The 240,437-nt window shown below is 41.9% G+C and overlaps 15 protein-coding genes and 1 long non-coding RNA gene across 28 annotated transcripts; 6 read left to right on the plus strand and 10 right to left on the minus strand.

The window, feature by feature from the left end:
- Positions 1–245: 245 nt before the first annotated feature.
- On the minus strand, positions 246–4,092 carry bub1bb (BUB1 mitotic checkpoint serine/threonine kinase Bb). The gene is given in 11 exon segments (XM_034297544.1): positions 246–787; positions 1,026–1,122; positions 1,210–1,407; positions 1,551–1,723; positions 1,836–1,857; positions 1,860–2,030; positions 2,120–2,198; positions 2,201–2,267; positions 2,802–2,861; positions 3,024–3,166; positions 4,006–4,092. Coding segments are annotated over 10 exon segments (1,290 nt in total). The 5' UTR covers positions 4,006–4,092; the 3' UTR covers positions 246–507.
- Positions 4,093–4,444: 352 nt separating this feature from the next.
- On the plus strand, positions 4,445–11,302 carry zfyve19 (zinc finger, FYVE domain containing 19). The gene is made up of 11 exons (XM_010878942.5): positions 4,445–4,699; positions 4,812–4,933; positions 5,033–5,086; positions 5,170–5,330; positions 6,131–6,273; positions 6,390–6,495; positions 6,748–6,969; positions 9,403–9,479; positions 9,712–9,813; positions 9,922–10,085; positions 10,632–11,302. The coding sequence occupies exons 1-11, from the start codon at positions 4,646–4,648 to the stop codon at positions 10,711–10,713; spliced, it is 1,287 nt and encodes a 428-aa protein (XP_010877244.2). The 5' UTR covers positions 4,445–4,645; the 3' UTR covers positions 10,714–11,302.
- A 1,390-nt stretch (positions 11,303–12,692) lies between these two features.
- On the minus strand, positions 12,693–26,240 carry zgc:162989 (protein phosphatase 1 regulatory subunit 14B). Its single transcript, NM_001310928.1, is given in 4 exon segments — positions 12,693–13,134; positions 13,333–13,365; positions 13,774–13,854; positions 25,915–26,240. Coding segments are annotated over 4 exon segments (372 nt in total). The 5' UTR covers positions 26,104–26,240; the 3' UTR covers positions 12,693–13,065.
- Positions 26,241–29,943: 3,703 nt separating this feature from the next.
- LOC105015645 lies at positions 29,944–31,181 on the plus strand. Its single transcript, XR_828392.3, has 3 exons — positions 29,944–30,287; positions 30,467–30,576; positions 30,663–31,181. It is a non-coding gene; the product is annotated as an uncharacterized LOC105015645 (long non-coding RNA).
- A 5,202-nt stretch (positions 31,182–36,383) lies between these two features.
- Positions 36,384–47,935, plus strand: spint1a (serine peptidase inhibitor, Kunitz type 1 a). The gene is made up of 11 exons (XM_010878945.5): positions 36,384–36,550; positions 36,797–37,229; positions 37,992–38,149; positions 39,121–39,262; positions 42,852–43,022; positions 43,106–43,165; positions 44,456–44,584; positions 44,797–44,847; positions 44,971–45,141; positions 45,241–45,300; positions 45,665–47,935. Exons 1-11 carry the CDS (start codon positions 36,434–36,436, stop codon positions 45,850–45,852), a joined length of 1,680 nt encoding a protein of 559 aa, XP_010877247.1. The 5' UTR covers positions 36,384–36,433; the 3' UTR covers positions 45,853–47,935.
- Positions 47,936–51,466: 3,531 nt separating this feature from the next.
- Positions 51,467–88,272, plus strand: LOC105015647 (pleckstrin homology domain-containing family G member 3). 5 transcript variants are annotated; one of them, XM_020054431.3, is made up of 18 exons: positions 51,467–51,923; positions 58,414–58,508; positions 73,020–73,534; positions 77,428–77,528; positions 78,622–78,691; positions 78,776–78,822; positions 79,192–79,342; positions 79,588–79,719; positions 80,266–80,448; positions 80,550–80,642; positions 80,753–80,839; positions 80,943–80,976; positions 81,193–81,300; positions 81,432–81,464; positions 82,303–82,313; positions 82,673–83,035; positions 84,910–86,455; positions 86,569–88,272. In XM_020054431.3, exons 2-18 carry the CDS (start codon positions 58,460–58,462, stop codon positions 87,348–87,350), a joined length of 4,305 nt encoding a protein of 1,434 aa, XP_019909990.2. In that variant the 5' UTR covers positions 51,467–51,923; positions 58,414–58,459; the 3' UTR covers positions 87,351–88,272. The 5 variants fall into 5 exon arrangements, with proteins under 5 accessions (XP_019909990.2, XP_010877248.2, XP_019909991.2 ...); XM_010878946.5 differs by having other exon boundaries at positions 82,673–82,948; XM_020054432.3 differs by having other exon boundaries at positions 82,784–83,035.
- Positions 88,273–89,252: 980 nt separating this feature from the next.
- On the plus strand, positions 89,253–97,891 carry xgb (x globin). Its single transcript, XM_010878951.3, has 5 exons — positions 89,253–89,606; positions 93,535–93,642; positions 95,042–95,162; positions 96,579–96,659; positions 97,211–97,891. Exons 1-5 carry the CDS (start codon positions 89,446–89,448, stop codon positions 97,328–97,330), a joined length of 591 nt encoding a protein of 196 aa, XP_010877253.1. The 5' UTR covers positions 89,253–89,445; the 3' UTR covers positions 97,331–97,891.
- Positions 97,517–103,476, minus strand: srp14 (signal recognition particle 14). Its single transcript, XM_010878950.4, has 5 exons — positions 103,345–103,476; positions 102,767–102,839; positions 100,948–101,060; positions 100,605–100,637; positions 97,517–98,941 (listed from the first exon to the last, which is right to left on the minus strand). The coding sequence occupies exons 1-5, from the start codon at positions 103,366–103,368 to the stop codon at positions 98,852–98,854; spliced, it is 333 nt and encodes a 110-aa protein (XP_010877252.1). The 5' UTR covers positions 103,369–103,476; the 3' UTR covers positions 97,517–98,851.
- A 92-nt stretch (positions 103,477–103,568) lies between these two features.
- Positions 103,569–108,206, minus strand: LOC105015650 (5'-3' exonuclease PLD4). 3 transcript variants are annotated; one of them, XM_010878954.2, is made up of 11 exons: positions 108,183–108,206; positions 107,933–108,008; positions 107,676–107,848; positions 106,908–107,091; positions 105,526–105,646; positions 105,299–105,426; positions 105,017–105,217; positions 104,760–104,899; positions 104,499–104,664; positions 104,314–104,410; positions 103,569–104,163 (listed from the first exon to the last, which is right to left on the minus strand). In XM_010878954.2, the coding sequence occupies exons 2-11, from the start codon at positions 108,005–108,007 to the stop codon at positions 103,958–103,960; spliced, it is 1,491 nt and encodes a 496-aa protein (XP_010877256.2). In that variant the 5' UTR covers position 108,008; positions 108,183–108,206; the 3' UTR covers positions 103,569–103,957. The 3 variants fall into 3 exon arrangements, with proteins under 3 accessions (XP_010877256.2, XP_010877255.2, XP_012992942.2); XM_010878953.3 differs by lacking the exon at positions 108,183–108,206 and adding an exon at positions 108,087–108,159; XM_013137488.4 differs by lacking the exon at positions 108,183–108,206 and having other exon boundaries at positions 107,933–108,154.
- Positions 108,207–108,221: 15 nt separating this feature from the next.
- Positions 108,222–134,547, minus strand: cep170b (centrosomal protein 170B). 6 transcript variants are annotated; one of them, XM_020054166.3, is made up of 19 exons: positions 134,457–134,537; positions 132,846–132,983; positions 128,697–128,786; positions 127,698–127,776; positions 126,780–126,838; positions 125,408–125,555; positions 120,047–120,160; positions 118,853–119,329; positions 117,862–118,769; positions 117,524–117,670; positions 116,608–116,722; positions 114,832–116,508; positions 113,831–113,951; positions 113,508–113,637; positions 112,990–113,124; positions 112,779–112,867; positions 111,473–111,566; positions 111,329–111,380; positions 108,222–110,645 (listed from the first exon to the last, which is right to left on the minus strand). In XM_020054166.3, the coding sequence occupies exons 1-19, from the start codon at positions 134,460–134,462 to the stop codon at positions 110,425–110,427; spliced, it is 4,800 nt and encodes a 1,599-aa protein (XP_019909725.2). In that variant the 5' UTR covers positions 134,463–134,537; the 3' UTR covers positions 108,222–110,424. The 6 variants fall into 6 exon arrangements, with proteins under 6 accessions (XP_019909725.2, XP_019909724.2, XP_034153147.1 ...); XM_020054165.3 differs by having other exon boundaries at positions 108,223–110,645; positions 113,831–114,059; positions 134,335–134,547; XM_034297256.1 differs by having other exon boundaries at positions 108,223–110,645; positions 113,508–113,595; positions 113,831–114,059.
- A 5,420-nt stretch (positions 134,548–139,967) lies between these two features.
- Positions 139,968–179,722, minus strand: akt1 (v-akt murine thymoma viral oncogene homolog 1). Its single transcript, XM_010878955.5, has 14 exons — positions 179,535–179,722; positions 175,492–175,653; positions 153,975–154,103; positions 151,787–151,898; positions 151,417–151,543; positions 149,657–149,788; positions 149,448–149,513; positions 148,836–148,904; positions 148,516–148,641; positions 147,652–147,780; positions 144,497–144,711; positions 144,314–144,401; positions 143,790–143,892; positions 139,968–142,483 (listed from the first exon to the last, which is right to left on the minus strand). The coding sequence occupies exons 2-14, from the start codon at positions 175,535–175,537 to the stop codon at positions 142,404–142,406; spliced, it is 1,422 nt and encodes a 473-aa protein (XP_010877257.1). The 5' UTR covers positions 175,538–175,653; positions 179,535–179,722; the 3' UTR covers positions 139,968–142,403.
- A 3,575-nt stretch (positions 179,723–183,297) lies between these two features.
- On the plus strand, positions 183,298–190,398 carry zbtb42 (zinc finger and BTB domain containing 42). 2 transcript variants are annotated; one of them, XM_010878956.4, is made up of 2 exons: positions 183,298–183,482; positions 184,835–190,398. In XM_010878956.4, exon 2 carries the CDS (start codon positions 184,849–184,851, stop codon positions 186,430–186,432), a length of 1,584 nt encoding a protein of 527 aa, XP_010877258.1. In that variant the 5' UTR covers positions 183,298–183,482; positions 184,835–184,848; the 3' UTR covers positions 186,433–190,398. The 2 variants fall into 2 exon arrangements, with proteins under 2 accessions (XP_010877258.1, XP_019909331.1); XM_020053772.3 differs by lacking the exon at positions 183,298–183,482 and adding an exon at positions 184,154–184,439.
- A 4,734-nt stretch (positions 190,399–195,132) lies between these two features.
- Positions 195,133–200,185, minus strand: siva1 (SIVA1, apoptosis-inducing factor). The gene is made up of 4 exons (XM_010878957.4): positions 199,987–200,185; positions 198,874–199,065; positions 197,120–197,273; positions 195,133–195,379 (listed from the first exon to the last, which is right to left on the minus strand). Exons 1-4 carry the CDS (start codon positions 200,105–200,107, stop codon positions 195,331–195,333), a joined length of 516 nt encoding a protein of 171 aa, XP_010877259.1. The 5' UTR covers positions 200,108–200,185; the 3' UTR covers positions 195,133–195,330.
- Positions 200,186–202,911: 2,726 nt separating this feature from the next.
- Positions 202,912–213,153, minus strand: adss1 (adenylosuccinate synthase 1). Its single transcript, XM_010878958.5, has 13 exons — positions 212,850–213,153; positions 210,419–210,521; positions 210,263–210,325; positions 210,104–210,154; positions 209,933–209,999; positions 208,098–208,205; positions 207,869–207,950; positions 207,667–207,793; positions 207,416–207,570; positions 204,549–204,673; positions 204,343–204,440; positions 204,107–204,256; positions 202,912–203,398 (listed from the first exon to the last, which is right to left on the minus strand). Exons 1-13 carry the CDS (start codon positions 213,045–213,047, stop codon positions 203,346–203,348), a joined length of 1,380 nt encoding a protein of 459 aa, XP_010877260.1. The 5' UTR covers positions 213,048–213,153; the 3' UTR covers positions 202,912–203,345.
- Positions 213,154–213,245: 92 nt separating this feature from the next.
- LOC105015654 (inverted formin 2) lies at positions 213,246–223,433 on the minus strand. Its single transcript, XM_034297509.1, has 19 exons — positions 223,285–223,433; positions 222,951–223,092; positions 222,700–222,832; positions 221,970–222,524; positions 221,658–221,800; positions 221,481–221,542; positions 221,155–221,257; positions 220,962–221,047; positions 220,682–220,782; positions 220,310–220,380; positions 220,101–220,208; positions 219,942–220,012; positions 219,736–219,856; positions 219,436–219,600; positions 219,211–219,313; positions 216,102–216,248; positions 215,009–215,845; positions 214,665–214,718; positions 213,246–213,850 (listed from the first exon to the last, which is right to left on the minus strand). Exons 2-18 carry the CDS (start codon positions 223,038–223,040, stop codon positions 214,666–214,668), a joined length of 2,949 nt encoding a protein of 982 aa, XP_034153400.1. The 5' UTR covers positions 223,041–223,092; positions 223,285–223,433; the 3' UTR covers positions 213,246–213,850; position 214,665.
- On the minus strand, positions 223,281–233,324 carry inf2 (inverted formin 2). The gene is made up of 5 exons (XM_034297510.1): positions 233,137–233,324; positions 226,893–227,306; positions 225,518–225,633; positions 223,930–224,089; positions 223,281–223,318 (listed from the first exon to the last, which is right to left on the minus strand). Exons 1-5 carry the CDS (start codon positions 233,141–233,143, stop codon positions 223,281–223,283), a joined length of 735 nt encoding a protein of 244 aa, XP_034153401.1. The 5' UTR covers positions 233,144–233,324.
- Positions 233,325–240,437: the final 7,113 nt, after the last annotated feature.

Raw genomic sequence — 240,437 nt, forward strand, 5'->3', positions numbered from 1 at the left:
AGGCCACTTGTCTCATGTACATTTGCAAACCATCTCCCGAGCACTTCTGCTTTCAATGTCCAAGCTGGTCAAAAATAAAAGCTGGTTGACAGCTACTACCAAAGCCAATAGAAGTTTACCGGTTAGTAGTTATAGCCCATGTATTTGCAATTAGTTGGTGCATTCACAATTACTGTGACCAAACCAACATGAACATGACAGCAAGTTTGAATACAATATGCCTGGGATAAAAAAGAACAGGCTTTTTGCAGCATTTATGTACAGTGTAATGTAATGCCATCTTGTCAGCATGGACTAACATCCCTTGGCAATGTTTGACACTTTGCAGAACCCATGCCCAAAACAATTCACTCTGTTCTCAAGGCAAATGGATTCCTAAAACTGGCTACGGAGTGGATTCATAGCACAAAGATTAGAACACATACATGATGAGCGACAACAAAGACATAACAGATCAATATTCCTCTGAACACGGAACGGTCACATCATTGTCCCGGCAGAAATGTGTCAGTTTGGAAGACCAGAGCACGGTAGCTCTTCCTTAACACTGCCCTCCGACTTCACAGCCATCTTCTGGCGATAGCGCTCTGCTCGCAGTTCCTCAAAGCAGAACTCAGTGGCGCCACTGAAAAGAAGCTCCTTGCAGTACATGCTCTGCCCCTGAGCTATCCCTTCTCCATGCTTCATATGTTCCTGCTGCTGTAGTCTCTTCAGAGGAGTCTCATTCCTGCAGGGCTTCCGTGCAGACAACACTGAATTCACTGCCGGGTTGATCTTACAAGGTGTCCTGGGAGGAAGATACAAGAACAAATATCTAAAACAGCAGGAGCAGATCAACAATGCCATTAGCAAATTGCTTGGGGTAACTGCTTGGTTTCATTCACCCAATTAATTATATTGCTACTGCAACATCCCTTTGAACAGGAAAAAAGTACTTCCTGAGGGAACAGCCGCAGGAGGTCATACCAGTTATGGGGAAAGTGAAACAAAGGAAGCAGATTGAGATGATCCCAGAGGATACTCACATGGCTGGAGGCTGATCCACCTCCTCCACAAAGGGCTGGAAGTTTGGCTTGCTATGTGGAACACAACTGTGTGACCAAACCTGGACCTCACAGGCATCTGGAGCACACAAATTGTCAAATAAACAAGTGTATAAATTGTGATATTGCAGTGATGCAACTCAAGCCCCACTGTTGTCTGTCATACCTTTACATTGGTTCCATTTCTCAGGCCTCTGTTCATTCTCCTTGGATTTCGATGGGGGTGGGGCCTTCCATGATTCCAGCTTTGGTTCAGAGGGCTCAGCGCTGGCAGTCTTCTGCTCATCAAAGATTAAAATGCGACTGTTTTGACCCGTGCTGCCAGGGGCTTGTGGGCCATGTAACTGCAGGCTGCGTGAATTACCTGCCAGCAAAGAGTCAAATCATGACAAGAGCAACAACCACAAAATAACGATATTTACTGAAATAAAATAAAACTACAATGACATAAACTGTCTCAATCTGGAATAGTAAGTTCTATCATTCTGAAAAGAGATGTGTGCTTACTGCTCAGTGCGGCCCCAACTCGACAGATGGGTGCAACGGCCTTTTTTTTCCCTCTGTGTTTTAAATCAACCAAAGAAGCCCTCTCAGGCTGTCCTGCCATATCGTTGTCCTCATCCTCCTCTTCCTCCACCATGTCGGACATGACTTGCCGGGCCACCCGGGCCTGCAAAGCCCTGAAGCAGATAAGGCAATACAGAATTACAATGTGACAACAACCATAATGTCATATCAAACCGCAAAACAGCATTAATAACATAAAAAAACTGCAATAAAGGACATCAGTACTTGTGAAACTGCAGGAGTTTTCCCGGGGTTCAGCCTCACGCTTGAAGCTCTCCTGGTACACATTGTCTGCTGCTCGAAAGTTGCCCTGATTCTCATACTCCTCTGACCAGGCAATGTAGAATGAGGACTGTTGTACTCCTATTCCCTGGGCTCGCATGTATCTGTAGATATCCAAAGGCTCTGGGCCGCTTTGTGCCTAATACAGGAAGATAAAAGTAAGTACAAAGGCATGAATACAATGAGTTTGATTGTTATAGGATAAAAGGTTAAAACAAGTTACTTACCAAATTTGATCCAGAGATCAACATAACGTCTGTCATTGTGGTATCTCTTGTCCTCTGTAAAGCGTACCACAAGCTCTCTCCCAAAAGCACAGTGAGGTTACTCTCCTTTCCCCCCTGAGGATATGTCTGCTCTGTCCATTTAACATACCTGTTAAAAAGGGAACCACTGGCTAAAATAATGACAGTATACATTTTACTAGAGATATATTGCACCTTTTTCATAGCGTTTAAACAGCAACATTTTTTTTTATTTAAAACATATCAAGCAGACCCATGTGCATATGTTCTGTTTTGCGATGTCTTCTGTAAAACTAGCTAAAGGTTTAGCTAGATGCTAGTGTGCATTCTTAGCGATCAATGCGATGATTTCTTCACACATTTTCAATGATTCAGTTGAACTAACAGCAAAGCCCTGGATCTCAAGGGGGCAAGCGTTTCCCAAAATGCATGGATTTAAACCGTCTGCGATGAAGCTGACCAGAGGTCATCAGCAAAACTTGAGTAGTTTAATGTTTTATTTAATAACAGCAAGTCTGCACTTTGACAAAACATTGCTTTTCCATTTATTAATTGCTTAATTGCTAATGTTTAAATTGTTAAAGGTTCCCATGCCAATTTCACACAATTCTTTCAGGTATGATTCAAAATTATAACTGTGCCAAAGCAATAGTGTTCAACTTACCGATCCCAAACATCAAGTGGATCATCCCCCTCATACACTCTTAGTTCAGACTCAAAAGCCCTGAAGAGAAACAAGTAAAAAACTCTGGTTAAACACAAACAACATTAGACCTAGCCCAGGACCAGGCTTGTGGAACTGCTCTCAAACAGGTTATGTATCTAACTTCAGGTAGCAAGCTAGTAAGCCAAATTCCCCTTCCAATTGTTTTAAAGGTATCCTCACTGTTTGTGTTGGTTGGTGGCAGAGCTCGAACCCTCTTGCTGTTGACTGAGTGCCTCTTGTAAAGCTGATATGGCCCGGCCTTTCTTCAGGGGCTGGATGTTTTCTTTGCTAAGTTCCCACTCTGCCTCTCCTCCTTCTGCCATCTTGTTGGTTCAATAAGGTTACAATTAAGGCATTAAGGAACAACCAAACAATGAAAAGCCAGCCACTCTATGACATCTTGTAAATGTTCTGTTTTACAAAGCTAGCTAATGTTGTTTCAGTCATTCTTCTTGGGTGCTTTTTCTGACAATGTATTGTCCCCTGCCTGAATTACATTTCATGTCTGTCCATGATTTCATTTTCCACCCTAGAAATCCTTACAAATTCTACTTCATAAAACAACAATTATCCACAATAACAAGACATTCATGAACTGAAGTAGTGTTGCATTTGGTTGAGAAAATGGTGCGGAACAAATAATCCAAATGAAATCCAACACTACTGTTGTTTGCTCCTTGGGGTTTAAGGCTGGGTGTCTCTGTAAAGCACTTTGTGACAACTGCTGTTGTAAAAAGGGCTTTATAAATACATTTGATTGATAATCGGTTTTCCATGATGTTAGTCTGCTTGTCTTATACATGTCCACTCTGCTTGGTTATAACCTAGATGGTTAATTTAGGTAAATTTATTTTCTACATAAAAAACTATAATGAAGAATATATACGTTCTCTCGAAAAAGTCTGGAGGTACAAAAGGCACCGCATAAAATGAATGACAGTTACACAACAATAGACAAGTAGCTAGCTAGTACAGTACTGTAGCTACCTAATAGCTAGCATTAGCCAAGATAACCATGGCATGAAATGATATCGATAATGCTGGCTGTACAATAGTGGCGAGCTAATGTAGTAGCTAGTTAGCAACTAGCACTGTAGCGTTAACTACGACTCGGGGTTTCAAAATGGTAAGCTCAGAAAAAATAAAATCAAAAGTATCTTACCCTGTTTATAAGATCTTAGACAATTGTAAATAAAAGAGCAGTCCTTTCCCTGCTGGCTGCTCTGTATATTTTGAAAAGAAACCGCTGTAAGATTTGGACAAGTGATTGGATAGTAACACCCAATGACGTAGACAATCGCTGGTCTCAAACTAAAAAACAGTTTAATTATGAAAACTACATTTAATTCAAAGTTTTTACTGGGGGAGTCCAAACCACTCAAATATAATTAAATTTGTAAATATATTTAAAATATACACTTTTAATCTCTGTACACGCCCAGCAAAGATTATTTTGTATGAATATTGTAAAAAGTGCTTTTCAATCTTGTCAACCGTTGATGACGTTTGTTGTTGAACAGCGCATGTTCAGACCATCAAACCCAGTGTGAAGTATGCTTCCAAAAGCCTTCCCGGAAGTCTCGCGATGTGGCATCTCTTAGTTTTTTTAATCTGTGGTCTCACAACTTCCTGTAGACTTCCTGGTCAACCAATGTCTATGTGTAAATCGATTGAAATGGCTAATATAAGCATATTTCTAAGATTTCGGATAGTTTTTCTTATTTTGTCAGATGGCAAACTGTGAAAGCAGGAGGGCATCTCTATTGACCGTCCAAGCCGATTGCTGTACTTTGTAAAAAATTATGGATAATCGTTGTTATTGTTGTGCATCGAAGTTCACTCTCTTCAGGAAAGAGGTTTGTTTGTGACCCTCGTTACTTTTCATTATTTGTAGCTGGATATTTAACTACATACCATGGTCAAATCATCTGATTAACGCTTTCATGGTTTGGGTGTCATCATTTACAGTTGGGCTGTAAAAACTGCGGCCATTCCTTTTGTTCCAGTTGTCTGACTTTCAATGTAGTGGTGCCTCAATGTGGTAACACCCAGCAGAAGGTCTGCAAGCAATGTCATGGGAATCTCACAAGGTAGAGTGATGATGTAGCTTTGCAGTAACCATAAGCCTTTGCAATATCATGATATTTGATGTATGGGTTTTGCTTGCTCACTAAATACTGTTTTGGCAGTGGAGAAAACCAAAACAATGCAGCTAGATGGTCTCCTCCAGAAAACTACAAAAAGTGAGTACAGATGAGTTAATATGTTGACCGTTTGACCCGTTATTATCCGCTATTATTAAACCTTTGATGTTGTATTTGCTCAGGCGTATTGCTGCTCTTGAGGCCAAACAAGGACAACCAACACCCCCTGGACCAGGAGGCAGCAGAAATACCAAACAAGGTCTCATTCCAACCCGAGGTCTGAGTAAAGAGGACTTGGCCATTGCAGAGAGGCTGCAAAAACTAAAAGAGGACACCAAACCAAGTAAGCACAGTCTGAGCCATAAAGCTTGATTTGCCTCCAGTGTTTTTTTTATCACCTACGTGTTAGATGTTATAGGTTATGGAGTCTTAGTTGAGGACCAGATGAGGCTATTGTACAGTATGTCATAAAATATGTAATTAATCCTTCTGAAGACCATTCTATATGGATTCTATACGGATTTCTTTTTTGACAATACATGTACTATTTACTAAAGTATGTGTGTTTTATGATATGGAAATATGAAGTGCTCAGTTGTTTGTATTTCATAGAATACTCTTTATTTATAGCACTTCTTACCCTTGGTCAACAAAACAACAAAACAGTTCAAAACGACAAACTGGCAAAATCTGTACGTTGTTGTAAAGAGTACAGTACAGAGCCTGGGATCATACAGCTTGTTAAGCATGTTCCACTTATTCACTGTAGGCTCTTATCATAAATTATAATCCTTTAGCTGATGCTTTGAGTCTAGAGTGACTTATGATTTGTGCTAGTAGAGACAAGTGCACAGTCATAGTTTTTTTGTGGTAGGCAGTGGTAAAACTGTGATGTTATATTTCAGAGACTCTCTGAAGAGGTTGGGTTTCAAATGTTTTCGGAAGATGGGCAGGTTCTCTCTGCTATCCTAGCATTTATTAAAATTGATTTACAGTTGAAGTGGACATTTTTAAAGGTGTAATAGGTGATTTAGAGGCCTGGAAAAGAGAAAATGTTTTATTGGGAGCTAACATTGCATAGTTTGCATAGTCCACATATTTATTAATTCCAGAAATGATATTTGTGACATGCCTTTTGCTTAGAGTCCATCCCATCTGAAAAAGAGATTGAATCCCGCTTGGCTGCACTCAAGGCTCCCATCCAGGATGTGCCCTCTGCAAGGGAAATGGAGGAGCGCCTGGCAGCCTTGCAGGGAAGAAAACCTCCGTGCCACGCCTCGGTACCTGTGAGTCCCAACATTAGACTCACATATCGGGCTAAAACAAGCTGTGTTGCTGTTGTGCTGTTTGACCTCATGCAAATGCATTATTACAGTAATGTGGTTTTGTTCTCAATGTGCAGGTGCACCAGCCCCCTGATGTTCGGACCCAAACCGAACAAGCCAACGATCTGATCACTCAACTGTCGGAGGAAGTTGCTATAGACACCCAACAACCAACTCCAGAGGGTATTTGGATTAGTCCCTTCTTTTAACTTTACCAACTTTAAATAAAACGTTTTGTGTTATATGGGGTATTACTGATTTGGTGAGTAGAGAAGGTTCTGTTTCAATCAAGTCAGTGGGTTACTACTCTATCTGTAAGTCACTATGGATAAGAGCATCTTCCATATAACAAAAATGCAAATGCAATGCTTGTATGTTCTGTTGTACTTGCTGAATTTGTTTCCAAATGTCTCTCACATGTTGTCTCCATTCCAGGTGTGGATGGCCCATTGAACGACTTGAACAAGCAGGAGGGGGACAGGCTGGAAGATAACCTGGAGAATGGCCTGCATGACGTAGCCAGGCAGTTGGAGCACCAAAAAAGCTGTCTGCTGGCCGAAGCCATGGATGAGCTGAGGAAGGACCGCTGCTCCCAAGAACAGATCCTACAGATGGCCAAGAGGCTGGCTCAGCTCAAGGGACAGGATCCTGACAAGGGTAAAGTCACTGAATATAGAATTTATCCTACATAAATATAGGATTAAAAACAAAAACTGGTGGCATTTGTAAATGCAATTTATTTCATTCAAAAAGGTGTGTGCCGCAGTCATTCGTACCTCTAGCAAGTGAATTTGCAGAAGTTGGTTACATCTTTTATACATTAAATAAAGAATAAATAAATAAATAAAACGGAAACTACCACCTCCATGCCAACAAATTATTTAGAGGGGTTGCCAGAAAAAAAGCACACATTTAAGTGCCAGGACTATGCTAAATGTCACTAGAATGTTGATTGGAACCAGGTTCCATTGTCAGATTAGACAGTAATGGAGCTTTTTTGGCAACAAACATCAGAGGTGGGGTGAGCTGATGAGGAGAGACCACAAGTGAGGACCAAGGACTCTGAAGAGTCTCTGTATGGAAGAATTGTCTCATCCTAATGTTTGATGAGTTTTCTCCCACCTCATCAAACATTACAATCAAATATTATAGAAGATGATTAAGTGCTGTTATGTTGGCAAAGGGAGGGTGCACAAATTTCTTTATGAATGGGTGCCAATAATTGTGGCATGCATGTTTTTGAATAAAATAATTACAGTGGGGAGAACAAGTATTTGATACACTGCCGATTATGCAGGTTTTCCCACTTACAAAGCATGTAGAAGTCTGTAATTTTGATCATAGGTACTCTTCAACTGTGAGTGACGGAATCTAAAACAAAAATCCAGAAAATCACATTGTATGATTTTTAAATAATGAATTTGCATTTTATTGCATGACGTAAGTATTTGATACATCAAAAGAGCAGAACTTAATATTTGGTACAGAAACCTTTGTTTGCAATTACAGAAGTCATACGTTTCCTGTAGTTCTTGACCAGGTTTGCACACACTGCAGCAGGGATTTTGGCCCACTCCTCCATACAGACCTTCTCCAGATCCTTCAGGTTTAATTATTTAGAAATCATACAATGTGATTTTCTGGATTTTTTAATTACAGACCTCTACATCCTTTGTAAGTGGGAAAACCTACAAAATCGGCAGTGTATCAAATACTTGTTCTCCCCACTGTATTTAGTGATGACAATTTTTACTCAATGGTTAGAGTTATATAATTTCTTGGGTGTAAAATTAAGCTTTTTATGTTCAGATTCTACTATGTGATCTCTGGCATGCAAACCTGTCACTCTTTTTTGGGGGGAATATTTACAGATCTTATCAGAAATGTGAAGGTTTCAATGTATATTTCTCATGCATGTCTGATCGGCCACTTAGCATATTTTCCATGTGACAGCTCTGATCAGTCAGTCAGCCAACCAGCCATGCATCCCCCAGCCGAGACTTGATGTGACTGTGAAGGCATCAGCTAAATGACAAAAATGGAAATGTCAGAGCCAGCTGCTGAACGAGATTACATACATTTTCAATTCACCTGACAGAACCAGGAAGCACCCACCCATAGTATAGGCTCCCGAGCACAGCTTCGCTGTAGTTATCAGTTAGGCCCTGGTCCCCATACCACAGGTGTTGTCTCAGACGGATTTCTACCTGGATTTGTTTATTTGTTTGTGTGTGTGTGTCCCAATGAGTATAGTAAAACCAGAAACAATGTGAAAAATTTCTGACCTTTTGGTGGTCCCTGTGAGGCAAAAGTAAATTCCCGGCTCTGGGTTTAGGTTTAGGGTCAAACTTACAATTTATTTTATAATTAGAATTGGGGTTTCTTTAAGGTCCAGGCGTTGTTGGTTAAGTTAAGGGTTAAGGTTAGGCATTACATCTAGGTAAAGTTTAGGCATACATTTTACTTTATTGAGGTTAATGTTAGGTTTAGGTTAAGGGTAAGGGTTAGGTTTAGGGTTAGGTTCACGGTTAAGATTAGGGCAAGGGAGCATGCAATTTCTATTTTCTGGTCCCCATGAGGGTAGCTGTACAAACTTGTGTGTGTGTCTCAACATTTAGGCTGGGAGAGTATATGTGTACATTTATGTGAAAATGGTTTGTGTTTTCCATTTACTGCCAATGACATGCAGATCATTATGCCTTAATTGCTGCCAATTCACTGGTAAGGCTTTGGTTATGACCAAAACACAATTTGTTTGCGCCAGTCTATTCTGTCAGTTAAATTAGTGTTGTAATTAGTAGAGGAGTATCATGTTCAGGGTTTTGTGTAGCACGTACACAGAATAGATCAAATGGGAACAGATGTCCTATGGGGCGGGAAGCACAGAACACTAATGGCATTAGGGATTGTTGGCATGATACCATATTGTTAGCAAAATGTTTGTAGCATGAAAATAATACTCTGAAAGTAAGAAACATTTTCTGTCACATTATGTGTGTTACAGCAGAACAAAATAAATGTTTTGACCAACACCAGTTTGTGTCCTTGTAATGACGTGATGAAAACTTGTTCTTTCATTTTGCTCTTCAGTCACTATGGAAGACTTCCAACACCCTGACAGTGAGGATGAGACTGATGAAGAGGCCATTACAAGGATAATGAAAAAGGTTTGTAACTAAAAGCAGAACCTACTTTTTACGATGTACTTCTATATAGGTTTCCCCTGGGCGGGAAAGCGTATCAACCTAATTTATAAACTGATACCTTTTATATCCACAGGGGAGGGCTGTTTTGTCAATTTACTTACAAACGTCATAACTGAAAGAGGCAATTGACGCTCCTGTGCATGTATGACCTGGTGAGGTGAATAGGAATGACCAATACTTGTTTAATTCCCAGTTCACCGAAGAAGCAGCATTGGATGAGGCCAGTGGCTACAACATACCTCCGGAGCACAGGGGCCCTAGGAACATAGAAAAGACGGCCTCTCACAAGAAACCCGTAACCAACCTCCTTGAATGCACACACGTTTCAAAGAATCACACACATGTAAGTGCTAATGAAGAACAAAGAGAAATAGGGTCTACATTGGTTGTGTCCGTGTTATAGACACCAGCTCCTTCAACGTGGCAGAGGGCCCCGGCGGCTGTCCTCACCAGTCAGGCTCCAGACAGTGATGAGGATGAGCTTCCCTGGTGTTGCATCTGTAATGGGGACGCCTCCATCCGCTGTCACACTTGTGATGGGGATCTGTTCTGCAAGCGCTGCTTCAGGTACTGCCTGACACCACCACTACGACCAGATAACCCCCCAGTTAGAATGCCTGGGATTCATCCGGGTGTGTGTCGTGTGTGTCGTGTGTGTGTGTGTCCCACAACCATAACCTAGATCAGTGGTTCCTAACCAGGGGGTACTAGGACCCCTGGGGGTACTTGGCCTCTCCACAGGGGTTACTTGAAAACACCCATGACACCTTAGGGTTACTAGTGAAATTAACATGAGGGGAGACTTCAGGGTTACTCCAAGCAGAACAAAATTCTGTCGGTGGTACATTAACTGAAAAGTGTTGCGAACCACTGATAGGGTATTAAAATCTCACCCTACGCTGGCTGCTGGTTTTCTGTTCTACCTCATCTTTAATTGCACCCATCTGGTGTAACAAGTCCCTGATTAGGGGGTTGCAATGACTAAATGGAATGGAACTGGGTTTGATGGCCAGATTTGAATATCCCTGACCTAGATATATCTTTCTCCAGGGCAGCTTATGTAGATAAAGTATTTAATATGGTATATTACCCATCGGCTCTCTGTTTTCCCAGGGAGGGCCATGATGAGTATGACAGGAAAGAGCACCAAACAGCGAATTACAAGGCACCCAAGAAAACCACAAAGAAGAAGTGATACTGCACGCTGACCTGGAACCACTTATACCCCTGACAGACGTGTACTGTACCTTTAAGAGTAGAACATTTTTGTGGTATTCTGCAGGAAGGCTAAGCAAAGGCTGGTCCAGACACTACTACCTATCTTACAAATGTATCTAATGTTATACTGTAGATTGATTCAAAGTGATTTTTAAGGTGGTAGAATTGTGTGATTGTAGAAATATAATTAAATGCTTATTCAAGAACTACAGAATACCTATTGTAAATTAACATTGTAGGCTATATCTGTAAACCAGTCATTAATATGTGGAGTATTACTCATAATGTCATATACCCCATTTTAGAGCAAAGATGTGGTATGTTACCTATAAAAGCCCCTTATTTAACATACAGTATTTGCTGCTTGCAGTTAAATACCATTCATACTGACATAAAACATTTTTTGCAGAAAAACTAGATTTGTTTATAATCAATTATGGCTTTGCGCTTTTTCAGAATTGAATATCCAACAGCATTTTAGCAAGAGAAACTTGTGGAAGTAATAAATGATTGAAAAAAAGGAAAATAAAGAAGTCCATGTAGCAGAAGCAATGGCCAACAATTTATAGGAGTCTACCTGTACATTCTTCTAGTAACAGACACAATAAATAGAACATCCCACATGAATACTCATGCAAATATACAAGACATGCCTGGATAAAGCACTAGCCGTAAAATAATCAAAGATTTTCACAAACTCAAAGGTGCAACACAATTATACTAAGGTGTTATATTGTATTCTCAACCTCACCATCCTATAAAAAAGTAGCACCAGGTTAGTGGCATTTTTGGTCTGTTTCCATGTTCTTTTCCCCTAACCCTTTCATATATATATGGGAAGGCTGGTATGACGGTGCAGGATAACTGCTTATTTATTTTCATGATGCTGAAACAGACACTCAGTGACAACCTCACATGTACATTGCACAAATAAATTGCACATTTGGTATGATGCATGGTCCCAGATAGTACTGTCAGAGGCAGTTTTTTTGTCAGTCTCCGTTGTAATCTATCTTCGGCTGGGACTCTTGACATTATTTTCGTTTTTTCTGTAGCTGCTTGTAATGTAGATGGAAGGAATGTAAACAGTGTCTGCAAAGATATCAGATGAAAAGTGATATCCCCTCTGTGTGCCCTACTTCTCCCATGGCTAAAATAACCATCATAAATTGTCGCTCCTTTGGCATCCTCCTCCAGGTTTCACCACTCATACACCAGGACAGCCACAGAAAAGCTAGGTGGGAGGATGAAAAATCAGGAGAATTACTGTAATGGAACCCTTTACTAAATTAACTTGTATGACTGAGAGAGAGGGCCAGAGTGCAGTTTCATTTGGGTGCATTACTGTCTGGCTGACTCTGGAGGGCCATAACGAAGCTCAACTCCAGGGATTATGTCCATTAGGGCCAGATGGAGGACTTCTCTGTGTTTGCCTATCATGGTTATCTCATACAATGACCACAGGCAGTAATGGATGCAGATTGGGTTTTCTTTTTCAAACAGTTTTTACTTCCAATCACAGAGATGAATTTCAGGCATGTCGTGAAATTGAGAATCTGTTTCACATCATGAGCACAACAAGGGACAGAGATGCCCTTTAATAAATATATGTGTAATTTGTATCAAAGCATCTCTGTTATATATGCAGAATATTTAGAATACTCTGCATATATAATTTTGGAATGCTTGATGATGCAGATTCATCCACTGGTGCCGAATTGAATTGTATATTGATGGTTGAAGTCAGGCATTAGGAAGAATGTCGACTGCGCCACAATAGCAGAGAGGTAAAACTGCCTTAGGGCTGTGGGGGCTGCCATTTCCGCTGTCCTATTTCTGCTGGCTTGTCTCATCTTGCAGTCTCTCCAGTGTTGAGCTTACAGGTTTTAGGTTTTACACCCTCTGCCCTTCTAAAAATGATCAAGTCGTCCATAAACAGCTAGACATCCAGAGCTGTGTCTCAAAAAAGCAGCTTTTATTGACGCACAACACCGTAATCAGAACAAAAATATATGTACATAAATAGGCAAACACAAATATACAGTCTTACACAAAAACAGAACATTCTGTGTGAGTAATAGACAAAACATATTATTACTGGTACATGTACTCGGTGGAATCAACATTTTAAAACTGTCCATAAATAACATAATAAAAAACACCAATCAAAACCCATAGTTCTTTTTACAGACCAATATTGACCCATGTGTGCAGAAAGAGGGTTCCATCAGCATGTTACTGCACACACCACATCCAGAATGCCAGGCAATGACGCGGTGGGTCGGGGAGATCAGGAAGTTTCACGTTGTCTTCGTTCTTTGTCCTTAAATTATTTCTTCAGGGACCCTGACATTTTGCGTAGACCCTTCATTCTATAAAGCAGCCCATTGATGAAGTCCTGCAGGAAAAGAAGAGAAAATGAGTTTATGCTACCTGTTGTAGCAACTGACAGACAGTTCAACTCACTCTTTCTCACACTGAGTTTGAGCAGGGGACTGCTGAATCACAATTACTTTGTAGATAGAAAATGGGCACTTGGAAAAAAATTTTCTTTTTCGATATATGACCATGGGAATTATGCAAGCTTGTGTCTCACCTCTTTTGGCTTGCCACATTCTTGCAGTAATTCCTGAAAGTAGATATAAACAAACATAGCTTCAGGAAGTGCAGTGAACATTGCTCTTTCACGTAAAACATTGTGCAATGCCAAAAACTGAGGTCAAGAGCTTGTAAAGCAATTACCTTACATTGTTAAATGCATATTCACTGGTTTGTGTCTGAAGTAAACAAGGGCAAAGCTGAAGTGTACATTTCTTCCTAATACTGGGACCCACCAAGTGGCTTTTGTATAGAAAAAGCTCAGCATTTGTTAAATGTTTCTGTTTTCCCTGTTTGCGTTTGTCTGTAATGATCTTGTTTTATACTATGTTGAAAGGAATGTTGGAAGAAATAAATGACTGGAGTACTGTAATCTTATTCTAGATACCTACATGTTTCTGGTTGTCTCTGTTGTGGAGTAAATTGTGGGCTCACTCACCTGCAGTCTGGACCGCTGTTCCCCGTCTGACAACTCCAGCAACTCTTCTATGTCAATCTCTAACTCTGGGATCTCGTCCTCCTGAAAAGACAGAGATAGGAAGAGACTGAAAGAAGTGGTCAGTGACAACAGACAAAAAGCACATCCTATCGAGCCAGTCAGCCTTTTCTCCCATTACTTGCTCAACCAGGATATAGGGTTGAAGGAGAGTGTTCCTCTGGCTAACAACAACAATTTAGCTTGCTGCATGAGGAGTCATTATTACAAAGTGTGGCTAGGTAACACTCCCTGCCCAGTCCTTCTAACAGAAATGGTGAGCTATTTGCACCGCTCTTTGTGGAACTGCCAGTGCTCTGTTGATATGCTGTAACTAGAATATGAACCCAGATCGTTACAACCATTATTGAGCTTGCAGGTGCCCTCAGACCATTGTAGAGCTCAGGAGCCCCTACTTCGACCTTGAGTCCCAGTGTAGTCTTTTAATTGTATTTTCATTATTGTATATTTAATGAACAACTGTCGATGACTCCCGCTTTTTACATTTTCTCTTGTTCTAAAGGTCAGAACCAAAATGTTTGCTGAGGTTCAGCCATTATCCTCTGGAATAGCATGCCAGAGAATCTCAGTTACAGAAAACATTTTAAAGGATATTAAAATACTGCTTTTAGAAATACCATACATTTTCTAGGCTTGTATAATATTTATTTGTATTAATTATTCTTGTATTTTTAATGTATTAGGCAGGGATTTAAACTGAAAGCAAGTTATGGACGCTATTTATCATTAATAGCTTTGAAATAACGTTATAAAGGTTTCTATGTGTGGATTCCTCGAGTTACAATAAATTCTTACGGAATTTAAGAATCTCTGTGATCTAATGTAATTTATCATAACCTGATACAAACCTGGAAATCTCCTTATCCTATTAACTCAGAAAACCATGTAACCAGAGTTCACAGTAATCCAGTTACAGTGGGGAGAACATGTATTTCATACACTGCCGATTTTGCAGGTTTTCCTACTTACAAAGCATGTAGAGGTCTGTAATTTATATCATAGGTACACTTCAACTGTGAGAGACGGAATCTAAAACAAAAATCCAGAAAATCACATTGTATGATTTTTAAGTAATTAATTTGCATTTTATTGCATGACGTATGTATTTGATACATCAGAAAAGCAGAACTTAATATTTGGTACAGAAACCTTTGTTTGCAAATACAGAGATCACAGGTTTCCTGTAGTTCTTGACCAGGTTTTCACACACTGCAGCAGGGATTTGGCCCACTCCTCCATACAGACCTTCTCCAGATCCTTCAAGTTTCGGGGCTGTCGCTGGGCAATACGGACTTTCAGCTCCCTCCAAAGATTTTCTGATGTATCAAATACTTATGTCATGCAATAAAATGCAAATTAATTACTTCAAAATCATACAATGTGATTTTCTGGATTTTTGTTTTAGATTCCGTCACTCACAGTTGAAGAGTACCTATGATAGAAATTATAGACTTGTACATGTTCTCCCCACTGTATCTCCTGGCAATGTAAGTTACAAGACCAGTATGTGAATGAGTGTCTGCCAATTTCGAGAAACATTGCAAATATCACACACACATTTCAAAGATTCTGCAAATATAACACAAACACTGAGGTAATTGTAATCAATCTGGCTGATATTTCCCATTTAAAGACCGTTTACAGAGAGGAAACAATGACAGCATCCTTCAGGACACAGAAGGCTAAGCACGGAAATAACCAGAGTCAGCAGGTGTAGTTTCAGATTTGACAAGTAAAGGGCCTTTAAAAAAAGAATTTTCCAGTTAGGGGGGTTTAATGGCAGGTCTGTGGAAGATGGCAGGTTTCTGGATGAGGAGATATCTAATCGATGAGGCCAGTGCCAAGTGGCGGAAGAGATCTACAGCCCGTCCAGAGTCCCCTGTGTATCCCTGTAATTCATAAACGCTGCCAGGTCTGACTGTGATTCTGCAGACTGGCAATATTCCACAGGAGCAGGCCATGCAGGGCTGTGCTGGGCCAGCAAACCACGGATACGCAGTGATCCTCCCTCGGCCTGACTCTGCCTTGAGACCGCAGGGCGATGGACAGCACCCCAGAATATTAATGAGAGGGAAACTTTAGAAGGGGGAAACATTTATGAATTTCCAGTAGCTCTTCGGTGTTGTATACTGTGTGTGGTTGAATGCTTTTTGTTTGTCTAATTATGTAATCAAAGCAGAGCAAAATGGCAGCCGGGGCAATGTGTGGATGGCCTTTCCTCTGACAAATCAAAGGTATGTTTTGGTGTTCCTCAAGGCTCGGTTCTGGGCCCATTATTGTTCTCACTATATATGCTGTCTCTGGGTGATGTAATCCGGAATCACAATATACATTTTCGCTGTTATGCTGATGACACACAGTTATATACACTCACCAAAAGGATTATTAGGAACACCATACTAATACTGTGTTTGACCCCCTTTCGCCTTCAGAACTGCCTTAATTCTACGTGGCATTGATTCAACAAGGCGCTGAAAGCATTCTTTAGAAATGTTGGCCCATATTGATAGGATAGTATCTTGCAGTTGATGGAGATTTGTGGGATGCACATCCAGGGCACGAAGCTCCCGTTCCACCACATCCCAAAGATGCTCTATTGGGTTGAGATCTGGTGACTGTGGGGGCCATTTCAGTACAGTGAACTCATTGTCATGTTCAAGAAACTAATTTGAAATGATTCAAGCTTTGTGACATGGTGCATTCTCCTGCTGGAAGTAGCCATCAGAGGATGGGTACATGGTGGTCATTAAGGGATGGACATGGTCAGAAACAATGCTCAGGTAGCCCGTGGCATTTAAACGATGCCCAATTGGCACTAAGGGGCCTAAAGTGTGCCAAGAAAACATCCCCCACACCATTACACCACCACCACCACCCTGCACAGTGTTAACAAGGGATGATGGATCCATGTTCTCATTCTGTTATGCCAAATTCTGACTCTACCATCTGAATGTCTCAACAGAAATTAAGACTCATCAGACCAGGCAACATTCTTCCAGTCTTCAATTGTCCAATTTTGGTGAGCTCATGCAAATTGTAGCCTCTTTTTCATATTTGTAGTGGAAATCAGTGGTACCCGGTGGGGTCTTCTGCTGTTGTAGCCCAACTGCCTCAAGGTTGTGCGTGTTGTGGCTTCACAAATGCTTTGCTGCATACCTCGGTTGTAACGAGTGGTTATTTCAGTCAAAGTTGCTCTTCTATCAGCTTGAATCAGTCAGCCCATTCTCCTCTGACCTCTAGCATCAACAAGGCATTTTCGCCCATAGGACTGCCACAAACTGGATGTTTTTCCCTTTTCACACCATTCTTTGTAAACCCTAGAAATGGTTGTGCGTGAAAATCCCAGTAACTGAGCAGATTGTGTAATACTCAGACCGGCCCGTCTATCACCAACAACCATGCCACGCTCAAAATTGCTTAAATCACCTTTCTTTCCCATTCTGACATTCAGTTTGGAGTTCAGGAGATTGTCTTGACCAGGACCACACCCCTAAAAGCATTGAAGCAACTGCCATGTGATTGGTTGATTAGATAATTGCATTAATGAGAAATTGAACAGGTGTTCCTAATAATCCTTTAGGTGAGTGTATTTCAATGAAGCATGGAGAAGCCCCAAAATTAGCTACTTTGGAAGCATGCGTTTAGGATATTAGGAAGTGGATGACAGAGAACTTCTTGGTTTTAAACTTAAGAAAAACAGAAATGTTTATTTTAGGACTCAAGAAACAAAGAGCTTTGTTGGCAGAACCTCAACAACTGCATGGTCGTATCCCAAAAAACTGTAAGAAACCTCAGTGTTACCCTTGACTCTGACCTATCCTTTGACATAGAAAATATGTCTCAAGATTTGCTTATTTTCATCTTTGAAACTTTCAATCAAAAACTGATGTAGAAAAACTAATCCATAGCTTTGTGACTTCTAGATAAGATTACTGCAATGCTCTTCTTTCCGGTAACCCTGACAAATCAATAAATAAACTTCAATTAGTGCTACACACAGCTGCTAGAATCCTAACTAGAAAAAAATTTAACACATTATTCCAGTACTAGCCTCTTTACAATGGCTGCCTGTTAGGTTTAGGGCTGATTTTTAAGGTTTTATTGTTTAACCTATCAATCAATACATGGACTTGCTCCTACTTACCTCGCTGAAAGTATCCAGCCATACCTACACGTAAGCTTAAATGCAGGCCTTTTAATTGTACCTAGAATTTCTAAACAAACAACCAGAGGCAGGGCCTTCTCTCATAGAGCTCCACTACTGTGGAATGATTTGCCAATTAAGGTTAGAAATGAAAACTCAGTGCAAACTTTCAAGTGTCTACTAAAGACTAATCTCTACAGCACGGACGCCCTCTCTCCAATGCCATTCATGGGTGGAGTCACTGGCTTGTTGTTGTCTCTCTGTTGCGCAACTGGGCTGTAATCTGCTGGCAATACTCGGCCCTCATTCAGGGTGGTTGCGGTTGGTGTGTGTCCCTTTGGTTGATGCTTGGCAATGTGGGTGGATTGATTTCCTGCCTGTTGGGCCCTGTCTGGGGCCTCCCCCATATAGGGCCACAGTGTCACCGGACCCCCCTGTCTCAGCCCCAAGGTCTTACGTTGCTATATTATTGTGCTAAGGGAGTAGGGTCAGTACCCCTTCTCCACTATAAATCCTTGTAAATATAAGGAATGCATTTTCTAAATGTTCCCTGTCTCCTGCTGTTTTGAAATTTAGGAGGACATGAGGTCCTGGCCCGCACCTGAAGAGTACCTGGCTTGAAAGACCCCTTGCTGTCCCTGTCCAAAGACCTCCTGTTTGTGTTGCAGATCAAGACTATACCTGACGATTTCAGCTGCCACTGTGCTGACACCTCCCCCTCTCCCGTGTTGTCCCTTTCCTTGTCCATCTGGTCATGCTTCTGACCTGGACTAAGTTTAAATAGACTCTGGACTCAGCCCACATGCATTTATCAGCCCACAGGTCACCCCTCTGAGCCTGGGTCCTCTCTAGGTTTCTTCCTAAATTTCGGCCTTCTTAGGGAGTTTTTCCTAGCCACTGAAATTCAACACTACTGTTGTTTGCTCTTTGGGGTTTAAGGCTGGGTGTTTTGTAAAAGCACTTTGTGACAACTGCTGATGTAAAAAGGGCTTTATAAATACATTTGATTGATTGAATAGCTAGGGCTGTAAATGTCTTGGCAGCATTTTAAAGTTAGGAAAACATTTGACATTAATTAAAATGAATGTTGGCAGTTACTGTTGAATACATGAATAACAAAGCAGTTTTTGGAGTATGATTTTAGCCCCCACCATATGGATTACAACTTCTATTTTAATGAGTAATTTTATGCTGAGGGATTTTATCAGGATACGATGACCTATGTATGATGATCTTTGTGTTCATGCCAACACAGCCTATGGGTTCATTAGGGGTATTTCAATTTAAAGAGGTTGCTACATACATTATATTCATCCATTTAATATTGACATCATATAAATGCATCATGAGCATAATTTAACTGTACCCAAGCAGCTGTCAAGAAACACTACAGCCTGTAAAGGTGCTTTAAACTATGATTTATACATATTAGATGGTATCTCACCTGTTACAGGCTTTGGTAACTTAAAAGTGCATCTTGGACATCTTAAGGTTAACAAAACATATGACTATACTGTGAAATGACAATTAAATTTTCTCAATACTACAGCATTTCGGTTTTGAAATGCTACAAATTGCTTAAGTTAAGTGCTGTAAGCCTAAAAGGTATCTGATTAATCATCTAGAAATGACAGCACCCACTGTACCCCCATTTTAGGGTGCCAAATTTGACAACTGGCTTCACAGCTGTTTCCTATTACGAAGATGTGTTTGCAGCATTAGTGAAATAAAGCACTGGTGTGCACAAATGGCACAAACGGCAAATTAGCTGGTAGACCAAGAAAAGCCTCTGCAGTGGAAGACCACAGATTGCTCATAATAATAACAACTACTGTCTAACAGATCAAGAACACTCTCTAGGAGGTAGGCATGAATGTCAGCCACTACCCTCCAAAGAACACAGTAGCCAAACTACAGTGGCTGTACTGCAACAGGATGACCTCAAAAGTGTATAATAGAGCCCATTTCAAATTTATGGAAAGAGGTTTTGGACAGAAAAAACAAAGATTTAAATATTGAAGAGTGATGGTAAGAGGAAACTGGAAAAAAGAAGGAACTGACATACTGAAATTGGGTGGGGGTGTTTTGAGCATGTATGACTGCAACTGGGACTGGCTCACTGGCTCACTTACCGAAACAAGACAGAAACTTTTTGTCTCCTTAGATCCAACAAACCCATTTGCCTGCCCTTTATCATGCTTTAGGACAATTACCCCAAAACACAATGCCCTAGGTACCAAGCAGGTTTCAGTGCCAAAGAAAGTTCTTGATTGACCTAGTCAATCAGCCAACCTGAATCCAATTGTCAATGCTTTTCACATGCTACAGACAAGACTGATGGCAAAAACAAAACAAACAGGAACGGAAGATGGTTGCATTACTGACCTGAAAGAACATCACCATGGAAAGTATCCAATGTCTGCTGATGCCTATGGGTTGCAGACTATGTAAAAGTTATGCAACTAAGTACTTAACATGACTACGTTATTATACATAATGTTAAGAAGTCCCTAAAATATGATGGGGGGACAATGTAGACAACGTGCTTTAATTATCCCAAAAAAATTTACCATCCGATATTAATAAACATAACTTCAAATGAAGCTGAAAACCTGCACTTAACTGCATAGTCTTTGAATAATTTCAAATCTGTTGTTATAATACAGAGACAAAAATATCAAAAAATGTGTTACTATCCAAATACTTTAAGAGTTCAGTATTTATTCCTTAACTTATTTTGGCCTGAACTAAAACAGGAGGCTGTTACGTAGGCTGGTGGACAGGGAAACCAATCAAACACTGCTTGTTGCATCTTTGCAGCCAATACCTGAATTTAATAAACGTTGCAGCAGTTTTTCGTGAACTGCATTGGTCCTTTGCTTAAATATTGGTAATCAACCATGTTTGATTTAATGTGCCATTATTCCTTTCTCTGAGGTCATTCCAATTAGAAACCCATTGTTATTAAGGCCCTTGTGAATTTGTCTTCAATATTTGGAAAACCCCAGGTTTGAATTACATGTCAAATGTTGTCAAGCAAACACTACAGACGTTTGGTTTCACCCAGTGCCCCTGTACTGCATATCACCCAGAGTCCCATGGTGCTCATAAAATATTTATTCAGATATTGAAGTCAAGTATGAAGGGTTACCTCTACTACTGTTTGTAGCACATAAGTCATTCAAGAGTCTCTGTGTTTCAGTCCGAATGAGCTGGTGTTTGGACATAACATCAGAGGTCCTTTCAACTTCAAAAACATAAACAAATCTGTTGAAGTGCTGTAAGCTTTGCCAGAGAGAAAAGAGAAAGAAATTTTGGCACAATCAAAAGGCCCAAAGTCATGGGACATCATTTACCAAACATGCATGAGCACAAATCTGAGAGTAAACCATGAGTGGGATCATTTCCATACAAACTGAGACATATCAATATAAAAGTTTTCTTGTGAGTTCATAAAGCCATGATCATGTGTACATATTGTCAATTGGTGCTAGGTAACTGCTTGTTAATTTCAATGTGGTATGTGACACATAAGAGATGCTGTTTATTATGGTGGGAAGGTGGTTTTGTCGATACGATTTTTAAGGGCCGGACACCATAAAGATTTTAAAAATATATATATATGTATACCTGTATATAGTAGCTCAAACAGAAGGGAAAAAAAGAAAAAAAGAAATCACTATTAACCTAAATGAATACAGTTGTGGATATGAAATGGGTTCTATAACCTGGTTATGAATTGATTTGTTATGTAGATCCTACACTATTTAATCTAGAAACCTTGCTTTAAACTTAACATGTGTAGACAGACCTGGATAAAGTTATTTTTACTTTTTGATTTATATTTGTTCAATTATTATTATTATTAATTAAACTTTTTTCTAAATAATCAGCAACTTTTCCCAACATTTTCAAAAAGAAAATCAGTTTTAGTCATTTACAGTCATTGTAAACACATCAACTTATACAAAAAACGAGAGTTGTTTAAAAAAGAGGCTGATTTTGAACTCAGGCGAGACTGATTTAATCGTTAATATCCTTTACTAATATCCCTTCTGTTTTCTTGGAAGAGGTTTGTGTTGCCACCAATAAAAACATACCAAAGCGGATTCACATGCCATACAATAATGTTTCTGAGGTCATCTGAAGAGGCCAATGTTTGTGACAAGTTAAATAAGGAAGCAACTAGCATTTAATACTGTATACATTGAAATACAAGCCTTATCATGCATTTGTTAATGAATAATGACCCCAAATAATGACTCTAAAGTACAGGTGCTGGTCATAAAATTAGAATATCATCAAAAAGTTGATTTATTTCAGGAATTCCATTCAAAGAGTGAAACTAGTATAATGTTCATTCCACCCAGACTGATATATTTCAAGTGTTTATTTCTTTTAATTTTGATGATTATAACTGACAACTAATGAAAACCCCAAATTCAGTATCTCAGAAAATTTGAATATTGTGAAAAGGTTCAATATTGAAGACACCTGGTGCCACACTGTAATTAGCTAATTAACTCAAAACACCTGCAAAGGCCTTTAAACAGTCTCTCAATCTAGTTCTGTAGGCAACACAACCATGGGGAAGACTGCTGACTTGACAGCTGTCCAAAAGACGACCATTGACACCGTGCACAAGGAGGGCAAGACATAAAAGGTCATTGCTAAAGAGGCTGGCTGTTCACAGAGCTCTGTGTCCAAGCACATTAATAGAGAGGCGAAGGGAAGGAAAAGATGTGGTAGAAAAAGGTGTACAAGCAATAGGGATAACCGCACCCTGGAGAGGATTGTGAAACAAAACCCATTCAAAAATGTGGGGGAGATTCACAAAGAGTGGACTGCAGCTGGAGTCAGTGCTTAAAGAACCACCACGCACAGACGTATGCAAGACATGGGTTTCAGCTGTCACATTCCTTGTGTCAAGCCACTCTTGAACAAGACTCAGCGTCAGAAGCGTCTCGCCTGGGCTAAAGACAAAAAGGACTGGACTGCTGCTGAGTTATGTTCTCTGATGAAAGTACATTTTGCATTTCCTTTGGAAATCAAGGTCCCAGAGTCTGGAGGAAGAGAAGATAAGCACAGAATCCACGTTGCTTGAAGTCCAGTGTAAAGTTTCCACAGTCAGTGATAGTTTGGGGTGCCATGTCATCTGCTGGTGTTGGCCCACTGTGTTTTCTGAGGTCCAAGGTCAATGCAGCCATCTACCAGGAAGTTTTAGAGCATTTCATGCTTCCTGCTGCTGACCAACTTTATGCAGATGCAGATTTAATTTACCTGCACACAGTGCCAAAGCTACCAGTACCTGGTTTAAGGACCATGGTATCCCTGTTCTTAATTGGCCAGCAAACTCACCTGACCTTAACCCTATAGAAAATCTATGGGGTATTGTGAAGAGGAAGATGCGATACGCCAGACCCAACAATGCAGAAGAGCTGAAAGCCACTATCAGAGCAACCTGGGCTCTCATAACACCTGAGCAGTGCCACAGACTGATCGACTCCATGCCACGCCGCATTGCTGCAGTAATTCAGGCAAAAGGAGCCCCAACTAAGTATTGAGTGCTGTACATGCTCATACTTTTCATCTTCATACTTTTCAGTTGGCCAACATTTCTAAAAATATTTTTTTTGTATCGGTCTTAAGTAATATTCAAATTTTTGGAGATACTGAATTTGGGATTTTCATTAGTTGTCAGTTATAATCATCACAATTAAAATAAATAAACATTTGAAATATATCAGTCTGTGTGTAATGAATGAATATAATATACAAGTTTCACTTTTTGAATGGAATTAATGAAATAAATCAACTTTTTGATGATATTCTAATTTTATGACCAGCACCTGTACATCTGCAAAGAGTAAACAATAAAGGTATCTTTTAACAATAAATTTTTTGAGCCATACTAAAGGTTTGTGGTCACCAGAGACAGTGGTTTAGAATGCTGGACCACCCCAGGCAAAAGATCTAGGTCCGTTCTGAAGTGTTTTTCACATACCTTTTTCCTTAATATTTTATTTTTTCTTTGTCACATAAGAATGGTGACTATTTTCCTAAAAGGTGTGAAGTCAGCAACATGTTCCAGTGCTATAGCCCACACCAGAACCAACCAGTATGCTGCCTGCATAAATTAAGGACATCTCTAAATTATTCAGCTATTCACATGGGGCGGGCTGTAAATGCTTCCACACGGAAGAGTCAGAGTACCCAACCATAGTGTAACCGGCCTTCTCATGAATGCAAAATGAGCCATTAGTCAAGGCACCTGGGCCAGCCATGTCTCCCCTGGCCACACCAGCGGGTGGTGTCTAACAAACAACTAATCCACCTCAGACAAGACCGTTCGTCTAGCCACCTCTGAAATCTGACATTAAGACATAAGCTCCTAAATCCTCATGGTTAGGATTTATTGAGGTCGACCATGTGGGTCCTGACTGCAGACAATGTAGGATAGAAATGAAGGTCAACTCAGGCTGTGAAAAACAGCGTGTGCTCCCTAATTTGAAAACAGACAAATGGGATCAGTGTTTCATAAATGATGTTGAGGAATTACTCCAACTTGCAAGATAATGCAATATTATCCCAAGTAGGGTAATATCAATCAAATTTATTTTCAATCAATCAATCACATTTATTTATAAAGCCCTTTTTACAACAGCAGTTGTCACAAAGTGCTTTACAGAGACACCCGGCCTTAATGTGGACAATGTCAGTCAATCATCTAACGGTCAGTTGGTAGAGCAGGGCCATTGCAGCACCAGGGCTCTGGGTTTGATTTCCACAGGGAGCCAGGATGAAAAGGCATGAAAACAGATTCAGACATAATTTTTAAAGAACCTTAGCAAATATTACAAAAGAAAAAAAGCAGTAAAATCACAGTTACTTAGCTCACATTAGCGTTCCACTGGCCTGTTCTGGGCTGAACATGGACTATGAGCTGAGAGGAGACACTGGGTGTCTGTCATGAGACTGGCTGCAATAAAACTGCCTCCTTCCCATCTCAATCTGTGGAATGGAATCTGATCAAACCTTGTGCTGGCTGCCCAGCCCCAGATGCTGACCTCCCTTAAAATGCCCCAGGGCCCAATCTAGATTATGGGACTTTTTCCAGATAAAGTCCAGTCCCTACATGTAACTTTTCTGCAGAACTCAGAATGTATGAGGACACCACACATGCTTGAAGCTCTCTTGTGCCCTGAAGCAGTGGTGAGTGATATGTGGAGACAGTATTTTGTTTGGAGAGCCTCAGGTCATCTGTGGCCACTCACTGCCCCAGTGAATGAGAATCCCCATCCTTAAAACAGTTGTGTTATAATCTGATCACTAGCATCACACGAATGGTTCTGAATAAACCCCTCTGACCCAGCAGGGCCGTTTCTACTCACTTAGTAGCCAGGATTCTGTTGCCATGGCATCCCCTGAGACTCCCCAGGAAATAGATGCTGCCTCAGATATAACTGAATCTCCCCACACCGAACAGAAGTGCAGTTATGACATGGGGAGGGGGGGGGGTCGGTCCGTATAATTGTATCAGCCAACTATATTTATGTTGGAAAGATTTTTTGTGTTTTGGAATGTTCATTCAATGATACCAAGGTACAGAAAATGATACAGGATACAATCAGGTTATACAATGTATAATCATAATCTATAATCATGTAAAATCATAAAAAACGCCTGATTCGCTAATTTATAACACCATACCATAGTCAACTACTACACAGATAATGCAGTCATAAACAATCAAAGTTCTGTATTCTGTGCGAGCAAAGCGTTGGGGAACCGAACACGCACAACCACACCTCTGTTTGGAAATTGCTCTCCTCTTTCCTCCATGCCACACGTTGGAAAACCCGACCCTCCTCAGGCACTATACCGCTCCACGACCTGCAGGGTACCCACGCAGCCCCTCGAGACTAACGTCCACCACCTACCTCACAGTCGAAGAGCAGGTGCAGCTGATCGTCGATCCACTCCTCAATATCCAGCCTCCTCTGCAGGTCCTTGCGGTTGTATTTGACAGTCAGCTTGCCCAGTTTGCGATGAGGAGGCTCCTCTGTTTTATCTGCGGACTGGAACATCACCCTGGACTGGGTGCCTGGCTCCGACGCCGTGCCTGCCATGGCCTCGGCAAAACAGCGGAGGAAACACACACAGCTTCTTCTCTGTCTCCCTGGCTTTCTATCTGTCTCTGGTTCTATCCCTCCCACCCTCTTTACTGCTGTCTTTCTTGTGTTCTTGCCGTTTCTCCTTCCTCTGCTGCTCCAGCTCCCCTACATACCCACCTTGCTCTGTCTGCTCCTCTCTCTCTCTCTCTCTCTCTCTCTCGCTGTCTCGCTCTCTCGCTGTGTCGCTATCTCTTTCCCTCCCACCCTTCCTCCCTTGCAAGCTTGCTGCCTGTGGAGGACGGTAATGAAATGCGGTTGTGTGCGCGTGTCTAGGTGTGTGTGTATTATCCTGCTTTCTCAGGTGGGAGAGCATAGGTCAATTACAGGGACAACGACTGAGAAAAGGATTGGGTGAAACCAAAGCAAGGCGGAAGTGGTTAGCAAAAATCATTTTTGCCATTCTGAAATCAATTATTGACCCAAATGTATTTTTGTTACCAATTGCCCAGTGCATTCTAATCAGAACGGTATTGTTTCACTTCAGTTTATCAACCCTATATCAAGCATGGGTGTAAACTACATTCATCTACACTTATCACACTACCTGACTCTCCCTTACATGTGATCCAGACTTTATCTAGTGATCATTAGATCACCTCCCCATATTTATAACTGCCATTATCAGGTGTATGTTAGATAAGCCTTGAAGCCAACTTGGCTTCCTCAATTACACCTACATAAATGATGGATTAAAAGGATAGTGGGCAGGTAAATTCTACTAACCCTGTGATAAGGCTCTGAACAAAACCATTTCACTTGAGGTCAACTATCACCAGCAACTAAATTAGTAAATGTCAAATCTACTGCGCTTTCTGTGCCAAACTAGAACAACTGAGACTATAGGGATAACAAGGGGTACACCGTAGAGTTTCCATAGATCATATTACAATATTAACAACGGGACGCTGCTTTTTGTTTCGCCAGTGTGTATCAATCAGCCATAGCACTGCGTGTTTGCCTGCTGATTCACTGTCTGTTACAAACACTGAATTATTGAGTGCATCTGGCAGCTCACCTTTCCAGGCAAACAAATTCATTCATCATATCCACTGCTACCTGGTTGTGCACCAAGAGGCTGGCTGAAAGGGGACTTGGTCCTTGCACCAATGGATCAGGGTACCGTGGCTGTCTCTTTCTTCTAGGATAAGAGAAAGGAGGCTTACCTGGCATCTTTTTTTAAACTTATTTTACCTGGCAAGTTGAGTAAGAGCACATTATCAGCAACTACCTTGGAGTAATCAGGGTTAGCTGCCTTGCTCAGGGACAGAGCAACAGATTTTTCACCTGGTCGGCTCTGGATTCAATCTGGCATCTATTAGTTAGATGCTCTAGGCAACCTGCATAGATTGATTAATTTTCCTCATACAGTAACTAGAAAATAAGACAGGATTACATTGAAAATGTGAGGTTTAGGATGTTAAATCTAATGGGTGTGTGGGTTCATAATTACACTTTGCCAATGACCAACATTAAGAATGTGTGTGTGGTTACTGATTTGTACAAAGGACCATATTACAGTTTCATGCAACAGAATTCATCATACAGCCTCAGCTTCACGTAAAGCGTACATCAAAATTCTGACAGTTTTTCTCTTGAGTTCAGAATTCAGACAAGGAACTGATCATTCCAAGTGAGCTGGATAATTTTCTGTCTGACACTACCATCTTGTGGACAAAAAAACTGAATAGCATTAGACTGAAAATGTCTAATGTTCTCATAGAAAGATATCTTTGGCACTATGCATATTTACAATAAAAAGAATGGGTGAAAGAATAGGAACATGGTAATTTCGGGTTAGTATATATAATCACACCTGGTTCAGTATATGTAATCACACCTGGGTCAGTATATGTAATCACACCTGGGTCAGTATATGTAATCACACCTGGGTCAGTATATGTAATCACACCTCGGTCAGTATATGTAATCCCACCTTGGTCAGTATATGTAATCTCACCTGGGTCAGTATATGTAATCACACCTGGGTCAGTATATGTAATCCCCCCTGGGTCAGTATATATAATCACACCTGGGTCAGTATATGTAATCCCACCTGGGTCAGTATATGTAATCCCCCCTGGGTCAGTATATGTAATCACACCTGGGTCAGTATATGTTATCACACCTGGGTCAGTATATGCTATCACACCTGGATCAGTATATGTAATCCCACCTGGGTCAGTATATGTAATCACACCTGGGTCAGTATATGTAATCCCACCTGGGTCAGTATATGTAATCACACCTGGGTCAGTATATGTAATCACACCTGGGTCAGTATATGTTATCCCCCCTTGGTCTGTATATGTAATCACAACTGGGTCAGTATATGTAATCACACCTGGGTGTCTGTAGCAATAAAACTAATACCGGTGTTATAGTTCCCTACATAAGTATTGGGACAATTAAGTCAACACTTCTATTTTGGCTGTACATTCACCATACCAAATTTACACAACCTCTAAAGAATCTTGTCTATCTCCCAGTAACCGATGACTTGCACAATGCACTGGAGTTCCAGAGACTGGTGTTCTTCTCTCCTGGGCCTGTGTCCTGAAACCACACCCTCTGTCTGCATTGCCAGAACCCACCATGAACACATCCCTGTCTTCATATTCAGGGCCTGACAGAACTAGGTCAATGGTCAAAATACAATACTTTAAACATGCATCCCTCTTCTGTTCCTTTATTGAAATGATTAGTGCTTTAACCAGATATCCTCTGTCTAAGCAGAGTTCAGAAAGGTTTGGTAACGTATTTTAAAGTGACAGAAGAGGCCTATTTCAATCTCTGTAAAAACAACAAGGTTCTATTCTACCCCACTCTGATTCCCAGATGTACCACCCCCCCGCCTTCCCAGCAAGGACAAATGGAGACCTAAAACACAGACAACCTCAATACTTCAAGGCCTATAATGTTGATGAAGTGGAGACATAATCCACTGGCCCCTAAAACAGGGGAGAATGAAACGCAAAGAATGTATACATGTTAAAGGTAAGGTAATCTGGTATCTGTTTAGTGTGAAAGCTCTAACAGGGCTATTTTTATATCTGGCCCTAGAAGCCAGTTCCACTCCATTTTTTCATTGCAAGCCTCTAATCAGGGATCTATTCAGACTTAAGACACCAAATGGGTCCAATTAATGATGAGGTAGAACAGAAAACCAGCAGGCTCCGGCCCTCGTAGGGTAAGATTTGAATACCCCTGCTCCTGTATGTGTTCAGTGACAGGCTGGCACAGGAGAGCTGCAGGTCTAGACAAGCCAGCAGAATAGAACCCTGGAAACATGGGAGAGGGCCTCTGTTACGCACGCCTCCCGGAGGAGGGAGCGCAACACCCCGCTACACGTAAAGCGCCCTAGGACTTGACAGAATGGGTATGGGGTCGTGGGTGCAAGAATGGACGACAGAGACAGGACTACCGTTCACAGGACTATTTATTTAACGTAACGGTAATTCAGGGAAAAGGGGCTGGACGGAACCAAAGCAAAGAACATAAAGGTAAACCCAAACCCTCTAAACCTACCTTACCTGTCAAACAGAGATCTAACCTAACTAGCACCACTTGCGCCGGTGTTCTAACCAAACTACAGGGGGTGGTCCGCCCAGGTCTGACCTAGTGGTTTTAGACAGAGTAAAGCTACGGGAGGAGTATGCCCCAGGGCCTCTTGCCTAAAGCACAATAGCTTTCCCCTTCCCCCCGGAAACAAATGAAAAAGATTAACACAAACAATTGCCACAACACACAATGTGGTTAAAGATGAACACAGACACTTGCCACAATACACTTAATCACAAATGTTCTTTCTACCTCTAGACAGCAACACAGACCGATAGCAACAGCAGGTGTGACTCTCCTGTGAGATACCAGAACTGTGGCTTATATGCAGGCTAAACCAGCTGCAAGCACTGACGAGCGGGCGTAGGGGCTCTCCAATCAGCCCCAAACCGACCAATCAGCTGCAACCAGCGATCAGGAAGCCAATTAGCCTGCAACCACCACATAGAACACCAAGGGACAAAAACACACACGAACACAGAACAAAAGAAGGCACCAGGGACGTAACAGCCTCACACACACAGTGCTGGAGATCACCCTATGAATGGCAGACAAGGGGATTTGAGAAACGTGTCAAGCCAGTATGTCAGTGATACTATACATGCTAATCTAACACTAGTACACTAGCCAAATATGCACTATATTTACATCACATTTTAATCTTATCATGGTTACTGGCTTATCATGACAATGTCTAGCAATGTACTGACATCTATTCAAAAGCCCCTTTCATTTATTTCAGTCTACCTTCCCTTCCTAGCTCCAGATGACCCATGTTATGCTGTCGGAGGCCCATCCCGTACCTCCTTTCTTCCCTGCCAGAACAAACCTTAAACACCTCCTGGAACATGTTCCCCATGAATGAACCAGGTCAGTAGTCAGAACTCCGGCTCAGTCATGTCATTACACCCTCTCTCTGTCTGCCTCCTTCTCACTGTTTGTGCATTTATTTGCAGATTGGGGACAGGTGGAGCTGATTGGGTCGTTGACAGGTTGCACCTGGGTGTGGGACCAACTAGAAGAGAAACGTTCCTGGTGGCCGGTCCTGGATGGTTCTCTCCCCACAAGGACTATGTTGTTTTGTGATTTGGTTGTTGTGTTTTAATTAGGTTTGCCCCTCCACATTTTACACTTGTCTAGGATTCTCCACTCATATGTCTACTTTCATACTTCACAGGTCTGTTTTTATACTTTTTGCTACTGTTTTAATGCCAACATGTGGACTCACCATCTGAGAGCCAGGTTGTGACAATATAACCTTCAATATGCATTCTATCCATTTTTCTTTTAACGAAGTGATCACTGATTAGGATTGTATTTAGAGTTTGTGTCAATAATATTCATTAGATCAACATATGTAGATGTACTGGTATCTAAGTATCAGTTTGACAAGTTATTATTGGTTAGATCAGAGGTATCAAACCAATTTCATGGAGGGCTGGTTTTCGCCCTCTCCTTGTACTTGATTGGTTCGTATCTACCCTCACCTGGTTGTTTAGGTCTGAACTGGGAACCAATTTATAGGAAAAACCTGCAGACACTCGTCCCTCCGTGGAACCGTTTTGACACCCCTGGGTTAGATGCAAACTGCATTTAGTTGTACTGTGCTTGTTCAATGACACACTTGAATCTAATCTATTCAAGCAGCATATTTCATTTTCTATAAGGGCAACAGTTATATTTTACCTCACTCAGATGCAGGTAATCCCTGAGAAGTACAAATGAAGTCCCAAAGCATTGACCGTCTCACTGCTGGTTTAACTATTTCTGCTTGTTTATAGGACAAAGTCAACCATTGCATTAAACCCACAGTGTTAAGTCACTCCATGATTTCCATATCAACCATTCCCCAGGTTTCACATGCCCATGTGATACTGCTGAAACTAACAGTAATTTATTATTTTCAAGTAAAAATGTAAGAAACTGGTAACTGACTGACCATTCATAATTATTCAGACCACCTATTAAAGACTGGAGATAGATTTATTAGGTGTGATTCAGAAATGTAATGACATTATACACATTTGTATGTGATTATTTTATATCTTACTCCCAGTGCTCATCATACCTCAATAAGAATCATGTACATCAGTTATAATTCATGAGGCGACCATAGTCTACACACCCACAACAACATTTCTGTCGTGTTACATACAAGGATTATGTTGGACAATTATTATGTTATTTTGGACAATTGTTTTCATGTCTTTAACTTTTCTTTTAATAAAGTGAATAAGAATGAACAAACATTGTGTTTGAAAAAAGTTTTGCAACACAAAGTACATGCTCACTTACAGGGATGTAAACATATTTGCACACAATTTTATAGAGATGCAATTTATGTCTGTATAGGGCAGTTCTGGATACTTATATCATTCAGTCATAAATAGGTTACCAACTCTTCACATTTTGTATTCTTTTTCAATGTAGAGTAGATATTTGCTAGTGAATCCTTATTTCACGTGGATAGTTTCTGATATCCCCATGAAGAGTTTGAGCAAGGGTCTGATTTGACTACAAATAGAAAAGTTCAACTATTCAACCCTTTTCTTTAGGGAACCTGGTCTGAGAGATATGTCAGCTGATTGTTAAGCCCTTCATTATGGATTTGGGAGTGCCTGTTCATGAGCTTTCTCCGCAGGGTGGCTGGGCGATCCCTTAGAGATAGGGTGAGAAGCTTGGTCTCCCGGGAGGAGCTCAGAGTAGAGCCGCTGCTCCTCCACATCGAGAGGGGTCAGCTGAGGTGGCTTGGGCATCTGTTTCGGATGCCTCCGGAACGCCTTCCTGGGAAGGTGTTCCGGTCCCGTCCCACCGGGAGGAGACCCCGGGGAAGACCTAGGACACGCTGAAAGGGTTCGATACATCTGAAAAATGAGAACATTTGAAAAAAAATTCTCTACTTTAACTTCTGAATTCACTGTAAAGAATACATAAAGCTAATTTAAAAATATTTTATGGATGTTTTGCTTATGGAAAGAATAAATGCATTACTTTTGTTTCATAAATAAGTGAACATACAGACAGGAGACAAATTAAAGCAAAACATGAATGGGTGGAGGAACATAATGAATGCAGATGCTTCCACACAGGTGTACTAACACAATTTACAACCTACCAAGCCCTGAGGCATGTATAAAACGCTGTGCAGGCCCAGTTCACCTCAATTTTGGATCAAGTTGGCATGAGACAAGGATCTAAGTCACTTTGAAAGAGGGTTCATTAATTGGATGGTACAGATAGCTGGGGCTTCAGTCACAAAGACTGCTCAACTGGTTAATGTTTCAATAGGAACAGTGACCAAAGTTAGATCTGCATTTAGATCCATGGGACAGACATCACTAAATAGGGTTGGGAACGTGTGTCGAAAGCACACATTCAATGACTGTGATGTTCATGCATTGTTGTAATATGCAAGGAAAAACAACAGTATCTCTTTCCCAGGTGACTGACAATGTCAATGCAGGACTTGGTCAGACTTTCAGGAAGAACAGCTTGTTGAGAACAACACAGAGAAGGATATTATAGTAGGGTTGCAGTGCAGGACCTCCTCATTACAGAGGTTTTTCCTGTAATTTGTCACCCATCTAAAACAAAATGTATCTCATTAAGGTGTTGGGCCACCATGAGACACCAGAACAGCTTCAATGCACCTTGGCATAGATTCTGCAAGTCTCTGGAACTTTACTGGGCAGATGGAATACCATTCATTCAAAAGATATGGTCATTCAACAGCACAGTGCATGATGGGATGTGAATTGTATCATTTAGTACACCTGTATGGTAGGGTTACAGTACATGAACCCTCGATTTCTTTAGGTTTTCCCTTTAATTTGTTAATTTGTCGTCAGTATGTACTAAGTAGGCTGTGTTTCTACATTCAATGCCTTATATGTGGCCTTAATGAATATTAACAATGTGTTGATTACTACAGAACTAGTTGCTCAACTTAAACATACATGGGGCATTACGACAAAACCTTTTCAGCCCAACTCATGGTCTTACAGTTGATTTTATCTTCCATCTAAAACTTGGAATGGTTATTGTCTGAAAAGGCCCAAAAAGTAAAGGCCTTTCAGGATTTCATGAATTTACTGTGTATGTAAGCTTGTTTATATGATTCAAGGCATGTTGATACAGAATATTAGTTGTTTGCCCTGTAACTGCATACATACAATGCAAGTAACTATCCATTAAATAAAAATGAATGACTAGTAGCTTAGAAATACATGGCCTTGTGTATTTCAGAGACAAAAACATCAACCCACGTTGGATAGCCTTATTTAGATGGCCAGATAATAATATGCTGGTAACGCATCCAATTCAACCTACACAATGTCCAGTGAGGATTATCTGAATGACTGCGTTATGTCCACACTTTGTAGACTTCGATGAAATAAACTGTGGATACACTGAATGTGTAAGCTGTCAAACTGTGAGCATTGAAGCAAGATGTTGAATGTATGTGGCATAAGCTGAAACTGAAAGTTGCAAGTAGAAAACAGGCAATCTTATTTAGTCTGTTTCTGAGAAGAGCAGACTAAGCATCTGTGTCAGACCAACAGGAAACAGAGGGGGACAGATTAACAACACACACACACATAGTCTGGGCAGGGGTGAATTAAGAATAGACAAGACTGAAACCACAAAGGGCAAGGTGGCTGATATTCAGACATTGTGGGGTGGCACTCTGTTTAAAGAAGCTTCTGTAATAAACGGATGATACGGAATTGGTAATTGACCTGACTCCTGGTGTGTTATTCTCCTTTCCATCAAACCAATTCGGGGAAGTGTTAGATTTCAACCAAACACAATGTACACTAGGTAGCCAGTTTCCCAGCCTCTTACACCTGAGTCTAGCGCACGCCACACTCCAAGGGGAATTACGAGATTAGACTCAACCGTAGATAAAACACTACCAAGCTTGATGTAAATAAAATGAACGCAACCTGTTCCACAGCCCCTCCCCTCCCCGCCTACGTTTACTATGCTCGTTTTCCGAGTAAAGAACCGGGAACAACACATGCGGAAGTTTGTCAGTGTCTCCCTAACCGAAAACGGATAACGAGTAGGTTAAGTCAAAAAAATTATGAATCTTTTTCCTGTTTAGGGTAGAAAACGATTGGCCACTCCATACACGGAACGTACACAGCGAGTAGTGTTCATTACTCTACCTTGTGGACAAAATGAAAAACATGAACTCATGCAGTGGAATGATTTTCCGTCTTCTTTTCTTAAGGATATAGTTTGAAATAACCATTCACTGATCCGAATTATCCTTACAACTAATATTGTGTAGATAGAACTAATTAATTACAAAGCAGCCATATAACAGACGATTTAAGATAATATTGTAATTTGTATGTATGTTTTTGTTAATAAGGATATAGTTTGAACGAACCACAGCCTACGATCGGATCGCAAAAAATGTAACAATAGATTTAATGTGAACTTAATGTGAATCTGTATAATAATATTTAAACATTCATTTTATTATTTCAATATGGATATTTGACTCTTTTGTCACACTTCAAAATGGAAGTAGTTGGATGCGACGCACATAGTCGTATCTTTGGAAGGTAGATTAGAGTAGGACTTCCTGTATGTAACAGGTAGCTCATCATAGAGAAGGATAGAGAAAACATTTCTACAGAGTTCAATTTTTTTCATTGAGCCACAGACAGTGCTGTTGAACTCTTTATATTACTATATTATTCACGATTGGCTGAGGCATAGGTTTGTATTGCATGTAGAGAGGTCAGGGTCAATGGGTCGTGAGAGTTTCTAAATACCTGCCAAATTAGAGGGTTGAAACAAAAAAATTAGTTAAACTGGCTTGGAGTTCAAATAGTATTATTTCAGTTTTCTTCCATGAAGACATTTAACTGAGGGGTTTTCTATTGAACACCAGTGATAGGACAATCAGCAAATGGATTGTCTCCAAATAAAGCATTACAACACTGACACTGTTTTATACACATGTTCTCAAACGGCAGCAGGTATTTGTTCATTTTAATTGCATGTTTACTTTACTGTTTAATAATGGATTATGACTTTTAGTGTCTCAAGTTCATAAATGTTGATCCATGATCCACTTAAACCCAAGTCCGTGGGCTATTTTGAGTTTCCATCTATGACACTTACATGTTGTGTCGGACAAGTTAAAAGAAACTGTGGCAAAATTACTATATAATGCAATGCATTCCCTCTCCAGCTTTTTCTCTAGAGTCTGTTATCACTTCACGATTTTAGGCTGAGGTTTTCATGAACCTCTCAATACCATTCTGATGCACGGCAGACTTTATAAACTATAAACCAGATGGTTTCAGATTTATTTAAATTTGGTTTACCTACTTTTACATATATGTGTTTTCTTAACATTATGAGAGTAGCATAAAGGCCATAATAATACATAATGTATCCCATAAATAGTGCTTATAATAGTCCCAATGTTTCTAAACTAAATTGCTTGATGGACCATGTTTTTACAATGTTTTAGGTTTTATAAAAATAAATACATAAATAAAAGTGAACCCCAGAGCATGAAGGAGATAACCTGAAAGTCCCCAGCACTAAAAAGTTTGAGAAAGGCTGATGTCCTAGAGTTTGGCCAGAGCAAGTGATTTGGGTAGTCAGACAAGTCTCCTAATCCTTTTAAAATCATTCTTATCGTGTGAGCTCCGGAGATGTAAAGGTTAAAATTGCAAATGCGCTCACAGATGGAATTACGATGACCGTACAGACAAGCGTTGTCTATGTAAATCTATGGACAGAGACACACCTGGGAAATGGGAAGAATTTGATCGTTGGTGAAGAGACTATTCGACGACAGAAACAGAATTTACAGGTGACATATTTTTGTTAATTCCTATTTGATTTGAACCAGTAGGTTCCTGTGTATTTATTATGTATGTTTAACAGAAAGGTGGAGAGAAAATCCCTGAATGTTTGTCTACAATTGACTGTTGTGTGTTTGTTTTGTATCTTATTTGGATCATGTGACGACTAACTCATAACTTATAAAATGTATATTTAATAAAGTAAATTAATGCTGTATTACACATTTCTACCTCTCTGTTTTCATCCGCTGAAGGAGCCGGAAATAAATACTTTTCCCAGAATGACTTCATTCCTAATTGGGATTTTAGGCGCTTCGGTGTGTTTTATGTTTATACTGGGCCGGGCGGAGGCCCAAGCATCAGGGGGACAATGTTTGGACAAATTCAAAAACGGAAAAGAAGATTTCATTCTCGACACCGATGACTCGGTGAAAGACGGCGCAACTTTCCTGTCTTCACCTAAGGTTGAGCGCGTCAACGACTGTATAAGTAACTGCTGCAAAGAACCGAAGTGTAATGTCGCTTTCATGGAAAATGGGCAGAGCGAGGGCATGATCAAGTCATGTTTTCTCTTTGACTGTTTATACAAGCAACAGTACGTCTGCCGATTTGTTGGGAAGAAAGGATTCCTAAACTACATCCTAGACTCAGTGTACGAAAATGGTCTGGCACCAAAATTCATCCCAGGTAGGTCCATGACCGGATTCTCAGATAACGCTCACACATTATAACAACAATACACACGAGACATTTAAAGATCCAACTAACTTGAACACACGATACTATTAAGGGTAACCATGTAATTAATATTATTAGCAGTGAGACAAGACTTGACAAGTGTCTTGTGATATAAGTCTTAAACGTGCTGTTTATCTCAAATCGCAAACCACCTACTGTAAAAGAGCCTAATGTACAGAGCTTGTCCACACATGCCTTGGCTATGGCCCCTTAGTCACAACCAGGTTTCAGTTTTCACATCGTTGCTGCTATGACAGCCTATTACCGAGAAGATTGGTATTTTGTTTTGAGTCATGGATCTCAGCTAGTCTTCAATTAATATTAAATGTCAGCAGTATAAAGCAAGTAATTGTGCGTGAGCACCACCAAACAAATTGATTGAATTACCATTGTTGTCGTCATGTGTTGACGCTCAACCCATCAAACTAATGTTGAGTTTAGTCAAACTTGAACAAGCCATATAAACTGTGCTTACCCTTTGCTTTACCATTCCTTTAATAACAAGATTTTTTTTTAAGCTAAATGTGCTTTCATATGAATATCAGTGGCGTATTCATTCCCAGAAAGTTGTCTTACAGTTTCTGTTGTAGCAAGTCAGGTAGGTGCCTCCCTGTTTCTTTCTGTTTAATGAAACATTCCACATCAAAAACATTTGATTAGCATAATAAATACAAACATGTACTGAACATGAAGTTTTTAATCAAATTCCAGAGGAAGTGGACCATCCTCCAGAGGCCAATGGCGGTCCGGACAGAGTTGTGCAACCACATGAGAGTTTGACCCTGAACGGTATTGAAAGCAAAGATGACCATGGGATTGTCACATACCAGTGGAATCTAATGTCTGGAAATCCCTCTGCTGTACTAGAGGTGGGTTATTTTCTGGCTTATTTGGGGATTTGTCATCAATTAGGGATTGGTGATGTTTTAAAAAGCTATTTTTGCTATTATTTGGAATCCATCCCCAACACCTTTCTGTGATTGCTGCTAAATTTCCATGTTGTAGGTGCAGACAAAGACGTTGTATGTTGCATAATATCTGCTAGTGAAAGATGTGTCATTTTGGCTCTTGGATTGATTGTTCGCAAAACAATAAAAAAAAATCTTGTGTAGTCTGTGGGGTGCTAAAATGCAACTGTGATGCTCGGGTAAACCCACAGAGTGTTAGTGGGTTTACTGAAGTCTGCACCTGGACATAGCAAGGCAAGACGAGAAGTCTAGGTGTGATCAGAAGTGTGTAGTTTCAGCTCAGAAGTTGCAGACTTCAACATGACAAGAGTATGCAGACCACTTGTCTGAGCTCTTCCATGATAATAATGTTGTTATAGTTGTGTAATGTATGCCAAGCTTAAGAGTATATAAGATGGATTGGTCACACTCAGACAACTTGGAGCTGGTTTTTCAAGACATTTTGGGAGGGATCAGGAAAAGAGAGATTTTGTAATCCTCCTGTTTTCCCATGTATTACCTAGATTTTGTTCTTTGAATAGTTATCTAAATTGCCATCTACTGTAACAGTATTTTGTTAAACCAATAAGACAACCAGGTTTAAATTTAGCATCAGAATGAGACAGATTCCTTACAGGGTCAGATAAAAAAATTTCAGAAAGTAATTACATTGGATCATTCTGATGCCAAAATTTACTTTGAAAAACACAATTATTTTCCCCTCAGGGCAGGGCTGAGGATTACTGAATCTTTATCCCTACCCAAATAAATCTTATTTTAGGGTTTTGAAAATCAGACAACTTACAAATGATTAGCCAGAGATACAGTTCATTTGCCATTTTCTGCCACAATACTAATTGGTGAATGTTTTTTACCTTCTTTTTTTTTTTTAGAAAACTGCTTTTAAAGACCAAGTGACTGTGTCCAACCTGTTGCCTGGTGTGTACAAGTTCCAGCTGACCGTCACGGACACCAGCGGGCAGTCCGACCAAACCCAGATCACTGTCCTGGTCCTCACTCCTGAACAGTCTGAGAGTAAGAATACCCAATTCTGTGTGCAATATGTTATCTGAATTGTGTTATGGGTGATATTATTTATATTATATTTGAGCTATTGGAGACAATTGTGTTTACTATATAGTTTTAAAACTGACTTACCAACGCAATTAGCACAGTAAAGTAACTTTTTTTTCATATCAGTGGTAGACATCTCATCTACCACTGCGTTCCGACAATCACCATTCAAATCATCTGGTTTATGATAAACTTGCATTCATACAAAGTAAGGTCGCCTTTGTATGAAATCAAACTAAAGTGAAGAAATCTCTAACAGAGAGACTTGTGGTTCAGATGTTCTGCTTTTTTAGGGTTATGTTTGGGATGGTTTGCATGTTAGTCAGCATGAAGACAAAACCACTTAAGTCCATGTATAAGTTAATATAGAAGTTTCAGTTACGGGTAAATCCATTTGAATTTAGTCACTTTTTGGCAAGAGCCCTTTTGATTAGAAGGAAAATGTCCATTTCTTTTTTTCCCATGGAAGTGATTATAAATGTGACATTTGGGACCCAAAGGCAAACACAATTGGGTGATAAAGGAGCTTAAATTAACCCATTTTGTATACCCTCCATAACAAGTGACTTTAATGACTCCATCATAGGAAAGAAAAAACTGTTGAGTTTCATTTAATGTGAAAGCTTAAGTATTTATTTTTTTATATTTTTTTTACTATTTTCTAATTGATAAAAAAAATGTAACGTAAATTAGGTAAATATGAGTACACACACAGAGTTGTTCATATTCACATTTTCACATAGACCCTACTTTACATCATCTGATGTTTTTTGTTGTGCCGGCAATCTGCTGAGACACATCTGCTTAGAGACAACAATGATATGTCATGTTTTTGGATATTTACCTTTAAAGAACATTAGAGACTATAATATTAAAACCGTTATGGTTGGACTGTTCACTGTTCACAAATCCTAAACATAACTCAAAATTTGGGTTGGGTATCTAGTTATTGACAACGTTTTCTTGTATCAATTGTGATTACTAATTTCTCTGAACATTGAAGACAAAAATACTGAGTTTTTATTGAAGTAGGGGGTTTGTAGATAGCTCATTTTCCCCCAATTTTAATCACTAATAGGAGGTTTGAGGGAGATGGGCAGATTGCCTAGCAGGTTCAAATTCCAGTGCAGACAAGGTACAAAATATGTTGTTGTACCCTTCAACAAGGCATTTAATGTTGATTGCTCTTGTAAGTCAGTCTGGATAAGAGTGTCTGCTAATTGACTAGAATGTAATTTTATGTTACTAAATACAGATGCATTGACAGAACAGTCTGAGATTGTGGGTGTCAATCCACTTCCTTATGGGTTTTCTCTGCCCTACTCAGTTACATAAGAGTGTGTGTGTGTGTATGGAATGGAGAGACACAGGAAGTGAGTAAAGCTCTGCTTGTAATTTTCCTCTCCCTCTCCACTCGCCTACCCACCCCACCCCCTTGAAACCTGTCTGTCGTCTTTGTGCTTAGATTACACACGCAAAGTCAGTTAGATTCATGATACTTTTAACGCAGACTGATACACAAACACTTGTGTGTATGTTGGTCTTTTACAGGCTTGAGTAAAGACTGTGAACCATTTAATGACTCAGTTACCTATTAACAAGTCTCTAAATGGTGTGAGGAATGTTTCTCTATGGAAATTATGTCCAATGCATACCAGGTTCCTTCCTATGAAAGAAGGCCTTTTGTTTCGCTTTGATATTTAAATTTAAAGCCAGGGAAATTCATCAAATTGGCCCTTTTTATATTGACCGCATTGGGAACTATATATATATATATATATATATATATATATATATATATATATATAAGAAAAATACTTTCTAAAGTTCTCTGTGCACACTTGTGATCTGATTTAATATGATTAGTTATTAATTTACTTCTTTTCCTTATTTTAAGGTTACTACTGTTATGTGAACAGAACTCTTGTTTGTCTCTAAATATTTTTTTTAATCAAACATTCTGATAATCAGACCAAAGTTATAAGTCTGGTGTGCTGGTATTAAGTGGTTAAAATGTGAGTGGGTTGTGTGACCTTGGTTAGTCCAGCGATCAAAGCCACAGTAATGTCGGCTCGAATCCTGACCATTACTCTCTGTTTCTAAACAGTCGTTTCAAATTTGTGAAAAAAGATGTGAAAAAGACCAGTGTCTTAGTTTCTCTGTATAAATAAAGGCAACATTTTAAAAACGAAATCATAAATGGCTGGGAAAAAATATACACTACCATTCACAAGTTTGGGGTCACTTAGAAATGTCCTTTCTTTTGAAAGAAAAGCAACATCAAACTGATCAGAAATACAGCATGGATATTGTTAATGTTGGAAATTACACTTGTAGTTGGAAACTGCTGATTTTCAGTGGAATCTCTACATAGATCTCTCACTCCTCTGTGTTCCAGTGGCACGTTGTGTTTGCTTCAAGTTTATAATTTTAAAAGGCTAATTGATCATTACAAACCCCTTCTCCAATTATGTTAGCACATCTGAAAACATCTCAAAATGGTCAGAATCAAAAAACGTTCTTCTGATACTCATCAGTCTAGTCTTCTTCTGAGAAATTAAGGCTTTTCCATGCTAGAAAAAGGCAGGAAACTGGAGATCTTGTACAACGCTGTGTACTACTCCCTTCACGGAACAGTGCAAACTGTCTCTAACCAGAATAGAAAGAGGAGTGGGAGGCCCCAGTGTACAACTGAGCAAGAGGACAAATTATTTGAGAATCAGAGTCACAGGTATTCAAATGGCATCTTCCATTAATTAGTACCCACAAAACACAAGTATCAACATCAACAGTGATGACTCTGGGATGCTGGCCTTCCAAGCAGAGTTGCAAATAAAAAGCCATATTTCACAGACTGGCCAATAAAAAGAAAAGATTAAGCTGGGTAAAAGAACACTGAACAGAGAGCAGATGACCACACTATGTTCCGCTACTATCAGCTGAAAAAAAATAAGTGTCTGCAGCAGGGCATGCTGTCACAGCACTAGACAATTGATGACTGGAAAAGCATGGCGTAGTCAGACGATTCTCGGGTTCCAATTACTTCAGCGCTTTACACAGTCCCCAGACCACAGTCCAACAGAGCATATTTGGGGTAAGATGGAACGTGCTGATTGCGGCATGAATGTAGCCCTGTCCAATCAGCAGCAACTGTGTAATGTCATCTTGTCAGCGTGCACGAATGGTCCATCTGGAATGTTTCTGACACCTGTTTAGAATACAGACCCCTGAGCTGAGGCTGCTCAATCGTGTCCCTGGAGATCTACCATCCTGTAAACTTCCCCTCCGTCCCCCTTTGTGACTAACCTGATTTAACTTTTCATCCAGCTCAGTTACAATCCGGTGTACTGAATTAGGGTTGGGTAGAGAACCTACAGGATGGAGTTCTCCACGATAAACATAGACTCCCTGCCCCAAGGATTCAGGCACTTCTGGATGCAGAACAGTGTGAATCCTTAGATCAGCCTGAATGCCTTAGCTGTGTGCATTATTGTTTTATTACATAACAAGGTCTTATCACTTGTTATGTCCCTCTGATTCCATTCCCCAGATCACTGTCTAGTCCCCAAAAAGATCGGTCCCTGCCGTGGGTCCTTCCCCCGCTGGCACTACAACGCTGCCTCAGAGAAGTGTGAGGAGTTTACGTTCGGGGGCTGCAGAGAGAACCTCAACAACTATCTTTCCCTCCAGGAGTGTACAAATGCCTGTGATGGAGTGTCAGGTACTGTACATGTTTTGATGCTCTGCATGAACAGTTTTGCAGAAGATCGATTGATTGATCGATTGAGCTTTCTTTTCTTTCAGTTATGTCCCACCCGCATGGTAATGGCAGTAGGAAACTTGGGCCACCTCAGAAATCTACAGGTAAGACTAATGGTTGTTGCATGCTTGCCAGTCTGAAAGTGGTATGGAGGGTGTACACTTACAGGACCAGTCAATAGTTTGGACCCGTCTACTCATTCAAGGGTATTTCTTAGTTTTACTATTTTCCACATTGCAGAATAATAGTGAAGACATAAAAACTATGAAATAACACATGGAATCATGGGGCAACCAAAAAAGTGTTGAACAGATCAAAATGTTATATTGTAGATTGTTCAAGGTAGCCACCCTTTGCCTTGATGACAACTTTGCACACTTTGCAATTTCTCAGCCAGCTTCATGAGGTAGTCTCCTGCAATGCATTTCAATGAACTGGCTAAAATTGAAGGTGTGGCATATGGTTTTGCCTTAATGCATTTGATCAGTTGTGACATGGTAGGGTTAGTATACAGTATTTACTGTAGTAGTCTATATAAATAGCCTCAAATAAGCAAAGTGAAATGACCTTAAATAGTTATTTCAACTTATATTCTTATTTGGGTGAAATTCCACTTACATAAGTTGTTCTTGAAGGCCCATGTAGTCATTTTCTCTTTCTCAGTTTCTCAGTTTCTTTCCTAGGGCTGCACAATGAATCAAGATATAATCGCAATTGCGATATTGATGTGCAATACCCAAATTGCCAAATTACGTGATTTTCAGCTCAAAAAAAGGTGAATGATATCCCTTCACATGAGGCGTGCATCGTATGTCCATTATTGGGTTTCTTCCGGTTATTTTACTTAAATGGATTACTTAAATAACTGGACTAATTTTGTTTAAATACTTGATGGTTTTTCAATGTTTGAGTTAACACTGCACCTGCTGTCAAAGACTTCTGCTTCAAGTTAGGGAGGTTCACCAAGATATTGTCCCACACACACAACAGCATGGTTATTAAAAGTTTCGGCTTCAATGTTGGTGCCTTGAAAAATACTTTAATATGGGAGAAAATATACCTCAAGGGTTGAGAAATGTTGCCTAACAGCTATGGCAACGGCACAAGCATAGCAAATGCTGCAAACGCCAGTGCATTAAATGAGCAGTTAAGCGAATAGTTTGATACAAGCTGCACTGTCAAATTGGTAATAAGTGTAAAATAGAAAACACTGAACTTTTACTTGATTCTTATTCAGTTTAGTAGCACATTATGTAGGCTATGCTCTCTGTTCATACGTGAGTTTATCTACGGTGTTGGAAAATTGTCATTCAATATTTTATCCAAATCGTGCAGCCCTATTCTCTACGGAGTAAAGGCCATTGATTCATTGTTGCTCCACCCGTTGTATTTAGAGGTGTGTGGGGCTCCCTGTGAGGCGGACAAGTTCACCTGCACCAACAAGTGTTGCATTGACAAAGCCCTGGAGTGTGACTCCGAGAACCAGTGCAGCGACGGTTCTGACGAGAAGGACTGTAAGGACTGTGAGTACAGTGTGTGGATTTTGCCAAGCTACTCGGATTTCAGTCCAACATAAAATACTGCCCTATCCGGACCTTACCTCTGACCTATCCAGACCTTACCACTGACCTTCACAGAAGTAGCAGCCATGAAGAGAGCAATCTCCACTGCTGGGCTGCTTAATGTTTGCTGATGTGTGAACTCTCTAAGCTCTTGCTTTCTTCTCATCATGCAGTGAAGGACAATTTCGGAATACTACTCAACCTTCCCGTGAATGAGCAGAAAGGTAATTTTTTGCCTAACTGTTTTAAGATGTGATTACAGCAATGGGATATATCTTGGATATATGCCTTAGCTCCACTCTCGGTCTCCTTACTGATCACTCTCACCCATTGTATTTTCACTCCAGTTCGCTGCACAGATCATCCTAAAACGGGGAGCTGTCGGGAAAGTTATACCAAGTGGTACTACAACCCCCTCCACAAAAAGTGCTTCCGTTTTAACTATGGTGGCTGTGATGGGAATAAGAACAGATTTGACACTGAGGACGATTGCATGCTTACTTGTAAACTGGTAACAGGTGGGTTTACACGCTGTAACCCTTACAACACTTTAAACTTGTTCCTATGTCAGAGCCATAAGATAAGCTATGTGTACCAACTCACTTATCTGTGTTTAGGAGATGATGTCTTTTCAAGAAAAGAAACCTTTGAATACCAGGGCTCCGAAAACCAGACAGGTAATTAGCTCTTCCTTATTCTGCATTTCTGATGTATTTGGAGCTGGAGAATTAATGGTGCTCCTTTTCCAGTCACTCAGAGATGTCTGCAGAGATGTCCTGGTGATATTACTTTTCAAACCAGTTCTTCCGCCTCGTTATTTTAATGGTTCTTTGAGTCCGATCTGGTCACATAGGTGTTGTGATAATGAAGCTGTGTCTGTTTCCCAGCCCATTCTACTCACATCATTCAGACACCCTGAATGTTGCGTGGCACATGATCGATCATGTCCGTTGTCCGTCTTCCGCTGCACATGCCGGCTCCTTTTATGGAACTTTTGACTTACTGGTTTGTGTGTTTGTCTTCGTTGTCGTCCTCTGTCAGGCATCATGGTGATAGCTGCACTCTTAGGCCTGGCCATTGTCATACTACTGGTAGTTTTGTGTTACTGCTTCATGAAGCGCCGGAAGGAACTGCCGTCGCGCCAGCGGGCACCAGTCAATGGCTCCCAGCTCTACACCAAGGTGGACTCGGATCGACTGGTCTACAACACCACCACCAAGCCCATTTAACTCCTAAACCCCTGCAGGCTGCCTAAGTGCCAGCCGTCATTGTTACATGAACTCCTCGCGTTAAATGAGTCTGTACATATTTTCATTTAGTGTGTTAACCTTGGGTGGAAGGGTTGTGCAGGAGGGTGGTCGGTTTTATTTTCCACAAATACAGGCTCGTTTGCTTCATCTGGTTGATGTTATAATGTTGTAATTATGTATATTATGTCATTGTTTTATTACAGATTAACCCTACTCAGGAAGGCATGAGTGGCAGCAATTCTTTATAATACAGTTCTGTTACTTCTAGACTTTTTTTTTTTTTTTTTTTTTTATGTAACTGGATCAACTTGGTGAGCAAATCTGCACTCAGGGTATAATGGTCCAATGTTTAAAATAAATTATTTTAAACGGATAGAATAATGAAAGCTAAAAACCTGCCGTTATTGCTTACTAAGTTGATTTGTTTTACTGTTCCCATCCGTTTTACGGTGAGAATTGGAGGGGGATCAACGCCAGTGTGAAAATGAAATGCTTACATGCTAAATTCAAAATGCTAACATGCTCAATTCAGAATGTGTGTATTAAATTGAAATGCTAGATTATAAAATCTTTATTATAATAGTGCACATGACCCAATACAAAATGTCATTTATATAAATTCTCTGCGTAGGCTCTTTAATTTCAGTGTTCTTTGTCTTTTTAATTTCAATGTCTATGTTTCCTGTCTTTTGGAGGCATGGACCTAAAGTGCCACACAACAATATTGTGTAGCAAAAGTGAATAATATATTAGGCATAAGCCTTTATGGTGGTCTGTAATTAATACTTATATATAGTAGTCTGAATAAGGTTTTTGCTGATCAAATCCTCTTCTCAAGAGTGTAAGTAGGGTAACATCCCAGGTTAAAGCTGGAGGATACAGTAGCAGTTTTTGATGGCCTTAATTGAAAAGATCCATGCATATACAAATTGAAGCCACATTCCTCCAGTCTTCGCGACATTAGTGATATGGTAGTGGCCCTGGCTGTGCTCCTATTGGCAAAATAACTAACCAGGGAAAATTCAGTCTTAAAAATGAAGAATAATTATGTCCTAACTGATATCAATGATAAATTACAGAGCAGTTATCATGACTACATTTTAATTAAAAAAAGAATTTTGCTACACTATAAATGTGAAATTAATGTGAAATTAAAAGGAGAATAAATAGGGAAATACAAGGTGCTAAACATTTTATTTACACTTTGACTTAATTTGTGTCATGATTCAAGCCTAAAGCATTTATGTTTTGCATTTCAATGTAGCATAATGTACGAGCATTTAATTCTCAAACTGGGATGGATCCCCCTATAAATGTTGGAAAGATATTGTGTACCACTGATATGTTATCTTTGATGGTAGAGCTTCGAGCACGTTACTTCACTTGTTTAGTTTATTTTCTGATGATTAAAACTGGTATTTTAGAAGGAAACCGAAGACGGGAAATAGTATTTTTGTTCCTTGTCATGCATTATGTGAAATTATAAACCGGATGCTTTGAAACCTGAATTCTGATTGGTTAATACCCTTGGTATATGAGATATTGTATACTGGTTGCTTTGAATACTGAATGCTCATGGTAAAGGAGACTGTATGCCACGTGTATGACATCACACCAATTTTTATTGATGTAACTGTATTGGAAACCAGTTTATAATCACAATAAGGCACGTCAGGGCTTTGTGGTATACTGCCAATATACATTGGCTTGGCGCTGTGTCCAGCCACTTGGCGGTGCGTTATGCATAAACACAGCGCTTAGCTGTTGTATATTGGACAAATACCACGCCCCCTAGTGCTTAAGTGTACCATGTGTATGACAGCCCATCATGTGTTACTCTAATGGCATTGGAAACCAGCTTATAATCACAATAAGGCATCTCGGGGTTTGTGATATTTTGCCAATATACTACGGCTATACCATAACCATATCCCATACCCACTTGTGCCTTATTGCATAAATATACTTTTAAAGTGTCATTTATTTTTTTATGAGCACCTTTGTGTATAGTACTCTTTACTGTTAGGTCTCAAATCCTAAATAAAAGTATGCTTTCCATAAAGTGTTTTTTTCCCCAATGATGAGCATTCTATTCTGAACGTGCAGTTTTATAAGCATATTATGATTGGTTTAACATAATCTAACTAATATAATTTCGGCCTTGACCTGTGTCATATCAATGGTTTTGCCATCTAATGAGGTTAACGTAGACCATATTAAATAATGGATTCATTATAGTTCATACCCATTTAAACAAAGCTCTAGGCAATTAGCAATTATATTGAAGGTTTTACACATTTGTCACTGAATACTTTAATCTTAACTAATCATATTAGATTGTTTTCCATATTTTACATCAGGAGAACCCAGGAACATAGAATTTCAGATGTCTGTGATAATTTCAGGTACCCAAACAGCCACTAGAGGTCGTGATTAAATAAATGGGAAACATTTCAGTAATTTTGACGATGTTCTAATCCAGATTGACTGACGTGTTGAGCGCCTGCTGGTTGAAACTCTGAATTGGATTTGTTACAACTTGGATTGGAGGAAAAACCTACCGAAGGAGAGCTCTCCGTGAACAGGGTTATACTGTCCAGCATTAAAGCACATTATTAAACTGCTCAACAAAATTAAGGGGAACACTTAAATCACACATTGGGTCTCGATTAAGGAAATCTATTAAAACAGTCAATGGAAACCAAATTCACCAACCAATTAAGTGCTGGATTCTTACACCAAACTTACACCAAAAATCTAAGTAAACAGTTGAAATCACCAGCTGCTCCAACTTGCATAAATTTCATCACAGCAATTCATAATGTGACTTAATAGTGTGTTAGACCCCCACGTGCCTGTATGCACTCTCGACAACGTCTGGGCATGCTTCTGATGAGATGGCGGATGGTGTCCTGGGGGATCTCCATACAGACCTGGATCAGGGCATCAGTGAGCTCCTGGACAGTCTGTGGCCCTGCTTGGCGGCGGCGGATGCACCAATAAATAACGTCCCAGAGGTTCTCAATTGGATTCAGGTCTGGGGAACGTGAGGGCCAATCAATGGCATCAATCCCTTTGTCGTCCAGGAACTGCCTACACACTCTGACCAAATGAGGCCAGGCATTGTTCAGCACCAGGAAGAACCCAGGGCCCACTGCCCACCAGCATAAGGTCTGACGATGGGTCTGACGATTTCATCAGGGAACCTAACAGCAGTCAGGGTACTGTTGGCTAGCACATGGAGGTCTGTGCGAGCCTCCAAGGATATTCCTCCCCAGACCATGGTTACCCACCACCTTGCCGCTCATGCTGGATGATGTTGCAAACAGCATAACCTTCACCATGGTGTCTCCAGACTCTTGCCGTCTGTCACATGTGCTCAGTGTGAACCTGCTCTCATCTGTGAAGAGAACGGGCACCAATGGCAGACCTGGTTTTCTCTGGCAAATGCCAATTGAGCTGCACGGTGCTGGGGTGTGAGCACTGGTCCCACTAGTGTACGTCGGGCTCTCATGCCACCCTCATGGAGTGTGTTTCTGACAGTTTGGTTAGAAACATGCACACTGGTAGCCCACTAGAGGTCGTTTTGTAGGGCTCTGGCAGTGCTCCTCCTGTTCCTCCTCATACAAAGGAGCAGATACCGGTCCTGCTGCTGGGTTGATGCTCTTCTATGGCCCTGTCCAGCTCTCTTCTTGTAATCTCCTGGTATCTCCTCCATGCTCTTGAGACTGTACTAGGAGACACAACAATCCTTCTTGTGTCCGCACGTATGGATGTGCCATCCTGGAGGAGCAGGACTGCCTGTGCAACCTGAATCAGTCAGGAAGGATAAGGAGAGAGCAATTGTCTTGCTGCTCCCTCTCCAGTGCACCTTTCGTCACTTTCATTTGTACCAAAACAGGTGACATTGATTCACAATCTCTTATAATTCCTAACTGGACAGATTGACCTCCCTGAAGTTTAATTGACTTGGTGTTTTACTGTGATGATTACGTGTTCCCTTCATTTTTTTGAGCAGTGTATTTCCATGTGTTACCCAGCCATAACCAGCAGGTGGAACCATTGTCAGACCCTGCTCAGTGATAATAAGGATTAGAAATGGAATAAAATAACTCTTTGAAACTTCTATATAAAACACTCCTTAAATTCTATTACTTCCGCCAGGATAATCCATGCAACCCAGCTCCTGCTGATTCAATGTGTGTACATTTTAGGGCAGGACATACTCACCGATCTTAATGAATATTAGACCAGCAGGAGGCTGGTGACATTTCTAGATAGAAAATCAACTGCGACTGACAGAACAATGAGACATAATAAGCTACAGATGTAGCCTACCTATTAGCCACAAGTGAAAAGGTCTGTATATATGGATTCACTTGTTACCTGTCAGCAATTCTTAGCATAGGAACATTTGACAGTACAGGGCCCAGAGACCCTCATCAGTAATTTTGATAGGGTGTGGATAAGCTTGTCACGTGTTAGCTGACTAGGACCTTAGTAGTAATGCACAAAACTGACTATTGAATGTAGAGTGCCTTGGTACAGGCCTTACTCAATTATAACCAAAAGGAAAAAGACTGGAACAACACTCCAGCTGGTTGTTTTAAGTGCGAAACGTCTATCAACCCTAAACTTGGAAGTGGTATGTCTGACATGAAGTACTTCAGGAGTCAGAACAATCCTCCAATGTTGTTTCTGCTCACTTGATAAGCTTGCTAATATCTGTTTGTACTGTAGTTAGCTTGCCTAACTAATTAACTAACTAACTAACAATATAGTCTGTCAGACTAGTTATGTTATCCACTTGACAAGATTGTGTAACACGGATTTTATCTTTGACTGAAATGGTCAGTGGTGAAATCTCACACCTCTTAAAAACAGTTTTCCGCTTGTAAATGAGACTTGATAGGTAATTCAAGTGGAATTTCCCTCTGGAAACCAGGAGCTTACAGGTATGTTGGCTCTGAAACCATGTGAATGCTGCCTTACCCAGGCTGTTCTCATGGTGTGTTCATAACCAAGTAGGAAGGGCTAAATTATCACGTGACTGTGAAAAATCTACTTGAACTGATCTCCAGCTGAAGCTACAAACACTTAACACCTCTTTATTCCTTTGCAGATGTGTTTCGGAATCTACCCATGTAAATGTCCCTTGTCTGATGACATTCTATTGGTCAAGGCAGGAGAAGAATATTCGCCATAAGCACAGTTCTCGTCTTCACTCTCCCTGCCCCTTTTCATTTATTACCCTTTAACTATTTCAGAAGGACGTCAAAAAGGACCGCAGAGGAAGTAAAAAGAAAATAATTTGAGAAACGCATAGAGAGCTGTAATAATAATAATTTTGCAAAATTGTCTATTAAAATGTGGAATTTCACAAGCATAGTAGGCTAAGCATCTGGACCATGAATAACATTTCATTTTTCAATGTTTAAAGCAAGTGAATGTACCCAACGGGTATGTACAGATCCACAATTGGTAATTTCCTGTTTGATTATGAATGTAGCAGATTTATTTTCGCATGCTAATACGGCATTAACCAATAAACGTCCAGAACCAAAACTACCCCGCCTGGAGTTTACATGGCCAGTTTGGGCACTGGGCAAAATGAGAACCGAGTTTAAGGCATTTAAACTTGAATTCTGAGTCATTTTCTAAGTTGACCATACACAATGACCAAAAGATAAATGTATTTTTTTTAAAGAGAAAAATACATACATACGAAATGGTATGATTTTTTTCCATGTCAATTTAATGCCAAATTGGACAATTTGAGGGAGCACATTCTACCATTGTCGATTAGAGTGCTCTGAAAGGAGGCGGTCTTTGACCATTGCTCACTGCGGTCTATTTTGCCGTGTTCTGTTCAGTGGCTTTAGGAGTGGGTACAGTACAACTGGAGATCGTGCGGTGGATTTCTCTGTTTGACAATGTGAGCATATATACAAAACTATTGGAAAACTACAAACGGAATTCATAACTTACCGATAAACTACTGCTACACTTCAGAAGGTCATAGGGATACAATCTGCATACTCAAACATTTGGTAAGTATTTTAAACTCCCAATACCGGGTAAACATTCCTTAATAAGAAATAGTTTAAATGAAAATAATGCCAAAAGTGACTCTTGAAGTGCATTAGGCGACACGCTGCTTTTCTACCCGGCGCATGTTTTTTGTTTATTCGATTTATTCAATCAAAGCCGCAATTTAAGTTTGTGGACCCAGGATGAGTAACTGTTCCTGCAACTGCTGATTGGCATTCTAATAAAAAATTATTAAATTCTAGCATCTTCAGACTTTCATCACTGCTGTGAATTTCCATAAAACTGTACAAAGATTTTGCCACAACAGATGATGCCAATCTGTTTTTATAGTATTACAGGTAAAATGTATAAAATTCAAGCTATGTTTGGTTCTTCAGGCCATCAAAAGTGCACCTTACTATGGAAAAATAACATCAAAACAGGTATCAATTTAAGGAGCGACCATAACGTATCCGTGATTATCGCATTTGACGGACAGTTCAGCTGACCAGTGCAGTATAACTGCGGTGTGTATACCGCGTCCAAAATAATAGTGTTCTCAATTGAGAATATTCTGGCTCTCCCTGCCCTTCATTCTAATCCAATCCCCACGTTATACTGTACTGTCTTTCAATACAAATGTGTTAAAGCGATAATTTACTTTTGAGTTCAGCCAGTAGACACTCTCATGTAGAGCGACTACATGAGAGCTACAAGTATAGTGCAGACATTTTTATGAAAATGCCATTTATTGGTTGATATTGTTGCATGACTGAAACATTCCTACTATTTCCATATTATTTGTTGTATTGGCCTATCCTCTCCCAAAGCTACTCAGCTTTGGCTTGACCCGTTGAATCCGATTGCTTCCGCTAATGGATATTAGAAGGAAACAAAGGCAGGTTCTGAGAGCGGGCTGTTTTATGGTCAAATACATTTTCCCATCAGCAGTTGGACTAGAATAGAACAAAATGAATCAAGGTTAATGAAAAGTCCATCTTTTTCTCCACTGACCTCGCTTGAACTCTAACACAAGTCTATGTTTTAGATAAATGATCACTCCATGTAGCAGACAGCAGCTCTGGTGGTCCAAGTTGGAAGCAATTGGCCTGTTTCTATATGATATGATCTATTATTGAACATTAAGTGCAGCACTGGTTGGTGTGCTGTCTTACTGTTATTCTGGGTGGAGATGCACATTTGTTTCTTGTCCGTTGCACAGACAGGCACACCCTTTTCTGCCCTTTCCTGTTTTATGTACACACTAGCCTGTTGTATTTACACACTACAGTGCACTGGGGTGCTTAGGCTGCGTTTAGACAGACAGGTACATATTATATTTTGTTCCCTGAAGTTGTTTTATGGAACAAATATATATGATCTTTTCACATGAGATCTTTTTATATTTTAATCTGATTGGTCAATATTTTGCCAATTCACAAAAAAAGAATAAGATCATAATTTGGATGCCTGTCGAAAAACACTCTCCCTGCTGCCTGATGGTCACACTGATAAGAGCTGAGCTGCAGAGAGAAAAAGATTGACTTTCACACCTCTCAGCTCACTTCTCTTATCTTGCCTACAAAATGACTCAAACATTTACATCTACAGAGAGATAACATAAACCACTAACAGCCTTTCACAAGTCTGTTCCTGGGGACTAAATTACAATGTTATTTGGAGATCAAAGATAAGTCTTGTGTTATATGAAAGTGTATAAAGATGCACTTAGCCCTAATCAAGCTGCTGGGCCTTCCACCTGATAGTTTTCTTCATGTTGGATTTTTTTTTTCATTAAGAAAATCTTATTCATTATCTGTCTGAACTTGAGCAGACTGCATTGTTTCTAAGTACACTTACGGGAAAAGGAGGACCAATACTTGCAATGTCAAAATGGAAAACTTTGAGGGCTCCCGCCTTTCGTGATGCCAATATTACAACCACCACTATAAGTCCAACCTAGGATTACAAACAGTGTTAGACGTCAAAGATGTTGTAACATTGGCATCACAAAAGGCGAGAGCCCTCACCTCCATGTAAAATATGAACAAGACGTAAACATGTGCGTGCAATGGAAGTGGAGAGTGTGTTCTGTGAGGAATTTAAGACTAGACCTCAGGGATGTCATAGAAAGTGGTTTTGCCTTAATTATGTTGACAGTGCAATAGAATTGCCCTTAAATCAGACTCTTCGTTAGACTTGCCCTTTATGTTTGACCAGCGGACCTCGCCTTTCCGCTAACAACATGGTAGAACTCGGTAGAGCGCTTCCCAATTTCTGCACTGGACCAGATGCCACCATGGTAAACCACAAGTTGCATCGATAAATCTGGTCAGAAATATGGTTCTTCCTCGTCGGTAGCCAATTAAAAATCACTTTTTTATAACTGTGTGGTGGCAGGACATTCATGGTGGAGTGAAAGTGGCTATGATTTTCTTTACCATAGATGGAAGTAGTTATTAAGTGATAAGACCAAGATGGCTGAACTGCATGTGCTGTGTGCTTTGTGGGCACAGCTCTGTTTATTTTTGAAGACCTCTGTAGGGTGTTCAGGAAACAGATTGCTCATTTGCCCATCTTAGCAGTGTGCTCTGAATCGTAATTACAAAGCTGCCTGAAATAAAGAGTCTGTAATATTGCATGTATATGGGGAATGGTGAGGTCACACAGATGCTATTCCAGAAGAAGCTGGTTTGATTGAAATCAAGTGAATGTGTCTGGTTTATTGTGCTCTCCGGTGAATGAAAGGCTGTTGATCTCTTGTGGGCTGTGTCAGGGACACAGAGCAGGAGTAATGTGGGAAAGAGGGCAATTCTGTTAGTGTTTTTTTATCCCCATATATGGGTGTAGACGGGGGTAAGAGAGGTCAAGCCAGATAAACACAGCACTACCACTGAAATAATAAAAACTCCATGTCTCTGTCAGTCTACAGACTTCTGAACCTCAGTCGGTCAGTCCACTAGGTTGCATTTTTATTTTCACTTTCAGAATATAAAGATACTGACAGTTTCCTGTCTGTCTGAATCGGGGCGTCTCTGCGGGGTTGTGTAGTATTTCTCAGAATCCCCATGGTCTTGTTGGGCAGACAATTTGTGAATGAGGGGATGTGATGTGGTCTCTCGCTGAATGTGAAAGAAGGGTAGAGCCGGCCACATTCTGCTGCACTATTTTTCTGGGCAGGTAATGCTCAGGAATTGTACAATACGTTATTATGGCGATACATAGGCAATACATGCTATACATTTGCCAAATCTTACTGTGATCTTCATTGTGATTGAATACTCCACACATTTGATTTATACATTTCTGCTGTAGAAAGCCATCAGGACTGGTTATAATCAGTCATAGAGCTAAAAAAATGCAATCACTATTTAAGAAGATGCAACACATAGTGTTAAGGAAAGAAAATGTAGATTTGTTACCTGTACCGCCTGCTAGCAACATTTTAAAATGTTTAAAACGATACAATGTATTGTTTGTTCTATACTATTATTTATAAGTACCCCTTCAGTGCTAATGTTCTTAATCTGCCTTGTCTTAAATACTTGTTTCATGTCTCATTATTAATTTGCCAAGATTATTTTTAAATATTAGGGAATCGTTTTTCTCTGCAAATTTGGACAACTATGAGAATGTAACCTTAATTTAATTTATATATTACATATGTAGAACGACAGTTGCTCATGACACAGCAGTAGCAAATAATTTTTATAATGATTCCCCTTCAGATTAGCTGTTATTCACGTATTTCATTGTCACATTGATAGAAACCTCTCTCAATCAGTAGGGGATATGAAATGATAATGTATGGTTGAAAAGCAATGATTGTTATCTTTGGCCCTCAATAGGATATTCTCAGGTTGGTTAAAAAATGTCACTTCCTTCCCGATCTGTCTGTGCCTTCTGTCTGTAACCCTCCCTAGTGAGACATAGGGTGGCCTGGGATGGTCTGCCCTCTGTTAGTTCAAGGTTTCACTTCCCTCCCAACACTGCGAGCTGTCAGGTGCATATGATATTCCCCAGATAGTAATAATTCCCAAGGAACCTTTCATTCAAGAATGCCAGGTCTTCTGTCTCGGATACAGGGAGGATGGGGTCAGACTTGTTAGGGTTATCTGTTTGGGATGGGGCCTTGGGCACATACAATTAATTACCTCATTTACCAATTGGGATTGTCCTCTTCAACTCATCCCAGCAATTATCTCAAGGCGACATGTGCTTGGCACAACTGTTTGCAGTCTGTTCCGGTTGAAATTCAAGCTAAGGCCGTCTGGACCAGAAGAAACCCATCAAATCCCTAGAACGAGATAACATCTTACGTATTTAAATGAATTGCATGGACCAAGTGGTCCATTGAAGCCTGTAAACTTAAACTATTAGTTTCTCTGTGGTGGCATCTGGGTTTACTTAGAGAACAAGCTTCAGATGGAAGGGTAAGCTAGACTAACGTACTTCTGTGGGAACAAATGCTCTCCATTTGTGTGTAATGAAGGCTAGCTCAAGCACAGGTGGCCAACCCCACACAACTGTCTGCCTAGCTGGTGTTTTCCTATGAATTTCAAGGAAGCAGTGCTACCCACCATAGGAAAACCATGATTTACAGTTCTCATAGCTCAGCAAATCTTCAGTGATATATAGTGAGGTGGAGACATTTAAAATGCAGTAAAACGGTTGGTTTGGTTTTGCTGACTTATTCCTTCGTGAATAGATTGTTTTTCCATCCAGGTGTTTTCTCTGAATGGGATATTTAAAGGTGGGGATATAGCATTTAAGGAGATCTCGCTTTGAGACTTTATTTCTTGTCTACCCACCTGTGGACCATTGAGGGTTCAGAGAGATTAGTGTAGTCATGGTTGTCTAGCCGGGTTAGCTCTGAGCTCATAGTTTGAGCGGTCTGAAGTGGATCGGTAGCTCAGAGTTGCCTTAGACTTGAACATTGTTGGTTAGTTCCTTCACTTCAAAATCAAGTGGCCTTCATAAAAGGGTGCTTGAATAGGCTTGGAAGCTTTCTGATCCTTTTGGTTAATTACAGTTATTTATTCACTGCAATGCAATAAAGACATCTAAATATAACACCTGTTCCCTAATTGATAGCTTGCTGTAACACATACCAATGAAAATATATTTGTTGCATGGTTCCCAAGCTCCTTGGTGTTAATACACACACTCAAGTTCAACTCCTCAAAGGGCTGCACAGCTGTATGCATACTGCTCACAGTGATCTTAATGTGTTGAGCGGGGTCCTTGTTTTCTCCCAGCGTTCCTGTGCAACTTAATTGACAAACCTCCCGTGGCAGTGGGCTTTGCCTGGCCTCAGCGAGCCGGCCTGTCAGCTCAAAGCAATGACCACAGATTGCCCTCGGAACAATGCCCAATACTAATCCCTGAAGAATTCCTGCCTCTCTGATCTAGCTGCGGTGAAGTATGAGATTGTTTGAAAGATGGAGAATCACTAGGAATCCTAGGAGATGAGTTCTCAGCCCCAGTTTTCGGTATTAATTAAACTTAACTAGGGAGGTGACTCATCAGTAAGAAGTACTCTGGCATGATGAGGTCCAGCCTAAATGCAATGTTTGAATTTCTATAAAACCATCTGCCTAAACATTTGCTTTTAATACAATTCAACCATTGCCCCTACTGATTGAATATGGCAGCTATAACACGAGAGGGCATCTAACTATTAGAAATGGCCTTTTTGTGTGGGTGGTTTTTCTTTAAGGCAGCGGTATTCAAATCTGGCCCTTGAAGCCAGTTCCACTCCATTTTTTAACTGCAGCCCCTTAATCAATGAGACCAGGTGTGTGCAATTAATGATGAGGTAGAAAAGAAGGCCAAGTCTCTGATTAGGGTGGAATTGACTTTGAAGGCTGATTTGAATAGCACTGCGTTAAGGCTTTAGTTTGACAGGTTTTCTTCATTTCAGTATTACCATCTCAGGTTGTTCAGATGGCAGCTGAAGGTGGATGTCTCATCTACGCTCAGACCCCGCAGCTATGTCTCATGTCAGTGCCGCAGATTCATTGTCTGGTATGAGCTCATGTAATTCCACAACTAGTTACCCAGACATCTGGAGCCCCATATGAGTGAATAGATGGCACGAGCTAACACAGACTAACCATGCAGTCATCAGTGGAATGGAAAGAATTTCTCTTTAGAAATGCTGATAAGAATCCAGCTAGTTTTCCCTACACCCTTGCAAGATTAAAGCAGTGAGGAATGTCTGAGTTAGTCTTGTGTGGTCTAGAATGTATAAACACACAATTTGATAGTGTTTCACACCTTACTAATAAAAGCTGCATGTGTTTACTATGCCAGCTGAGTAATCAGGAAAAGGTCATGAGGCTAGTCTTCTTGAAATGAGATTCAGGTAGCGTAGAGTGTATAGAATCTAAATTGAGTTGATGGACAGCAACGACATGGAATCAACTACAATGAGTTCGCTTAACTTGAATCTTGTGCTACAATGAGTTCGCTTAACTTGAATGGCCATGATCTATGTTGTTCTGGCAGGTCCTGAGTTCTTTGTTTTCTCTGCGGGTCCTGAGGCCTGAGTGCCATGCCAGAGGAGTCCCACAGTGCTGTCCACAAGGGCCTAATGGGGGAAGGTAAGAATAACTTCTTGACCTTTTATACATAGTCATACAGGATATGCTGTGTCATCTGATTTCTCACATGATCAACAATAACCGCTTGGCAGTCTACATGTAAAAGTGAGTGAATTTTACAGCGTTCTAGAGGGCTAATGTAACAGCAAAAGGTTATTCTAACGATTCAAGTTATTTACCTTAAGCGAGAGTTTCGCATTGACAGTGGAAAAGGGCTGGAAACTGCAGAATAAAGGAAATCTGCAGGGTTTGAATAGCAGAGCTCAGACATCCATGAATTCTCCATCTGTAGTCGGTCAGGGCTGGCCTGGCAGAGAGGGCTTTGTGATGCTGGGACTGGACTGCCCCTTCTGAATATGTTTACACCCATTAACGGTCAAATACAAACACGGATCGGAATCTGAATCTAAAACAATCCCTATGCTTTGACTGGCCAGTGTAGCTGACCTGCATGTTATTTAATTGCTGATGGTCTTCAGCAAGTATTCTGTGCACAGTGTTCCTTTGTGCCTGTGTGGACATTGTCCCCCCTCGCGTCCCCTCTCTCTTCTTCACTGAACACATTTGGCGCTGAGCCTCCACTCGGGCTGAAAAATGCCAGTGTGTCAATGGCTCCCTTTTTCCTCTCCTCCCTTCACCACCACCATGGCCAAAAAGGAGGCCGGTGGCTGGGGGGGGGGCGGACGGACGTGTGACGTGCTCATGAAGAGTTGTGTGTCTCGTTTCCCTCAGACTGTAAAATTTGGACTGTATGCAGACTCCTTTCGCAATTGAAGCCTCCCAAACAAAGCTCAATCCTTCATTTAAACCCACCCTGTGGTTAAAAAAAAAATTCTGCGGCTCATTTGAACTAGCATATGGAATTGAGCGGAGTTAAAGATGCAAGATTTCGATTTGTTTCCTACTGTGGATGGATAACTATTAACAGGCAGCTGGGAATGCTGTGTCTCTGAGGTAATGATTGGTTGGAGTAAAGGACCAAGAGGAATGTGTGTTGACAGGAAGTCCTCGTACTGTGTAAAGGTAAACAATAAAAGTCTGGCTTAGTCGAGACTATCCAGCTCAAATGAACCTCAGGGGTAAATAGATCCCAAAGGTTTATGAAGTGACCACTCAGCTGACAGAAAAGCCAGGGGGGATTTGTTTTAATGCTTACAACTTTATAATGACATCAGAATTTGCTAGCTAACATTAGACCACTCCAATGTGTGTCTGTATATGTCATGAAGTGAAATGGCACTTCTCCAACGGCTTCATGTTGTTTCATTTATCAGCTGCATTTCTTTAATAAAGAAAAACACTGAAAAATTAAGTAATGGAAACCGATTTGAATGAATCTTTGCCAGAACAATGTACAATGAACAACGTAAATCCATACTAGCATTTTAGAATTGTTGTAGATTTCTCTTCATGAATTATGTATGCTAAATCATGTAGCCTTTTACCTGTCATTACCTATCATTTAGCATACACTCATATCCAGAGGGTCTTACAGTTAGTGCATTCATCATCATAAGTTAGCCAGGTGGGACAATCCCACAACCAATAAGAACAGTTCCCTTAAACATTTGTAATGAATTAAGCTTAATTATGTTAATGGTAAAATTATTTTTGCAACACTCTAAAAAGTTATGTTTTCAGAATTGTTTGGAAAATGGGCAGGGACTCCTTGGGGTTCCAGGACAGAAGAACTGAACAGGAGTTGCCCTCTGGTAGGGGTGGTACGGACCAGATGCCAGAGGTGGCAGAACAAAGAGCTTGGGTAGGGATCCAGGGTTTGAGCATAACCTCCAGGTATGAAGGGACAGTATCCCTTGCTGCTCTGTAGCCAATCACCATTGTCTTATAATAGAAGCCAGTGGTGTGTCAAAGAGCCAGATGGCATGGGAGGTTATTTGTTTATTTTATGTGCATTATTCTCACTATTAATCCATCCATACAGACTCTGACTTCCAAGCAAACTTGAAAGCAAATTCCTGAGTTAATATCTCCATGGTGTATGAAAGTGAATGCACTGCTGTTTGAAGCTGTTGATATCACAACATGGTGAACCCCACCACAAACAGACATCAGGAGGAAGGGGCCAAAGATAAGAACTACCCCTGACCTGGTTACTGAAAAGGGCTGGAATCGGAATGTAGCCTTGCTTGCTGGATGTGAAAGGTTCTGTAAATGGGTTGCGGACTAATGTGATGAATCCACTCAGTCCCAGCAGCAGCTATTCCATCCAGCCTGGTTGGCCCTGGGGCATTGGGCTCCAGACTGTGGTGACTGGGCTAAGCAGGCAAGACTGCTCCTCTCTGGTCCTTTCTGATCAGCGCTTTTTAATGGAACCATTCACCCTTCACTCCTCTATCAATTAGGCTTTTTGGCTGCACCAGATCCAGCCCTTTGCAGACTACAGACCATGCAGAGGCTGCTTAGTAAGGGTTTAAAATGCTTTTTAGGGCCACTGACTGCAATTCTGCCTGTGGGCCAAAACCAACCCCCTTTATTTGTAAAGTACTATAGGCACTAAATGCAATCAATAAATGATTTGCATTTCACTGGACAAGTGTCAGCAAAATTAAATGTATAAAACGTTATTATTATATATTTTTAGACGGACACGGTCATGTTGCAAAGTCCACTCAAGAACATTCAGTCGTCTTGTTGAACAACTATAGTTTAGATTTGGTGTTGTGTTTTAGGGATGTTGTCTTGCTGTTATGAGGATTTGTCTGATGTAATGCAGACTGAACAAGTTTTTTTCTTTCTAGGATTGTGCCTCTGTTATGCTCTGTTCTGTGTCTTTCATGTCCTACAGACTTCCCTAGTCCTTGCTAATGACAAGCATACCCATGAAATGATGCAAACATAGTTGTGCTTGAAAATTTGGAGTGGTACCCAAAAATAGTGCTTTGCAGCATTTACCTTCAAGCCTCATTGCAAACATGATGCATGTTTTGGAATATTTGTTTACTGTAAAGGCTTCCTTTTGACACTAATTTAGGTTATCATTGTAGTGTGACTACTATGTGGTTGATCGATTCTCAGTTTTCTCACATCAATGCCATTAAACTTTGTTGACATGATGAAATCACTGAGCAGTGTCCTTCCTCTCCAGTAACTTAATTAGCAGGATTGTTACAGTATTTGGGTAGTAAGTGTTTTTTTATACAACCCTGTTTCCCAAAAAGTGTGGATGCTGCATAAAATGCTAATATTAACAGAATGCAATAATGTGCAAATCAGTTATCTGTATATTTAATTGAAAATAGAACAAAGACAACAGATCAAGTTTTGACTGTGTTATTGTTTTTGGAAAAATACATGCCCATTTTGAATTTGATGCCAGGAACACATTTAAAACATGGGACAGGGGCATGTTTACCACTGTGTTAGCAACTCTTAACAATACTCTGCATAATTTATGTAGAATGTTTAGCATTACTTTCTGAAATAAGCAAGGCCTTCCCTGAAAAACGTTGTCTGGATGGTGGCACATTTTACTCCAAAACCTGTATATATTGTTCAGCATTAATGGTGCCTTCACAAATGTGCAAGTCACCTATGCCATGTACACTAATGCACCCCCATACCATGATGGATGCTGGCTTTTGAACTGTGCGCTGATAACAGGCTGGATGGTCCCTCTACTTTTTTGTCCAGGGGACGCAGCATCTGTGATTCCCAAAAAGATTTTGATTTGTCAGACCACTGGACAGTTTTCCACTTCGCCTCAGTCCATCTTAAATGAGCTCAGGCCCAGAGAAGGCGGCAGCATTTCTGAATCATGTTTGTATCTGGTTTCTTTTTTGAATGGTAGAGTTTGAACTTGCATTTGTGGATGCAACAATGTACGAGATCCCCAAACTCTTTGCAATTTTATTTTGAGAAACGTTCTTGTTGTACTTTCTGCCTACGCAGTCTTTCACAGTGTGGTGAACCCCTCCCCATCCTCACTTCTGAGAGACCCATCCTCTTTTAGTACCCAATCATGTCACTTACCTGTTGCCAGTTGAAATTCCACACATTTTCCAGTCTTTTGTTGCCCCTGTTTTCCAACTTTTTGGAAATGTTGCTGGCATCAAAGTGGGCATTTATTTTCAACATTTGATATGTTGTCTTTGTACAATTTTCAATTAAATATAGGGTTTAAATTATTTGCACATCATTGCATTCTGTTTTTATTTCCATTTTACATAGCATCACAACGTGTGTGTGTGTGTGTGTGTGTGTATTTCTACTGTCATTGTCATGCCATATAGATGCATGGGAAGTTGGCTAAAGCACTTATGGTGACAACCTACTTTTCATTTGTTTTTGTGCAGACCGTTGAAGGTTTCTGCTTTGAGCTGATTTATACAGCACCACATTCACTGTCTTGTGTATTGTTCTGTAGCCTTCCTCCCACTCCCACAATCAGACCGGTTGATTCATTTCAATGTGAAGGATTTTACTGCCTCTTACAATGACATTCCACCCTGAACTCTTCCAGTGGATTACACACATTAGTCCTAGGCTCAGAGTCTCATTCCCAGGTCTGGGGACCATTGGCTTGTTATTGTTTCTGTCTTGAAGAGGCCCTTCAGAATCCCCTACCATTTAGGATTCCACTCTGACAAAATGCTCGATGGATTTTTGAGTTGAGGTACCTTTAGTTGAGGAACTCCACGGAACTGTTCAGAACATCACTCCTTGAACCCCTCGCCTCCCAGCTGTTCCCCAGAGTATTGTCCTCCCCCAGTTGGACTCTGCAGGGAAGTGCTAATGTGGCCAGAGGCCCGTCTGTGGACACAGCCTGGTGGTAAATGTGCTCACACCTCGGACCTCCATTAGACCCAGATGGTGTGTGTTGTCCAGAGGAAATAAGACTCTGAATAGATCCCAGCTGAAGAGGGGGCGGATCCTTCATAAGGGGATCATCTAATGCCTATGCACTGAGCACAGTTGCCTCTGATGGATCCTTTACCTGTAAATCAAGGAATGAAAATGTAAAAACCTTAACAAATAGGTAGTTGAGCAACTTTTATGGTGGAACTCTCAGTCAATAGTTTCTCTCTCGTTATGTTCTGTTTCAACAAATGCAAAAGGTGTATTATAGCATGAGTTTGGAAATGTTTTTCTTGTCCTTCCAACTTTCACTAAGACCTTCAGAGTTGGGGGGACCTTCAGAATGGGGTCACAGTCAGGGGATCAGACATTTTTATGGTGTCTCTGGACCAGTAAGGTTAACTGTCTTGCTCGAAGTCAACGTAGTCTTTATATTAAAATCACAAGGCTTATTTCTTTTTCTTCCTGTGCCATTGTCATCAAATCAAATTGTATCTACAATACAATATACTTGATGTCACTTCTCATGCAAATTGATTTTATGTCTGCTTACAAATACACAAATGACAAAATAGTCTGTAACATATTGAATACAGTCTGAAAAACCGGTGAAAACTTTCCGGTGAGTGGCTGAAAATAAAACCAAGCCATTCAACTTTTTCCACTTTTCCAACCAGGGAGTCATGTTAGTCAATGCATATGAGTGAAAATCCAAACTATGGTGGAATGCTTAGGGATACAATAGACTGCTGTGCCACCTGCAAAGCCTTGACAATGATTGACCAGGTCTCTACCCCAAATTAAATTGAGGGGAAATGGTGTGATTCTATTACAGTTCGGCTTTACCCATGTCTTTGTAAGAAACCTTCCCGTGGCTACTGAGGTTTAAAGACTGCGTCTCGTTCAGTGTATTTGAGTGGAAAGAGCGGTGATGTGCGAAGTCTGGTTCTGTAAGTCCTTCCAGCTCCATAAACAGAAACCAGGAAATAAAATAAGCAGTGGGAAGCAACTCTACAATCAATAGGAACAGTAGAAGTGTACAGTGGGCTTTTTCAATATTTACCAACAAGCAGAACACAAAAAAACTGGTAGCTACTGTATATCTCTGACCGTGAAATATGGTTTGGAATGCAGGTTCAGGTTGTGTGCTTAACCTCAGTCACTGCTGCCTTTTAAGGATTATTTACTGACCTCCAAGCTAATCATTAACTTCCCCTTTAATGTCCTTTTAAGGTTAAAAGAATGTGAAAATAAAAACTGGCTGACGTGCGACGGTTGACATTCTCGCCCGTTTACACTACTAACAAATGCAGCAAGTCTGGCAACAAGTCTCTTTCATCTAAATACAATTCTTGTAGTGAAAAAAAAAGCTCTAATTCTCTGCACCATCCTCCGTGCATGCGCCTCCTGGCCTCCTGAGGAGCAGCCTTTCAGGAAAAAGCCAGGTGGGGAGGAGTCTTTCCTAAGGGGACAAGTCTTTCCCTGTTCCTTTATGTTCTATCTGCTCTCTGTAGAGGATGTGAGATGCCACACTAGGGGGTGCTTGGGCTGTGTTAAAGTGGGAAGGATCCAGGGGATGTTAGAGCTCTCAATGACATAGAGCAAAATGTAATTCCTGGCTTTATACTCTAGCAAAACATTTTGTCAAGCCCACGGATCTGAAAGGGTTTGTTAAGCGATTAATTTAAGAGCTTTGGATCCATAGGAGTTTTTTTGCTGCAAATTAATGACGACTTAGAAAAAGCACTAATCATCCAATTACAGGGTTGGATTCTCTGGCTTATGTGCCTTTGTGTGTTCAGAAGGTCCCACTTGGGGCTAGAAGGGATTCTCTGTTAGATATTCAGTTTGCAAATGCACAGTCAAGAAACGCATGCAAAGAACATGAATCCCCTGGGAGCAGTTATTCAAGAGGGTAAATGGCATGCTCATTAAAATGTGTAAAATAAGTTTACTCAACTTTCCTTAACTGTTTTAGTGTTTCAACAGGTATTAACATTTTTTTTTTACATTCAAAGGATCTATTAAAATAATGCTTGTGAATAACATCAGAACAAGAGTGGAATTTTCTTTTTTTTCAAATTGGAGGTATGTTATGGCAGTTTTGTTAACACAAAACTGTGTGAAAAATATCCAAGATGAATTGTGTCCAGCCAAGTCAGCTGTAGTTAATCATATGATTAAATTAATTATAAAAATATATATATCACAATGCACTGTTGGACATGATTCATCGCTTTCAATTCTCATGGATCCTCATTTGAAAGATGAGTCAGTGTGAAACAGTGCTTACTGAATAGGTGTGGCGTGATTGGTGCCTGCTACAGTGAAAGATCTTGATACACAGTTCACATCCTGGCAAACACCATAGCACTTTTTAATGCTAATACCTGAACTGCATCTGGATGTTCTGTAGGAAAGTGTTCTTGAGAATTGAATGAAGTCATGGTGTTCAAATTAAACTACATTTGTGACATGCTTTGTTTTCATAGGGCAGACTAACAGGCCCTTTACTATCAATATAGTTTTAAAATGTGAGGGAAGTAAATTAAGTGTACAGTTAGTTGGGGATTAGTGTTAGGCTTGGTGGGGACTAAATACACAATAATTTGATTAACAATAACTTTGCTAAATACAGGGAATAGCAGTACAAGTAGTAAAAGGATATGCATGGCTGAGGTCATTCAGATTTTTGTACATATGGATAGGAGAAGAAGAGTGTGTTTGTGCACATGCTCTTAAAGGCTTCAAAAGGTATTTGTACTTAACCATAACAAAGAATAATCCTAGCTTGCCAAGAAGCAACATTGCTAATTTAATCCCTGCTCATTAAGAACTCAAAAGATTAAAGTGCAAGTAATTGTTTCCCTACCTGTTAGAAATGTGTGTGTCTGTGTGGCATCAGTGTACATGTGTGAGTACTGTCTACTGTTTGTGCGTTTTGTCAGGAAAATACTAGATAGACATTTCTTTATCATTTGGTGTGTTTCACAATATTCTGGATTTGAGGTGGAATCTGTACATGGTCCTGTTCTGTGTTGCCCTCTTATCTGCTTTCAGCCACGTTAGAAAAACAAGGGAGGAAATATTCCTGATCCTCTGTTTCTTTAAATGTCCATGCAACTAGGAGGTAGAGGCTTTCACATGCTAGAGGTTAATGGTCTTCTATCTTTGCTCCTGATTGTTAGAAACAAGAATCATTAAGGAATAAAGACCACAAAAGAGAGAGTATGTCATTTCATATGAAAATCAATCTAAGAACACCTAGGATCAATGATGCAGTCCAGACAGAGCACTATGTAGACCATCTTTCTATCATTAAATTAGTTCTCCCAACTCTTTTGCAATTTGGTAGATTAGAGATGAGAAGGGAGTTTCAACACATACCAAAGGGAGGGATGTCTCAGACCTAGGTAGGAGAACATCTGGAATTTCTCACCTTGGTCAGTGAGTAACTTGGTGGTGAGGTCTGAGGTGAGGTCATGACTGCAATCTTTTGTTAAATGTATGTCCAGAGATCTTAAATGTTTCCTTTCATTGTGATATTTATTCCAAGATTGTGTTTATGTTGCCTAAGTTACTATTAGAAACATGGATTTAAATAGTTATATTATCATTTCAGTGTTAATCAAAGCATATGTAATTGGTTCCTTCTATAGTAGACAGGACATGTTGTTTAACCTTTGTTAGACAGAGTAACTTTTAAACTCTGTGTCGCTCCATAGCAACGGCTTTGACCAAGCCATAAATATAGCCTTTGTGTCCAGTGTAGAATTTACATATGAACATGGAAGCCAAAGCAGGTTAGTTTGCATACTTCACTGGAACATATCAGTCAACAACTCTTTGGAGTAATCCTGTTATATTACTGGGGGCCGGAAATAAGCTTTGTGGGAAATTTGATCTATTATCTTTGTATCTCCTGTTGATCAATGATCACACAGGCAAAACGTGAGTAAAGGTCCAGCTGAGAGAAGGCACTGTGTCTCACTTTAATACAAGCTGAAAACCTAGACAGAGATCACATTAATTGCATGCTCACTGTGAAAATGAACAACAGGGGTATGAATTATCACGGAATATACAGTATGTCACTCCAAGCACAAAACCTGTCTACCTCAACAGTACCTTATTTGGTAGACTGTAGTTCCCATTAATCATGTCATCTTTGGCAGGCGGAGTCGAGCTCTGATGAATGAAAGCTTAAATGGAAACATCTGTCGATTACATCTGTTCTTGACTGCCTGATTACTCTGCCGCCCTTCTTCAGAACCTCTCATATTCCTCCGCCTCAGGCTGTGGAAATACTACAGCTCCGAGCCAGGGACCACTGTGCAGCTCACCATAAATTACCTGAGCTGTTTTTCCAAGTAGACCTGGCTTGGCTCAAGGGAAGGCCTATGGACCTTGAGTTCTCATTCATTTAACTGCCTGATACTTTGCGTGAATCAAACGTCCCACTCACATGCATGAGACTGTTGAACACAGTTATTTCAGTTGAACTGTAAGTCCCCGGTAACATGCAGACTGTTTGGTAACAGAGGAAGAAGCAGAGGGAATACTTCAGGCATTCACATTCAGTTGCCTGTAAAGTTTAACAGGCAGCAGCAGCCAGGAATTTAGAGATTTAGCATTGGCATTTCAGAATGTATACAGCAGGAATCCCAGCTATTTTTCCTCCGCAACAAGGTGATTTATAAAACAGCGATAGTACTTTGTTCAAACATTAACAGGTGATCTGATGTAATTCCTGGAACATTGACACTGCAATCTGATCTATATCAAGACATTTCCATGCAGTGTAGCCCTAGGTTAGAATGTCCTCCAAATACTATACTCTCTTTGTGACCTTGATAAATCTGTCATAGTGGTTGTATTGAAACATCAGCCTGAAAGAGAATTTGATGCAGGACTAAAACAACCAAGCCATATGTGGATGGGCTAAACCAGAATTACATGGGAGTCTTAATAGATTTGTTTGTGACCAGTATTCATTCATAATTCACATTTGTACTGTTTCTTGGACTGAATAATGTTATGGATATAGAGTAAGTATGCCTTTAATCTCTGTATATGCTATATTTATTGTACTTAGTCTTTAAAAGCTACAATGTGCAGTCAATTGGGGGGGGGAAAGAACAGTGGGATAGTATTGAGATAAAGTAATGCAAACTTTCTTGCAAATCCTGTTCTAAATATTTGCAATTATTTACAGAAAGCTTTGAATAGTCTGGAGCCATGGTCTGTGGATATGTCAAACAGAGTGTTCTGTGTAAATGTCTTCCATTTGTCCTTGCACCCAATAATACCTGAGCACAGTCCATAGTCTGAATGGTGTTTTTGAACCGTCTATGACAGAGATTAGTTGTCATGTATTTTATATATTTTTTTTTTTTTACCGCCCTAGTCAAAAATGTAAATAAAGCATAAATGTTCCCAAGTATTCTGGCAAATAGGTTGTGATCATGCATCAAAGTGACATAAATGCTATTTTGAAATATACGTAGATAGATATAGATATATAGATTGACTTTTGTCAGGTCCTGTTGGTTTTCTTGTAATGGATGAACATACTGTACATTTCCTAAATACCTCTGGCTCTGTCATTTGACAATTCCCTCTCATGAGTGAGGAATTAAGTAGTGAGTTCTGACAGTCACAGAAAGAAGGTAGCCAGCTGTCTGAACCTGTCTTGGATACCTCTACTGAGTATCCTGCAGTTCTGTATTTGGTCAAAGCCAAATGTATAACATTAAACTGGTCTCAGGGCGTCTTCTCACACACTCTGAGTAAAAACAAGTCCCAGAGCAGTTATTCACCTGCAGCTAATTGGCTCTGCCAAACACTGTAAGTGCTGTGTTCAAGGAGTCCTGAACTGACTTTATCTCAGGGGAATTGTTAGTATAATGTCCTCGAACTGGAACAAAATCAAAACATCTGTAAAGCTGTGCTTGTAATATATTTGGGTCATGTTTCTCTGTGTGAGAAAAGAAAAGTGGTTGAGTGTGTCAGTGTGAGATGTGTGAGGCAGGAATGTCATTATGTGAGCCAGGGTAGGGTTGGACCAGCGGTATCTCCCAGTGGCTGTGCCAGGGAAGATATTACGTTCCTCTGAGAGCTATAGTAAATGTTTGCAGATGCCAGAGAGACCGCTAGAGGGATTTGTAGGAGTACCATTATGCCAAGTACACTCACCTAAAGGATTATTAGGAACACCATACTTTGACCCCCTTTCGCCTTCAGAACTGCCTTAATTCTATGTGGCATTGATTCAACAAGATGCTGAAAGCATTCTTCAGAAATGTTGGCCCATATTGATAGGATAGCATCTTGCAGTTGATGGAGATTTGTGGGATGCACATCCATGTCACATGTCTCAACAGAAATCAAGACTCATCAGACCAGGCAACATTCTTCCAGTCTTCAACTGTCCAATTTTGGTGAGCTTGTGCAAATTGTAGCCTCTTTTTCCTATTTGTAGTGGAGATGAGTGGTACACGGTGGAGTCTTCTGCTGTTGTAGCCCATCCGCCTCAAGGTTGTGCGTGTTGTGGCTTCACAAATGCTTTGCTGCATACCTTGGTTGGAACGAGTGGTTATTTCAGTCAAAGTTGCTCTTCAATCAGCTTGAATCAGTCGGCCCATTCTCCTCTGACCTCTAGCATCAACAAGGCATTTTCGCCCACAGGACTGCCGCATACTGGATGTTTTTTCCTTTTCACACCATTCTTTGTAAACCCTAGAAATGGTTGTGTGTGAAAATCCCAGTAACTGAGCAGATTGTGAAATACTCAGACCGGCCCGTCTGGCACCAACAACCATGCCATGCTCAAAATTGCTTAAATCACCTTTCTTTCCCATTCTGACATTCAGTTTGGAGTTCAGGAGATTGTCTTGACCAGGACCACACCCCTAAATGCATTGAAGCAACTGCCATGTGATTGGTTGATTAGATAATTGCATTAATGAGAAATTGAACAGGTCTTCCTAATAATCCTTTTGGTGAATGTATATCTCAGAGTATGTGTAAATGTGCTTAGCGAATAAAGGGAATTCTGATGGTGAGACGCCAGGACCGACCAGCCATTCTGAGCATCAATCTGATTTGTGTAGGTCAGGATTAAAATTGCATGAATGTAAAAGTCATTAGATGTTTTCTTTTTTGCTGTTCCTGTGTGTGCGTGCGTGTGTTTTTTGTGTGTAAGGTACCAGAGATGGAGGTTTTGTCCACTCTAACACTGCAGTTGACTTCCATGTAACCAAAAGTCTGATGGAAACACTGCCCTGTATCTCAATAGGCTAGCTGAAGTAACTCAGACCTTATCTCCAGCCCCACATGTTTACCAGCCCATTTCATTTGGAATTTGCATTCCTTACCGTTTCCTGCTATAACAAAGCCGCTCTGTATGTGGTAGATTAAACCATGTGGAGTACCTCAAACCAATATAAGGGGTATCACAGCCTAATATATTTGTCCCGGGTTGTGGGCTCTGGTGCCCACTGCAGCTTGCAGTGTTTTGGTTGGTCCTGTGCATGATAGTTTTTGATTTGATTGTGTCTGTGTGTGGAGATGGAGGTGTGCAAATGTTTTTTCAAACGGAAATGAAATTACGCTAATATGATCTATCTGTAAACCATCAATATCTGTTCGTTCATGGCTGAATACCCCCCCCCCCCCCCGATAAAGCACCGTTAAAAAGTAAACAGGGTTATCAAGTGAAACAACATTTTGGAAAATCAGGTCAAGAAATTATTTATTTCTAAATATTAATATTTCTGATATTAATATAGTTATTTTTATTATCATAATCATTAAGTAATCTACCTAAGAATATGCAGTGAGTCTTGATAACTTTTGTAGAATTGCAGGAAATAACCTTCAAAACAAAATGTTATGGTGCCACAAATGAATACAAATCAAGCTAGTGTATTTAATGTAGGCTATAATTGACTTAAATGTGCAGATGCACTGGTTTATCCAGTGTGACCTCGTTTAACCCAGAACCCTGGTGTTGCAAGTATCATGCTCTACCGTTGAGCTACACAGCAGGTTTGGGCTTTGGGAGGGTGGTTAGGGTCTCCTCTCTGACCTTCTTTGGATTTTCATCCATGATGCCACGTCAATAATTTGTCTTGATGTTGATGTTCATTTAATGTCGATCCTCACTTTCGTAAGTCTGTAAAAAACCCTCTCATTAGATGTCCATGAAGATGTCTTTTTGAAGTAGATGGTAAATCATGACCTTCATCATATACCTTTCACTGGTAGAACTGAGCAGCTTTGAGACATCATTAGTGTTGGCAAGGAAACAAGGAGATCAGGGTCCGTGTTTGGACTGTCTTTACTCCCCCAGTACGTCCTCCCCCTGGCTGGACATTTGACATCAGCCCAGTGGTGCTGGGGAGGAAGAGCGGGAGGACTTGGTGGTTGGCTCATAGATCATGCAGTCATTTTCAAAGTGCAGAGTAAATGGGAAAGGAGGAGCTACTGTGTGAGCAGATACTACTGTATATGAAACTGGTGGTGTGGTGAGGTCAACAGCCACTGTAGTATTACTCCCTATCTGTGGCAACATTTCCTGGATTTTCTAACGTTGTTACTATAAAAAGTGATCACAGTCAGGTCGCTGTGAGTGATTTGACATGTCCCTGACTGAAACTGTGGTGGATTTCAGGAGGAGGAAGTGTCGTGTCAATAGAAACCTTTGAGTGTGTTTTTGCCACTGATTCACCAGTTAAATGAGATCATCTACTGTGGTTGATTGAAAAATGTCAAAGTATAAACAGTTTTTAATTTTCAACCACAATGGTCATTTCTGACAGGTGAAATGGCCAACCTGCCATGCTGCCCAATGACAGGTCCATGATATTTGTTGTAAGATGTCTTTTTATGATACATAATATTTTTTATTACACAGAATTTGGCAAATGAACCAATCAAATTAGTTTTATAAACCCCTTTTTTTACATCAGCAGTGGACACAAAGTGCTTCTACAGATACCCAACCTGAAACGCCAAAGAGCAAGCAACAACAAGAGACTGATACACAACTGTCAACAATGAACATTCCATGAATTAAAGCTATACCACCACCATCTCTCAAACACCTTTGGGCCATCAGGAGTTTGTCCAGTTGCAAGAATATGTATTTTTAAATTATGCAAAATGTGTTTGACCTTTTACTTTACAAATACTTTCTGAAATGAACCACAGTGACTTCATATATTTGGAGAAGGTTTGTGGGCGACATTCCCCATCTGGACAGGAAGGATGTGAAACTGAATATGAATTCCATCTCTCTTGATTTGAGAAGCTGCTCAATAAACGAGACGCATAAACAAAAGTGGTTCCCACTCCCCTCATTTATCCAATCCATTTCCCCCTCTGTTTTTCAAAGACTTTGCCAGTACCAGTCAGTGAGGTTGCAGGAAATGGAAAGGTTTTCCAGAGAATGTGGATTGTTGTAATTGGGCCATGTCAGTAATGATTTGAGAAGGCCCTTAACAATACAGCACTCCTCATTCCTTAGGCTGGGAAGCTGGATGTAGGGTTCATACTCTGATATTTAATCACTCAGCTGAATACAGTATTTGATTCAATGTATTGAAAATGTTTTGCACTGTAACAACGCCAGTCCCTGTTCATTCCCATGCGCCCTGAATGCTAACTTCAAACCTTTGCTCTGGTCTCCATCAGAATCTCCTCAGCTGTACTCTGCCCTCACCATCAGCGATGGGCGCGATGGGCGAACCGATGGTTACAGCCGGCTCTGTGCTTGCCCATCGGAGGAAGAGGCCTCTGGCCGTCCGGTGAGCCTCGTCTCCACTCTGTCATCCAGCTCATCCAGGGACAGCCACAGCCTCTACGGCAGTACCGCGACCCTCCCCTCCTCCGCGCTGCCTCCGACCAGCGGAGAGGACATTGACCTGGAGCTCAGCCCCACGGAGGGAGCCAGCCCGCAGACGCCGGCCCAGGTTCAAGGCCTGAGCCCGGGGGAGACCCGAGGCCAGTGGCTGGACCAGGGTCAGAACAACAACAGTATAACCACCACCACCTTCAACACCAGGACTAGTGACCCCGAGACCCTGACCTCGCCCTTTGCCGCAGAAGCCATGACGCCCAACCCTAAGCTGAGCTATGTGGACCGCGTGGTCATGGAGATCATTGAGACGGAGCGCATGTACGTCAGGGACCTTCGCAGCATTGTGGAGGTCAGTGGAGCGGAGGGTTGCATTTATTCGGTTGAAAGCACTGAGGCTTGACATGTTTGCACTGCAAACTTTCAATATTTCATTTTCCGCCACAATATATGATATAGCGTCGTTGAATGGAACCATTTAGAATGGTTATCTTGGAATGGTTTTTCGTTATGACTTCATGTCTGTTACTCCCTATAAGGAGCTGATTTACTGGACCTGGCAAGTAATGGGAAACAAAAATGGGCTTCACAGGTTTACACAGTAAATACGGGTCTCGAATTTCACAGTGACTGCATGCCCCTGTAGCCACAAATGTGTCTGGAATGTAAGAAATCTTCCACGGATGATTGTTTTAGCAGGGTCCTGTTTGGTTTCCTGTTATTTGAACGACGTAGTGAGGCAAATGTCGTTGTGTATTTTCTAACTGGCTATAGCAGTTATTTGTATGTTTCGCTCTGTTAATAATCAGGTATAAATTGCTTAACCGTTTTGTTGCATACATTCCGTAGGGCTGATCCCATTTAGTCCACTGGTATGCCGTTGGTTTTATATATATATATTGGATGAGACACACCCGTCTCATCTGCAAATTAATTTGCACTAATCCATTGCATGTTGGAAAAGGGCATTGTTGGATTCTTAAGGCAGAATTGCATCCAAAGTACAGCTCCGGGAAAAATTAAGAGACCACTGCACCTTTTTCTTTCTGTTCCAAAAAAGTTGGAAAGGAAGGTTTTGAGGAACAGAAGGGTTCAAATTAAGAGACCACTGCAAATTGAACACTTCTGTTCCTCACTCCAAACTTCCCTTTTCAACTTTTTTGGAAAGGAAAGAAAAAGGTGCAGTGGTCTCTTCGTTCTTTCCGGAACTGTATACTGACCATGATATACAATTTCAAGTCTTGCTGCGATAACCCAAAATGTCTACAGTAGTGCCAGGAAGGCATGTGTGGGTTTTCCCAACAAGCTATAGAAAATTGACATTAGCATTGGATGTGTATCCAGGAGTGAATGTGTAACGCGGGGTTAAACTGGTTTTGAAGCAAATGTCTTTGTGTGATATGTTAGAGAAACTAAAACAAAACTACTGAACTGTGTGCCCTCTGTTATTACTGTGTGCCCTTTTTTATTAAAACTAATGGTCCCAGATGATGATGATGAAAACATAATAACACGAGTGGCCACCACCACTCTTAACAATTATGTTATTCTTTCAGTTATGTGCCTTGTTGAGTTTGCAACAACTGTAATGGGTTGCATTTTAGGCCAAAAGTTGCAATTCATCAGACCACAAAACGTTTTTTCACAGGATCTCCTGTGTGCTATTTTGGCTCACTTCAAACAAGATTCAAGATTCACATTTTTTATTTTTTGTTGTGGCTATGTTCTTGCCCTTACTACCATATAGGGCTGATCTGTCTAGTTCTTGAGATATTGTTGGATTGCAGCTGGCCTGATATGATGTTAAGCTTCTGTCAAAGCACACAGCTCTGAAACTGGTATGTCACTTTCTTCTCACATCTGGTGTGTTCTAAAGTAGTTAGAATCATGGCCAGGACTCAAAGAACCTCTTTCAGAGCCAAATCCTGACCTCATATGATCTTGGTCAGAGATATGAACAGCTGCTGCTGACTTCTCCTGTTTGTGGAACATGGGAAATGGAACTGGACTGACTCCTCCACTCAGCAGTCAAGTCAGCTGTTCTGTTATCATTGCTGCCTTTTTTGTAGTCTGAAGACAACTATTAACTGTGTCGATTGATCAGCCTCATCTATTGCCCCTTTTCAGGTCTGGGTCATTCTCCTTTGAAGGAGTACTGACAGGAGAATGGCAGTGAGTGGTTATAATGGCTTAAAAACATGAAGCAGACGGATCTGAGGCTCTCCTCACCTTGTCTCTATGTGGTTGATTAGGCTGTTGGAGCCTGGCATAGGAGGTGTTGAACGGGATTCCTTCCCAGTCTGTGTTCTTGCTGTAGTTGCCGCCTGTGGAATGACATGGTCTGCCGGCTCCTGACAGACACTCCCATACTTCCTCAGGACTTCCAAATATTCCGCTGGCCCTTCCTGGCTGCATGCTGCTCTGCGCCCCAAAGTAGCATACAGACATGATGGCCTCCTGAGGTAACAAAAACAAACTCAAGAAACAATGCAGATTAGCAACTGTTTTTCCGCTAACTGCGTGCTGGGAAAATATGGTCCAGTTTCCCCAAAACAATTTATCAATCTCAAATCTAAATAAGGGATTTAAATGATCACTTTGGTTTTGTCCTGCTACAATCACTTATGCTGTTGGGCGCCGCTATGTGCTCTCCACCAGAAGCTATCTAGGAACAGCCACTCCACGCCAGACGCTGTGTATCACATCTGGGGACAGCTGAATCATCCTGGTCTCAGAACAGCTGAGCTGTGACTCCTTTCCCCCTCACCAGCTGTCCTGAAACACCCAAGGGTCAAAAGCTGTGTTTACAGTAATGTTAGGTTTACAGCCTTCTTCCCACTATTCTCACTGGGCCATGTTTTTCATTACATGTGCCACTTAGGACTGCCCAGATATATTGCCACCCTCCATGTGCTGGTTTCCCTCCCCCTAGGGGGCATTACCATGTATGGGTTACCAACCCATAACCACAAGCCTAACCCTAAACTTCTGCTGACAGTCTGATAGCAGCCTTGATGTACGCTAGCAGGCTGTTTGTGTGGTCCTCAGAGGGCCTCTGTGGGGCTTTAGCGTGGCCAGTGTGAGTGGTGCTGAGGACTGGGACTGAGACCCCCTGCTGAATGCTGGTCAGCATGGCTCTGACATATGCAGGTAAAACCACAAAAAAGTTTTGTAGGTGTAAAAAAGATTAGCAAGCTTGTGAAAAAGATTTGCAAACTTGTTATTAGTTCTGCAGTGGTAAATAAGTTCCAGAATCTACTCAGATTGGTTAAAATGTGAAAACGTGACACCCTCAGCATGCACTCAGTTCATTGGTCAGAAAAAGCTTTGCGTTTGTAAGCTAGTTCTCATGCGTATCTCTGCTTGCAAACGCTGTAAAACATACTGCTGCAGATTGTGATTTACAAGCACAAATTGTTTTGTTACAGGTCTAGTGACATTTTAGTGACAAAACTTGTGTTTTTGTATTTTATATTGTCAAGTGTAATTAATGATTGCGCAATTCCAAATGTCAAGTTAGTTACAAGTATGCAAAAAAATAATTTACAACTACACCGCTGAATGACTCTACCCATGATGACTCTACCCTTCACTGACACAGCTGTCTGCACACGTGTGCATGTTTGTATCTACCCCCTGGCAAACTCTAAGTTCCAGTCTAGTGCCTATGAGTGTCTGCTTGACACATGGTTTAATTGAACTCTAGTCTTTCATTATAAGTGTGTCATTAGGTGAAAGCAGAAACATCAGTCATCCCTGGGATATGCAGCAACAATGTTTCTGTTTTAGTTTGAACTTTTCTCTACTCCAGACAAGCCCTTCTGCTCATTGAGAGAGGACACTGGTCTGATGGACTAAATTAGTATTTCACTACATTATAATCACTTGAAATGCCTGATTATGAGTCATACAGTTTCACTGTAATGGACAGCAGATAAAAAGATCCTCCTATGTGGTGTGTGTGTAGGTTGGCCATACAACGTAAAATAAATCAAGTATTACAATATTCAAGTAGAGGAGCTGGAACAAAGTTCAGCTTTCTCTATGCACAAGCTCCCTCTACTGAAAGAATTCTGAAATTACAATTTGGACAGTTAACGTAAATACAATCACAAAATTGCTTCAGATCATAAAATAAGGGAGCAACACTTTCTTTCTTTCTTTCAATTGATTGGGTTCCTTGTATGAACTTATTGTGTAAGCTGAATACATTCATGCCTATTTTTGCTCTTGTTGTTTCTTTAGGATTACCTGGCACACATCATAGACATGCACAACCTTCCCATTGAACCAAAACAGGTGTCTTCCCTATTTGGAAATATAGAGGACATTTATGAGTTTAACAGGTGAGTCTTGGAAATCTCTCTTCTGTTCTCCCAAAATGAAAAAGCAAGTAGACCGGAACTGGTTTTTTTTTTAGACTGTCTTCACCAAAACATCATGGTTAACACGTTACAATTATTACACCAAAACCTTTGTCTGTGTTGTAGAGATTGACCTCAACAAATTTGGACGGAAAAGGGAAAAGGACTAACACCAAACACATAGATTGGCTTAGAACAACCCAGCAGATTGGGATCAGTAAATAATCAGACAAATGAACAGGACAGTACCAGTATCATGTCAGCTTGTCCTTACCTACTGTAGCTCCATGCCAAAAGAGAACACTTCCCCTGTTCTCAAGTTGCCAGTTATTCACAAAATTGTGAAAAGAAGGTACTTGTTCTTTCTAAAGAGATTTCTACCAGTATGAGATCTGTAAGTGTGGGCTACTAAAATAGTGTTTGTTAAAGCATCGCTGAACTGGGGGGGGTTTAGACACATCTGTCTGGCTCACCTGCAGCAACCCTTTTTATGTTTTAACTCCGGGCAGTTTTTGATAGTAATTGAGAAAGTAAATGAAGTGTCTGTTAGAATGTGTTATTAGGATGCTGTCTGAACAAGACGTTGCGGCTGCAGCCTGGGAATGCGTGCTACTGCCAACATTACAGTATGCATAATTCCCGGCTAAACGCTGCTACTGAGTCGTGCTAATTAGCAGGAAGTACCCAGGGGGAGCAAATTACTGATGCGCAGGAGGAAAGTATACTTTTTAAAACACTTCTTTGAAAACATGTTCAACACGGATGCACACTCCCCAGGTGATCGAGGACACATTTAATTCAAGCAGAAACAGTGTGAACCTCTGAGGAAACCTGAAATTACATTCTCTGTTGTCTGTATTGCATAGACCTCAAGCAGCAGACACAGTTAGTGTGTTTGTCTTAAGAAAGCCAGGTGGGACAACCACAAAACCCAGTAATAATACATTTCTTGAATGAAGTATCTGTTAGCAAAGGAATGCATGTTGAGAACGGTTGGCCTAGACCTTCCAGTGTAGCAAGTATATATTTTTATTTTGTGTGTGTGTGTGTGTGTGTGTGTGTCTGTCTTCATTAGTGAGCTGTTGAAGTCTCTGGACATGTGTGAAAATGACCCAGTAGCTGTTGCCAGATGTTTCGTAGACAAGGTAAGAAGTGCCTCATCAGGAATTTAGACAGGCTATATTGTTATTGATCTGATTTTGGGTTCTGACTTCCCTTAAATTTTACAGAGTGACGATTTTGAGATCTACACACAGTACTGCACAAACTACCCCAAGTAAGTCCAAGGAATAAAGAATCGTTGGTCGATACTATGGACTTCCTTAACCTTTTGATGCACTCCTCCATTTTTATAACAAAACTTTAAATTAAAACAATACCTCAAATAAATAATTGCACTATTCAAGCCACATACTGTTTTTAGACCATGTGAAAACTTCATGGAGTTGGCTAGTCAAGGAGTTGGTCTGATGCGTCGTCTTTCCTCTACTTCCCCTTGGGAGGAACAGACGGCATCCGCTCCTGACACCAGTCAGTCATGTCACCAGTACGCCCGGACCACCTATTGATGTGCTAGATATGTGCCTATTAAATCAGGTGATAAATGAGCTAAATAGGTGAATGTAGAAAACTCTGTTCTCTCCAGCTCTGTAGGTGCCCTGACTGACTGCATGAGGAGTAAGACCCTGGCCAAGTTCTTCAGGGATCGCCAAGCCTCCTTAAAGCGCTCTTTGCCCCTGGGCTCCTACCTGCTAAAACCTGTCCAGAGAATCCTCAAATACCACCTGCTGTTGCAGGTACAATGTCCCTCGCTACATACTACCTTAACCACAGCTTTATGGTTGTGTTAAACAATGTTCTTAGAAAACCATAAAGAAAAGCTCTGTGTTTATTCTAGAGTCTCTTATCAGGGAGACATTTAAATTATTTTTGCATTCGGCCTTTTGCTTTGCAAGAAGTTTACATGCAACAGTATCACCCCCCAGTCCGGGGATGTGACTCTCAATGCTCTGGCTGTTTGCACTTCTTCCTAATCTTACAGGAGATTGCCAAACACTTTGACCCCGAGGAGGAGGGCTATGAGATGGTGCAGGAGGCCATCGACACCATGACCGGCGTGGCTTGGTACATCAACGACATGAAGAGAAAGCACGAACATGCTGTCAGGCTACAGGTCAGCAGGGTTTGACCTTTCCACCTCCAGCGGTTGTCACACACCTGTAATGTTGTGCAGTGTAGCCGTGATGATATGTGATTTACATCTCTAGGTGATTGTCGTTCTCTCTCTTCCTATACTGCATAATTGTGCTATTCCTAACCTTTCCCGTGTGTCCTGGCCATAGCGCCATGTTGGTTGTGATTGGTTGTTCCAATGCGGGAGGCAATAGGAAAAAAAGTAGAAATGTTTTTGCTGTCACAACTGTACATTTCTCTGGAAAGGAGCAACTACTAAATAACTTGCTGGAGCAAATGCTAGATTAAAATTGGAATTGAACAAAGCTTCACAATAGCCGATTTACACACAGTACTCTTTGCTTCTCTGGCTAATCAGTGTTTTTGTGATAACCAAAAACAACAGACACCGTTTTCTTCCTGGACTTTGCACCCCTCTGGCTTACTTTCATGTACAGACGTGTCAGTGTAGCGTCCACAGACGATGTTTAGGAGACCCAGATCCAATCACTTCTCATACTGGACTGTTTTTATGTTTTGTCTGTAGGAGATCCAGTCTCTCCTGATCAACTGGAAAGGTCATGACCTCACTACGTACGGCGAACTTGTCCTAGAGGGAACCTTCCAGGTCCAACGTGCCAAGAACACCAGGACGCTGTTCCTGTTTGACAAGATGCTCCTCATTACCAAGAAGAGAGGAGACCACTTCATCTACAAGACACACATCTCTGTACGGAACAGGAATTAGAGGAATCAGCTTGTCTCTGGCTTGCTCTCTTCTCTAGGTTGGTTTACCGTTGGCGTGACGTTGCTCCATGTGCGTTGTTTCAGTGCTCAACCCTGATGCTGCTCGACAGTGCCAAGGACCCCCTGCACTTCAGTGTGATCCACTTCAAGCATCCCAAGCAGCCTCATATTGTGCAGGTGAGTCCAGCTATACCTCCAGGCCTAACTATATCACACGCCCGTCCTCTCCTGCAGTATGACTGTCAGTGGGTCAGCTCTGTTCATGTGACCGGTGGCTGTTGTTTCAGGCCAAGACTGTTGAGGAGAAGCGCCTCTGGGCTCATCATATAAAGAGGCTGATTCTGGAGAACCACCACACCATCGTCCCACAGAATGTAAACCTAAAAGCAGAGATTTATTTCTTGTCAATTCAGGTCCTTCACCATCGTGTCTCCTACTCGCATCAAAACTTTACTACTGTATTTTAATGTCTTCCAGGCAAAAGAAGGCTTTCTGGAAATGGATTCTCTCTGTGAGTACTCCGACGACAAAAGAACCGGCATAGGCACTAAACATATCACTTGATGCCACTCCTGCCTAATCAAATAAAAAGGCCATCAGCGAGTACCAGAGGACAATTTCATTATGAAAACGCGACGTTTGTTAACTGTTGATGGAAAGAGAATGACCTGGGAGTTTACTGGCCTGAGAGTGATGGAGATGTTGTTGCATGTTGCGTTCTCTGCAGATCCAGGGTCAGGGAGGTACCGCTACAGCCCAGAGAGGTTGAAGAAGACTCTAGCATGCCAGGCTGAAAACCTCCCCGCAGTGGGGAGGCAAGGACGCAGGAGGTCAGGTGAGTTCTTCAGGCCCTTCTGTCAGGCTCGGTTGGTTGATACTTATCCACAATACAAGTGTTTTTCCATTTGATGACATGCTTTGCAGAACTGACATGTCTACAACAGTGCTATATCTTTTGCCTTTTAGAACCAGCTAAACAGATTGTGAGGACGACCAACGGTAAGGCAGCGGCGATGTCCCTATTTTACATACTGCTGGTGTCTTAATAATTATCTCAAACATCCTGTTAAGAAGTGCTTGTTTATTATCTTCATGAGATTTAACAACAGCTTTCTCATAACCCTGGAGCCTACAAGCGTATTTACACTATATTCATTTAAATAACATTTACTTAATATGTATGTATAAATCTGGCGACAATTCTTGTTCATCTAGCTAAAACTAACTTTAAAAAAACGGTCTACGATTCAGGTTCACTATTGCCCGTCTGTCTCCCAGAATTCACTGCATACTGCCATTTCGTCCTAGATCTGGATGGCCAGATCAAAAGGGCTTGTGCCCCACTCCACTCTCTCACCATCCTCTGCCTCGGCTCACCCATAATGATGTTAATTATGGGCCATATTACTGAAAGGCTTTGTCATATTCAAGCTCTTTTAAATAGTCAAATTTGGTCCTGGTTTTAGATCTGTGGCTCACTCTGCTTTCAAGTTAATTGGCCAGTAATTAAAGCACTAAACTAAGTACCTCAGTCTTGTCTCTCTTACGTCTTTATACTCTTTCAAATCAATTTAGCTACTAACTTAATCAAGTTGTAATTGGTAACTTGTTCATCTTCTGAGAGGAGTGGCCTTGTGAACTGCATCAAGGCAGCCAGAGTCACTGAACTGAAGCATTTCTCATTCACAGTTTATCTAATTAACTTGTCAATGCTTAGATATTATGTCAACATGTGTCATTGGTGGCAGTACTGCATGTTATATAAATCCAGTTTGACAGCATTGCTGATATTCTCTTATTATTCTCGTATTTTCTCTTATGCACTCTGGACATGCAGCCATTCTGAAGGTAAGCTTCCTAGTGATGTTTTTCCCCCTCATATCTTGTGTGTTCCAGTGTTGTTATTACAGATTCTCTAACTAAGCAAGGTTTTATCTGAACTTCCATTAAGATAAATGAACTAAGAGAAACTACTGCTCTGAGCTATATTGGGCTGAACGTAATTCTGTTAAAGACTGGGGTTTCTGTGGTGACGTGTCCACAGTGTGAGCTGGACAGCATGGCTTGGGAATGAGTATACTGTAGTGTCTTTATACCATACACCATAGTCAGTCAGTGCTATTTCAAACCTCACAACTGCGTTCAAAACACACCACCTCTATGCAGGCCTCCCTATAACACCCCAACTCTGTGACTTCACGCTACAGCACGCAGACAGTGAAGGTGCTCTGCTGGGGCATCGGCTTTCCCTGCAGGACCCCGCTAGTGTCAGTACACTGGGCTCCTGCCCAGCTGAGCCTGACAGGCCTTCTGTGCAGGAGGACCAGGAGGAGCTAGGCCGCAGGAGGTGCTCTCTGGACCAGTTGAGTCCCAGGGACAGAGATGACCCTAAGCCAGATTCGCCACCATGCCAGGTGGGCCCTGACCAGGAGGAAGAGATAGGGGCGATGAACACGGATGATACTCTAATGGTGGACGACCAGGTAGCCGACTTTGCCAGTTCCATGCTGGCAGCCATCTCCTGTTGGCACTATAGGGCCAGGGCTTTGCTTTCCGCTCAGTTCACAACGGTGAGGCTTTGTGCCACCAGTGGGTTTCCTATTTCCTGTGCCATTTCACTGGATTGCCATTCAACCATCTCCCTTTCTTTACCTTGACTTTAATGTAATCCACTAACACCCAGCTACCATTGGCCATTCAAATGGAATGTTTTCACCCACACAACACTAACTGCATGGACTGAACCTTCCGGGGATAAAAGAGCTAAAAACAATCTGTTGCATGATTATCACTTGATTGTTATTGTTTTCTGTTTTTTGATAATGATATTATGCACTTTATAAAAAAATATATATATCTCAAATCATTAGGTCTTGGAATGACAGTAAAACCTGTACTACCTTGTTTTTCTCTATTCTGAGTTACAGTACCAGATATCAACATTGGCCTGAAATATTTAAATAACTAATTAGAGTTTAGCAATTACCCATGGACCTATTTTGGTCACATTTGCATTAAATCAATGGATCCACAGAGCTCATGAATGACTTCAAAGGTGAATTTGGTTGTCACATCGGGGAGTCAGGTAATAGAGGAGGCTTTAGTCCTTGGTAATCATATTAGTATTTCCCTTTTGATTTCTCCAAACTATAAAAGGAGCTTTGTATGGCAAATTACAGTAATTACAATGTTTTGAACTGATGGGTTTAACTTTAGATTGAAGGTGGATGATCTAGGTGAGCTATCAAGCTATATACCAAGATATTGGTAGATGTTGACATACATTAATTCTGGGCAGGCAAGTTGAGGAAGGCTCAGATTAGAAACATTTATACTGAATAAAAATATCAATGAAACATGGAAACATTTCCAAGACTTTACTGAACTACTTCCTGGTACAGTGAAAACCGTGAAGTGGATATGGAGGTCTAGAAGCTGGATGTGGTTGTCCTTGGTTACATGTTGTCTGTGGTTGACGCACAAGGTGCACCTGTGTTATGATCATGCTGTTTAATGAGGATAGTGGTGTTGGTATGAAGAGGGAGTTACTGACATGTCCATAGTGTACACACAGAATAGGATCAGCCTAAGAATTGATCCTTGAGGAACACCTGCATTCATTTTGAATGTATGTAGGTGACTGCTATCGCCAAAGATGTGGACGCCATTCATATTTGACGCGTGGTATGTTGTCAAAGGACTGTCTAGTCTGGTTTGAAACATAATGACAGATATTACTGGTATTTAACACTGTCCATATAACTTCGTTTTGGAGGACTCTGTGTACAATTTTGAAATGTGTTTGTACATTTAGCACATTCAGTGATTAGATCCTGGGTGCTCTGTGGGATGGCTGATTCCCAGCCAAGCATGACGTTTTCCTCCATCCCTTATCTCCTCCTGCAGCTCCATACAGTCTGCCACCACCAGACGCCAGCTGGATTTAAATCCGTCGTTACTACACTGGGGTCAAATGTGTGATTTAAGTCTGTTTCGACAACACTGGGGTCAAATATGTGAACTGGACTGAAATTACTATATTTACTGCTTCAGTTCAGCAAGGGCATATGGAATTGATATGGAATATTCATTTTATCACATTCTCTAAAATGGATCCGTTACACTGACCTAACTCTTTTGATGCCATGTGCTACTAGATGTCAGATCAGAGACTGTGGCTGCTTTGTAGCAGATTAACCAGATTATTTTACTCTAACTCTGTTATACACTCACATCCCTTGACAGCATTAGATAACATGTTCTATTAGAAATGGCTCAGAGGCCACGACTGCTGTAGTAGTTTAACCTGATTATTTGACATTGCTCATTGATCAGATGTCCGATAACGACTGGGGATTTAAACATCTGCTCACTGTTGGGTTCTATCCATTCATTTTGATTCCGTCATTAGGCTAATTCTCAGTCTTCTTGCCTCCCTGTCCAGGCTTATGTGGAGGTAGGGTCTTCTCAAAGCAACGTTCCTCAGATAATGGTGATAGAACCGCATGAGGGTTATCCACCCAGAGACAAAGGGCCTCATGCCTCGCCCCCCCTGGCTCCCAGACAGCATATGACACTGGAGCCTGAGGAGAGGTGTGAAGAGGGAGTCATGGAAGAGGAGCGCTACAGGGAAGAGGAGCGCTACAGGGAAGAGGAGCGCTACAGAGAGGAAGAGGAGGAAAGTGACTGCTCTGCCCTCCATCAGGATGCAATGGACTCGTCAGTGACTAATGGAGATTGTTCAGAGTTGGGTGAGGTAGAGGAGGATGGGGCAGTGGGGAAGGAGACGGACAGCATCCTGCCTGCTTCTGTGCTGGACCAGGCCGGTGAAATATCAGAACATTTTGTCAGTGGTCTTTCCCAGAGAGGTAGCCTGGTAGTCTCAGAGGACCAGCATTCACCGAGCAGCCCCTCATCTCAACTGTGCTGCATGAGAAACGGGAACACAAGTCAAAGCACTGAGCTCCAGGTGAAGGCCCAGACTCTAGTTAACTCAATCCCAAAGCCCCCACTGCTCTTGGAAGCCAAACCCTTGACGCCGGCCCCTGTACCAGACCACCCGATTGAGTCTAAGAGCAAATCCACTCTCTCCAACCTGGACCAGATACTCATCCACAAGATCAGGAAGTATTATGAGCATGCAGAGCGCCAGGATGCCGGCTTCAGCATCAAGCGCAGGGAAAGCCTGTCCTACATCCCTGCAGGCCTAGTCAGACAGTTAAGTAGTCAGCTCAACAGCATTCCCCAGGAGCAGGTGGTTCCAGGACACCGGAAGGTCTCTCCAAACAACCGGCCCACCTCCTGGTCAGTGTTCGACCTCCCTGGCCTGGAAAAGGAAAATAGCACTAATGATACCCCTGTGCTGGAGCCACAGAAAGCTACTGATGTCGAGCCCAGCTCCCAATGTGTCAAAGATGCTCCTGAGTTATTTAGACCCGCCTTGGACATGATCCAAGTTTGGCGAGACATGGAGATGGATGAGGCCACTGGGAGCCTTGAAGAACCCAAGGGTATCCAGAAGACGGAGAGCATTGACAATCCCAGTTTACATCATTCCATATCTACACATCGACCCCGAAAGGGGGGATGCAGCAGTGAGAGCCCTGAAACTGAGAACATCAAGCCTCTGAAGATCCTGGAGGAGTCAGACATGGGCACTGCCTCAGAAGAGTCCCCAGCCCCGATTCCCATGACAACCTCTCCAGACCCAATCTCAGAGCAGGACTATTCTGAGGATAAGACTCTTAAGTCTGAAGAGAGGGTCAGTAGGACCTTTCTACCCAGGATCACCAGCCTGCGTTCCCAGGGAGAGGAGGACCTGATCCTGCAGGACATGGAGAGGATGAAGAACAAGGTGTTTCAGCTGGCCCGCCAGTACAGCCAGCGCATCAAGAACAGCAAGCCTGTGGTGAGGCAGAGAAACAGTGAGGCTGAGAACCACCTCACCCAGAACGACCTGCCTGCTATCAATGAGGAAAAGGTCCAAAGGGGTAAGCTGCTGGGGATCTGTTTTGCTCATCAGATATGTGATATTCTTTAATTTGTTAGATTGATATTATAAAACCGCTGTCCCTTTTCTCTGCCCTGTCTTCTATGTATGCAGGTCGGCCTAACCTGACTCTGACACTTAACAACTGTGAGCCGGTGGTCATGCATCGGTTGAGTTCCCCAAGCCCTGCCACAAGTCTCAGTTCTGGGGCCAGCTCACGGGTCACATCCCCTTGTCCCAATGGTTCCAGCAGCCCAGTGCAGACAGAGAGTTTCCACTGGCCCGATGTCCAGGAGCTACGCTCCAAATACACTAACCCCAGGCTGGACGATGTATCCTCCCACCCTTCACCTGTCAGCCGTAGCAACTCTGTCCCAGAAAGAATGGAGAGTTGTACTGTGGGGTTCAGCACCTCATGGATCTCCACTGCCTACTCATCCAGCTACAGCAACTCCACAGACACTATCAGTGGACAAACAACCACCAAGTCATCCAAAGCTTACCTGTGCCCGGCCTCTGTGGCAGAGGCTCAGCAACAACCTGCACTGTGCAGGTGGGACTCTTTAGATCAAATGCTGGGTACACTGCCTCTACATGACCTGCAGAACCTCCCGGAACCCATGAGGAGCTGTTATGTGGCCAGTCAAGCCAGCCTGCCCAATGAGCACAATGTTATTGTTGTGGAGAGGGTTCCAAGTGTCAGGCCAGCGGAGACCGGGGAGAAAGAGAGAGTGGAGGAGCAAGGAGCTGAAGGAAAGGGAAAACTCCATACCGCAAATAGCTTTGACTACCAATACTGTGCTAAGATGTCTTCACTGACTTCTGGCAAAAAGACTGAGAGTAGTCTGGTGAAAAACCTGCGAGAAAAATTCCAGAACTTAGGTTCAAACACATGAATGCTTGAAAGCCGTAACAGACGGCCTTAGTCATTGCATTTGGTAAATCATGTAATAAGCCTTCTTTTACCTGTAAATACAATTGATGAGAAATGACTACAAATACTGTCTGTTAGCCAGTGACTACTGCTACTTTTATTAGTTTTTTTCTTAGTTCTTGTTTATTTCTGTCAGTTTCTTCTCACATCAGACACTAATGTGGTAACGTCACGTGATATTATGTACAAGGGATATTGAACAATCAAAACTATAACCACAGGAGAGATGTAGGTGACAGTGCCAAATGTTTATACTTGTACATTTTTGTTCTACCACCTTTATAAAATGTGTAAAGTATATGTAAAGAGGAGGAGTTTGTAAATCTTGAAACTGGTTTTGAGTATATTTGAGAAAATCAACATTAGCATATTAGAGTTGATCTGTGATGTTTACCCATATTGTTTATCCTGTATGACTAGTTACTCCCACAATGCAAATGTGAGGGTCATAGCAAGACAGTTGTGAAAATAAGTTTTGGGAGGTACTGTACAATAATTTAATAAGAGTTGTAAACCTGGGAGGCTGGGCCACCATCGAAGTGATTATTGCAGATTTACAGCCAGGATGGCTCCATTTGGAATTTGACCAAAGAGTTTTCTTTCTCTCTGATGTGTAATAATAGGAGAAATATGGTTTAATGCTGTTAATTTCAGCCCATTTTGTCACATTTAGCTAGAATTTCATACTATCATTGTTTTCATACATCACTGGAACAGTTTTTGTGATTATTTGTTTTTTCTTATTTATAAAATAATCCTCTTCTTTGTTCAAATATTGTTCAACGGTGAGACCTTACACTTTGCCATTCCAGAAACACAGAGTAACTTTATACTTAATACAGTATGGCATATATTCTCAATAAAGCAGAGGTATTGAAATTAAAGCAGCCTACATAATTATTTCTGGTTCCTTTAATGTCAGTAGGGGAAAAAATCTAATATGAATAAAGGATTTCGATGAGGACAGCAGTTGCTGAGTTTAGGTTATTATTGAATGGTTGAATCTTTACTAGTGCATTATCCTAACGTCTCCCGATTCCAAGACCCTTTTTAGGACAACTGAATGACAATGTATAACCATATTAGGATGACGATTCAAGCAGAGACGCTAATGTTTACAGATCTATTATCTGATAGTGACTAACTGTAAAAGTGTAACAAACTAGGTAGCCTGCGCTGAAGTTTTTCAGCAGGAGAACGTGACCGCAAAACCGCATAAGCTGCTGTCATCAGAATTATAAAAGTATATTTACCAACCCGAGGAGTTTATTAGATGAGGACTCAATGGATTGTTGTTCAGCAGGGCAGGCTCCTGGATGAAATTACTCAGGGGACATTTTTTATAAATGGGGAAACAAAACTTTATTAGGAAACAAAACTGAGTGGGTCACAGATTTTATCTGTAAGGTATAATCCGGCGTTGAAATCCCCCACGACCCCAGGACTATCGGAGTTGGGCATGTATTTCAACAACAGTGATGTTTTTATTTTACCAGTCAAAATCGATCAAGATCACATCTTTTAAGTTGGGGTGCTCAGAATGCGTCCTGTTTAGAATGGGGGACAAACACAGATAAAATACGCGGAAACAATATGAATACTAACAAACAATAACATCCACAACAGACATAGCCTAGCAGCAACACAACACCATTACAACACGGTATAGGCTAAACGTAATGAACTGTCTTGTTTCCCTACATTGTTTGACATGTAGGCTATCCATACTGATAACATTAACAGCTTATAATCATAAAATACATATCATTAACGTGCGCTTTTAGCGATTATTGTGGGAGAAAATGTTGCCCCTCCCCTCCCGGTTACGGAGAATAAACTAGTATTAAGAAGCGCTCGCACGCTCTCGACATAACTGAATACCATTCATGCCTGAATGTTGGACACTGTAGCCTGCCATACGCGCTAAAGGCGTTAAGTGAACCATATGCACGGTGGTCAAACGCTTATCCATTTTTGTGAATCAGTACACTTTGAGTGTATTGTGGTTTTACTGAAGTAGGCTACCTGTCTCTGAAGGAAATTTAACCACAGAAAGAATGGGCTGTGCAATATCCGGTACGACGCCTAGAACCGCAGAAGAGACGAAAGCCGAGGATGCCGTTGCGCATCTCAACGAGGAGCAGATCCAGATGATCAAGGAGTCGTGGAAAGTTATCCAAGAGGACATTGCCAAAGTTGGGATTATTATGTTTGTCAGGTGAGATGTTCTGATACATTTGCTTTGTAAGACTGACATTTTTGAATTTTGAATTCGCTTAAAACAGATAAGTGAAAACTTGGCCACTGAAAATAATTGTCTTCTTGTTAAGTCCAAGATGTTTAAATTTGGCCCGTTGTTTGTTTTTGTGCTGCTAAAAGGTGAATTCCTTTGCCATTGCCTGGTATGCAGCAGACCTAAGTTAGTTTTCCTCAATGATTCTGCCTATGCTTATTTTAACATCCTGTTTGTTTTTATTGGAAAACTCTTTAGTCTGAAGCATACCCATGATCCAGCCACCACCATACTTGAAATCAAGAAGGTAGTTACTCTGATATTTGTGATTTTGGAGGTTGCAGTACCTCCATCCAGCTGCCTTAATGGAAGGAGGATAGTATTGTTGATTAGTCTGGGTGGTTCAGTACAATCACAGAATAATATTTAACTTTGCTTGCCTTAAAGAGTTTATACATGTCACATGTTTTACTGTAACCCTTTATTAGAACACCAAAAACAGTTTTTTATACACTGCTCAAAAAAATTAAGGGAACACTTATTCATCACAGTATAACACAAAGTCAAATCTCAGTGATATCAATCTGTCCAGTTAAGAAGCATAAGTGATTGTGAATCTATGTTACCTGTTTTGGTGCAAATGAAAATGACAACAGGTGAACTGGAGGGGCAACAGCAAGAAAACACCCAAAAAGTGAATGGTTATCCTTCCTGACTGATTTTTCTCTAGTTATGCATTTTGCTAGCGTCCTTGTCACTACTGGTAGCATGAGGCGGTACCTGCAGCCCATTCAGGTTGCACAGGTAGTCCAGATCCTCCAGGATGGTACATTCATAAATGCTGTCGCAAGAAGGTTTACTGTGTCTCCCAGTACAGTCTCAAGAGCATGGAGGAGATACCAGGAGATGGGCCGTAACACAAGGAGAGTTGGACAGGGCCATAGAAGGGCATCAACCCAGCAGCAGGACCGGTATCTGCTCCTTTGTGTGAGGAGGAACTGGGAGGAGCATTGCCAGAGCCCTATAAAATGACCTCCAGTGGGCTGCTGGTGTGCATGTTTCTGACCAAACTGTCAGAAACAGACTCCATGAGGATGGCATGAGGGCCAAACGTCTTCTAGTGGGACCTGTGCTCGCAGTCTGGCACCATGCAGCTCGATTGGCATTCGCCAGAAAACACCAGAATTGGAAGGTCCTTCACTGGAGCCCCGTTCTCTTCACAGATGAGAGCATGTTCACACTGAGCACATGTGACAGAGTCCGTAACCCTAACCCTACATCTACGGTACATAATATCATTAAAAAATTCAGAGAATCTGGAGAAATCACTGTATGTAAGGGACAAAGCGGAAAACCAATATTGGATGGTTATGATCTTTAGGCCCTTAGGCGGCACTGCCTTAAAACAGATTCTGTAATGAAAATCACTGCATGGGCTCAGAAACACTTCCGAAAACCATTGTCTGTGAACACAGTACGTTGCTGTATCCACAAATGCAAACAATAACTCTACCATGCAAAAAACCATATATAAACCAGATCCAGAAAGGCCACAGCCTTCTCTGGACCTGAGCTCATTTAAGATGGGCTGAGGCAAAGTGGAAAACTTTCCAGTGGTCTGACAAATCAAAATGTGAAATTATTTTGGGGAATCATGGACAACGCATCCTCCGAGCCAAAGAAGAGAGGGACCATCTGGCTTGTTATCAGTACACTGTTCAAAAGCCATGATGGTATGGGGGTGCATTAGTGCACATGGCATGGGTGACTTGCACATCTGTGAAAGCACCATTAATGCTGAACAATAAATATTGGTTTTGGAGCAACATATGCTACCATCCAGACAATGTCTTTTTCAGGGAAGGCCTTGCTTTTTTCAGCAAGACAAGACCAAACCACATTCTGCACATATTACAACAGCATGGCTCCATAGTAATAGTCAGGGTGCAACACTGGCCTGCCTGCAGTCCAGACCTGACACCCATTGAAAACATTTGGCGCATTATGAAATGAAAAATATGACAACTGTTGTGAACTGAAATAATATATCAAGTGAGAATGGGAAAACATTTCACTTTCAAAACTACAGCAGTTGGTCTCCTCATTTCCCAAATGCTTAGAGAGTATTGTTAAAAGAAGTGATGCAACAGAGTAATAAACATGCCTGTCCCAACTTTTTTTGAAACGTGTTTTTGAAACATTTCTCAGTTTCAACATTTGATATGTTGTCTTTGTACTATTTTCAAATAAATATAGGGATAAATGATTTGCACATAATTGCATTCTGTTTTTAATTAGCATTTTACACAGCGTCCCACCTGTTTTGGAAACCTGGTTGTACACTGGAAATGGTTGGAAAATACAGCACTGGACCAGAGTCCACATAAGTCACTTAGGCAACAAGCTGATATGGGCAGAGCGGTACCAGAATCAAGCACTCGGTTCTTCAAGCAACTGCCAGATGCTGTACCCCCTGTGTTGTGGCTTGGAGATTTTTGTGAAGGTTTTACACCACCCATCATCGAACATCATTACTGAATATTGTATAATATACAGCACCGGAATGTATTTTCTGTACACTAACAATTGGAAGGGAATTGAAGTGCTGTGGTGCCGAACTTCAATCAGAGCCAAACCTCTGAAATACCTACTACATGCAAAAAGCAGGAATTTGAATTTCACTTCCACTTATAGCCTCTCAAGTACAGAGAGTACATTCTAGAGCCAAGTGTCAACCTCGTTAAATGTCGTTTCCTGCAGCTGTGTAGGAGCAGCAATGACAAGGATCATTTCCTCTCACATCCATGGCTATGGTGGGAACTACATTGGGCATACATAAGCAAGAAAAACATGTAATGTAAAGCGAGAACAACATTCATGGTGAATAATGTGGTGTCCTCTAGAAATCCAAAGAGTAGAAAGTTATTCCCATATTGTGTTGAAATCACAGCTTATAAAGACACTTCAAATTTTGTTTAAAAAGAGTAAACAAGACTGTCAGTTTATTTTATCATGGAAAAATAAAATCCACAGAGGAATTATTGCAATGCAGATTCGACTGAATTACGTAGAGTTACTGGTGGCGGATAGATGGGGAATAAACACAGACGTATATACGTTCACCGACACATACATGTGCACATATTGTGTCAGCTTATTGTGGGCTTAAATAATTTCTGTTCAATTTGAATGACATTACTGTGTCTGAGAAGGCAAGGGAATGCGTTCTAGCTCTATTAGGTGAAGGAGAACCCCTGTTGGGTTCTGGTGATGTTATTGCTTCCTAGAGTAGACCTAGAGACCAGCAGGGAAGGACTAATAATGAGATAGCAGCAGGACTTAAAACATAAACAATATCAAACAAACAGAACAACGCCCATAATAGCCTATTTTCAATACTTATTTACAGCCTTCCTACTCTGAGAACTTAAAGGACTGAGGGGCATGGACTAAGATACAAACAGAAAGGGGGTTATATGCTTTGCTGCTTTTATCAATTAAAAGGCATATCTTGACTCGAACTCAAAGGGAAGCCCACACAGTGTTTTGTAGACATTTAGTCTTATTTTCTATTCTTTTTGTGATAGTAGTTTGGTCCCCAAAATTTATATTTTTTGAAACTTTTCACAGATTTTCACGATTCAGTAATATTCAAAACAAAATATCAAAAACATGGTCTGAAGGATCACATCCAAGCACAGACATTGTGAAAATAATGGCAGTAAAAATGAGTGACTATCCCCTTTAACTTAACATTTAAATACATATATAATATCAGTAGTACATGGGCGAGAAGGGGAAGAGCTAATGGGTTTAATAGCAAAGGCCCAGCACACACCGTGGATCCCCTTTAAGACAGGTTTAACGAAACTGACTCTTAAAGGCTCTGATGTTTCTGTTGTCTTGGTAACAGGTTGTTTGAGACCCATCCAGAGTGCAAGGATGTTTTCTTCCTGTTCCGAGACGTGGAGGACCTTGAGAGACTACGGACTAGCCGGGAGCTTAGGGCACACGGTCTACGGTCAGTAACCACGCTACAAAACTGCACGACTCCAATGTTCAGTAGAGATGGAGTTTGTCATTACGTTTACAAATGTCAAAATATCACAATTGACCATCACTAATACATACTATAGCAATAGAAACATTTTGTTTCGTATATTATAGCACTGTCAACCACTTTTTCTTTCCCTATGAGATGGGAAAACAACAGAAGCATTGAAACAAAACAAACACAGCCTGTTCTAGCCAGGGATTAATTCAAAATCGCCATGACAATGTTTACACAGGGTCTTTAGTTACAATTCAATCAGCATTGCATTTTTCCCCAATGGATCTCACATACTGGCCTATAAAGCAAGGCAACCCGCCTCTAAAAAACGACTTGCAAGGCAAAACCGCCTCTAAAAAACGACTTGCAAGGCAACCCGCCTCTAAAAAACGACTTGCAAGGCAACCCGCCTCTAAAAAACGGCTTGCAAGGCAACCCGTCTCTAAAAAACTACTTGCAAGGCAACCCGCCTCTAAAAAACGACTTGTAAGGCAACCCGCCTCTAAAAAACGACTTGCAAGGCAACCCTCCTCTAAAAAACGACTTGTAAGGCAACCCGCCTCTAAAAAACGACTTGCAAGGCAACCCTCCTCTAAAAAACGACTTGCAAGGCAACCCGCCTCATAGGTATAGTGGGTGAGGTGGAATATACTAAATAATGACACTGCATCAACATTGCTGACAGGTTTGAATGAATCCCTTAATCTCAAGGGAGCGTTTGTCACACGCTGAGAATGAAGGGCTGCTAAAATCCAATTCCATTCTAGCTATTATCACCTCTGATGCCAGCGAGAAACACATTCTTAATGTGCACTTCACTATGGTTTGTATCCTCAATTTTGTTGTATCATTGAGCGAAGTATCTTTGTTTTTCCTCCCACAAAAGGCCAAAGAAGCCAATTAAGCCTGAGGGCTGTACTTAATCAAAGGTGAGAAGGCTACAGTGGCATGACAGCAGACAGATGTGGATGTTAGCACTACATCCCCACACAGACACTTCTCTCATCCTCCCAGGAAAAGGCCAAGTGGCCCTCCAACCACTCAAATGGACATTAGTACAAATGTCCTTGCTGGAGCATCACGCCCATTTAACCCTTCTGCCTTAAACTTGCCCTAGTGTTAAAAAAAAAGAAAAAAAAGAAATTCATTTGAAAAGCGCATTTTGGTTTTCTTACATCTAATTTGCAAAAAAAAAAATGTAACAATTCAAAATACAGAATATGGAGTAAAATGGACATTTCATTTCCATTTGTACCACTGGAGCCTTCTGGATAAACAAAACGGCATCATACAGATACAGCGTGTGATGGAAATGGACCAAGCTGTACCATCAGACGGTCTCCCATAACCATTTCTGTTTGTTTAACAGAGTGATGTCCTTCATTGAGAAGAGTGTAGCCAGACTTGACCAGCTGGAGCAACTGGAAGGTTTAGCTGTGGAGCTGGGGAAAAGCCACTACCGCTACAGCGCCCCGCCTAAATACTACAGCGTAAGACACAGTCACTGAAAATGCATGTTAAGTAAAGCTCCACATTTATTTTATATGTACACATGTATATACAGGCGCTGGTCATAAAATTTGAATATCATCAAAAAGTTGATTTATTTCAGTAATTCCATTCAAAAAGTGAAACTTGTATATTATATTCATTCATTACACACAGACTGATATATTTCAAATGTTGATTTCTTTTAATTTTGATGATTATAACTGACAACTAATGAAAATCCCAAATTCAGTAGCTCTGAAAATTTGAATATTACTTAAGACCAATACACATTTTTATTTTTTTTTCAAATGTTGGCCAACTGAAAAGTATGAAGATGAAAAGTATGAGCATGTACAGCACTCAATACTTAGTTGGGGCTCCTTTTGCCTGAATTACTGCAGCAATGCGGCGTGGCATGGAGTCGATCAGTCTGTGGCACTGGGCACACGGTACTGGTAGCTTTGGCACTGTGTGCAGGTAAATGACATGGCACCCCAAACTATCACTGACTGTGGAAACTTTACACTGGACTTCAAGCAACGTGGATTCTGTGCTTATCTTCTCTTCCTCCAGACTCTGGGACCTTGATTTCCAAAGGAAATGCAAAATGTACTTTCATCAGAGAACATAACTCAGCAGCAGTCCAGTCCTTCTTGTCTTTAGCCCAGACGAGACGCTTCTGACGCTGTGTCTTGTTCAAGAGTGGCTTGACACAAGGAATGCGACAGCTGAAACCCATGTCTTGCATACGTCTGTGTGTGGTGGTTCTTGAAGCACTGACTCCAGCTGCAGTCCACTCTTTGTGAATCTCCCCCACATTTTTGAATGGGTTTTGTATCACAATCCTCTCCAGGGTGCGGTTATCCCTATTGCTTGTACACTTTTTTCTACCACATATTTTCCTTCCCTTCACCTCTCTATTAATGTGCTTGGACACAGAGCTCTGTGAACTGCCATCCTCTTTAGCTATGACCTTTTGTGTCTTGCCCTCCTTGTGCAAGGTGTCAATGGTTGTCTTTTGGACAGCTGTCAAGTCAGCAGTCCTCCCCATGATTGTGTAGCCTACAGAACTAGACTGAGAGACCATTTAAAGGCCTTTGCAGGTGTTTTGGGTTAATTAGCTGATTAGAGAGTGGCACCAGGTGTCTTCAATATTGAACCTTTTCACAATATTCTAATTTTCTGAGATACTGAATTTGGGGTTTTCATTAGTTGTCAGTTATAATCATCAAAATTAAAAGAAATAAACACTTGAAATATATCAGTCTGCATGGAATGAATATATAAATTATGCAAGTTTTACTTTTTGAATGGAATTCCTGAAATAAATCAACATTTTTATGATATTCAGATTTTATGAACAGCACCTATATTATATTTATGATTCCCTACTTGGATGTGATTTCTTTTTCTAGTATGTAGGAGCAGAGTTCATCTGTGCTGTCCAACCCATTCTCAAAGAGAAATGGAACAGAGATCTGGAGGAGGCGTGGAAGGTACATAATTCAATCTTTCTATTGTCCCATGTTGTGGGTGTCCATCATACATTTCTTCTAGTAGTGTAATATTGGTGACCAATTATTGTCCAGTATCCATTGTCTTCCCGCAGTGTTAGTTTTCCACATCCAATTACTCTTGTCAATATGGAAGTGTCACTAGTGAAAATGAGCAGGGACACACACTGAAGGGGTTAAATGTAACCTAATTCCAAATAATGTCGACTCTATATTCATGTGTGGCCATATCCTAAAAACCAAAAAACATTTGACAGAGGCGTTTGCCTGAGTTTGAACTAGTAGCACTAACTGGACTGGTAATACACTGAACAAAAATAAAAGGTCCCAGAAAACATCTATGCACAAAAAACCCAACTCCTATGGAATCCACAGTTTAGGGCCTATTTAACTGTATTTCCTTACTAGAACAAAATACAATCTTTAAATAGTTTGTATGTTGCATTTATAGATGTGTTGAGTGTATATTGACAAAGACAGCGCTCTAAATTCCAGATGTCCTCATTAGTACCTGTGTTATGCTTCTAAACCAGACCCTGTTCCTCTACCTGACTACATTTATGAACCATGGCTACCAGGAGGAGGAGAACTGCCAGAATCACACGGCAGTTTCGCCCAAGGACCGGCCAGACAAGAGAAACACCGCCTTATAACTACAAGTTGTGGCATATGCTGTTGAGCTGTGTATATAGTTTATTTATTACTTAACAGTATTCATCTTCTACATTGGTCATGTTACTAAGTAGTTTACCAGCCTATGGTAAAGTTAAACTGCTCCTTTTTCATTTATTCTTAAATCCATCTTGATGGGTTCTCAACAAACTGCTGCCAGATTGTAATCAACATCAAAAAAAGCATTTTATTTATCCACTTAAAGTAATATCAGTTGTGTTCCTTATCAATGACATTCATATACATGGCAATATAACCAAGAGGACAACAAATGATGTAAACAGCAGCTGTGTGTCTGTCACATGTACTGGAAAGTAATTCTATTCCTAATGGATAATTATCATGGTTACATCTATAGCCAGGTTACACAGTAAGCAAAACAGGCATTTGATTAAAAACTAAAATTACCATGCACCAGGTACCTTCCATAATCAAAAAATGCCATTGAGATTCTAGAAGAATATACTAAATTAAGTTTCAAAATACTTCACCCCTTGATCTTCCAACACGACACATCCATCCCACAAATGTAGATGCTGCAGTTTTTCCCTGCGCTTTTTCAGGCAAATGACAGTAAAACATTGGACAGTATACAACCTAAATGCCACAGAGGCCTTATGTGTCAGCTAACCATGGGAACGTCTCAACAGCAGGGGTAGAAAAGCCTGTTCCTGGAGTACCACAGCTACTGGAGCATCATGTTCCAACCAGGCACCACAAATGACATGACAGAAAAGCCTGGTCCTCCAGGTTGATTGAATACTTGCAGCACCCCAGGACTAGGGTGGTCTCCCCTTCCCCAACTACTGTGAATGTACCACTTCCAATCATTAAGTGGACATCATTGAAGAAAAACACATTGGACCAATAAGGAACATATCCACTTAATAATAGCCTTAAGAAATAGAAAAAAAACTAAGATTTTCCTAATGGCAACAAAAAGCATTTGTTCCCAAACCGAACAAATGAATATGGCAACTTCACTAAGTTCATATACAGTTTTTATATATATCCAGAAAATGGTTATGACAAAGTCCAACTGAAAAGCAAATCAGAACTTTTGGTGAAATGTTATAAGATGGATGAACAAAAGCCAAATCCAGGAACAATTCTAAACAAAAATCAGTATAGGGCCTAGTAGTAAAATGCAAAAAAGATTTGAAAGGCATTTCATGAATGTGCTTCATCCTGTCAGTGACACCAGCTCTCCTTGTAACTTGGATCCAGACCAGAGATGTTGATATGGGGGTTGCGGTGGGTGAATCAAATCACTTGCATCTTCTCTGAATGTTAAACACCCTCAGCTTCCCTTCCTTCCTATAGAGGAGACACTGCTCTGAAAACCGTGGCATGATGTCAAAGCAGTCCCCAGGTAGAGGATGGGTTACCTCAGCCAGCAGCTCAGAGCAGGATGAAAGGAGTAGAGGAGCGGGTAGCTGGAGTGTCTTGGAGGTGGTACAAGACAGTCCCTGTTCCCCCAGTATTCTCGAAAAGTCTATTGCTCATTGGGTAGCTTTGGTCTTCTTTCCTTTGCTTTTCTTGTCTTTCTTCTTGAGCCCATCCATGTGTGCTCTCAGGAGGTTAGAGTATGCCTGGCAAGAAGAGAGCACAGACGTATTAATAAGGAGTGTAAATGATTTACATAGTCGTTTGTAGCATTACAGACAGGTGACCAATTAAAGGGGAAACATCAACAGTGGTTAAGTAAGGTGTGGGACCATGAGCCACCATAACAGCTTCAGTGTGCCTTAAGGTAGTTTCTACAAGTCACTGGAACACAATTTTTCCAAAAGATGTTCCCTCATTTGGCGTTTTGATGATAGTGGAGGGAGAGCGCTGTCTAACACGTTGGCCCAAAAAAATTAAGATTTAGTGATCGCGAAGGCATTTATTCGCATCATTTTTTTGACTCAAACCATTCAGTGACCCCTTGCGCCCTGTAGATGGGGCATTGCCATCCCGAAAGAGACCCAATAAGGAACCCTCAGTCAGTCACTTATGCCATATTTCCTCTGGTGCTTCATCCCGGGACAGGGCTACACCATTGATTTATGATAATGTTGGCTTTAGACTTTCCTGTTTCTACTATATATTCGGTACCAAAGACTTAAGGAGGGGCTCAGGTGGGTTGGGCGAGTAAACTATCAACGCGATTTGGTTTTCTGTTTACGAAAAATAAATGGCAACATTTATCTGGTAGTATAATAAAATAAACAGTAACGCCATGCTCAGTTTGTTTATAATACGGCATTTGAACTTGGGCAATAAAACATTTCTTCCTCAAGCTCCTGCGAGCTTCTCCACCTACACTCGTGACAACTAAGCCATTGTAGTCATTATTTAGTTGAAGTATTTTGTCAAAATTATCTAGCATTAATAGAAGAATTTGTGAGAATTCTGATTTTGCATTATAGGTTCTGCAGTCTTAGGGCTCAGTTTTTTTGACCACCTTCGGTCATTCCAACTCTTTCCGTTTTGAGTCTTTGCTTCCCCGTACTGTTGATGTATTTATTTAATTTTATCAGGGATCTGTGTGTCAGATCGGATGAAAACCATTATGAAAAGCATAAGACTAAGCAAATCACTACACAGCGCTTTTCGAATAGCACACCATGCAGCGTTTTCATAGCACGTTGCGCGTCAACCCGCAAACAACGCTCTAAGTCCTAAAGTCCAGGGCTTGGCACCAAGTGAGAGCCTGGATACTCAGCCACAGCCTAGTGGTCGACTGGGGCTGGCATGTGTCAATGGAAGATGAAACATTTCCGGACTTCAGGGTAAAACACCAGTGGAAAAAAGGCCTTAGATCCTTTCCTCGTGCCAGCCTGATTCCAAACATCAAGGTCACCAGGGCCTGCTCAGCATTTTTATACAGAGAAAGATAGGGTGTTTATTGTTTAATTGTATTGTGCAGAACACCTGTATGGACGTAAGTGCATTTATGTTCCTCCACTCATTCAGGTTTTTCATCAGTTTTATCATTTTCCAAAATGTATATTCATAGAGAAGACATCAAAACTATGAAGTAACACATGGAATCACGCAGCAAGCAAGTGTTCTTTTCTTTCAGATCTAAATACATACGACATTCTAGATTCTTTAATATCGCCACCCCTCACAGCGTTGCATACTACTCTCTCAAGTAGCTTTAATAGCTACATTTGTATTATAGACTGCCAATTATAGACTGTCAATAGACTGTTGCCACCCTAGAATTAAGAGCATCGTTTATTTGTTAAAATATCTAGTACCTACCATCTGGAACTTGATTACTTCTTTTGTGCTAACCTGGAGATACAAGAAAAACTACATTTAGCACTGCAGAGTATCATATCAACAACAATGTCACAATTATGTCCATTACTCATTAAATAAAAAAGACCGGACACATTGATAAAGACGTTAAGGTCAAAAAATGAATTTGCCACACCCTAAACAAAGCAGAACAAATAGATACAAAATTCAATGATTAAAATGAGTCACAATCACAGCTTAGTTCAGAGTGGATTTCAACCTTGATTGGAAAGACAAATAATCTATATGCACCCAAAAACCCTTTGGTCAATTAGTTAACTGCCACATGATGCTGTAGACTTACCACTGTGCTAATTTTCTTCTTGCCGTCTGACGCTCTGAGTAGACACTTGTTGTCGGCTGGTTCATAATTCTCTGGGTAGCCTTTCCTGGGAACTGGTTTGGTTCTCCCATCATCTGTAAGGTTAGTGACAACAAGTAATCAGAAATATTCACCTCAAACCTGAATGACCTCAAAACCGGAAATACTAGGCGTTGTATTTACATATCCTAGAAGAATTGAGTAAAGTTGAGAAATCGTAAATACAGTTGCGATCATAATGTTGCATACCCTGACAGAAATTTTGGCATTGATATAAAAATATGACTGATCATGCAAAAAAAAAAACGGTATTATTTAAGGATAGTGATCATATTAAGCCATTTATTATCACAGTTTTTTCCTTTTTAAATCATAATGATAATGAAAATCACCAAAATGGCCATGATCAAACGTTTACATAACCTTGAATGTTTGGCCTTATTACAGACACACAAGGTATGGCTTTTTAAATTGCACTTAGTGTCAGTGTATAAATAGTCAATGAGTTTGTAAGCTTTCACATGGATGCACTGAGCAGGCTAGATACTGAGCCATGGGGAGAAGAACTAACTGTCAAAAGACCTGCATAACAAGGTAATGGAACTTTATAAAGATGAAAAAGGATATAAAAAGATATCCAAAGCCTTGCAAATACCAGTCAGTACTGTTCAATCACTTATTAAGAAGTGAAAAATTCAATTCTCTCTTGATACCAAGCTAAAGGGGGAAATATACAGTATTAAGAACTAAGGGTATGCAGACCTCTGAAGAGGGGTCAGTTGTGCACTATAGGCATACTTATCCCTTATCAAAAATGGTAACACTGTATTTAACTATTAAAGCATGGCCTATCAATGAATAGAGTATACCCAACAGACTGAACACAGGGTGAAGGAGCTAGCACACCCATATGTACGTTTTGGTTTTATCTAGGTGACACAGTGCCTTCTACACCTGTTCCACTCTGGTTTTAATCAAATTAAAAAACCTTTCTCAGGCTTTTATTACCTGTTTCAGGTTAGGCTGTAACAAGGCAACTAATGTTCTCTGATTACTGCAAGATCTACACTCATGCATTTCTTTCCAAAAGGTAAATGCTCACATCTTTTTTAGGCTCACAACAACAAATGTGGTCACTTGATAAAGGGTCCTAACAAGTGCCAGTAAAACATTTCCCAGACCATAACTCCACTACCCCCAGCCTGTACTGTTGCCACCATGGGTTCAACTACACATGCTGGTTACTCCAAATCCTGACTGCTATCAGCATGACAAAAAAGGATTCGTTGGATCAGGCAGTTTTTCACACCTTAATTGTCCATTGTTGGTGTTCATATGCCTACTGAAGCGGCATCTTGCTTCTAGATGATAGAAGTGGAACTCTGTGTGGCCACAATAACATATCCGTGACAATGGCAACCCAAGTCGCCTTTTCAATCCAAAACTGTATGTGCCCACAGGACTGCCACTGAATGGATGTTCTGTTTGAAGCACCCTCCCTGTAACCACTACAATTACTGTCGATTACTGTATCACACAATTGAAAAGACCTTTAAAAAAAAAACGATGAAATTTCTCAGGAAATCCCAAACACTGATTAAAACAGGTCCTCTTGTTGTGAACTACCTGTAAATACTGGGCAGAGAAATGTTAGTAGACACCTGTTTCCACTCTTCGTCAACAAAGACAAAATACAGTGGGAGGATCTCTGGAGGCATCTTCAATTAGTTAATGCAAAACAGTTGCTTGGAGTAACCACATGAGCAATACCATGTATAATCGACATAAAATATGAACTTACATTTCTTTAACGTTATAGCCACACTGCCTGATGTCCGGCATTTCTGAAACAGCCGTGTCAGCTCCGTCAAAAACTGGGAGGAAAATAATCCGATTGAGATTATACAATTAGAAATTAGCTAGCTCGATAAATAGTACAGTACGATTGGAAGTATTTATTACAACTGTGAGGACGTAACTAGCTTTACTGACAGCAGTAAATCGGATGAGTTAACATTACAGTAGTAGCTACCCACACTAGCTAGCTTATAAACAGCCAGCTACAGTTGCCACTACAAGTAATTTCGTTATAATAGATCTACCTTGTTTATGGATACTTACAACAAAGAACGTTTCCGCATATTCCTGGATTTACTTTTGTCTGACTGACCACAAAACAGCAATTGAAACCAGCTAGGTAAAAAACGGAAGATGGCTAATGTTACTAGCTCACGTTAGCTAGCTACTGCTGCAGCAGGCACCAGTGATTTCTACAAGGGCAATTTGCACAACGCCTACGAAATTATACCAGTCTCGTCATATGGTTTGTACCTTAACTATATCTATATATTTTTTTTTAATGTAATTTTGGTAACTTACCGAGTCATTTTCAAGTAATACCATGATGTCTACTGCATATACGTTGCTTCAGCTAGGCGTGCTGACTCTCAGAGAAGTACCACTGAGAAGCACACGTACTGCATTGTTAAACCCGCCCAGTGATCTTTGAACTAGTGAAACACACGTTCGAAAATTGACATTACTGCCATCTACTGTAGGGAAAACAGAATAAAACAAAACGAGAGACTTCCTCTCCTTTTTTCAAATTGTGTATTTATTATTTTGTTCCAAAAATAGTGAGCTATCAAAAGTATAACTCGTAACAGGTTAGGAATATGACAACCCAAATGTAAATCTTCAGTAGGAAAAACAAGTATAAACAAATGAGACAATTATGAAAGTTCAGTTGTTTTGTTAAAAAAAAGGAATACAAGCCACACAACAGGCATTTGCCTAAAACAATTAACAACACAGAATACTCTGTTGACACTGCTATAGCTGAATGAATGCCCATCCAAAACAGCAGTTTTGAAGATGCAGTTATTGTGCAACAATAGATTAACTGCAGTCAACTGTGATATTTTGTCTGTAGTTAATGTAGTAAAACTCTACAATTAAAACAGAAAAAAGTGATACTACATAAACAGAACACCTAGCCTTTTGAGAGTGCACAGTCAGGGTGATCACCAAGGTCAGCAAGACTTAGAGAAAACTGAGAGTTCCAGTCCCTGTCAAACACCGCCCTGAGCTGTCCCTGCAGGGCCTGGGTCCTCCAGGTCCAGTGTGGGCCATGCTGGGAAATCACCAACCCCACTCCAGCTGTCACATTGAAGTAATCAGCTGACCAGTTAGATGTCCCTGGGGAGCAGAACAATTGGGAGGTCAAGTTATTCATTACCTCTAGTGACTTCACAAAAAAACTGTTCACATTAATATGCAGTATTATCACAAAAGATGTTCTGCAAAATCAACTGTCATGTCATGCTGCTCCAGCTCTCCATTCCTTACCAATATATGCTATTTTGTCAGTCACCATGTATTTATTATGGTTTACTCTGGAGTGGGGAATTTCTGACTGGTTCCCTACTGGAACAATTGCCAGTTTCTGGAAAATAGGGTAAGCTGGCATTACAGTACAGAAAAGACAATAACCACATTAGTTTAAAATAATAAACATGTATGTGTCTCCCTACCACTTGAATGCTGGCGTGCTTCGCAGGGAAAATCAGGGAGTCCAAAGACAGAAGGAAAGGCAGCATGGATGGATTAGAATCACGTCCACAGCTGACAAGCAGACGCACCTTAACGTTCCGCTCAAAAACAGCCCTCCTCAATGCATCATCTATGTCTGGCCAGTACCTAGAGGAGAAGTTAGAGGTAGATTCCGTGAATGTTACAATATTATAAGAACACAGTTTTGTTAAGTACAAAACTGGGTAGAAAAGTGTGTTCACCTTTGAGGGTGCATGAAGTGTGTGGTGGGGAAATACTCCATGACTGCCACATCTATGTAATGCTGAGCCCCTGAGATCCCTGAAAGTATAGCTTCCAGGTCCTGAGTCCGAGATGCTGGGCAGAAAGAGGGAGGAGAAGCCTGGGGGAGAAAGTAGTCAGCGATGGAACGAGTAGAATTGTAATGAAATTTGATTCAGACTAATGGTTTTCTGGTTCTAAATACAGAGAATGGAGGAGTGACACAGAAGCGACTAACTGAGATGTAGATTTTGCTTGTAACGTTTTCAGTCTCCAGCAGCAGGGGGTGCTCTTTGTTGATGGCTGTGTCATACTTGGAGGGCCAAGGGTCTGGTATGGAGCTGTTGCGATGACCCATCACCCAGTAGGACTCAAAGATCTTATGGAGGTCATTAGCCAGACTAGAGCAGTTGTAGATGACCACTCCCAGTTCTTTAACCTTAGATGAAAGTGCATTGTTAACTGTCATGTAGGAAACAAGTCACTGAGAATTGTCTAAAGCTCATGACTAGACCTTTACCTGTGTAAGAGACCTCCAGTCCATGTTGGCACTTCCCAGGAATATGTGTTTCCTATCAACAATCCAGAACTTGGTGTGAAGGACACCCCCAGTCAAACGCCCAAATGGTACCTTTCTTACTTGGACTCCTGTATTACAATTAACCAGTGTCAGCAAATTACAGGATTAAAAAAATAGGAGAAAATACAGTATATATAAATTATGTCATTGAGTAGTTGTTTTCAGACCTTTCTGACTTAGAATCTGTAGATCTGTGGAGTTTGTAAACACAGAGGGAATACTGGTCACGACCCTCACTGACACGTTTCTAGAAGGCAAAGCTCCAATTTGCTCCAGTATTTCCTTTCCCTGTCAATGACAGAACGAGTATGTAACATCCATGCCAATTTACAGGCATGAAAACCTGACAACTGAAGGAATTTGCAGACTTCTCAGCCAACTACGTGGGTTCCACCCACAAATGGAAAGCTTGTTATACATCTGACATTTTCATGAGGTCTCAACCCTGGAGAAAACTGATTGGAGACCAATCCTATGGCAATCATGTTGGGCCAAAATCTAGAAAAGGCTCTTGTCAATTGCACAGCAAATGGGTTGGTCAGAGCCACAGGGACAGACGCAAAGCAACCCACAATGGTTCAGATTCTGATTGCAGACATGTCATGTGCTTTTGATTGTGTTGACTTTGCTAAACGCCTCCAGCATAAGAGCAGCCTGGGTCTGTCTAAGGTCTCTCAACTGGCTTCACGAGTATACAACAGGAAGAACACAGAGGGTGATGTCAAATGGAAAGTACTGCTCATGGACACAAATAACATAAGAGCTCCCACAGGGTAGGGTTGTCTTGTTTTAACACTTCCTGCTCCACATGTCCACTCGGAGAGACATCTTTGACGACACCTTGGACAGTAACTATGCCAACAACATTGGGCTGCCCCATGCTTTAAGTGTAGCATACATTGAACATATCACCCGAGTACAAGTAACTTGAGCGGTAGGGGTAGACAACATTACAAATGAGCAAACTCAAAACAAAAAAGACATTTTCAACCAGAAAGGTGTTATTTTAATGTGTTATGCTTCATTATGGAAAGATATCTATAGGAGTAGTTATCTGCTTCTCCAAAAACAAGCTCCAGAAACCCTGGGTGAACATGCTGTTCTAGTTGGACAACCAACTCAGTGGTGACCAACACAAAAGTGGAAAAGGCTTCAAAGCATCTCAATTTCAATTTCAACTGTGATGGCAACATCCTCTTCACAAATGACCATCTGTCTGAAGGATGCAATCGTGTGGCCGCCAGGCTGCTAATAGAAGCCACAAGCTGCACTGGACAGGGTACAGAGTATGGAAACCATGACGACAATAACAATGAAATCCCACCGACCCTTCCACCACCACATAGAGATGGAGCGAACAGCAGTCAGATGACATGCACACACAGCCTGACCATGAACTACCACAGAGAGACTATACTGGCAATCCTCAACAACTAGGTGTCTAGCATCAACTGACTTAACCAAATGTGGCTACGGTTGTGTCACTTAACGTAAACAGTGTTTTAAATTGGGTTATGGTTAATCAGTTACATTTTTATTTTTAACTCACAGGAATGTCAGTGGAAGAGTTGACGTTGATATCTTCTCCTGTAAGAGTCCAGTAAAAGGAGGCCACATCAACCTGGCTGTTTGCCATGGACAGGAGATCTTTCCAAGCCTTCTCAACTGGGGTCCCAAATGTTGCATTGTCATCATATTTCATGTACAGAGGAATGCTTTCCACAAGCACAATTCTGAGGAATTTTACAAAAGGACCTTACAAGACTATAATGTGTAAATGAAAAACATACATATGCACTTTGGTGAACTGTTAAAGGGACAGTTTGGAATTTTAGCCACAGTCTATATCTACCTCCCCAGTCAGAAGAACAGTGTATATTTTTTTCTTCCATCTTGTCAGCACAGGGATTCAAACCCAACAACCTTTTTTGTACCAGCCCAACACAAGTCGTGAGACTATCCACATACCATAGGTCTCTCCATAACATTTTAGTAAAATGTTAAGTTTTAGTAGCATTAGCGCAATGTATTTTTTTGCAAATAATTAACATTTAGTGGGGCACTGAAATCTACTCTAACCTGACATAACATAATACATGTAAATTTGTATGCTAAGTATTCCACTGAGACCTAATTGTCTAGCTAGTTAGCTGCTGCTTGTGAAACTACCAAAACATTTTTCCAGGCTCAGACACACACTACGGTAATCTGACTCTGGGAAAGCAGTTTTCTTGCCAACATTACAAACTATCCCTTTAACTAGAAATATAGTTAGATATTTTAAGTTAAGAAACACAATAGTACAAGGTACTACAACCTGCTTTGCTCTTGAGAAAAGTTATTTTCATCAATTATGTGTTGAAGGATCTGGTTCTGCTTTTGGAATGCTTCATCTTTAGTGAACTTCTCCAGGATAGAAACGGAGAAAAGTGCACCCAAAACAGTTAAACAACCCACTGCCAAAACTATAGTTCCAATCCTATTTGATCCCTGAGAAAAGATACATACATTTATTAAGAGTTAGCCAAAACAGAATGAAAAACAGTTCACAACAGTTTGGCAAGAAATTCTTACCCTTCGATTTGGAACATAACTATCATGTAAAGCCTTGTAAGAAGAGGACATCTCTGGAACTAATGTTTCCGACATCCTGTTGAAATTCAGACCAAGAACATTAGTCATTCTGGTCAAATTTAAAAAGAACATGTAACATACAAAAGAAACGTACTAAAAGCAAGTAAAGCAGGTGTTGCGACTGAGCGACTTTACTTTTCCGCTACTATGCAAGAAACTGATATGAAACTGTGCCATTTACAATACATACTAGTACATGGTTCCTGTTTTTCCATTTCCCTTTGACAAAAGGACTTATGAAAACAACTGAAACATTTTGTAAACTACCACTTTATCCTTACTATATTGTCAAACAGAAGCCGTTGGAAAATTAAAACAAAATTATTTATTACACATCAGTTTATTACAAAACAACTATACATTTTCTATATTAGGCACAAAATTATTATAATTTATTCAGGAAACCAACAAAAGGTATTTCACGTCTTTAAGGGTACAAATAATAATGGTGACTAGGGGATCTGGACTGGGTATACAGAACAGGACTCATTTAAGTAATTGACTACAAGAGATAAAACAAAGCCGAATAGCAGCAGCACTTTAGAACAGAGACCAAAATCTCATTGAATTGAGATCATAAGTGTAAACAAGTTCTGTAGCCTACTTTGTGTATGACACCATATATCCCAAAAAGCTCTGTGGTAAAGGGGGAAATTCCTGTTTAAATGGTATGTACAGCAGGCTACAGTACACCAAATGGATAGAAAAAGCATTTGTGATGAACAGCAAGCCATTCATTAAATTGCATTCTCAGCTTCCTTGGTATCTGGATAGGAAGCATGTACTTATAATAATTCAACAGAATGGAAGCTACTCACCTTTTTAAAAGGGGGCTTAAAGTATGGCATTTCAGCATATAAGGTTTAAGGGACCCAATGGTACAACATTAGTGCAAAATACAAGTTAATCTAGATCATAAACGCTTCGATTTGTACATGAAATATTTTGATTACATACACACACACAATTACTGCCGATTCAATTGTCACAAAAAAAAAATGAACAGCAGGCGTATATTGATGTTGACACAACATAATAGGCTGGGTTTACACAGTACCCAATTCCAATATTTTAGACAAGGATATCATCTTTTTTCCCATCAGATCTTTCACAGCTGATCAGATTGGTGAAAAGAACAAATGGTTGTAAAGCATTTGGAATTGGTCCGCCAGTGTAAACAGCCATACAGCCCTCCTTACATGGCATTATGGACAGGAGCTCATAGAGTATGGCGTGCTTACTGAAATATGAGGCCGTGACCAGCAACAATATTGGAGGAAATCTCTGGACAGCATTGGAGTTGGTAGTGTTCATAACATTTACAAAGGTTCTTTGGTCAAATTCAGGCCACGGATGATTGAACACAAAAGGGAAATCAGGAATGGATCAAAAGAAGGGAAAAGAACGCTGATATGAGATCTCTAACATACCTGCAAACAACTGACCCATTATGACAATCCAACATAGGAGCCAGCTGGTAGAAGGCCTGTCCTTTAGTTTAACATCTCTTAGCAGGGCACCACAGCTCCTCCGGACAGAAGCCAGGTGACTAACCCTAAATGTTCTACCCAAGTACCAAAAGCCCTCCTGCCCCCGCCCGCCCAACCCACATACATACATTCTTAGACAAATTGTTAGTGCTTTGAAAAAAAGAAACATTTAGTGTCTGACTGTGCATGAGAAAGAAGACCTGAATTCTACTTTTTATCTAGAGAATAAATAGGTTTGCACTGGCAATGAGATACCTTGAAAAGCAGCGACTCCCAGAGACATTCCTACATTGAATCCTAAAAATGCCTCTCTTAAGAAACCAGAAAGACAACCATTTCTCTTAGCTCAAAAGCATGCAAGAGACAACTTTTAAACTCAAGTTTATATAACAAGTCTGGTCCATAGAGTGGGAAAGTTGTGAAGAAGGAATCACTGAAGTTTTAGACAAACCCCGTCCCTGGCTAATCAATGAATCTAGGAGAACACCAAAATGAATTTGGCCACACATACACACAACTCATTGCTTTAATTTTCACCTTACTATATTACTTCAGTAACCAATACGTCCATAATATCTTGTGTTAACTATACTGTGCTCTAAGTTGATTACAGCAACAATTATTCAAATCACAGAAACTGATCAACAAAAAACCAGTAATCAAGTATGCTTTCTAGTGTGAACTTAAGATTAACTGAGGTATGGCACTATATGTGGCCTTGTCTTAAATCGCGTGGCCTTGTCTTAAATCGCATGGGTGTGTGTGTGTTACAATCTGCCATGGCAGCTCAAAATGCATTTCAGTTGTCTAATAATGCACACATTACTGTAGTGTTCTTGTGCAGTGGAGCCACAGTTCCTGCAGTGCCATTTCCCCTTCTCAAATCCACTCAACACCTGGGGTTGCTGCTCAGCAGTAGAGTAGGCACTGTCTTCTAGGACATCAGACCACATAGCTTTCTGTTTCTGAGGACATAGCCAGCCTCTTGATGCTCTCACTGGGCCTGGAGCTGGCAGGGGGGCCACCACCCCGTTGGGAACTTGAGGAACTCCAGTTTCTTGACGGGGCCCTGGATGGCTTCACCCCGGCTGAGGAGGGGGCCCTAGGAGTGCAGGCTTCGGGTGTTTCAAGGTACACACTTGGTTCAATTATAGTGTTGATGACTGGGGAGAAAAAGAAACCAGGAATATGACATTAACACATCTGAAACACTACTGGGCCATTATAATCCCAGCAAGCTAGAGGACGACAGGGCTTTCTTCATAGATTCTGACCGTACAAGGGAGTTTTTCCTAGCCACTGTGAAACCCTTTTTTTGTTGGGTGCTTGCTCTGCGGAGTCTCTAGGCTGGGAATCTGTAGAAGCACTTTGTGACAATTGCTGATGTGAAAAGGAGCTTCATGTGACCCCCTTCCCCACTGACTTTGTGATGTCCAGGTGAAGATAATGGCATTGCCTTATACCAGCAGAAAAGGTACACTGATATGTTCATCTTATCACACTGCTTGCTCAAAAATGTAAAAAGAAAGAATTAAAAAGTCATCCACCAGCATATATGCACTGGGAGAGATACCCATTCCCACCAACAAACAGATTGAGCTTGCAGACACCCGACCTACCAAAAGACAAATCAGCCCTGTACAACACCCCAACCATCCACCCTGGACGGCGCTGAGCCAAAACTGTGACAGCCTCTGCTGAACCCCAAAGCACTGACAGCAAACAGTGAACAGGATTCAAACTCCTGGCCGCAATCACATAGTTCCACAACTCGGATAACACTATGCTTTTAAGTGATTCTTGTTTACATGACGGTTTTACACACTGATTGTGGTTGCGCACATACCCTCAAGTTGTTTCTGAACTCGTCTGAGCTCTTTCAGAATAGACGAGATTTCCTGAAATAGAAAATGGGCAAGTTACAAGGCAGAAGGAAAAAACGAATTGACTCAAATTACTATGAATGTGATTGAACTTGGGATATACCAACCTTGTTTGAGCTTTTCAGGATGGGCATGTCGTTGTCAGCACTGAGCTTTGCTTCAATCTCCTCCCAAATGTCTGCTTTGTTATGGAATAGCACCCTGAAAAACATAACATAAATTATAGAGCAGTTTTAACCACACTTCCACATAGATTTAATCCACCTCATAGGCTTTGTTCATGTAGGTCAGGACTTGCAGGTCTCTCTGGAACTACCACCCAGTCCAGTTTTGTCAGAGCTCAGACTTGCCTACTTTTTTATTAGCCAATATTACCAGACCATTACATCTGGAAATTTACCAGTTGCACAGAACACAGAGTTAAAACATTTATTTTCATCACTTCAAAAAGTGCTGCAGGCAACTCATGCTTTATCTTAAGCTAAAAGGCAATCAGTGTCGCTCATAAGTTAGAAAAATGACCCTTGTCTGCACATCACTCAGGAATTGTTGCAATATTAAAGAGTCATATGTTGCGAGGTTCCATTATTCAAACACATGACATGGCATTCCAAGGTGGTGTTCTTTTAGGGAGCACCAATGCCCCACTAGGTGGGAGCTTCGACTGTGCTACTAGCTTATTAGTGGTTGGGAAACCTCAAGGGTGATGCCAATTGGTCAGCTGGGGTTTCCAGTTAATACCACACTCTACAGCCACTACCTCAGATTGCTAAGGCACCTGCAAAAGCTAACAGGTGCCCTCATCAGTGGACCCACATGACATCCCTGTTGGAAGAGCAGTGTGGAAAACAAGGCTTGGTGCGGATGTCTATGAGGAAAGCTTGTAGAGATCTAGAATCTTTTCATGCTTAGTTTACAGTGATATTCTTTATTTTAAAGCTGTAAGCTGAACCCTATCTCAGCTCATGTCATTCCAGGTGCAGCATGTATAACAAATGTAAATCTACAGTATATAGTACGTTTCTGTCCAGAAATCTCCAGTAAATGTGAAAAGGGCATAGCTTTGGCCCAGGCCAGAGCTTTTCTGCTGAAGCCATATTCCAGCGACACCCTCATAGGTCTGCCTATATAGAAACAGAAGTCTGACACGAAGGCAACCACAGATGGAAAATGGACAACGATGTACCACATATCATATGGAGTATTACAATACACAGCCCACATATTCTTAGCCCTTTAGCCATGCTGGGAATCTGTGCTCATTGCTCACCGAGGCACACAGCGCTAACAAGATTACTACATATCAGAGAGGATTAATACAACATCTGACCTGAGGCTGGCATGAGATATGTGGAGAACAGAAACGCATAGTAAACTTTTGCACATGCTTCTCTTCCATGTATAAATCCTTACTTTATTTTCTCTGCTAGTTGCTCTGTGTTTTCTCTAATAGCCAGAGAGATCTGGGATAGGGGAGTCAACATCAGACCATCCACAGAATCCTGGATAGACACACAGAGAGACATGAGATGAATGCATTCATTCAGCTCTCCAGCTCACAAAGACAAGACTGAACACAGTACAGGACACAGAACCGACTGCTCTGAACAACCGAAGGTCTAACCTCTTCCTGGTTCCAACCTCCGTGCATAGATTTGTGTTCCTGGTTATTCATCATCTGGTCAGGGGGCCTGCCTGTAGCTGACCCATTATGGACTCTCTGGAAGTTCACACCAGCCTCAGGGACTGAATGGACCAACTGAAACACCAGCAGAACAAGTCATTAGCCTAACCAGTAGTGATTATCATGCACCAGTCATAAAGGTAAGCAGATACAGAAACCAAAAAGAAACCAGAATCAAGATAAAACCATGGATTTACAATCCTGCTAATGACAGTGAAAGGTTTTGCAATGGCCACACATGTGAGCTCTATGTAAGAAAAATGCTGTTGTGTGAGTGAACTTATAAATATGCCACAAAGGCTGGACAGTCTGAGTAGATGACTGTGCGCCCTGCTGGCACGAAGAAAATTAAAACTCATGGTCCATATTTTGTGTTCGTCTTCTGATATTCTGGGATTTTGTTGCTACCTAAAATAATTCAGTTGGAGAAATGTGAGGAGGCAGTGTGGTTGACGCACCTCCTCCTGGGTTGTCTTGGTAGAGGAGTTGGCCTCCACTCCATTGGAGCTCTGAGGATCAGCATCACCAGCCACATCATGGATCTCCCTGGCAAGGATGGCCAGATCTTTAGCCAGGTCTTGACTTAGTCTAGAAAGGGGAGAACAAACCACCATCGAGACACCTCAGCCACTCCTCCAAGAGGGTGCAGGCCGGATAACTGAAACTCTCTCACTACTGTTGAGAACCCAAGAATCACTTCAATCACTGTACAAACAGTTGAAGCACTTGGCAGTAGGATGACAAAATGGCCGACAAAAGTCCCCTTGCTTTCTAAACTTACCTCGCTATCTCTGCACTGTGGGAGGACCAGCTCTGGTAGGCATCTCCTTCGTGGCTCTCCTGGTCTGAATCTCGGGGGCGGGGTTTGGGGCGGAGGGGGATGAGGGGCTGGGAGCGGGAGGCTGAGGGTGTGTGTGAGCGTTTGTGTTTAGGGGCGGTCTGGTTACCAGAGTCATACTCCTCCTCCGAAGTGGAGGTGTAGTCAGAACCTTTCTGTCGTCGCCTGGAGCCTTAGAGCCATGAATTGGTTTGAAGGGTGTTCGGGGGTTAGAACAGTGAAGAGAAGGAAGGCGGGTAAAAACAGAGAGAGACCGTGAAAGGAATGGACCACAGATCCCATTTACCCAGAGACACAAGTAGAAAGGTTTTTTGTAGGGCTCATCCAGATGTTTCAAAGCAAAACCTTCTGTATGTCCTACAAAAAATAACACCCTGGAACAAGCACAAAAAACCAATAATAACAGTAATGGCCACTGTGAATGTGTCTGAAGACTTATACAGAAGTGGAAGGAAGCACAGCCATATATAGTTAGACCACAGATAACTGCTCAAAGGAAATCATCTGACATATTTAATCACAATATCATTACTGTCTAGAATAATGTTGTGAGAATATTATTGGTCAATCATTGTGAGAAGACTGTGCAAATGGCATCCCCTTTCACCACAGGTATTCCAGAGGAAATTATTGAAGATATTATAATGGCAATAGAGCATGAATGTTGTTAGTGAGGCCCTTAATGAAATCCTTAAAACCATGATTGATAAAACCAATCTCCAAAAGAACAGAGACTTGCACTTTCGCAACGTTAGTCTACCCAATTAATAATTCCAAATTCATTCAAACCAATGCATCCAGAATGGTCTCCTCTGAGACTAAAGTGACACTTCCAAAGCAACAAATACTTTCATATTTCATAAGACAGTTTTACAGGAAGACAGTGTTACTGTACATGTTGTAAGGTCACAGGGAGACAGACTGATGTGTGTGTAATTACTCACTGGCTGTGCTGCTGGTGTATTTCAGACTGCTGGAGTGGCCCCGGGGGATGGGCTTCGTGGGATCCCTGCCCAGCGCAGGCTTGGAGATCGGCACGGCCGTGGAGGCCTTACGACCAGAGCCGCCGCTGGACTCTGTGCTACGGTTGGAGAAGCCGGTCCGGGGGGCGGGGGACTCTGTATCACTGGGAGTGGTGAAGGAGCTGGTCCTCTTCCGGGGCATAGCTAGCATGTCCAGCCTGGAAAGCTGCTTTTTACTGTCTTGGCTGGCCCTAGCGGTCCCATTGGCTTCCTGGGAGTTCTGGGAGGTCCTGTCCGGCTCCGTGGCCTCAGTGTCGGATGCATCTCCTAGGCGGGCCCGGCGGAGCATGGAGGCCCTGGTGGGGCGTGGGGCAGACATACTGTTGGAGCGGCTCAGGGCCTGGGCCACTCTGGAAGACTTTGAGGGATCTTCTTTCTGCACTGTATTTTTGTCCGCGGCGGGTCGGGAGAGCTCCTGGTCCGAGGAGGCAGTGTCGGGCCACCTGGGCGAGCTGGAACTCTGGAGGTCGTCACCCAGGTCCACGGGGCCAGGTTTACCAACAGAGCGTCTTATCCCCAGCCTCCTGCCTAGCTCACGGTTACTGCCTGACCCCTGGAACTGCGGCTTCTCTGACGTGGAAGAGCGGGTTGAAGGCTGGCGACTGGGCTCCTGGACAGAGGATCTCTCCCTCTGAAGGCCACTGGTAACAGAGGGCTTCTTGAACCCAGTCGCTGGAGTAATCCGATTGCTGCGTTGGCTGGCGGTGCTGGCGGAGTCCATGTCGGACTCGCCCGACAGGGAGTCGTGGATGGGTGGAGCAGCGCCGTCAGGCGGCTGGGCCTGGAGTTTGGCCTCCAGGGCAGACAGAGCATCCGCGGTCTCCTGGAGGTAAGAGTGGGTGTCGTGACTGTCGACAGCCTGGAAGGCCTCAGCAGGTTCTGTGTAACTCATAAGAGGCTGGCTTGAGATGTGGGGGAGTTTGGTGACCTGGGCAGCATCACTGGGACGGTCCTTAGTGAAGCTCTCCTGCCGGACCAGAGACACTGAGAGCTCCTTGGGCTGAGGGATAACTTTGACCTGGCATTCCAGGTTGGGAACAGATGAGTTGGGCTTGACTGCCTTCTGTGAGTCGGGTCCAACCCATTGTTTGGTGAGGGTGGCTGTGGAGAACTGTGGCGTCTTGGAAGACGGTGGTTGTTTTCTCTCAGCCTTGGGTGTATTGGGAACGGATGTCCGCCCCGGTTTGGAAACGGTCTCCTCAGAGCCGATGTAAAATGATGTCGATTTGGCTGCAAAACTTGGCCTCTCGTCTTCTCTGCTCCGAGTGGAACTGCCGTCGGTTCTCTCCGGTGTGGGCGTCTTCCTATGCTCCACAACGGAGCAATCATCCGACTCACTCAGACTGTCCGGATCCAGATCATTCTGGACAGCCAGCTTGAGGTGGTCCTTGTCTGGGTGCGGGGCTCTGGAACTCCTCTCTCTGAGATCATAGGTCGAATATCTGTCCTGATGGACAGGATTGGTGGGAGCAGAAGCATCGTTCTTCTCCATTGACGGCGCCTGGGGCAGAATCCGCCGTGTTCTGGAACCCCGGCACTCCACGTCCACAGGGTTGATGTTCCGACTGAGTTTCTCCTGGTGGGCCACCCTCCCACCGACTGAACGGGAACAGAACACATCTTTAACAAGGGCGATGGATCCTGACTACAGAACACAGTCATTTGCATCTCTGTGTAAATTCCTATCTGCCTCCGTACCTTCGGACAGCTCCATCTGTGAGGGGATATTATAGAAGTGTGAAGCGAGGGACGAGTCCGTGTAACTGTCTGCCAGGCTGGCCCAACGAGAAACCCACTTCGATCCCCCAGGCACCTGCAGGAAGGATCACACCAGTTGATGACCACCAGACGTAACAGATGTAACACGGAATCAAATGAAAAAAAATATAGATTTGATGATTGAAAAATCTATTAGGCGAACACATTTGCAAATACGGATGCCGTCGGGCTGGGAAAATCAGTTCAATGTGATAACGATTATTTATTAACAATTAAACATTTGAGGCAGAAAAACACACTGACATTTTTCTTCTTAGACCTCAAAGTTGTCTACTGATCTGGTTTTAATCGTTGTAAAGTTAGAAAATCAAAGTCTGTTGTTTTTTTTATTAAAAAGGGGTAATATTAAATGAAATAAAGAAACTGGTGAAATCAAAAACGTGATCAAAACTGAATCAGTCTAAATCCAATAGATATTTTTAGGTTGTTACATTTTTCAAACCAACCAATTCCTAACATCAGAATCTATTGAAACACAGTATATGTTAACTTCAGGTCCACATCACCCAACTCTTCATGTTAGTATACAAAAAAAAACATCCCAACCACCACACACCCTTTTGCAATACTCAGACTGCACCCCCCCATCCCAAAAAATTTGCGGGTCAAACCAAAACTCAATAGAAGGTAAAGAGCTACAACACCAAATCACCCAGAAACCATCCAGAGAAAGAGACAACAAAGATCTCACAGGGAGGTGCGAGGAAACCAAGGCAAATCAAGAGACCAAAACATGTCTGTGCATCCCAAAGCTTAACAGCCCAGCAGATGACATTCATTGGTTGCGTTAGCTGTGTTGTTAGCGACAAGGGGACCACACAAAGCTGGGGATTACCTGTACCAGACTCAGCCCCTGGCCTGGGGCTGGTCTTAGATCCACAGAGCTACTCTGTCTATGCTCCTCCCTGTCCTGAGCCTTAATAGGTTTATATGCTGCAGCAGTAGTCTGGCTGGGCTCCTCTGGGCCCTCAACACCAAACACCTGTCAGGAACAAAGCATTGTCTGAGAGGAAACGCTATCTCGGCAGGGGCTGGAGACAGCCACGTCCGCGCCCTGTCCTGTGTGACACTAGCGGGGGATTTGTTAGACAGGTATGACTGTCGGATACTTGACAAGGCTATTTTCTTTTGGTGAAAAAGCACAAGATGTGACATGGTGTGATATATACTTGCCTGGTTGATCTTGCTACGCGCCTCCTCCACCTCCTTATCCTGGACCTCTGTCTCAATTGTGTAAGTGCCGGCTTCACTCAGGGTATCGTCCTCCTCATTCCCCAGGCCTTTCGGGGTTCCGACCTCCGTGGGGGGCGGGGGCTCATGTGGGGGCAGGGCAACCGGCATCACAGGGGCTTTCAGGGCCACAGTTTGGTGGACAGGGGATGAGGTCTGAGCCAAGTACGGGACAGGGGGAGGAGGGGGGCTTGGTGGAGTCTGCTGGGAAACAGCCGCCACCACTGTTGGAGGCGGGCTAGCCGTCGGAGACCCAGAGGAAGACCTCTCCCAGGTCGTGTTCATGCTCGGTTTAGACTCCTGTCCGGACACTCTCAGGAACTCAGTCTTGAAATCCTGGGCCAGTTTGGACCTGCGGCCAACACTCCGAAACGGTCTGGGAGTTACGGAGGCAGAGCGCGAAGAGAAGCCGGTACTGATCCGATCCTCGGTCTTCTCCCTCCTCAGGGAGCCGGCCCTCAGGGGGCCGGAACCAGAATCCTTCAGTGGAACGGTGTATTGCTGAGTGGGGGTGCCAGGGCCTGATATCTTCTCCAGCTTGTGCTTGAGGTCCGGGCTGTCAGGCGGAACCGTGTTGAAGGACTGCGAACGGATCCTGCGTGGACTGTCATCAAAGAACTCAATGACGAAAGCCTGCTTGAGGTCTGCTTTGCCCTGGCTCTGGACAGGGGAGCGAGACTCTGGAGGGGAGCTGGACAGAGGCTCTGAGGACTCAGGCGGGGTGAAGGGTATAGAGGGGGACAGCTCGGGTGGTAGCGACGTGTGCGGCCCCATCGGTGGCTCTGACTGTAAAACCTGCCTCCCGTTCACAACAGGGTCCCCTGGGTTGCTGTCATTCTCATGGCGGTGGCCTGGTGACAGAAACACGTAAGTACTCAGGTTCAGACAGTAACACAGGACGGCACACATTTAGACAGTAAAGAGAGTTCCTCACATGCGGAAGTCCTGTTGTGGTCGGGCAGGTCACCGTACATGTCTTCTGTCCGAGATCTCCTCCGGTTCATGTCACTCTGGACCAGCCAATCAGCCACCTTGTTCTCTGCCGACATCACCTCGGTGGGCGTCGTCATGGCCGCCTCCTTGCCGGGGAGCTTGCGTGGCTGGCGGAAGGAGAACTTGGTGACGTGGTCCTTGATTTTCATCTTGCCCGGCATGCATTCATCAAACTCGATGGTGAAGGAGGCGTGGCTCTGCACCACAGGGGGAGTGGGGGTCAGGGTGGTGGTGGGCAAGGCCGGGACCTCACGGGGGTCAGAGTCCTTAGTGGGATCCTCGTTGAGTGTCTGTGGCTGGGACTCCTTGGTGGGGATCTCGAAGTAGCTGGGCTCCTTGCGGTACGAGAAGATGGACCTGGACTTACTGTCCGACAGCGGCCCAGTCACCTCCTGTCGAAAGACGTCTTTACCGGCCTCTATGGGGGCAGACACGTTGGAGAAACCGCAGGTCAACATCCATGCCAGAAATATATTACAGGCCAACACCGTAGCACAGACACATTGGACCTTAGAGACATCAGTAATGGAATATCCCAGGGATTAATACAGACTAACATACTACACCAAGGAAAACCCAGAGCAGAACTCGGCCTCTGCCAATGCCAAGTATTATATCTCAAGCGGAAACCACAAACAAGACCGCAACAATGGCTAGACAAACCAAACAAATGCATCAGCCAATCAGGGAGAGCCAGGTCATCTGGACGTGGGAAAAAAATGGACACCTGGAGTCCCAAAAAAAGTCTGTCTGAGAGGTAATCTGTCCCAGCCAGGCTGGGCAGCATGAGGCCAAAAGTGACCGTGACTCTGCTCTCAACCCGTCCACCCAGGCTTACAGTGTAATCCATCACGGGGCAGATGGATTATATCAGGGTTCTTCTGCGCCGTGTCCCCAGTGGCCACGACAGAGCCCAGGGAGAAACACCAACAAATCTCTCAATGCATCACATTGAACACGGAAGTGGTGCCATATGGTTTGCCACTCTAATGAAACACAAGGGCGTAACCCTTTAACTCAGAAGGGCGAATAACAGCAGTCGTGAAATGTCAAGCCTCTTTCAGAGGCACACTCACATCCTGATAAACAAATCACTTGACAGTACAGCAACAGCAGAGTAGTGTTTATTCCAGACCTGCATGGTCGTCATCTGGCCGCTGCGCTGCTCTGAGCTCAGCATCGTCATCCCCCCACCACGACGGCTGTCCATACAGAGGAGTAGGCCTGGACACTGGAGCCTCAGCCATCACTAACAAACAGAGAGGGACACACAGAGACAAATATAGTAGTTACTCTCACTGTTAGTCACGTGGCATAATCATCAGAGACGTTTCAGAATTATTGTCTGAAATCATGCCGAAATACGACCGGATTTTGATTGTAGGAGATATGAACATTCATGTAAGCTGTCCTATGAATCTTCTGGCCAGGCTTATTGACGCTTTTAACCTTACACAGTATGTAAGTAGTCCGACACATATCCATGGCCACACATTAGACCTTGTTTTGTCATGCAGTTTGTCTATTTTAAATAACGAAATACACAAAGCGATCTTTTTGGGCCATACACCCGTAATATTTGAAGTTTCCCTTCCCAGCAATATTGTTAAGCAATGTATCTGCAGGATGATTAAACCTGCTACTGCTGCCCATTTCTCCAAAAAATGATGTTGTTATGGAGACTATAGGGTCCACTGCTTGACTAGGTACAGATGAGTTGATTTCCTCTTTTTCATTCACCTGCAGCAAAATTCACGACAAAATTGCACTACTAAAACCCAGGCGTTCCAAACCCAATCCTGAACCCCGGATAAGTGACTTAACTCGAGCTGTTAGACAAAGGTTTAGGAAAGCGGAGCGTCAATGGAAAAAAGAATTACAAGTATTTTACGATATCCTAAGGGATAGCTGGCGTAAGTATCAGATGTGTTAAAGCTGAAAAGGCTAAATACCTCTCTGATGTTATTGAAAAACATTGCAATAAACCTTATGTTCTTTTTAGCACAATCCACTCTGTTCTTCATACCCCCCAATCCACAAAGCAGGAAAAGTCTTCGGTGGCCTGTGAAATATGTCTCCACTTTTTGGTGGAAAAGATTACCACCATTAGAGCTAGCATTTCATTTCCAGCCTCTGACCTTTCCATTTCCACAGTGTGTGCAGCAGTCTTCATTAAGTTCGAGCCTGTATCCCTCTCAGTCCTTAAAGACATTGTTGCACATTTAAAACCTTCAATTTGTCCTACTGATATTGTCCCACCTCGTCTTTTTAAAGAAGTGTGGCACAACATTGGACCAAACATCCAAGCAATCATTAATAGCAGTCTTACTTCTGGTTTTGTGCCGCACTGTTTTAAACAAGCAGTGGTGCAGCCTCTTATTAAAAAGCCAAATCTGGACACCTTAGTTCTTGCAAATTATCATCCGATCTCTAAGCTTCCTTTTAAGTCTAAGATTTTAGAGAAGGTAGTTCTTGTACAGTAAATCTTTTTTAGATCTGCATGGTATCCTTGAGGTGATCCAGTCTGGCTTTAAAGCATTTCATAGCACAGAGTCCTCACTTATAAACGTCTTTAATGATCTTTTAATCACAACAGACTCTGGAGATTCTGCAATCCTTATGCTTTTAGATCTCACAGCAGCATTCGACACAGTCGACCACAGTGTGCTTCTCTCTCGTCTTGAGCACAGCATGGGGATTAAAGGTACTGCAATAGAATGGTTTATATCAAGAGAGTCTTTAAAGTTAGTTTTGGTGTCTCTATTTCACCCTCAGCACCACTGATATGTGGAGTTCCTCAGGGTTCTATTATGGGGCCGATTCTCTTCTTCCTTTATTTGCTCCCCCTTGGATCCATCTTAAAGAAACACATCAGTTTCCATTTTTATGCAGATGATTCACATATCTACTTGCCAATTAAAAGTAAGGGTGATAATTCCCCAAAAAGACTGTTGGACTGTTTTTATGACATTAAAGCCCGGATGGATTTAAACGTTTTACATTTTAATGAAAGTAAAAGGGAGGTCATGATACTTAGACCCAGTAGTTCTCTTTGCACCTCCCATTTGGACCTGGGTCCCCTGACACCTTATGTCAAGTCTATGGTAACTAACCTTGGTGTTAAGATGGACAGTGATTTTCAACTAGAGAAACAGATACATTCTGTTGTAAAAGCTAGTTTCTTTCAACTCAGGCTGCTTAACAAGCTGAAGCCATTCTTATCTTTCACAGAGGGTTATACATGCTTTTAACACAACTCGCCTGGATTACTGTAATGTTTTATATATAGGTGTTAGCCAGGCCTCCCTGGTTAGATTACATATGGCCCATAATGCTGCCGCTCGACTCCTTACCGGAACTCGAATTACTGAAGCCGTACGCTCCTCTGAGGTCATTAAGGTCTGCTGACCAGCTACTCCTTGTTGTCCCTAGAACGCGGCTCAAAAATAAGGGAGATCGAGCACTCAATCATGGCCCCAAGGCTGTGGAATAAATTCCCTCTGCAGGTCAGATTGGCCCCCAGCCTCCACATTTTAAATCACAACTTAAAACCCACTTTAATTCATTGGCCTTTAAACCCGCTTGAGAGTTGTTCCATTTTCCAGTTTGTTACTTGTTTTAAATGTTTTGTTACTCGTGTGTTTATAATCTGTCCTAAATCATGTTTATGTCCAGCACTTTGGTCAACTTGGTTGTTTTAAATGTGCTTTACAAATAAAGTTGGATTGGATAATGATTGCAGCTTTAGGCCTACAAACATAGTGGTAAATACAGTGGAAAGTATCTGGGCTAATATACACTGTCAGCCAGTATCTAGTCAACCCAGCAGTTGGAGCATCTCAGCAATAACCCAATGAGGGCCCTCGAGCTTGAACCACTGAGCAACCAAAGTGTAAAATCTGTAATTCGTTGTACATATTTCTATGTAATCATTCCATAATATGGTGTGGGGAGGGGGGGTCTTTTTCTTTACAACAGACATGTCCTGTTAGACTAAACAGCCATCTAAATCATAGGGCCTTGACTCACTGGAGGTCCCTATTCATTTGGTTGAATCATATGAGTACATGGACAGGGCAAAATGTGGAAAACCGCATGAAATGTGTGGAAAACCAAATGGAAATGTATGAGCGGATCATCTCAGACAGAATTCCCCGGATCTAAGAACTTTTAAAGTGATAGAATTAGTTCCCTTCCTATTATTGTCAGGACAGTTCCTGCTCATCTGCCGGAAAATGTCTGAAACCCTAACTTTATAAGACTCAGCTATTTCCAGGCCTCTCAGAATAAACTAGCAGAAAGGGCCTTGTGTTAAAAACAAGGACACGTGATACAAAATACATAATCCTCATGGCAAGGGAATTAAATTGAACATTGCTAATCCTAACACACTGCTAATCCTAATCTTCAATAAGGGGAGATGATAAAACAAAAATGTGTAGCTTTTCAAACAACACCGGCCTGCCGAGTTTGGTGACTCACCTCTCCAGAGCAGTCAACGTTAAGATAAACTGCTGTGCCTTCAATCTAAAGTACGCAGTCAGACAGAGTACTTTCTGCTACCCTCCTTGGCAATGCAGACATTATTACAGTCGATTATAATGCATTTTAATCCATTCATTTTCCTCTCACTCTCTTGCCATGGGTACATTTAACAGCCCATTGGCTGGCCCAGGATGTGACATGGCGTAAATCTGATTAGCCACATGCCTTGAGCCTGTGTGGAAAGTAAACAGCCAGACTACAGGTCAATAACACGGGCCTGAATGAACTAAAACAACACACCTCCGGGGAGCTGTCGCCCAGTACATAGAAGAGATCCACAGTGAAAGGCGGAGGAACAGAACGTCACTAATTCCTTTCCGCTGAACTAATGTTTCATTTCTAGCTACACAGCATGGGTAACATCCTAAAAGGGCTTGTGTACACCCTCTAGCGCCGCACTGCTACTCAGCCATTGGATGGTTTTTATGTCAGTATGCATCAGAAATAACAGTTCTCACCAAACCATGAAAACCATGAAGACAAACATGATGACAAAGTTCCATGTTAAGGTCTCAAGTGGGAGTAATAAGTAGCCCTGACTGCACCCTTTCAGGATGAACTGGGCCAGACTGGGTCACACCCATTCCTACCATACACCGACGGAGACAGCAGGCCCACAGGAGAGGCTGTACTCCAGGCCACGCCCTGGAAGGCTGCTGGGTAAACAGACATGTCCTACTTGGTCATCAGTGCCTGGACAGTCAACAGGGTGTGGCCTGTGGAGACTCTGACATTGTACAGACTGTCTCTGACTGTGGGCAGTCAGGAACAACATGAACCCATCAAACAGGCAGAGTGGGACAGGAGGCTGGATGTCAACCTCTAATCAGAGTTGGTCTGGCTGCTGGTCTAGCATGAGATTTGTAAGTGACTTTGTGAGCAATAAGGTAGGGGGGGGGGTGTGGAATATGGCCCAACACACAAAGAGAGCGCCACACACACACACACACACACACAAGTTTGTACAGCTACCCCCAGAAAATAGAAATTGCATGCTCCCTTGCCCTAAACTTAACTCTAAACCTAACCCTTACCCTAACCTTAACCTAACCCTAAACCTAACCCTAACCTCAATAAAGTAACAATTATGCCTAAACTTTACCTAGGTGTAATGCCTAACCTTAACCCTAAACTTAACCAACAACGCCTGGACCTTAAAGAAACCCCAATTCTAACTATAAAATTTATTGTAAGTTTGACCCTAAACCGGAAATTAACTTTTGCCTCACGGGGACCAATTTTTTCTGGTTTTACTATACTCATTGGAACATTTGGTCCCCATTCGTTCAGTAAGACCTAACCCACACACACACACACACACACACACACACACACACACACACACACACACACACACACACACACACACACACACACACACACACACACACACACACACACACACACACACACACACACACACACACACACACACACATTTAATCCTTGAAAGCATGTGCTGTCCTAGCGGGTACGTTCAGCACTCCACCCCACGTCTGGAGTCTCTGTCCAGAGGCATGGCAAAGAGAGATAAGGCTCAACACGCTCAGCGGTGAAGCCCAATGTCACTTCATTTAGCCTGCCAACTGGAGAGCACTATAAACGCTGTTCACCTGACCCAGCTGGATTTAAACTTTGACCGTGTCATGTGGAAGCCTGATCTCACACTAGGTGCGCGCTCAAAAAGGAGAGCTGTGTGCATCTTGACAGATCCTCTAAAAGGCTTATTAGGACAGTCCGGTTTGAACAGACGTCAGCAGCTGCCTTACCTAGTGTACATCCTGGCACCGTCCGTGTACAGTACGTAACAAACCATTGAGTTCAATGGCGTTTGCATCGACCTTGCAGAGATAATGAATAAGTCTGGCCTATAATATGGAATAGCCTGTATGCTATGGGATGTAGAAGGCCAACAAGGCTGGAACCGGGCTGAGTCTACCAGAGGTTTTACCTGTAGACAGGAGTGCTTTATTCTCGGGTTTCTCCTGCTTGGTGCGGAATGAGTCTTTGGTCCTCTCAGCATGCAGCCTCTCCTTCTCCCTTTTCCTGGCCTCCAGGGCCTTCATGCTCATCTGAAGCTGGCTGGTGTACTTCTCATGCTAAAACAAGAGAGCAGAATATCATTATACACACAACCGCAAGGCTGTAAGTGCATGCCCTGAACCATGAGTCACCAGGTGGAGTTGTTTGCCACAACGCTAGATATCATGTTTGCCAAAAACAAACCACTACCTTTGAACAGAAGGACCACACACCAAACATAAACCAGTGGAAGGAGGCTTTATGGTTTGGCGGCTATGCTGTCACAGGGCCTGCCTGGTTTTCCACTGAGTCAACCATGATTGCAACTAACAACACATGAGAATGTAAGGCTAACAAAAACAGGTCCACATTTTAAGACAAAGCCTACATTAAGGTGATGGCTATTAATGCCAGGGATGTACTCTTAAGGAAACTGGATTTCTGTGAATCCAATAAATGATTGCAAAGTGTCACATTAGGTTACATTTATCTGTCAATAGCATTAAAATGAAGATCAAATATCCATATGCCTGCACCCAAAAAAAAATAAGACAAAACACTACGGCTCAGGGCTTGTACTTCTTAAAGGGATCGTTCTTCCTAGATTCATATTTGGGTGAAATAACACTTACCTTGAATTGTTCTTGATGGCCCCTGGAGTCATTTTTCACAACAAGTCATTATTCACCGCTGTCCCAGCATGGAAGTAGCATTATTAGCATTGTCCAAATTCATGATTTGAAAATGTGTGTCCTAGGCAAAAAGCTGGATTGCAAGCGGAAACCTACTCCAAAACACTTTAAATTAAGACCAGTGGTGTTGTTCACTTCAAAGCACCGGTCATTGTCGTATTTCTTTTAATGATTTAATTGCCGCTATACAAATCTCATTCTCAACTGAACTGATACTTCCTAAGTTTACCGTTCGGTCAGTTTTGTTCACAATGGTATCAATCCAAGTTCTTTGACATCATTTTGACATAACTAAGGAAGAACCACTTAGCATTTGTTGGAAGGGTTTTTTAAGGTTGTTTACGCTTTTTCCACTTGCAACGCAGCTTTTGTTGCTCAGGACGCACAGATTAATAATGCTAATAATGCTAATTCCAGGCTGGGGCAGAGGAGAATAATGGCTTGTTGTGAAAAATTACTCCAGGGGCCTTGAAGAACAACTCAAAGTAAGCGTTATTTCACCCAAATATGAATCTAGGACAAACTATCACTTTAAAACCACTGGATCTAATCCCCATTTTAGGGTCACACATTCACAGATGACATGTACATGTGGAAGTTCTGACTTACTTTGAGAGCCTCCTCTGGTACCTTGTGTTGACTCCTCTCCAGGATATACACATGAGAATGTGGAAGCAGAGTTAAGAAATACTCTGACAGGGGCCATTAGATTACACTGAACCTTGCCATCTTGGAAAATTATTAGCCAAAGCCTTACTTAAAGCTCTAAATTTCACAGAAATCTGAAAAATGGGACAATGTACAGTTTTCCTTTAAGCAGCTTTTCTTCCTGTTATCTAAACTCAATTTCACTATTCATGTTTTCCAGCTCAGAGGTTCACAGGTCCAAGAGCTTTTTGGTCCAAAGGTAAACAATCTAAAACCACAAACTCAAATGACAGGGAATTAACATGCTGGGAAAACACCAGTGATTTTTTATTTTTTTTTAATTGCTTGAAATCTGGTAGTGTGTGTAAGAAAACTGGTTTGGTGGCAAGGTGGCAACACAGACCAAGGCTGGGAGTACCACAAAGGGCGCTGTGACAGGCCCAGGGCAGTGTCTTCCACTTTGAATGAACAAAAGTTGAGCAAGGGTTCCCTTGTCCCATTTAGTAACTCCTTGTAGTGGGTCGACAACATTGGATTGGTACTGGCCAGAGGAGCGTCCTCCACCAAGCATTATGGTCCCAGCTAACATTGGGATTGAATGAGCAAAACAACAAAACAACACAGCTGGGAAGAAATTGTTTTGGAGGACACGTCTACATCTTCAACTCTCCCAAGCCTGCTGGATGTGCTAAAGATCGAAACCATGATATCGGGATAAAAGGGGTAAAATAAATGTAAGAGGGGTAATAAGTACAAGAGTATACTCAGAGATTGAAAAGTTTGCATTATTTGGATTCAGTCCAAAAAAATCTCCAATCAACAAAGACGGTGAGATGAAAACAAGAATAGATTCACATAATTATCAAATAAAAAGGATATCGTATCCAAAGCGGATGACGTCGGAGAGCTTCAGTGTGATGTACGTCTGGTCTGGGATTCTCAGATCATTCACAAAGGTCTGGTGAAAAAAGAAATGTTTGTGAAAAGGTTGTTTCAGAGATTTTACATTCAAATCCTCCAAAAAAAATACAAAAGAAATGTACACAATAATTACTTGTTTTCACAACAATCATGAATAGTTCAAATCCACTGTACTAAGACCAGATACTGATTAGTCGGTTGTCATCCTGGCATTCCCACGCACACACAGCCTCTGGGTTTGGCCAAAGCTAAGGTGCTTTGCAGATGGTCGTTTTCCCCAGTAAAAGTTAAGCCAACCTACAAGTACGTTAAGGCATTAATGAGATTATGAAGTAAAGGTAAGATGACCAAGGTTGAATAGGCTGGCCTGCATTCCACTATGTACAATCTAACCAGCGATTAAACTCAACATACAGATTTCAGGTTTTGCTTAGAGAAAGTAACTTGCTTAACCATGCTTGTTGGGTAACTTAGAAATGTAGCAATATACACATTTCAGCAGTAAGTAGACAAAATAACTACAATTATAATATTTAGAACAAAAACAGCCAAAACATTTCAGTCAAAACATTTCAGCCAAAACATCTCAGCCAAAACATCCACATGACTCTAATATTCTATTGTGCTGGGTTTACATGCAGGTGGTCTAACTGAAGCCATGATAAACACCACAGTAAAACAATGCAAACGCTTTTCCTCTCCACAGCCCTGACAGGCTGTACTTTGCAGGAATAACAGAGAATGGGGTGGGGGGGGTGGGCAGAGGGAGATCAGAAGAAAAGGCAGAAGGCCCAGGCCAACAGAAACTAAAGTGATCTTTGCTGCTCTCTCAACCATCTCAGTCTATGAGAGGGCTCTTTTGTGTGAGGTCCTTAGGGACTGGTAGTGGGCCCCAGGACCCTCCAGAGAGGACTGTAGTTGGACGGATCCTTTATTCAACTGTATGCAGGGACTCACCCCATTCAGGCTGCCCAGGTCCTTCACCATGTGCTCGTCTGTGGAAGGGTCGTAGTTGACAACAGCATGCTGCTTGTCCACACTGCGTGACTGGAAACAGAAAGACAAACACTGTAAAACGAATGCGCCAAGCCCTCCGTTTACAGTCCGTTAGCCATCTCATCTAGCTAACGACTTTACCAGGCAATAACACCCTACAAGTCAGTTAAAACAATCTTGGTCGCCCACGAGCCTGTCGCCGGTTCACTGCTTTTCCTTCCTTGGACCACTTTTGATAAGTGCTGAGTAGCCACGGATTTAAAAAAGTAACCAAGTAAAGCGGCTGGAAATTCAACCATAGTCAACAGCCTGTAACAAAAAGATCCTAGTAGCCGGTACATTAATGTCACACATCCAAAATGGGAATTAAGAAGGCCATAATACACCACGGTGTCTGTTTTGCTGTTAATATATTAAGAGCAATCAAAACCGATCATATGTCGTCAATATTTTTTGCATTCATGAGTTCCACGTGTAGGAAAATAATATTAAATTTTCTATTGGACAGACAAACACACGGACACACACGGACACACACGGACACACACGGACACACACGGACACACACGGACACACACGGACACACACACACACACACACACACACACACACACACACAGTTCTGTTATAATCATCACTTTTTTATCAGTTCTATTCTTATATTGTTGAGCAGGAACCTAGCAGTAAGAATGTTCTGCGGTTGGCTTTGTGTATAAATAAACCAATAGAACTTGTTAATAATTGTTTAAACTGCTGAATGTTCCTTAAAGCTGTGAATCACAATATCAGCCATGAAGGCTATGAGAACTCACAGTAGATAGAAGGTACGAACAGTTGAACACACAGGCCTTTTGAGTTTGCTTACATTCCTGCTAATCTCTTATGGACAATTAATGAAAAAGAAATATGATACCATAGATCTAACAGGAAATAATGGTTTGCATGACAAATCAGCATTAGTTTCACCATCTTAGACAAATCCTGAAATCTTTCAATTTTGGACTGAAGAGTGAGGAAATGTCAAAAACAGAGAGTGGTGATCTTTGTCCTGTTTTTATTTCATTTCTTACCACATGGGCCCAGAACTTAATAAAGCATCTAACCAATTATGCAAGACTTTAGTTCTGGGCTAACCAAGATCACATTCCTTCAAGTAATCATTTCACTTATGGCCAGTGGTTGAAGACAACCATGTATTTACACTGAACAGGCAGAGACCACTTCACACATCTCAACACAACCAATCATCTTTGTCCTCAACAAGCCACCAGTGGGCAGAGCAAGAGGAAGAGAAAGACAGCTCTGCTGTAGTTTTGCTCATTAATGGCCGGGCTAAACAAAAACCGTAATTAAGGCAGGCTGAACGACTCATTATCCACTCCTCGCCACTATGAAACACAGGACAACTGCCCACACCAACTCGTTTGTTGAGTTATTACTGTTACCATCATTCATTCATATGGCGGATTGTGGAGCAGCAGGTGGCCTAGTAGTTGACCATAAACCAAAAGGTTGCTGGATCGGATCCCTGAAATGGAAAGGTGAAACAATCTGTCCTTCAGGTCCCAAGTAAGTCCATTAACCAGAACCAATTTGGTTGTCTTAAAAGAACTACGTGCAATTATTGCATTGTAATATCAGAAAATATCCATAATACATCTTCAGTAAAAGTGGAATGATAGTTTCACAACATTAACACACAAGAAAGTATGAGGCTGTATACCCACCCTCTATTCACCTTCATAAAGCCAAGCCATCATCTCCCTTCAAACAAGCAACAGAGCCGAGCTGACCTTTAGGGTACGCAGCAGCTTGGTACGATAAGCACTGAACTTGTTAATACTACACATTCACAGAGCTATGAAAGCAAGGCCTGACCAGCCAAGGTATCAAAACAATCATTTCAACTGTTGAAGCTCTACAGTGTTTTGTAAAATAATCTGATCATTTGGGTTTTGATGGGGTACAACTGAAGGCTTTTATAAGATAGAACAAATGTGTATATGAACAAAGGATCCCAGTTCCTGAGTGGGATCTCTGCTACTTTTGAGGTTTTAAGGACATATTAAACAGGGAAGTTGGCATAATATACAATGTAACTAATCACAGTCCTAGTTTTACTTACATAATTTCCAATCATCAACAGAGAGCAACAATTACACACTCAGCACCCTCTTTCTGGGATTCTGGTTCAGGAAGTACAACAGCACATTTGTTTTTCTGGTACACATTTAAAAAGATCTGTGGTAAACAGTGGAACTTTTCAAAGTAACTAATTACAGTTACTAGTTGCAGGTCCCATAAAGTAACTAGTTGCGTCACTTAGTTACTTGCTGTAGAAAATAAGGCATTAGGTTACTTAGTTACTTAAGATCAGTCCTTTGATTCTATATTCACGTGTTGGTCACTGATGCCCAAAAGGCAGAGATAATAGGATGTCGTGTAAGCGTCAATCAACAGCATATAACATTGGCCTACCAATCATTATACAGCAAGAGTGACCAAACCTATTATCTCAAGTAATCATATACCATAATGCCAAATATCATTTGCGTTTAGTTCTTTAATCAAGAATCTCTTAAATCAATGAATTATTTTGTAGGGCAAGAGCCTCCACATTTTCAGGCCAGGCTTATTATACAGCCTATATGTGCACACTTTGATACAAAATAGATACATTTTGGTCAACAGTAAGGAACAAAAAAATAACAGCTGTAGTTTGGTACACTAAAATATAACTTCTCAAAAAGAAAACAGCATTTATTCAAAAGATCAGCAATCATTTAAAGTTACTATATAGAGAAACATAGAATGTAGATTTTCCAAAAGTAATTTTTAATGTTCTCAAAGGTTCACCACAGCGAGTTTCATACAGGTCTATTCCACATTTAAAAGCACAACAACGAGCCAAATTATCAATATATGAATGGGCAGAAATACTGGCCACTTGACTTCACAAGGGGTCAGAGCCAAAAAGGTTTTAGAGATTCCACTCCAGAACTTTATATGCTTGTGCAGAAAATTACATACCACATACTAAAAACGTGTGTATAATTTCAGCCATGGCACAGGTTATTGCAAATTGAGGCATTGGCTACTAATATTACGCTAGATGGCATTCAGCCCACTTACATCTTCAATAATCGACAAAACGCTCTGCTCAATCACAACATTACCCTACATTCCCTAGGGAATGTCCATCTATCTTATCTGAGACAAATACGACCTCTGGCACATCACAGCCTTGCGCAGTACAGTTGCTCTATTTAAAAAAGGACTTCATGGCCTACTTGTCTGGCTTGTAGAATATACTGTAGAATGCAGATACTGTGGAGAGTCAAAGCGAGTGCCCTAAACATTTCCCATTTCTCTTCTCTCTAAAACATAACATTCCAGTTTAAAACCATCACTATACTGTGGTCCATGCAGGAATTGTAATTTGACATTGTACAAAAACAAGACTGTGCAATGCCAAAAGGGAAGGGTTTTAATAGTAGCACTTTAGCCCAGAATGCTTGCACACTAAGAGACAGGGAGAGGGTTTATAAATAAGCATACTTTCCAAAGGGAGAGGCTGAGGTTCTGCTAAACCATTGATGCATGAGCTCTTAAATTACGCAATCTGATGTAGTGGGCAGTTTCAGCAAACCACAGAAAGAGGAAAGTTTTTAAACTATTTAAGGCGATGATCATTTTTCCCCTCACAATGGATAAAATAAAAAAAGGAAGGTAAAAGGAAATGAGATATCCAGAGAGCAACTTTAAAAGGATTCCAAAGAGTTAATAGCTTACATGGAGAACTAGACTGCAGGGAGGAATGTACCATTTGCATTTTTGCTTTAACCTTTTCAAAGGGTTTCCAGAGGCAATTCTACCAGGACTGTTGAAACACCTGTAACACAAACCCTCCCACAGAGCCTATCGTTCTAAAACCACATATCTTTTACATAAATCTAACCCGTTGGCCTTACGTCAGGACCCGTAATACAGGCTACATGATAGGCTACATCCTTTCGCAAGCGGGCGGATGGCTAGACAGTAGGCTAGGAGTCACATGGGATTCACAGTGTTTGGTCAGTAAACAGAGGGTGCCGTAGATGTCATACCCACCTGCAGCATAAGCTCACACTCCTCCCGGCCCACAAAGATCATCTCTGGTGGCAAACGGTGTCGCGTGCCCGAGCTGCTGACCAGAAACCATGATGTCACACTCATCTTGGAGCCCCTACTCAGAGCCTTCTTGGCATCCTGAGAGTGAAGATAAGAAATGATATTTGGTTTTGCATTGAGCACTGGATTGTCATCACCACAATCACAGCATTTGTAGAATACAATGCCAAGCCAATGAATGGAATTTAAAGGTGTCGGCACAACTCAGCTAATCAAACGAATCAACTTTTAAAATTAGATTAGATAAACAATTGGACAAGAAACAACTTTGATGATTTGCCTTGACAATCAAGTTAGATATTTTTAGGCATGTCTAGTTCTGTTAAAGTAATAGTCATGTACACACCACACCCAAAATAAAAGGAAAACACATGTATTCCTTCAACAGTCTCATGGAAAGGAATAAATCATCAACAGAGAGCTAAATACAATAAATACATCTTTTTATTTTCCACAATGCTGAGCAAGACACATTGCACCAATTACTGTAGACATAATGTGTCTACAAACAACAGGAAGAGGACTTATCCAGTAGGGTTGTTTCTTTAGCCACCAAAACAAACTCCTCAGGATTTATCACCTCAGATTATTGCATTTTATGGGAATGTCTGTTCAAACATACACAATAGCTACATTTTATTCACCTTCATTTTTTGTAAAATGTTTCCATTATTTAACTGAATGTAATATAATCAATAGTACCATGCCTTGTCAGTGACTGTTAGGTACTCTAATTTGTTGGATTTTTATGTTGTCCCCAGGAAGAGTAGCTACTGCATGTGCAATTGCAGATGGAGATCCTAATAGTGAAACAAAACAATGAACTGACATTCAGTCAAGGACATTCGTTTGAAAGATGGTGCACCTGGAGACATTAAGGCACACAATACAGTTTATGATAAAACTAGAGAATTAACTCTTAACATCGTGGCTTGTGTCGTTAGCAGCAGATTATCTTATAGTTGTTTCTCATTTGTCTTCCCATAATGTTCTCTGGAACATTGTCGTATGCAAATCATATCTAACTCACTTGTCAAACCAGCTAAACCAGGTGGAAAACTACTATACAAAAACCTTAATGTCAATAGAAAATGCTACCGAAGCTTAAACTATAAAAAGTTAGTAGCAACGTCTTGTTGCAACATTGGCCAGCACTGACAGTTCGCAGTCGATGTTTTGATCCACTTGCTAGACAAGTTGATTTTAAAAGACTGACATTATAGTACGCTTTTGCAACCTAGTAAACGTCAGACGAGTTAGCTGGCTGACCTTATCTATATTTCAAAATTATATCCAAATGTTTAACGTTGGTGTATGGCTCGCTAGTTAGGCTACCTGTTTTAGATGTAGATCAAACAAATAATATACAGGAAATGGGATAGGTTTTACCGAAGGACAAAAACAGTTTGGCGACTCATATTAAGCATACCTTTAATCCGGACTCCGCTTTTTTCAAAATAGTAGCCAGCGTTAACCAAATAGATACAGATATAGAACTTCTATGTTTTCTCAATAAGCACTAATGGTAGTCCAGGTAAGCAAAAAACACACCCTCATTTCAACATTCACTTCTCAAGCTGACGAACACTGTCCCATATTCCACTTCCACCACCGCGCGCAAGGATCGACTTCCTCCAGATGAGTGAGGCTATTCTGTTTAACTAGCCCGGGGTAGACCGAGCTAACGCCACTCAAAGTATCGGGCAAAACGGGGGAGGGAGGAGCGACATTCTCAAACTAGACTTTGATGTGCACCGTTCAGTTAAGTTGTCGACAACGCAGATTTCTGCATAGTAGACAAAAGTAATTAGTCTATAATTAGTTAAAAATATTCATTCAGTTGAGCACCTGATCGAAAGCAAGTTAGCTACTGGGAAGAAATCGAGACAGTTTTTATTTTCAATGAAGAGTTGCCCTGGCGCTAGCATTGCTCCGGATGCATTGTACGCAATTTGAGTTGGATGAGTGTTAAGTCATGAGTGTAAGGTCATGTGTATTGCGTGTATTGTAACATTATGGGAATAAAACATATGTTTGATTATAATAGATCTCATGTTGCCAAATATAGGCCTTTGGAGTTAATTTAGCGATTTCTCGGAATTTAGTCGAGGTTTTAAAAGAAACGTAGCCCAATTTACTATTATCCGAAATGTAGCCCAATTCACGCCTATCCAACCACCCGGGACAGATAATTAAACTCCCATTGTGTGTCTTTTCAAAATCGAATGTTTAGGCACTTCCATAAAAGGACAACAAGGACAAAATCTAATAACAGAGTACCTACACATTTCTTAATATAAATGTAAAAAAACTGAGGGATATTATTGAACTGCTCTGATTTCTAACTTATTTATAAATTATTTTACAAGTAATTAAATCATCTAATCTCAAAGTAATAAAATGCTTATGTAAATAAGTAAAACTTTTACAGTAACAGTATTTGTGAATTTGTGCTTCATAAACTGTTGGTAAACTTTACAGAAACTCACCCACATGGAGACAGTATTCCTTTGAAATTGCCAGATGCAGTCGATTTCACTATAATACAGTGTTGCATACATGAGACAGGTGTGGGATTCTTTTGACTGTCAGGCCAGTGAAACCAAGGATAACCTCCTTCCCGGACACTTGAGCCGCATTCATGTCCTATGGGTGATATTGGACGCTCTAGTTCTCTATGTGACGTATAACTTGAATTAATTTCCAATTCAAGAGTTTTATGTAGATTAATTTGCTATTACCGATTTGCTGAGTTGTTAAATTTCACCATGGACCTTTCACCCTTTCAGCAATAATGCCCCGTCTGAACTCAATCGAGTAAGGTTGTGGAATACTTTCTTCAGAAACGATTCCAGTTTGAAGTTCCTGGGTGAACTAGCAGTATCATAAGAATCAGAAAGACATCAGATTGCCCTTTGGAAGACCCTGGGATTAAACCAACTTCCACAATTCTCCAACTGTGATCCTTGGATAACTGTTTACCTTCCAAACTGTCCTCCTCACTATGCAGGACAAAATAGCCTTTGGTCATCGTCCAGGCAGTTTGTTGATTTTAACTTCTTAATTATTGCCCTAATAGTACAGATGGATATTTTCGAGTGTGTACAGTAGCTATTTTTGATAATCACAGTGTAATTTATGAAGGTCAACTTCTGGAAGTACCATAGCCTGTATTCTCTTCAGGAGAAATAGAGAGCCAGTTCAGCCTATGGCAGCCCCTCAATAGCAAGGCTATGTTTTTTCCTCCCCTCCCCAATTATTTGATGTCCAATTTGCGATTATGGGCTTGCTTCATCCTAGCTTCATCCTAGCCTAACTCCCAGCAGGTTTGGTAGAATCAAAGGTCAAGCCAAACATTTCTGCTTCTTATCACATTGCTCGCTCAACCGGGAAGTATTCTCCTGATCCTGAAAACAGAGAGCGCATCCACGACTGAGCTTGCATGTGCCCGACTTGTCACAAGGTCACAAGGACTTGCTGGAGCGCAGTGAGGCAAGGCATCCCGCTCTGACATCCATCTCACAAACCCCTGACGTTGCTGGGCCAATTTGTCCCACCTTCTGACTGTCCCGGGCCCTGTCCTAATGCCGCAACAAAGATTTCATCCCTGGTTACAACGATGATGCTGTCATCTTTATTCCCCCCTGCATGCATTATATATATATATGTTTTTGTTGTATACAAGGGAAGCAGGCTAGATGTGGAGTTTTCCCATTATGGGAATCCTTGGTTGATGAGCGTCTCTCAGAAAATCGCAGCTTTTTGAAGTTACTGGTGGTGCTTATGTTCATGCCGAGGTAGGTATCATTTCTTCGCTTTAGGGCAACGGTGTCTTGGTGTGAATTTACACCTCTCCTTTTCGTCAATGCCCGCCTTCACCGTTTTACCTTTCCAACAGGAGCCTAGATTGGTCAGTGGACGGTGGGGGTTGTTAAACTGCTGCTATACCTGCATTTCAGTTGCACATTCTACCTTGCACCTTCAATTTGCCTACACTGCACATTTAGAATTGCCATTTGTACTTGCATTTGCCCTCATTGCACATTTATTCATCCCACCTATAACATACATTGTTCTTAATTTTTTCACTTGTACATTTTCTGCAATCTTCTATTTGCACTTCTGGTTAGATGCTAACTGCATTTCATTGTACTGTACTTGGTCAATGACAAAGTTGAATCTAATCAGAATTAGCTGTGAAACTTTTTATTACCTCCACTAGATGGCGCTCTACCACCGATTAAAGCATTTCAAACATTCCAGTTGCAGTAGCCTAGGGTGGTCTAGCGGTTTAGCAGCTGCCTCCAGTACACACATACAGCTGAAATATATTTGATTCCGGCCTACTAGTACAATCTCTCCGCTTTCTTTTTATCATGCTCTACTTTATCAATCAAAGCTTAGAAACACCCAGAATTATATCATAGTAAAGCTGTAAATGCTACCAAACACCAGCAAGAATGTGGTTTAAAAATAGAGTTAACAGCTCACTTCTGTAGGTTTTCCATAGCCTAATGTGGAGGCAGGTGCATCTATCGGTAGGCCTGACAACATAGTGTAACAGTTGTATGAGTTGGTTTGAACACATCTGGGGCAACACAAAATATTCAACCTTACCCATGTTTCCCTGTCCTCCCTTAAAACAGTTTTCACTCAGATAGCACCTCTGTCTCATGGCAGTCCCCTTTTGTTTTCCTCACGTTGAGAGCCATGACAAAGAAACCCGTCATCCCTGTCAATCCTAACATACCCTCCTACAGTGGGGAGAACAAGTATTTGATACACTGCTGATTTGGCAGGTTTTCCCACTTACAAAGCATGTAGAGGTCTGTAATTTCTATCATAGGTACACGTCAACTGTGAGTGACGGAATCTAAAACAAAAATCCAGAAAATCACTTTATAATTAGCATTTTATTGCATGACGTATGTATTTGATACATCAGAAAAGCAGAACTTAATATTTAGTACAGAAACCTTTGTTTGCAATTATAGAGATCATACGTTTCCTGTAGTTCTTGACCAGGTTTGTACACACTGCAGCAGGGATTTTGGCCCACTCCTCCATACAGACCTTCTCCAGATCCTTCAGGTTTCGGGGCTGTCGCTGGGCAATACAGACTTTCAGCTCCCTCCAAAGATTTTCTATTGGGTTCAGGTCTGGAGACTGGCTAGGCCACTCCAGGACCTTAAGATTCTTCTTACGGAGCCACTCCTTAGTTGCCCTGGCTGTGTGTTTCGGGTCGTTGTCATGCTGGAAGACCCAGCCACAACCCATCTTCAATGCTCTTACTGAGGGAAGGAGGTTGTTGGCCACCATCTCACGATACATGGCCCCATCCATCCTCCCCTCAATACGGTGCAGTCGTCCTGTCCCCTTTGCAGAAAAGCATCCCCAAAGAATGATGTTTCCACCACCATGCTTCACAGTTGGGATGGTAATCTTGGGGTTGTACTCATCCTTCTTCTTCCTCCAAACATGACGAGTGGAGTTTAGACCAAAAAGCTCTATTTTTGTCTCATCAGACCCCATGACCTTCTCCCATTCCTCCTCTGGATCATCCAGATGGTCAGTGGCAAACTTCAGACGGGCCTGGACATGCGCTGACTTCAGCAGGGGGGACCTTACGTGTGCTGCAGGATTTTAATCCATGATGGCTTAGTGTGTTACTAATGGTTTTCTTTGAGACTGTGGTCCCAGCTCTCTTCAGGTCATTGACCAGGTCCTTCAGTATAGTTCTGGGCTGATCCTTCACCTTCCTCATGATCGCTGATGCCCCACGAGGTGAGATCTTGCATGAAGCCCCAGACCGAGGGAGATTGACCGTCATCTTGAACTTCTTCCATTTTCTAATAATTGCGCCAACAGTTGTTGCCTTCTCACCAAGCTGCTAGCCTATTGTCCTGTAGCCCATTACAGCCTTGTGCAGGTCTACAATTTTATCCCTGATGTCCTTACACAGCTCTCTGGTCTTGCCCATTGTGGAGAGGTTGGAGTCTGTTTGATTGAGTGTGTGGACAGGTGTCTTTTATACAGGTAGAGTTCAAACAGGTGCAGTTAATATAGGTAATGAGTGGAGAACAGGAGGGCTTTATAAAGAAAAACTAACAGGTCTGTGAGAGCGGGAATTCTTACTGGTTGGTAGGTGATCAAATATTTATTTCATGCAATAAAATGCAAATGTATTATTTAAAAATCCTACAATGTGATTTTCTGGATTTTTGTTTTAGACTCCGTCTCTCACAGTTGAAGTGTACCTATGATAACAATTACAGACCTCTACATGTTTTGTAAGTAGGAAAACCTGCAAAATCGGCAGTGTATCAAATAATTGTTCTCCCCACTGTATATTCTGGCTGATGAGGGCCTTTCAGGCTGCTACATTTGTAGTTGGGTATTGGCAGCCATGGGTGTGAGGTGAGGAAAAGCACATCGAAAGTCCTTTCCTCAGAGCCCTCTTCCATTACGCAAATTACTTCTGATGACATCAAAGTCGTTCTTCCTGTAGCATACCCCACACGGAGGGAGACACCAGTGATAAAAAATAAAGCATATAGGGTTTTCAAATCATAAGAGGTTAAGAGAGGAAACCAATGTACAGGGAGATAAGCGAAAGAAGCTGGAGTATGTAACTGACAATGTGTCGCCCAAGCATTGTTGGTAGTGCAGCTGGAGCCAGGTGAGGTGCGGTTGTCAGGTGAGCCCCATGCTGGGCACAATGGTAGTCCTGTAGTGAGGAGCAGCGCCGCTGGCCACAGACCGACTGAGAGCCTTGGCTGTCAACATCTGCTCCAGAGACCGGACCATCTGGGTCTGGCCCAGGTTAGCTTCTCCTCCAGCTCTGAACAGCTGCAGCTAGAGCCAGACAGACAAATCCAAACTGTCCTGTTGAAGTACAGAAACCGGGCCAAGGCCAACTCTAACCTATCAGTATATTTTTTTTTTTCCTCAATCCAATCCAAAGAGTAATCAAATCAAGCTTGTCCTACACCTCTGGGTTAGTCGCTTCAGGTAAGTTCTGATAGGATGGCTGAATAATAAACTGAAAAAAGCTTGCACAGATTTAGTTAAGACCATTTTATTTAAACAATTCTAAAGAAAACAAAACAGTATAAACACTGTGTACAAAGTTTATATTATTTGTTTACTAAAGCTGGTGTCCTCAATTTCAATAACATGGAAGGGCATGTACAAAAAAAGTTAAAGGTATAAAATACACTTCCCTATATTCAGAGGACAACAGTAAAGGATGGCGGTGCATAGGAATAAGCAACAATCAGATCTCACAATTGAAAAGTTGTTTGAGAAACAGAAAGGTGAAAATAAAAATAAAAAACCTTCACATTCGTTAACATAAGATGAACTTTTGTATAGTGATTATCAGTCATATGAAAACATCGCAGTTTTCTGGAAACACTTATCTGAAAACTGTGCTTACTTAAGATTTTCCACAAAAAGCATTTCCTTGATTCTCAGTTCATCTACAGAAATCTGTATAGGGATTCTAAATTACACAAACAAGCTTTTCATAGTTCATAACTTTCAGAATTGATGGTTAGCGAGATGCTGATTCAGTCTTATCCGGCAGCAGTGTAAAAAGTACAAATAAGTGTATATACATGTGTTGGTGTAGGGAAGTGCATAGCATTGGCACAGTCAAACCTACTTCTATTGCTGGTTAGCTATAAATAACAACTCAGAACCATGTACAGGGGAATGGAACCCACCTTTACCTATAGAGAAGATCAACTTACATCCCCCTGAACCACAACCCAGTTTGTTTATGTGACCTCATTGAGGTTGCAGTGACTGCACTGGGCGGAAAACACCCAATACTGTAGAAGAGAAGGGAAAAAAACAGAGAGAAGATACACAAGATTCCCCAATAGAGCAGAAACGATCAGTACCTGACTGACCAGTTCACAGGGAACAAGTGTTTGTGTTTGGAACAGTCCGGTCTGTAATTATTTAGACAGTGATACATTAGACAGTGATACGTTGTGTTGTTTTGGCTCTGTACTCCAGCACATTGAATTTGAAATGAAACAATGACAACAAGGTTAAAGTGCAGACTGTCTGCTGTAATTTGATTGTATGTACATCCATTAATCGTGAACAGTGTTTCCAATATTAGGGGAACAAAAATACAATGACTTGCACTGAAATTTCTTTGGTCCTCGTTTTGCCAGACAATAGCAACTGAATCCAAAAGCAAAGCCTAGAATCAAGACTACACATTCACAGATATCTTTTACATTCACTGATGATGCAAACGAACACACCTCCCTTATACGAGACAGCCTGGCAGCCAGTTGCCTAAATACAATTGGTACCTTCAAATGGGGAGGACTATGTACAAAATATCAATTTCTATTCTAATTGGTTCATTCGATATGGATGCAAATATCAAAGCTGTGTGTATGAACTTCAACCATATTTTCATTGTGTATTTTAAATCCAAAGCGTTGAATTAGAATGACAATACAACAAAACCTGTGTCACTGTCCAAATACTTATGGACAGCGCTGTAAAAATCAGGAAGTCATCATGATTCAAGAATATAGTTCAGGGGGTTTAGTGTAGGTCTTGTCTTTTCAATTGGAAATTAATAAATTATTGACCATGTAGACAGTTTTGGGATTCACTGACCACAAGTTTGAAAACATTTACTGGTACATTATGCCTGTTCCCAGAACCAACATTCTTTCTCTCTGCCACTGTATTGCAAAATCTTTGAATTAGATTGAGTCCATAGACCATGTAATTACCACGTTTTTCTCTTCTGTTTTAAGGCATAAACATTTTGATACTCTCATTCATGAAAATATTTGTATGAGAATCAATCATGTTCTGCAACAATTAGGTACGCAGACGTATTCATTGCACTGATTAGGTACATTCATTGCAGCCCAAAGAGTTTCAAAGTGTTGGTGAAATATTGACAGTGTAGTGTGAAAGACTTGATAAAATATCAAAGACTAATCTACCACTACATAAAGTAATTGTTATTGCTGTTGGTCCATAATATTTGTATTATACCCCCCCCCCAACATTTAGGGCAAATGTTTACCTTGGGAATTGTATGTGACAAATGTGTGACAGACACATGGAAACAGAAGTCAAGGATGTAGCCATCAAATTCTAAAGATAAATAGCACATAGCTGCATGGCCTCCTTTTTCCTATACTGTGGTTTTACTTGAACGAAAAACATCACGCTTGTCTGATTGTACACATCAAGACAAGAAGGAAAAGCACAGTAGTGTTATTTCTCTCAGCATTAGAAAAGTTTTAGAAAGCCACAGAAACAACCAGTTGTTTTTCATTGTTGTAGTTTGGAATATTTTCCCACATGATTACTGGACCTGCAGATGTCTGTTTAAGAGCACTGTCTGAAACACTGATGACAAAGGTTGGAGTGAAAGCCACAGTATAGTTGGATGTGCAGTCTGGTGGGGTGAGGGGAAATGGTGGGACCAGGGCAACGAAAGGGGGATGTTTAGGCTGTCCCACTCGCAGAGTAGGAGAACTGTGGGAAATGGGGTCTCCGTTCACTATCAAACGACTCCATGTGGTCATCTGGGTGGGGAGAAAGGAGAAAACTCTGTTAGTGTATAACATCATTCTAATAATTATGGATGCACTGACATACAGCCCAGCACGCTTTTTACGGTAGCACATTATTTACGACCGATTGTGCTTCCGTCTGAATCAACATTCAATCTGCTTGAGTCATTTTAATTATACTAGTTTTTTTTGTTTTTTTTTACTGGAGATGTGTCTGTGACATGCACAGACTGATATAGTAATGTAGTCCAGTGCTGTTATTCATTTTAATACCAGAAAAAGATGTTCAGGGTCCCTTATTGTATTTGCTATTATTTATTCTCTGTTGTTTTACCTTATTTACTATGTTTATATTCAGGCATTATATAATGCACAATTACAGAATTAGAATCTATATTTATCATATAATTTACCCTGTCCATGACCGTGTATACTGGCACAGAAATGAAAAAAACATATGCGTACCTACCAATAAACCCGAGAGTTCCAAAGTTTTGGTCAGATATTGACAGTGTAGTGTGAAAGTCTTTAAACTAAAATATGAAATAAGCTCAGGGCAGCGTAGGCATACAGTGTTCTACCGCCACCATGTGAGGGACACAGAACATCATTATAAACATGGTCCAGGAGAGGACACATGGAGAATCCCCATTCTAATTTTCATATTTGCATTAGGGAGATTTAAAAGGTCAAACTCTGAATGTTTTTTTTTTACTAGACTACAACAACACAGATTTACCATATACATCATGGGCCTTTTGCACATGGAAATCAAGTGCACCTTTAAAATGATCTCTATCAATGAATTGATGGGCAAAGCTACAGGGAGTACCCAAAACGTCCTTACTGCACCTAGCAATCTGTGAGAAAGACGGAAATAGGATTGCACTGAAAGCTGAGACATGGGGCTTTCTCCACATTATCTAAAAAGTACTTTCCCCCGAAAATGAACATTGACCTTTGCTGCCATCATGTGATCATTTAGAGTTCACCAAAAGTTCACCTTTTTCAGAGAATCTTTGAAGAGGGGATGAGGAATTTGTGAGATTCTGAAACCGAGTAGGTGGTTATCATATTCTCCACACAGTGTTGACATTTAGAACCACTTATCTTTACTCAGTCTTACTGACTGTGACCATCACTTTAAAATACAGTGGGACGCAGGTCCAATGATCCAGTCAAGGACAGAACTGTGACTGTCTACATAGGCTTGTTATCCTGTCCTCTGTGAGTGGTGTGTGTGTGGGTGTGTGTGTGGGTGTGTGTGTGTGGGTGTGTGTGTGGGTGTGTTGTAAAGTCACAGGGAGTGAGTTGATACCTTGTCCCGGCGGCGTAATAGTGATGGTCTGTGCTGTGAACTCCTCATCAAAATACCGCGTGTCTGTTTCTGAGGTAACCTGGGGCTTGAAGGGCGGGATCAGCTATGAGAGATGAGTGTAAACCATAAACACATTGGTACATCTGTTCTGTCAGTCATATAATAAAACAAAATGGTCAAACACGTTTCGCACCGCACGCTACATTTGGTCTTCTCCTTTTAAAATGCATTACATTGCCTCAATGTCAAAATTGACTATTAGCTTTCATTTCGGTGATTGTTAAAAAGTTGGACAGAGTAAAGAGACAGTATAAATATAGGCCAGTTTACATTTTTACATGGTTTAGATTTTGTTTCGGTCCTTTCAATGTCAATTCAGATCTTATTTCTTTTATTAGTCCAATCATCCGTTGGCTGCATTTGATCAAGCCCTATGTTTGGCAGTCCCGGCGTAGACCGGGATCCTAGTGAAATCCGTGGGCTTTGGTTGTCTTCTGTAGTAACAGAGTGAAACACTGATCTACCTTCTTCTCATAGACATCTTGCCATTCAATCCCAGCAAAGAATTTGTGTTGCATGATCTCCTTAGCATCATCCTGTCCACCACCTAACCTGGAAGGCAGATAAGGCAACACAAGGTGAATACAGACAAAATCAAGCCCTCCTCTTGTGTACGTAACATGCGGAGGACAAGAGGATACACACACCGCTGCTTGGGGTCTTTCTTGAGCAGGCCAGACAGGAGAGAGCGTCCGTCAGGGCCCAGGGTGCGTGGGAAACGGATGTCCTCCATGAGGATGAGCTCAAACAGCTTCTCGTGGTCCTGGTTGTAGAAGGGCAGCCGGCCACACATCATCTCGTACATGACCACGCCCAGACCCCACCAGTCCACCGCCCGGCCGTAGTCGTTGTCCTCCAGGACCTGGACACAGGGTGACCACAATCTCAGTCTTCCCGAACACCCTCAGAGGAGGGGTGAACAAGCCCTGGTGGAGATCCGCGATATGAGACCAACGGGAAGGCAAGCAGGAGCCTCTTCAGCACTAAAGCAGCGTCGCTGGAGGCATAAACACTTTATATTGTTGGTTTAGATCTCAGAAACCCAGCTATGGGCTAAGTGGTTAGAGATTAGATGAGTAGTGAGGGCCATGGCTCTTAAAGCTGTAAAGAACCCTGTGGCCAGTGCACCCCATCCCCCCACCCCCCTTCCTCTGGTCTGGGCTTTCTGAGCAGCCACAGCCAACACTGACTCGCAGCTCACATTAGAAGCAGGGGTAGAGTTTCCCCTGGAGCCCTGCATATTTAATCACCAGAGGTCTGCAGAGCGCGGAGCACACACCACCATGAGAGAGGCAGCGGCTGAGGGCTCTAACTGGGCCTGGAGGAGGATAACGCCTGGCCAGTCCGTGGCAGCAGAGGTCCCCGTACTGAACACTACCACGGCGCAGCCCTTGGACCCAGAGGTGTGGGTTCAGACAACCGGGGAAGAAGACGTGTTCACGTTAGGTGCTATCTAGCAGTCTGTTGAATGTCAGCACAGTCTTTCAGTCACAGTAGCAGGTCTTTAGGACCTGTAGTTGGGGCAACGGGCACCCGAAAAATGTTGTAGGTGAAATCAAGCAACAGAAAGAACAGTGTGTTCTTTAAAACACCAAGGGTTATATTAGGTGACACAGACTGGTCCAGGAATAGATTCCTAGGTAAGGGGCAGCCTAACAGAATTAAATATGGACCTGAAGGTACACAGACCCAGGGAGAGGAGGCAGGCTGCACAGATGGACAGACACGGCTGCAAATGGAACAAAACCCAAGTGTGTTTGTGAGCATGTGGGCGGGCGGGGTGCGAGTGCGTCCGCGGGCATGCTGCTTGGCGCTGTGGTGAGTGGCAAGGAGGACTCGGAGGGCAGGGGTAACGTGAAGCCAGCGCGGTGCTAGGATTACTGGACCGTCTCTATTTCCAGCGCTGCTGTCGTGTGATTCACACCGCGCGACAGCTGGGCCTGCAGCTGCCCCATATATGTAGAAGAGCGCCACAGCTGTGAAGCTTCCAGGACCACAGGAGCCAAGCTCATCCCTCACACACGTAACCAGGGCTGCCTGGACCAGCTCCGTTACACCGGCCCAAAGGACAGCCCACTGCAGACTAGAGAGAGGAGGGGGAGGAGAAATATACCCTTGCTGTACTTTTCCTTCACTTGATACTGGCCTCTATCTTACTCTGCCGGCCTCTATCTTACTCTGCCGGCCTCTATCTTACTCTGCCGGCCTCTATCTTACTCTGCCGGCCTCTCTCCCTTTTTAACAGACACACAGCCAGTGTCCCAGACACGTATTGCAGTCACAAATGGGATTCCCTTCACTCTCCTTTGCCTTGTTCATAAATTGTTTAAAATCAACTTCATTACAGGACTCTTTCACAGCGGATTAGGAGAAAAGCTTCAGTGGGTGTGCTCTAGAGGCAGGGTTACACACAGCCCTCGGCTGGGCAGTGGGTCTCTCCTGGCCTGGAATATTCCCAGACGTTACAGCATTCCTGTGCAGCACACACAACAAGGTCATTGTTTACTGCAGAACAACCTGTAACACTGCCTGGCCATGGCTCCATAGAGACGCTCTGTGGTGACCCGGTCTCCACGGAAACGCCCCCAATGTCTCCGCCGCCAAGAGCTGAGCTGGGGTGTGATATGGTGCCACTGGTTATGCTGCTGTGGTCAGAGCTAACGGAAGAGTTTAAATGACCTGTTTAGGGAACATGACTCAATGGTCATGGGCGTAAGCCAGCTGTATGTACTTGATCAGGTTGATCCATGATGTCTAACTGTATGTATTAGATCAGGTTGATCCAAGATGTCTAACTGTATGTATTAGACCAGGTAGATCCATGATGTCTAACTATATCCACTAGATCAGGTTGTCCCAAGGTAAAGGAATATGAAGATGTGAGATAGGAGGGGCCATGGGAGGCTGTTGCTGGGGAGAACCGACATGAGGACAACAGGCCCAGAGCATGGCCCTGACATTGTCCAGGTCAGAACAGACATCCTGGGCAGCAGTGGGCTGGAAGCAGAGCCAGGAGCAGCTGTACCCAGGCTGCCTTTTCTCCAGGGGCGGAAGCTCACGTTTTCTGAGGGACAGCCAAACCCCCCAGCAAATTCCAAATGAAGGCTAAAAACAACGAGCCGGCAACTGTGTCAACATGGCCACCCTTCTCCCGGAAAGCATTCTTAAGGCAAGAGACAAGTGGGTTGGCAGAGACACACACACACACAATTCCCTATCACGTTACACACCCCACTCCAATGCATACCTGCACGCAAATGGGGAGCAGACACCCCTGTAGTCATTCCATCAAGACCAACAAATATGGGCACAGCCTTCCGTGTCCTAGACACATTACAGTCTCATCAGCCACATGTCCCACGCTGGAGATCAGACAGACATTTAGGAACAGCTGTCTCACAGCCTCTCTTCTACATAGCCTGCGTGGATTGGCAATACTCCTGACCAGAAATATTATGTTGTTGTGTAGATGAACATACCCCCTGCAACACAGCTCTTCTCTTCAATCAACTGTGTTTATATTTATTCATTTACCAACTGTGTGTTACTTTATTCGGTTCTAATGAGTTCAAGTCAACTGTTATAGTGTGCTCAGGAAACATAGCTTAAGAGTGTGAGCAGACAGACTGCACGTCGACTTGAAAACATATCATATACATAACATATCACTGCACGTCGACTTGAAAACATTTTGAAGACGCAGAAGCCCAGACGGGCTCAGAAGCAGGCACCCTACACTTATGGTTGGAAAGCCAGACTCCATGAACCCGCGTTTTGTGATTGAACTGTGAGAATACACCACCTCCGGAGCCAGGTACTCAGGCGTCCCACAGAAGGTCTTCATCGTCGCCCCGTCCGTGATGCCCTCTTTACACAGGCCGAAGTCGGTGATCTTTATGTGTCCGTCTTTGTCCAGCATGAGATTTTCCAGCTGAGGGGAGGGGACAGAACGAGACAGGAAACGTCAGCATCGGGAGTGGCGGTGAATGGACCTGACTGAGGCCCTTGTGAAGTGGCTCTAGGTCGGAGAAGAATGAGCTAGCAATGCATGGCCTTTTAATATCAGCGCGTCCTCCCAGTAAAGTCACCTGGCAGCTGTAGCTCACACGTGGCCAGCAGTACCAGGCAGGCAGGCCAGAGTCAGCACATCCTACAATCCTGCTACCCTGGCATTTTCAGGAGAACCTTAGCAGGCTGGGAGCCTGCCTCATAAACCCGTTGGGAGAGGAGTGGGCGGGGGGGGGGCTATGCTGACCTGGCTGCTATAGTTTCATCAGCTGGAAGAAACAGGGCTACAGATGCCACACTCCCTCCCTTCTGAAAAAAGGCATATCAGGCCTCCGCTACCTCGGCTCTTATTCTACCACAACAGCCAACGTAGTTTCAGTATTGGACCCTCCCTCCAGTAACAACTTCATTACAGCTGGACAGAAAACGTTGGAAGGCGGGTGGGGGGGGGGGGGGGGGGGGGGGGGGTGGGGGCTGTCAATACTACACACATTGTCAATATTGTATCCCTGCTGCCAGAAGCGGTGGTTTATATCCGGGTCTCCTGCTTCAGCGTGGCCTGGCCCCAGGGGAGGCTGATCCATGACCCCCATACTGCAGAACACTGCCGCGGACTTGCCATTTATATCCCTGTCAGGAGACCGTTCACCAGTCTTACCTTCAGGTCTCTGTAGACAACGTTCCTCTCGGCATGGAGGTAGTCCAGTGCTGACACTATCTCTGCCCCGTAGAACCGTGCCCGCTCCTCAGAGAACACCCGGTCTCGGGACAGGTGGAAGAACAGCTAGAGGATGGCGGGAGAGAGGAAACAGAGTAAGTCTAGACAGAGGAAACAGAGTAAGTCTAGACAGAGGAAACAGTTAATTTAAAGGGAATGAGGTTAATTTAGACATTGGGATGGATGGATGGGGGAATTACTAACTACTAACTAAACTGGAACTTCTGAATCAGGTGTTGTAGACTGTCTGAAAAGCTCACCTCTCCGCCGTTTGCATACTCCATGACAAAACACAACCGGTCATGGGTCTGGAAGGAGTATTTTAGGCCCTGGGGATGTAAAGCAATAATTGAAAAAAAAAAACTGCAATACATATCAAAAAAATTGCTTGCTATGGCAAGTCCTAGGTAAGAGTCTTTGGTGATATCTGACTTTAAAATGTAACTGTTGTGTGACAGCTTCTGGCCCCTTTCACCGCTGTGGGGTGAACACAAGCGGAATTTCTCAAGTACCCCAACAGGCAAAACATTATTGTCCCTAACAAGCACACCTGAGTTTTCAACTAATTACAGTGTCGTCGATGAGTTGAAACAGGTGAGTTTGTCCGGGGCAACAACAAAAACGCTTTGTCGGGCGTCCTCGAGGACTGCTGTTGTTAAACACTGTCACTCCAGACACTTAATGTGAAGGAGCTGGGCGTTGTATAGAGGCCAAGTCTGTTGCTGTTTTGTTAAAGGTTGCTCAAACTCTCCCCACAGATTGTGCTTCTCCCCCACTGAATGGAAGCTCCCAGTGAAGTGGCTCCTCTGATTCTTTGTGGCCAGGGGAGAGTTTGGGTTTAGATGTATGGAGTGGATGGTAGAGTCTGTCACCGTCAAGAATGGATGCTTCGAATTCTGGAGCACTCGGTTTTCTGTGAGTGTGTGCGCCACTTCATCCTGAAAGAGATCAAAAAGAGTGTTTGTGCAACTCACAATGGCTGCCATTAAGGTATCAATGATCAGCCCTCACTGACCCCACGCTCGACTCCTCTCTCTCGCCTTTCTCATGCTTCTCCTAATGGTCAGTGGCCTCTACTTACTTTTGCTACGATCACTTCCTTCTTCAGGATTTTCATGGCGTAGTAGCGTCCAGTGGCCTTCTCCTTTACCAAGATTACTTTGCCGAAAGTGCCTTTTCCGAGGAGTTTGAGGTATTCAAAGTCATGCATAGTCTACGAGCAAGGGAAGAAAAACAGCCATTGATTTAGAGACAGTGGCTATAACTAATTCCTGCTCTAACTAGTCCAGACATATAATCCTAGTGACGACAACAACGTAGAAGCGTTTAAGGTGCCACTCTGTGGTAGTACATATGGCATCGTTTAAACCTCTGGTGAGAATGTTCAAAATGGTTGTGTGGGGGACATCCAGTCTGTTCCATTTGTAGCTTTATGTCGTGACTTAAAGGGGCAGTTAATCTAATTGTGCAATCCTCTTGAAAACATGTTATTTTAGTACTTTGATAGAGACAATGATCACCAAAGGAGTGTCATCATAACCGTGCATTGACATTTTGATAAAAGTTGCTCCCAAATGTCCCGCCTTTTCAATTAGTGATTTTCTCTGTGGGATCAAAACATGAATTCTTCTCATGCACAGTGCCACAAATTCAGTTGGCATCTATCTTACTGTATAGAGCCTATAGGAATGCATCTTTATGTAGCTTCTCAAAAAACCCAGGAGTCAGGCAGAAATAGATTGTTTGTAGGCATAGAGAGGAGCTGGGTGTGCAGTGACCATTTGTGTCCCAATAGATTTACACATTTACACCAGGTAGCCACAGAATTAGCCAGACTGATCCCAGTTATTTGAGCTGCTCAGTCTCCCCATTCAACTACCTTAGCAACAGGATCCACAGGTCAGCAGACCATCTCAAATCTAGTAAAGTATATTTCTTTGTCTTTTAGCATAGTTGACTAACTAGTAATATGCGTGGTAGTCATTAGGCGGTAGCTAGTGTGAGAGAACGGCATTTGTGGACGTAGGGGGACCCCAGCCTGATGTGTTAGTAGGGCAGAGAACAATTGTTTTCTCCAGTTGTCAATTAACTGCTGTCTTGTCGGTGCCATATTTAAGCCCCCTCAGGCCAGAAACCCAACAGCTTTGTGCAGACTTTTTGGGATCTGTTACAAGGGACAGCAGACAAGACACTTGAGGAAGTACATCAGCTGTTCTTGAAGTAATGAGCATCGCTTAGCTTAAAATAGCTCAGTCTGCTTTATTTCCCACATTCAATGACAGGATCAGAGCTGTATTCGTTTTATCATCCAGTTCTGATTTACATTGTTGTATTTTTATGGAATATTCCTTGGTTTGAAAAAGGAAAATGCCACATTCAGTAAATGTTTTACTTCACACTTCTTTCAGCCATCCTGTTATATTTTCTTTTTTGTTAGTTACATAAATTCCAACTAGCAAACTTATTTTCATCCAGCAAATGTAGTGTATGATTGTACAGGCAGTTACATTGGTATCTAACGCAAGCAAAAGTTACCTGCTTGCTTATGTAGCTGGTAATAGCACTGGTAACTTGAACAAAAACCAAAATAAGAGAGAGTCAGCATTTCCCTATAGCTATTAACCGTTATTCGGTTCTCATCTTGACAGGTTATAAAGATAACACTTAACTAACACATTATGTCAACATTAAATGTCAAGTTTACAGGCACTTCAAGAGCACACGCGGTAAAGAAAGATAGTGGACACGCTATCTGCTGTGAAGCCTTCCAGAGCTGATGTTTGGGAATTGTCAGGGTGCAGGATGAAATGGAAAAGGGATGGGTGGAGGGTGGGGACGCACCACTTTGAGTCTTGGTTTGGTCAGGTACATCTCCATGTCCATTGGGTCTGGGGAGGAGTCCATCATCTCCTCCTCCTGTTTCTGTAAGCCATCTGCAACAGCCTGAATCGCTTTTGTCCATTCTTCCCTAAGAAAGAGAGAGAGGGAGAGAGAGTAAGCGGTGGGGAGATTACAACACCTCATTTGATATGATGTCATTCAGCAATCATGTAAATGTCCTCTTATCAACAGGAAGTGAATTTGGAATGTAGGGTCAGCCAACAGCCACTGTGCTGCGTACTATGTGTGGGCATATGCCCGTGGTTTGTGTTTGTTTGTGTGTGTGTGTGTCCGCCGGTGTTTTTAAGTGAGGCGGGGCGGCTGAGCTTGCCTCTCCTCGGGGGTCTCCACGTGGAAGGTGCGCTCGATCACAGTGGTCCACTGCAGGCAGCGGATGATAAATGTGTTGGGCTTCGGTCTCTCTGTCTTCATCAGCTGGCACTCTGGCCACATCCAGGGAGAGAAAGGCCAGGAGGACAGGGGGAGATGGAGACCCAGAGTTACAGCCATTTATCTTTATCCTCGCCCTAACAGACACCGCTACCATGTGGTCATACACAGGGAACTGAACAGGTGCACTATGGGGGGAGGACAAAGGAAGCCCTGATTACAACTGTCTCTTCATACTGAGTATTCCAGCGTCAGGATCCGGTCAGGACATTGGATTGTGCGCAGTCATCAGGGCAGACTGATTTCAGTCAGTTCCCCGAAAATGTATCAATGTTCTAACATGGACTTGAGAAAAGAGAACACACACTGTTCCTGCTTGTTTCACTGTTGGTCATTTACTGATGATGACGTATCAGCCTCCAGCCCTTCGTCAGAGCTGTATAAGCTCTAATGTGGGCTACAGATTACGTTCACATATAAAAAAAAAATGAAATCAAAGTTTTAATTATCTTCAAACAAAGTTACAATTCTTAGAGAGCAGCTGGTTTCCCAGCGCAGCCCTTCACATAGTCAACATACTATTCATGCCAAAAGGAAATATGGAGGAGTTTGTCAGGAAGTCTGTTAGATGGAGGATATGGAGTTGGGCCACCACTGAGCTCCAGCAGGGCCTGTCAATGTGACGGTGTAACCCAGCACCACAACCACATCAGCAGTGCAGTTTGTGAGTCTAATTCAGGTCTTTTCCCTGATCAACTCTGTGCCCCTTTGTCTGTGAACTGCTAATGGAGACAGAACTACAGAGCAGACACACTGATAAATAATTGAAATCAGACGGTTAATAACCACTATTACTCAAGTGTCAAGAGGAATTTTTTTAATTTAACAAACAGTATGTTGTCTAATTACTCTGTTCAATCATCTCCAGAGCTTGTTCCAGCAACGTTCTGCCATGTAACGTTGCTGCGCTCGGTGGAGCTGTAGCAGAGCAATCCCATAGACCCGAACGAAATTCACAGCCAGGGACAGAGGATGGCAGGATAGAGAGAAACACAGCCAGGGACAATATTGGGACAGGTTCCTATACTGTACAACAGCCTACTCTGTTTCTAAACAATATTTAAGGCATTGGAGCTATTGTCAGAAATATATTATATACCATATAATTTGCAGTATGATCTTAAAGACTAACTGCAGGGAAGACCAACTCTTGTATTCATGCTAGTTGAAAACGAGACGTCCCCTGTGAGCGTGACACCATAATACAAGGTTGTGTCACCGTAATACAAGGTTGGGAATTACAATTATGTCAACAAGTCATGACGTAGCTTGTCCATATATGGGTTGGCAATACCTCAATGTAGACCAGGCTCCACCTTAAATCAAGCAGTGTGAACAGAGCAGCCACAATAACAATTAGCCACAATAGTGGACTTTGCTAGATAATGCTTAACAGAGTTGTGATATTGTCCAATAACGTATATTTAAATACGTTATAATAAGTAGTTATTATTTAATCAATAAAAATGTGGCATGAGAGGGCTTCCCAGGCTTTTGGGGCTCCCGTCATGGATGTTTTTTGATAAGCACTGAGTGTTTTGCGAGCAGACATTAGCAGTACTGGGATAGTGCTATGAAACACATGCAGCAGGGGCTGATTAGCACTTCATTTTCATGAACTAAAAGACCAACACAGGTTTTCTGTCCGTTGGTGTTTTACTGTAATTATAGCATAAATTCCACTAGATTTGAGTTAGATAATTACCAGAGTAAGCAGTTAGTAATGCTATTTGTGACCATGGTTCTGGGCAGAACAGGTGGTCATTTTGTTGATCCACGGTGTGCACCTGTGAATAGTTATACGTGCAGTGCACACTTCGCTCGGGAATGTTTTTTTGAACTTACACCAGTTACCATACAAAGTTGAGTCCCCGAACTCAAAATCTCTATCAGTATCAAAACTCGATTCACTGCCCACGGAAATTTGTTATGACTGTGGTGGAAGAAGCTGGTTCCGGGGCAAGATGTCCTTGCCACACCAAAACACACCCAGATTATACCACACCAGCCAAATCAAGCTCCTTAATGGGTTTTAATCAATGTTGACCCTCAAAAGAGTAGATACTCACGTGCTACCGAGAAGTTATTTAGAGGTGTTTCAAGTGCATCAACATCTTGTGGTCGCTCCTTGTAGCCAATGAATGTACCGTCACTCTTGAGTAGAAAGTACCTCGGCCTCCATGTCTTGATGTATTCTCCTACAGAGAGAGGGAGATAAGGATGAGTGGAAATGGTGACTGTAATTCAATGTCTCATAACGTTACATTCAGGAAATGGTGACTGTAATTCAAATGTCTCATAACGTTACATTCAGGAAATGGTGACTGTAATTCAAATGTCTCATAACGTTACATTCAGGAAATGGTGACTGTAATTCAAATGTCTCATAACGTTACATTCAGGAAATGGCGATCAGGCAAATGTCAGCTGTGTGATCGGATGATTTCTAGTTTGTGGAACCGTCCTCATTCACACCGGTGACTCTGTGACCTACTTCCTGTGATCTCGTTGCCGTTTCAATAACGCTCCCTAAAACAACATCTTGTCATCCACTTTTCGCTACGGCAGGTCAAAGCCAGGACAAGTAGCTGTTTTAGTCAGAGTCAAGACCCATGCCTCTGCCCCTTCTGTCCCATACATCATTTTCAGAGGAGTCTGTGTGTAGGCATCCCCTTCCAGATGAAGCTCTCCGATGCAACAAAACACAATTTATTCCATGGGCGGTTCAGGAAACGTTGTGCCAGATGTTCCAGAAATCAAAAAAAAAAAAACAGCTTACGCACCATAAAAAGACAGTGGCACACATCGTAGAGAGGGGCTTGAATATTTATACAGGAAAAGTTTAATTTATTTTTAATTACGGGCTCGGCGTATTAGCCCCATGCAGTGCCTGAGCAAGCTGTCCTTAATTGCCCCATTTCCTCTGACACAGAAGTCTGGCGGAAGCAGAGATCCGTCAATGCAGTCGACTGTTTCTTGTCTCTCTTGCATGGCACACTCAGGCCACAGGCTCCAGCCTGAGCAAACTGCTCCCAAAGCCAACTTGTACAAAGTTACTTAGATAATCACAAATTGGAAACAACACTGAGTGCAACCTGGAACACACATTCACAGTGTAAAACACCTGATTTATGTCGTAAAGGGTTCCATATCATATCGCTGGAGAAAACATCTGCCTCGGAACACCGCATACTTTAGATTTCAATCTGCACCAGATGTCCAATATGTTATTACGGCTGTTGTCATTTTTCATCATAGCAAAGGGAGATTTTTCATCTCCATTCTGCTGGGTAAGTGTTTTTACACCAAACACAGCTCGTTTAGAAATGAGGGTAGACTTAGTCAGCCTTCTGACTGCAATGGTTACGGTTTGCCTACGAGCCAAGCAAGCGCCATCCTCATTGAAAACCACAGTGTGATATAGAGTAAGTTCCCATGCCTGTTCAATATGCTGCAATTACAGTGATGAGTCATTTGTCTAGTTTACACTACATTGCTCATGAATCAACATTTACGGCCCTAATATACACGCGTGCGTGCGTGCATGCACGCACCCACACCAAATCCACATCATTCATTCTTCTACAGATCAAAAGGTGGCTTCACCCGACTGAAAGAATTTCCTGATACAGCGACACATTGTTGGTCATCAGTGAAATGAAGCAAAGACACTGCTACTGTACAGTACTGGGCAAAAGTCTGAGGCCAAATAAGAAAATTGCTTAAATCTTATTTATCTGAACTGTAGTTATTTGTTTGTTTATAGAAACCACTATAAAAAAATATTACACAACAAACAGAACAATTAATAAGCAATTAATCAAATCATGCGACTGCAAAATGTCACCTCAGGTGTCAAATAACGTCCGAATGAAAACCAGACGTTTTCCTATTTGCGCATTTGGGTTTCTCTATGATACATTCAAATTAAATTAAAAACACTGCAGATCAATGACAGGTACTGTGCAAAAATCTGAGGCGACCTGAGGACATTTTTTAAACAAACAAAAAAACATTGATGGAATAAAAAAAGTCTGTATTTCTTGTGTCCGCCAATAGAATGCCATACTGAAGCAAATGACTTGTTCAAGTCGTCCTACGATAAATTCTTCCCAAGTTTCTTGCATGACTTCCTATAACTTGACTTTTGGCTTCTTTCAGATCTTCTCCCTAACTGATCCCACACAGCTTCAATTATGTTGACGTCAGGGTTTTGATGTGGCCAATCTAATACTGTGAATGTTCCATCTACAGTATGCATTTCCGCTCTATGTAGGTCTTCGTTTTTGGGGTCATTATTGTGCTGAAAGATACATTTTTTGCCAGTCAGCCAAAGATGACAATTTCTTGTAAGACATAATGCTGGAAGCGTGTACTTTTGTGCCAGATGACTCCATTAAAAGCATTTTCTTCCATCCTTCAAGGAAGTAACCTTTTGCGTACTGTTCATCAGATGTAGACAGCTAATTGGGTTTTCCACTATGTTTTCTGTCTTCAACTTGCCCAGTTTTTTCCATTTTCTTCATGATATTTTTTAATTCCATCAAGCAAATAAACACTGCCCAGATAATTAGCTTTAAAATATTTTCTCAGATGGTTTAATACATTTCCACAGTACTGTATAAGGAGCAATTTCATTGGAAAGCCAACACCTACAATCACATATTCAACAGCCATTTCAAGACCAATCCCATATCTTATGTACTTTATGTACAGAATAATACGCTGTTGGTCTCAGCCCAGCTTCATCCACTATTTACAATAAATCAAGGCCCCAGATGGTGTGTCAGTCAGCGTTCAGGTCTTGGCTGACCCACATCCCCCAGCCCACCCTGTGGCCAGCCCAGAGCCCCTGGCAGGCCCGCTTGGGGACAGTATGTGCACAATGCAGAGGCAGCATAATAAGCCCTTACCTCCAGCCACACGTCATCCCAGCACAGTGACATCCGAGGGAGGGTCAGCCTACACACAGGCAGGGCCACATCCCAGCAGTGACATCCGAGGGAGGGTCAGCCTACACACAGGCAGGGCCACATCCCAGCAGTGACATCCGAGGGAGGGTCAACCTACACACAGGCAGGGCCACATCCCAGCAGTGACATCCGAGGGAGGGTCAGCCTACACACAGGCAGGGCCCCATCCCAGCAGTGACATCCGAGGGAGGGTCAGCCTACACACAGGCAGGGCCCCATCCCAGCAGTGACATCCGAGGGAGGGTCAGCCTACACACAGGCAGGGCCACGCTCACCTCTTCAGGGAAGAATACAAAAAGAATTACGAAGACGGCCAGGTGCGCGTTCGGTGCTCCCCACAGTATCCCTCTCAGGCCGAGTGATCCCAGGATCAGGAACCTGGTCCCAGACTCCCAACACTGACAAGCAGAGACAGATGTTTGTGGGCGTGACGGGACGCACAACACCACGCGTGTGCGTTTCAGTGAACCTGACCACAGCAAAAGGTCTTGGCCTCTCGAAACACAGAGGGCCTGGTTTCAGCCTAACAGCCACTCTGACGACACAATGCCCGCCCAGGCTGGCACAAGCAGGCGTCCGCCGTGCGTTGCGGTGATGTCGGCACGTGCGGCACGCACTGCCAAGACATTCCTCCATGCAGAGGTAGTCTCTGTCACATGGCCCAGTCCGAGGTGTGTAGCGAACACACCGCTGTCAGTGTCACAACGCGCCAACCAAGCCAGCCTGCGCTGTATTACCGCCGGAGACTTTCGCCTCAGAGACGAACTTCTTGGAAACGCAGGAGTTCAGTGGCGTCAGCAAGCTCATCACGGGGGGGGGGGGGGGGGGGGGGGGGGGGGCATAACAGCTATAGGGTGCATCTGTGCCCCTCTACACCCTCCTAACTCCTCAGCCCATCCCGGAAACACAGCAGGGTACCGACCACTGCAAGGACAGACCTTGGTGGAAGTAGCATTATAATATGGATTGTGTGCTTGTATTCTTCTGACCCAAATTCTTTTTTTTATTAAAATGTATCTGAGTGGTGACTACAACAGCTGTGAATGCACATGAATCAAAGTGTTCAGGATTTTACTGACATCAAGTCTTTGCAGATTTTTTTGGCAGTGAACAGAGGATGTCCTAAAGATGTCCGGGGGGACCGCGACACAACCTCCGGACGTTCTGAGGTTGTTCCCACAACATTATTCGCAGGGTAATACTTTTAAATCCATCAGTTAGGTTAGTGATAATGCTGTCTGTGGGCAGACTGGCAGAGAAAAGACATCCTGATTCATGACCAAGCAAATGTCTTCCTCACCCTGAACAGAGCCATGTGACCGTAGAAATGTCCACATCCATCTGTCTGTCCGCCCGTCGCCCTGCCCTGCCATCAGGCTCTTCCACTGTGACACTTCTGTTTCCTATTTACAAACACTTCCCTTTTCTATTCTCATCAGTTCTACTTTTTACACAGACCTTCCACAGTCATTGACTAGACTTGAAAACGAAACTAAAAACCAAGCCCACTACTGTCAGTACTTTTCCACTGTGCTGGTGATATGATGATTACACCCTACTACACTGCTCCACACAGGAACTGAGGGCTTATGGGATAGGAAGCAGAGGATGTGCAGACAACAGCGCTGGATGCCAAAAGACTCATTCATAGACAAATGATATGACTCACTAAGTATTTGTGTGCCCAATATATTTTGACAGATTGGACCAAACATGTTTCAGAATAAAGAGTAATAGTGAAGACAACCCTCAGATGAAAAGCAGAAGGGACTTGGGACACAGAAGTCCCCTTCTATCAACATTCATCATCAAAGTATTTTTGTAAACAGGCCGTTGTCATCTCACTAAACCATTTTGATTGTAGAAAACAGGAAACAACCTGATAAAATAACAGATAAGATAAAAAAAAAAAAAGAAAAGCAGAACAGTCTTTGGGATGGGCAACACTGGCAACAGACACCTCCCTGAAACACACAGAGGACCAAAAAAAAAAAATACAACTACAAACAAGCAGGATCCATTTTGGGTCGGCAGGGCTGTCTATATAGAGAGATGGAAGCTTGGAGAGGTGAGGACATAGAAATGTGAATGACAGAGAGGAGGATGTGGGAGAATGTCCCAACCAGACAGGATAGACTGGCACTGAAAAGGAGGGAGTGGTCATCAGAAAAGGTAGTGAGACAGACCACTACACATGTTCAGTACGTGTGTCAGAGCGCAATAGTAAAGCATGCGAGTGTGCGCGTTTGTGCATGTGTGTGTGTGTGTGTGCGTGCATGTGTAGGATTGGCCCATGCAAGGAGCTGTCAGAGACTGATTGAGTGTCTTTACATGACAAACAGCTGTGTAGGTCTAGGATGCACACTGGGAAAAGTGGAAAATAATGAACATTGAGCCTCTGCCAAACACAAGAGAATTCATCTTTATTAGCATACTGCTACATGGCCCATATGCAGAACGGGCTAGCACGCATGCACACACGCACTGTACATTTGGACAAAATATTGCCTAAAACTGTATTAGTGTTTATTATTATGGATAATCTACAAAAACATTCTCTGCAACAGATTGTATTTTGAAATATATTACATACAAAGCACACTTAAGTAAACTTCATACTCAGTAAAGGTACTGAATTATAGTAACAAGAGTCTTTTTTATTTATAATTTCCACCTCTGGTGTTGTGTCATTTATTTTAAGAACTGAACAGACAAACTACAGCATAGTCTCATTTAGCTTTCACACACATGAAAACCAACTTAATCATCAAAAGCCTACCACTGGCAATAACAGCATCTGAATTAAACAAATTGAACCATATGCAGGCCGACTAAAACAACTGTCTTAAATTAAAGAAATGTATTTTAGCAAGAGACCAGATGACCTAGCTATGACTTTTAAGGTGAGTTAGCTGTAAGAGAAAGACTGGTCGAGCCACTTGGATTTGCATTATCCCCACTATTTGACACAGAGGCCCCAGTAAATCAGCTCGGCTTAAGAGTTCAAGGCAGTCAGACTGTCACTGCAGCGAAGATTCAGACGGGAAACATTCAGAAGGAAGAGCATGCAGACATGAGTGTCAGAGGTTAGCAGCGTGTCTGAGGAGCGCTGTGTCCGCTCGCTCTCCTCATGACAAAAGGAGGAATGTGGGTTCCCAGCTGCCGCAGTTAGCTATTTAATAAATACATCATGCAACATCCATCACACTGCAAAGGAGAGGCCAACCCCTGTGATCTGTCTGGCATCGCAGGAGCAAAGACTACAAACACAGACAGAGAGAAAGCCATACACGGGAGGTGGGGGGTTCATACAAGAGGAGCCGAGCGAGAGAGAGAAATGAGAGTAGGAAATGCCTGTTACGAAAGGACAGAAGAGAAAAGGTGAGATAAATCGAGCCCTTCTCAGTGCCGTGCCCACCGCCAGTAGTTAGAGTTCCTGAGGGGGATGTTGTTGTGCTCTGTCCCTGCCAGGCCGCCCATTCATAGTTTGGGGATGAGAGACGGAGCCAGTGGTAAGTGTGTTAGTGTATGTGTGGAGAGTGGGGAGGGAAAGAGGGAGGGTGGGCGGAGGTTGAGGATTAGGGAATTAAAACTCCAAAGTAAGGGGTGGGGGGGTGGGGGTTGTGTCTTTTGTTGGTTTTTCCTCGGCTGCCCGCCCCCCCCCTCCCCCCAAACCTCCATCCCTCCAGGCCTTTTCTGCTGGGTCCTGCCTGTAGCCTGCAGCTGGGGCCTTCTGCCCTGTACCCCGCATCTCAATGAGCCTCTGTGCTGTGGTGCTGCCATTGGCCCCAGAGGAGAGGGGGCTCTCTGATGGAGGGGTCACCGCTCTGTGCCACCACCCCAACACAGCCCCCCTGTCCCATCCTCAGCCCAGCCCTGAGCCTCTGGGGCGCCAAGCTGGCCCTCTCCCCGTGACCATATAAGGCAGCCGGCTGGCTCACATGCCAGGCTAAACCGCGTTTGGGCTCCTTCGTTCTTTCTTTTCTTCCCCCTCTTTTTTTTCTTCCTGCTGTCTCGCTCGTCTTTTGTTGGCCCCGTCTTTCTCCCATGCAGCTGGATGGGACGGCCCTGCCAGGGCTTTGGCAGCAGGACCAACAGGTCGCAAGGAAGGGCCACCCCAGCCTCCACTGCAGCTAGCTCTTTTCACTCCATCACCCCCCCACCACCACCCCTTTCTGCTGCTGCTACAGGAAAAGGGGGGGGGGCACAGGAGGGAGGGGGCGCAGAGGCTGCCCCTCTTTCTCACGCTCGTAAGAAAGCCCTCACTTCTTCTCCCCAGCGAGTGACACCTGCTGATTACCATAGAGGCACTGTGGGAAGTCCCCCTGCCCTGTGTGAAATGTGGCCCCTTCTGAGTAAACAAGCAGACCATGGATTAGTTAACTGGGTTACTGCATGACAAACAAACAAACACACATCATTTAGTTGAAATTAGTGACAATTAAATCTCAATGACCAGAGAACAGTCCATTATCCTTCACTGATACCTTCTAGTAATAAAACGCAGGTCCTACCTGACATTGCTACGTATTAGACACTACACTGTTATGATAGACTTGATCTGTGATTGATAATAACACATTGTCCCTGAGCATCGAAGTGTGGCGTGGGTGTGTGTCCTGATGATGTGAATAAGACAGCAGTCTGAACATACAGTCCCAGTCATACTCTATGGACAGCTGAGCAGTCCTGCCTGTCCACACTCCACCCCCCCATCTGTCCCAGTTGCCCGGGGAGACCCAGTGAGCCAGTGATGTGATTGATGTCTGAGACGGGGAGTACCACACCAGTCAGAAACAGTTTCCGCCACAGCTCTGTGTTGTCAGCAGGGTCATTATCCTGGCAAAGGGGAAGGAGGAGCAGCGTGGAAGCGGAGGAGGGAGAGCGGACAAGGAGGTGGCGGCGGGCAACTGGCAGAGGAGAAATGAGAGGGGGATTAAGATAGAGGGAGGAGGAGGAGGAGGAGTGGGAGGAGGCGGCAGGATGGGGGTGAAGGGAGAGAAAAAGAGCGGCGAATGGAGATGGAGAATTGAAGGGAGAGAGTGGAGAGGACGTGACAGAGACAGAGGGAGAGGGTTGGGGAGAGGTGGAGCACAGCCGAGCGCCACAGTTGTGGAGCAGGAGGATTCTGCACAGGAAAGTAAGCACACAGCGGGGGCCCCCTGTGAGAGGAGACAAGTGACGGAGGTGGCTCTCCCTGGCCTCCTGGTCCCCTACCATCCAGCCTGCCTGTCGACAGCTGCACCCAGGCAATTTGCTTCTCTCCACCACATTTAGCAAAAGGCTGCTTCCCATTACCCAGAGAAGGGGGCCCTGCTGACAGCCAGACACCAGCCAACGCACGCCCTTCCTGGGGAGCCACACTCTGCTGCTGCCCATGCCTCAGGGCATCCGTTTGATATTTTAAGTAGAATTTCCACACCAATATAACATTTTTAAAGTCTGTTGTATTAAATATCGTCCCATTTAGACATAGTCCATAAGTCAGATTTGTTTTATGAATTAAGTCTAGCTGAAGTGCCAACATTTAAATAGCTGACACTTTGAGTCACTAAACATTTCAACACACTCACTCCCAAATATTTCTACAAGTCCTAGCATGTGCTTTGACAAAGTTCATTCAGATTTACTATAATTACTGATTAACTAACTGTCTGGTAAGGCCCACTCAGTTATGTTAAATGAACTATAATTTGAATGTGGGGAAACTACACTGAACCTCTAGTTGTCAAATCATGGTGAGAAAACAGGCAATGAGGGGATCAAGTGTACCGCATCATCCCAGTCATCAACAGACAGACAAGCTAGAAATATTTGAGCAATTACATGTTTTGGGTAAGGCCTGCATTCAGGCGCCCTTCCCTGTTAAACACAAAACAAATCCATTCTTCTTGGATTATTTCATTTAAGAAATAATCAACCCTGTTCCATGCAACCCTTTATTCAGAACTTTTACAGTAATTTTATTTAAACTCTTTGCGATGGGGCTTTATTTATTTTAAAGTGGAACATTATGTTTAATATATTAGAGAAATGTGTAACCGAGGCACTGGTGCTTTTCGTTTGCTGGGTGGTAGAAGTGTGGACAGGGCTTACAGGCTCTTTGCTCTGGAGCTGCTGTAGTGAGGTGGTGCTGGTGAGTGTGTGTGTGTGTGTGTGTGTGTGTGTGTGGCCCATGGTAAGCTGTTACCTGATGAAGGGGTGTGTGTGAAGGAGACTGGGCCAGGTAAGCCTGGTGATAAAGCTGGCAGCAATCAGCATTGCAGAATCAAGAGACAGCCTTAATCTGGTGGCTTGGTTCTTTTGCAGAGCAAAAAAAGAAAAATCCCACACCCAGTTCCCATTTATTGCAAATACTTTGAAAGAGGTATACTCAAAATCATACACATTTGCATACCAACATCTCTCTCCTTGTGGGGAACAGAAAAAAAAGATTCTCTATCCCCTAATCCTGACTCCATCCCCTAAACCAAACCCCTAAGCCGGAAATAGCATTTCTTCCAGTGGGGACCAGCTAAATGAATCGTGTTGTGACCAAATGGCCAGGTTTTACTATCTTTGTGGGGACTATCCTTGTAAAACCAGAATAACACTCACAGGCACTAATTTCCAGTGGAATAACTCACGTGTGTCTTCCAGTAGTCATGACCCCATTAAATTGTCCAATAAGCAATAAAACCATGAGTCACATCTCACAGAACCCCCTGTTTCTAAAGCAATCTAGGTCCATGAATAAGGGCCTGCACAGATAGTGACAATGTTCTGGGAACATCACAAAGACATGAGGGCTGGAGTTTTGTTTCCTCGCCCCTCTGATCCCTCCCTCCACTGCTGCCTCCAAGCCAGCTGAGCGTGCTTCCCAAATCCAACAGTTGTTGTGGCCTTCGTTAGGCTAACGAGGGGGCCGGCCCTTCATTCTTGTCAGAGAGCAAATGAGTCAAACAAACAAGGGCTGCCTGGAACAGAGAGGGACAACGAGCACAGTTCTGTTGCACTTCACTGAGTTCTTGGCCACAGTGCTCAGATGGAATCTAGAGAACCCACAATCTGCCTCTTTGATGTAGGATGATGCTCTGCCTTCTGTTGGAAACTTCAGACAAGAGTGCTTGATTGCTACTACCATTAAAAGGCTGCAGGCATGAAGTGTAAACTGTGTGGTTGATGTAAAGTAGTCCCCAACACCTTTATGGATTAGGGTAAGCCACATTGACATTTTGTGTGAAAGATCTGTATGGCAACGTCATAAACTGCATAGAAACTTTACATTAAATAAAGTTGTGGGTCTTGCTTTAGCTCATTAAAAGTATTTTCTGATATTGGAAAAAGCAAGAGAAAGAAATCTGTTTCAATGCATTTCTCCAAATTTTTTCAAGAGAAAGTATTGCAATTTTCTGAAAGATTTAAAGCCATTACACATGTTTAACAATGGGCTGATATTAGTTATTTGGGAAAACAGGCAACACGCACCCATAATTTTCTAAGAGCGGCTCACTGTACAGAATTCAGCAATGCACTCACAATAGGACAGGGACTCGGCATGGTATTTTGACAGTGAGTAGTTTGCCGCAGCCAATGCTAAAGCCCAACATAGGCATGATGGGGTAGCCTGTCAGAGCTTTACAGTGTTCGGTGAAAACAGCTCCTTATTCAGTTTTCCCTTGAGAGTCCAGTAAGCACTGTTGTCGGCAAAACAAAGGGCAGAGGATATGTGCTAGGGGCTAACATAAGCCAGCTAGCTAGCTGGTCCAATGTAAGTGCATTCCAGATCCAGGAATTCTTTGGTAGGTTCATCTTTTTCTGCACTTCTGGTTAGACAAACTGCATTTCATTGTACTGTACATGTACTGTTCAATGACAAAGTTGAATCTAATCTGAATCTAATCTTAATAATCTGCCACGGGAGAGATCAACAGGATAACATTACCCAGCTCAAGCTAGCTGGAATATTGCTCAGCTCACTCGGTTCCCTGTATTAAGTTGAATAGTTTTGGGTAGTCCTGAGGTCATCAGTTTGTGGCATGCCTTAGGGCTTCACAGAATTCATGCTAGTTTATTTGCACTCTCTTGTACTCAGCGCTATGGGTTATGCTAATCAACATACACACAAGCCTTACTATATCATTTATTTTAATTACATGTTTTAATTACAAAACCAAAAATTCTATCAAGATTTTTCTTCCCTTCTTTTGAAGGAATCAGTAGAAACATTATTTGTTTAACAAGTTTACCATATCATCCATATTTTTTACAATACATTATTGAGGCTGGATGAACTGTTTTAATTCCAGGTGAGTTGTTGCTGATAGCCAGGTGTTGGGTAGTAACTCCACAGTGTTGAAATGACAGCTTTGTTGTCGGGCTAGCTTACATCAGCACTGTTCGTCACCATTATAGTGTAATGGTTTCGAGTGGCTTTTGTTCATCTTGTTGGCAACAGGTCAAAAGTGCAGTCATTTTCAAAGATTCAGGCAAATTTTTGTAACTTAAAATCACAGTATGGTTAGACTGTATTGCTGTATTGCAGGTTACATAGTTTAGAGGGCATACAATGTTGGAATCTGTGCGTTTGGAAACAATGGCACTTTTAAAATGTAAAGTAAATAAACATTTTATGTATAAAGATATCAGAACATTGTCATTAAGCACACTTTTCCAGACTGCTATTGCTAAACTTTTTACTATTACCAAAAAGACAGATATATGATAAAGATTTAGAATGTGATGTTTCCTCATAAACCCACAATAATGATGTCCGCCATTCAGCATGTCATCAATGTCCATATTGTCATTGTGGCCCCTTAACGACATGATATGACGCACACACACACACACACACACACACACACACACACACACACACACACACACACACACACACACACACACACACACACACACACACACACACACACACACACACACACACACACACACACACACACACACACACACACACACACACACACACACACACACACAGCTACCCTCATGGGGACCAGAAAATAGAAATTGCATGCTCCTAAACTTAACCCTAAACCTAACCCTAACTTTAACCTCAATAAAGTAACATTTATGCCTAAACTTTACCTAGATGTAATACCTAACCGTAACCCTAAACTTAACCAACATTACCTGGACCTTAAAGAAACCCCAATTCTAACTATAAAATCAATTGTAAGTTTGACCCTAAACCTAAACCCTGAGCCAGAAATTGACTTTTGCCTCACGGGGACCGGCAAAAGGTCCCAATTAGGTCAATTTTTTCTGGTTTTACTATACTCATTGGAACATTTGGTCCCCATTTGTTCAGTAAGACCTAACTTACACACACACACACACACACACACACACACACACACACACACTTTTTGGCTTGGATATATAGCACAGGACTACTGGCCTAGTCCCAAGGGTTTGGGGAATGTAACGGTAATAGAATGGTAACGTAACGGTGAGACAATCGCACTGCCGATAGTAAAATGATGACGTGTGAGATGACTGGTTTGTCAGGAACAAGCGTCCGGAAGAGAACACACCACGACTGGGAATCTTAGACTGTCGGTACATTACCTTCTTTTCGCTGCCATTATCTGGCAGCAGAAGGGAACCAAAAACAGGTCAAATGGCCAACACACAGTACCAACCAGCCCTAGCGGGGTAACACTAGACAGGTATGACGTTCGTTGCCCCCAGGCAGGTTCAATCTGGAATGCAGTCACAACGGCACCTCAGGGGCATTTTACAGTCAACCACACAGCCAACCACCTGCAGGTCGCTCCAGAACACTGCAGACTCCTTACACCTGCCAGAGAACGCACCTCTCCATTGTCTTCTAGACATTAGTCCTGAAACAGCACTACTGAACGTTAAATGGTGCGATCCTACGCGCGATTCACTTGCAGGGCAGCAGGAGGGTTAGAAGACCCTTCAAAACCAAAAGGTTCACGGGCAGATTGGGGCTGGCTGAGCTGATGGGCAGCAGAGCAGTGTTACGGCATACTCACCTTCTGTGCTGTGGCTCTGGGGCAGACGGGGCGACAGCAACGTCACATTAAAACCCGTCCTGTCAAGATACGGCCAGCAAGTGGGCAGACACCTTCCAATCCAAGCAGAGCTGCTCTGGGTGACATTTCACCACACACAGCTGCTAGGGTATGACAGCTTGCCAACTCAGTGCTCCTGAAAGCTTGTTTGCTCAGTGTGTGTGTGCATACATGCATGTGTGTGCATATGTTTGTGTGCGATTTGTTGGCTTTGTTCTCCGTTGAGTCAAGGTGAAGATGTAACTTGAGCTCAAGGTGTTTGTTTTTCTCAGTGGTCACAATTTGACAGTTCCCGGGCTGTTACATTTTACCCTGGTGGTCTATAAGAAACTGTTTCAAAATGATTTAAAGAGAGTGGTTCAAATTCTGACTGCTCATTGGCTGAATATTAATGGAAATATATAATGTAAACCAATGGTAACTGGTTTATAAGGTTGATATACAGTATTGCTATATATGGTATATTGCGGGTTTGTGGTATATTGTCAATACACCACAGCTAATTGCTTTATTCAGCTGATATTAGTTATTAAGCACAAATCTTGTAAATTATGGACTTTGGTCCATTTCTTTCCAATAAGGGAAATGTTGTTTGCTATTTCCATTATGTGTCTTTTTTGCTCTCTGATATCCTGCGTGTGTTTATCTTGAGAAACATCTCTTACATCTCAAGACATCAGCCTGATCTGTTTTCTTCAGCTTCTGGCCATAGGTCCTTAACCTCCCTGGTTATCCTGACTGCTTCTCATCTAATAGACTCACATCCCAGGACATTCTGACTGCCTCAGATCATTGTTAATTATTTTGGTTGAAGAATGCCTCTGGCAATCTGAAAATAGAAATGCTGAATAAAGAAATGTAAATGATTTATACTTTTAATAATTAAAGGGGCAATATGGAGTTGCAACTAGGGCTGTCACGATATCAGAATTTCACTACAGGATTATCGTGGCCAAAATAATTATTGGTAACGATATTATCACAGTATCTATAGAAAATCTGAAGAGAAAAAAATGCTCAGTCAAATTAATCTTCAACTTCCTTTAATGTGTTTTTATTTCTCTTTTTTGGCAAATGAATTACACTCAAAATACAGGTGTATGGAGGTGGAGAGAGTCTATTACCATAACTCCACAAATAAACAAATTAAAGCATACAAAAAGAACAATTACACTTAATGGATAGTGAAAAGGCCACCAGATGAACTGATAAACAACAGATCCACAAGGCCTAACATGGAGAAGAGTTTTTGGAAAAATAGTTTCGCACAGTAAATAGGCTACAAAAAGGCATTAATTCAAATGCTAGTGTATAGGTCCAGACTTGGTCACATTCATCGCTTGTCCATGAATAAGCTATGGAAAAATCGAAAGGAGTTTTTGGAAAAATACAACATCCTTTTTTCCATGTGAATAGGCCACTGGAACGGCGCGTCTTTGTGGATCTCTCAAGGGGGGGTTCTAGTGGGGCTAATGAGACGATTTCAACGCCAGGGCATATGTCCAGTCTCCTTGTTTAAGCACACGCATCATTTGTCTACATGTGACATGAATAAGGTATCGAAAAACCGAGAGGGGCTTTTGGAAAAATACAACTTTAGTTTTGCCTAGTGAACAAGATATTATCATGTGTGTATTATTAACGTGATACCAACATTTCATTTTTTAAATATCACGGTTATTGTCAATACTGGTATATCGCGACACCCCTAGTTGCATCTTAGATGTATTTCCTTCTATGGATTAATGATATTCATCCACTGATTATTGGGGAATGCAAATAACAAATGCCTAATGAGCTTAGTTTAAATGTTATTGCCATGCCGAACCCCACACATCAGTTTGTTTTGCTATAATGTTTGTAAACAAAGTCAACATAAACATTCTGCTCAACACTTTTCTACTCAACACTACTACATCATGGACTTCACCTTTTACTTAAGTAATTTTCTGCTATTGAGTGGATGCAGATCAAACAGATCAAACTCAGGAGGTTCCTGAAGCTTATGTATGAGTGTAACATCTTAAATAGTTTGCAAACTAGGCAAAATAAACAGGTAGGCCAGGCTACAGTTTGTTACCACCATCAGTTTTAAAATGTGCACACTTTACAACATTAAAACTTTTGAAATTGAAACTGGCTGAGATAAAATAGTTACTCTGCTAAGAGTTATGCATTCATGCCTCAATGCAGTGTTTTTTACTTACAGTGACATTATGTTATACATTGTTATAAAATGGGCCCCATATTGCGACCACATTTAGTTGCAAATGCAAACAAACCACAAAAAAAACTAGAACTTAAAGAAAATTTTGTATTTTTACTGACTTTGACCTCTTGACATTGAATCAGAAGAAAATCTTTCATTGGGTCATTAGTTTACATCAAGTAACTCCCAGGAGCACCAAGGACATTCTATTCGCCAAGAATGAACTGAACACTCAAGTGTCATGACTTCACAAGCCTCTCTTCACATCTGATGACTGAGACTTGTAAGAGGGTTTTACACAAGGTACATTTGGATTGCTGATAACAATAACAAAGGAGATGCGCTTCAAAACTAATTAGGATTCATAAGGCCCCAAGCAGACTGTATTTTAATACATTATTTTAATGTATTCCCCTGGTGCTCCTAACCTGCACTTGGTGCTCCTCAACTCCCAGTGCTACCACTGAAACAAGTTAATTTACAGTTGACTATACCACAGCATAACGGACTACTCGTTTTAACTGGCTAGAAGGGCATTTTAGAATTGGCGTTACATTTCAAATCACGGGTGAGTGGGAAACGATATTGGACACTGCAATGACGATGCAATAACATGAACACTGTACTGACTACGAAGTCACAGAAAAACAGACCAATTACCATACAAACCAAACCAAGATTCCAACCAAAAGAAGTTTCGTTTGCAATGCGATGTACCTCGATTGCAGATGAGACAGCAAACGCGTCTGTCACCGGCATAAATATGCATCACCAGCCCATTAACCATGATGTCACCGAGCGTTTTCACTCCAAGTAAAAAAAACTAAATAAAAACAAAATATGAACAGCTATTATGGAAACAATGTGTAGCGATAAAATATGGTTCTTGTTCATGGAATTTGTTTACTGCACATGATTTGGGTATTTTTGTTTCTACAGATGGACTATTAGAACAATCCAGATAAAGTGCCACCAAGGATAGGAAATAGAGGGGTGTCAAGTGACGATCATGCCGTTTATTAGCCTGCAACGTTCGCCTGCCCACCACCTGATGGGTAATCATTTTGGGGAATAGTGGACGACTGGCGTGGAAGGGGTTCACCGTGATCTGGCCGCTCCCTTGTTTTGGAGTCCCTTGGGACCTTGATGGAGGACAGGCGGTGGCCAACGACCCGGCCAGCAAACGGAGCACTGTGTTCCAGTTTAACCTGACAGCTGCCAAAGGCAGGCCAAAACCAAACGTGTCATGGAGGTAGTCAGGGTGGACTCTACAAAAGACCTAATAAAGAGTAAAGGTCCTAAAACGTCAGATCCACTTCAACTGCCCTTTCTGATAAGGTATTTTCACCTTTATTCATATACGATAAATCTGTGCTGGCAGTACCAAGCGTTGCTTTCGTATGTACAGGGGAAAACCATCAGGGCCAGGGGCTGCATCAGTTGGCATGGGCATGGCGACGGCTGCGTTGCTAACCCAGGCCCCTGGTTTTTTCCTGCGTACTGTGTAGCATGATGTTCTCAGGCTTACAACTGGCCTCTCGTGGTGGCACGTCCAAGAGCAGTGATTCCCAACCAGGGGCTTAAGGACCCATGGGGTTATCCACAGGGTGTACCTGATGAGACTAATGAGACCAGGTGCATACTGGGAAAGTGCATACTGACTGTGATCACCACATATGAAAACAGAATATAAAGTAAAAATAACCACAGAAAAAATTATAGAGGCCGAGCACAAGCCCCCCACACACCGCAGGCCCTGGTGCAACCGTACCCACTGGACCCCCCATAGCTATGCCAGTGGTACCACCACACCAGTAGGTTAGGTTAACAGCCAGTACCACCCAGTGGCGTTTTTATATGGAAAACATTGGTGGGGCACAAACCATTTCAACATATAAGATACATACCAGTAAAGCATTCAAACTCCCTCTTGCTACTGATGTTTTTATTTAACACATCAAAAACAGCGTGGCTCCACAAAACACTTAACGACGGAGCGGCTTGCTTCTACCAGGTGTTGTAGTACACATACTGAAGACTGAGAGAGACCTTGTGTAATTGCTCGCCTTCTCGCTCACACACATAAAATTACCACTGTCACATTTACAAACCTAAATTAGGAACGCAACCAAGCTCAGAACCAATGTGCCTATGGGGCCATACGCGAACTGCAATGAGCTCAACACCACTGAAGGCCACAACGACGCGGAAAGACAACTTTTTAGGGATACAGATCCATTCTATGACAACAACCTTAATAGATAAGCATGGACACACTGACACTCGTCACCTTCTATATCAATCAATCCAGCACAAAAATGTGACCAATGCACGGATCAGCACCACAAAGTCAGGATGATAAAATATGTTTTCACTCACCAAGGCTGAGGGCTCACTTGAAGAGAAAGGTGGCACGGCGGTTCTTCTTCTGGGCAAACTTTTCGATGACTTTGGGAATGAAGTCATGTAGCTGCTGAATCAGCTGGCTTTCGATGGACAACATGGCCAATGCATTGAGCGGCTGTCCCATGGTATTGCGAGTGAAGGTTTTTACCCTCTTAAAGGTGGAAAAGTTCCTCTGACTTGGATGTCGTCATAGGTGTTATGAAAATTCTCAGCAGAGTGACGGCCTCAGCAAAAGCCTCCTCTAGGTTGTTCTCATGGGTGGATCTTAACAGAGACAGGGCCGTCTTACCAGTGTGAAGCTCAGTGTGGCGTTAAAGAGTGGTCAGCTCAGACTTCAACTTTTCCTCGTTTCCAAGAGGCCATAGTTTCACTGCACAGTCAAACTCAGATGTAGGGAATGACAGGACAAATTGTGGGAAGAGCGAGCTGTCAACCAGCTTGGCAGCGATCAGGTGGTCACTTTGTGAAAACCTCTGCTCCACCTGGGAGATGTCTGTGTTGCATACCTCCTTCATCACCAGTGCTGTGTAGGTTACTCGTCGGCCTGGCTCGTCTGTTCCATCGTGAACGGTGGCAGCCCATTCATCAGTTTGCTTCCGCATATTCTGGACATTCTCCTTGAAACGGGTGAGCGCACTGCTAATCCCAGATGCATCAATGCTCTGTTTTTGCAGAGTGTTGTATAAAACATCAACTTCTGGCATTAGGAAGAAAAATTATTCCAGCAGCTGTAGAAAGGCTCGGTCCCTGAGTTTTTTTGACAGGCCGTATGCCTCACTTCTGGTGGCCTCATCCCATCCTGGTTGTGTGCGTATGTCCTCCATACACAGGAGCAGCGCAGCGCGGTTTTCCCAAGCTGCATTGACAGTTCTACATTTGAAGTTTGGCTTTGGAATGAGTCTCTGGGTTGCCTCAGCAAATGCCTCAACACGTTTTGTAGCGAAAGAGAAAAAGGTGGCAAAAGCAGTTAAATCTGGAAGAAAAAAAAAAACACCTTCAGGATGCTCATCCTTGCTGAACATAATTGCTGCAAGGTCAGGTTCAGCTGGTGAGCATAGCAGTGAACAAACCGGGCATGTGGGTATGTCTCTTTCATTAGCGTCTGTACCCCTCTGACATTTTCACTCATTACAGCCGCACCATCATAAGTCGGAGCGATCAGCTTTTCTCCCAGTTTCAGTGGTTCCAGCACACCCTTGATGCTATTAGAGAGGCCGAGTCCAGTTTTATCTTTGACTTCCACAAACTCCAAAAACCTCTCTGTCACATTATTGTCAGGCAACATGTATCGCAACACAACCACCACTTGTGATTTACAGGAGACATCAGTTGTCCACTTTATTCATTTTCTCAAGTTATCTGGCATTTGTGAAGCTAACAAGGTAGCTAAGACAATCTACCCTCCTCGCTCTTCTTACCGACTAATGTTGGCTCCAGACAGACAGACAGCCAATCATGTCTGAAATACGAAATTATGCTGTAGTGGGGCTACCAGCTGTCAGCCCCACTTGGCATCAAATTCGTGTGATCTACATTGATCACACTAACATTCTGAGCATGCGTATTAATATTTTCACACGTACAATGTTCATTGTATTGTGAGAGAGGGGCTAGTCCCACATTCACGCTTAGCCTATGGCCTACTACTCCAATAGTAGTCCCAGTTTGAAACAGCCAGGCAGGGACCAATGAACATGAAATAAAATCCTTACACAAATGATATGCAATTTAGGAAGATTATAGGAAGTAATCTTCGAGAAATAAAAATAACACTTTTGTTGCAGTTCTTTCTGTTGACAACAGGCCCCTAATGACCAGTCGCCCCTGGTTCCACCACACCAGTTGATTAGGTTAACAACCAGTACCACCACACCGCAGGGTCCTAAATTAACACCTGCCAAGCACCAAACACGGGTAGATTTTACGTTAGGCGAGTAAATCTCTTTTTATGGCATCCGTTTTGTTTTTTTTACTAGCGAATTTTGCATCATGCACAGTTTTTTATTGATCGAGCATCAGAGCAAAGCAACACCTGCACACGACATTCGGAGTATCAAGCTAGCAAGTGAGGTCAGAGAAAAGTAACTGGCTGCGTCGGTGCACGCGCACGTTTGTGTTGTCCGCAAGTGGCTGGCACATTGATATAAAGAAGGAAGTCATCATCTGAGCGACAACCCAAGGTAAGAAGCTAGCTAGCTGTCACAACTCAATAGCAACAATGGATTTGCGTCATGCAGCAAACAGAGATTTGGCAGCAACAAGAAGACCTCCGGTTTTTGCACCACAATCAAATTAGTGTATAAATGACCCAAAATATATCAAGTCAAAATACTGTGCCCGACATAGAACGTGCAGGGTACATAGAAAAGATTCATTTATTCCATCTTAAATCAAGTCCATTCAGTCTCCCAGCATCAAACTGGTGCAATAACCCCACCTATCTATTCTTACCTTACTGAGTCTCCAAGTAAGCAAATTACCAGTGAAATTGTTTACTTTTCATTCCTGTACTTCAAATGGTATGCAAGGCAGCAATAGCAACGTGCTCGGACAACTGACCTAGCTAGCCATGTTTGCTCAGTGTTTAACATCGGTCAGTCTGCAGCTAAAACGTTGAGTAGGTGACACTGACAGCCGTACAGCATGACAACAAAAGCAATAGGTGCACAACGGAATGGCAAGAGGGACAAACAACCAACTACACAGCAACTCTTCGGCATAACAAGCGTTAGTAATGGCCGGTGTGTCTTGTTTACGCTGTTGTAGTCTATGTGGGACGCAGGTTTGTGTGTCCCCCTCGGTTGGGCGTGGAGATAAGAGCCTAATCTGGATGATGTATTACCGGTTTAACGTTGTCCGCAGCAAAAATAAGACTTCCGATTTTCATATTTTGCATTCAAAGTAAAAGTCTGCAATGTGTAGTGTGTTTTGTGGAAAAGCTCTGTGTGGTAAAATAAAAATTCAACAAATTACTATTTAAATAATACGTTATATAAGGTAAATAATATTATAAGGTGGGGCACATTGAGAAATGGTTATAACTGAAGTATGTTAATGTAGAGAACCTTTCTAATATAAAAAAAAAAACTGATTTGATATTATTGTTGTTAATATGCGTTTGCTCATTAGGTTTGGAGAGGGATTGTGATATAAATCTGGGAAGGGATTCATGAACAGTTTTAGATAATGGTTAATTGAGGGGGGAGTACTTTAGTTATTATAAGGGAATGATGTTAAAGTATTGTCAAATAATGTTAAGAAAGTTGAAAAAAGAGAGACTGGTGTAAAGGGATGACGTTATTGCAATACATAAAAACATGTTTGTAGCATTACATAGAAAAATAACGTTGTGTGAGAAATGGATGTTTGGAGGTAAAGGAGTTTCAAGAGGCTGACTACAGTAAGATGCTGAGGCTGTGGTGATGAATTGTTCTGTGTGTGGCCAGTATGCTAAAAATAAAAGCAGAAACAACTCATCTGTCATCGGAAATACAAAGTTTGTATTCAAAATAATACCTTATCTCAATTAAATTGAAATTAATATATGTGTGACACAAAAAGGCAATTTTTTTTTTTTGGCCAGTAAAAACTATGCTTGGCTGGTGGATTTGTTCTATCTACCAGTCCGCTTGGCAGGTGAGCCAAAAAGTTAATTTCAGATACTGACCACACCAGTAGGTTAACAGATGGTCAAATCACATGATTAGGTTAGCAGCCAGTCAAATCACAGAGTTATGTTAGCAGCCAGTCAAATCACACAGTTACGTTAGCAGCTACCTGGGTCGGAGGGATACCAGGACTTAGTGAATAATTTTGGCTTCCAATTAAATAGCAGGCTAAATACTGAAAATATAGTTCGTATAAAAATAATACCCAAATCCTAATGATCTCTCATGTTTTAATTGAAGGGAGCAAAGCGTTGGTCGACAGCGGAAAATTATCCAAAGCCTCTCACCTCTTTTGTGGAGCCATCCCTCTTTCACAATCGCCACCTCGGCCATGCTGGAGGGCAGCTTGGTGTGTCCAGGGTTCTTACAGGGAGAGAGACAGCTCTGTTCCCCAAGTGGCCGTCAGTCAGTCCAGGGCAGGGGCCTGCAGCCACCTTTTCACTGATCACCTTTTAGTGTCAGAGGAAGAGTAGAAATTAGCTTCATCTGGAAGTGAAACATTTCCTCTCCACCTGTCTGAATATTAACTCCACCAGACAACATCCGTGCAACTCAGTGGAAACTGGAAACATGTTGGTTCCACACCCCCAGGGTCTATCCAAACAGTGGAAAATAGTGATGCCCCACACAGATGGGTATTTTTCAGTTCAGTGTGAGCCTCTGGCCTCTCACATGAGGAAGTAGAGTTACGAGAGGAATTCTAAACTCATCACGGGAGACAACACTTCAGTCCTTAAAACAGAGTTAGACCTACATCATTTCAATTTCATGCGTCAGTCATCGGTTTCTCTGTGGTTTCAGAGGAAAACCTGGTCCACCATCAAGATACTTCCCCTTTTAGTTCCATGGGATGAAACAGAGCTTCACATGGATGCAGAACCCAATTGATTCCATTGCTCTTACTAGTTTGTCATATACTGAGGCTCCCAGAAAGGGGATAGCCATCGCTGACCATCCACTGAAATTAATGTATACACCATCAGTCAATCATCACAAGAGAGGCCTTTAAATGTGACCTCATCCCTGGCTGCCAAGGACAACCACAGGAAGCAGGGAGGCTATTGACAGGCTGGGACTTATTCCCATTTTACAGGCCCCCGAGCCTCGCACTGTACCAAAATGTTCCCCATTCAATCAGCATGATAGCTGCCTTCAAAATCCATTGAGTGGTTTACAAATCATTATGAGTAAACCTCTATTAACTCGAAACGCTAGACATGGTTATTTCTACACACTGAGAATCAAATGTATTTCATTAGCGCAGCAGCCAGTTGTGCCCCAGTCTTCTGTGGCTAGGCCTGTCACAGTGACCCAGAGAAAGAAGAGCACTGAGGGGAACTGACTGACAGCAGGTCTGTCCAGTGGAGCACAGTAGACCACAGAAACCAATTCAAACTGATCACAAACCCGGACCAAACCTCTGTGTTCTCAACAGGCACTCTGAATTGACTTTGACACACACAGACGCGCGCGCACACACAGACAGACAGACGCACACGCACACACACAGTCGCACACACACAGACAGACGCACACGCACACACACAGTCGCACACACACAGACAGACAGACGCACACACACACACAGACAGACAGACAGACAGACGCGCACACACACACACAGACAGACAGACGCACACACACACACAGAAAGACAGACGCACACACACACACACAAAAAGACAGACGCGCACACACACACAAAAAGACAGACGCACACACACACACAAAAAGACAGACGCACACACACACACAGACAGACGCAGCAGTATATGGACTGAACTCACTCTAGAGCTACAACACAGTGTTGCCGTTTAATGTGACTGAGTCGACACTACAGTGGGCTGTGGAAAAGCTGGGCTACGGCCAGAACTCAGCCAGCACGGCAGCAACTGAATGAACCCAGTACCCTGACAGCAGGTCACATGGTCCAGGAACCCCGGGCCACCGCCTGCATGCTTTGCTCGCTCTCACTCTGTCTCTCTCTCTCTCTGCTCCCTCTCCCTCTCTCACAGCCGGTCTGCCCCCCCCTCCTCCCGGCCTGTCTGTCTGTCTGCCCCCCCCTCCCTACCTGTCTGCCCCTCTCTCCCTATACCTGCCTGTCTGCCTCCTCTCTCTATCCCTTCTTGTCTTCCTCTCTCCCTGCCTGTCTGTCTGTCTGTTTGTCCGCCCCTGTCTCTCTCCCTGCCTGTCTATCTGCTCTATCCCATCTTGCTTGCCTTCCATCATTTATCATTCAAGTAAAAAATTTTTTTTAAAAATAAACACCAGAAAGGCAACAGACAAACACTTGCTGAATAATTTTGTCCTCTGGGCATTGCCCCAGACCTGGCTTGAGTTCAAGCAAAGATGCTGTGTGTGGAGGCAACAGGTAGGTCTATTTCAGATGTTGTATTTTCATCTTTGTGCCAATGTGGGATTTGTCCTAGTGCAAGGGTGTAGTCCCACTACTACTGTAAATAAATGATGTAAATCAACAGTAGTACAGAAGCACGCATCTATCAAATCTAAGTACAGATAACTTTGGATCACAGCAGCCAGTTCAAATGGATGGTTAAGTCTGTACTCACACGTCCGGCTGGAACTGACACCGGGGGAACAACCAATCACAACATCACCTAAAGCTACTCAAGTGAGCATCACCGAAAATAAACCCCTAGACAGATGACAAGCTTTAATGTCCTACTACTGGGGACACTTCCTCAGCATCTTGTATCTGAAGACCACAATGTAAACATACTGTATAGTAGTTGCATGAGCAGTGCTGTGGCGGAGACCCAGACAGAACGGAGAAAGAACAGTCATGTGATGTGCGCAGAGGACCAGACAGTGTGCAGATACTTTACACTGGTAGTCTCCCAACTCCTGTGGTGTACAGGCCAAAGACTGGGCACAATAAGCCCGACTGTGTAAGGGTAGATTTCAAACTGCATTCCTCAGATTCTGCATGCAACTGGTGGCACATTTGCGTCAACAGGGCCAGAGGAACTCAAAGTCCTTTCACATACTAATGGGGCCGGAGGGGTTGTCCGCAACTCCAAGGAAGAGCAGGGAGAGTGAGTCAAACAGTAACAACATCCCTTCATCGGCCTCAGATCCATGTCACATGCTGCTGCTGTGATGCTTGTCTTGGTCCATCAACATTAAGACTTTGGCCAGGCACGGCTGGTCTCATGACACAGAATAAATGATCATGTAAAAGACATGTCGGGAATGAAATGTCAGGGACAACATTTCTAGTGTCAGAGTTACTATACATGTACATACTAGAGCTCACATCGGGAGCATTTTGTTTGCTTACATTTTTTTAAATGTTTAAAGCGGAGAGTGGTTCAATATAAGGTCAGTAAATCCAAAAGAGGCTAAATAAGTGGCACAGTGGATGATGAATTGGGTGATTTTAAGCAGCCTTATTAAGGATGTGCTAAAAGAAAACAATGAAATTTGACTGGAGCATTTCACAGAACACTAAATGCTAGGATACTATGCCAACTAAAGAAAACACTCTTTAAAAAAAGTCTTCCACTGCCCACACCACACGCATGGGGTAGCCAGTAAGGACACGGTTGGCCCACACACCATTACAAAGCATAGGCTGGATACTACTGTCACGGCTCCTGTTTCAGTCACTGCTACAATGCAACAACGTGACTGACAGCCTTCAGACAATCTAGATGTAAAGATTCCACTTGGAAATTGTGAAATTATGAATGAAAGAAGTGAAAGATTTAACTGTGTGTAAAAACACACTAGCACAGCTTAGTAGGACGCAAAATCAGCTGTCTTGTTGACGACCGTTGAGAGAAAAGAATGAGTGAATTGAAGTGTAGCACTGGCCACCTGGCCGCAAGAACACAACATCAATATTTGCTTTTAAGACGCGTAGTAAAGTCATACATAAAGTTGATTTAGAGAACTGATAGTTCCGGTATTAGGTGACAACAATAAAAGTAAAGTGAAATAGACAAACGTGTTCTACACGTAAGCGGTCTAAAAAGCAGACACTGTGTCTAGTTCAAAAAGTAGTCAATAAAAGACCTTGTTATAATAAAAAATGTCAGTTGTGTTTGAGGCGCAGATTTCGTATTCAAGTTTTAACTCTTAACCTAACTGACGTATTTCGTAAAATCTACACGCAAGAATAAACTGATGTCAGGAATGCTCTTCATTTAAGGCGCACATTTAGCGATTTTAGACTGGTTATGGGGCCTAGCTCTAACAGGGCAGCTTGAGTGAGAATAACCGCATCCTATTTAATACAATGGGACCTACCCTCGCTGGTAGCAGTCGACCTCACAGTCAACACGAGAAACAAAATTCTGGAATTTACCTGGACAGGATTTCAATAGTGTGTCCGTTGCATTATAATGACCTGTTTCGGCGATTTATTTAGCTGATAAGTCCTTCAATAACCTGGACAAAAAGTGGTCTCATTTACTCCGTTTCTCTTGCCTTTCTTCCACTACACCTCCCAAACGTTTGTCTGCAATGCTTCCGTGGCATACTCATCTCCCAGGTCCTAGAGCCGGTATGTTCTCATAGAAAACACATACGCGCAAGAATGTACTGGCGCAATTCCATGGTAACAGTGATGGTCCAGATACTTACATTTTTCACACAATAATGTACGCCAAAACAAAATGAAACCGAAGTTAAAAGAACCATACAACGCTATGCAATAATAACTAGCAATTTCCACTGAACAATTTGAACTTGTTTTACCTTGAAGAAGAGAGCTGATGACAATGTTGGGATTCATTCAAAAACGCCATAGAAATATTTACTCTTCCTATTTATTCACTATATCCATCAGATTCACCCCCCCCCGCACCCCACCCACCCACACACACACACTTATAATTCTGTAGCATACCGAGGGGGTTGCCCTAGTAGTAGTTGTAGATTGTTATACATTAAGCTGCCTAGGCCAGGGTTTGATTGAATAGTGCCATCATTTGGGTTTGTTCTGATTCTATTGTATTCTGTTGGCAAACCTTTCATCTCCACTCTCATCTCCACAAGTAAATTGTTGTCTGTCATAACTGGTGGAAGATATTAAAAATAATATTTGTGCATTATTTAGCTTGACAATATTTGTCCTGTCTCTATGTCAGTGTTACTATGTTGAATAACCCATAGTTTACTCTTTACAACTATCTGAACTTACGTTTTGTCATCTCTTAGGCAGCTTTCATCCAATTGATTTGCTAATATTGGAGATTGTATAGCCTAGTAAACAAACGCAGACATTAAAAAAGCTAATTGTCATAACCTTCTGCTCAAATCGGGATGTATATGTGCCCTGTGGGTGTCCTGATGCCAGGTTAAGGTCTGCACAGAAGGTTTCAAGGCAATGTCTCGCTGCACACTCCTTTCCATCCTGGTTGAATTTCACTGCTGCCAATAAAACCATTGTTTCAACAGAGACATGGTGAAATGTTGTGTAACAATGAAATAACATGGTGGAGGGATGGAGGACGGTGAGGCTTCTATCCAACCTCTCCCCTTGATGAGACATGTATTTACTCCCCTCCTCCCCCTCCAGTTCAGTGCAGTTTCCCCTCATTGTCATGTAAATCAGCACTTAAGCGCTTGTACTTCCCATGCTCCTCCGTATCGTTGAAACAGGGCTGACTGACGGTTGGTCATAACCTGCCGTTGCTGCTTTCAAGTGCCGAATTTGTTCCCCTTGGTTTGAAACAGTGCCCCGTTTGAGAGTAGACAATGGTATACCTTGAGATGTTACTGATCTCTGACTACCTGATGAAGCTGGTTGAGGGAGGGCCAAGACTGTGTAAAGCTGTCAAGGCGAAGGGTGGCTACTTTGAGGAATTTAAAATATACATGCATTTGGATTTTGAAGCGTGCAATGTCTATGTCAAAAGACTCTGAATGAGAAAGAGTATAGATTTGTATATGATCTCTGCAATATGCACACCTTGGACCAGTACTGATCATGATAACATCTCTATCAATATTGGCATGTCAAAAGGAAATGAAAACAACTTTGACGGTTGCTTCATGTATTATGGACACTCTCATGGTTGCCATAAAACCAACATCGGCAGTGTCATTTAGACTGCCTCCTATAAACACGTCAATTTCTATAGAATTCTTTGGCAGATCCCTCCTTATAATCTGGAAGTGGCTGATTACACCAATGACCAACCAAGGTTTTAAAGGGATTGGCCAGTGAAGTTGGAAGGAGTCCCATCTAGTTGATTACTTTAAAATGTCAGTTGTCTTCAACAGTGATAACCGTGCTGCACCGTCTTTTCTGCCAGTCCTCTAATCATCTTCACGTTTACAATAAAACAAAACCATAAGTTGTCTTTTTAATGTCATTATAGATTGAATTTAATACATTGAAGGGAAGCCACCAGCCAAATTGTGTGATATAAATAAGAACAATTAAAATGCATAAATCCCTTAAGTTCATATTCATAACCAGGCCCCTGACTAGCCCACTGGTCCAGGGGAAATGAGTGATACAGTTCAGTTGTGCCTGGCTGGGATGGCAGTCAGACTGCAAAGGAATGCAGGGCCTTTGTCTGTCTGAGCGAGTAGTGGGTCAGGGGGATAATACCATTGATGATTGCAGAGGAAGAAAGAACCTCCAGGAAGTGCTCTCTCTACAGCCCTCTCTCCCTTTCTCTCTGTGTGAGAAAACTTCACCATTCTGAGCCTCTCTCGAAGGGCACAGTCCCTGGGCACAACCACTGCTTTGTCTCACCCCGACCCCATCAACACAAACCACGCCACATGGGCTGCCAGTGGTCATGCTCTTATCCGCCGAGCCTTTCTTTGCATGGATTGGGCAAACAAATACATTGTTGTCATTTGGCACATATTGTTAGAAATAAATTTAGTCCATTGTAATTGCCAGTATTTGAAATGATATATATTCACTCAGCAGTATACTTTGCAATATGCCTTTCACTGTCTGTTACAGGTTCCTAATTCATGCATTTTTTGACCAAACAGATTTTGTTTTTGCTTGCATTTAAGGGATAATCGATGATTCACAAGGATAAATGAATGTGCTTTTCTTCTGTGCTTTTCGTAGGATTATGTGGTTTGGGACAAGACGCTGCAGCTATTAGAAAATCTAATAGAAATTGCAAACTAAAATTAAGTAAAACAGTAGCTGGGTGATCCTTTTTGCCAGTGGCCCCTTCTGACCAGTGCCTTGCATATTCTGTCACATTTCTCATTCCCTGTCATTCTCTGTCAAGTAGGAGGGTCCTTTCAAAACACACGACAGCTGGATCACAGGGCAAAGGTGACAGAAGCAGTTGCAGGGTGGGTGCGGAGGAGTAGGGCACAAGATGAGCAGCTGCAAGCTGAAGCCCATGTTGGCTATGTGCTTTTAAAACTACAGCAAATAAAAGTTCAACGAAAGATAAATTAATTAGCCTAAATATTGAAAAAAGAACATACAGAGAAATGTTTGACCAGTGAGACTGAACAACATCTGTATTTTGGTATATTAATAACTCTACATATAAATTTTGCTTTATCAACTTATTTTTAATTGAACAAGTTCTATCAATTTAGAAATCAACATCGCAGTCTTGCTTATAGCGTGAATGTTAGTGTTATGGCAGGTTACAATAGCCTTATGGTTTGACGTATTCTGGGGCAACAATGACATGATTCTGGACTGGGTTTGGTGCCAGGGAATTCCGACCCAGAGCAGGATTAGTGCTCAATTCTTTATAAATTATACCAACCCCGCCCCTTCTTTTTCTTTTTTATTTATAGAAACTTTCTGTCTTTTGTTCTTTAAATGTCCTACATCCAGGGCTCATCGAGAGATCAAAATTGTATTCGCTATCTGGTAATTATTCTGCATTTAGGATGTAGAGGACGACTGCATAATTACGAAGAGAATAAGCATAACAAAGAAGAAACATTCTCATAAACGTTGGCACATATTACGCGCTTTGAGCACAGATGTCTTTCAAATCATCAATCATTTTCGACATATTCCAGAAATTGGAGGTTTTACGTTGGTAAATTTAATCATGTTCAAGAAACACTGCTACTTGCTGCCGCTGTGTGAGTTCATGCAGTAGTACAGAAGTTATTGTGGTCGACGTTATCGCGAGACTGGTCCATTAACAACCTGCTTGACACACAGCACCGAGTACAGCTTGCCTGCCAGGGTCGAATAGAGCTCAAGAAACGGCAAGACTCAGGAGAAGCGAACATCTGGCCGTACATCATGAAAGGACGTCGGAACGTTTAGGAAAATACGGCGAGTGAGCAAGTATATGTAAGTATTTGCGTTTTAACAATGAAAATGTTGAAACCGAAAGTTATAACACACATCGCTACCTCCGTGCAGCGCAGTTGGTTTGGTCAGCGACAGTTGCTGAGTTCCTTCGCTGTTTAAAGGCTTCTAGCCATGCATTATGACCGTGTAGCCTACCTTATCTTGCGTTCTAGCTTCTGCTTGTAGTTTTCCTGTAGTTGAACAGGCCAAACTGGTGCTCATAAATGTAGGCTGTGTTGGGTTTATTATTGGTTAGTTTAGATCTAATGAAAAGTTGATAGGGTCATGTGTGTGGTCTATTTATGAGTTGAATTCGTTGGGTCAATTGTTATTTTAATATTCATTGTTTTACAAAAATATAACAAAACGATTATTAAACTTATGGGAGATCAGTGCGTAAAGGAAAAGACGCGTTATAAAGTTACCCGTACATGGATTGTTGCCAAGTGGCCTTGTTCCTTTAACAAAAAAGGAATTTTCGGGAAAAGTGTAGCTTTGGGACTGATAAACCCTATAAAACAAGTTTGTGTTTCTTTTGTACGTAGCTCGATTCAGAGTAGGCTAACATATGGCGTAAAGGAGAGCACAGCTGGAGGTAGCGTTTCCATTGCAGTGATGTCAGAGCAGCTGACTCCACAGCTTGCAGTGTAATTAGCAAACAGAGCACCAGTTTACTCACTCCCTATGGCTTTTTTTTCTTAACCTTGCCCGATGGGCGAGTGCTGGTATCCACAAGCCAGAGTTTTACCCGCCTGTGTGTTTGCTCGCTTGGTAGATGATCGGTTCCTCATGGTTGTTCAGTAAATACGAACAACCAGCTGAATAACGATCGTTTTTGTGTGTGGAAGCGTGCGTGCGACTGTTTGTGCCGCGTCCGTCCGTTTCGCATTTCCATGGGAAGCGCAAAAACTAGTAGTGATCAACTAATCCGACTGCTGTTGGTTACTGGAGAGAAAGGTAGGAGACCTTTCCCAGCAAAGAACATACAGATCGATCAAAAATTATTAATAACATTGCATTTTTATTAAGTAGGCCTATTTATGCGCAAACGACCATATTTCAATTGAGATTTCGCTTTAATTCATTATAGCATGGAGATGTCAGTTTTTTTTCTTTTTAAACAACTCTATGTGGATGACCTACATCCAAACTGTTAATGCTCATGTGGCCTTGACAGACTACTTCGGGTATTTTTTGCATGTGAATAATTTTTTTCGCTGTGCTTCTCCTTGGGTATTGGTTACTTTTGTTTGTAGTTACTTCAAATACCCGATGCATTGCTAACTCTGCAGCGCCCTCTAAATGGCCTTATTTCGTTTACTCAATATCCAGTTTTTCCTGTTTCACCTCAGGTTATGAAGGAAGAATGGAGTTCCCAGACCATAGCCGCCAGTTGCTGCAGTGCCTGAGTCAGCAGCGTCACCAAGGCTTCCTCTGTGACTGCTCCGTTCTAGTCGGGGAGGCGCGTTTCAAAGCGCACAGAGCAGTGCTGGCCTCATGCAGCATGTACTTCCATCTCTTCTACAGGGACCAGCCAGACAAAAGGGACGTTGTGCATCTGAACAGTGACATTGTGACAGCCCCGGCTTTCAGTCTGCTCCTTGAATTTATGTATGAGGGGAAGCTGGAATTCAACACTCTGCCAGTGGAGGATGTCCTGGCTGCGGCCAGTTACCTTCACATGTATGATATAGTGAAAGTGTGCAAGGGCAAGCTGAAAGATAAGGAACTGTGCCCCATGGATGAGAAGGCTAGTGAGGGGATAGCACTGAGCTGTCCGGACAAGGATACCTCCTTAGACAGTGAGCTGCACAACAAACAGCCAGGGCCAGGCCGGCGGCAGACAGAGACACAGCCGCCCCCCCAGAGAACCCCCCTGGGAGAGGAGTTTGACATGGACAACAGCGAAGTCAGGCTGGCTGTCACCGATTGTGATAGGTCCGCACATAGCAGGCAGAAGGCAAACGGTCACCCTGGCAGGTCCCCGGACCTTGTAGGTGTCAATTATGTGTCAGCAGAGGCCGAGCCCTGTGTCCAAACAGCTGGAAAAACAAAAGCCGATGTCAGTGGTTCCACGGTATCCCTGTCCCAGAGGTCCCGGGCTTCACACGACACGGACTGCGCTCTGGATTTGTCTTTCAAGCCACTGTCTAGCAGAGATCCCTTACACCCCTCCCACGTCTCGGGACAGCTGGCCCTCGACAGCCAGCAGCAGGGCACTGAGCCACTTGTTAAAGACGAACACGACTCGCTGTCAGAGCGGGAGGACAGTGAGCCCATGAGCCCGGAGAGCCAGCGCTTTGGGAATAGCGCCAGGAGCTCGGTGGTGACAGGGTTCGCTGCCCTCTTCCCGGGCAACAACGGCTCAACCGCGGCCCTGCTCTCCCCAGAGGACGACCTGATGGAGGAGGACGGGGGCAGGGAGGGCACGAGAGGCAGGGGGGGCGAGGACAGGAGGGAGAGGCTGCTGGGGGACAGCGAGGAGGAGGAGGACGACCTGGCCTCCTCGGACATCTCCACCTCCAGCGGGGTGCTCCTCCCCCCGGGGCAACAGGTGTGTGTGTGCCCGCTGTGCAGCAAAGTGTTCCCCAGTCCCCATGTCCTCCAGCTGCACCTCAGCTCGCACTTCCGCGAGAAGGACGGGGCGCGCTCCAAGCTGTCTCCCGACGGCTCCGTCCCCACCTGCTCGCAGTGCGGAAAGACCTTCTCCTGCATGTACACCCTGAAGCGGCACGAGCGCACGCACTCTGGGGAGAAGCCGTACACCTGTGGCCAGTGCGGCAAGAGCTTCCAGTACTCCCATAACTTGAGCCGGCACGCTGTAGTTCACACACGCGAGAAGCCCCACGCCTGCAAGTGGTGCGAGCGGCGCTTCACCCAGTCTGGGGACCTGTACCGCCACATCCGCAAGTTTCACTGTGGCCTTGTCAAGACACTCGCCATTGGATAAAACCCTACTGTCAGTGCCATGAATCAGACAGGAGTCTTCTCACTCTGTGACTACTACTACATATAATTCTTTTTTTTAGGACTGCACTAGTTATACATATTCACACGATGTTAGACATGTACTTTGGAATTCTACTTCATGTGGCATTTAAGTTCAAATGTAGCAATGTTAAAATGATCAAAACTGGATTTCACTGGAAATATGTTAGGCTTTGTCGGTGGCCTATGTGATTTAGTTGCACAATACTAAAATGGGGTGCTTTTCAACTCAAGCTGGATGTTGAGAGGGACAAATCGGTTGCACTTGTTTATTGCTGTCTTGGTTGTGCATAATTGCAACGCTTGATGAAGAGAGTATTCTGCTACAAGACACGTTTATGTATATATCTTATGTGCAAGTGAATGATAGTACCCTCTCCTGAATGGATGAACAGCATTTTATTAGCACACATGGGGGGAAAACACGTCCAAGAGTAACAATATATTTTTTTATTTTAAATCCAACCTTATTTATTAGTTGACCTGCTTAACAGGAATGCATATCATATCAGGCAGTGGAATCATCAATCTAAGTGGAACTACTATAGGTTTTCTGGTAGCTTGTGTTTTATGAGAGGCATGTTTTTCATATGACAGTGACTTTTTTTGCTGCACTGGTCTATCAATGTTCATCACAGCTTAGAATCAGGCTGCTGTGTGACCATGAAGGGGGGTATGTTGTTACCTTCACGGTCTAGCATGATGCATACATATAGGTGATAAATTCTATGAAGTTAAAAGAATGCAGCTATTGTAAAACTTGTGCCTACTACATTTGACACTCCGCTTGTCCACAAACAAGCATAGGACCTCTTGCCTTCAATACAACTAATCTTTGGGCCTTCAAAAAGCGTGGGTAGTACAATGTGATCACCCTTGGCACTTGCATGCCAAGTGATTAATGAGTGGACTTATAAGAATGTAATTAATGTGGCGTAAATCTAGCTCTTTATTAATAATTGTTGACTTCTATTTAGTAATTGACATTTCTGGGTCATCTGTATTATGGCACTGTAAAAGAAAGAGTAACCAAATGTGCATATTCCTTTGCTGTCCATATACTGTAGAAATGCTGAAGATATGCGCTGATCCGGGGCTGAGAAGGAGAGGTCAACTCTGTGTGCCTCAGTGCATCTCCCAGGAAATTATGTACTGTGGGTATGGTCTTGTCTGTCAATGTTGAAATACTACTGATAACATTTGAGTGGTTCTTTTGGTGGAACTTGTCATGACAGAATCCTTGACCTTGGACAATGGTGTACTTCATAGGCCTGTCGTGTTTTCGAAGGATTTCTCTGTAGTTTTTCTTTGGTTCTTGTAAAAGGATTAATAGGTAGGAAGTAGTCTGAGATATTTGTTTAATCTGTCCTGAAAAGACTTGATCAGAATTATTTATTAGATTAAGGGGGTTTGGGGTTTACTTGGGTTGTCTTGCTGGTACTGTTGTCATTGGTATTGGGCTCGTCTATTAATTTCTGCAAATCCTGTTACTGTAATTAATTGGTAATGTATCTTACACAGAAATCTTAAATTACATTCTCAAGGTTTGTCTCACAGAACACAGCGAAGCACTTGTTTTAAGCATGCATATAGTTTCAACACTGATATTGTCTAGGCTGCTATTTCTTACTATTTGTATATTTAATGTAAATATATATTCTATTTATATGTTGTTCCTCTGTATTAGAAGAACCAGAGTAAAGTTGAGAAAGCAAGGTGTCTTACTAAGGCTTCAGTCTCTTAAGAGGTTAATGTCTTCCCTGCACCTCCTGTGAATTGGGTTTCCTTTTCCTGTGTCATCGCAGTGAATTTGGTTTCCTTTTTTGTGTCATCACAGTGAATTGGGTTTCCTTTTCCTGTGTCTTCGCAGTGAATTTGGTTTCCTTTTTTGTGTCATCACAGTGAATTTGGTTTCCTTTTTTGTGTCATCACAGTGAATTGGGTTTCCTTTTCCTGTGTCTTCGCAGTGAATTTGGTTTCCTTTTTTGTGTCATCACAGTGAATTGGGTTTCCTTTTCCTGTGTCTTCGCAGTGAATTTGGTTTCCTTTTTTGTGTCATCACAGTGAATTTGGTTTCCTTTTTCTTTGTCATAACAGTGAATTTGGTTTCCTTTTCGTGTTTCCTAACAGTGAATTTGGTTTCCTTTTCATATTTACGGCCTCATACTGTGTTCACTCCAGAAAAGAACAGGGAATAATACAGATGACTTCTGTTCTGGTAAAGGAAGCAGTTGTTCACAAGCACAAACACACCAATATATAGAATACCTATAGAGCTCATACAATATGAGCATTGTTCTCCTGTCCCAGGTAGCTCTCAAGGGATCATTGTGTGTCTCTCCTCTTGCTGTAGCGAAACAGGCACCGTGAGTCTCTCTCTTTTCACTTTTTGTATCGAAGCGAGCCGTTGGAATGTGAGAAATGTATTTAGCAAAGCGAGACCTGGGAGACAGTAAACAGGTGCATTGTCTGGGGGCATCAAAGAACAGCCCCTGATTCCCAGCATGCATCAGATAAGTGCTTCATTGTTCTTTTTTTGTGGATACCGCTGTTACTCCATAGCATCTTTATCAACACAACCACTTTAATTGTAAGTGGATTTCTCTTTTCAAGTGTTGGTGTTGCCTGATTTAAAGGTATTGCAAAACATAATCATCTGAACTTTATAATTGGGACAGTAATACCTAGGTAGTACTTAATTATTAACATCCAGTTCTATATACATCCACCTCAAAAGACTTTTCCATGAAGCTAAACAATAAATGTAGTGTTAACTATTTGTGGTATTTCAGTCGAAACGCACAGGAATGTAGATAATTCTCTTATTTTGTCTCTTTCGTTTGAAAGGAAGATTTCTTAATTGATGCAGTACAAAAACATTGATATATTGTTTTCTTTAATGTACAAATGTAGGTACAGCGTTCGGAAACTAAATGTTTGTAAAATCTTTGCTGTGGATGGATTCTCAGTCCTTATTTATATCTCCAGGATCATCACAATGTGCCTTGCAAACACACAGACATGTGTTGCACCTGGAGTTGCCCTTTTTGTACACTGTAAATGTGCTACAGACTGCTGTGATGAAGTCATTCAGACCATACAGACTTCTGTCTTTCATTTCGATGATATCACAATGTTGACTAGGCCTATTAGTTTCTGCTGCTTTTAGAGATGAGTTTCAGGTTTGGAGTTGGCTACTGTTAAATGATTTTGAATCTTTGTAAAGGTTTTTCATCTATGTAATGTTAAGCAGACAATGCAAGTGTTTGTTTTGTTTGGCTCTAAGCCAAGTCCACGTTTAGGAATGAAGCTTGTTTTCCATAGATGATATGTTTAATGTGAAACACTACGATATCAATTGATGACATTACGATATCAACCCATGCCACTGTTCCTGATCGCAGGGTTACGTTTTCCTGATTCATGCTCTAGGATTTTAAAGTCTAAAACTGAGTATTAGGTTACATTAATACTGGAATTATGTCTTTGGCAGGTTAAGACTGTGAAATTATGTATAATCATGAGAAATATTTATTGAATTGTTTCTTGTGCAACAATTTTTTTCTCACAATTTTGATTTGTAAAATGAAAGATGCTACTAAATGTCATTGGAAATCTTTTTAATAGAATTTGTAGAAGTGCCATTAGAATTTAATATAATTTTTAATAAGAAAGGTATATTTTATAGTAATCAATTGCTTCAGTGTTAGTGATTTATAGATTAGGGGACAATCTTATGCAGAATTTACATTGTATAGAACTCCAGGCAGTTTATTTTGATCTGTAATTGTTTTTTTTGTGTGTGTGTGTGTGTGTTTTGTTTGCGCTTTCAGAGTATGCTTAGGTGTGTGTGCTGTGGAGATGTGACAATCTTGAGTTAGGTCTTTATTAAGATTATGCATAGATTAAACAGAGGACTGTTCTGTGACTCGGGTGGATTTATTTTCTGTGCATTTCCTGTGGTTACTTTGTCAACATCCCCGGTGTAGCTGCACAACTCCGGTCAGTTGTTTAATCCTGTTTTCTATTCTACCCACCAAGTCATACAAAACATTCTTATACTCAACTGAGACAGAATTTTATCGAATTAGTCCGTTTCATGTTAAATTAAAGTAATACTTTCTTTTTTTTTTTTCTTCAACTCTCGACCTTAAGATACTGTCAAGGAGTGTATTGTTGCTTGTACACAAGCAACACCCGGTCGGTGTGGGGGTAGTCAGAGGGCTGTATACAGACAACACTGTGAAAATACTGTCTTACTCTCTGTCCAATTGAAACCATAAGCACTTCCCAAGGACAGGGGATCTTTAGTGGTGGCGTGACGTTTCAGAGCGGCTGCCAGTCCACAGAGAAAATATGGGATTACTTTTTAATTGTATAACTTTTCATTTATCCTCATTAATCAAATGCAATTCCAGCAAACTGCAAACCTTGCATTTGTTGACACAGGTAAAACAAACAGAAATGGGTCTCATTGTGGATCTCCAATTCACTGGTCATATTCTTTGCAGAGGCGTCTTAAATAGTCTCCCGCTGCACATCTAAAGAAATCCAGCTGCTCTGCAATCCCAATAGGGATGGGTTGGAAGTTCCCACCGCCCTCCCCCACCAAGCAAGCTCATAATGTGTTGCACAGACAAGGCAGCATCCACCCAGCCCCCATCCCACCCCCCAAACTACGGCCCCAACCTCTGCCTCATCCCACCAGGCTATTGTGGTTCATGGGTAGTAGCTCAGCTGCTTCCATTGTCTGCTCGTACTCCCGACCACTTACTTTATGCACAGACAGACGACACTGCAGTGCTGGCCCGGCCAGCCACAACACAAAGAAAACCATGTCCGCCGAAGATCATTCATAAACACCCTGAACGGGCGCCGCTGCCTTCCAGTAAATATGGGCCCTCACTACAGTGACCTCACACTGTAAACACTGCTTTAGTTCTCAGGGTATTCACATCACTATAAGCATGCTACATAGATTTCTATATGAGTTAAACTGGAGTGAATTAACTACAGGGAATGTGATATGGATTAGCAGCTGGAGGTTCAGGGCTGTGATTAGGGTTCTGAGCTATATTATGGGACTGAAAGCATTCCAGGACCTTTAAGCCTACTACATTTGGCTTGTTTGGCACCTCTACCATTCTGTATGTATTTATTCCCCAGTTTAGAGGCCGACTTGAGAGAAGTTTGAGATGAAAGTTGTAAGTGTCCACCACCTCACAAGGCCAGTGGTGGGAGCCCTTGACCTCTGAACGGACTGCCAGGGACAGCTGGTGTGGCCCATGTTTATTTATTTATTAACAAAAGACAGGTGGTCACACTTAAAAAGGGCACACACACACACAAAGAAACAAACAAACAGCTTGGTACAAACATCTAGGCAAGATCTCAATTGCACAGTACTGGCACAAGTACACTATTGACAGTAGAAAAGTCACCCAGCAAAATATTTAAATGTTTAAAACTAACTGGTTTTAAAAGTACTGTGGTGGAAAAGTACAATGTCCTCATAGATGTTAAACATACAATTATTTATATTAGGTAAAATCTTTTTTTTTTCCACGTAGGGCACACCAACCCTGAGACATAACAGAGGCAGTGTGTGTTCAGTGAGTCTGTCAAATCAGAGGCAGTATGGGTTCAGTGAGTCTGCTAAATCAGAGGAAGTATGTGTTCAGTGAGTCTGCCAAATCAGGGGTAATATGTGTTCAGTGAGTCTGCCAAATCTGAGGCAGTATGTGTTCAGTCAGTCTGACAAACCAAAGGCAGTATGTGTTCAGTGAGTCTGACAAATCAGAGGCAGTACGGGTGACGTCACATTGTTTGGTGTGTGAATTTGACCATATTGCAGTCCTAACTGGGTATTCAAATTCTATTTAGTAAATGTCAGGAAAAAGGTAACAAGGTAAAAAAATACATATTTTCTTTAGGAATATGGAGGGATAAAATTAAACATTTTATATTATATAAATAGTAAAGTACAGATACCAGACTTAAGTAGTAACAAATAACTAAGATACTTTGAATTACAAATGTAGTTGTTTTATCTTGTTACTTTACTAGTGCGTGTGACATTCACCTTCAACAGGTTTTGTGGAGACACCAAGACAGGAATACAAGGAGTATGCAGATTAGATTTTCCCTCCATCTATACAGTCGTCTGTGGCAAACACATTCCTTTCACTCGCAGACTAACTTAAAATGTATTTACTTAAAAATAGGTATTTCAACATTGTCAAGGTTTTCTCTCAAAATCAAAGCGGCTACATTAAAATTCTCCAATGCATATCCTGAATATATTAGCGAATTAGTTACACAGTGGGATACATAAAACATATCTCTGGTGTTGGGTGCATGCTGGGTTTGCCTGGTTTGGAGTGACTCGTCGAGGGAGTGCCAAGACGGTGTCCTTGGTCCACTGCACAGCTGTCACTTACTCACACTCACTGACGCATATTTATAGCAGCAGCATCACTGGGCTCGGCGTTCGCACTCTGGGCACAGCTGGTCCCCTAAAGAATGGGTGAAAGACAAAGCCACATGCTCCGAATGCAGTTGGTGTCCAAGCCTGACCAGGCGGCCTCTCCTCATAGGACGGAATCCATATGCCAGGGGGAGAGGTAGTCCAGTCTTAGAAGGAAACCCATGACCTTTTGTGTGTAGAGGTCATCAGAGCCAGGGGTAAGGATGTGTTGAAAACCCTGACAGCTGCATGTTCCCATTTTAAGAGTGACCCACCACATTCCAGCATCACTGGGGTCAAAAAGAGCAGAGACTGAGCTCGGTCGTCCACCTTTTAATTAGTTAATTTAATATTTCATGTTAACGTTTGAGATGACTGGCATGCACTCTGTAGTGTATTCACTAGAATGGCATACTCCATTAGTACGCAACATTGATCAGTGATCAGAAGCTTTATGGATAGTGTACATGATGTGCCCCACAACCTCAGCTTGATAACTTCAGTTTCCCAGTTTTAGAAGATTTCATGTCCAAAAGACAAACTTTGACTGACGGATGCCTGGACACCCAGCAGCTGCCTTTCAGCTCACACAGACAAAGTGCTTCTCTCTTGGACGCCAACTGCAGTGAACTCCCAGCAGATGAGACATTTCCTGAAAAGCATTCTACAGTCAACGGTGAACCGGGCCCACAGCAATCACTCACAAATAGAGGATGAATGTATCCAAAGGCATGTTTGACTCCACTAGAATGTCATCTCTCCAACATAATCGGTCATAAAATATGTAGCTAATATATAGGGACAGCGGTCATAGGCTATAGTAACATTTCTCCTCATTAGGAATACAAAGGATCTTTCCAGATAACCTCTGCTACTGAAGCCCTTAGGGTGAACTTACAGGATTAGATAGAGTGGGGTTGAAAGTACAAACGCGTCATTTTGGTCACTGTATCCCAGCACTTTGCATTTTAAAATATATTGACTGAGGTTAGAACACTTGAAAATGAAAGCGTCAACCTTAACTTCAGGCTATTTTCCACCAAGATCAGGAGAAGTACAGGAATTGCAGCAGTTTTTGAATATACATTGTATGAACATTGTTGTTCCTCTGTATTAGAATTCTGATTTACAGAGACAAAAGTACTGGACAAACTCATTATTAAAGCAGTCAAGTGTTGGGGCTTGGTATGGCAGTGGACTGTCACTACATTGTAGTCAAGCACAACCACACCAGGCTTCCACACCTGGGTGTGGCATAGTGACTGGGAAGCTCTGAGGACATTGCATGCGGGTCTTGCAGGAAAGTACTTTTTGTTAAAAAAAATGAAATAAAAAAAGTATACAATTATACATCTCTAAACACTTAATATAGATGCTAGCATAACTGATCATCACAAAAGAAAGTTTGAGGCAAAAATATGAAGCGATGTAATGGTGTATTTAGCTAAGTCACAGGACTCTTTCCAGCTTGAGATTAAATCAAGTGTCGATGCATGCTGCCACCTGCTGGTTTATTAGTTTACTGCTCCCAGCACATTGATAAAACAAGAAAAGGAACCAAGCAAGCCTAGTTCTGCCGGCCCGCGATTAGAAGGGATGAATGTGGTTGCCCGTCTGGCTTCGATCTTTGGTTTCTAATGTGGCAGACTGCGTCTTTAACCACTACACTGTTTAAACAGCAGGTGTTGTTGCACATGTTTTGGAGACATGTTGTCTGCTTACTTCTGCATGGTGAAACCAATAGGTCAGAACACCACGGATCTCGAAACTAGTTCCCTACGTTAGCGAACAGGTATAACAGGGTCACTACAATACATTCAACAAGATAAATTAGAAAGATTACTGTAGCTAATAGCGATACAGCAATGAAAACAATGACTCCAATCACTCCATGGTTGGGTCCACTGTACTATGTGAACTACGCTATCAAAAGCAACGTGTTCGTTGTCAGTGCAGTTTGTCTACCGCAATATTAACAAACAATTTGACTTTAGGTTTACTATAATGTAGCTACTGACGCTTGCAGCCAGCACATTTTTCACTTGTGAACAAATCCTAAAGCTTAAATTGTTTTGTCCGGGGCAAAGGTCGTACCCCGGTCGCCTGTTTGACAGGCCGTCTCTAACCACTACGCTATTTAGTCTCACTCACCTTGGCCAAATAACTAAAATAAAGAGCACTGCCTGACAACCAAAGTGACAAGATAGATAAAGCTTCAGTATTTATTTCACAAACTGTAAAAATACATTATACATATATACAAACATACATTTGGATCATGGTCAATGTTAGGAAAAAAGCAAATACCCAATTTTAGTTAAAAGGTTCATGTAAAAAGACTAAAACGTATTCACTTCAAGCAATCCTTGCTGTCCTCCATGTCCAGGGGGGAATTCATGGTGAGCAGCCACAGCACAGCACTTGGTCATACTGGCCACTGTAACTGAAAGGAGAAAATGAGGACATGAGTAACAAGTCAAATCACTTCCAACCCAGGGAACCAGGTGTGGCAGGTTCTCTAGTCCACCCAGTAGTTAATTGCAATCATCTTATTCCCCCAGGTATAAATGAGTCACTGGTTAGAAAAAAAACAGATACACTCCAGGCCATGACACCTGGAGTGGAGAACCCCTGGGCTAGAGTATGGTGATTTTCCATTTAAAATATCAGATAATTACCCTTATATACCATCAGTTAACATTAAAAAACAGTCCCTGGCAGAGTGTCAGAACTGACACCATCCCCTTTGCCATGGTTGCAAGTAAATTGTAGAAGGCTGGGACATTCGTAGGTGTGTACTTCCTTGAAGGTGTGTGAGGTGAAGGCCAATGACAAGCTTTGTTTGGATTCATGTAGGCCTTCACCGAGCGCTCCAGAAACTAAAATATACAGAAGCAATATGAGTATAAGACAAATGAGGGTACATTTTGCATTTGACGGCGAGAGCTGAAGTTTGGGTGAACTGTGATGCAGAGTTGCCCAATTTTCTACTTGACAAATAGGTTACATCACATTAAGCTAGTTGGCTAGATAGTCAAGGAAATCTATGTGCAAGTTACTAGATTGATGGAAACAAATTATACCAAGTAGAAAATCATTCAATATAATCATTCTCTGCTAAATGTAAAGAAAAACAAACATGCATTGTGGGTTGTCTAAACCTTATGTATAAGCGAATATTGCTCAGAAGCAGCAACTATATAGCCTTTTATTTAGATTTAGCCTTGTGCAAACTGATCGAAGTGCACATATTGTTCCAACTGTTGCTTGCGGGCACAATTATGGTTTCATGTTCAGTAGATTGCCATATTTCAGAGACTTGTTGATGGCCATCTAACGCAATAGATAGCCCAGATGTTTTGATTGGTTTAGCTGTTTAGTTTATTCTGTGTTCCGTAGTTATGGAAAGGGCCCATCAACTTTAACCCCATTTGAAACGAAAGTCAGATCCTAATTGAGTTACAGAAACCATATACAACTCACTCCGAATTAAGCAATCAAGGACTTGAAAATTAGTTGACAAGTTGATTCAGGTGTGGTAGTGCAACCTGCTAAGTCCGTCTTCAAGAGATTCATGAATAGGGGTGAGATAACGTGCTGATATTCATGAAGAGGAGAAATAGCAGCTAACAGCTTTCGGTATAATTAGCAGATTCAGTTACATGCACCGCTTCAGGTAAGAGGGGCATACGATCAGCTATACAGCTAAACGCATACTGTAAATTGCAGCCGTGAATCGGCCCTAGAAATGTAAAGAATACAATCTGGTAATATGGAAGGCGAGACAAGGCGAAAAGCTGCTTGGCTGTCAGTTGTGACTCACTGCAGGCGTTTGATTAATGAACATCGACATACTGATGGGTACAAACTATTTAAATAAGATATTGCAACAAAGCTGACACATGTGTGATGATTCAGATTGGGTACCTGTAACCACATCTGTAATGCTTAGGCATCATTTATGCATTTGCACGTGACTGAGGTCCTGGAAAAAGAACTACTTTGACTTGGGTGACTCTGACACTGCGCAACATTTGTTTCACCCATCAGGGCAGTGACAGTTAAAATGTTCCATTTTACAATTTAGTGTGAATTGAACATTTCATTTAAAATAATGTTAACATAAATTTACACGAATAAGTGTAATTTAAGTGAAATGACTGTAGCCTTAATAGGCTCTTACTCTATGACCGTGCAGAACAAGCAGCACGGACTGGAGCAGCTGGAGCAGTGCTGGGTGCAGGGGGGACACACTGGGCGGTCACACTGGCGGCATGGTCTCCTGGTCCCCTGGGTCTTCTGACACACACAGCACCCTACTGGAGCACATGCTGCCCCTACAAACCACAGACAATCAGAAAATGTTAAGAAATATCCCAGTTCACAGTACTCTTCAGTTGCTGCTAGTGTAAAGTGTTATGTATATTGTTGCTTCATTTTATTATTGTCTATTTTTGCTTATATACGCATTCTTCCTAACTCTAACTATATAGTTTGTCAGGTGCCATGTCACAAGAATTTCATGGTGCAGGATCACGCTGTGTTGTTCGGGGCATTTGACAAACAAACCTTGAAACTAGCAATGTTCCCTAAAAAGGGGAGAAACAGTTTCCCCCTGCCCAGAACTAACTTGATTCAACAAGTGAACTTAATCAAGCCTAAATTTGAATAAGGTGTGAGGTGGGGGAAACAAAACTGAACTCGCTTTGGTGCATGCATCAACATTCATTTCACAGACTCAGATAGGAGATAAGAGTTTCTCCACATTTAGATATTCCAATTAGATAACTCCAAGTAACTCTGAGTCTGCCTAAATGTTGCAGATAACGTTGAAAATTGTGCAGTAAAGTTTCAACTATATATTCTGAAAACTCATGAGGAAATAACATCACATTTCATAATGTTATTCAAAAATATGACCTGCACTCCAGATCTCCAAATCGCAAATTGTGTGAGCATTCTTATCCAGAACACAGCCATCGTGATGACAAAGTATATATTTTGTTTCAGTTTGTTTAAAGTACACAGTGGGCAGTCAGATTATCAGATGAATATACTTTCTCAAAGGACAACGAAGCAAAGCAGTTTGAAAGGCTTTCCCTGCACGTTGCCATAGGAACTAGATCAACTGACCCACAGAGAATTAGAACATGACATGGTTTTAAGTTTTTGGGTAAGCAATTTTAAGACTAGCCTATAAGCTGATATTGGCTGTGTACTGTGTAGAGGTTTAACACATTCGTCATACAGGAAAAGGTGGATTTTGCCAGAAAATGCCTGTCTAGAAAGAGTATTGCTGTATGAGTCAAAATAAATTAATGTTGCACATGTTGGTTGCTAACTTAACAATTAAAAGATTGAAAATATCCCAACAGTCATCCTATTTCCAATATTTAAATATGAAGGTCTGCATCATAGGAATGTTTGGTTTTGGCTGGATTACCACTGAAGGCCACCAACAACACATCCAATACAAACTCAGTTCAGATGAGGAGCGGTCAAGATAAAAAAAAACTAAAAAAGATATGCTGGTTAGCAACCTCATGAGATGAACGTTTCGATTGGACGAGAACACACGGATTGTACGGCTGCTTTCCTTCAACACCGCAATGAAGCAACGAATCATGTTCCAGTGGTTTTAAGGTTAGTCTTCAATGGCATGTTCTTTCAAATATCCACTCATCACTATCCAGGACACAAGTAATGCTCTTCATTAAAGCCGCATTTGACAGGAACCAGAAGGTTATTCAGGTCACCGTGGTTCTATTAACTAACTGCCATTTTGTTTTCCAAATCCAATTTCTTGCAGTCCTATTTTCTAAATCCGACAACCCCTCATGAGACCCCTGGTTTCAGAACAGCTAATTGAAATAGAAGTTGGAGTGGAGAATGCCTTCTCAAAATAATAAGTTGCCATTCACTTTAGAAGCTCATTACCTTGAACAGGTGTACTTCTCTGCAGTCTGCCATCTTGTCCAATCAGGGTCTGTCCCCGCAGTAGTGGCTGGCTTGCCTCTGGTGTCACACCTGGCCCTGATGCCTCTATTGTTGAGCACTTCTCTGCATCTACATTCCAGAGTTTCCCCATCACCACTTTGGTACCATTAAACAGCAGGTTCTTTGTCTTTTCTGGAGAAGGAGCAAAGAAGTACAGATTGTTCTACAATGCTACCATTTTATATTTAGCTGTTCTATCTGGACATTTAAATTGGGACACCCACTGACCAAAAAATGCCTACACAAAATTATATATTTCGGTTCTCAAAGAAATTGTACATTTTAATAACTGAGCATGTTTTAATTGAAATAAAAATCACCTTCCATTGGAAAAAAAAATTAAATCCTGAGTTCTGACTGGCTGACATCTGGGCTAGATAAGACTAAACCACGGGTATGACCTCACTTTTTACTGCTCTAAATGCGTTGGCAACCGCATTAAGAGCAATAAGGCATCTCTGGGGTTTGCCATATAATGCAAACACAACAGCAAAAAAGCTGACGAACTCAGCCTGGTGTATTGGCCATATACCACACCCACCAATGCAATATAAGTAACATATCAGCCAATCACCATTCAGGATTCGAAGCACCAGTTTATAATAATTAACTCTGATCAAAACCGTTACTGCCAGGTATGGTGCAAGTCCATTTCAGAAGCTCAATATACCTTCCAGAAGGTTGCATGCAAGCCTACATTTTCGCTTGAATCTTTCTAAGCACTAACGAACAGAATTCACTGCCACTTCCAGAATAGGCAATTCGGAAACGAATACTGAATGACTGTTGGCCAACTAGAAATAACCACGAGAAAAAATAAACTTCAGGCAGAAAACGGTACGAAGTGCTTTTGCCACATATGGACCCACACACTAAACAAGCACAATCAGAAGATAATCAGTAAACATAACATTTCTCGTAACATGCTCGCCAGCTAACTAGATATTTGGGGTAAAGCTGACAGCTACCTGCTACTAGTGTACGTAGTTACAATCACAACTATCAAGCTAGCACTGGTGACGTTAGTTAGCTAATGTAGACAGTAAACATTACCGTAAACGTCTTGTCTGTACTTGTTGCCAAATACACCGTGATGGCTAATCTCCTTTTGACCAACGTGAATTTTATACTGCGACGAAAATGATTCAGCGAAAGGATAAGATCTTTTAGTCATTTTGGCTTAGAAAACGCGAGCAAACAAGCCTGCTCACAGAATCAACGCGGGGTATATGCACTTGTAATGCGCAAAGGAACTAACGTTGCCCCTTTATCACGTGATACTAATTTGTTACCACTCAAACCACGTCCACAAAATGTATGAATATTCATGTTGCAGAGTAAAACTGTTTCATAATGCTCACTTCTAAAGAGTAACTACATAATATATTGCTTCAAATCTCTTTAAAGTAGATAGTATTTAAGTTCTAGTGTAACGTTTTCAGAGATATAGTTCATACACTTTTTCGGATCTTGTTTAAAACAAAATCGCCTTTGAGACCAAGCTTAATGTTGAAGTAGTCAGATTCCTATAATGAATTGGCTGAACCCTCAGTATGACTCGGTTATGGTCCTGGATCACATGGCCATCGAAGTCATCAAGTGGATTACATATTTTTTTCATCAACATTTTAGGATGCTACATTGGGCAGTGTCCAGGGAGCAATGATGGCTAATGGCCTTACTCAATGACAGAAAAACAGACCTTTCCACTGCGCAGATCTTGGATTTGATGTAACAAAATTTGGTTACTGCCCAACAATGATCAAATGGGCCATCAAGAGGAATCAAGTAATATTGTCCCACCTTGACTATCAACATGGTGTTTACCTGTATTGGCAATGTCCATGCTAGAACACTTTTTCTGTCAATGCAAATTGAACGCTTCTGTTCATCACTCAAAACTTTCCTTTAAAACTTTTTTGGAAAGGAAAGAAAAAGGTGCAGTGGTCTCTTAATTTTTTCAGGAGCTGTATATAATAAACTCCATACAGGTAGGTAGCATGTTCCTGTATTGCTGCAAGATGGTACTGGATGATTTTGTAGGAACAACACTTGACCAAACACACACAACACTTGACCAACTGACTAAGGTCATTGATCAGTTTAGTGACAACCAAAATTCAACACACCTGGTCTCACAGGTTGGTTAAAAAGCCAAGGTCTTGCACAGAAAAAGTGTAATAATAACAATGAAAAATATTAATGTCATTATAATTGCTTAGCTAGTCCATTTTAGTATTTAAAATTATTTTGTGTGAGATTGTTAAAATTATTATATTTTTATTGCACAACCTGACTGTAATTGCATTGTTGTTTTTTTAATGCAAGGTTGTAGTTCCCATGACATTTCAATCTTGATTCTTTTGATGATGTTGCAGCAATAATTGACCAACATTTGTGGACATTATTAACACTACTCCAATATTGTGCATGTATTGAAATGTAAATTGCAGGAGATTACTATTAGGGATGTAATGGTGTGGAGTGATGTGTGATTATCAAGTTGCAGTAATATTTACTATCTCTGAGGAAGAACCTATTTGACTGGTCAGAGGCCCTTTAACTTAAACACTAAAACTAACACAATGACTCCTACTCTCCCTGGTCCTCAGGTCAACAGACCACAACATCAAGGTCCGCACCTCTCTCAGCCAGAGGTAAGGTAAGGATAGGTAAGGATCCGCTACGACTGTAGGGTGACAGCTGCTGCCTAAATACCCACTGTGGTTTCTTTTCTGGAGTCGTCCTCTCCTCCCAGTTGAGTTTCCATGCTGGTCAAGACAGACACTTGGGTACTCAAGCTCTAATTACCTGTTGCCCAGGAACCTTCAGCCGCCAGGTATCCAGCCCTTCCGATTCTGGGCCAGAGACCAAGCCAGTGGTGGGTTTGCCTGCTGCTAGGATGGATCAAGGGCCAACAACGACCCAACAACCACTCCCAGGCCTGTACTTTCTGCATACTTGTGTGTCAGCCCCTTGCTATCTCCAGCTTCAAAGACACCTCAGACACACCCTCCTGAAGTCATCTTGGGTGAACAACCCAACCACCTTGACCTAGAAGAGTGGTGCTTAAACCTCTCCTGGTGACCCCCATCTGTTCCATCTTCAGATATATTCCTGATCTTAATCTCAATTATTGGGTTCAGACATTTTGACTTCTAGATTTTTCTAGTGGTGCTGTCTCCAGTCCTCTGCTCTACAGAATTTTGGTTTTGGCAATGTCAGTTCACAATCCCCCCCTCAGCTAGCTAAGGTAAAAAGGGGGCCTCATATATGGGCAATATACCACAGCTGAGAGCTGTTCTTAGGCACAACAGATTTTGGAGTACCACAGTGCTTAGCCATGATATACTGGCCATATACATCAAACCCCTGAGATGCCTTATTTATATTATAAACTGGTTACCAATGCATTTAGCAGTAACAACACAGTCTCCTACAACCCGGTTTCCAAAGAAGTTGGGACGCTGTGTAAAATGTAAATAGAAACAGAATGCAATGATGTGCAAGTCATTTAAATCCTACATTCAATAGAAAATGATGTAATGAGTCTGATTATGTGTTGACTGGTGAAGGCTGAAGGGATCCGGGAATTCCCATAGAGGGCGTGACAGGACGGGTGGTGGTCAGAAGGACAGGGATCACGACTGCGGGAGCGAGGAGGGGTGGCATCCTGCAGATGTATCGGGTTGAACCGTCATGGGAACATTCAACACAAATCAGGAATAAGGTCTTTAAAAGCGCAATTAGGGTTAGGATATAAACACATCCAATTGTGAAATGAGTAGAAAATTACTGTTCTGCAAAGGTCCCCATCCAACTAGTAGAAACGTATCCAAACAGACTCATGGCAATCAATTATTGTAGAATTCAGTTTAACAATTAGAAGATTTATTTTTTACTCTAACATTGACTTTTTGTTTATCTGCGTTAAAACAATTTAGATTTCATGTTGACACATAAAAAAAAACACTGGTGGAAAATTGCATATATTTTATGTAATTATAAATATAGCATCAAAGTCTTAATAATCTGATTTCCCTCTAACAGATCATTGTTTGTAGCAGGCTTCGCTGCTACCTAACTCCACCTAAACTAATTTGTTTATGCAGACTGAAGATCAAACGTCACAACATGTTTTTTTTTAGTTAAAAAACTATGGATATCAACACCAAAAAAAAATCTGCATTTACACATGGAATTTTCACCAACTCCACCCCCACATCACCCCAATGATGACAAGCAGTTACCAATGAAGTTACCAATATTTCCAGTCTACATTGTTTCAAGGCTTCATATATCAGTTGTCAACAGGCTTTAAAGAACATTAGACACATTTGGAGTTGCAAACATGTCACATCAAACCACATCTTGGAGTGTGCATCTTGGAGAGAGCAGATAAACGCTCATATCTAGAACATCTGGATCATGCACTCTCTGGACTTTCCGACGCCGACCCACTTAACTGTTGGGAGAAATTACAAAAGATGAATGAAAAAGCACTCACAAATGCCCAAAACGTTTGCACTAGACCAGTATAATTCCTGCAGAACTGAATGCTAATTATATACTATGATAAACATTATAGTATGTTATATACTATGTTCAATACTGTCCAAACATTTGTAAAAATATCCATATATATGTATAATGTATGCAGTACCAGTCAAAAGTTTGGACACACCTACTCATTCAAATGTCAATATTTTTAGTATTTTCCACATTTTAGAAGTGGAGACATTAAAACTATGTAGTAAACCAAAGAGTTAAACAAATCGAAATGCATTCATAGTTCAGATTTATAGTGCATTTATAGTTATATACTTTTTGAATGCACTAGCTTTAAGTGATTATCTGGTTAAAAATGTAACATTTAAATGGTAATGAATAGCCAATTGTGCCCCCAACTGGCACATTCAAGCAATGTCCCAGGTACTAGGTTTTGGCTATTCAGTTTCCCATCTATGGGTCAGTATGATGGACTACAGCACAGTTGTAATGGGTAGAATGTATCATTTTCCAAAGGCATGACACCACTGAGGAGATCTTTTCTCTAGTAGTGTAAATGGATTGTGTTTACAACTATGAACAAGTTTAACTCTAATTTTAATTATACACGCTAATGAAAACGAGCCTGTTAGCAGGACCGATCCATATCCTGTGTATAACTTACTGGGTACTCCAATGTGGTTCTCTATAAAACGGATGTAGTTCTGAGCCTTCTGAGGGAGATCATTCCACTTTCTGGCTGCAGAAGTGTCACACTTCCAGCCAGGGAAATTCTCATATTCTACCTCCACTTTGTGTAAAAGCTCCATGTCAGCTATGTGAAGGGAAGATGGAAAAACATTATAAATCAGTGGATGAAATACATTTTAAGCTGATCAATATAGTTTAATTAAAGCACACCTGGGAAATGAGGAATTCTTTTGCCATTGATTTTGTAGGCCACTCCTACTTTGATCTCATCCAGCACATCCAGGATGTCAAGTTTTGTCAAAGCAATCCTGTAGGGCAACCATATTATTTGAAAACACATTCAAAAGATATATATTCCATGTATTACATTTAAGTCCCAACGCCCTAACCACAAGGCTATCTGCCACGCCACTCACCCAGTGAAGCCATTGATCATGTGGGCGTATCTCAGGATCACCAAGTCCAGCCAGCCACAGCGACGCTTCCTGCCAGTGGTCACGCCCACTTCATGACCTCTGGTCTGCAGCAACTCACCTGTTGCCTGCATCGAACACACTCTCAGTCATCTAGACAAATCAATAGTCTACGATTTTCGTGTTGTCTACTTATGGGTACTAAACATAATGTTTCTTATCAATAACATGTTACGTAATACCTTTATAGTTGGGTTGAGAGATCATGTTGGCCAGCAGCCCCATGGATGTTTTTTGTGTTAGGTTACATAACCCCTGGCTAGATAGTAAATCTGTCTTGAACTCTACCCTAAATTTAGGTCCTGAACATGTGATCTGCATTAGAGCTAAACAGTTTTTTAACAGCTGACAGCTTGTATCACATAGCCTACATGTGTGAGTCATTATTTTAAACACTAGGCTTAGTATACAAATGACTGTACTTGTGGTGATGACAACAGGATTGTTGTTGATATCAACATGAACGATCTAGTGACCCCCTTGTGGCGTCTGAGATATCGTGTGTGACTAACTAACGAATAGGCCTACAATAATCAGATATTTTATTTATGTTTTTTTCTGTGTGTTTTCAAGGATCAAGCAGGCTAGGCAATTAAAAGCAAACCTTTTGTCCCTGCATTCACACCTTGCAGAAACATCTGTTTACCTTTAACATTCCAATGATAGCCTACTAGGACAAAAATTAAGTATATAGGTATAAATGTCTATACTTAATAAGAAATAATATTTTAACTGCTAACTAAATTGTGGGCTTTAGATTTTTCGGGTTCCTTCACTATTACCCCATTTACCAACATTTTGATTTTGATCCAGCAGATTGGTGTGAATGAAATAGATTTGATTGTGTTTTTTGTGATTGATCAACAGAAAATATTCTGTAATGTAATTAATAATAAAGGAATAACTAAAGTGTAGTCCTTTCATACAGTCATGGCCAAAAGCACTGGCACCCTGGCACAATGTAGTGTTAAAATGCAAAGGGATTTTGGCATCAATGTATTTCTTTGGTCTAGAGTTGAACAGAACCAATTTTTAAAAATAATTTATCATTTGATTATACCAAAACTAAACCAAATGAGCTGGGCAATATCATCGGTACCCGGTGATTCTTTTTACTTTGGGTGGCTGCAATATAAAAATCACTCAATGAACGAGTTTGAATAGAGACTCATTCTCCTGTTTTGTGTGCTCCACAATGAGCAGGAAGAAAATAAAGAAAATCTGAGAATTATATGAAGAGGTCAGGAGTTCGTGGACGGCCACAAATCCATCTCCAGAGACCTTGAGCACGTAATTGCTTCCACTGTACATAATGTTATCAAAAAGTTTAACGCTCACACCAAAGCAGCCAAGCTCCCAGAAAGTGGCCGCAAGGGAAAACTTGACGGAAGATTGCATCGAATGTTTGAATGGCGGAGAAAGCACCTCGATGTACTGCCATGCAGATACAAGCTAACTTTCAGACACTAGGTACAACAACTTCAATTCACACCATTCATGCCAGTCAGTGAAAGTTGGTTGTGTGATATGAGACCTACTACTGACAGAGAAATGTAAGAAAGCAGGACTCCAATATGCCAAGACACGCTTGAACATGCCACCTGAACATGTGGAAAGGTGGGATGAAATTATAGCTTTTTGGTAAAACACAGCATCTCTATGTTTGTATAAAAAAAATAAGCATGTAAAGAAAATAGCACCTTCTACACACGCAGACGGAGAGGAGGTTGAGATGTTTTGGAGTTTCTATGGTGCCTCTGGTAGTGGGGGCCTTGAATGTTTGGCATGATGAAAATACCAAGGCATTTTGGAGCACATTTTTTAACCAATTATCAGAAAGCTTGGTCACCGTCAAAGGTCCTGAGTCTCGTCCCACCTATCCAATTAGTCCTGAGCCAATCGACATAGCCCTCTGAAAATGACCCTAAACACAAAGGCAAAACGCTGGACTGTTCTGAAGTGGCAATAAGTCCTGATCTAAATTCCATTCAAAACCCGGATGTGGCACTGGATGTGCTTTGGAGGACACGTCTCGGCATCAACTGTCCCGAGTCTGTTGGGAGTGGCTGCGATGAGGTAGGGCCTTAATGACAAATTTAAAATCACGAAATTGGGGAGAAACAGAGTAAAAGAAAAAAATTAAAACGATCACTCTCGCTTACAGGTCGCCTCTATGATTCAGCTTAATAGTGTCCAACCTACTCCAAGGAGGTGCTAGTGTAACAAGGCAAGTCAGCCCTGTCCAACATCCCTCCAATCCTACTGGTCCTGAGCCAATTGGCACAGCCCTCTGTGGAACCCCCAGGCAGTTTTAAAATCCAGATAATAATGAAGCAGATGTAATGCATGGCTGTGGCTTAGTCTACTGCCCCACTTGGGCGCTGGTCTTATTGTTTTCTTAAATACAATATATACCGCAATTTCATGGTGATGTTAGCAAGCTAAGGTAAGGTCAAAAGACATTCCACATTTACATTTTGAGAAAATAAAGAACATTTTTAACTACTCGTATTTACTTCACATTTACACGTACAGAAGGAGGAAGATCCACAGTCCCCTCCACCTTTCATTATGTTGGACAACCAACTACAACTTCGCATGTATCAAACTACAAAATGTTACTAAATACACTACAACCTCAGGCGAGAGGTACTAAACGGCACACGGTGCAATCTTTCGAGGTTACCGGTTCAAGTCAAGTCTTATTTATATTATTTTTATTATTAGTTTCATTAGCATCTCCTTATTAAGATTAAGACAAGAGTAAGGCAAGAGTCACGCTTGGCCAAAATAGAGGAATGCGTTCTTACATTGAGTTGTTCTGTGGGAAAGGCTCCGATGCCCACCCTGGTGGTGTAGGCCTTTGACACCCCATACACCTCACCAATATTCAGGGGTGGGATGCCAAGGCCAGTGCATGCACCACCAACAGTGCAGTTGGATGAGGTCACAAAAGGATATGTGCCTACAAGGAAGACAAACATAAGGGGATTACGGGGGCTTCTCTATTTAACCATCTTATTATTGGCTCAATCCACAACGAGACAACGACATGTCTTACCAAAGTCAATGTCGAGGAGGGCAGCGTTGGCCCCTTCCACCAGAATGTTCTTTGGGGGTCCGTGAAGAGCCTCATACATGTAGTAGACTCCATCTCGAACCATCGGCCGCAACCTCTCTCCATACTCCTGCAAAACAGCCACAGCCTTAGCTAATACATCCACAGCCCACGACTGCTCAGTCCGAGGGGATTCACCACACACCTTCAGTTTTTTCAGCTGACTTTCAGTATCAACTGTCAGGGATGAGTACATGGACTGGTACTGCGCGACAAGGTTTTTGAATCTGAAAGAAACCCCCCAAATCATCCCACTCTCTGTTACAGTTCATGTTAGCGGCTCGTTTAGGTCCAAAGGCAAAGTCTCAGGAGAGGTGCCGCAATCATATGTAGATGGATTCTTAAAATGTTACTTGTAATGTCAGAAATCATACTTAGTGGAGAACACCTTGAAGTCTCCCAGCAAGTCACAGACCCGCAGTCCAATGCGAGAGGCTTTGCTTGAATAGGTGGGACCGATGCCTTTCTTTGTTGTCCCAATACTGTCAGGAGGAAAAACACCTATTTTACCTGAGAGGACTAGCTACAAAGTAACACATCACTTTAAATCTGTTGGAAAATTGTTGACTGAAGTTCTGTGATCTCTGTTGCCATTGAGCCACTGTGTGCCCTAGCCCTATGTAAGAAACCACTGTGTGCCCTAGCCCTATGTAAGAAACCATTGTGTGCCCTAGCCCTATGTAAGAAACCATTGTGTGCCCTAGCCCTATGTAAGAAACCACTGTGTGCCCTAGCCCTATGTAAGAAACCATTGTGTGCCCTAGCCCTATGTAAGAAACCATTGTGTGCCCTAGCCCTATGTAAGAAACCACTGTGTGCCCTAGCCCTATGTAAGAAACCATTGTGTGCCCTAGCCCTATGTAAGAAACCACTGTGTGCCCTAGCCCTATGTAAGAAACCACTGTGTGCCCTAGCCCTATGTAAGAAACCATTGTGTGCCCTAGCCCTATGTAAGAAACCACTGTGTGCCCTAGCCCTATGTAAGAAACCACTGTGTGCCCTAGCCCTATGTAAGAAACCACTGTGTGCCCTAGCCCTATGTAAGAAACCACTGTGTGCCCTAGCCCTATGTAAGAAACCACTGTGTGCCCTAGCCCTATGTAAGAAACCATTGTGTGCCCTAGCCCTATGTAAGAAACCACTGTGTGCCCTAGCCCTATGTAAGAAACCACTGTGTGCCCTAGCCCTATGTAAGAAACCATTGTGTGCCCTAGCCCTATGTAAGAAACCACTGTGTGCCCTAGCCCTATGTAAGAAACCATTGTGTGCCCTAGCCCTATGTAAGAAACCACTGTGTGCCCTAGCCCTATGTAAGAAACCACTGTGTGCCCTAGCCCTATGTAAGAAACCATTGTGTGCCCTAGCCCTATGTAAGAAACCACTGTGTGCCCTAGCCCTATGTAAGAAACCACTGTGTGCCCTAGCCCTATGTAAGAAACCACTGTGTGCCCTAGCCCTATGTAAGAAACCACTGTGTGCCCTAGCCCTATGTAAGAAACCACTGTGTGCCCTAGCCCTATGTAAGAAACCACTGTGTGCCCTAGCCCTATGTAAGAAACCACTGTGTGCCCTAGCCCTATGTAAGAAACCACTGTGTGCCCTAGTCCTATGTAGGAAACCATTGTGTGCCCTAGCCCTATGTAGGAAACCACTGTGTGCCCTAGCCCTATGTAGGAAACCACTGTGTGCCCTAGCCCTATGTAAGAAACCACTGTGTGCCCTAGCCCTATGTAGGAAACCACTGTGTGCCCTAGCCCTATGTAAGAAACCACTGTGTGCCCTAGCCCTATGTAAGAAACCACTGTGTGCCCTAGCCCTATGTAAGAAACCACTGTGTGCCCTAGCCCTATGTAAGAAACCATTGTGTGCCCTAGCCCTATGTAAGAAACCATTGTGTGCCCTAGCCATATGTAAGAAACCACTGTGTGCCCTAGCCCTATGTAAGAAACCACTGTGTGCCCTAGCCCTATGTAAGAAACCACTGTGTGCCCTAGCCCTATGTAAGAAACCACTGTGTGCCCTAGCCCTATGTAAGAAACCACTGTGTGCCCTAGCCCTATGTAAGAAACCACTGTGTGCCCTAGCCCTATGTAAGAAACCACTGTGTGCCCTAGCCCTATGTAAGAAACCACTGTGTGCCCTAGCCCTATGTAAGAAACCACTGTGTGCCCTAGCCCTATGTAAGAAACCACTGCTTTCCTACGCTTACATCTTTCCCTCGGTTTCTTGCCGCTGGGTCTCCTGAATTCCATCTACAACCTGGTGGAAATCAAATACTGTCGAAAGATCAAAATGAAACAAACTCATTTATTCCTGTATTTGAGCACAAGACATACACATTATGGAAATAAGGAAACACACTCAAATAGCACACACATACCAAGGTGAGCTCTGTCTGAGACAATCAGCCTCTTCTCCCAGCCTTTAAGACCTGGTCAGAAAAAAGGAGAGGGGGATTACTTGAATTTCTCAATACATGACAAATAATTATTGACTGTTACCCCCCCCCCCCCCCCACCAAAATAAAATCTTCATTCACCTTTCTTCTCATTTTTCTCTGCTTCCTCAAACAAACCAGGTAGATGTATGACTACCCCGTTACCTGAAAGGGAATATTTGCTGGTTAAATTAATAGATAATGACAGTTGCCTATGGCAATGGGTGGTAAATGGGGACGAAGAGAGAAACCACTCACCAATGACACATATACTTTTGGGGTTGATAATCCCACTGGGGAGAAGGTGGAAGTCATACTCTTTGCCTTCCACTACCACAGTATGGCCTGCATTATTACCGCCCTGGAAGATCAAAATAAGACAGTGCTTAAAAAAGACTGCCACTGACACCAAAGTGCAAGCGTTTTATCACAAAAATGCCACTGACACCGATGCCTGGGTGTTTCAAAAACCCTGCCACTGACACCAGTCAAAGAATTTCAAAAACATGCCACGGACACCAAGGTCAGGAGTTCAAAAACATGCCACGGACACCAAGGTCAGGAGTTCAAAAACATGCCACGGACACCAAGGTCAGGAGTTCAAAACCCTGCCACGGACACCAAAGGTGGGGAGTTGAAGAAATGTGCCACCTACACAAAAGTCTAGGAGTTTGTTCAAATCAAAGGACAGTTCTTGAGTTCATGAAGTGCTGTAACTTAATGGAGTGAAAAATGTAGACATAGAGCATTCTGGACATCCACTGGCCATACACATCCAGAGCAAATGTTTAATGTTAATTTAGTTGGTGGGTAATAGAGTTTAAGCCCCCTCCCTGTCACGAAGATACTATTTTAACAGACTTGGCTGCCAGACACTCTGTGCACCCTGGTTTAGGCCTGGCATTCTCACATGTCAAGACACTCTGGGAATGTGACCCTACACCAGTCTAGAGAGTTGGACTGGCTGAAGAAGTACACAGAGTCCTCAGTGCTGTGACTTGCTGTCAATGAATGGAGAGTAGAACAGAACAACTGTGCAATGGCTCTTATGGTGTACACTAAGTGTCCCAAGAAGTGACTTCTGAGGACGTTTACTTTGCAAGTAAAATAAATATCTTGATTGAGAAAACTGTCCCAGTGCAATTATTAATTGTTCTCAGTTAGGGTTTGGTTAAAACATTTTTTATAATCAATACGCCTTTGTAATACTGAGTATTGATATTATTTTGTATACCATTTCACTGGTATACAAAACACACAGATATGTGGTGTTTGAGGTATGAATCCCCTTTTATGAAAATATGCATTGCTTTAGAACTTGTCTCGTCTTTAGAAGGGTTACAAGTTACTCTAAGTGATTATACCTAACTAAAAGTCACCAATTAAAATTAACAGTTTAAATGAGAGCATTCTCATTCAAGTCATGTCAGCAAATAAAATTAAAGTTGTAATTGAAAATCTGGTAATATCACAGTTTTTCCTGATTTTTTTTTTTAAATCAAGGACATCTCAACAATTGTCCTGCATTGATAGAATAAGCAACCAAACAGAACTTTATTGATCCTAAATTTCAACTTTTTATAACTTGACTGAAATGACCGTCCCACTGTAGACGAGGTCATCATAGGTCCAGAAAGTTGCACCCGGACCTACACTGACCCAAGGACAATTATTCAGGGATGGACCTGATCATTTATTTAAAAAAAAATTCTGGTTAACAAATAGGTCTTTATATATTAACTAGGATGTTAGTCAAACAATGACGCAGTCAATCAATGACTGTAACAGACCCGGGACTTGATGACAATTCAATCATAGCCTTCCTGACTGGAACTAAGGTCACAAATTTAAATTTCAGACACAACTAGGCCAGTTCTGGCCTCATGTATATCAGATCCATCCGAACCTGTAAAAACATTTACAATGTAGTAGGCTACCGTAGTGTTATTCACAATTCTGGTGTGTTGGAACAATTTTTGCATGACCATTTGCAACCTAACCTAACAATTTGTTATACCCCCCAAGTAAATAGGCAGTAACGGCTCATTTGGTTCAATAGATGCTTTATCACGTAGTCCTACATCAAAATAATTTTTTGGGAGAAAATGTGGGCCACTGCAAAACGTTACTGTGAAACCAAATAAAAAGGCAGTAACTCCTGTTGCTGTTTTTTTTTAGCTTGGTTCCTCTCTTCCTTTGTGGCACTTACCACTTTTTACCATGGGAACATATCATTCGACTTACCCAGCTAACTCACATCTCAATGTAACTGCAACCAGTCTCTGAGTGAAACAGGTGTGCAGTTTAAACTCTACTAAACTAATACTAAATTACTTATTAAAATGCATATAATATAGCTTTGGTTTTGCCCCATCATTTGTTATGCATCGTGGCAAGGATGAAGGCAGTAACTGTATTTAAGTGTCAAAGGTCATGTCAGAGGTCAGAAACAATATTAAAAATGAAAGTACTTAGATTGAAACAACAAACCCCACAATTACCAGACTAAAATAAATTTTTCCGGAAAAAATTAAAACAGTGATGAGATTTTTCTCACTTCCCTTCAGTGAGCAGTTACTGGCCTTTTTGTTTGGTAGAACGCTGTTATCCAATTACATAATATACTTGGTCAGTTCAGGACGTGTTAGTTGCATTTACATCATATCATATAGCCTACACATTATATTACCTGACATCTGCAAACAAGGTCAGATTCAGTTGCCAATAAATCAACGACTTTTCCTTTGCCTTCATCTCCCCATTGCGCACCAAGCACCACAGTCACTTTGTTCCCGGTATCGTTCCTTGGCCGCTTCAGCCCTTGAGTTGGGTTGGAGGGTGGATTTGTATAGCTCTTGTGGTCTTTTGCGGACCAGCTAAACGACATGATGTTACTTGATGTGACTAGGCTGTCCGTCCTAAAAAGACTAGGTTTCCAAAGCGTACCAGCAATGCCATGTCTATGTCTCCGTGATGTCAGAGCAGGACGCTCGGACGCAGTATGCAGATCTACTACGGCGCCTGCATGGGTGCGGCGTCGGTCAAGTTCACGTTCACGACGTCAATAAAGAAGGCAAACTCATTTTGTGAAAACATGTTTTTAATTAACTCAAAACTTGATCATATTGTAACTGCTTTTACAGTTTTAGTTTTTTAGCAAACTACGAAAGACATCAAATTCGCAATGTAAAATTGTTCTAAAAAGTGTCGCAGTTATCAATAGGAAGAAGCACACTTTGTTTCTATTGTAGAGTCAAAAAGTTCAAAACATTTTGATATTATTCAGAAAAGACTGGAATACAAGTTACAGCAGATAACCAGAACAATTAATTGCGAGTTATTCATAGCTTTAAGAATAAATAGAGACATTCTTAAAAACAATAAAAGGAAATAAAGCATCTATAGATATAACAAATGTGCTAATCCAATGTAAAAATAGGCTATTTTATTGCACCTTAAATATATAACATTAATTTAGGAAAGGATTGAGCCTTTCAGTCTCTCTTATTCTCTTCACATTTTAAGAAATCAAAAAAGGGTAAAACACCATGCAAATATCTTGGAGAAATCAATTCTGTCCAATATAATGTATGCATAGTCTATTTCAATGTCCATTAGACTGTACATAAACCATGAATGAATCCCCTCAACATTTCCTTTTCCTTCTTGTCTTCCTTTTCCGGGAATCACCTATATGGAAAAGACAAACTTAAGTTAATATATTGTAGGAATCAAATAACTTAAGACAAAAAAAAACAGACTGATAATAAAACAGGAAACCAAACATTTGCAGATATGAACTTATTACACCTGATGGATCAGAAAGAGTTTTGGAAATGTAGAGGACAGACTTCATTTTTATTGTTTCTGATTAATAAATTATTTGGGACAAAGGGACCAAACAGGTGGTCCCAGGTCAAAACCTGCCCCCAGTGACACAGGACACACAAAAGGTTAGTGTTAGTAGGTTAAATACACAATTTTGCTGTTTGAGTTGTTTTAAGGTTCGGCAGTACAGCAATATAACAGCACAGGAAACATGACGGCTGCAGAGGTCCCCTTGAAAAACATAATATACAGAACAAACGCTAGTCTTCCAAGTTCAAAACTCAGCAAAACCACATTTTTAATGTGTGTGTGTGTGTGTGTGTGTGTATATACCCAAACACGCACGCACATGCGCACACACACACACAAAAATCTGAAGTTTCAACAAATAGAAATACTCTTGCACTAAGAAGAATGTCAGAACCTGGTGTCAAAAATCACACTATAAAATCGAATTGGGCACATTTGCTATTTAAAGCAGTAGAGTTAAAAATGTGATTTTAATAAGGGATTTAGTAGAATTTTACTGAAGAGCACAGAGATTGTTAAAAGCAGCGCAAAAGACACAATTAAGTTAAACCAGATCCCAGTTAGAACAAAACACAATGGCTTTGACGGGCTGATCCAAATATTCCCATTGGTAACAGTTAGTTTCCCAGCCAGTCATTTGACCTACCTCACTGCAAAACACACCCCTTTTTATGTTTAGGGTATCCCTTTCCAGTGTTACCTTGTGTTTAAGAGGGTCAAAGAAAAAAGACAACACAGACACAAACTACTTGATGAACATCAAAGGAATCAAGGTGGTGTAAAACGGAGTCTTTCAAATTCTATTTACACCAACAAGAAAACAACAACATCATGCTAAAACTCCAGAAGTAACACTTAAAACAACATCACAACAATATAATCAGTCACCATATAAAACAATTGTGCAAAATGCGATGAAAATATAAAAAAGGACATTTCAGGAGACTAAATTTCCAAACTGATCTTTATTAGAATTAATAAATGTATTACCTTCATTACTGTTTTTGCTTCTTTTAAATAGCTTCTGCTTTTTTTTATCCTCTGATGTAAGGGCTGACAATTTAGAGGCCGGTGGAGCTTCTGAGACCGGTGATGACAGCTGATTTCCAGAGTCCACACCGTCAGGAACATCATATGCCAGCACACTGTGCACTGCACTGACCGACAGCTTGTTGCCGTTGGTGTCTGATTGGCCGTTGGTGTCTCTTTGGCCGTTGGTCTCTCTTTGGCCGTTGGTCTCTCTTTGGCCGTTGGTGTCTCTTTGGCCGTTGGTGTCTCCTTGGCCGTTAGTTACACCCTCATCCTGTGCCACAATCTTCAATTCATCCCCAGACTTATCCTGTCCAATATTCCCCATCATTACACAGCTTCCCTTGCCTTCACATTGGCCCATGGTTTTTTCTATTGAGTTGCTATTGCCATTACTCTCTGTAATCATGTCCATTGGAGAGACAGCCGGTGTGCAAGCTCTGTTAACATTGTCCTCTCCATTGCTCCGTGGGCACTCAGGAGTCAAATCCATTGTTACTAGGTCGGTGTTGCCATTCCGGTTGATGTCAGCCAGATCTGAAAGTATTCCCAGTGTTGGCGAGTTGTCTGTGGGGAGGCATAGCAGAGGCTCCCCGTTTTCCTGGAGTTCTGGTGGGGTCAGGTTATAGGCCTGTGACAAAGCAGTTTTTTCTCTGGGTTTTTCTTGGGGTTTGCTGTGACATCTGTTCACTCCTCCTTTTGGAGCCCTCTTCTCTTCCTGCGGTTGGGTGTGACTGGGAGTGCTGGAGGCTTCTGATACAGTGGATTCGACATCTTTTACAGGCACGACACATGATCCTATAAGGAAGAAAGACATTCGGTTAACGCATGGAGAGACCTACTGTACTAGCAAATTTCAAAATTAAGACGCAAGACCAAAACATTCTGCAATAACATTCGCTTGATGAAATGAAGCAAGGGTAATTGACAGTGGCAACGGCTGCAGAAAAGCAGACACTGAAGCACAAAGCTTGAGCGGCGAAGCCTAGTTATGGTTCTGGAGTGCAGGAAGGGAGCCGGAGACAGGACAGAGTCAGAGTGGTCTTGTCCTTACCAGGATGGCCCATATTCATTTCACTAGAGGTAGGGCTTTCCGTTTCGCACCTGGGCCGTGTCTTCCTGAGGTGGAAGCCTTTACGGATATCAGCAAGAAGGTGGTCAATAATGCAGCCATCGTCCTGAGGAGGGGGACCTCTCCGGACTAATCACAGAGTGTGGCAAAAAAAATAAAAAAAATAAAAGACAATTAGTACGTCACATGGTTGGCTACGAAGTCTCATGGTGTGAATACAACAGTTGGCTTTATGCGACAGACTATGTCACAGGATACAGAATGTCTTCATTAATAAAGCAATTACTTGTCTTGTTTATTTGAATCCCCATTAGCAAAGAACTGAGGAGTATAAAAGTTCAACCCGTCGTAAAAAAAACAACAATATCTGAGAATAAAACATCACATGAGAATTGAAACTATGTAAAAGATCGGAATCAGATCCAATTCATGAGACACGATAATCAAGGATATAGTGACTGAGCAGCAGGATGTACAGAACTTGTGAATGAGTGTGTGCCTCTGTCTCAATGTTGAATAGGAGTTGCTTACAATGTACAGTGAGGGAATTATTTTTTTGATCCTCTGCTGATTTTGTACGTTTGCCCACTGACAAAGGAATGATCAGTCTATAATTTTAATGGTAGGTTTATTTGAACAGTGAGAGACAGAATAACAACAAAAAAATCCAGAAAAACACGTAATTTTTTTAATAAATTGATTTGCATTTTAATGAGTGAAATAAGTACTCGACCCCTCTCAATCAGAAAGATCTCTGGTTCCCAGGTTTCTTTTATACAGGAAACGAGCTGAGATTAGGAGCAAACTCTTAAAGGGAGTGCTCCTAATCTCAGCTTGTTGCCTGTATAAAAGACACCTGTACACAGAAGCAATCAATCAGATTCCATACTCTCCACCATGACCAAGACCAAAGAGCTGTCCAAGGATGTCAGGGACAAGACCTACACAAGGCTGGAATGGGCTATAAGACCATCGCCAAGCAGCTTGGGGAGAAGGTGACAACAGTTGGTGCGATTATTCGCAAATGGATGAAACACAAAAGAACTGTCAATCTCCCTCGGTCTGGGGCTCCATGCAAGATCTCACCTTGTGGAATTGCAATGATCATGAGAACGGTGAGGAATCAGCCCAGAACTACACGGGAGGATCTTGTCAATGATCTCAAGGCAGCTGGGACCATAGTCACCAAGAAAACAATTGGTAACACAGTATGCTGTGAAGGACTGAAATCCTACAGCGCTGGCATGGTCCCCCAGCTCAAGAAAGCACATGTAGAGGCCCATTCTGAAGTTTGCCAATGAACATCTGAATGATTCACAGGAGAACTGGGTGGAAGTGTTATGGTCAGATGTGATCAAAATCGAGCTCTTTGGCATGAACTCAATTTGCTGTGTTTGTAGGAGGAATGCTGCCTATGACTCCAAGAACACCATCCCCACCGTCAAACATGGAGATGGAAACATTATGCTTTGGGGGTGTTTTTCTGCTAAGGGGACAGGACTACTTCACTGCATCAAAGGGACAATGGACGAGGCCATGTATCGTCAAATCTTGGATGAGAACCTCCTTCCCTCAGTCAGGGCACTGAAAATGGATAGTGGATGGGTAGTATGACAGCAGTATGACAATGACCCAAAACACACGGCCAAGGCAACAAATGAGAGGCTCAAGAAGAAGCACATTAAGTTCCTGGAGTGTCCTTGCCAGTCTCCAGACCTTTATCCCATAGAAAATCTGTGGATGGAGTTGAAGGTTCAAGTTTCCAAAGATCAGCCTTGAAACCTTAATAACTTGGAGAAGATCTGCAAAGAGGAGTGGGACAAAATCCCTCCTGAGATGTGTGCAAACCTGGTGGCCAACTGAAACACCTGACCACTGTGATTGCCAACAAGGGTTTTGCCACTAAGTCATGTTTTGCAGAGGGGTTGAATACTTATACATTTATTTGCAATTTAATGAGTGAAATAACATTTGACATGCATTTTTCTGGATTTTATGTTGTTATTCTGTCTCTCCCTGTTCAAATAAACCTACCATTAAAATTATATACTGATCATTCATTTGTCAGGGGGCAAACATACAAAATCAGGGATCAAAATGTTTTCCCTCACTGTACAAGTGTGTAAAATGTACAGGTGTGTAGGAGTGAAACAGAAATGTTTTCTTTGCATATTTATACTCCCACTCACATCCTCAGAGAGTGGCGTCACAGCCAGAGATCAGTCAGTATTCACAGCAACCCCAGACAAAGAGCAGGAGAGTGTATGGGTTTACTGGAGTGTGTGGGCATGTGTAAGAGTGGGAGAGAGCTTCACTGAGATGTGCTAGTTAAGTGAGTGCTGATGATTTTACATTTGAGTTATTTAGCTGATGCTCTCACCCTAGAGACTCACTGAAATCTTCTATCAAACTATTATGCACATATTTGATGAATCCCTGTTTGTGAGCATTTCTCCTTTCACAAGACAATCCTTCCAACTGACCCTGTGCTGAGAAATATAAAAGGTCAACACGTGCAGAATTTTTACACAACAATGCTACAGATGTGTAGTTTTCAAACGGGAGAATCCAATTTGAAAAGCTGACTCCAAGAATGCCCAGCAGAGATGTTGCCATTGATTGGTTATTTCAGTACCATAATCTCCCTTCGATGTAGAAATATGGCAGTATGTTCAACCTCACAACTGACCACATCTAACCACACCTGCCCAAGGTGCCTCATCCAGCTTCTTCATCCAGCCCAGGACCTCCAAATCCATTCAACCACCAGGAGTAGATGACGCACTCCAGGGCCATCTCCACCACTGTGCCGGTATGGGGATATCATCTGATGTGTACAACAACTTTGAGTTCTTCCCATGCCAGCGGAGGTCTGCCTCTCAGGAAGACCCTACACTAACTGCCTAGGGTGGTGTTCTGACACAGGGTTCTGAACTTGGTGTTGAGCTCAGAGGTGCCAATGTTGTGGAATGCTGAACTGAACAGTCAATAAAAACCGTTCAACAATTCCACATTCCTGGGCCCTAGGCTGTAGAATGCTGCGCTTAGCATTTTATGGATGTTGCAATTTACCCAGAAGAAAAGAACATACTTATTTTTCCATTCTCCCCCTTTTGTCTTTTGGATTCCTCTTCTTCAAGCTGCTTTTTCCTTTTTTCAGCCTTCACTGCCTGCTCTTTTCGGGTCTTGTTTTCCTGTAGAAATTGGTAATGGGAGGATAAGAGGCAACTTTATGACAGAACATCAGTCTCCTACATACTGGTGATGGAAAACTCTACGCATTATTAACATTTATCTAAACTTGTGGTACTCTGACCTTTAAGGCTTTGATGAAAAGCCCTCGGAAGGTCTTGATAGTGTTAAAGAGTTCTTCCAGGGAGAGTTGGTTTGCATCCTCACACAGGTAGAGGGCCAGTTCAGCCTTCTTCCTTACAATCTCTGAAAAACGCTCCTCCAAATCCAAGCATGTCACCAGGTTTTCCTTGGGGTTGGAAAAATGCAGTTGAATCATTGCATTAAAGAACACCAGAGATTGTTTGAATTACTCCAAAGTAAATAAACCACCTCCAAATAGGTAGCAATTAAACTTGTGTCACTCTTAACCAGAATGTCATACCTCAATGGCCTTTGTGAACTGTTGCTTCACATCATCCACAGAATTGGACACTTTCTTTGCTGCTTCTTTTAGTCGTTTAACTATTGCGCTTGCTTCTGCCTGAATGGAGTCAAGGTTGACTCTGAAGGATAAAAGTAAATATTTATACATTTCAATTACATTTAATCATTGCAGAGCTGATAAATATTTAAATAAACCTTTCTCACCCTGCTGCTTTTTCACAAATTTCAATGTCATCAGGGAGGTCCAAAATCTCTGGGTGGTTCACTTCCGCCTCCTGTAAACAACGTCAGATTTATTACATCTGTGAGGAGAATTCAGTCGTTCGTATTTTCAGAGAAGCAGGTTCTTTGTGTGAGTGCTACCTCCAGAATGTGATGGAGCAGTGTAATGCGGCTCTTGTTGGCCTTGGTCTCCGTCAGCTTTAGCAAGGAGCTGATCTTAAAGCCCTCCGCGTTCCCCGTGTGACTTCCCTGTGAGCAAGCATAGTGAGGAGTTAGTGCTCTCCAGACCGTGTGAGCGCTGCGTGTTTTCAGTTTAGCACAAGGCCATCCTTTGGAGAGTCCTTACGTACATAGTTGAGGAAGTTCCCCACGTTAAGTATGAGCCTGCAGAACCCAGGCAGGAGAGTGCTCACTCTGAGACCTTAGGAGGAGAACATTATTCAAAATGTTGAATACTGTAGGACGTTTTTCTGTTGTTGTTGCTGTAATGAAACCATCACAAAACCACTGGGGATAAGGTAGTATTGGATCTCGGATTATTGAAGAGAAAACAACAAATCGTTCCATAGATGTAACAGCATAGTGAGTCCCGGTTCCTTTCCAACAAAGAAAATAGTTAATGGCAAGACTTACTGTGTCCTCTTATAGTGCGCACACGGTATGTAATTGATGCACAAAGCGATCAGAGCAAAGTTTGCACAGTGAAGACGGTGTGGACTCACACAGGCAGGCTGCTTCAACCACCTCCGCTTTGGGCTTGATCATGTCCAAAATGCAGGCGGTCTCCTCACACAGCAGCATACAGTCTATCCTCAGCTGGTAACTGTGGGGAAACATTACAGAGAGCGAATACAAAGTACAGTAAGTATGGCATAGACAGGAAACAGAGATAGCACGAAGTAAGACAATTCCAAGAAGTACTAAACGAACCACAAACAAAAAGAATAATCTCCAAATAAAGTCTTGTGAGGGGTCAGAAATGATAAAAATAACAGCAGTTACCATGGCACTGCCAGTAGGGAGAGGTAGAATCGGTCTACATTGGCCAACTTTTCTTTTTCTCCTTTGAAGGATTTCAGGTTCTCTATCTACATTGGGACAGAAAAGGAATGATATAAACAGAAAAGGCACCATCACGTCTGATGTATGAATGAGGCAGGTTTACAAACACTGTGAACGTTTATCTCGTACTAACCTCATGTTTCTCAGGTAAGAGTTTAATGAGCTGCTTCAAGACCTCTACATCAAACCTAGAGCGATCCCCACTCAGAATTAAGGCCACAAACTCATCATGTGAGCTAGACAGAGGAAAAGAAAGCTGAGTCAATGGTGTCCTATGTGGCCCTACAGGTAAAGGATGGCAGTGCAATGCTAGGGTTTTTTGTTTGACTGGGGACTAATTCAAAAATGTATGGACTCACCACTGTGAGTTACTCTGGGTAAGAGTCTGCTGTATTATTGAAACATAAAATGTGGGGTGAAAACATAACTGCACACAAACATGATAATAAATTACATTACCATTTGAATTGCTTGAGAAATATGTTCAAATTCAAGTTCTTCTTAGCATCAATGAAGGAGATCTGTAAAGACAATAGGGGAAATTGTTGAGGTGGTTGTTGTGTTGGCATTTCTAATGAGAAATATTTTAAGGCGTGCTACAGAAATAAAAGCTGTGCTGAGTATTGACCAACGCACCTCTTTAGGTTCCTTCTTGACAGGAGCAGCTGCCACCTTGTCTTTGTGTTCGGTCACCGGGAGACAGAACAGCTGTTCGATGCTGGAGTAGTTGGGCTCCAGAGGAGCGTCTTTCTGAACTGAGGTCCACATGGAGTGACCATCTGTGTGTTTGTGAAAGGAGGCAGAGTGGGACACGAGGCAGTGAATAACCCCAACATTCACCTCGGAAACGACCCGTCAGACATAACATTTTCCCTCTTCCAAAGAGCAGACTGCCTTTATAAAGGCAGGGGAGGTTCATTACAGAGACGCCAAGGCTTTTAAACCCACCAGTGACAGTTCCAAGCTTCTGCCAGTTGAGCTTCTTCATCCTGAGGGTGGGGCAGCGGCCTGTCTTGGTAGAGGCAGCAGAGACACACCCCAGGGACTGGCTGTGCTGGGCCACCACCATGCCACCAATGCCAGGAGGAGGAGGTGGCGGAGGCAGGCCTGGCATGCCAGGTGGGGGTGGGGGTGGGGGTGGCAGAGGTCCTCCACTGCCTATTCCTGGTGGCAGGGGTGGAGGTGGTGGGGGGACCCCTGGGTCCACTCCGATCCCTGGTAGAGGAGGTGGTGGTGGTGGTGGTGGTGGTGGGGGTACAACACCTCCTATGTGCGGTAGTGGCGGTGCGGGGGGTGGAGGAGGGGGAGGTGGGCACTTAAGGTGACCTGGTCCCATCACACTGGTCCCATCACACGATCTTTCTGGGTCGTGGTCCACGAAATCGGTCTGCACAGCCTTATCCATCTTCTGGGGAGGCGGACTGTCTACAACATCCACACCAGCTACCCTACGCTTGGAGAACACCAGGCGTCGCATAATCGTCTCACAGGACTCCACATGAGCTGGAGCACAAAATCATACATGTACAAACACTGACCTCTAGAGAATATAGGTTGACATCCAAACAAAACATTTCCTATGGACTCTATGGTCACCCAGACCCCAACCCTCCACCCCTTACTTTATAGGGCAAAAGGTTATTAAACAATTGAATGTGTAAAGAGCACAATGACTTACAGTCCTGATCCAGCAGTATGGCCCGGTTAGCAAGGGCCTCCAGGGCCTGCCAGATGTCAACCCTGTCTGGCCCAAGTAGCAGTAGAGCTTGTAGGATGGACAGCAGCTGATGTGACGACGGAGAGCGGCACACCTGCAAGTGGAACAACGCCCAGCCGAATCTTAAAGTGCACCCGTAGTTAAACTGTTCACTGAAACATCCATTATGTGACATGCAGTGTTACAATGGTGCAGCTTATAGCGGAGCTCACCTTGTTGAAGAGAGTGGAAAACACAGCCTGGTGACTGCTCATGTCTATTCCCCCGTAGAGCCTCAAAAGTTCGTCCTCATCCTCCGCCATGGCCTCTTCAAACGTCTCACACTGAACTGTCAAGTCCTCATCCTCCTCATCTCTGGGGGAAAGGTAAACATACAAATTCTAAATGCACCAATAAAGTAATTACTTTCCCAATTGCACAGAAATCAACAAAAAACGGGAGAAGTGTTAAGGTAAACACACATTCCACAAATGTGCGCGTGACAAATGAAATGCGTGGACATTTCATTAAGTATTAATAAAACGAGGAAGTTAGCAGGACACTCACCTCAATTTGGGCAGTATGTCAAGTAACTGTAAGCCTGTAGATCAGAAACACACTGCATTTAATAATACAGTATCAAATACAACGATACGTCTGCCAATTGATTGGTTTTCTAAATTGTACGTCGTATACCGCGGGATATAAACTAGAATGTTTGTAATGACCATCAACGAGTCGAATTTGCAGGTGAGCTGTTAGGATACGGTAGGTGCGTTCACACTAGCGCGGAACTCGTAAATCATCGACCTACGGTGATAAAAAATTTATCGATCATCTAAATCGGAAATTAAAGTTGGATTAATGTCCCCATTAAAACTCAAACAGAAATACAGGCCACGATACTGATAACTAATTACGTTTTCACCTTTTGTCTGTGATAACATTACATGATTACTTTAATTGTTGAATAGCTATAGGTTCGTACACGACTGAAGGGTTTGGGGAAAACATAGGGGACAGATTGAGGACATATGCAATAACGAAAAGAACCTAAGAGGAGCACATTTTCCTTCTTTTCCCATTCCCCTGGGGTTTATTGGGGAAATTAGCTTGTTTTATGATATATCTGTTTTACTGAGTGAGCTTGCATAAAACTCAACATCTGCAAAGCAGATGAGTAGTGAAGATAAAGTAAACAAGGCACTTTACCAATAAACTCCTTGCGCATCAGATCTCTCTGTCTCAGGTTGTCTGTCCCAAAGATGATGGCGTTGATGACACTAAGGAGGGTGACCATGTAGGGCACGTTGTCTGTGGTCAGCAGCTCATTCATTATCACACTAAAGCGATACTGCTGGGTCTTCACACCCTGGAAGCCAAAGGAAAATATTAGTCATACTTCATGTCATTCACTCCCACTCAGGACAGACTATCGACATAATTCTGTAACATCAACCGTTGGATTGACAACTATGGCCATAACTGCTGCAGATAACAGTATGCAGTCCAGTCTTGCCTAGAGAGTCAGTTATGTCTGAGATTATATATATTTTTTAATTAGCCTACTTTAATTTGATTAATTTCAGCTAAAAAGCATGTTATGGAAATGTTTCATACACTACATGACCAAAAGTATGTGGACACCTGCTTGTGCATCATCTCCTTAAAAAAACATTGGCAGCAATATGGTATTGGTCCACTTTGTGCTGCTATAACAGCCGCCACTCTTCTGAGAAGGCTTACCACTGGATGATGTAACATTGCTGCAGGAATTTCCTTCCATTCAGACACAGGAGCATTAGTGAGGTTGGGCTCTGATGTTTGGTGATTAAGTCTGGCTCACAGTCAGAGTTCCAATTCGTTCCAAAGGTGTTTGATGAGGTTAGTGTCAGAGCTCTGTGGACATTTTCATTCTAAAACAGAAAAGGGCCCTAAACAAACTGTTGCCACAAAGTTGGAAGCATAGAATCGTCTAAAATGTCATTGTCTGCTGTAGCGTTAAGATTTCCTTTCACTGGAACTAAGAAGCCTTGCCCAAATTATGAAGAACAGCCCCAGAGCATTATTCCTCCTCCACCATTATTCCTTTGGCGTTTTGGGCAGGTAACGTTCATCAAACTCATAATCATCTGTCGGACTGCCAGATTGTGAAGCTTGATCTGTCCAGAGAACGTGTTTCCACTGCTCCAGAGTCCAATGACGTCATTGCGCATGTTGATTTTAGGCTTGTGTGAGGAAAGCCATTCCATGAAGCTCCCAACAGTTGCTGTGCTGATATTGCTTCCAGAGGCAGTTTGAAACTCAGTATAGTGAGTGTTGCAACCGATGACAGATGAGTTTTACACGCTACGCTCCTCAGCCCTTGGTGGTCAATTTCGGTCTGTTTGTTTGGTCAACCACTTTATGGCTTATCTGTTGTTTCTCCTGCATGTTTCTGCTTCATGATAACAGCACTAAGGGTTTGACCAGGGCGGCTCTAGCAGGGCAGAAATTGGAAGAACTGACTTGTTGGAAAGGTGGCATCCTGTGACGGTGCTACTTGAAAGGCACAGAGCTTTTCAGTACGCGCCAATCTTCTGCTTGAAATAGCTGGATAAACAAAACGTAGCCGGTGTCCACATACTTTTGTATTGTATCTGATTTCAATCAACTCTTATCAAAAGCGAATGTATCCTTTTCCATTGTATGATTTCCTTCCTCTATCCCTCGTAAATCATCATCAGACCACTTGTCCTCTACTATCCTGTACTGTGAGTACTTCTATAGCCTCTGTCTTGCCTGGCTGAATGACACTTGCCTTGTAGTGGTCGAGGGCGTCCAGAGCCAGACGGTACCCATCAGAGGACCAGATGCTTAGGGCAGCAAGCAGCTCAAACACCTGCTTCTTGACCATGACATTGGATGTGTCCAAGGCTGTGGTAAGACATGGTCACAGACATCAGTAATAGTCCTCATATTTCATCCTGTCTCTCTTCTCCTTTGTCTGGTAGCCACTAGGATGTTGTGGTGAATCTTAAGGCAATGCAATGTGAACTTTGCACCTTCATGCAAAACTGTTTTGCTTGTGTTAAGTGTGTCAGTGTGTGTGAAGATGTCGCAATGCGCTATCTCTTCCCAGGATGCCCCACTCTCAACAATTTGTCTTACCTAATAAACAAAATCTTACCTGAGCCTTTCCAACCCACATTAAAAATACTACAGTTTTCTATAGAATACATAACATAATATACTACACTCTGTAACATCCTTTGATCTTGTAGTACTACCTGTGGAAAGTAGTAGTACACTGGAGTTTAGGGGTTTGAAATCATGTTCACCTAAGGTTCCAAATATTATTTTCTAAATATTTCACTCAAATTGTTTTTGTTGATTTCCTGTAATTCTATATTGTTGAACAAAACTCATGGCATTATTTTTAGGCTATTTACTACTACTAAACCAAGAATAATGATCATAATTTAATTTCTACAAGTACTACTGCTAACAATAATAATAAACCTGATTTCCCCAAAGGTTATTTTGTTTTCAAATAGATTTGGTTATGAGTAATGATACTATGAAATATATTTGTGAAACGTAAGAGTGTTATAAAAATCTAGAAATTAGTAACACACTTTTTATATATTTCATATTAACTTTAATATGAAATCAAAAATTAATTAATATGAAATGAAATAGCAATGCATTTTAAGAGTAATAAAACTATATATCCAATCTTATTTTAAAGTATTTTATCGTATTTTTAGTTTACTAGAGTATGAAATAAGTGGGTCCATTTTAACATACTTAAGAATACTAATAAATATGTTAATATTAATTAAAGACTATTTTAATATATGACCACTTTATGTTCTGGAAGACTAAAAACTGTTGACGACACCAGTATACCAGCGATAAAACAGTATATAGTAACAATACAGTATTTTTAAAATAAGATGTTTCCCTGATACTTCTTTGACATTCCTTAATGTATTTTATGGGTTCCTATTTCACTAGTATTTTATATTGCTTCATATTGCTTAACATTGATGTAATCTTAGGGATTAAACAGCATCTCAAATAAGAAGGTTTTTATGGATGCATGGCATTTATACAAAAATTGCTAAATAATGGTAACGCTTTATTAAGATTTAGACACTGCATCATCTCCTCAGTCTTATGTAGGGTTGAACCTTGGGAGAGCTTGTTGATGTAGCCCTCATTCTCCACGATGAAGTGAATCCCAGCCGAGGAGTTCATAACGGCCCGGACACAGCTGACACAGGTGAGTTGCAGCAGGGCATCAGCGATGCGCGAGCAGCCCCTCCCAGACAACCTATCCAGGGCCTCCAGCAGCAGGTCCAACCCACTCAGCTCCAGGAACTGGATCATCCAGGATTCCTCGCTGCCTTCCAGGCGACGCTTCAGCCCAGTGTAGTTGACCACGCTGGGCATCTGGAGCATGCGGATACACAGCTCTGGATCGGCACCATCCAAGCTGGCCTCCAGCTGGGTGTCTGAGTCCTGGGAGGAGCCGAGGCGATCCCTCACTTTTGCCCACTTCCTCTTCCCATCCAACTTGACTGACATGTTGATGGGCAGGGGGTCTGTGGAGGTAAGTGAGGGAGTTAAATTAATACATGAAAATGTTGAGGGGCTAGGGGTTTGTGGAGAGAAGGGGGAGTTTAGTGCAGTGGAGGATACCTATGGTGGTAGATACGTTAAAAACAAATACAGTTTTCAGCTTTATGCAACGTTTGCCATTTTCCCATTTTCATGACAAAATAGTTGTGATGTGACTTGCGTAACAACCAAAGGAAAATATTCTTTGATTTTACAGGATTATATTCCTGTAAAATTAAAAGTAGGCCTTTGGATATAAACAAATAAAAAAAGTTGTACAGTAAACTTTAAGTTACTTTATATTCTGATGAGCTAAAATATTATGACCGCTCACAGGTGACTCGAATAACATTGTTCATCTCCTAACAAGGCCACATGTGAAGTTCTGGGTAGATTAGATGGTATGCAAACAATCAGTTCTTGTACAGTAGTCAACATGTTGGATGCAGGAGAAATGGACAGGAGTAAAGACCTGAGCGACTTTGACAAGGGCCAAATTGTTATGACCAGACGACTGGGTCAGGGCATCTCTGAAATTGCAAGGCTTGTGGGGTGCTCCTGGTCAGGTGATTAGTACTTACCGACAGTGGCCGGAAGAGGGACAAACCACAAACCTGCGACAGGGTGTTGGGCGCCCAAGGCTCATCGATGCGCAAGGGCAACGAAGGCTAACCCAAACTCTACTGTGGCACTAGTCACAGAAGAATTCTTAATGATGGTTACAAAAGGAATGTGTCACAACACACAATGCATGGCACCCTGTTGCATACGGGGCTGCGTAGCGGCAGACTGGTCAGAGTGCCCATGATGACCCTGGTACAAAGTGCCTACAATGGGTACGCGAGCGTCAGAACTGGACCTTAGAACAGTGGAAGGAGGTCGCCTGGTCTGACGAGTCCCGTTTTCTTTTACATCACGTGGACGGCCCTGTACGTGTGCGTCGTTTACCTGGGGAAGTGCACCAGGATGCACTGTGGGAAGACAGCAAGCCGGTGGAGGGGGTGTGATGCTCGGGACAACGTCCTGCTGGAAAACCCTGGGTCTGGCCATTCATGTGGATGTCAATTTGACACGCGCCACCTACCTAAACATCATTGCAGAAGAGGTACACCCCATCATGGCAACGGTATACCCTGGTGGCGTCGGTCTCTTTCAGCAGGATAATACGCCCAGCCACACTGCAGACATTGTTTGGGAATTCCCTAGATTTCAATACGATGGAGCATCTGTGGGATGTGCTGGACCAACCAGTCCGGTCCTCGGCGGCTCCACCGCGCAACTTACAGGACTTCAAGGATCTGCTGCTAACGCATTGGTGCCAGAAACCGCAGGACACCTTCAGGGGTCTGGTAGAATCCATGTTTCAGCAGGTAGTCGCTGTTTTGGTTGCACACGGAGGACCAACGGTATATTAGGCAAGTAGTCATAATGTTTTGGCTCATCAGTGTACAACTTGTAATGAGTAGAAAAATATCAAGGACAGGTTTTTGTAGCACATATCAAAACTGGGGACAGATGTCCTCGGGGAACAAAATGCTAAGCGCTAGGTAAAATAATACTTGACGTGGTGTCTAAGTAGTAAAATCTTGGTATTGTGACAATAATACCCTGAAAATAAACACATATTCTTCAGTTTTTCTATGGAATGACTAGGTGTGATATGTCCCTTGACAAAACCCTTGACAAAACGCCAAAACGTTTGCTACAATGCAATGTTGCTTGATGGGAGTAACCATTTATCTATTTCTACACACTGCTGAAAGGAATGGAAAGTTCACCGCATTCTGCACATCTATGGTCAAACAGACAACGGCAATGTTCTGCCCAAACAAATAATAAAAGAAACAAATTGACTTGCAGACGAGCCATTAATATGCAGGACAATCGGTCCTCATTAGTATTGTTTCAGGACTATACTGGCTAAACTATGCAAGTCTTTATCGCAGCATAACACATTAATAGGAAATGACAGCTTTGCACATTGGGGGACAAGTGAAAGATATGTCAGCAATCCTGTCATCACTACTCCTGCCAAACATCCCAATGTAATCCTGCAATGAAAGGAAAGAGGCGCGCTATCAACTAATCCAGGGCTTTTCAAACTTTTGAAATGTTAAGTACCCCGCCATATGTTGAGTTTGTGGCTGTGGACCCTATTAATGTTTTTTTTAAATAGTTTTTTATCCTGTATATGTACATATGATATATAGGCCTATATAAAGTAAAAAATTATTAAAAGACCAAGGTTTAAACAGATAATTACCAGTCAAATTAAAACACTTTCAAGGACATACCTGTAATAGCCACAGACCTGAATTGTATCCTGTATATTGTTGTTGGCTGTATAAAAAGAAACTCCCCAAATAGTGTGCAAAAAAAGTGCCCAAAACATATACATTCACAGTTAAAAAAGAATGCGTATATAGGCCATCCTAATAATACTATCCATTGGCATTAAACATATTAGGATATTCTGGACATTGCCCGGAATAGAGTGGGTGTGTTCATGCGAAAGGAAGCTGAAAGAAGCTGAAAACCCTGTTTTCATGTGGCGAGTGCATTCATCTAACCTTTGTACTTATTCTTTTTTGGTTGAACAAACAAGCAACTAAAAACTGGATTTCTATTGTACTTGATTGTTTTGTATGAAAATCTCAGTTGAAGCAAACATAAACATAATAATGCTTCAAGGACAACATGTTAGCACAGCTCTTATCAGCTGAAATAGCAAAGAATCATAAATTATGTGATGTGAAAAATATGATTCTCAGTTGGCAGATAGGAGAGACAAAAACATTTATGACATTACTGAAAATATGTTCTGCACATACTTAGTGGGCTGATTCTTTACCCAGCTCTGGAGGTCTGGGGCCCGCGGTTTGAAAACCACTGAAATCTCAATGTCAGGCATGTCTTAGTGTATCTATTCTGGGTATATATACTTATTCTAGTAAATCCAAATGGAAACAAGGTTTTGAGGTATTTGCTATAACTATAACAATGACAAATATCACCCAGAATTATAATTTTCTGATTTCATATTTAATGATAACTGGCTGACATGGTACAAATGTACACATGAGTCACGCAAGGAACCTATTTTGGCATAGCACCAGTTCACTGCTACCTGTATATAATAGACACTATCTATCCCAGCAACCACACTCACCATCGCACAGTAAACATTGCCTTGTTGAACCACTGTATACAAGCTCCCTCCTCACTCCTCACTGAGCTGTCTCAACACATACTGCATTTACTCTGAGCAGAACAAGGCAGTTCTTGCTACACAAAAAACTGGTTCATTTTAATACAATTATGTTACTACATTAGCAAGTGAGCCAAACCACGCTATATTTTCATTTGCTAAATAAGTTCCATCCCATACAATGACATGGCCCTTCCCAGTAAGGACAACTTAAATAGTTGTTTTACCAGATACTTCTGCACTGTGAGCATAACCTGGGGTGGTTAGCTAAAATGTGACATGCTAAGCCAATCGAAATGAACAAATGTAGGGGGTTTAATTCTCCTTAAATAAACTAAACTCTACAGTTCGTACTGGAGAGAAAGACGAACAGTAAAATTGCTCCTCAGCCGGCAATGCAGCATCATGGATGTTTTCTCCCTCTTTGTATACATAGACAGCACATGGCCTAGTGGAGAATCTGAAATATTCCACTGTGTCTTTGACACACTATGGGAATAACAAGAGCATTAAACCCCTAGTGACTGATGAGATCACCCCTAAATTGAACTGATTTCTTTTCAGTTATCAGGTTCCCTCTAATTCAACAAGTTCCAGACACGTTGGGCAAATCTTTTATCGGCAGCGACAGTGGCAGGGCGTATTCTCTCCAATTTAGGCTGCCAGTGTGACATTGTTACCGTGGCAGACATGAAAACAAGGCCTTTTAACAATAGACCTTCTCATCCTTCATCAATAGGCTCTGTTCATTTGTTAGAGGAATGAAGGAATGATCCTTCTTCACCAGCTTCTTTCATTTGTCTTAAACTCAACAAGGATTCACTATCAATTTAAATGCACAAAGGCCCCATGCGACTCGGTCTGTTAAGCATTGCTAGGATTGGGGTATCAGTTGCAAGATGAAAATGTATGCACTCACTACTGTATGTTTCTCTGCATAAGACTGCTAAATTACTTAAATGTAAATGTACCCAGAGATGTAGATTCATTGTAGAAAAGAATTGTTCTGTCCAGGAGAATTCCACCACAACATTTAGGGGGAAGTACATCAAAAATACATTGACATTAACGTCAACAAGTGTTTCCTGAACGTACGCAGGACTTTCCAACATGGGTAAAATGTTTTTCAATCGGAAAGGAAGGATTTTCCTGAGACAGGAAACACAAGACAAATACGGCAACAAAAACATTTGGTGTTCCTCTTTTTCAGTTTAACCTCTCACACAACACTGAACTGACCTCAGTTAGAGAAAAAAAGAGAGAGATATGGCTTCTGTCATAAAGAAACAGCAGACTCTTAATTGTCATGAAGTTGGGAAGAACGGGACTTCACTGACTTGTTGCTGCCTTACAGATCTCACTGACAGCTTCCATGTAGCAACAGTCCCACTGGTTACTGCTGTTCAAGAAAACACTCCAACTGGCTACTGATCAGGAATACACTCCCACCGTGTTTACGGGAAGTAACCTACATTCAAATAACCCAACCCATTATTCTAGTGAAAAGTATTTCTATTATGTAAGAAAGATGATCCATATAGATTGTTGTGTAAGAACTCAGCCCACGTATAAAGACAGGTCGGCCATTACAATGGAAACATTCTAACAGCTATACGTTCTATAGCTATACATTCATAAAATGTTTGTATTTCACTGAAATAAAGACTCTGCCATGAGAAAGACACCAGGGACATCTCAGATAAACAGTGTTGGGAATGTGCCTCTCCTCAGTTGAGGTGGACTAGTAGGTGTGAGCCTAGTAATGAGAGATTTACATCTGGTAATCATCTGGAAGGAGTGGGCTATTCCAGATTCCTGTGTCACACAGGGATAAGTCAGCTGCTTTTGCTTAACGACAATGAAAGTGAAATTTCAGATCCCTTTATAATCATTTTCTAATGATGACCTTGAGTATGCCTTGCCTTAGCAAATACATTTATTTATAAATATATATGTTTATACATAAATATATATATGAGATCCAACACGTCTGACATTCTGCTTGGATGAAAGAGCCTAATGGGGCTGAGGTCTCCAACTGTATTTGGCCAGTGCTTCCCAATCTGGTCACTGTTAAACAGTGGAATGCAATTCATATTAAGGCATTTGCTGAATGTGAATATTACAGATTCATTGTGTATGTAATAACTTGACTAAATATAAGTTCTTCCCAAGAGTTCCTAAAAATTCTAGATATGGCCCCTTTGTTTAGATAGATACAGGAGATAATATAAAAGGGATTCCTATTTGAATTGTCATCCACTCAATAGGCATGTAGATGGAATGTTAAAGTTATGCCAGAAATATTATTCTTTGGAACAAATGTGAAAACATGCTTGGTGATCATGTGAAGAGGATCCCCAAATACGACAGATTCCAATATTATGGGTCCGTCTATTTTGCCCCCATTTTTATGGTGGGAACATAACGGGAAAATCTGACTCGTTTATAATGGCGAATTCTGATAACTAATTTAAATCGGTACTGGAACGATTGGTTTAAAATATTTACTTCATCTTTCAACACGCTAACAAGTCGTTAAATATACAACCGATGCTCTAAAAGACAATTCCATTCACACCGCTTTTACATTTGCGTTGCCTTACCTGTCATAAATATCCACTAGAACAATCACTTCCTCCGATTACGGACAGATAACGTCCGTTAACAGCTTTCAAGCACCTTTTCTGTTTGTCCTTTTCCGGGCCAACTTTACGTATAAAACGGATAATGAATGTAAATGGTGAGTGGGGTTACAGTTTAGTTGTGGACCTCCTCCTGTTCACACACGAGTGTGACGATGCTGCAGGAACAACTGGATGGCCCCTCCCATGCCAGCCCAGCTGGACAGCAGCATGCAGAATAGAGCCATGGGCCCAAAACTAACAATAAAATAATGTTCGTTTTATTCGGTCAGTATAACACTTACCAATCTAATACTCTAATACTGTGCTATTAAGTTGTGTTCCATAATAGATTTTTAGGGCGAAAATGATCTGATCACTTTTTATCTTTTGATCATTGAGCATGACTGCACATTCCTGTCAAGCTCAATAATGGCTTCTCATAAACCCCTGTCCTTCAGCCATGGAGCGATTCCGTAGTTTATTAGTAATTTTACTGTTATTACGATCCTCATCAGCTTCAACTGAAGTTGTCCAGGAGTGATAAAACAAGGGTCTGCAGGACTTGTTTGACTGAATGTTGTCGTGAAAACCGAGCAGTTTCATCACAGACATATTATGTGCAGCAGAGGATTCGGCTAAAGCCCCTCTGAGACAGCCATTTTAAGGTCCATTAATAAAACTTAACAGGTTCAGCAAGCGTAGTTTTAGTGTGTCTGTATGGAAACGAGACCTCTATATAACACGCAGCACTCCTGAGATCCTGCTTGGACGAAAGGGCTTCCTGGGGCTTCACCTGAACCCCGCCACTACCCTTTGGCCATATTCTGTGTGACAGAAATTTGGTTATAGGCTTTGACAGTGGTTTGGCTTTAGTCTATGACTGGTGTTTGGCTATGACAGCGGTTTGGATATAGGCTATGATAGGGGTTTGGGAAGAAACCCTTGGATGCACAGTCCTTGTCAACGCAGTCCGTGCATTCAACTAAATTCAAAAGATATTAAGGATTATGAGGCTATTTTATTAGGTTAAAACACCATGCCATTACACACATATTTAAAAGTAAACTTTTCGTTACCACATATTGCCTGCTGACCTGTTTGACTCTCTAAACAGTGGAAAGTGTTTGTGCAGACCTGTAAGGTCAAGCTGTGTGAGCAGTCTGAGGGCATTGGGACTCGCAACCATTGGGGGGAGTAACATGGACTTGAGGTCAAGATTTGCTCAGACGCTGATATATTCAGACTGGATGCTGTGCAAAATGGAAACCGATCTGTCTTATTGTATTTGGAGTATTCTATTCGGTTGGATTCTATTTTTATAGGAATTTTGCTTTCTAAAAGTTTCTCTGGAAAATGGTAGCACAAGACAAGTCTTGTCCTGAAAACCCTAGGCAAAGGTTACTTATTTTACAAAAATCTTATCTTGCTAAGGATTACAATCTGTGAGCATTATTATCCTGACCATGTGGCAGTCCCAAGGGGCCAGGCCAACCCTAAATTGAGAAAAAACAATCATCATTATTTTTACTTTAACCAAGGACCAAAGCAGGCTGAACCCATCACTGCCTTTTGACCTTTAACCTTCAGCAGTCCTTACAGTTACAGTCTGGACAATAATGCTCGGACTCTTGAGATACTTTCTCATATCTTTGTACCCACAGACCTTCACAGTAATCATGCAAACCATTATGATTCTTGGTGTCATTACAGGAAAAAACACCAGTGCAGAAAAGGCCAGCATGAAAGAATGAAAACATGAAAGACATTGATCCAAAATGGTTGTGTTATCTGGGAGAGAAAAGGTACACAGTATTTTCTAATATGGTTATTAGTTAAATGTTTCTAGTCAAGCTGAGAGAGGGAGGAGATTATGATTATCTCAGACTCTGTGATGGAGACTGTATTGGGAAGCTGCTGGCATGGAAACAGCTCCGGCCAATTAAAATGTATGGTGTTATCTAGAGAACATGCTTTACCATTTCAAAGAGACTTTGAAGTGCTCACTCGGTCTCTTACCCCGGGACTTTCAAACAGAGCTCATGCAAATTGTCTCCTGGCACCCTCCAAACTGGAATAGACATTGTACATGTACTGCAATGCATTATATTGTCACATTTGGATTTGTACAGAAATCATAAAGATAAGCACATTTTGACAAATTTGACGACCACACATGCTCATATCTAAAGTCATGTAATTTTTCTAAAGTATTTCAATAAATGAGTTTGCAAAGTATTACTTCCCTAACAACAATTAAAAAGCATCAAATACATACACAATTGGACATTTCAAATATATACCAAAATGGTGTGATTAGCTAATTATTTACTTTGGTATATAGTTGAAAACCTTCTGTTGATGATTACAATTAGTTCTAGAATGCCCATTAATATCTGATATACAGGACAGCTGGAAGTCTTCTGGACAGATACAGGACACCTAAGCATAACCAAAAGGCTGCAAAACCATGACATGTAGAACGCAATAAATGCCAAATTATATGGAGGTGGTTATCCCGAATATATGACAGTGGCCAATTAACAATATGAGCAAAAACGTACTAGTAGTAGGAGGAGTTTTTATATTTACATGATTTATTTGTAAATCTATGCTTTTTCATGTTTTAGTTGCTACAGACGCTACCAGGTTGTTAGTTCGATTACCAAAGCATGAGAAAGGATAAATTAATTAATGAAACGTAAACATAATCTAACACATAATTAATACCATTAAATTATTGTTTCTGTTATTGTTTGTTCCTTTTAAGCCTACAAACATAACATGCTTCTCTTGTCAGTCCTTTCGCTACATTTTATACATTTACATTATGCAAATGTATTTTTATTTCATGTTGTAACTAAAAAAATGTGGAAAGGTTCAATGGGGTGAATACTTTTGAAAGCCACTGTCATTTCTACCCGTAAATGGTTGCTTACGTTGTAGTTAGTATGCTGTGGCATGAGCAGAATAAACATCTTCTGTACACCCGCCAAGACATTGTCCTGTTGCGCCATCCATTATTTCCAATGTAATGTACAGAACGTCTGTGTTTGCCTTGTACATACACACCTCTCCTCTGATAATGGTCTGTCACAGAAGGGTCCTCAAAGTCCTTACTCATTTTACAATATATTTTCAATGCAGTTACACCAATGACATATAAACCTGTGGGATAAGTATTATTCCAGTTACATCAAATATTTAACTTTGTTTTAATTGGTCTACATTAAATACTAGCTAACTTTCTAAAATATAAGTTTGATATTTACATTTGTTGTACTAACCTAGAATACTGGTGTTGCAAGCCTCCTTGCTATACCAACTAAACTACAGGATATATCAGTACAACTATAAACATCAGTACTGACAACTAAACTACAGGGTATATCAGTACAACTATACACATCAGTACTGACAAATAAACTACTGGATATAAAAGTTTGGACACTGTGTAAAATGTAAACACTGCAAAAAATCTTCCCAATGGAACAAGACAATTTAACTTTTTTTGAGGAGATACAGTGGGGCAAAAAAGTACTTATTGTCCACCATAATTTACCAATAAATACATTAAAAATCCTACAATGTGATTTTCTTTTCTCATTTTGTCTCTCATAGTTGAAGTGTACCTATAATGAAAAGTACAGGCCTCTCTCATCTTTTTGAGTGGGAGAACTTGCACAATTGGTGGCTGACTAAATACCTTTTTCCCCGACTGTATTTCCTTTAAATAAGTGAAATAATCTGCCAATGGAACAAGAAAAATTACATGATATTCAAGGCATATTTTCTAAAAACAAGCAGTATATTCTAGCTTGTTAAGAAAATAATTACCTTATTTTAAGGATGGTTAGATTTTTTTTTACCTGAAAACAAGTTAAATCTACTTTATAAGACAGATATTTTTTGCAGTGAAGAAAAACAGAATGCAATGATGTGCAATATCAACATATGAAATGTTAAAACTGAGAAATGTTATTGTTTCTTGGAAAATACAACTGCGCCTTTTTCTTTCCTTTCCAAAAAACAGAAAGAAGGGTTAAAATTAAGAGACCACTGCAAATTGAGTAAAATGTGAAGCATTGGAGCAGATTTGGAGCAGATTTTGAGTGAGGAACAAAAGGGTTAAAATTAAGAGACCACTGCAAATTTAACGCTTCTGTTCCTCACTCTAAACTTTCCTTTTCTACTTTTTTGGAAAGGAAAGAAAAAGGTGCAGTGGTCTCTTAATTTTTTCCAGAGCTGTATATGCTCACAGACCAGCAGGTCAGACAAGAGCATAGGAGCAGGGGGCAGGGGGGACATGTCCCCCCCAATGTTAGAAGCAGATAAATTGGTCCCCCCACAATAGTAAGAGCATTTTGCAAACATTTCAAATGTGTTCCCACCAATCATTCTCACTCCTACACCCTTCAGGTCAGGCCTTTCAAAGTATTTTTATTTAGCCTAACTAAGGCAACAACTATATGACAAATAGTAGGCAGTCAGTTTTCTAGTGTTATTTCAAATAGCCTACTTTTGATTTGGAGTAAGGAAACATTTTAAAAAACACAGCCTTATAACATAGTTATTAAGTCAGATTATGTGCAAATCTTCCCCGGGGGGGTTAAAGAACGTCGTATCAGAACCAATGGAATGCCCATTTAGGGTACTGTTCTTGGGATAGATTGACTTTCAGCTAATTTTAATGACTTTATTTTGACTTCCTATTACACCATTGCCTCCTTATCTTATCCCTCGCAGCTTCTCAGGAAATGCTGCATTACACGAAACTGGCTTCATTGCCTTATTCTACAAGCAATATCCAGAAGTGTAACCACAGAGTACAGGCTACGTCACATTTATAACCATTATAAAATGCTAATGAAAGTACCCTCTCTTACTTTGAAATAAAAAATCGAATCTATTTTATAATGGTTATAATTGTGAAGTAGCCTGTACTCTGTGGTTTCACTTCTGGATATTGCTTGTAGAATAAGGCAATGAAGCCAGTTCATTCCATCTATTAGATGTATCCAGAGCTAGCACACCTGAATCAACTCATTATCTAATTAACAAACCCTTACCCGTTGAATTAGGTGAGCTAGTTCAGGGCAAAAACTAAACTGTGAGATGGCTGGGGGGCCCCAGGAGAGGTTTGGGAACCACTGCCCTAATACATCTCCCATAATTTATTGTTGATTGGAAGTGAAAGCTGCTGGCAGAATTCAATCAGTCTTGCTTATTTTGTATCGACAAATTGGGAATTGGAAGTGTACTACATCATTCAGTTTTATTTTGAGAAATTATGTTTCTGTTTTTACAAAAATGTACAGTGGACATTAGACTATGCTGTAGTTGTAAATGTTTTGTGGAATTCCATGAAAGAAAATGTTGGCACTTTGACTTTTGGCTACATAGTACACTCACCTAAAGGATTATTAGGAACACCATACTAATACTGTGTTTGACCCCCTTTCACCTTCAGAACTGCCTTAATTCTACGTGGCATTGATTCAACAAGGTGCTGAAAGCATTCTTTAGAAATGTTGGCCCATATTGATAGGATAGCATCTTGCAGTTGATGGAGATTTGTGGGATGCACATCCAGGGCACAAAGCTCCCGTTCCAACACATCCCAAAGATGCTCTATTGGGTTGAGATCTGGTGACCATTTCAGTACAGTGAACTCATTGTCATGTTCAAGAAACCAATTTGAAATGATTCGAGCTTTGTGACATGGTGCATTATCCTGCTGGAAGTAGCCATCAGAGAATGGGTACATGGTGGTCATAAAGGGATGGACATGGTCAGAAACAATGTTCAGGTAGGCCGTGGCATTTAAACAATGCCCAATTGGCACTAAGGGGCCTAAAGTGTGCCAAGAAAACATCCCCCACACCATTACACCACCACCAGCCTGCACAGTGGTAACAAGACATGATGGATCCATGTTCTCATTCTGTTTACGCCAAATTCTGACTCTACCATCTGAATGTCTCAACAGAAATCGAGACTCATCAGACCAGGCAACATTCTTTCAGTCTTCAACTGTCCAATTTTAGTGAGCTCGTGCAAATTGTAGCCTCTTTTTCCTATTTGTAGTGGAGATGAGTGGTACCTGGAGGGGTCTTCTGCTGTTGTAGCCCATCCGCCTCAAGGTTGTGCGTGTTGTGGCTTCACAAATTCTTTGCTGCATACCTCGGTTGTAACGAGTGGTTATTTCAGTCAATGTTGCTCTTCTATCAGCTTGAATCAGTCGGCCCATTCTCCTCTGACCTCTAGCATCAACAAGGCATTTTTGCCCACAGGACTGCCGCATACTGGATGTTTTTCCCTTTTCACACCATTCTTTGTAAACCCTACAGATGGTTGTGCGTGAAAATCCCAGTAACTGAGCAGATTGTGAAATACTCAGACCGGCCCGTCTGGCCCGTCTGACAACCATGCCATGCTCAAAATTGCTTAAATCACCTGATATGAGACAAATATTTTGAAAATGTCTGTAATTTAATACTACATTTTGAAGAATTAGATGATAAAACTAAATAAAAAATTATTATTGGACAGAGACCTACAGCAAATATTTCAGCCAGATTTGGGCTTATTTGTCATACCCTGAGGAACAGTGAGTAGGGGGGCTTGGGGTATAAACGCCTCCCTGGGTTAAATTCCCCCCCTCCACCAAAACACCAAATGACGGCAAATAAAAATACAGATTTCCCTTAACCGTAGTACTACAAACAACTGTATTTTTTCCTTACTGACAATGCTTAATTAGGGCCCTTCTAATTTTAGGCAAACAGCGTTCCGGTTCCCTTTTAAGACAAAAGAGCCGCCTGGGACAGGCCAAATTTAACAAGCTTTATTAACACATACATTTTGGTGAACATAGTCTAATGAGCGATTTGTCAGTTCCTGTCCTTATTTTATCCCAAGTCAAGCGCTGCTCTATGGAGTTACTTTTGTTTCAATAAGAAAAGAAAAAAAGTATTAGTATTGCAAACAAAATAATTAATATTGAAAGCAAAACATCAACTAAAAATTATTGAGATTAAAAATATATATATTGCAAATTAAATCTTTTGAAATGCGAAAACAAATTGATTGAAAATTAATGCAAATAATTATTTGAGAGTTCATATTTCCTCACTTCCTATTTCACGTGCATCCACTCAAACATAAACTCAGCAAAAAAAGAAACGTCCTCTGACTTTCAACTTTCAGTAAACTTAATGTGTGTAAATATTTGTATGAACACTAAAAGAGTCAACACCATAAGACATAAACTAAAAATGTTT

This window comes from Esox lucius, chromosome 15 (assembly GCF_011004845.1).
Source record: "Esox lucius isolate fEsoLuc1 chromosome 15, fEsoLuc1.pri, whole genome shotgun sequence".
Lineage (NCBI taxonomy): Eukaryota > Metazoa > Chordata > Actinopteri > Esociformes > Esocidae > Esox > Esox lucius.

What these genes read in the sequence shown, in the direction of transcription:
- zfyve19 (XM_010878942.5), top strand. Translation starts at nt 4,646, where the DNA reads ATGGATAATCGTTGTTATTGTTGTGCATCGAAGTTCACTCTCTTCAGG. An exon ending in TCACTCTCTTCAGGAAAGAG is followed by an intron (nt 4,700 to 4,811) that starts GTTTGTTTGTGA and finishes CATCATTTACAG; the next exon opens with TTGGGCTGTAAAAACTGCGG. An exon ending in TTACAAGGATAATGAAAAAG is followed by an intron (nt 9,480 to 9,711) that starts GTTTGTAACTAA and finishes TTTAATTCCCAG; the next exon opens with TTCACCGAAGAAGCAGCATT.
- spint1a (XM_010878945.5), top strand. Translation starts at nt 36,434, where the DNA reads ATGACCGTACAGACAAGCGTTGTCTATGTAAATCTATGGACAGAGACA. An exon ending in GACAGAAACAGAATTTACAG is followed by an intron (nt 36,551 to 36,796) that starts GTGACATATTTT and finishes CATCCGCTGAAG; the next exon opens with GAGCCGGAAATAAATACTTT. An exon ending in GCCACCTCAGAAATCTACAG is followed by an intron (nt 43,166 to 44,455) that starts GTAAGACTAATG and finishes CGTTGTATTTAG; the next exon opens with AGGTGTGTGGGGCTCCCTGT.
- LOC105015647 (XM_020054431.3), top strand. Translation starts at nt 58,460, where the DNA reads ATGCCAGAGGAGTCCCACAGTGCTGTCCACAAGGGCCTAATGGGGGAA. An exon ending in TACTGCACAAACTACCCCAA is followed by an intron (nt 78,823 to 79,191) that starts GTAAGTCCAAGG and finishes TGTTCTCTCCAG; the next exon opens with CTCTGTAGGTGCCCTGACTG. An exon ending in TTTCCGCTCAGTTCACAACG is followed by an intron (nt 83,036 to 84,909) that starts GTGAGGCTTTGT and finishes CTCCCTGTCCAG; the next exon opens with GCTTATGTGGAGGTAGGGTC.
- xgb (XM_010878951.3), top strand. Translation starts at nt 89,446, where the DNA reads ATGGGCTGTGCAATATCCGGTACGACGCCTAGAACCGCAGAAGAGACG. An exon ending in GGGATTATTATGTTTGTCAG is followed by an intron (nt 89,607 to 93,534) that starts GTGAGATGTTCT and finishes TCTTGGTAACAG; the next exon opens with GTTGTTTGAGACCCATCCAG. An exon ending in CTTAGGGCACACGGTCTACG is followed by an intron (nt 93,643 to 95,041) that starts GTCAGTAACCAC and finishes TTTGTTTAACAG; the next exon opens with AGTGATGTCCTTCATTGAGA.
- srp14 (XM_010878950.4), bottom strand. Translation starts at nt 103,368, where the DNA reads ATGGTATTACTTGAAAATGACTCG. An exon ending in TATTACTTGAAAATGACTCG is followed by an intron (nt 102,840 to 103,344) that starts GTAAGTTACCAA and finishes TTTTCCTCCCAG; the next exon opens with TTTTTGACGGAGCTGACACG. An exon ending in GGCTATAACGTTAAAGAAAT is followed by an intron (nt 101,061 to 102,766) that starts GTAAGTTCATAT and finishes CTAACCTTACAG; the next exon opens with ATGATGGGAGAACCAAACCA.
- LOC105015650 (XM_013137488.4), bottom strand. Translation starts at nt 108,064, where the DNA reads ATGTTCTTTTTAAATTTGACCAGAATGACTAATGTTCTTGGTCTGAAT. An exon ending in ACAGATTCTAAGTCAGAAAG is followed by an intron (nt 105,427 to 105,525) that starts GTCTGAAAACAA and finishes ATTGTAATACAG; the next exon opens with GAGTCCAAGTAAGAAAGGTA. An exon ending in AGCACGCCAGCATTCAAGTG is followed by an intron (nt 104,411 to 104,498) that starts GTAGGGAGACAC and finishes CCTATTTTCCAG; the next exon opens with AAACTGGCAATTGTTCCAGT.
- cep170b (XM_010879060.5), bottom strand. An exon ending in CGTCATCCGCTTTGGATACG is followed by an intron (nt 126,839 to 127,697) that starts ATATCCTTTTTA and finishes CTCTGCTTCCAC; the next exon opens with ATTCTCATGTGTATATCCTG. An exon ending in CCACAACAGGACTTCCGCAT is followed by an intron (nt 118,770 to 118,852) that starts GTGAGGAACTCT and finishes TTCTGTCACCAG; the next exon opens with GCCACCGCCATGAGAATGAC.
- akt1 (XM_010878955.5), bottom strand. Translation starts at nt 175,537, where the DNA reads ATGGCCGAGGTGGCGATTGTGAAAGAGGGATGGCTCCACAAAAGAG. An exon ending in CTGAGTACCTGGCTCCGGAG is followed by an intron (nt 144,712 to 147,651) that starts GTGGTGTATTCT and finishes CCCTGTGTCCAG; the next exon opens with GTCCTGGAGGACAACGACTA. An exon ending in AAGAAAGACCCCAAGCAGCG is followed by an intron (nt 144,402 to 144,496) that starts GTGTGTGTATCC and finishes TCTGCCTTCCAG; the next exon opens with GTTAGGTGGTGGACAGGATG.
- zbtb42 (XM_020053772.3), top strand. Translation starts at nt 184,376, where the DNA reads ATGGGAAGCGCAAAAACTAGTAGTGATCAACTAATCCGACTGCTGTTG. An exon ending in GTTGGTTACTGGAGAGAAAG is followed by an intron (nt 184,440 to 184,834) that starts GTAGGAGACCTT and finishes GTTTCACCTCAG; the next exon opens with GTTATGAAGGAAGAATGGAG.
- siva1 (XM_010878957.4), bottom strand. Translation starts at nt 200,107, where the DNA reads ATGACTAAAAGATCTTATCCTTTCGCTGAATCATTTTCGTCGCAGTAT. An exon ending in GTACAGACAAGACGTTTACG is followed by an intron (nt 199,066 to 199,986) that starts GTAATGTTTACT and finishes CTCCTTCTCCAG; the next exon opens with AAAAGACAAAGAACCTGCTG. An exon ending in TTGTTCTGCACGGTCATAGA is followed by an intron (nt 195,380 to 197,119) that starts GTAAGAGCCTAT and finishes TTCTCCTTTCAG; the next exon opens with TTACAGTGGCCAGTATGACC.
- adss1 (XM_010878958.5), bottom strand. Translation starts at nt 213,047, where the DNA reads ATGTCGTTTAGCTGGTCCGCAAAAGACCACAAGAGCTATACAAATCCA. An exon ending in AGAGAAAAATGAGAAGAAAG is followed by an intron (nt 210,155 to 210,262) that starts GTGAATGAAGAT and finishes TTTTCTGACCAG; the next exon opens with GTCTTAAAGGCTGGGAGAAG. An exon ending in CAAGAAACCGAGGGAAAGAT is followed by an intron (nt 208,206 to 209,932) that starts GTAAGCGTAGGA and finishes TCCTCCTGACAG; the next exon opens with TATTGGGACAACAAAGAAAG.
- LOC105015654 (XM_034297509.1), bottom strand. Translation starts at nt 223,040, where the DNA reads ATGGCGGAGGATGAGGACGAACTTTTGAGGCTCTACGGGGGAATAGAC. An exon ending in TCTTACCTGAGAAACATGAG is followed by an intron (nt 221,048 to 221,154) that starts GTTAGTACGAGA and finishes GTCCCAATGTAG; the next exon opens with ATAGAGAACCTGAAATCCTT. An exon ending in ATTTGTGAAAAAGCAGCAGG is followed by an intron (nt 219,857 to 219,941) that starts GTGAGAAAGGTT and finishes TTTATCCTTCAG; the next exon opens with AGTCAACCTTGACTCCATTC.
- inf2 (XM_034297510.1), bottom strand. An exon ending in CATCAACAAGCTCTCCCAAG is followed by an intron (nt 225,634 to 226,892) that starts GTTCAACCCTAC and finishes GTCTTACCACAG; the next exon opens with CCTTGGACACATCCAATGTC. An exon ending in GATGCGCAAGGAGTTTATTG is followed by an intron (nt 223,319 to 223,929) that starts GTAAAGTGCCTT and finishes TCTGATCTACAG; the next exon opens with GCTTACAGTTACTTGACATA.